Source organism: Pan paniscus, chromosome 15, assembly GCF_029289425.2.
Source record: "Pan paniscus chromosome 15, NHGRI_mPanPan1-v2.0_pri, whole genome shotgun sequence".
NCBI lineage: Eukaryota > Metazoa > Chordata > Mammalia > Primates > Hominidae > Pan > Pan paniscus.
The window spans coordinates 31,835,683-32,119,902 of NC_073264.2; the positions used below are offsets into that span (position 1 = coordinate 31,835,683).

The 284,220-nt window shown below is 36.9% G+C and overlaps 2 protein-coding genes and 1 pseudogene across 9 annotated transcripts; 2 read left to right on the forward strand and 1 right to left on the reverse strand.

Moving 5' to 3' along the window:
- The first annotated feature begins 54,906 nt into the window (after window positions 1–54,906).
- Window positions 54,907–115,357, forward strand: G2E3 (G2/M-phase specific E3 ubiquitin protein ligase). Of its 6 annotated transcripts, none has more exons than XM_034937381.3 (16): window positions 55,036–55,150; window positions 76,712–76,795; window positions 76,924–76,964; window positions 82,565–82,662; window positions 85,229–85,330; window positions 88,168–88,292; window positions 89,309–89,474; window positions 93,232–93,338; window positions 94,295–94,411; window positions 97,584–97,708; window positions 97,813–97,945; window positions 101,295–101,602; window positions 103,684–103,865; window positions 108,047–108,219; window positions 111,191–111,381; window positions 112,119–115,357. In XM_034937381.3, exons 3-16 carry the CDS (start codon window positions 76,928–76,930, stop codon window positions 112,373–112,375), a joined length of 2,121 nt encoding a protein of 706 aa, XP_034793272.1. In that variant the 5' UTR covers window positions 55,036–55,150; window positions 76,712–76,795; window positions 76,924–76,927; the 3' UTR covers window positions 112,376–115,357. The 6 variants fall into 6 exon arrangements, with proteins under 6 accessions (XP_034793271.1, XP_034793273.1, XP_034793272.1 ...); XM_055097443.2 differs by lacking the exon at window positions 55,036–55,150 and adding an exon at window positions 55,178–55,410; XM_055097442.3 differs by lacking the exon at window positions 55,036–55,150 and adding an exon at window positions 59,859–73,694.
- A 2,841-nt stretch (window positions 115,358–118,198) lies between these two features.
- SCFD1 (sec1 family domain containing 1) lies at window positions 118,199–225,203 on the forward strand. Of its 3 annotated transcripts, none has more exons than XM_003821215.5 (25): window positions 118,199–118,345; window positions 124,126–124,196; window positions 126,384–126,472; window positions 129,827–129,917; window positions 134,031–134,153; window positions 135,683–135,770; window positions 139,226–139,315; window positions 145,435–145,490; window positions 146,472–146,557; window positions 149,407–149,506; window positions 166,167–166,306; window positions 169,172–169,262; window positions 169,824–169,897; window positions 170,874–170,955; window positions 184,559–184,655; window positions 189,980–190,050; window positions 192,089–192,168; window positions 195,578–195,640; window positions 197,752–197,827; window positions 205,360–205,413; window positions 208,755–208,807; window positions 211,307–211,340; window positions 211,916–211,981; window positions 224,189–224,257; window positions 224,989–225,203. In XM_003821215.5, the coding sequence occupies exons 1-25, from the start codon at window positions 118,285–118,287 to the stop codon at window positions 225,010–225,012; spliced, it is 1,929 nt and encodes a 642-aa protein (XP_003821263.1). In that variant the 5' UTR covers window positions 118,199–118,284; the 3' UTR covers window positions 225,013–225,203. The 3 variants fall into 3 exon arrangements, with proteins under 3 accessions (XP_003821263.1, XP_003821264.1, XP_008972947.1); XM_008974699.4 differs by having other exon boundaries at window positions 118,294–118,408; XM_003821216.6 differs by lacking the exon at window positions 124,126–124,196.
- LOC129393786 (ubiquitin-conjugating enzyme E2 C-like) lies at window positions 170,970–179,752 on the reverse strand (annotated as a pseudogene).
- Window positions 225,204–284,220: the final 59,017 nt, after the last annotated feature.

Here is a 284,220-nt window from a genome sequence, read left to right on the forward strand (position 1 = left end):
GCTAGAAATGCCAATGATGTAATTGTTAACGTGGGACACGGTACTACTACCTACCACAAATAACCCTTATGTGGAATTCTAATAAATCTGGATTTCAGTGTATCTTTCTAGAAACCATAGAAATTTCAATATATGCTCAAACTGAAGCCATTCCTAATGGGAATATCAGAAAAAGAAGAACTTGGAATTCAGAAGGAAAAGTAAAGAAACTGGTTAAGAATTAATAAAGGATTTAGCAATGAACTTTTAAGATAGCTAAAGCTGGAAGAAAATAAACTCCGAAGTTCGAATTGTGTTCCTGTATTTGTTAGCTCTCAAGGGAACTGAGGGTGAAGAAGGAGCTAAAGGCAGGAGCTTTGGCAAGATATCATCAAGCCAAATATCAGATAATCTCATATGTTTAACTAAGCTGAGTTAATTAAATAATGATTGCCCAAGATTTTTCCACCTCGAACATCCAAATAATGACAGATGTCTGACACCAAAAACACAACCCTAGAAGTTGGAGTCAACAGTTCAGTTCCAAGTCCTATCACAAAAGTATTAAGCACGGAAATTATCTGCAATATAGCAAAACAAATTTAAAATTATTTTGTAAAAGAATGTAGAAGGAAGGAGACCTTGAAGCATGAGAATGGTAATAAAAATATTATTGCAAATTCAAGATATATAAAGTGATGTGGGTATCTCCTTATTTATGGTGCTATGCTTATTTTTTTAAATAAACTTCAAAAGCATTTACAAAGTATTCTAAAGAGTTATCATTAATTATGATTCACTATCCATAGCTCCAAACTGTTGAGGTTTTCAAAAACTTAAAATTTTTATAGATGAGTATTTCTTTTACGTATTTCCCTCAAAATATACTCTTTCTTTGCACTGTGATTTTATTGGTGAGACAATTCATTAATTGTGTGGTATTTCTCTAGATTTTACATAGCCTAATTCAGCCCATCTTTTAAAACAAACATTCTTATTGAAGTAAAACATGGATAAAGTACACAAATCTTAAGTGTCCAGTTCAATTAATAACAAAGTAAGCACACTGATGTAAACAGTACCCACAGCAAGAAATAAGAACATTATTCAGCACTTTGAAGGTCCCCTTGTATACTTATCCAGCACCTACTTCCCAATCTTCCCCAAAGAAAACCACCATCCTGACAACAAACACCTTAGATTAGTTTTGCTTTTTTGAACTTAATATAAATGAAATTATTCAATTGCATTTTTTTATATGTGACTGGGTTTTCATTCAGTATTATTTGTGAGGAGCATCCTTATTGTTGTGCATAGTTATTTATTCATTTTCATTGCTACGTAATGTTTCATTCAACACTATTTCTGACACTTTTAATCTATTATACATTTTGTGCTTATTGTTTGCCTGGTATATACTTTTTACATCCTTTTCTTGCAACTTATTTGGTCCTTTTTAGAAAAAGCAAAAAAATGTATCTCTTGCAGACAGCATACAATTGGGTCTTATTTATTTTAAACAGTCTGACAATCTCTGCTTCTTACAGTATTCAGCATAATAATGATATTCAATGGTATACCTAAATCGAACTATATTTGGTATAATCATATCTTTGGATTTAGATCTACCTCATTTTGCTATGTTTTCCATTTTTCTCATCTATTCTTGTGATTTATGGGGTTTTTTTTTTTTTCAGTTTGTTTGTTTGTTTTTTGTTTTATTTTTGAGAAAGGGTCTCAGTCTGTCGCTCAGGCTGGAGTGCAGTGGTGTGATCTTGGCCAACCACAGCCTCTGCTTCCTGGGCCCAAGCAATTCTCCCACCTTAGCCTTCCAAGTAGCTGGGAGTTGTGCGTCCCCACACCTGGCTAATTTTTGCATATTTTTGTAGAGATGGGATTTCACCATGTTACCCAAGCTGGTCTCAAACTCCTGGGCTCAAGCAATCCTCCTGCCTCCGCCTCCCAAAGTGCTGGGATTAACAGGCGTGAGTCACCATTCCTGGACTATTCTTGTCATTTCTATTCCTCTGTTCCTCCTATTCTGACCTCTTTGGGGTTAAATATTTTTAATAATTTTATTTTAATTATTCTATTAGCTTTTTAGCTATACCTCTACTCCTAGTGGTTGATCTAGAGATATGCATCTTTAACTTGTCACAGTACATTTAGAGTCAATATTATACCATTTCATTTAAAATATGAGAATCTTGCAACCAAATAGCTCTGTTAACCCTCTCATTCCTTGTGCTATTGTTGTTATTAAAGACCCCTAATACAGAAAACAGTACTATAATTTTTGCTTTTAATAATGTCTTTTAAAGAAATTAAGAGAGCCAGGCACAGTGGTGCATGCCTGTAGTCCCAGCTACTTGCAGGCTGAGGTAGGAGAATTGCTTGAACCCAGGAGTTCAAGTCCAGTCTGGGCAACACAGCAAGATCCTGTCTCTATTTAAATGTTTTCTGGAAGAGATAGATTAAGAGAAAATAGAAAAATATATGTAGCCTTTTATATTTACTCAAATATTTATCATTTTTAATGCTCTTTATCTGTTGCTGTATATACAAGTTACAATTGTGTCATTTCTCTTCCATCTAAAGAATTTCCTTTAGTATTTCTATATTACAGTCTTGTGGCAACAAATTCTCTTGGTTTTTGTTTATCTTCAAAGGTCTTTGTTTCATCTTCATTTTTGATGGATAGTTTTTCTTGTTTTAGAATTCTTGACTGACTTTTTTTCTTCTTTCAGTGGTCTAAAAATGTTCCATTGTCAACCGTCCTCAGTGATTTCAGAGGAGTAGGCAGTGGAAGCAGAATGCTTACTGTTATTTCCTTGTTTGTAATATATTGTCTTTCTCTGGCTGCTTTCAAGATTTTCTCTTTCAGATTTATGATTTTGACTATGATGTGCCTAGGTGTGGTGTTCCTTATAATAATTCTCTTTGGAGTTTGTTGTTTCTTGGATCTGTAAGTTTGTTTTTTATAAATTTTCAACCATTATGTTTCAGGATGTTTTATCCTTCCCTATTCTATCCCCTCACCTTTGGGAGGTCAGTTTACACATATATGAGACCCCTTGATATTGTCCCGTTTGCCTCTGAGACACTATTCATTTTCCTTCATTCTTTTCTTCTTTTTGTCTACTCTTCAGAATAATAACTTGTATTGATCCACCCTCAAGTTTACTGACTGTTGTTTTCTGCCATCTCTAATCTACTTTTAATCTCACCCATTTAATTTTTAAATTTAATTAATGTATTTTTCATTTCTATAATTTTTTGGCTCTTTTTTTAGTTTCTTGTTCTCTGCCAAAATTTTCAGTTAATTTGTTATTTTTCCTTTAAGTTTTTTTAATGCATTTATAATAGCAGCTTTTAAATATTTACGTTTTAATTGTAGCATCTGAATCATCTGGGGACTAGATCTTAATAATTGCATTTTCTCCTATAGATCACATTTTCCCACAAGTTTGCATACCTAGTTTTTTATCGTATTCTAGACATTACAAAAGCTATATTATAGAGACTGTGGAATTTATATTCTTCTTAAGAGTGCTGATTTTTGTCCTAGCAGGTAGTTAGCTTTGGCTAATCTCACAATCCGAACTCTATTTCTCTAGTAGTGTGCAGCAGCTAAAATTTCTTCCCAATTCTTTCATATTCCAGCTGCTGATTTTCACCAGGACACTGGAGTCTCTTGGGCATATATAGTAGTCAAGTGGGGGTTTAGGTGGAATTTATACACAAATTTTGAAGTTCCCTCCTTCCGCAGCTTCCTCCCTTCCAGGAATTTCCTCCTCAATCCTTCCAGCTTCTCTGCCAATCTAGAACTCACTCCTCTTTTACCTCAAGCCAGTAAAACTGCAACTTTCTGTTACCCAGAGCCCATGCAGTTTGGTAGTATGGGGGCTCAGAAAACAACACTCCAAAATGAAGGCCACAGAAGCAGACTCACAGGCAAAAGTTTTTCTTTGACCCCTCCTGCCCTTGTATCTCTCAGTCCCGTTCTTCCCGGAGGCCAGCCATAGAAACTAGAAACTGTATTCCCCAAGACAGTCATAGAAACCAGAAGAACCCCTTTACCCCAAAGCCAACCATAACACCTAAAATATTCTGTGTAAGAACTAGCCATAAAACTACAGTGCCTAAAAATATTCTGTGTAAGAACTAGCCATAAAGAAATTAATCTGACCTACGTTGTTTGCCTGTAGGTCATAAGACCCCCCATTCCAAAGAGGGTCCTGCCCCACACCCAAAAGGAAGGAATACTGCTCGGAGAGGCCAAGAATCCAGACAGACAGGCCATGCTGGGCTTCCCCACTCTATTACTTCCCCAGTCTATTACTATTATATTTTTGTCCAACCATATTTCTACATGGCTGTTTATAATTTATTGAACCTAAGCATTGAAATGGACAGTTTCCTCTATATCTTTGGGTCTTCATTCTGAAGGCTCCTGTGTATACTCATTAAATACATTTGTATGCCTTTTCTCCAATTAATCTGCCTTTGCCAAGTTGATTTTTCAGTGAACTTTCAGAGGACCAAGCTCTTGGTCCCTACAGGATGTACCCTCAGGCAAAAAGGTGCATACTCACAAATCTCACTGTTGCAATTCCTGTCTTTCAAAGGTAGACTCTCTCTGGTATCTGAGTGTTCTGTTGGTCTCCAGTACTTTCAAATGGGTGGTTAGGGTGTGGAGAGAGGTGTAAATACATCATATATAATAGTTATCTGTGCGAAGGTTATTCTGGTTAAATAACTCTGCCATTTCTGAAAGTCTGAGTAAATACATATTTTCACTTTCTGCTTTTTTCACTTAACATTATATCATCTGGCTTTTTGTGTGTTATTTACTGTGTGATGTTGCTTTATGTGCTCTGATTAGCTGTATTCATTACATCTGTTGTTCATCTGGATTCAGAGCCTTTAATTCTACCTTCACATTTCCTATGTGAAGTCCTAACATTATTTTGTACAGTCAGTTCAGTCTGTAAAACCTGGCAAAGCAGTTAGAAAATGAAACACCAGTCATTTTACGTTATGAAGCCAAATTGAGTATTTTAATCAATTCAACTTTTAATAATATAATTTGATCCACATAATTGTATATTTCTAATTACAGTCAACAAAACCATTTCCTTGCTTTTCTCATGGTAAAAAATATTTCATTTCTCTGATTTTAAAAAGTTGATTTTTGTTCTTCCATTATATAACTTTATGGGGAAGTGTTGTTTTTCTCTTTTATTTTTCTCAGCAAATTTTAGCATAAGAGTAATTTGTAGCGTTTTGGAGTTATCATGGCAAAAAGTTTACTTTTCTACAGATCACATGAAAGTTTATTTAAGAAAGACTCAGCTAAAGTTTGTTTATTCATTTATTCAGCAGATGTTTCATAAGGGTTTATTGCATACGAGACAGTGTGGGAGGTACAAGGGATATTAGAATAAATAAGACACCATTCAGAGCCTCCAAAGGCTTATAATCTCTAAGGAAAAACAGAGAAGTCATTTAAAATAACAATAAATTTAAATAAGTACTATCAGTGATAAGGATAAGAAGAAGAAATGAAAAAATTCACAGGAAGGAAGTGTTTCCTTCTGCTTGGAGAGATCTAGAGTCTACTTAAGTGTCAACAGTTGTGCATAATCTTGAAAAATGACTGTGTTTGCCAGAAGCAAGAACTTGAGGAAAAATACCACACATCTGGTACACTGCAAGTACTTTGTCATAATAGGATATAGTAAGCAAGCGGAGAAATAGCAGAATATGAGACTAGAAAAGCAGGCAGGGGACAAATGAATAACAGCCCTGTGAATTATATTTGGTATAGAAGTATCTGAATTTTATTCTGTGGATGATAAGAAGTTATTGCAAGATTTTAAGTAGGATTAACATAACGAGATTTGAGTTTTTGAAATATTACTCTGACTGCAGAGTGGAGAATGGATTACATCAAAGGCTGATACAGACGGGATTTGGCCCATAAGCCATATTGTTTGCCAACCCCTGGAATAGATGATTCCTCCCAAAGCAACAAGATTAGCTAGAAAGCTATTGCAATAGTCCAAGTGAGTTATAATGAGAGTTTGAATCAGAGCAGTGAAAATGAATGTGCAGAGGAGGAGAAAATTCTAGAAACATTAAGAAAGACTTGGTGACCAATTGGATTTTGTGGCTACTTGGGGAAGAAATTTAGGAGGACCTTCTTGAACAATACTCCACAAGCATAGGCAACAAAGGAAAAATGGACAAATGGGATCACATTAGGTTGAAAAGCTTTTGTGCAGCAAAGGATACAATCCACAAAGTGAAGAGATAACCCACAGAATGGGAGAAAATATTTGCAAACTCTTCATCTGACAAGGGATTAATAACCAGAATGTATAAGGAGCTCAAACAACTCTATAGGAAAAAGTCTAATAATCTGATCAAAAAATGGCCGAAAAAATTGAATAGATATTTCTCCAAAGAAGACATACAAATGGCAAGCAGGCATACGAAAAGGTGCTCGAGATCATTGATCATCAGAGAAATGCAAATCAAAACTACAATGAGATATCATCTCACCCCAGATAAAATGGCTTATGTCCAAAAGATAGGCAATAACAAATGCTGGCGAAGATGTGGAGAAAAGGGAACACTGAACGCTGTTGCAGGGAATGTAAATTAATACAGCCACTACAGAGAACAGTTTGGAGATTCCTCAAGAAACTAAAAATTGAGCTATCATATGATCCAGCAATCCCACTGCTGGGTATACACCCAAAAGAAAGGAAATCAATATATCGAAGAAATATCTGCACTCCTATGTTTGTTGCAGCAATGTTTACAATAGCTAGGGTTTGGAAGCAACCTAAGTGTTCATCAACAGATGAATAGATAAAGAAAATACGATACATATACACAATGGAGCACAATTCAGTCATAAAAAAGAATGAGATCCAGACATTTGCAGCAATATGATGGAACTGGAGATCATGATATTAAGTGAAATAAGCCAGGCACAGGAAGACAAACATTGCATGTTCTCACTTATTTGTAGAATCTAAAAATCAAAATGATTGAACTCATGGACATAGAGAGTAGAAGGGTGGTTATTAGAGGCTGGAAAGGGTAGTGGAGGCCTCAGGGGCAGTTAATGGGTTCCAAAAAAAACTAGAAAGAATGAATAAAACCTATTATTTGATAGTGCAATAGGGTGACTATAGTGAATAACTTAGTTGTACATTTTAAAATAAGTTAAAGAGTGTAATACGATTGTTTGCAACTCAAAGAATAAATGCTTGAAGGTCATGGATACCCCATTCCCCAAGATGTGCTTATTTCAGGTTGCACACCTGTATCAAAACATCTTATATACCCCATAAATATATACACATAGTATGTATCCATAAACATTTTAAAAAATAAAAACAAAATAAAATAATAAAAATATTTTAAAGAAATTTAAGAGGACGCCAGGTTTGGGTGACTTGAACAATCAGGTTATGATCAATAAAAATGAAAAAAAAAAAAAAAAGAGGATCAAGAGATCAGTGATCCAAAAACCTGACCAGGTCACAAATTACAGGTTTGTTAATTGTATTATTACAATACATTAAATATTTTAATCACAATATAATGAACATATTTTCAATAGAAAATTGTATTTGTCCACTTAATCCAAAGAATATGTTTGTTACAGAAAACTGAATTTGCTCACGTAAACTGCAGTGAACTAACTCACAAGTCTCATTTAGTTTCCCCTGAGGAACAGAAAATTTCAGATTCCCTTGGTTTAGCTTTTTCCTTGAGGATTTTTGAAATAAAGACTACTTCTAGCTGCTTCAAACCTGCTACACCCAGTGTAAAAGCACTTTCTTCCACATCCTGGAAGCCCCATTTAAATACAATGCTGAGCCGATGGACCATAAATGCAACCCAATGTGGTAATTCCTAAATTCCTATTTAACACACTTGATCTCCAACATTTTAGTATGAATAACAATTAGATCCTGTGAGACGGGGTGTTTATAGTATAAAAACAGGATGAAACTCAGAAAGAAATAAAGCCCCCGAAAATCATCAGTCTATGTAGCTTAGTTATAGTAGCTGTACTTCATTAAATTCAGGTTCATTTTAGTTCATATACGTTAGTATTCTGCAAAGTTTATTGCCATCTTCTCTAGGCATTCATTTTCTCAGATAGGATAGTTTTGCTTTTTTTCTTTCCAAATCTTACATTAGTCCCTGTCTCTATAATTACTATTCTCTAGATTTATAATTGTTCCACTATGTCTTTCTTGAGTTGCAACAACCAGCTATGCACACAACCTTCCAGGTGTGGATTCACTATACTTCTATTAAAAGGTAGGATTTTATTTCCCCTGTTTTCTATTCTATGCCAGTTATGTGAAGCATTTTTATTGTTTTGGGGGCTCCAAGACAAATTAGATTCTCAAGGAAACTCTATTATTATTAATGTCATCAGCTAATGTCTTAGTCTGTTTTAGCTGCTACAACAAAATCAGAGGCTGGGTGGCTTATATACAACAGAAACTTATTTCCTGCACTTCTGGAGGCTGGGAAGTCCAAAATCAAGGTGCTGGCAGATTCAGTGTCTCTGAAATGGGCCCATTTCCTGGTTCATAAGTGGTGCCTTCTCACTCATCCTCACAAGGTGGAAAGAGCAAGGCAGCTCTCTGGAGTCTCCTTTATAAGAGCACTAATCCCATTCTTGGGTGAAGAGCACTCATGATTTATTCACCTCCCAAAGGCTCCACTTCCTAATACTATCGCCTTTGGGTTAGGATTTCAACATACGATTTGGGGAGGGGGAGGAAATATGAACATTCAGACCATAGCAGCATACTAAAATTTTTCCTGTCTATATCCTGTTTCAAGTTATTATAAAAAATATAAAAGCAGTCTGCTCCCATATACAAAGGACCAAGCAATAAGACCAAAGCAGCTAAAAACATAAAACTTAAACTAAAAAGAAACTCAGGAACCGCTACCCTTATACTTCCCAACCAATTAGTTTCAAATTTGAATTTGTGACCCTAATTATGTATATAAAAGAGACAAAATTGGAAACTAAACATTGTTTTGGCTTGCCAGGTGCCAAGTGAATAATGTTCAAAAAAGGTTTGCCTTGCCTTTTATTAACTACACCTAGGGGAAAAAAAACAAAAACAAAAACAAACTGTGCACTGATTACTAAGAGCTAGTATGAGTTCTTTGAGAAAGTATGCTGCTAGGAAGTGACTGAATAAGAATTACATGAAACTAATCTGATTTTTAATTTTCTCACCCTGCCCCACCCCCAGCTATACAATTACTGGCCTGGAAAAGTCAAAAAGGTGCTGTAAACTGAGTGTATCTATTTTCGGCCACAGACAAAGAAGATTGAATTAACCACACTCCTCCATTCCTAGCATAAGCCTTGTGTCTTGTTTATTGTTGTTTTATTTATTTTCTCTCATCCCCATACCTCTCTCCCAATCTCCTCAACCCCATAGCACCTATTTTAATTATTTGAATATCTATCTTTTGTGTCTGTGTTCTTTCCAAATGGATATTTGTTTGCACATAATTATGCACACACATGCACACACACATATATAAAACTCTGTAACTTTCTTCATTACACAGTATGTCTGTAAGATTCATCCATGTTGCCATGCAGATAGCATACACCTAATATGTTACTTTTAGCTGCTGTTAAAGCAGCATCAGATATTTCCCTAAGATATTTGGCAAAATATTTCATGTTATCTTTAAGAATAAGATGGATAGACTGAACCTGTGGCAGCAGAGTACAGGGAAATTCAAAGTTGGAAAACAATATTAAAAGTGTGTTGCTTTGACAGATATCCCAATTATGCAAACTATATGAATGTATTGAGTTATTACATGCACCTCAAAAATATGTATGTCTATTATGTATCAATAAAAAAAGTAAGTGTGTTACTTAACGTAACAATGTCAACCTCTCTAAAGGAAGTTACCAAACCTGTCCTTCGGCCACATTTCAATACTCAATAGCTACACATCATTAATGGTCACCATATTATACAGCATAGATGTAACATTTCCATCATCATGGAAAATCCTACTGAAACACTGTTCTGGAGCTATGCCCAAATTTCCTCATCCACATTGTTACCAGCTAGTCAGGAAAGGAGTTATTGGTAATTCTGGAAGAAATAACTAATAAGATGAATTTAAATGTCAAGATTCAGAAAGATCACAATAGGTGATAATGTTAGCCATACACTGAAAAGCTTAAATTTAATAACAGTAACTATAAACCCCTGCACTTAGATTCAAAGTTCAAAACACAGTTGCTCAAGTATAACATTCAAGGAAAAACCTACCCTGTTAGAAGTTCAAATTTAAAAATCCTAGCGGGTAGAAATGGGGTGGTGCTGTTAGATAATCATAAGCTTACTCTGGGCCAACAGTGTGCCAAAGTGGCTAAATGTAATTCAAACATAGCCTACTAAATGGGAGGACAGTGTGAAATAGTGCCTATGTAGGTCCATCTCTATGCAGAGAATCATGTTCATCTCTGACTGTAATGCTTTGAGAAAGAGCTATCCAAGTGTATTAGTCCATTTTCACGCTACCTGAGACTGGGAAATTTACAAAAGAAAGAGGTTTAAGGGGACTTACAGTTCCACGTGGCTGGGGAGGCCTCACAATCATGGTGGAAGGCAAGGAGGAGCAAGTCACATCTTACATGGATGAGAGCAGGAAAAAGAGAGAGTTGTACAAGGGAACTCCTCTTTTTAAAACCATCAGATCTCGTGAGACTTATTCATTATCATGAGAACAGCAGGGGAAAGATTTGCCTCCATGATTTAATTACCTCACACTTGGTCCCTCCCACAACAGGTGGGAATTCAAGATGAGATTTGGGTGGGGACGCAGCCAAACTATATCACCAAGATTATGCCCAGAGATGGGAAATCATGAGGGTAAAGCATGTCATACCAAGTGGAGGTGAGGTCTTTAAATATTTTAAGATCTGTTTAATTAAAATAGAGTGTTGTTACAAATAACAATACTGAGTACAGCCAGGCATGGTGGCTCGTGCCTGTAATCCCAGTACTTTGGGAGGCCAAGGTGGGCAGATCACTTGAGGCCAGGACTTCAAAACCAACCTGGCTAACATGGTGAAATCCTGTCTCTACCAAAAAATACAAAAATTAGCCAGGTGTAGTGCTGCACACCTGTAGTCCAAGTTACTCAGGAGGCTGAGGCATGAGAATCTCTTGAACCCGGGAGGCAGAGGTTGCAGTAAGCTGAGATCATGCCACTGCACTCCAGCCTGGGTGACAGGATGAGACTCTGATTCAAAAAACCAAACAAAGAAACAAAAACAAAAAACAATACTAAGTCCAGGGATTTGAAGTTACAGGAAAGTGGATTTCAGACTCAACAAGGAAGATATTTTTCTAACAAGTAGAACTGCCCCAAAATGAAATGGGTGTCTTATATAGAAAAAAGCCTATAGTCTTTGCACCTGTTCATGCAAACGTTGAATACATTATTTTTCAGAATATTGTTCTTTAGAATAATTATTGTATGGAATGAAGATTGAGACAATCTCTAAACTTTTCCAAGAGATTATAATATAAACATGTATCTATCTAAACCCCAAGTAATCTTGTATAATTTTAGTGATCTGCCTTCAGAAATCTATAGGACCACATTCTTTACCTGAGTTACTATGTTTAACACCTACTTTGGATTCATAGTGGTCAAGCAGCTAGCAGAACACTCTTTAGTTTTGCTGGGTCATTTCTAAAGAAAAGGTAGGTATTCGCACCTGTCAATCAGCTTCAGTAAAGAGCCAAAAGTGAAATCAGTTGTCAGTAACCCTTACAAAGCCACCTGGTATTCTTCTCTTGCCTTTCTTTTTTCTGTTTTCTGTTCATTCCCTTATTTTTGTTTACATACTGCCTTATCTTTCTTTTCCTTTTCAAATTTCACTATACCTCTTTTAGTCTTTCCCTTGTCTTTCTGATTTCTAGACTTTTCTTATTTTTAGCTCCTATTCTTCATCCAAATACATGCCTTTCTGAAGACCCACCACAATTATTTTAAGTTAACTCTCATCAACCAGAGATTTCCCTTTACAGAGAGAATCCTTGTTTTCTGTTTTTACCTGAAGCATGCTAGATCAATATAACAGGAACTATACAAAAGAATACTACTTTAATTCATTTTATGAGCAGTATATCAAGAGTAGATACAGGTTTTGTGGTACCTAAATCTTATATAATCTAGAGGTACTATCTTTAATTAAAATAGCAAACACTTAAGTATGAAAGCAAGTATCAGTTTGTAATGAGTGCAATCAAAACAAAGCAAATTGAAAAATTCTTAAAGCTGATAAATGCTATAAATATCTTAATACCACAAAAATTACTATTTTGTGAAGTAACTGTCTGATACACTTCTTTTTTCCCATGTTTTTTGTCTATTGTTTGAATCCCTCCTATGGCAATGATTTTGCAATATTCTCCACAGAAAGAATAACAGTACTGCTACAAATTTGTCCCTGACAAACAGGAATATGAGATGAGTCCTATCTCATGCAATTCCTATCAATAAAGAAAAAACTTAGTGGTGCATTTATTATCAACTCTGCTCTATTATCAAGTATATGCCTGACAGGATAGAAATTCTACTTTAACTGGAGTCAGTGAGAATGAAATCCTACAATTTTCCATGTATAATGATTGGAAAAATTTTCCACAGGCTAGCTCTGGTTTAATGCATTTCTAAAGTGTTTTTCTCCTCCGCTACCCACATATTACTGGTGGCAGTTTCATAAGATACATTGATATCATGATAAGACTCTAGCCCTGAAACATTACACTGTAACATGGAGTGAGTTGGCACAGTAGGTAGTAGAAGTATTCCTGACAGCCATCCCTACACCAGAATGGCTAGAAATGTAACTATACCTGGAGTGGTTGCAGACCATATAAATGAATCTCCTTACCCTAAGCTCAATGAATTCTCAGGCACTCTTACAAATAAAAATGCACTGGCTTCTAAATTAGGATGTTTGCCCTGATACATTGGGTAATTTCGTGGTTGTTCTAGTCTAGGGTATATTTTGAATATCAAATAACATGTTTAGGATATTTTCCCTTTTGAAAATGACAAAAATCACAGAGACTCTTATCAAAAAGCTTTCCTTTTATTCGCGCTCATGTTACTTGCTGCAATTGTGCATCAGGTGGGAAGTAGAACATGGCATGGGTGCCAAAGGGTGCAGTAGTTAGACTCTTCAAGTGACTCCAACACAAATGAGATCATTCTTGAATCTCCTGATCAAATTTTAAATAACATATCTGTAGCCAGTTAAAGGCATATGAGAACTATCAACACAAAAGCACGTATCCTCAATCTTCACTGCACGGAAAACCCCCTGGGAGACTTCAGCAATCTCAATGCTTTGACTAGTCTCAAATCAATTAAATCTGAATCTGTGAGCATAGGACCCAGGCACCAGTGTTTGCATTTTGTTTTGTTTGTTTTTAATATTCCTTTTTGTAGCCAGGGTTGAGAACCACCCCCTGGTTTCAGCTTTGAAAGCTAGTAAGTCAATGCTGTCAGACGACCCAGCGCCCAGTTTTACTTCAACTGACCCTTGGGGTGACATTTCTCTTGTACAATTGTATAGCTCCAAATATTTTTTACTCTCTGACCCGCCAGGACAATCCCAAGCAGAAAAAGAACACAACAGGTTTAAAGAGAAAGGGCGCCAAAGGATTTGAATGTGGCAGGAAATTTTACTGCCCCCAAGATTTACTGAGAATAGTTTACCAGGAGCAACACACTACTGAGAATCCACCCAACTTCTCAAAGAGCAAACTATTTTCCATTCTGAGGAAGATTTTATTTTTTAACGGTGTTGTGATGGCAGCAAAATTGTGGAAAAACCATTAGTCTCCAATAACTGTTGGTAACAGATTCTACCTACATTCCCCCTTTTATTTGAAAATCCTGCTATCAGGTAATAATTAGCAATTAGCGAACACTCAACTCTACATGACTAAGAAGAGCATTTCTCAATCTGTGTTCCTGGGAACACTAGTTTCCTGCAATGTTAATATGTGTTATATAAAATGCTGCATATTCTGCCTTCTTTGAGAGTCAACAGACACATTTGAACATTAAAGGCTCTTCGAATTCCGCATAAATAAATCTGCTTAACATTACTTAACCAAATGTTTCCCAAATTTATGTAACCATGGAATCCCCACCTCAAACACACATAGACACATATACATTTCTAATATGTGGGGATTTTTAGTGATTTGGGGATTTTGTTTTGGTTTTTAGAAGAACACCTATAAAACTAGTAGTTTTCTGTGAATCATGGTTTGGAAAACAACTTCTCCTGAGGAAATCAAAACCAAAGTTAAACAATAATGCTTCAGGCCTGGAATTTCAAGCTTGTGGGGACAGTAGGCATTCTCATAGCTGCTAAAATCATATCGGGTAGGCAGTTATTTGTCACCATCCGGCATAAAGACCCTTATTAAGCCTATTGCTATGTCATTAATTCTAAAAAAGATATGTCCAGTAATTCAGTCCCTCTGATTTCTCCGGTTTTGGGAATGTCTGCTTCAATGTGGCACACAAGCTATAGCAGATTGGGCTCATTTTGAGCCACAGGCAAAATATTCTAAGTTCAAGTATTTACCGAATTTTACTTGCCAGTTTTCATGGCATGTGTGATATTTTTAGCTGACTAGTCATAGTCTTTAAATCCAACAACAGTACACATTTTATATGAAAAATGCAGGATATTGACAAAAGCTGTCTCCTTGATCAAACTTGAATCAGACTCCTTTGAATCCTCTCCTCTGCTAGGCCTCAACCTTTGCACTTCTATGTCCATCTTTGTATCACCCAGTTTCAGCAAAAATGCTGCCAAGTCAGTTTAGTGAGAATCTCTGCCCTCAATATCTGATCACCTGGATATCTGAGCAAATTCCTCATACCCAAACCGTCCCCCAAGTGATATCAGATCACTCTGGCCTGCCTTCAGGTCCATTGGTTTAGCCAGAATCCCCCCTTACCTCTGATGCTTCCTCTTAGTAATTTTCCATCCACTGAGCCCTATCCAACTGTAAGTCCCCACTTGTCCGTGCTGTGTTCAGAATTGAGTCCAGTTCTATACTGAGGTCTCTTTTCTCCTACTGCAATCATTCCCAAATAAAATCTGTTCTTACGACTTTACTGTCTAACTCTGTTTTTTCTTTAACAATATGCAAGCTTGCAATAATAAATTTACAGCAAAAATAAACACTTTCATCTGCTTAAGAGGGCCTTATTAAAATACTTCGATATATTGAAAAATTAGACTGACAGCTTTGAAACACAAAGTCCTCTGTTTATCCATAAAACATATATATGATTGCCACCAGCAATTCTAAGCTTCCTTTATGAGTTTACCTCTGTCTGCCCCTCTAGAGAGTGAGAAGAGGGTTCAGATTCCAGGCCCATTCAATTCTTGGCTCCTCTGCAAAGACTGCCAATTAGAGCATTTTGTGATATGGACATCTGTCCACTGGACTGAGACCAGCTCATTTCACAAAGCAGTTGTCAAGTGGTATCAACTTTCTGTGACAACCTGTGTTGGATTCAAACCCGTGCCCTTTGAGGTTACATGGCTTCCTCTTCTATCACTAAATCTTTTAAATGCCCAGAAGTTAGACACACTAATTTTCAAAACTAGCTAATTATAAAATCATAAAGTCATCTTTATTTCCCTTAATTCATGGAAATTTTTCTGATGCTTGCATTTATTGTCAAAAAATGATCCTCTATGTACACTTTTATTCTTGGAAATCTGGGCATTTTTCCAGTCACTTTGAAAGAAACGTATGTATTTAACATTATTTAAATGGGTGCTTTTTGGGCACCTACTACCTATTAGGCAGTGTGAAAATGCTACCAGTTTCCATTATTTTTTTTCTGAATGTATCTGCTGAATAGCTGAACAATTTTTCTCTCCACTATACCTAGTTTTTCTTTTTCTTTTTCTGTTTTTAAACTCAGTACAGTACAAGGTAAGAAGAGCAAAAAGTTTTATAAGGGGAAAGGTAATGTTTGAAGTTACATTAGTTTGAATGTAGTTTAGTTTCTCAACTATATATAATTACTTTGAAGGGGAAAAATCATAAAAATAGCTTTATTGTTACATTTTTGCCAGTGGGTGTGTGAAGTAATTTAACTTACAGGTAATGATTATGTAATTGTATTGATACAGGGCATACAGCCTACCAAGCTTAGTGAATCATCCAGACTGACAAGAGGAGGTGTAAAAATTCTGCCTGCTTCTTTTCTGTCTCACATCCCTGCCTTTACAAAGGAGAGAAGTCTTTCTCACAAGTTGGGGAGGGTGGTGGTAAGTGAGGCATCAAAGCTCCAAGATCACGGATATAAATGCATCAAGACAATGTGTCAATTCCTTGTGGTATAATTTTAAAAATTAATTGGATGGTGGTGAAGCTACCCAGCCCAAATGATGACTGTGCCATAAGAGATACAATGCAAATGGCTGACAGCAGCTACTTACCATTCAGAAATGAAGCTCTAAACTTTCACAAAGCTCCATTAAGATACAAATTAATTTCACTGAACTGTTCCATGTTGTTTGTCCCTGTTTTACCTCTGTAGGATACATTTGTTGCATAAACCCAACCATTTATTTGGACAGGAAGAAACAACACAAAATATAAAGGTCTAGTTATAGCATGGTATGCTGAGGTAATTAAAATTTCTATTTTTGCAGCCAATGACCTCTGTAGCCATAGCTGATTAAAAGTACAAAAATTTTAGATCTGGAGAATATTTGTGCCAAGGACAATGCTTGACCAAATATAATTAACTGAATTTAGATAAATTCTCAATCTGGCTTTCTTTAACTTGAATAGAAAAATCACACACTTCGTTGAACATGAATGGATTTGAAAATGAACATTTGGATTATATGCGAGGATATTTTCCCAGAATAATAGACCCAAGATTTTTTGATGTGCTGCATAGAAGTTCTTTGTTGACCCAAAGAATATATCAGCCTTCTGTTTTTACTCTCTAGTTCTATTTGCTGATTTTTGTTAATATTTATAATAACAGAAATAGTAGGTGAGGGAAAGCAGGAGAATAACAGATCCATTTAAATCTTTACTCTTTGTTTTTTCAGTGCTTCTTGTTCTTTTTCTTAGGGATAATTAGAGATAAATGGTATGGTATTATATTTGCTTGGATAGCAATACAAAAATGCCTATTTCCATCATTTTCAGTAATAGACTTTCAAGCTATATTTTCCTCAAACTTGATCCTCATTATTCCAGTAATATTTAAGCTATTAATTTCTCCAGAGAGTGCTTTTTGAAAATGGTAAATTATAAGACAAATCCCAAAATTACATTTTCTTTAATTTACAGTATTGTTCAAGCTCTACTGTTAGCATAAATGAATAGTCTGAACTGCAGCCTGAAATAAAGCCTTGAGCATTAAACAGTTGGCTTGGAAACAGAAACATTAAGAATATGATTGAAATTTTTTTACAGAAGATGAAATAACAGCATGCGCAAAAGCTCATTTATGATAATTCTAACATTTCTGCTACAGTTACAGAAAAGTAACAACATTTACCAAAAAAAGAAAGAAAAGAAAGAAAGAAAGGTGAAGGGTTTCACTTTCTAATCAACTGCAATGATATCAATTTTGCCCTTACTGAAAAGTGATTTTCACAGTTATAGAAATTTAATTTTTTTTCTGAGTTTCAAATTTGCCTTTTGGAAGGAACACAAAACAGGGCTTTTCAAAACAAAAGTCAATTGAAGCAAAAGTTTTTGTACTTGACGTAGGCATGTTGTAAACACGTAACAATAGCAATAAATGCAGTCAAACAGCATGATACTCAGAAAGACAATGAAGTCTATAAAGGTCTACAAACACCATATTTATTTTATTATAAAAAGGCATTAATTATGCTAATATGTGATGAAATCATAAGAAATTCAAGGTATATTTAAAATCACTTGTTTAATATGTTTTATTTCATACTAGTTATGTCTGTTCCTTTATTTTTGTTTTGCCTTTTTTAGGGGTGGGATTTGAAAAAGGAAGACAGAGAATACTTTTTATAAAATTATAAAGAAGACTAATCTTCTTGAAAATACTGATAATCTGATAAATTGCCAACAATAACCATCTGAGGCCTAAGCAAGCGTTTGTGATTCTTCAAACGAAAAGCTTCAAATTCACTCCAACTAAGAAAATCACTTCCTCCATCTAGTGGTGACTGATTGTAATGCTACCGAATTCTAGAACACTTTTCAACTTTTTTAAAATGTCGTTTTGTTTTTATACCTATGCTTGGGTCAGATAATTGTATTTATGTGGGAAATTAGGCTAAATTGTGTTAGTTTTCTTAAACATTTTACTACAATCTGAAGAAACATGGCGTTACTATCTGCAATATTTTATCTCTGAGCCAAAATGCATATAACATAGCCCTCACCATTGTAGGGCTTACAATTGAGTTAGGGAGACTTGACATATATGTATGAAAGGATAAACTAAAAAGAACACACATGAATTCTCAAATGGGTGATAAATGCAATGTCAGGGCTCAGAAGGCAATGCTCTAAAACATGGCATCTTGGCGTACTGAGTATTTTAAGCTGAAGGAAATTGAGAAAACCACAAAGCAGAAGGTCTCTCTGACCTTCTCTCTTGAAGGCCTTCATGTAACAGGTGTCCTGGAGGGAAGAAATGTTACACAGAGATGCTAAAAAGAATCTGAACAAGCAGGCCTTGCTAAGTTTCCTCCCAACTTCCCCCTCCCCGCCCCAGTTTATTACCAATAGATCATGACTTTTGACGGTCATCATTGCTTGAAAAAGATTTGGCAGAATATATGGAACTGAAATGGCCTTTATTAAAGAGACAGAAGGAATTACATAACCAGGGAAGACTAAGAAAGGCATTTCAGACAAAAGGAACAGTTACAAACTGTTACAAGAGACAAGATAGATGCCTCCAATTCTGAAATCTTTGGAAGACAATGGCTAAGTCGTGTTCTGCAAAAATGGGTCTATGTGTTTGGTCAAGAGGAGTGAGAATGGAGTAGAAATTAAAGTCGTTATAGCTATTGTAGATATAATACAGAGATTTTGTAAAGGGTCTTGAATGTCAAGATAAAAATGCTGGACTATATATTATTAGAATGAACCTCAGAAGTTCTAATGGTGGCATCAATGGACCATACGTGGTTTATAATGGGCTTTGATGTGTCCAATAATTTCTTGAAATAATAGAGAAAAATATCTTTACATGTGCATGTATGAATTTCTCTAGAAAGAATGTCCATAATTGTCATCATATTCTCAATGGGGATCATTGCTCTGTTAACAGGTTTTGAATAGCAAACTGACATATTGAGTTTTGGAAAGATTCGTCTGACATTGATGTGTAGGATAGTTTGATATGGGCAGATAACTTATTCTTCATATTTAGGCTGATCCATCCCCCCAGCACAATATGCTGCCCTGGTTACTTGGTACTTTACTTCTCCCCTCTCTGGGCACTCAGTATTTCTTTATAAAATATTTTAAGTCTTTAACTAATTCTATGATAATCTATAGATCCATATACATGATCTCGTCAAAAATAGCCATAAGCATGCATAAAATTTAGATTTGGTGAGTACCATGTATTTTTCTCAACACTGAGGTGCTTTCTGTCTGCACTTATATTTATATTTGGGATTCAGGCCTTTAATGATAGCAGTCATCATAAAAGTTTCCATTTGTTGAAGACTATATGCTAGGCACAAAATTAAGTATATGTGTTCAACAAATACTTACTGAGTGCTTTTTATGGGCCAGGTAGGTCATAAATCTTACAATAATCTAATGAGTTACATTCCCAAAATATCCAATATGAGTTACAGTCCCCTGACTTTGTGCATGAGGAACCTGAAGTTTAGGAGTTAGGCAACATTCACATCATCACCTTTTTCATAGCTAGTACAGCTTTGATTTCAACCTAGATATCTTTGATTCAATAAGCTGTGTCAAAGGTGGAACTATAAAAGTATTTGGTCAGGATGCAAGATTTCTGAATGCCTGTATCTTGTCCTACCATTGCCTTACCTTTCCTTCCTTTCCCTTTCCTCCATCCAACCAACCTTTATCCTCTCTAGCCCCTTTCCATAACAAAAATGCCCAAGGGATACAAGCACAGGGCCCAAAGCCAGGTAAATGTACTTTTTTACTCTGATGCTTTTGTCCAAAGATCCAGTGTCTGAACTAATCAGGAATCAGTGGCCAAGGCCCTTTTCACAGCTTGGTAGTCCCCAGACTGCTTTCCTAATAAACTATCTGAAAGATGTTAACTGGTATTGTACTAGAGAAAAAGTAGTATCTTTTCCTCACCCATTGCAAGGCTCATGGCTGAGGCCCCCGTAAAAAAACACAGATTAACAAGAGAAAAGTTTACAAATTTAAATTCATGTGACATAGGGAGCCTTCAAAAATAAAGACCCAAAGAAACGGAAAACGTGCATGTTTCCATGGTTAGGTTTGATGAAGAGTAGACAATTGTGTAGAAGTATGATTGGACAAAGAGGGTAAGATCTAATGATAATAAACTCAGGGGAACTTAGCAAGGCCTGCCTGTTCAGATTCTTCTTGGTATCTCTGTATTTTCAAGGCTAAGGATGTTCCTTTTCACCAGATAGAGGGAAGGTATGATCTGCTTCAGGGGAGAAGGACAAGAGGAAGATGAGAATGGCCTTTCTGCTTGTGCTATTTTTTCAAATGCCAAGGTGTCATATGTTGGGGTAGCATGTCCTAAACTCTACCAGTATGCAAAATTAAAGTATTCCATAACCAAAAACATCAGAGAAGTACTGCACTGCATAGTTCCCTCTTGGGGTTTAAATATGAATATTCACAGATTAAAAACTGAGAAGCCTCACAGGAAGATAAAGATGGGTAAATCTGCTCAAGACTGCTTTTCTCAAGTTTGTTTGACCAAGAATTTTCTTATCTTAAAACTCCTAATAGGGAGCAGAATAATGTCGCATGTCTGGGAAACAGTGGCTATCACAACAATAGGCTACAATGCTAAAAACAGGCCTCCTCCAGTGTTCCATTGCAGGAAAGCCTTCAGCACTTACAAAATTGACTTTCTCTGACCCCCAAATATTTCATGTGTTCACTTGTCCTAAATGCCAGACATTCAGCATGAGGCATAAGAATATGAGTACAAGCCTCACACTCATGAAAAATTATAAAACACAAATTAAATGTGATCACTGCTTCAGCACTTTACAATGTAAGCATCAATTACTTGTTAAATATGATTTCCCAAACAAACCCAATGTAATCGAATCAGGAAATACCAATATCCAGACCCACATGATTCTTACTAGCCATAAACTATTAAAAAAAAAAATCAAAGAGAAAAAGAAAAAATCCTGGTTTCAGCTTCACTGGGGTGCTCGCCGATCTATGCCAGCTGTCATGAGTGCCCCACCTGTGAACGTAAATTTCACTTGGAAGATAGAGCATGTAAGGAGGTTAACTGTGACCTAGAATTTCAAATCTGAGGGGACGGGGGAGCAGATGTGGACTCCAACGCTTATCCACACTGCCTTTCTCCAGAGAGTACTTGAAACACTCCTGTTTTCTTTGGGATTTTAGAAATTGCATTTCTGGCACCTCCACTAGAAATTCTTTCCTGAAACCCCGTTCTCCACCTCACATCTATCCCATATATTTAAAACCTCAAGTTTTCTCTACCTTTCTTTGGTCTCTGCATTCCTGGCACCAAACTCTGAAGTGACCGAGAGTTCCCTCTGAGAAAAAGCGAAACAGCGAAACAGCTCCCATGCCTAACTTTTGTATTTTTAGTAGAGACAGGGTTTCACTATGTTGTTTGGCCAGGCTGGTCTCAAACTCCTGACCTCAGGTGATCCGCCTGTGTCAGCCTCCCAAAGTGCTGGGATTATAGGCATGAGCCACCACACCTGGACCATGCCTTTTTATGAGCAAGGAAAACCACATTAATATTAGGCAATTTGCATAGCTGTAATCTCATGCACTCTCTCTGTTTCTTCATCCCCAATGGTATTCCTGGTTGTGGGTAGCCTAGGGCTGTCAGAGAGCCCTTGTTCCCACATTGCTTCAGCTGGAAGGAATGACCCAGGCCAGTGAACTGGTCTGCTATTGGTGGTGTGGCTCAAGGGATCTAATGTCATGCATGTGCTCATAATACAACCCGGATCTGCACTGCTGCTTTCAGCTGAAGTCCGTAACAGAGGCATCTGGAGAAAGCAGACCCAAAAAATGGGAGAGGAAAACAAGAAAAAGCCTCATGCTTTCAAGCTTGCTAGAGTGTTTGTCAAGTTCACATGGAGAAACAACAATCTTTGCAGTGAAAAACTGTAGAAGGAATTATCATAAGAGTATTTTTATCACCGTTACTTGCTAAGTTAATGGATTGTGCTTTAATTCTTGAATGGTAGAAAATACTAAAAGAGCTGATGCAGTTCTCAGCCTTAAAAGACACAGTCTCCTAACTTCTCTAATTTTATTTTGATACTTATATGTGTCCCACAGTAAGTATTTGCTGCTAACACTACATAATGAGTGGCAATCTCAAAGTTACAATAAATTATGCATAATTTAGTCTCTTAGAAGGTCTATAAATACAGCATGAAGTGTTCAGCTTGTTATTTGATGCAACATCTGAAATCAGATTGCTCTGATGCAAATGTTTATCTCAATGTTATAATTGTGGCATGAATTCTTCTGAATTTATTTTGTTTGCAAAGAGCATTTTATTAATTAGTTACACCAGTCTCAAGGGTATTAGGTTTTTTAGAGCCATCAGTGTCAAAACTTCTGCAAATATAAAATTATAACTCATTTTTAAAAGAAAATAAGTTTTACGAAATGATTTTTAAAATACCATTTGAAGAGCATAATATATTCCTAGGGGGTATATTTTCCAAACATTTTGAAGCATTGAAATATTTATTAATATTACTATTTATTGCTTATTATCATCCCATGTTGTTTTTTTTTTTTGACAAAAATTAGAGTACACAGGTCTTTGCATCCAGTTGTGATGAACTAAAATGTAAAACCAAGAAATTTTACCTTATTTTATGAAAAACTTGTCTATGATTCTTGCTTTTGTTTTTGTTTCATTTATATGTATTATCAAACTATCAATTGTGTTGAATTTTAATACAGGAATATATTGCCTCCATTTGTTCCTATTTATAGGCACAACTTCCACTATTGGAAAGCATATTTTGTATGTTGTTAGGTTTTAGCCCAAGCTGAGGTTTGAGGGGAGTTGGTGGACAGGTGGCAGGTAGCTGGAAAAACACTTGAGGAATTGTAGGCAGTTGCAACATGACTTTATTTTTGGTGGGGCGTTAGCCATATATACAACATTAGCTATATCTTTTACAAACAATAGTGGCTCCAAGCTAAGCACGAGCTATGTGAGTGGTTACCTAATGTGCCTTACACGGAGTGGTTGCATAATATGTGGGGTTGCGCACCTGTGCTCCAAACTCGCTGAGTTATTCTTCGCTGGAAGGCCACCTCAGCCTAATCCTGACTAAAGTTCCGCCATCTCCCTTACACTCCACCACTTAGGCCAAGGGCATTTTTTGGGTAATGACACATGCTCATAGAGCAGAGTCCTGAATTTATAACCTACAACAACAATACAGAGAGCAACAGCTTACTCCTAGGATTTTAGCTATGCTACTTATGACTATTCGGGCCCAGCATAGGCTAGAGCCCAGGAATGTTTACCATTTTTGCGGGGGGTTTGTAGTAAGGCTTTTGACCACCTTAATTTTTCACAGGACCCCTTGCAGGGCTGCTGTTATATTTTGCTGATTGTTAGGTATAAAAGTACAACATTGTGTTTTTAAGAGGGCACAGGTGCCTTCTTGGGCAGCAGTTACTATGTTTAAGGCCATTTGGTTCCAAAAGGTAACACCACCTTTTGATTTAACTTTATTAGCAGGATGAAGGTCACTTGCATGTAATTTAGAGCCTGAGCAGTCTGCTTTGCAAGAGAGGTAACTTGTGCTTTTACACTTATGATGCCCGCTTTAGGAACGATTAATGCCAAGGAGTAGAACCACCAGGGGCTTGTGGCCTTTGCAAAAACCAAGAGCATAGTGCTTTCCAGTTATGTGGGTGTTTGGGCAATGTGGGGAGAACAGTAGCAGGTACATAAGGCCACCCCCAGGTACAACGTTTAGTTCAGTTTGCTGTAGGTAAGGCTATCCTGTATTTTTACAAACCCACAAACTCCCAGGGGGCACAAAGTTTAGTGGGGCCTGATCTTGGCGGGGCCACTTGTCTCAACAAACCTTTGGTGTAGTGACACGTGTTATGTTTGCAGAGGCCATGACGGGTACCCATTCCACAGTGGTGTTACCATAATGTTGCTTTGTGCACTTCGGCACCAGGGCCAGGGGTACTATATGTTCCCCCACTAGCCAGCCCCACCTATTATAAATGCTACGGGCCAGTTAGGGGTTGGGCATGCCGTGGGTTTTGCAGCTTTCTTTGTTTAAAGCTTGCTGTGTTGTGTTCCAGGTGTTAGCTATGGGACCCCAAGTTTTTAGCCATGTTTAGTTTTTGGCAGACACTGAATGTATATGCCAAGGCAAGCCATTTGCAGCTGCTGCAGGAAGGGCAGTGCAGATTTAAGAGTTGGAAACATTGATTATGTTAGCATTAAGTGTGGGCCCAGTTTACAAGGCAATTGGAGCATGGTAACCTATGGTTGAAATGACAGAGCAGGCACAGGTACTAACAGAGGTAAATTACATTTTTTAGGCAAAATACAGGCTAACTTTTTATTCCTGGATAAAAATGCAGCCGCCAAGGGCTTCTGCCCTGGGTGATGGTACTACACCTTTTTAGCTCCGCATGGTTTCCTTGGGTTTTGTATTTGTCCCAAAGTTACGAGGGAGCTTATAATAGGCCACACAGATAGTACATATGTTTACTGGAGAAGAGTTGTTTCCTGTCTGTTTTTCTACAAACAGTTGACCGCAGAGGCCATGTACTGAACACTTAAGGAGTGACATGCAAGTTATGCTGTAGGCCCTCCCCACTGGGAGCTTCAGTGGCCAACCACCCGTAGTTGGGGGCTTGGAGGGTTGATGGCCATAGCCAGGTTCTTTCCCTGCCTTTGGGGGTGCTGCAGCAAGCAACAACAAATTACTGTTTGTTTTTATACCTGGTTGGAGAAGGTTATTTTTAGTGTGTATTTGCAACTGAATGGGGGGTGGTTGCTTGGTGTAACAGTGCCTTTACAGGGGCGAGCTGCCTTTCTGTGGCCATTTATTTAAGGTTTGGAGCACCAGGTTTAGCCTGGAACTTTAGCCCTGCAAAGAAGGGAGTGTGACATGCAAGTGTAACTTATTTTTTAAGAGCCCTTTATGTTTTTAAATTATACCCACAGTTTGCGGGTTGTACGGCACATGGAATTCCCACTTTATGTTTATTTGTTGTGCCCAGTGTTGTACCTGTTGTTTAGTAAAATGTGTTTTCCTATTCCTTTTAACAGCCTGGGGGAACCATACAGGGCACGTAAGTGTTGAAGGGCTGGGATGGTGTGCTGTTGGTCATCCACCCTACAAGGGTAGGTGAACAACAGGCCTGTGGCCGTGTTTACCGCAGTTAGTGCATGCTTATACCTTTGAGACGTTGGCAGTAGCCCGATGTAGTTTGCTTGCCACCTGGTTAAGGGCACTTGCTCTATTGTTACTTGTGTAACACTGGGCAGCTGCCTCCATTTAGGGTATGCCTGAGCACATGCCGGGCATTTTTGGCAAGCCTCCCAAATATTTCGCGTGGACAGGGACAGACCCCAACACTTATTGACTTGTGGTGTTAGTTTACCCCCGGCATGTTCCAGTTGTTGGTGTAGCCACAAGGCCACATTTTGTGTAGATGCCGACTTCAGCCACTGGACCTTAGTCAAGGTATCTGCCTTATTATTGCCAGGGGTGGCCAAAAGCACATGGCTTGACAAATGATAAATAGTTACATTTTTTTGATAACCCATTTTTCAGAGGTTTTGCCACATGGCTTGGCCCCAAATGGATTGGTGGCTGACTAGCCAATTTTGTATTTTTAAAGTAGTTAACCATAAGGTAGATCTTGATAGACTCCCCAGCTATTGGTACAGATTACCATAGGTGGTTTTGTTTTGTTTTGTTTTGTTTTGTTTTGTTTTGTTTGTGATTACTATTTACACTGCTTTAAGTTTAGCCCATTGGCTACTTTGTTTACACCTGGCTTCAAACCACATGGTGTTGGTGCTAGGTTGGACTGCAACAGCAGTTTAAGCAGCAGTAGCACCTTGGCTAGACCCATTTGTGTATCATGCCCCATTGGGAATCGGGGGATGCCCTTCCTTAAATACTGAAGGCTTGGCGTTTAAGGGTGCTTTAGGCTGACCCATGGCCTTTTTTGTGTGTTAGAACTACAGGTTTGAAGACTTTTTGCAATGTTGCTGCTATGGGGCTTGTACTTAGAAGTTCAGCTTCTACCTTCATCACTATACTGAGAGCATAGTGGTTAGGACTACCTGGGTTGGAATCACGGTGCAGCCAGCTTACACCTGTAATGCTTTGCACAATGCTGTTAACCTCCATGTACTCAGTCTCCTCATCGGTAAAGTGGAGATCATAATTATACATGCTTGCTGGGATTACTGTGGAAGTGAAATGAGTCAGCGCATATTCAGTATTTGGAACTTGCCTGGTACATAGTCAGTATATATACAGCATTCAGAACTTTCTCATACATGTCAGATAACATTGTTTCTAAAGTGTCTAGTGACTAATTTTCAGTTCTTACATTACTTAACTTTTCTGAGACATTTGCAACTTTAAATCAGTCCCTTCCTTGGAATTTATTCTCCCCTTTTATGTTTATGAGACCTTTTGTTCCTGGTCGCCCCTTCTTCTCTAATCTCGCTAAGTCTTCTTAGCTGTCTCCTTGATTTCTACTGGCAGTGTTTCCTTGGATAATTTTTTCAGACCTCTTTTATTCTTACTAAATATCTTCTCTCTGAATGACAGCTTCCATTTTCATGGCTACTACCTGTATACCAATGACTTTAAACTGCTTTCTTCATCCCTGAACTTTCTTGAGCTCCGGATCTTTATGTTGACAACCCTAATGTCTTGGCAGTTTGGGGTCTACTCAAAGCCCAGTTATCATTGATGAGGTCTATAAAACATTTATAGAAGAATTAATGCCAATTCTAGGGAAACTCTTACATATAATCAATGAGAAAGGAATATTCCAAAATCACTCTCGAAGAGGCCAGTATAACCATGATGCAAAAACCTAACAAAAACATTAAAGTGTTAGAGTGTTTGAGAAAAGTAAAAATTACCTTTCTGATAAAGACTATGTGAAGATCTCTCGAAACTAAGCAATAGGAAAATTAACAACTCAATAAAAATGAATGAAGGATTTGAACACATATTTCATGCACATGGAAGAGGCCCAACGTCATTTATTATTAGGGAATTGCAATTTAAAACCACCATTAGATGCCACTACATACCTACTAGAGTGGCTGAATTTTTAAAATCATACTGATCATCCTAAGTATTGGCAAGGATAAGGAAGAACAGGGACCCTCATACATTGCTAATGGAATGTAAAATGGTTGTACCATTTTGGAAAGCCTTTGAGTAGTACATACTCCTACAAGGTAATCCAGCTATTCCACTTTTAAGTATTTACCCAAAAGAAATCAAATCATATAGTTATACCTGTTACTTGCACTTAAATGTTATAGCAGCTTTATTTGTAGTAGCCCAAAACTGGAAACATCACAAACGCCTATTAATAAATAAACAAATTGTGTATTCATACAATGGAATACACAAAACAATATGGATGATGCATCTCCAAATAATTATGCTGTGTGAAAGAAGCCATACCCACTGATTCCATTCTTATAAAATTCCAGAAAATGTAAAACAAATCTATAGTGGCAGGCAGCAGATCTGTGGTTGCCTTGAGACAGAAAAATAGGAAGGAAGGATTACAAAAGGATGTAAGAGGAAACTTTTGGGGATGAGAGATGTGTTCATGCTATGTTCGTGTCTTGATTGCAGTGATGGTTTTACAGGTGTATGTATAATATGGGTAGTTTATTGTATGTCAATTATACCTAAGGAAATCTGCTAAAAATAGATTTAACAAGAGAGACAATAGCTTAGAGATTATTTTAAAAAAGATTATTTTAAAGGGTTTTACGTGACTGAAGATGAATTTCTGAAATGGAGGTAATTTTGTCGAATAAATATATAAATATAAATGCTTACTCTTTATTATAGAATGTATATAATATATGTATTTTTATTACATTGCCAGCTCATGAACAGCAAACTCAGTTATGACAATAATTAAATTCTCATCGTTGATATATTCCTTTCAGTCATACAAAAATTATAGCTTTACACTTTTTTTAAATGTTGTAAATGAAAGTATATTTGTCAAGTAGAAGGTCATAATATATTTTATTTAACAGCCCCAAATCATAAAACTTTTCAGTTGGCAATATGCCAGAAAGACTTGCGAAACTGTTTGAGGTCAAGGGTCATGGTGTATTTCAGTTGTGCCTATCAGATAGATCGAGCCATGGCGAGAGTCACACTGTAATCCCATTATGCCATAGCTACACCTTCTTGTCGGGTGCTCCCAGGGATTTATATGCATAAAGGACAAGGCCAGGTAAATGTATACTCTTTGTTACCATGAGGGTTTTTCTCCAAACTCAAGTATTCTAGCAAGATGTGCATCACCCACTGTCTTTTTTTTTTTTTTTTTTTTTGCCTAGGCAAGAGACCGGCTATATTGGACATCCTTTACATCTAATGTTGCATCCTGTTGGCCCACTTCTTGGTCCCAGAACTGTTGTTACAACAAACTGTAGGAAGATGCAGCCTGGGAGCACCCCGTTTTAGACTTAGTAAGACTCTCTTGTTTTGTGCTAGACTTCTATCAGCATGTGGGATGGCTTTAGAAGCTGTCTGATCCATTCTGGTGTACTGAAACAAACCATTGATAAATGGGAGGTGCTATGGTTTTTGTGCCCACAAAGTCCATGTGTTGGAAACATAATCTATTGCAATAGTGTTGAGAGATAGGGCCTTTAAGAAATGATTAGGTCATGAGGGGTCTGCCCTTATGAATGGATTAATGCCATTATCACTGGAGTGGGTTAGTTATCCAGGAGTGGCTTCCTGATAGAAGAGTGAATTTGGCCCACTTTCCTGTTGCGTGCACTCACTCTCTCTTTCTCTTTCTCTTGCCCACTCTTTGCCCTACAGCCATGGGATGATGCAGCAGGAAGGCCCTTATCAGATGCTGGCCCCTCACTCTTGAGATTCTCAGCCTCCAGAGCTGTAAGTGAATAAATTTTGTTCACTTTAAATTACCTAGTCTCAGATATTCTGTTATATCACACAAAACAGACTAAGACAGGACAGGAATTTGAGAATAAATACTCCCACCTTGTCTATTCAGCAGATAATTCTAATGCACATTCTACACAGTTCTTATCCCACCTGCCCCATGGTGAAGAGAGAGAAAATCCCATAAGAAACTAGACCTCAAGAAAGAGACACCTAGGTAGAGTCAGGAAGTTAGATGAGGGAGAAGAGGAGTCTGGCATTCTCTCTAGGCTGTGCCAGCATTTATGTATCTTTGTATCCCTCTAATATTTAGCTAGTGTAGCTGTTTAATAAATGTTTTGAAAAAAATTAATATAGGGAGTACAGTAGGGTAAAAATAAAGGAAGTGTATTTCTAGAATATATTTAATTATAAATTATTATAGAAGTAGGTGTGATGGCACATGCTTGTAGTCCCAGCTACTCAGGAGGCTGAGGCAGAAGGATCGCTTGAGGCCTGGAGTTTGGGCTGCAGTGCACTGTGATCATGCCTATGAACCACTGCACTCAAGCCTAGGCAACAAAGCAAAACCCTATGTCTAGAAAAGAAACAATTATTAATGAACAGCCAATACATTAGCTGTCAAGAAGAATTTGCTAAAAAATTTTTCATTTAAAATTCAGAGACTAGAGAAACACCATGTGTAGTATTTGACTTCTAATCAGAATTTTGTTGAAATAAGCCTATTATTTTTCTATAATGAAAATTTTTATTTACATCTTCTCTCTGCAAACAAAATGTTAGCAAGGGTTAGCAAGAGTTGATTGGAAGCAAGAGAAGGATAACAGGAGGGAACTTGAATAAATGCTGGCAAGGACTCCCCTCCTGCTGACTTTACTATTTTCAAAAAGCAAATGAAGAAGTATGGAAGTTATTTAGTGGAATGTTTAATAGTTTTTAAGGAGCTTAGTTTCAGTGTAAAAACATTGACAAGAGCTATTGACATTAATTTATGTGAATAGATGAAAACATAGTGAATCTTCTATTCAGGAATATTATAAACAATAAGTTTTATAAACATTTATTGCAAAATCTACCAAATTATAACTCTTTACAGTGCATTGTTCACTTAAATTTTACTGTCATAAAGTCACAGCACAGTCAGAGTCTGGAGTGCCTGGTATAAATGTTTAGTGAGTGAATTATAATCAGAGGAGGTCTCCCCACCATGCTGACTCTCTCTGATACCATCAGGGCTTTCCCTTTGATATTGCCATAGCTGGGGGTAGTCTAGGAGGTCCCTAAAGGTGCACCCTCCCTAGGAAGACCCCATTTTCCCATAGGAGAAGGACCTTACTAGTGTTCTGTTAATAAGAGGAAAGTGTTCATATTTGCATTAAATTGAATGCTCAACAAAGTCTTGGACAGAGTAGGTATCCTGAGGAGGTAGGTAGGGGCCTTGGAAGGGATCAGGTACATCTGCATCTATTTTAGTTTCTTATCTTTGTTTTAGTACTAATTATGTTCTTCTTTCTTTTCAGGACCTTAACATTTTATTATTCTTTTTTTTTTCCAGTGATAGGGTCTCGCTCTATCACCCAGGCTGGGGTGCGGTGGTACAGTCATAGCTCACTGCAGCCTCAAACTCCTAGGCTCAAGCAATCCTCCCAATTCAGCCTCCCACGTAGCTGGGACTACAAGCATGTGCCACAATGCCTGGCTAATATTTTTTTGTTTTTGTAGAAATGGAATCTCACTGTGTTGCCCAGGCTGGTCTCAAACTTCTAGGTTCAAGCGATCCTCACGACTTGGCCTACCAAAGTGCTGGGATTATAGGCATGAGCCACCTCACCCAGCCTATTTTATTCTTAAGAGACTTACCTGAAGTTTAAAAATGGTAAAATTTGCATTGATTTTTGCTATAACAATTTTAGTTTTCCCCAGGATAATGGAGATGACACCGTCAACTAAAGAACAAGTTAGGAAGTTCAGGAAAGAAAGAAAACCACAAAGAAAAAAATGAATAAGTTAGTGTTGGAAGACGCTCTTAAGTAGTTGTTCCCAGTTACTGGTCAGTGGGCCAACATAGAAAAGTGATAAAATTTTCACTTAACCATTGATTAGTGAGAGAAAGAGAGAGAGAGAGAGAAATAAAAGGGGAGCAACAAAAAAAGGAGTCGCATAATTTGCAAGGTTTCTTTTTGAAGTAATCAAAATGTTCTAAAATTATATCCTGGTCATTTTTGCACAAGTCTGTAAATCTACTAATTACCACTGTATTGCACACCTAACAGGTGAGTTTTACAGTATGCAAATTATAGCTCAAAGATGTTTCTTAAAAGTTAAACAACTGGGCGCAGTAGCTCACACCTGTAATCCTAGCACTTTGAGAGGCCGAGGCAGGTGGATCACCTGGAGCTCGAGACCAGCATGGACAACATGGTGAAACCCTGTCTATACTAAAAATACAAAAAAAAAAAAAAAAGACATAGCTGGGCATGATGGTGGGCACCTGTAATCCCAGCTACTCAGGAGACTGAAGCAGAAGAATCACTTGAACCTGGGAGATGGAGTTCGCAATGAGCCTAGACTGTGCCACTGCACTCCAGCCTGGGCAACAACAGCAAAAACTCCATCTCAAAAAAAAAAAAAAAAGTTAAAACAAAAGAAACAAACATAGAATATGATAAATTGAAGTTTGCTGAGCACTGGCAAAGTACAGAAATGTGTTGTTTTTGTTTTTATGTCTAGAGAAATGAATGGATATTGAAGAGTTAAATAAGAATCTTTGTTGCTGCCTAACAAAGAGTTCCCACTTGTACCAGCTATTTTCTTTGTGGGAATGCTCTTCCCATTCCTCCACCCACTCCCATGCTCATATTAACAAGGCTAGCTTCTCTCTATCAGTCGTAACTCAGGTTCAATATCATCTTTTCATTAAAGTATTTTCTGATGCTTAATCTAGAATAGCCACCCATTTACTCTCTGTAACTTACCATATTTTAATACTTGCATTGCAGTTATCATGATCTGATGTGTTTATGATTAAAAATAAATATATACATATCTATTTTGAAAATTGAAACCATATATAACAAAATAAGTTACTGTCTATGTAAATATGACTTCACTATTCTGCTGTCTCTATTAACAAGACTTTATTATTCCTCCATCTTCATCAATATGATTTGCTTTTCCTGGAAACTCTTACTCAAATGGACAAAAGATGCAAACAATTTTTCAAAAGAAGTTTTATTGAGATGTAATTAACATACCATAAAACTCACCCATGTTGGATATAGAAGGCAATAATAGTTATTACAATTAAATATTTGTGCAAAAATTGCCACAGTATAATTTTATAACATTTTGATCACCCCACAAAAAAATTTTGTGCCCATTTGCAGTCAATTCCCATCTCTCTCTAACAGTGTGAGGCAAACATCAATCTCTTTTGGTCTCCATAGATTAGCCTATTCTAGACATTTCATATATGCAGAATCAGACAATATGTGATCTTTTGCGTCTTCTTTCACTGAATATACTGTTTTAGAGATTCATCCATGTTGAAGCATGTATCAGCACTTCATGCCTTTTCACTGTTAAATAGTATTCCACTTTATAGATATACTAAATTTTGTTTATCCATTCATCAGTCGATGAACATTTGGGTTGTTTTCACTTTGAGATTATTATGACTAATGCTGCTATGAACATTTGTGCACAAGTCTCTGTGTGAAGACACACTCTCATTTCTCTTGGGTAGATTCCTTGGATGGTTGGGTCATGTGGTAACTCTTCTGTTTAACACTTGAAGAAACTACCACACTGTTTCCCAACAAGTCTGAACCATTTTTACATTCCCAGTAGTTGATACATGAGGGTCCTCATTTCTCCACATCTTCATCAACACTTGCTATTTTCTGGATGTAAAAATATACATCTATTGGTTATATGTCTTATGGTATCTCTTGTGGTTCTGATTTGCATTTTCCTACTGCCTAATGACATTGAGCATCCTTTCATGTGCTGACTGACAATCTGTGTATCTTCTTTAGATAAATGCCCATGTAAACCCCTTGTCTATTTTTAAATTGAATCATTTGTCTTTTTCTTGTTGAGTTGTGAAGGATAGCAAAATTTGCCACCCCAAATTACACCATTTTGGCATAAGGATTATTTTGAGCTAAAGGCGATTGAGAAGAAACAGATACAAGGAAAGCTCTCTGCTCTTCCCCTAGTTACCGAAAAGCAGGACATAAATTTGTAATTTCCTCTGCCAAGAAATACAGAAGTGAATTGCTAGAACCAACTCTAGACCTTTATCTGCTTAGGGATGTCACCAATGGAATGTGCCTAACAAACCTTACTAAAACAAGCCCTTATCTACCACTAGTTTCCCCATATATTTGCCTTCCCACAACTTGCCACCCCAGAAGCTGAAAGTCCTTTTGCTTTGTCTTGTCACTTCTCTAAAAATGTATGTTTCTTTCATTAAGATGCTATGTAAGCCCAAGTCCTAACCACCCCTTTGAGTTACTCATCTTTAAATGCTCCCACGTGTATGTGCAATGCACATATTAATAAACTCCTGTTTGTTTCTCTCTTGTTAATCTCTTTTGTCCATTTAATTTACAGGGCACCGCTAGAGAAGGGCAGAGGGAAAAAGACTTTCTTCCCCTAAAGTTGTAAGTTCTCAATATATTCTGGATACAAGTCCCTTATCCAATTACATGATTTGGAAATATTTTCTTCCAGCCTCTAGGTTTGTCTTTTGCCTTTCCTGATCATGTCATTTAAAGCATGAATGTTTTTAATATTGATGAAGTCTAATTTACCAAATGTTTCTTTTATCACTATGATTTAGTGTTGAATCTAAGAAATCATTACCTAATCCTGGGTCACAATTTACTCCTATGTTTACTTCTAAGAGCATTAAGATTTTAGCTCCTGTATTTAGGTCTATGATCCATTTTGAGTTAACTTTTGTGTGTGGTGTATGATACGAGTCCAAATTTTTGTGTGTAGTGTATGGTAGGCATCCAAATCACTTTAGTAAATGGATAGCCAACTGTTCTAGCACCAATTATTTAAATGACTCTTTTTTCCTCCATTGAATTGTCTTTGCACCTTTGTCAAAAGTCAATTGCCCATAACAGCTAACACAATCTTGTTAAACAAAAATTAAGTTGGAAGACTTATACTTCCTCACATCTAAACTTAACACAAAGCTATAATAATTGAACAGTATAGTGCTGGCATAAGGATAGACATATAGATCAATGGAATAGAACTGAGAGTCTAGAAATAAACCTATATATATGTAGCTAATTGGTATTTGACAAGAGTAACAAAACCACTCAATAAAGAAAGAATAGTCTCTCCAACAAAGATATCAGGACAATTAAATAGCCATATGCAAAAGAATGAAGTTGGATCCCCACCTTGTTCCATCTACAAAAATTTACTCAAAATGAATAAACTCAAGACTTAAATGTAGGAGCTAAAACTATAAAACTGTTATGAAAAAGAAATAGGGATAAATCCTTATCACCTTGAATTTGGCAATGGATTCTGAGAAATTACATCAAAAGCACAAGCAACGAAAGAAAAAATAAATTGGACTTCAAAATTTTAAAGTTTTATGCATCAAAGCACATGATAAAGAGAAAAATAAACAATGAATGGGAGAAAACAGTTGCAAAACATATATTTGATATGAGTCTACGAGTATGCAGAATATGTAAAGAATTCTTACAACTCAACAGAAAAAAATAAAAATGAGCAAAGGACTTTAATAGACATTTTTCTAAAGATATACAAATGGCCAATAAACACATGAAAAGATGCTAAACATGATTAGTCAATTAGGGAAATGCAAATCAAAACCATAATGAAGTACTGCTTCACACAATTAGGATAGCTATAATTTTTTTAAAAAAGAAAAACAAACAAAAACAAGTGTTAGTGAGGATGCAGAGAATATCAGAGCCCTCACACATTGCTGGTGAGAATGTAAAATGGGTCAGCCACTGTGAAAAACAATTTGGTGATTCCTTAATAAGGTAACATATCATTACCATATGATCAAGCAATTCCACTCCTAGGTATATATCCAAAAGAATTAAAAACAGGTATTCAAACAAATACTTGTACACAAATGTTCACAGAAACACTATTAACAATTGCCAAAAGGTAGAAACCACCCAAGTGTCCATCAACTGAAGAATGGATAAACAAACTGTGATATGTCCATATGATAGAACATTATTCAAAGCTGGGCATGGTGGCACATGCCTGTAATCCCAGCTACTCAAGACGCTGAGGAGAAAGGATCATTCTTTTTTTTTTTTTTTTTTTTGGAGGGGGGGAGGATTTAAAGATAGTAAACTTTATTTCTTAACATATGATCCATCAAGTTTGAGACACATTTGCAAGCAATGATACTAGCCTTTTAGTCCATCCCTAAAGAACAGAGGATCCTGGAAATGTAACCATATCAATGCAGTCCCTTTTACGTTATTAAATGAAGTAAAATGGGTACCCTTGAGTGATTTTTTTTTAATTTTTACATTCTTTCTTTTGAGATGGGGTCTTACTCTGTTGCCCAGACTAGAATGCTGTGGTGCCACCATAGCTCACTGCAGCTTCCAATTCCTTGGCTCAAGCAATCCTCCTGCCTTAGCCCTCAGAGTAGCTAGGACTACAGGTGTGTGCTACCATGCCCAGTTACAAACCTCTTTTTATATAGACATATTATAAGCATCTTTTCATGTCAATATAGATCTGCCTCATTCTATAATTGTATGAATGTATCATAATGTTATAATTTCTCTACTAATAACACATTGAATATACATACCTTTATTAATATGCATTTCTATTACCATCTTTACTTAACAGTCCATTATTCACTAAATCAGAGCTTCCTTCTAGTATGCCTGACTTTTGCATCTCATTCATCCCAGTCATGCTTTTATTATATAACAGGGCACACAGTAGACATGAAAGATATTCTGTAAACTGGAGGGGATACAGGACATTTTTGAGAAGGTACAAAGTCCTCAGATGGGCTTAGAAAATTCACTGTGTAATCCATACATTATTCTACTCAATTTGCACATCTTTGGGTTCATGTATATACTGCTACGGTGTCCTCGCCATCACCTAAATGTGACTCAGTCTGTTCTACTGTAATTATCTTGTGAATTTCCTTGTCCTGTACTTTTATTGTTGGTCTTCTTGCATTGATGATACAACAGCAACAACATTTTTAATTATTGTCAAAAGATTAACTTGCAATGTACAGAGTTTACTAAAAATTTTCTTCTTTAAGGAAAAACACTGCAAAAAGTCAAGAGGATACCAAATTGAAACACACAATGGCGCCTCTGAGTCAATATGAAATCATGATGAAGTAGAAATAAAGCCTTTCCGAGATAGCAAATTTTAAAAAAAATGATGCAAATAGAAAATATCCTTCACTTTTAAGGCGTAGTCCTAACTTCAGTTTTTCTGTCCTATATTTCCCATAATTACTACATATGCCTCATGTTCTAATTTTTTAGTTACAGTTGAAATAAGGTTTAAACTCCAATTAGGCTTTTTTCCTTGCCAAATTGTATTATATATATTTTAAATACTACTTCTACCAAATGTTTTAACTTACTTTCTTCCAAGGATATTTGCTTTTTGACATTTTACTGAAGGCTATTAGAGGATCAGCCTCCTATTCCCTATGTTTGCCCACATAAATGCACATGGGCTGTGGGGGTAGAGCATGGAACAGGCAAGCACCTGTAATTGTGACTATTTCTGTAGAAGAGGAGGGCCTAGGGTGAATTTCCAATAGCCACTGTTACTCTCCTTTCACCGTCTACCATAGCTTGCAAGAAAAAATTAGTATCAGTTTAGCATCATACCCCTGAAGCTGCCAAGTTCAACTCCAGCTCAAATCAGATATATGACAAATTTCAGGACAATGACTCATATATTTGTAGCTAAGAATTTTAAGCCCAGGAGGTTTCACACATTAAACACATACTTTAAACACAGAAATAGAAGATAGTCTTTGCTAAAATAAGTGAATAATAAGAATATGTAAGCATGAAAATACATGGACATTCATAGAACATCTCTCTACAACTTATTAAAGGAGAGGTACAGACAGGGTCCTGGTTTACTGGTACAATTTGGCAATCAAAACAGTTCCTGAAGGAGATTAAGATGGCTGTTCCTCTTTCTAGATTTTGTTTAATTTCAGCTTTATACATTTTTCAGCTTTATATACTTTCCATAGAATCCTTCTACCTTTTTGCTGAATTTAGCATCCCTTTCATTAATGTAGTCAATATCTGCATCATTATTATAGGGACATCTTGAGCTATATTTGTCTCATGCTTCAATTTGCTTTTCCCAGTCTATGAGCATCCTATCGATTTCCTCTGTGGAAGGCACATATTCCGTGAAGAAGGCTGCTGGATATTGGGTAGAACTCCTGTCCATAGTTTTAGTTTTAATTTCTATGTCAGGTTTGATTTGTTTCGTCGACCATGGCACTGGCGTACCTGGGCAGCAGCATAATATGAAATTCCCAGATCAGGGTTTTTCCTCTTCTATTTCCTTCCCCACCTCAGAAGGATCACTTGAGCCCAGGGGTTCAAGACCAGCCTTGGCAACATAGTAAGATCCCATTTCAAAAAATAGAACATTATTCAGCAATAAAAAGGAATAAAGTACTGATCCATGCTACAGTGCAGATGAGCCTCCAAAACATTATATGAAGTATAAGAAGTCAGGCACAAAAGATCACAGACTATATGACCCCATTTTTATGAAACTTCCAGAATAGGTAAATCTATAAAGACAAGAAGCTGACTAGTGGTTTTCAGTGGATAAGGATAAGTGGATGGAAGTATATGCTTGATGGTTATGGGGTTTGCTTTGGGGATGATGAAAATATATTGGAAATAGATAGAGGTAATGGTTGCACAACATTATGAATGTACTAAGTGCCATTAAATTGTACACTTTGAAGTAGTTGACTTTTATGTTATGTGAAATTTACCTCAATTCAATTTTTAAAAATCTATTGATCATAAATATAAGGGCATTTCTGGACTCTCAGTTTGATTCTACTATCTATATGTCTATTCTTATGTTACACACAAAAAATTTTATTCTTCTCAAGAATTCCCTGAAAAACTCATTTAAATGAATGTCAAACTCTTCACCTATTTAATAAATAGCATCAAATGACTATTTACTCCCAGACTTCAAAGATTTGCTTCAAAATCCTTGCCTTTCTGGGTTCACAATTCCTAAACTATTGTATCATAATTTTTATCCAATCTTAATCAAGCCTTTATATTAAAAGAAGTACCTTAAAACATCCTCCAAAACTTTATAAATATTGTGAATTTGTCTTCTCCACTATCAAGTGTTACTAAAAATATCTATCAAGGTAGCGCTCTCCCTCACCACAGTAAGAATAAACTCAGCCTTGTCTTACTAACAGATTATTTTGGTGAACTTTTCAGGGAGGCTGAATTCAATGATCTTATAGGTTTTACCAAGAACCAATGAAGGGCTCCAAGGCTCTTCATGATGGCCCCAAGGCTCTGGACAGTACACTCTTCAGAAATCGTTTAAGCCTCCCATTTGGTGGGCAAAGGGTATCTCTGACCATAACAGGGAGGTAAATATTGCAATGGGCCAAGCTCTGAATACTTTTTGTTGAAAAAATCTCAGCTTTATTTTTGCCTCCCAGTACTTAGGAACTAGTTTTAGGAATCTTTTCATTATCTGATAAAGTAACTTTTATCTTGGTGGAAATCTGCCTTTGTACTAATAACATTACTTGTCTTTGTCTGTCCTTGTCAAATATGTCTTTGTAACATGCCCTTAAGGAGAATGTTCCTAGGGAAAGAATGGGTACAGGCCCCAATAAATGTCTGTTTTCACAAGCTGGACCTGAGGACTGAAAAGTATAGGCATTCTTTAGACAAACTCTTCCTCGTGTCACTTAAAACTTAATGTAAATTTTCCCGAGTCTTTTGTTTGGCTCTTTTGTCTGTGGATGCCTGGTTTGGTGAGAGCTTTTATTAAAACTTGTTATACAGAAGCTGCAAATTAGTGAGATTTACAGATAGAAAGGGCATAGCCATTAGGCTGGGGAAATGATTCATGACATATATAAGCAATACTTTCAACTTTAGGGCTTTTTCTCAGTCTAAACCTATATTTGCAACAACTCTGGGTTGGCTCCTAGTTTTTACATGTATTTATGCTGTAACAAATTTGTGTGCTAAATTATCTGTATGGCATAATTTCACCGAGTATAATTTAGAATTAGGGTGGCCATTTGATGCAATTTGACATAAACAAAATTATTCAGTTGAGAGGTGATTTAAGGGCAAAAATGAAACAGAATCCCAAAGACCCAATGGTCTGCTGTTTTTTTGTTTGTTTTCGTTTTTGTTTTTTACTGGTTTGAGGAAGGCTTAATTCCAAAAAGAATTAATATTCAAAAATATCTTTCTTAAGAGGAAGGCAGAGGAAGAATTGAAACAGAAGAGGAAAATTCCATGTGATAATGGAAACAGAATTTCGAAGGTGATAATGCTGCTGGCTTTAAAGATGAAAGAAGGGACCATAAGCCAAGGAATGCAGCTCTAGAAGCTGGAGAAGGCAAGGAAACTGATTCTTCCTTAAAGCTTCTAGGAGGAACAAGCCCTGCCAATACTTTGACTTGAACCTAGGGAAACTGACTGGGGCTGGCCGGGCCTGGTGGTTCAGGCCTGTAATCTCAGCACTTTGGGAGGCTGAGGTGGGTGGATCACCTGAGGTCAGGATTTGGAGACCAGCCTGGCCAACATGGTGAAACCCTGTCTCTACTAAAAATACAAAAATTAGCTGGGCGTGGTGGCACCCGCCTGTAGTCCCAGCTACTCGGGAGGCTGAGGCAGGAGAACCACTTGAACCTGGGAGGTGTAGGTTGCAGTGAGCTGAGATCGCGCCCCCTATACTCCAGCCTGGGCGACAGAGCGAGACTCCATCTCAAACAAACAAACCAAAAGAAACAAAGAAATTGATTGCCTTCTAGCCTCCAGACTATAAGAAAATAAATGTGTGGTGTTATGAGCTACCAAGTTTGTAACTAATAAGAGACAAATGTAGCTAGTTACCTAAAAATCTTCTACTCTATTTTTTCTAGCAATGTTATTGATGTATAATTGACTTAAAATAAGTCATATATATTTAATAGTACAATTTGATAAGTTTTGACATATGTAAGCACCTATGAAACCATCACCATGTATAATCAAGACACTGAATATATACATTACTCCCCCAAATTTCCTTGTGCTCCTTTGTAATTTCTCCCCATTCCCCACCCAATCCCCAGGCAACCACATATCTATTTTCTATCATTATAAATTAGTTTGTATTTTCTAGAATCTTACATAAGTGAAACTATACAGTAGGTATTTTTTCTGACTTTCACTAAGCATAATTATTTTAAGATTCATTCTTGAAATATTGTGTATCAATAGTTAATTTATTGTAATATGTATTGTATTGTTTATACATTTATCAGTTGTTAGGCATTTTCCATTTTTGGTTATTTACAAAGTTGCTATGAACATACGTATGCAAGCCTTTGTTGGAATGACAGGATTATAAGGTAAATGTGTATTTAACATTTTAAGAAACTAGTGAACTATTTTCAAAAGTGTTCATATCATTTTACATTCCCACACAATGTATGAGAATTCCAGCTCCTCTATATCCTTGCTAACATTTGATATAATCAGTCCGTTTAATTTTAGTCATTCTAATATTAGTTTAGATACTACCATTCTCCTTTTGTTATTATTTGCATAGAACAACCCTCTCCATCCTTTCACTGTTAACCTATTTGTGTCTTTGAATCTAAAGTGAGTCTTTTAGAGACAGTATATAGTTGGATCATGTTTTTGTTTTTGTTTTTTTTTGGTCCATTCTGCCTATCTCTGTCTTTTGATTGGAGAATTTAATCCACTTACATTTAGAATAATCATTGGTAAGGAAGGACTTATTCCTTTATTTTGCTATTTGTTTTCTATATGCCTTATAGCTTTTTTGTCCATTTCCTGCATTACTGTCTTTTGTATTGAGTTGATATCTTGTAGTGAAATGTTTAAATTTCTCATATCATTTTGTATACATTCTTCAGTTATTTTCTTGTGGTTACCATGGGATTACATAACACCCTGAAGTTATAACACTCTAATTTGAATTTATAGCAGATTAACTTTAATAACATACACTACTTCTTTAACAGCTCTATCCCCAACCCTTTTGATTGTCAATGTCATAAACTTATATTTTTATACACTGTCCAAAAACATAAGCTAATAACTTTCTAACACATTAGTGTCTTAAATTACATAGAGAATAAAGCATGGAGTTGCAAACCATGATTATCGTAACAGCTTTTAGACTAATAATTGTTTATTTTTAAATGTATCAGTCTTTTAAATCATTTAGAAAAAACAAAGTTACACATTATTTTTATAATACTAGGTTTTATAATGCAATTTTGATTTGACAATTTTTTTTCTTTTAGTACTTAAAAAACATAAGTGCATTGTCTTCTGGCCTCCAAAGTATCTGATGATAAATCTGCTGTTAATCTTATTGTGTCCAGAATTGGTGGGTTCTTGGTCTCACTGACTTCAAGAATGAAGCCGTGGACCCTCGCAGTGAGTGTTACAGTTCTTAAAGATGGTGTGTCCAGAGTTTGTTCCTTCTGATGTTCAGACATGTTCGGAGTTTCTTCTTTCTGGTGGGTTCATGGTCTCGCTGGCTTCAGGAGTGAAACTGCAGACCTTCGCAGTGAGTGTTACAGCTCTTAAGGCGGAGCATCTGGAGTTGTTCATTCCTCCCAGTGGCTTCGTGATCTCGCTGGCCTCAGGAGTGAAGTTGCAGACCTTCTCAGTAAATGTTACAGCCCATAAAGGCAGTGCGGACCCAAAGAGTGAGCATCAGCAAGATTTATTCCAAAGAGTGAAAGAACAAAGCTCCCACAGTGTGGAAAGGGACCCAAGCTGGTTGCCACTGCTGGCTCAGGCAGCCTGCTTTTATTCCCTTCTCTGGCCCCACTCACGTCCTGCTGATTGGTCCATTTTACAGACAGCTGATTAGTCCGTTTTGCAGAGAGCTGATTGTTCCGTGTTGACAGGGTGCTGATTGGTGCATTTACAATCCCTGAGCTAGACACAGAGTGCTGATTGGTGCATTTACAATCCTCTAGCTAGACATAAAAGTTCTCCAAGTCCTCACCAGATTAACTTGACACAGAGCACCGACTGGTGAGTTTACAAACCTTGAGCTAGACACAGGGTGCTGATTGGTGCATTTACAAACCTTGAGCTAGACACAGAGTGCTGATTGGTGTGTTTACAAACCTTGAGCTAGACACAGAGTGCTGATTGGTGTATTTACAATCCTTTAGCTAGACATAAAGGTTCTCCAAGTCTCCACTAGAGTAGCTAGACACAGAGCACTGATTGGTGCGTTTACAAACCTTGAGCTAGAGACAGGGTGCTGATGGGTGTGTTTACAAACCTTGAGCTAGACACAGAGTGCTGATTGGTGTATTCACAATCCTTTAGCTAGACATAGGTTCTCCAAGTCCCCACCAGATTAGCTAGATACAGAGTGCTGACTGGTGCATCCACGAGCCCCGAGCTAGACACAGAGTGCCGATTGGTGCATATACAATCCTCCAGCTAGACATAAAAGTTCTCCAAGTCACCACGGGACTCAGGAGCCCAGCTGGCTTCACCTAGTGGATCCCGCCCCAGGGCTGAAGGCGGAACTGCCTACCAGTCCCGCACTGCACGCCTGCACTCCTCAGCCCTTGGGCGGTCAATGGTACCAGGTGCGGCGGAGCAAGGGACGGCGCCCCTCTGGGAGGCTCGGGCCCCACGGGAGCCCACTACGGGGTGCGGGTGGCAGGGGGTGCTTAGGCATGGTGGGCTGCAGGTCTGAGCCCTGCCTTGCGGGGAGGCAGCTGAGACCCAGTGAGAATTCGAGTGCCGCGCGGGTGGGCCATTAGTGCTGGGGTACCCAGCACCCTGTCTGCAGCTACTGGCCCGGGTGCTAAGCCCCTCACTGCCCAGGGCTGGCGGTGCCGGCCGGAGGCTCTGAGTGTGGGGCCTGCCGAGCCTACGCCCACCCAGAACTCGCACTGGTCCGCCAGAGCTGTGCGCAGCCCGGATTCCCGCCCACACCTCTCCCTCCACACCTCCCTGCAAGCAGAGGGAGTCGGCTCCAGCCTCGGCCAGCCCAGAGAGGGGCTCTGACAGTGCAGCGGAGGGCTAAAGGGCTCCTCAAGCGTGGCCAGAGCAGACGCAGAGGCTGAGGAGGCGCTGAGAGCGAGCGAGGGCCACCAGCACGTTGTCACCTCTCATTATGACCCCTTGTGACAAGTCACTTCTCTCTTGCAGCTTTCAAAATTCTCTTTGTGTTTGTCTTCCAATATTTTGATGATAATATCTTGGTGTGGGTCTCTGAGTTCATCACACATTGAGCTTGTTGAGTTTCTTAGATGTTTATATTCATATCGTCCATCAAATTTGGGAAGTTTATAGCCACTACTTTTTCAGATATTCTCTGTTTTTCTTTCTCTTCTTTTTCTAGGAATCCCATAATGCCTGTGTTGTTTAGCTTTATGGTGTCACATAGGTCTCTTGGGCTCAGTTCCGTTTTCTTCAATCTTTTTCTTTCTGTTTCTCAAACTCAGTAATTTTCATTGTTCTATTTTCAAGTTCACTGATTCTTTCTCCTGCCTGCCCAAATCTGCCTTTGAATACTTCTAGTGAATTTTTTCATTTCAGTTACTATAATTTTCAGCTCCACGATTTTTTTCTTTTTAGGCTTTTTATTTATTTAATGATTTTTCCACTTTGTTCAGACATCATTTTGTTGACTGTCATTTCTTCCTTTAGTTCTTTGAGCATCTTTAAGACAGTTGTTTTAAAGTCTTTGTCTGTCTAGTAGATCTGCCATCCCGTCTTTTTCAAAGATAGTTTATTGTTTTTTTCCTTTTGAAAAGACCATACTTTCCTGTTTCTTTGTATGCTTTGTGATTTTTTTGTTGTTGTTGAAAACTGTATATTTGCATCTAATAATGTCGTACCTTTGGAAATCAGGTTCTCTCCCTTCCCTAGGTTTTGCTGGTGTTTTGGGTTTTATTATTATTTTTGTTGCTGTTATTGTTATAGGTTGTGTCTGTGCTGAGGATCAGCCTGAGGTTTAAACTTAAGGCCTTCTCTGGTCTTTGCTGAGCCTGCACCTTCACCTGGGCGTGTGTGGTGACTTTCTAGTTTTCCTTACATATGCAGTTGCTTTTGAATGTCCTAGTCTTCAATGTCTCACTTCCATAAGGGGAGACAGAGAAAAATAACAGGAGAGAAAAGGCTCTGCCTCTTTAAATCTCCTGGATATTACTGTAGCCAGAGGAGTGGGAGGGTTTGCAACAATGGGGGTTAGTGCAACCATAATGACCACCACCTCTTTTTCTATACTTCTGTGATCAGATGCAGCAATCAATGATCACAGCACAGATCCCCAATATTTGTAGGACGTGGTCCTTTTTGCCTGTTCTGGTTCCTGCAAGCTGTGTGCAAGCTGCTCCAGAAACATATTCACAGCTGCCCACTATTGGGCTGAAGGGTGGGACTGTTATTTAAAATAACGTTATGAAACTACATGCTAACATAAATATTTGTGTTTTCTAAAACAAAAATAATTTAGTGAGAAGAATGGCATTGTTTTACCTTTATATAAATCTCTCTGGTGGATAATTTAATATAAAATCACTGGATTGGCTGGGCACAGTGGCTCATGCCTGTAATCCCAGCACTTTGAGAGGCCGAGGCAGGCAGATCACAAGGTCAGGAGATCGAGACCATCCTGGCTAACACGGTGAAACCCTGTCTCTACTAAAAATACAAAAAAATTAGCGGGGTGTGGTGGTGGGTGCCTGTAGTCCCAACTACCAGGGAGGCTGAGGCAGGAGAATCACTCAAACCCGGGAGGCGGAGGTTGCAGTGAGCTCAGATCACGCTGCTGCACTCCAGCCTGGGTGGCAGAGCGAGACTCCATTTCAAAAAAAAAAAGAAGAAAAAAAAAAGAAAATCACTGGATTTTCATATCAGTTTCTGCATTCAGTCTGTTGCAATATCACACCCCATGCAGCCTCTGGAAAACTCTATTGTACACTTGTGAGAGAATATAAGTGAAAAGGCAAACGGTCTTAGTATTATTTTGAAGATAGTTTGACCTCATGAACCACATTTTGAAAACTGTTGATCTAATTCATCCTTCAGTCTAGTACTAAAAAGTCGTCTCTGTACTAATATTAACAAAGCTTCTACCTAATACTAGATGATATCTGAGGTTCTTTATTAAACTAACGTCCTACAGTTCTATAGATGAACAAGCAAATTTCTCACAAAAAAAAACTTTGCTATTAGCTAATTGTTTTAGATTAATATTAGGTTTCTTATCACTGCTCCTATCTCTGCTGGGTGTGTGAATTGAAATATTGTAATGGAAAATGAACAAGCTTTGTGTCCAACCAAACAAGCTATAGTTAAAATACCAGTTCTGCCTACTGTGGCCTTGGACAAATTATTTAATCTTATTAAGCCCTAGTTTCATCACCTACTTTGTCAAGATTAAGTAAATCAACATTTAGTTTTAGCACAGTGTTTTGAATGTAGAAAGCATTAAACAAATGTTAGTTCCTTTTATGTTTTTCCAATCATATACCTTTTATTAGTTAACCTCACCTACAGGAAGACTCATTGCCCCATTATGACCACTGTGGGAAGGCTAAAGTTTAATATCTATTACTGTACAATACCTAAGAAGTGAGTCAACTTGGAGATACTAGACTTGCAAACCCAAACAATTTAAAAAATTGTACAGGGGTTAAATAGCAAACATTACATCAAACTGCCCTGAAATTCTCACTATTTCAGCTACAAATATGACCTATTAGAGCTAGTTTATTAGCTCTTTCTATAAACATGGATTAACTCAAATCACTACCAAGGTGGAAAGTAGACAGCAGGTCACTAAGGAATGTATCATATGTTCTGAAGGGCAGAGAAAAGGAATATGAGGCTAAGATCCACCTGGGAGGAGAGTTCCTTTGTGCCTTTCAGTGGCTCACAAGCCTAAGGATACTGGGCATGGAATGCCAGATGCCATTAAAAGGAGAAGGAAGGGGATGTTAACTGTATGTCTTACCCATTTGCCTAATTATAATTACCATTAAATGTCCTCTCACTTAGAGCTCACAAGAAACCTGTCAGGTAGTTATTATTATTTACATCTGATTAATGTGTAGTGAAGCTCAAAGGATTGGGTACTTCATACTTAGCTAGTAAGTAAAACGGCTAGTATTTAAACCTCAGCCTGTTTTGCTTTCAGGTTCGCCTCTTAACATTGCACTACTTACTATCCTTGAAAAATGTTTCCTAAAGAATGGCCCTAAGGGTTGAAGCTAAACTTTGAGCAAGTGCCTGCTTCCTAAGTGATGATTCTGTGCCCTAGACCTTTGTGAGAATTTGAAGTTTTCTTTCACCCCCAACAAAACACTCAGGTAAGAATTGGGCTTATTATAACTGAGTCACTTTATCAATTCAGTTGCAGAGTCATTTTCCGCAAGTATTCTGGGAGGGATTAAAAAATCAAAGTACACAAACTGAAAACAGTTTTGATTGCCAGCAATTGTATCCAAGAATGTTAAAGATTCAGTTCAAGCATGTTGTTCATTACTTGATTTATTCTGGGTGGCATTACCAATGTGTGTTCCTGCATTTGGAGTTACTCTTAACTGTAAAGAGGCTCTGATTTCTATGTAAACACTTCAGGCCAAAAGACAGCAATTTTAAAAAGCAATCCAGACAATCATTTGTTTGAAACACCAACTTAGAGAGGAGTAATGTTAACATAAACATACCACATCTTTGACCTATATTAAAGCACATGTCTCATATTGGCTACAAGCAAACTTTGAGTCCTTTGTAAAATCCATACAGTTACCCAGCAGGCATGATGTCATTCCAAATCACTGTGGTTACTGTATAGCTACTTATTATCCAAACAACCCTGAAACAAAAGACCTGAAATTCGCTGATTTGGATGCTGCTTCCTGCTGCCAGGAGGAGGTGTGTTTAACTTACAAGAGACTGAACGGCAGTTAGATGAACATTTTAGATCAAAAGATCCAAGTAAATAGACAATGAAGAAAAGACTTCTGTTTGATAGCAGACAACCTACTTTCCCAAAAATGTATCTTAATTCAAGTTCAAAAATTGATATAAAAAGACTGGTCACGCAAATGAATGTAAGAAACATATTAGTAAACACATGAATGAAACTGTGCTCCAAAGAGTTAAAGAAACCAATAACTAACAGACATTCTTGAATATGAAGGTTAGTCAATAATAAAAGGAAACAACTTGCCGAAAAGCTGAAACTCCCTCTACTTGAGGGATTTTAAAAAACTGGATGAAACAATGAACTGAACTGTTGGAAACAATGTGGCCAACTGGAGTTTGCGCAGAGCAAATTTGTTGATGTCACAGCCTAAATTTCTACCACATTTCATATTAAGTCCCCCTAAATTTGCACCTGTGACCCATGAGGAGGCACAAAGGGATAACTGGGCGTGCCTGAGGACTTTCCAGACCTCCCCTTTTCTTCCACCAATCACCTACTAGTCTCAGAATCACCCCCTAAACCTTTTCTAATAAAAGTAAAGCCAACACAGAGAGACGGCTTTGAGCTGGACTCCTGTCTTCTTGTGAGTTGACATATAACAAAAAGCTTTTCTTTTCCCAAAAGCCCAGTGTCATTGTATATTGGCTTTTAGTGCATCAGGCATCAAGCCCTTTTTGCTTGAGAAAATGAATACAACTCCATTCAGAAACATATTAGCACTGCTGACAGCATAGCAGAAGCTTGGCAAATTATTATTAATCATGGAGTCATACACTAATAATGGTCATGTACTTATTTCGTATGATATTATCATTATGTCTTCAACACAAGAGATGATCAACAATATGGGCTATGGCTGGGGGCAGTGGTTCACACCCGTAATCTCAGCACTTTTGAAGGCTGAGGCAGGAGGATCACTTGAACCCAGGAGTTCAAGACCAGCCTGGGCAAAATAGCGAGATTCCCCCATCTCTACAAAAATTAAAAAAAAAAAAAAAATTAGCTGGGCATAGCAGTGCATGCCTGTGGCCCCAGCTACTTGAAAAGCTGAAATGAGAGGATCACTTGAGCCCAGGTGGTTGAGACTGCAGTGAGCCATGATCATATCCCTGCACTTGCAACCTGAGTGACAGAACATGATCCTGTCTCAACAATTAATAATAATAATAATAATGATAATATAGGCTAATTTATTTTGGAATCATGGGATGAAAATTTTGTAGCATTAATGCCATAATTAGAAATACTAAGTATATTCCAAAGTATTCAAATATTGCTGAGAATCATAGAGGAAGCCTAAGTAACAGATAAGGACAGTGAGCACAGAGAGGGGAAGAAGAAAAAAAGACCATTAAAGGAGGAAGTAAAAAACAAACCTGAGGTAAATACGGGAGCAGTAACAAGATCATGAGTACAGTAGGAATGATTAAGATATAAAGTCACCTAGAGAGAAGAGAATTACCTCTATTTCATGCTTTTACATTCTTGTTAGAGGTTAGTGAAGTAGAAGTTTGGGAATAGAGTCCTACAGTGGCCTGTATTCTGAGGAGTAGCTGATTGTGACATATTTTATGTGAGCCACATAAAATGCAGGTGTGAGCCACTGCACCCGGCCTCAAAGTACACTTCTTATAGTATGACTCTATTAGGGCTCTGAGTAGCAGAAAACTTAATTAAAAACTTTCATTCTAAGATCTCAGGGATGGTCTCTAATCAAGGCAACAGATAAGTGAGGGGTTATCAGATACCAGGCAGAATATTAATAGGTATTGCTGAGGAGACAGGCTAGAGAGAAAGCTAGAAATTTATCCTCAAGGTGGAAGATAAAAGAAAAGTGAACAGACATTCAGGGATGGATCTGCCTTAAGTATGAGTCAAGTATTTGCTTCAAATGTGGGTAGTGGCTGAGGGTAAAACAAAAATCTGATTCATCTGAAAGGCAGGAAGGGTTACCAGAAGTTCAATATGGCTAACACAGAGGAGGAATCAGTTCCTGTAAAGGACAATTTAGTCCAAAAGTGTATAATAATTCTAGTGGGCACTAATTTAAGAATGAGTGCCAGGTTTATCAGCTTTACAGTATAAGACAGCATTGTTATTTCTCTAATTAAAGAATACCATACCTTCTTATTTGCATGTCTTTGGGGGTTCAATAGCCCTAACTCTGGAGGCAATGGTTTAGGGGGCAAAGCAACACAACTTTGGATGGCCTCCTAACAGGATGGATGTACCCTAACTCATTCAATTATCTTCCTCTTTATAGTTGTTTCCAGTTAGCAGCCACTGTAAGTAGTGCTTCAAAAAGCACTAGCATGCTTATTTCTATAGGAGAATCCCAAAGTTGAGAAAAGCCTGAGTTACTTTCCAAGAGTTGTAGCAATGTATGCTCCTGTGGATAAGAGTGTACATTTGGCCGGGCACAGTGGCTCACTCCTGTAATCCTAGCACTTTGGGAGGCCGAGGCGGGCAGATTACGAGGTCAGGAGTTCAAGACCAGCCTGACCAACATGGGGAAACCCCCATCTCTACTAAAAAAATACAAAAATTAGCCGGGCATGGTGGCACATGCCTGTAATCCCAGCTACTCAGGAGGCTGAGGCAGGAGAATTGCTTAAATCTGGGAGGTGGAGGTTGCAGTGATACGCCACTGCACTCCAGCTATATGGAAGATATAAAGTTAGGCCTGTACCTTTTATCATATACCAAATGCAAGCTCCAAGATCGCGCCACTGCATTCCAGCCTGGGTGACAGAGCAAGACTCTGTCTCAAAAAAAAAAAAAAAAAAAAAAGAGTGTGCATTTTACCACCACACCCTCCCAGTGTGGGATATTGTGAATTGTTTTAATTTTTGCTAATCCAATAAAGTTGGTATTTGGTTGGTTGATTTGTATTCCCAAAAGTGAGGTAGTACAGTTGAGTATTTTTTGTGTCTTGTTCTCTTTCACTTCCTTTTCAATGAATTACTTGTTCATTTCTTCTGCCCATTTTTATTGCTTTTTGAAAAAAATTATAAAAGTTTTTACATTAGAATTGTTAACCTAGTGTCCTATGTTTTATAAATATTTTATCATTGTCCCTCATTTATCTTTCAATGTGTCATGGTGACTTTTGCTGTTCAAATATTTTAAACTTTAACATAATGAAACGTACTCATCTTTTATTTTATGGCTTCTAGGATTCCTGTCTTGCTCTGTCACCCAGGCTGGAGTGCAGTGGTGCACAGCTCACTGCAACCTCCAACTCTTGGGCTCAAGGGATCCTCCCACCTCAGCCTCCTGAGTAGCTGGGACTACAGGTGCACACCACCACACCCAGCTAAATTTTTTAAAAAATTGTTTTTCGTAGAGCCAGCAGTCTCACTATGTTGCCCAGGCTGGTCTCAAACTCCTGGCTTGAAGAGCTCTTCCCGCCTTGGCTTTCTCAAAGTGCGAGGATTACAGGCAAGAGCTACTGCACCTGGCCCTGCCTTGTTTGAGAAGTCTCTTCTACCCTAAAGTCACAGTTACCGTTCTAAACTTCTCCCCAATATACTTTTGTTTTATTTTTTAAAATTTCAATCTTTAATGCTTCTAGAATTTATTTTGGTGTATGATAAAAGGTACAGGCCTAACTTTATATCTTCCATATAGCTAGCCAGTTATTTCCAGTTCTTGTTAATTTATGAATGAACCCATCCTTTTCCTGAAAAGGAAATATCACCTTTATAATATACTAATATTCTCTATATAGTTTCATTTTTCTGGATTCTCTTTTTCTTTTTTGTGCTAATACTATATTTTTTGTCTGATTTTTTTTTTGGCTACTCTTTGTAGCAGCTTTGTGGTAAGTTTTTACTCTCTAGTAAGACAAATTGTCTACTCCTGACCTCTGTTTTCTTTTTCTAATATGTCTTAACAATTCTTACATATTAATTTTCCTATATGAACATTGAAATCACTTACGTTCTCAAATTATATTTTAAAGTAGCAGGTTCTATATCTTTCTTTAAAGAAAATTTCTTTAAAACTGTATTTAAAATTTAAAAAGTATTTTAAATTAAATTGAATTCTAATTTGATTTTGTGAATTTTCTTTAAAATTTATTGCTAAGCATTTTATCATTTTTGTTACTCATGTTGGTTGTGGTAAAAACCTTTTAGAGTAGATTATAGGAATTCTTCTGCCAAAGCAGTTTATGTTGTTTCTTCCATGTAAAATTGATGACCCTTGGTCCCAGGAGTGTTTTTGTTTTGTTTTCTGCTGTATGTGGATTGAATAGGAAGAGGAAAGCAGGAAAGAGAGGTTACATTAGCTATGACTAAAATTTTCTAAGAATTCAGTTCTCAGCTAGTTCACATTACTGAGGGATTATCAGAGACTGAATAAAATTCTTAATTTTATTCTTCATTTTTTGCAGCATGTATTAAGTGGAATACTTATATCAATTTCACTCAATTTAAAATGTTTATAAGCTCTCAGAATGCCTGGTCTGATGGCCAGGTTTGTTAGATTTAAGTACGTCCTGCAATGAATATTTTCTTTCAAAAGTCCTTAAATTGTGGCCGGGCGCGGTGGCTCACGCCTGTAATCCCAGCACTTTGGGAGGCTGAGGCAGGAGAATGGCATAAACTCAGGAGGCGGAGCTTGCAGTGAGCGGAGATCGCGCCACTGCATTCCAGCCTGGGCGACAGAGCGAGACTCCGTCTCAAAAAAAGAAGTCCTTAAGTTGTATTTACTCAGGCTCTTTGATTTAGTCAGTGGGTATTTATTGAAGATCTTTTTTGTTCACAAAATGCTGTAACATTACTTGAATATTGTTTGTATTCAAAATCACCTATACTCACTCTGGGTGAAAAAAAAAGAACAACATTTTAATTAGTACAAATAACCAGATAGTCCATTCAGTGAACACCAGCCCTAGACAATTAATACAATTAAGCCTGGCTAATCTTATGGAAAAAAATGTGAATGACTTTACAGGGCTCTCCACCACTGATGAGAACTGAATCTCATTATTCCAAGTGATGGCCAGGCTGCGGGGTGATAATGACTTTGACAACATTTTAGCGGAAGAAATTGAAGAATTAATTAAGGGTTGTAGAGAAGGACTGACCAAGGAGAACTCAGGGGACAAACTGAAAAAACAAACAAAACAAAACAAAACAAAAAACCTTGCTCATAGAGTTGTATAAAGAAAATCATATATATATATATAATCTTTTGGGTGGCTTTTCCAGGGCATTTTTAACTTTTGTATACAGGTCAACTTGAGAATTTAATTCCGTGAAGGATAAGAATGGTGGGAAGGTGCCAAGAATTATGAAAGACATAGGAAAATATATAACATAGTTTCTGCCTTCAAGAAACTTCAAGGAGCAATATATTTAACGGGGTCATATTAGATATGTAGAACATAAAATAATACACTATATCATGAATGACAAAATGTGTGGTCAAATCATTATATGTAATTGTAGAAAGAACTGTTGAATGAATGAATGTACATAGACTATCCAAACATTAGAAATTTATACGCTCATTAAACCTGATTTTGTATCTAGAATGTATTCAATTTCTAGCAATCTTCCTTAAAGAACAAAATTGCAAAATTAAAAAAAAGTTTATTATCTTAAAAATTCAACTGGTGATAAAGTGAAAGGTAAAAGTTCTCCATCTCTTCCTACTCTTATTTACCAGCCCGCTCCCAGAGATGTTTACAGCTTAGGTATCCATCCCAAAACTTTGTATACCATATACACACACATACTTTCAAACAAGGATACTACAGTCCTTCTTAAACTTTTTCAGTATTTCATTTCAGTACCCGCTGATCTACTTCATTACTTTTAGTGCCCGCAGTGTCAGTGTATCAGATGCTAAAGTATCATAACTTACATGTATTTAACCCCTTCCTTATTTGTAGACACAGATTATTTTCTATCTTCCACTGTTAAAAACAGTACATCAGTTAATAGCTTTACACACCTCCTGTGTCAGATTACCTGTAGCATAGGTTCCCAGAAATCTAGTAAACCTTTCAAACTGTAATTTTTTTTTTTTGAGACGGAGCCTCGCTCTGTCGCCCAGGCTGGATGGAGTGCAGTGGCGCAATTTCTGCTCACTGCAAGCTCCGTCTCCCGGGTTCACACCATTCTCCTGCCTCAGCCTCCTGAGTAGCTGGGACTACAGGCGCCCGCCATCACGCCCAGCTAATTTTTTGTACATTTAGTAGAGACGGGGTTTCACCATGTTAGCCAGGATGGTCTCGATCTCCTGACCTCGTGATCCACCCGCCTCGGCCTACCAAAGTGCTGGGATTACAGGCGTGAGCCACCGCGCCCGGCCCTCAAACTGTATTTTTGACAAAGGCTAAAGGTATGCTGTCATGGTTTGGTTTGTACTGATCCGTTTAGGTAATTCAATGTTATTAGATGTGAGGATGATCTGGTGGCAACATCAATCACAGCCATAAAGGTCAGAGTTATTTAGCGCCCCTCACCCCCTAGCATTTCCAGTCCTTCCTTTAGTTTCTGGAAGCTCCCAGATGTCTCTTCAGAAGCTTAAGACGTTTTGGATCAAAGATATACTGTGGTCCTCGATAAAGGAAAAGATACTGTTGTTTCAATAATCTCACGGGACAATACTTAATAATCTCGTAAAGTGAGCCCTTATCTGAGGCGGGAAATAAAATTTATTGCCTTCTAACACCATCAAATAGTTTATTTGAGACCAGGAATTGGTCCGACCACTTATTTTCAACTTTTGGCTGAATACGGGTGAACTTGGCTTTTTGTTTTCCCCAAACCCAGGACAGAAATAAATTAAAAGCCCTGACTGTGCCGGGATAGGACTGAGAGGCCCAGGAAAGGCTGCACTAAGTACTTGGAGGGTTTGTTTTTTTCCTTCTTGCTGCTGCTGCTGTTTCCTCGAGGATGAAGGGAAAGATAAAACCCTCCTGCCTCCGTTCGTGCTTTCATTCGCCCCATTCCTCGAAGGTGACGAAACTTCAGCACATCTCTGTCCATTTTGGAAAAAAGAGGATTCCCCTCAAGAGCAAATAGGCGGAAACAATGACCCCGCGCCCGGAGTTTTTCTGAGCTCCTAAATAGGGAGAGAGACCCGACAAAACAAACAAGCGAAGGCGACACAGCCAGGTTACCACCGAGCAGCAGCGCAGGAGCGCCAGAAGGGCGGGAGCACACGGGCCCTTCCCCACAGCCAGCGCCTCCGCGGGTCCCACCCCTCGAGGGCGGGGCCGACCGCTCTTTCCGGGTTTGCGAGCGGAAGTGGACGAATTTGAATCCTGTGGGCCGTTGAATGTGGCTGCTCGCGGTCGGCGTGCCCCGACGTACAGCGGGCCGGGAAAAGTGGCACTGACGCTCTGGAACTTCTGCCCAGCTCTCCTTGGTGAGTAAATGGGGAACGGGAAGACGCAGAACGTTCCAGAGAGAGAAGCAGGACCGTGGGGTGGGAGAGGGTGTCAGGAGGCCGGACGTCGCAGCCGGGGCCTCGCAGTGCTTTTGGGGACGTCTGGTGCTGGGGCCCGGCCTGGAGACTAAGGGAATTCGGGGCACTGGGGGCGTTTGCTGGACCAGCGCTCTCGACGGTTGCGCACGCCAGCCAGCTCTCAGTGTTGAGGATTCGGAGGCCCTGCTGGTCCCCCGCGAGTAAACCTTGTTTATACGCATCATCCGTGGCTTTTTTTTAACCCGTAGTTTATTATTTCCACCAATTCGGCTCGAATGCTGAAACTTTAACAGTAGTTAAATCTCACTGTGAAAGCGTTGCCACGTTTAAACAAATCTCTTTTAATGAAAAATGGAAGGTTGGGGCAGGTTTAGAATGAAAAGATGCTCTACGTGGCTCCGCGTTCCTCCTGAGAGAGATACCCGGGCAACCTTGATTAACTCTGGACTGCAGGGAGGTGACAGTCTTTGAAATGCCTGAGTGGGATTTAAACTGAAATTCGAGTGTCCTTTGTATTTAAAACCCGGATATTTTTCTTTCACGGTTGACATTTTTCATGTACCGCAAAAATCCGAGACTCCTATTTAAACCGGCTGTGGTAACAGCGGTGGTGATTCACTAGGGTCTTAGTTTGCAAACAATAGGGATAAGGTTTAGTTCCACCGCCCTGCCTTTTCGCCTCCCTCGTTCATTGGCCAACTGGGTTATTATGGAGTCTTTTTGGAAGTAATCCACTAATGCTTTGAGCATCTGTTTTCTTTGGGTTTTATTGTTTTGGGCTTTTTTTTTTAATTTTTAATGATGAACTATCTGAAATATGGAACTCTGTCTAACCCAGTAGTAAAGTCATGCCTTCTGGAATGGTTTAAAAGTGTGCCATAAATGTAAACTATAAATGGGAACTTTAAATGTGTACAAGTTTTACATCTTTATTAAAAATCGTCAGTTTTGTGTAGCTTAATACGAAAAGATATTTTAAGTTCCTTTTAAGGTTTTAACACCAGGATATTGTACCATTTAAATGTATAAATATATTTTTAAAAGTAGGACTTCATAATAATCAGAATAAAAACATTCCTTCATCCAGTGCTGGCTATTCCAGCACCCCCATTCTTCCTGCTATTGAACTTTTAAGTGTTAGCCAGGAAGAATAGACTTAAATACTCGGTGTTGAGGATAGTTAAAATATGAGCATTTTTCATATAGTGTCTTTGTAACAGAGACATTGGCTATACTTCTCTAAGCCTTTCTGCTCATTTCATATGTGCTGTCAACAAATGGTAATTTTTAAAAATTGATCGCTATATCCTAATCTCTTTATTTTTTTCTACCTGAATTATTTTCATTGGATTTTTGCTCTTTCTTAAATCAGTGAGTTTCAGAATTTATTGTGTATACATTACCTTGAAGGATTTGTTCAACAATGCTGATTCCTGCACTTCAGATCTCAGATTCTGAATCAGTAGGTCTGGAGGATGGCATTGAACAGTCTGCATATTTAACTGAAAGGTTAGAAAATACTGTGAGTTTTAAAAACACTGATTTGATCTTTCCTAGAGAGGCATTATAATGTGTTGATTAAAGACATGGAACTGGGGCCAGATTGCCTTGGTTTGAAGCCCATCTCCACCACTTGATAGCTAGGTGACCCTGGGCAAGCTGTTTAACCTCTCTGCTTCATTTCCCTCTACCATATGATGAGGTTACCTACTTTGTAGGATTATTGTGAGGATTGAATGAGTTAATATATACAAAGACCTTAAAATAGTGTGTGCCACATAGCAAATGATACATAAGTCTCCAATTACGTTGAGTTACTAAACTGTAAAAACCGCATCACATACATTCTCTCATTAATCTTTACAATATCGCTGAGGTAGTTACTATCTTCAAATAAGAAAACAGGCTAAGAGGGGCTCGGTAATTTGTTCTCACACAACTAGTAACACGTTGGAACTGAAGTCGGAAATTAGATTTAACTCAAAAGTTTATGCTTTTTTAAAAATAATATTTCTTGCCTCTCTTCAGTCTCCCTCCAGATGTTGCTCCATAAGTATCTCTGATGGCTTCCCATTGTCTACCATATATAATTCAAATTTCTTAGCTTTGCTTTTTATTTACAGAGCCCTTCAGAGTCTGGTACCAACTTCTCTTCCCAAGGACCATCTTCATAATATTACACCAGTCTCTTCCAACCTGCTGATGTACTATCAATACCACTAGAATTCTCCAAATCTATCTCTTATTACATTTTATGCATATTTAGCCATTGGCCTTTTTATTTCCCCTTAAGATTTTACTCAAATGGGTTTAAAGACTTCTCCAGGCCGTGCTTTTTGCTTATAAATATATAGTGCGAGACTGCCCTTGTCCTTTTAATTTTTATGTCTGCAGTGCACAGTGCAGAACAGTGAGTGTCATGATACTCTGAAACTGTGTATGTTCAGTGAGTACTTATTTTAACAATTTAACACATTTTGTCTTGGGTTAATGACTCAAAAAGTTGTTGCTTTTTTTTTTAAGGCTTGGCTTTTTTCTGAGATGATAGCATATAATTCTGTGTAGTTTAGTAGAGATTTTAGTGATAGCATATGGTTTATAAACAATATGGAAAAATAAGTATTGAAATTATAGGCTCAGAGGACATTTCAAGTGGCAAAAAATCAGGAGCAATGTTTGTTAATATTCATGAATTTAAAATGCTTTATACATATTTTCTCACTTAATCCTCACAACCATTTTATTATCTCTATATTAAGATGAAGAAACTGAGGCACCAAAAGATTTAGTAGCTTTTAAAATGTATTTTTAAAATATTTAATTTCCTCTTGTGTGGGCGGCAAGCCACCCAGGTGCCGAGGCAAGAGACTGGGGGCACGAGCTGTTCCAGTATAATAAAATAATAAAATAAGAATAGTTATACTAGATATAGATCTTAGATATGATTATATATGAATATCATTAATCATTAGTTTGTAGCAATTACTCTTTATTCCAATATTATAATAATCCTCACTCTACAATCATAACCTAGGAAAAACCAGGCCATACAGAGATAGGAGCTGAGGGGACATAGTGAGAAGTGACCAGAAGACAAGTGTGAGCCTTCTGTTATGCCCAGACAGGGCCACCAGAGGGCTCCTTGTTCTAGCGGTAACACCAGCGTCTGGGAAGACGCCCTTTGCCAAGAGGACCATGGTCTAGCGATAGCGTCAGTGTCAAGGAAAAACACCCGCTACTTAGCAGACCGGGAAAGGGAGTCTCCCTTTCCCCGGGGGAGTTTAGAGAAGACTCTACTCCTCCACCTCTTGTGGAGGGCCTGACACCAGTCAGGCCCACCCGCAGTTATCTGGAGGCCTAACCGTCTCCCTGTGGTGCTGTGCTTCAGTGGTCACACTCCTCGTCTGCCTTCATGTTCCATCCTGTACACCTGGCTCTGCCTTTTAGATAGCAGTAGCAAATTAGTGAAAGTACTAAAAGTCTTTGATATGCAGAAATAATGGTGTAAGCTTTCTCTCTCTCTGCCTTGGCTGCCAGGCAGGCCCCCTGTCCGGTGGACACGTGACCCACGTGAACTTACCTATCATTGGAGATGGCTCACTGCCTGTTTGTCTTGTATCCTATAAATATCAGCACAGCCTGGCATTTGGGGCCACTACCAGTCTCCGTGTCTTGGTGATAGTGGTCCCCCGGGCCCAGCTGTCTTTTCTTTTATCTCTTTGTCTTGTGTCTTTATTTCTACAATCTCTCGTCTCCGCACACCGGGAGAAAAACCCACCGATCCTGTGGGGCTGGTCCCTACACTCTTGGTACAGTTTTTTTTTTTTTTAATTATAAGAGTGGTATGTTAGATGTAATAAAAAGTATCTTAATTCAAAATGTTAGGGAATTAAAAAACAAAACTTTTCTTTTTCAGTTTGAACACTTAAGACAGTTGCCTAATCTCCTTGCCCACAGCTTTTCTTTAAAAACCTGCCCAACAATGTAGGGACATCATTCTCATGACCAGTAGGTAGGGTTGGTCTAAGGGACATAAAGCCCCATACCACTTAAAGTCCCATACCACTTCCCCAACAAAACTGGTACAGGTATTTATATCAAAGCTGCATATCTGATGCAGGCTAGACCATTCATGTGATTTCTTGATTTTGGAGTTGGGATATCACAAGACTATTGGAAGCCAAGCTGGAAAGGTCTTATGTGTTGCTATGACAGTGGAATCATGAAGAAACATGAAAATGGACATATGGAGCCAATGGGTGGTAGGGTAGGGTGGGGTAGGGGAGGATGACATCTGTTTCCTCAGGACTAGTTATATATTGATAACTTAATGTAAACTTGTAACTTTGTTACTTTTGTGTGTGTGTGTGTGTGTGTGTGTGATATAGAGTCTCACTCTGTTGCCCAGGCTGAATGCAATGGTGGGATCTTGACTCACTGCAACCTCCACCTCCCCGGTTCCAGTGATTCTCCTGCCTCAACCTCCTGAGTAGCTGGATTACAGGCACCTGCCACCACGCCCAGCTAATTTTTGTGATTTTAGTAGAGACAGGGTTTCGCCATGTTGGTCAGGCTTGTCTCAAATTCCTGACCTCAAGGGATCTGCCCGCTTCAGCCTCCCAAAGTCCTGGGATTACAGGCGTGAGCCACCGCGCCCAGCCATTGCTTTTTATCTTAAACTTAATCTTTTGTTTTAAATAAAAATTGTTAACTTTTAAACAAGTATCTGGTATACAATTTGTATGCAATAAAAGTCACCCATTTTAGGGGTATAGTTCAATGAGTTTTAGTAAATGTATTCTCTTGTATGAATATACCACAGTTTGTTTTATCCATATACATTGTTACAGTTTTTAGTTATCACAAATAAAGTTTCTGTTGACCTTTGTGTACAATGGACATATGCCTCATTTCTCTTGGCTGCATCATATGATAGGTGTACATTTGACCTTTTTTTGAGGTAAAATTCCCATTTATAAAATTAGCCATTTTATTTGAGACAAGATCTCTGTCACCCAAAGCTGGAGCTCAGTGGCACAATCATAGTTCACTGCAGCCTCCAACTCTTGGACTCCAGCAGTCCTCCCACCTCAGCTTCCCAGGCAGCTAGGACTACAGGCATTTGCCACCAAGACTGGCTAATTAAAAATTTTTTTTGTAGAGACAGGATATCACCATGTTGTCCAGGCTGGTTGCAAACTCCTAGCCTCAAGCGATCCTTCCACCTCAGCCTCCCAAAGTGCTGGAATTACAGGTGTGAGCCACCATGCCCAGTCAAAAATTAGCCATTTTAAAGTAGACATTTCAGTGACAGTACATTCACGATGTTGTGCAACCATCACCTCTACCTAGTTCCAAAACATGTAACCTTTTATGTCTGACTTCCCTCATTTAATATAATGTTTTCAAGGTTATCTATGTTGTAGCATGTTTCAGTACTTTATTCCTTTTTATTGCCACATAATCATTCTATGGATATACCACATTTTGTATATCCATTCATCAATTGATGTATAATTAGGTTGTTTCTTTGTAATGTATTGATTTAGTGATCTCTTTTGTGAATAGTGCTGCTGTGAACATATGTATGCAAGTTTTTGTTTGAACTGAAATATTTCAATTGTTTTGGTTACATAGCTAGTGGAATTGCTGGGTGATATGGTAGTCTTGTTTAATGTGTTGTGGAATTGCCAAACTGTTTTCCACCCTTGCTGCATCATTTTACTTTCCTACTAGCAATATGTAAGGGTTCTAATTTCTCCATATCATCATTAACACTTACTATTTTAGTTTGTAAAAATTATTATTATAGCTATTATAGTGGACATGAAGTGGTATCTCATTGTGGCTTTGATTTACTTATCACTAATATAATGAGCATTTTTTCATGTGCTGTTGGCCATTTGAATATTTTCTTTGGAGAAATGTCTTCAGATATTTTGTTCATTTTTCAGTTGGATTACTTGTCTTTTTGTTGTTGCATTGTAAGAGTTTCTAATGTATTCCAGATACTAGACCCTTTTCAGGTTATATGATTTCTGAATATTTTTTCCCATTCTGTAGATTGTCATTAGATGCACAAGTTTTATACTTTGGTAAAGTTCAATTTATTTTTTTCTTGTTGCTTGTGCTTTTGGTGTCATATCTCAGAAACCATTGCCAAATACAAGGTCATGAAAATTTACCCCTAGATTTTCATTTAAGAGATTTATAGTTCTGTCTTTTACATTTAGGTCTTGATCCATTTCGAGTTGATTTTTTTTAATGCGTGTGAGGTAGGGGTTCAACTTCATTCCTTTTTTTTTTTTTTTTTTTTTTTTGAGATGGAGTCTCGCTTTGTTGCCCAGGCTAGAGTGCAGTGGCACAATCTCGGCTCACTGCAAGCTCCACTTCCTGGGTTCATGCCATTCTCCTGCCTCAGCCTCCCAAGTAGCTGGGACTATAGGCACCCACCACCACACCCGGCTAATTTTTTTGTATTTTTAGTAGAGACTGGGTTTCACCATGTTATCCAGGATGGTCTTGATCTCCTGACCTCGTGATCTGTCGCCTCGGCCTCCCAAAGTGCTGGATTACAGACGTGAGCCACCACACCTGGCCAACTTCATTCTTATTTACATGGCTGTCTGGTCGTCCCAGGACCATTTGTCGAAGAGACTGTTTTCTTCCCATTTAATGGTCTTGGCACCCTTATTGAAAATTAGTTTACTATAAAACATGTGAGTTTATTTATTGACTCTTTCTTCTTTTCCATTGATGTGTATGTCTGTCCTTGTGCCAGTACCACATTGTCTTGATTACAGTGGATTTGTAGTAAGTTTGGAATTGGAAAATTTGAATCCTCCAACTTTTTCTTTTTGGGGATCCTTTTGACTATTCAGGATCCCTTGCAGTTTAGGCTTAGCTTTTCCATTCCTGCAAAAAAAGGCCATCGGGATTTTGACAGGAATTGTATCAAATCCATAAATTGCTTTGGGGAGTATAACCATCTTAATGATATAGTTTTTCAACCTATGGATGCAAAATGTCTTTTCATTTATTTACAGTTCTTTAATTTCTTTCAGCACTGTTTTGTAGTTTTCAGTGCAAAAATCTTGTACCACCATGGTTAAATTTATTACTAAGTAATTTTTATGCTATTGTAAATGGAATTGTTTACTTAATTTCCTTTTTGGATTGTTCATTGTTATATAGAAATACAACTGATATTTGTGTGTTGATCTTGCATCCTGTAACTTAGCTGAATTCGTTTAGTAGCTCTAACAGTTTTTTGTGAATTCTCTAGGAAATTCTACATATAAGATCATGCCTTCTTTGAATAGAGTTACTTCTTGCTTTCTTGCTTTATTATTCTGAATAGACTTTCTGGTTCAGTGTTGACTACAAGTGGTGGAAGTGTGTATCTTTGTTTTGTTCCAGATCTTAGGTGGAAAGTGTGCAGTCTTTCACTGATAATTATGTTAATTACAGGTTTTTCCATAGATGCTGAGGAAGTTCCCTTATATTCCTAAATGTTTGATTGTTTTTATCATCAATGAGTTGTATTTTGTCAAATGCTTTTACTGCATCTATTGAGATGAGCATGTGACCTTTTCCTTTTTCTCTATTAGTATGGTATATTATATTGGTTGATTTCCATATGCTGAACCACCTTTGCATTTCTGGGATAAATCCCACTTGGTTATGGTACAAAATTTTCTTTATCAGAATTCAGTTTGCTGGTAGTTTGTTAAGGATATTTGCATCTATGTTCATAAGAGATAATTGGCTTGTAGTTTTATTTTCTGTGATGTCTTTTTCTGGCTTTGGTATCGGGGTATTGGTGGCTTCATAAAATGAGTTAGGAAGTGTCATCATATCTTTTGGAGGGGTTTGAGAAAGATTGGTGCCAATTTTTCTTCAAAGGTTTAATAGGGTTCACCAGTGAACCCATCTGGGCTAGGACTTTATTCATTGGGAGGTTCTTCATTAGTGATTCAATCTCTTGTTTGTAGATTTGTTGAAATTTTCTATTTCTTCTTGTCACTTTTGTTACTTGTTTAACCTATTGTTTAATTTGTTAACTTTTAACTTCTTAGAGTACAATTGTTCATAATAGTCTCATTTAATTCTTTTTATTTGTATTAGGTCTGTAGCAGTGTCCCACTTTCATTTCTTCTGATTTAGTAATTTGAGTCTTCTCTTTTTTTTCTCTGGGTCATCTAACTAAACGTTTTCAGTTTTGTCGATCTTCTCAAGCAATTTTTATTTTATTCTCAATTTAAAAATTTTTTTATTACATTATCTGGACTCTAAATTATTTCCTTCCTTCTGCTAGCTTTGGGTTTAGTTTGGTCTTTTTCTAGTTTCTTTGGGCATATAGTTGGGTCATTGTTTTGGGGGCTTGATTTTATTTGTCTCTAAGTATTTTCTAATTTCCCTTGTGATTTCTTTTTTGACTTTTTGTCTATTTAAAGTTGTTATTTAATCTCCATATGTTTCTCAGTTTTCCAGTTTTCCTTTTATTGATTTCTAGTTTCATTCCATAGTCATTGGAGAGGATATTTTGTGTGATTTCAGTCTTGTAAAATGTATTATTTTGTGGTCTAACATGGTATATCCATGGATATTGTTCCACGTGCATTTGAGAAGAATGTTTCATTCTGTTGTAGGGTGGAGTGTTCTGTATATGTTAAGTCTAAACTATTTCTCCTTTCATTTCTGTCAAATTTTGCTTCGTATATTTTGGGGCTCTTATTAGGTGGGTTTGTGTTTATAATTGTCATGTCTTCTTGATGGATTGAACTTTTTAGTCAGTCTTTAATGTCCTTTGAGTCCTGTAACAATCTTCAACTTAAAGCCTGTTTTGTCTGACATTAGTATAAACACCCAAGCTTACTTTTGATTACTGTTTGTATGAAGTATCTTATTCTGTCCTTTTACTTTCCATCTATTTGTGTTTTGATATCTATAGCTTGACCCTAGTAGATAGTGTATGTATGGATTTTTAAAAAATTCATTCTGTCAACCTTTGCCTTTTAATTGGAGAGTGTAATTCATTTACATTTAATTACTGTTAAGGAAGGATTTCTGACATTTTAGTATTTGTTTTCTAAATACTATCTTTCTGTTCCTCATTTCCTTCCTTATTGCCTTTTGTTTAATTGATTTGTATAGTGTACCGTTTTGATTCCCTTCTCATTACCTTTTCTGCACATATTTTTTAGTTATATTCTTAGTGGCTATCTTGGGGATTACAATTAATATCTTAAACTTATAACAACCTAGTTTGAATTAATGCCCACTCAGCTTTCATAGTGTACAAAAATTACACTTCTGTATATCTCATCCTTCTTCCTAAATGTTATTGTGTCAAATTACATTTTATATTTTTTGCTTATTTTACATTTATACATAATGTGCCCAATAACATTGATTTATATTTATTTTACGTGTTTTTCTTTTAAATCATAAAGGAAAAAGAGAATTACCAAAAGTGCAATAATACTACTGGCTTTTATATTTACTTCTGTAATTACCTTTACTGGTGTTTTTATTTCCTCGTATGGCTTTGAGTTACTGTCTGGTGTCCCATTAGCATCTCTAGTAGGACAGATCTACTAAAAGTTTCCCTTTCACCCTAGACCCCAGGTCTACCAGACCTTCTGAGAAACAGCCATTCTTGTCTGTCTCCTGGATGATTTTCCAGAGAATATAAGCTTTTAAGAAACTTTTTATTGAGGTATAATATATATGCCAAATATATTTTAAGTACATAATTATGTTCATTGTAAAAAGTCAAACAATGCCAAAATTTATAAGAAATTAAAAGAAAAAGCCCCTACCCCTTCTCTCTCCCCAGGGATAACCACCATTAACAGTTAGGGACCTAAAAACTTTATGGTCTTTCTTGATCTCAGAAACTTCTGATCTTTCTGAATTCCTTTCACCCTTCCTTCTCTCCATCGAATTACTTGTCCTGCTTTGCATATAAGAACCCTAATAGGTAGGTATTATCATCTCCATTGGACACAAGGCAGAGCAAGGAGTTCAAACACAGAAAATGTATAATTCAAGTGTAGTGTTCTTTCTGCCATGTTCCTCTGCCTGGGTCCTGCCTGGAATCTTAAAAGTTTAATTGCTCTGTCACATAAGGTAGCAGATACATTGTCCTGTTAAAATATAATTAAGGCCTTAGTTTTTAGACAGGAGAAGACCTGGTTCTATGGGAGTTATGACAGAATAGCCTTTATTGCCTGAACTGTAGTAAAAAAGATGCCACCTGCTTTAAGAAGGGTACTTTGGATTGAGCTGGTTATTTAGAGCCTAACTTGGTCAGTGGAAGGGGCTAGGACTGGAATAAGACCTGCCCACGAAGTCAGGGTTAGGACCAGCTGGTGAAGGGGGGGTATTATATTACTTACTATCTGATAATCCAATCCAAGGAGATTTATATAATCCAACCAAATGGCAGAATCAGCAAGAGCAACTTCCAGAAGAAATTCCTGACATTCCCCAAACATCCCAGGCTTTCACACACTGTTGTACCTTTGCACACACTCTACTTAGAATGCTTTTTCTGCCTTGTCTGCTCCAAATATTTATTTTTCACAATTAGGTTATAATATCACCACCTCTGTAAGGCTACACTGCATGTGTGTGAAATATTTGTTTACTTGCCTGCCTCCCATGTGAGTATGTGTACTCATCTTCACTTTTGAAACATAGTTTTGCTGCAGATAGGATTCTTTGCTGACAGGTTTGGGTTTTTTTCCTGTCTTTCAGCACTTTAAATATGTCATCTCACTGCCTTCTGGAACTCTATGGTTTCTAATGAGAATTTGGCACTTAATCTTATTGGGGATATTTTGTATGTGTTAATCACTTCTCTCTTGCTGCTTTCAAGATTCTTTGTCTTTGTTTTTGTCAGTTTGACTATACTGTGTCTCAATGTGGATCTCCTAGAATTTGTCCTGATTAAAGATCTTGAGCTTCTTAAAAATGTGTAGATTGAAGTCTTACATGTATAGATTTCAGTCTTACATGAAATTTGGGAAGTTTTTGGCTATTATTTCTTCAAACATTCTTTCTGTTCCACTTTCTCCGGTCCCTCTTGGACTCCTATTAAGCATATATTGGTATACTTGATGGTGTCTCATAGTCTCTTGGGCTCTGTTTATTTTTCATTTTTTTTCTTTCTGCTCTTCAGACTGGATAATTTCAACTAACCTGTCTTCAAGTTCGCTGATTCTTTCTCCTGCCTGCTCAAACGTGCTGTGAAACCTCTGTAATGAATTTATTATTTCAGTTATTGTACTTTTCAGCTGCAGAATTTCTATTTCCTTTTTATCATTTCTACTTCTTTATTGATATTCTCTATTTGTTGAGACATTGTTGATTGTGAGTTTTTTGCCAGGTTTTTCTGTGTTTCTAGGGAGGTACAGGCCTGCAGAGCCCCTTGCTCCACCATTTTCGTGGATGTGTTCTGTATTACTAAGTTTGAAGAGTTTTTTCAGAAAATATATTGTGGATCTAACTAAGTCCTTTATCAGATTATGATTTGCAAATACTTTCTCAGTCTGAGGCTTGTCTTATTCTCTTAACAGTGTCTTTTGATGAGCAGAAGATACTAACTTTAAGTACAGTTTATCTTTTTTTGTCTTGTGCTGTCAGTATTGTATCTAAGAAATCTTACGTAACATAAGGTCACAGAAATTTTCTCCTCTGTGTTTTTTCTAGAAATTTTATAGTTTTACATTTTGTATTTAGAGCTGTAATTCATTTTGAGTTCATTTTTTGTGAGACAAGTATTCTTGTGGGTGCTGTAGTGGGTTTGCTTTTTTTTTTTTGCTATTTTAATGTGCATTTCCTTTATGACCAGTGATGTTCATATTTTCTTTTGCTTGTTGGCTATGTTGTGTGTTTTTTAAATGTCTGGTCAAATCTTTTGTCCATTTTGTTCATTTTATTGTGATGTCTATTTGAGTTGTAAGCATTCTTTATGCATTGTGGATGTAAATCCTTTGTCAGGTATATGTTTTACCAGTGTTTATTCCCAATCTGTGTTTTGCCTTTTTCTTTGCTTAACTATGTTTTTTTGATTAGAAAGTTCTTAATTTTGATGTTTAATTCATCAGTGTTTTTTATGATTCAGTTTCCTAAGAAATCTTTGCCAAACCCCAAGATCATGAAGATTCTTCACTATGTTTTCTTCTAGAAGTTTTTTTTTTCTTGTGATCCAATTTGAATTAAGTTTTAATATATGAGGTCAATGTTCTTCCCCCCACCCTCCGCCCAAAGCATTCAGTTATTTCAATACTATTTATTGAATAGACTACCATTTGAATACAGTGAATTACCTTGGTATCTTTGTTGAAAAGCAATTGTCTGGGTCTGTTTCTGGCCTTTCCCTTGTGTTCTATTGAGCTATATATCTGACTTTTCCTTTATGTTCTATTGAGCTACACATCTGTCTTGATTAACATAGCTCTATAAGAAGTCATGAAATCACATAGTTGGAGACCACTGACTTTTTCTTTTTAAAAATGTTTTTGCTATTACAAGGCTTTTGCATTTTTATATAGGTTTTAGAATCAGCATGCCAGTATCTTAAAAAAAAAAAAAACCTGCTGGGGATTTTGGTTGGGATTGTGTTAAATTGACATCTTAACAATATTACGCCCACGAGCATTGTCTATCTCTTCATTTATTTAGGTCTTTCATTTCTCTCAGCAGTGTTTTGTAGCTTTTCAGAGTGTAGTCTTTTTCCACATCTTTTACTAAGTTTTTACGTATTGTGAATAGAATTGTTCTCTAATTTTCTGATTAATTCTTGCTGTTATACAGATTTGCCTTGTTTCATTACAACTTGTTAAAGTCACTTATTCTTATAAATATGTTGGTAGGCTTTTCTATGTAGATGATCATATGTGAAAACAGTTTTACTTCATCCTTCACAGTTTTGTCTTTTCCCTTGGAGTACACTGTTGAATCAGAGACTAAGGTGAACATTTGTAGATTCCCTTCGCTAGGTTGAAAAAATTTATTTTACCCACAGTTTGCTTTACAGTTTTGTTATGATTGGATATTGACATTTGTCAGATGCCCTTTTGTATCTGTTGAGATTGTGTCACAGTACAGTGTGGAAATTAATGCACATTTGTAGATGCCCTTTATTAGGTTGAGAAAATTCCCGTCTGTTTCTGGTTTGTCCTACAGTTTTATCATGATTGGTTGTTGAATTTTGTCAAATGCTCTTTCTGCATCTATTGAGATGGTCATACTTTTTTCACCCCTTATTGTATTAACATGGTGTATTACTTTACTTTTCAGATGATATCTAATCTTATATTTCTAAGATAAATCCAGTTAAGATATATTATCCTTTTTTTTTTTAATTAAAAGAAAAACTGCCAATGATTGACTAAATTTGCCAGGTACTCTTGTGGCATTTATGTGTTGTTTCTAATTCTTACAATAACCTGTAATTAGCTTCTAGTTTGAGGGATGATAAAATTGAGGCTGAGGTCTCAGGAAAAAACATATAGAACATGAAGGAAAGTCTAAACTTCATACCTTCAATGCACCTAGTACTCTTTCTACTATACCATGCTACTTTTTGTAATAATTTATGGTTAAAAAATATTGAAGATCATATTGATGTTTTATGTACTTTTTTTTTTTGGATGGAGGTCTCACTGTGTTGCTCAAGGTGGACTCAAATTCCTGGGCTCAAGCAATCCTCCTGCTTCAGCCTTTCAAGTAGCTGGGACTACAGGTGCATAACACTGTGCCTGGCTTTTATGTACATTTTTTAGATATGTTTATTAATTCCTAGAATGTAAATAATTGATTCATGAAAAAAAATTCTAATAGCTTTTGACCTCTACCATTGAATGTCTTTCTTCTAATTTTATCTTAGCTGTTGCTGTGAACCAAAGTAACTAACAGATCTTTAAGAGTATTTCTTTTTGTCTCCAAATTTGTAGGAGCGCATAAAGTGTATTAACTATCTATCCCGAGGTAACATGGGTGTATTAGTTACAGTTCTCCAGAGAAACAGAAACAACAGGATATGTGTGTGTGTGTGTGTGTGTGTGTGTGTGTGTCTGTGTGTGTAGAGAAGGAGAGGGAAGGATTGATTAATTTATTATAAGGTATTGACTCACATGATTATGTAGTGTGAACAGTCCCATTATCTGTTTGCAAACTGGAGACCCAGGAAAGTCCCGCAGTGTAGTTTGAATGTCTGGAGCCGAACAGCTGATGGTATAGGTTCCAGTCCCGATCTGAAGGCCTGAGAACCAGGAACACCAAGGACAGAAGATTGATGTCCTACCTCAAGCAGTCAGACAGCAAATTTAACCTTTTTCTGCCTTCTGGTTTTATTCAGGCCCTCAGTGGACTAGCTAATGTCTACCCACACTGGGGATGGCCATCTGCTTTGCTCAGTTCACTAGTAAACTGAGTAAAGTTTACTAATCTTCTCCAGAAACACTCTCACAGACACATCCAAACATAAGTTTAACCAGATATCTGGGCGTCCTGTGGCCTGGTAAAGGTAACACATAAAATTAACCATCACACTGTATTAGTCTTGATCTTGAATTTTTTGGGAATGTTTTATATTACTTTTAATTCAATTATTTTTAAACCTTTTTTTATTTTGAAATTATTCTAAAGTTACAGGAAAGTTGCAAGAAAAGTACAAAGAACTACATATGCCCTTACCTAGATTAACCACTCTTTATTATTTTCCACATTCACTTTATCATCCTGCAGTATTGTACATTTGCATGTAACTTCCCTTTTCTGAACCGTTGGAGAGTAGGTTGCATGTATCTGGTCCCCCTACCCCTTAATGCTTCAGTATTTCCTAAGAACAGTGATAGTCTACTAAATAACCTAAATATGGATACCAATTTCAGGAAACTTAGCATAAATACAATACTTTCAACTAAATATTGTTTTGGTCAATTGCCTCAGTGATGTCCTTTGGAGCAGTTTTATTCCCCAGTGCAGGATACAGTCCAGGATCCTTCATGCATTTGTAGTAAATAAAATACAGTTCATCTTTTTTTTTTTTTAACTTTTTTTTTTTTTTAGGTTTGGGGGTACATGTGAAGGTTTGTTACATAGGTAAACAACATGTCATGGGGGTTTGTTGCACATATTATTTCATCACCCAGCTATTAAGCCCAATAGCCAATAGTTATCTTTTCTGCTCCTCTCCCTCCTCCCACCCTCCTGCGTCAGGTAGACCCCAGTGTCTCTTGTTTCCTTCTTTGTGTTCATGAGTTCTTATCATTTAGCTCCCACTTACAAGTGAGAACATGCGGTATTTGGTTTTTTGTTCCTGTATTACTGTGCTAAGGATAATAGCCTCCAGCTCCATCCATGTTCCTGCAAAAGACATGATCTTACTCTTTTTTATGGCTGCACAATATTTTATGGTGTATTTGTACCCTATTTTCTTTATCCAGTCTGTCACTGATGGGCATTTAGGCTGATTCCATGTCTTTGCTATTGTGAATAGTGCTGCAGTGAACATTCGTGTGCATGTGTCTTTATGGTAGAATGATTTATAGTCCTCTGGCTATATACCCAGTAATGAGATTGCTGGGTAAAATGGTAGTTCTGCTTTTTGCTTTTTGTGGATTGCCATACTGCTTTCCACAGTGGTTGGACTAATTTACACTACCACCAACAGGGTATAAGTGTTTCCTTTTCTCCACAACCTTACCCGCATCTGTTATTTTTTGACTTTGTGATAATAGCCATCCTGACTGGTGTGAGATGGTATCTCATTGTAGTTTTGATTTGCATTTCTCTAATGATTAGTGATGTTGAGCTTTTTTTCATATGCCTGTTGGTCGCGTATATGTCTTCTTTTGAGAAGTATCTGCTTATGTCCTTTGGCCATTTTTTAATGGGGTTGTTTTTTTCTTGTAAATTAAAGTTCCTTATAAATGCTTTTGATAAAATTCAGCAGCCCTTCATGTTAAAAACTCTCAATAAACTAGATATTGAGGGAACATACCTCAAAATAATAAGAGCCATCTATGACAAACCCACAGCCAACATTATACTGAATGGGCAAAAGCTAGAAGCATTCCTCTTGAGAACCGACACAAGACAAGGATACTCTCTCACCACTTCAACATAGTTTTGGGAGTCCTAGCCAGAGCAGTCAGGCAAGAGAAGGAAATAAAGGGCATCCAAATAGGAAGAGAGGAAGTCAAACTATCTCTTTGCAGATTACATGATTCTGTATCTAGAAAACCCCTTAGTCTTGGACCAAAAGCTTCTCCAGCTGATAAACAACTTCAGCAAAGTTGCAGGATGCAAAATCAACATACAAAATTCACTAGCATTCCTATACACCAAAAACAGCCGAACCTAGAGCCAAATCAGAAAGGCAATCCCATTCACAGTGGCTACAAAAAGAATGAAATACCTAGGAATACAGCTAACAAGGGAGGTGAAAGATCTCTACAATGAGAATTACAAAGCACTGCTCAAAGAAATCAGAGAAAATACAAACAAATGGAAAAACATCCCATGCTCATGGATAGGAAGAATCAATATCATTAAAATGGCTATAGTGCCCAAAACAATTTACAGATTCACTGCTATTCCTATCAAACTACCAACAACATTCTTCACAAAACTAGAAAAAGCTATTTTAAAATTCATGTGGAATGAAAAAAGAGCACAAATAGCCAAGGCAATCCTAAGCAAAAAGAACAAAGCTGGAGGCATCACATTACCCATCTTCAAACTATACTACAAGGCTACAGTAACCAAAACAGCATAGTACTGGTACAAAAACAGGCACATAGACCAGTGGAACAGAATACAGAGCCCAGAAATGAGGCCACACATCTACAACCATCTGATCTTTGACAAAGATGACAAAAAACAAGCAATAGGGAAAAGACTCTCTGTTTATTAAATGGTGCTGGGATATCTGTCTAGCCATATGCAGAAGATTGAAGCTGGACCCCTTCCTAACACCATACACAAAAACCACCTCAAGATGGATTAAAGACTTAAATGTAAAACCCAAAACTATAAAAACCCTGGAAGACAACCTAGGCAGTATCATCCTGGACATAAGAATGGGCAAAGATTTCATGACAAGGACTCCAAAACCAATCGCAATAAAAGCAAAAATTGACAAGTGGGATCTAGTTAAACTTAAGGGTTTCTGCACAGCAAAAGAAACTACCAACAGAGTAAACAGACAACCTACAGAATAGGAGAAAATATTTGCAAACTATGTATCTGACAAACATCATGTTTTATTATGCAGTGCTGAATCAGAGAAATTAATTCTTTGCTATGTATAGGACATCCAAAGACAACATTTCTGAGTAGTAGAAAGAATTTAGAGTACATCAAATAATGCAATGCATAGACTAAGTTGAACCTTTCTGATTAGTGATTTAAATCAAGTCATTTCTATAGCAAGAATGTTCATTTCTTAAAAATGCTAGATTAAAAAAAATCAATCAATTTCTCTTCCAAGTGCCTGATTCCAGCATGTTTTCTGTATATTCAATGTCACCTTTTTCAGTAAGATTAGGCACTTTAGAAAATGTTGGATGGGGCCAGGCACGATGGCTCACACCTGTAATCCCAGCACTTTGGGAGGCAGAGGCAGGCGGATCATGAGGTCAAGAGATTGAGACCATCCTGGCCAACATGGTGAAACCCCGTCTCTACTAAAAATACAAAAATTAGCTAGGCGTGGTGGCGTATGCCTGTAGTCCCAGCTACTCGGGAGGCTGAGGCAGGAGAATCACTTGAACCCAGGAGGCGGAGGTTGCAGTGAGCCGAGATCGCGTCACTGCAATCCAGCCTAGCAACAGAGCAAGACTCTGTCTCAAAAAAAAAAGAAAAAAAGAAAAAATGTTGGGTGGTTAGGATCTGTTTATTTATTCAAATGTTAGCCATCAGCTGGAATGAGAAGGAATTTGACTTACTTTTTTTGTGTTAGTTATCTGTTGTCGTGTAACAGATAACTCCAGAACTTGCTGGTTTTAAACAATAAACATTTAATTACTGATAGTTTCTGTTGATCAGGTATTTGGGAGCTGCTTAGCTGCGTGGTTCTGGCTTAGGGTCTTGTATGAAGTTGCTCTCAGGCTGTTAGCCACATTGCAGTCGTATGAAGGCTTGATTGGGGCTGGAGGATTCACTTCTAACATGGCTTATTCACATAACAGAAGGTAGAATGGCCTCCATTCCTTACCAACTGGGTGTCTCCATGGTGTATGTTGAAAATTTTTATGACATGGCAGCTGGCTTCTCTCCATAGCATGTGATCCATGATAGTGAGGAGGAAGTCACAATGCCTTTTATGACATTGTCATTTCTGCCACAGTCTTTTTTGTTGAAGCAAGTTAGCAAGCACTAAGCACATCTACAATCAAGGAGAGGGGCAGGCTTTACCTTTTGAAGGAAGAAGTATGAAAGTGTATCACTGACTGATCAAGTAGAGGTAAGCAGTGGAGGACACTCAGAATACCTTTTGACAGAAGGTATTAATTAAATTGTTTATTTTCCAGGGAAGGGAATGGTTTTATTTTGTTTCTAAAGTCCAGTCTGTTATTAAGACTTGGACTGTTATTGAACTATACACTTAGATATTTTTTTTTTTAATTCTACTTGGGAAGTCTTAAAATTCATATTCTTGAAGGAAAACATCTAAAAGAAATTATGAAATTCAACTGAAATATGTGAATAGTACTTATTTTTTTACTAAGGTTTTGTTTTGGAGACTTGTTTGAAATAAAGTGATCCTCATTCAGGATTTAGAAACAAAAGTTATACTCCACATGCTAGGGATTAGGAAGAAGGCTAATGTGAACTGATCAAAAGTATGAATTATGGAATGCCTTTAGAATATTCAACTTTTAGGTAATTTGATACTGTTATAATTTCAAGCTTAGAGAAAAGTTGTAAGAATGGCATAAGGAACTCCTATATATCCTTTATCTAGATTCACTAAATGTTCATTTTGTGCCATTTGTGTTATTCTTTGTCTCATCCTAGCCCAGTCAGCCTAACACCACCAGGGATAAACCAGTAGTCTGATAAAATTAAGTTTATTGACCCACGCCAGTGAGAGAGAGTGCAAACAAGAGGGACCACAGGGCTTCTTACCAAATGGAGTTATAGTAGATTTTATACAGGATTTTGGAGAAGGATAGCATTTAGGTAAAATTTAAATGCACTACATTTTGTGGTGTCTAGGTTGGATGACAGTGTAAATCTGTGTTGTCGAATGACTAAAACATCCTTTATAAATTAAACTTTTTATGTTTAAGTGAAGTACTATTTATCATGTGTTTATGGAATTTTCTGCAATAAATTCATGTGTATGGATGGATTTATATGTTGAATTCATCACCAGAGGTTGAACTGTAGAGAAGTCCTTTAAGAGGAGGCATTTTATCTTCCTATTATATTTTATCAATTTTAAGATGGACTCAACCCTTCTACACACACGCTTCTTTCCATATGGATATTCAGTTTTTCTAGTACCATTTGTTTAAAAGATTTTATTTTCCCTCGTTGAATTGCTTTGGTGTCTTTGTTGAAAATGACTGGAAAAATGTGGATCTGTTTCTGAGTTTTATTGAGAACTGGTCTTAGATGTATCAGCATGTTTAAAATGATGTTCTATAGATTGTGATCCTCAATCAATTTGTTCACTTAAGGCAGTTCTGTAGTTATTGTTTTGAGAATGTATAAACATCAAAAGCGCCATCGTATACCTGTAGAGAATTACTAGTGCCTCTAAAAGAAAGAAAAGAAAGAAAAAAATCCAAGAGACAATAAAGGAGTGCTCCTTTAACCCTGCATTAATAGTTGTGGAGAGGAGCTAGGAAAAATAGTACTCTAGACCTACTTAACTCTAAAGCCCCCTTAAAACTGGGCTCTTAGTTGTTTTATACATTCTTTTAAGAATACCAATCTTAATGGCATAGAATATTATTTTGTAAGGAATAAACAAAATATTGAAAGCTTAGAGTCAAAGCCATTTAAGAGATTTGGACTATGACTTTTTAGGAAAGCACAGAAATGTATATGAGCAAAACTATGTTTAAATCCAAAACACTTTTTACAGTCAGTATGAAATATAAATTCTAATTGTAAGGAAGCATTGTATAAGTTTAATTTGGTTAATCAGTCTTCATAAAATAATCTGTGTCCTACATTTTGTGGTGTCTTAGATTTGATGAAATCTGATAGCAATTTGTATTTGTGGTTTTCACTCTTTGATATATAATATTCTGTATTATTTTTTGTTCTCTTTCATTATTTTCACATGAAGTGCCATGGTGTAACCTGCAGTCACTCAGTTATGGGTTAGTGTATTCCCACTAACTAACTCCTTGACCTTGGACAGGTGTTTAACCTTTCTGAGAACTGGTTTTTGCAACTATAAATGAGATTATATTTACCTAGTGGCATTATTATGTTTTATTCTTTTCCACTTAAATACCAAGAGATTGCACATACATTGTACTTAAATCTCATTAACATTTCTAGTAGGCTGTTCATATACCCTTGGTGAAGTGAAACTTTAATGTTATTAAGATGTTGGTCTTCCTTTCTTTGATCTTTTAGAGAAAAGTTATATTTCAGTAATGATTGTAAGTATTTTTATTTGTTTAACTAGTGGAGAGTGAGGAGATAGGGACAGACCAATGTCTTTCAGTATGTAAATGGTTGAGCACTACTGTACTAGAAGAGGTAACAAGACAGTCAGGTGCCTGCAGCCCTGTATAGAATCCTGGCAAATGCAACAGCCACAAATACGGTATAGACTAATAAAGGATTGTTTTTGTTTTTTTGTTGTTGTTGTTTTTGAGATGGAGTTTCGCTGTTGTTGCCCAAGCTAGAGTGCAATGGTGCGATCTTGGCTCACTGCAACCTCCACCTCCCGAGTTCAAGCAATTCTCTTGCCTCAGCCTCCCGAGTAGCTGGGATTACAGGCGTGCACCACCACGCCCTGCTAACTTTGTATTTTTGGTAGAAACGGGGTTTCACCATGTTAGCCAGGCTGGTCTCGAACTCCTGACCTCAGGTGATCCACCCGCCTCAGCCTCCGAAAGTGCTGGGATTACAGGTGTGAGCCACCAAGCCCAGCCAAAGGATTGTTTTATAGGCTGCACAAATACGAATGGCATGGCTATTGATGATGTGATTTTTCTTTTTTCCTAAATGATGAACAATTCTGGGTAAAGCTTTGAAGAAAAATTAAATAGAAATTTCCTTGATTGACATAGGAGTTGTAGTTCTGCAAATATAATTTGTTAATATGTAAAATGGGCTTAGGTTCTAGGTTAATTACAAGTAGATTTTTTTAACCTACTTGAATGTCCAGATGGAAATTTGAAAGTCTAGACTATTGTTTGTTGTGTAGGACTGTTTGGAGCATTGCAAGATGTCCTATAATCCTGGCCTCTTTCCACTAAATACCAGTGGTCATCTTAATTGTTTTGACAGCTAAAAAACATTCCCTTCAATTTAAAAAATGTTCCCGACTCTTAACACCCCAGTTGAGAACTACTGATCTTAGATGTATTAAAGGTAAGAAAAATTTAAATACTAGAGTATTAGATGACTTATTTGTCATTATGCATTGACTGCATTTAATAAAAGTTGTTAATTTGAGACTTTTACAATTAAGATGACTGTATTAATGTTATTTTTCCTAGTAAAATGAATGAAAGTAAACCTGGTGACTCACAGAACCTTGGTAAGTAACTGTATTTAAAATAATTTTATTACAATGAGTGTTTTAAATATGTTACTTAAACATTAGGACTGAAGAGGAATGAATTCCCTGGCAGAAGCTTAGTTTGTATGTCCACGTACTAAAGTATAATATTGCATATATTTATTTCAACAAAAACCTATCAGAAGGCAATTTATTTGCCAAATTTTATATTTATTTTATGTATATAAGATATGGCTCGTATCTCAATAAAACAGTTATTTAAAGGAAAAAATGCAGATGAGAACAATTTAAACAGTGTGTAAAAGTTTAACAGGAAAAGGAAAACTGGCCAGGTGCAGTGGCTCACGCCTGCAATTCCAGCACTTTACGAGGCCGAAGCGGGCAAATCACTTGAGGTCAAGAGTTCAAGACCAGCCTGGCCAACATGACAAAACCTCATCTCTGCTAAAAATACAAAAATTAGCCAGGAGGCGCATGCCTGTAATCCCAGCTACTCGCTAGGCCGAGGCAGGAGAATCGCTTGAACCCGGGAGGCAGAAGTTGCAGTGAGCAGGGATCGCACCACTACACTTCAGCCTAAGTGACAGAGCGAGACCCTGTCTCAAAAAAAAGAAGAAAAGTTAAAGAAAATAAAAGGAAAACTTACCTCTACGTGCTCACAACAATCTTCCCAAATAGATGCGGTCCGTTTTGACCTTTGCTTTTAATTGTTGTTTTCTTCATTTATTATAAACAGTATCTGTTGTCTTGCTACAATGAAATATGAGGAATTTAAATGATTACACTCTTCTGCCACTTCTACCTCATCCACTGTATTTTAGATCCTTTTAAATTCCCTCTAAAATTAAAATATTATTCTTACAACTCTATATCTTGATCATTACTTTTAAAGTATCTTTTGACACCACATTATGTTGGATAAGGAAATTTATGCTCCTAAACCTCTTCTACTTTCTTTCCCTGCTTCTACCTCCTGCCTTCTGTCAGCTATGCTAATAGTTCTGAAACTTTTAGTACTTCATGGACTACCTCTATGCATTTGCCAAATGCAAATACACATCTACTATTGATACTTTTTCCTAAGATGGACTGTTTCTTTATTTACATGAATGTATTTAAGGTAGAAACTTTACTTCATTATTGTAATAGAAACCAGTATCATTTACTACACTAGACACCAATCTTAATAATAAATATAATGAAATCAGGACAATTTTACCAAATTTTAAACATTAAAAGCAGGAAGGTACAAATGAATATAAAAATAATCTACTTATAAAAATGCATGCCTGAAACCTAGTCTGTTCTGCATTCAAGGCCCTCCATACTGGGTAGAGGGAGACAGGGGGAGAGAGGAACAAATGGAAAACCACAGGTCCACAGCATACAGCAGATGTACCTCCATCCAGGGTTCATGGCAAGAATTTCCCCTCTTCTATAGTTTCAGCCAGTTCACAAGGACTCCTCTTTTGTCGACTCAGCTAATTCTACATAATCCTCTTTCTCTTGAGCTTTATGCACACTTGCGGGTAAAAGTGTAGGTATTGGGGATGGAGTTAAGGTGGAGCTTACTGGTGTAGAATGTCCAATATGAACAAATGGCAATTTGCTGGAGTTAATGTGAACAGCTCCCTTGTATGGAAGGGAAGGAAGAGGAGCTGAAATCTTTTAAAGGGTTAGGAGAGATACTTTGAGTTATGACTTATCCCTTTAAACCAGAGTGAGGGAGGGCAGAGTAGTTAGGCTATTTCACTATATTAAATACGAGCTCATCTTATTTCTTTTCAGTTCTAGAATCTATTTGGTGAGCAGCCTATTAACAAATATAATACCTTTTAACATGTGACATCTATTCTTGATTACATGTATTATTCAAGGTAAATAATACTAGTTTCCATAACTGGTAAACCCTGACATCTTACTGGTTTAAAACAAGAGAAGTTTATTGCTTGGTCAGGTTACAGTCCAATGTGCATGGTTTAAGGAAGATGGAGCAGTTAGGGAGTTTCTGCGGTATGCAATCATTTAGAGATGCAAGCACCCTTCATCTTGTAGGGATCTACTTCTTAGGGATCCTGTCTTTTCAGCTAGTGATTTTCAACTTGTTTCATTAGCATCTTAATAAAATTTTCTGTATAAATAAACATGTAACAGAAAAGATTAGTTATTATACTAACATTCGGTTCTATGTATATGTCATATCCTGTTAATTATTTTAATATACACTGTCTTACTTAGTCCTCACTAAGGCATAGTTTGAGGTAGGTACTATTATCCTCATTTTTATGATGAGGAAATGGAGTTATAAACCACTAGTGAAGTAAGCTAGTCATGGAAAGACAATACTGCATAATCTCCCTTATGTGTGGAATATAAAAAAGTCAAACTCATAGAAACGGTATAGTGCTGGTTACCAGTGGTTGGGAGGATTGGGAGATGTTGGTGAAGGGATACAAAATTTTATAATAGACTGGTGGAATAAGTTCAAGAGATCTGTTGTACAACATGGTGACTATAGTTGATAACAATGTATTGTATACTTGAAAATTAGTAAATTTTAAGTATTCTCACCACAAGTGGTAAATATGTGAAGTAATGCATATGATAATTAGCTCCATTTAGCTGTTCCACAATATGTACATATATCAAAACATCGTGCTAAACATTGTAAGTATATACAGTTTTCTAAAAAAGCATTAGTTGAGTCTTAACTCAGGTCTGTCTGACTCTTCAAGTTGTATTTTTGTGTGTGTTGGGAGGGGTGGATAAAATAGGCATAAAATTCATACTTTAACTATTTTGAGATATACAGTTTGGTGGCATTTAGTACATTTACAATGTTGTGAAACCATCACCACTATCTAGTTCTAAAACATTTTAATCGCCCTCAAAGGAAACTCTGTACCTATTAAGTAGTCACCCCTCATTTTCCGTGTCCCCAGCCCCTGGTAACCACTAATCTGCTTTTTGTGTGTCCCTGTGGATTTACTTATGTTGGATAAAGTAATCCATAAGTAAATTGAGTAATATTGTGACCCTTTGTGTGTGTTTGACTTCTTTCACTTAGCATAATATTTCTAGGTTTATTCATGCTGTAGCATGTATTACTACTTTCATCCTTTTTATTGCTGAATAATATTCCATCATATGGGCATACCATATTTTGTTTATCCACTTATCCATCCTTTGATGGACATTTGGCTTGTTTCTGCTTAGCTATTGTGAACAGTGCTGCTATGAACATTAGTTTACAAGTATTTGTGTGAACATCTGTTTTCAGTTCTTTGGTATGTATATCCAGGAATAGAATTACTGTGTCATATGGTAACTCTTTGTTTAAATTTTGAAGAACTGCTGGACTATTTCCCAAAGCTCTACATCATTTTATATTTCTACCAGCAGTGTGTGATGGTTTTGATTTTTTTCCAGTCCTTTGTCAATACTTGTTATTGTCAGACATTTTGATTACAGCTATCCTTGTGAGTGTGAAGTGGTATCTCACTGTGGTTATTATTTACATTTCTCTGTTGACTGCTGACCAGTGATATTAAGCATCTTTTAATGTGTTTAATGGCTCTTTGTATATCTTCTTTGGAGAAATGTCTATTCAAATCTAGTGCCTATTTTTAAATTGGATTGTTGGTGATTTTGTTGTTATCAGAGTTTTTTTAATGCATCCTGGCTACTAGACCTTTAGATGTGTAGAGTGTCTTTCACTCTCTTGATAGTGTCTTTTTTTTTTTTTTGAGACGGAGTCTTGCTCTGTCGCCCAGGCTGGAGTGCGGTCACACAATCTTGGCTCACCACTGCAACCTCCACCTCCCAGGTTCAAGCAATTCTTCTTCCTCAGCCTCCCGAGTAGCTGGGATTACAGGCACACACCACCATGCCCAGCTAATTTTTGTATTTTTTTTTTAGTAGAGATGGGGTTTCACCATGTTGGCCAGGCTGGTCTCGAACTCCTGACCTTGTGATCTGCCCGCCTGGGCCTCCCAAAGTGCTAGGATTATAGGCATGAGCCACTGTACCCAGACAATAGTGTCCTTTGAGTCACAAAAGTTTTACATTTTAATGAAGTCCAATTATCATTTTTTTGTTTTGTTACCTGTGCTTTTAGTATCATGTGAACTCTGAGAAGCCATTGCCAAATCCAAAGTCACACAGATTTACCCTTATTCTTTCTGCTAAGAATTTTATTGTTAGATCCTTGGCTGGTTTTTAATTAATTTGTATATATGGTGTGAGGTAGGGGTTCATCTATGTTCTTTTGCATGTAAGGAGCTAATTGTCCCAGCACTATTTGTTGAAGAGACTATTCTTTCACCATTGAATGGTCTTGGCACTCTTGTTGAAAATCATTTGACCATAGATGTATATATTTATTTCTGGACTCTTCTTTTTCATTGATCTATATGTTTATCCTTATGTCACTACCACACTGTTTTGCTTACTGTAGTTTTGTTGTAAGTTTTTAATCTTCTCCCCTTTTTTTTTTTTTTGGTTAGTCTAGTTAAAGGTTTATCAGTTTTGTTGATCTTTAAAAAGAACCAACTTTTTTTTTTTACTCCCTCTATTGTTTTTCCATTCTCTATTTTGATTATATCTACTCTATATTTTTTTGTTTCTTCTGCTAGCTTTGGGTTTAGTTTCTTCTTTTTTTCTAGTTCTTTAAATTGTAAAAGTAGGTTGTTGATTTGGGATTTTCTTTTTTAACATAGGCTTGCATGAGCCTAAACATCAGCCAGAGGTGAGAGCTTAGGATTTCTTGGGTCATTTCTGAGTATGTGTACATCTCTGGGCATGCATGTGGACTTCTAGATTCTCCAGTTATTATGCAGAAGGTTTTCCAAATTTTTATTCCCTCATGTACCCTCTTTTCCCAGTTTCTTCTTTCCTATGGCTTTCAGTCTATCTGCTGCTTTCCCTATCTGTTATCCCTTGTCCTAGGCTGCTACAGCTAGTATATTTGTTTCAAATGTTTTTTGACAAACAGCAGAGGCTCCAGCCCTGAGAAAGTTCTGAGGCAGGTGAAAGAAAGGCAAGCATCTGAGCTCATCCCTCAGGGAGCCATCATACAGGTCAAAACAATCACATTTTTTAAAGAACAAGGTCCATTTTACCCCCTCTTGGACCAGTAATCTGCACCAGGAACATGGGCCACCCCAAGACCACTGCCCAGCTGGGCAGTGGGGAATGGTAGGTGGGTAAGTTAAGATGTTCTCATCAAAATTAGTAGTTTGTTTCTTCATTAAGCATTCTCCTAATTTTTGTAAGTTTTTATTTAGATTGTACAGCTTCTAAAAAGTTAATTCTAACAGTTTTTGGCAGTTTAATCAGAGTTTTGTAGTTCCCCAGTGTGTCATTTTCAGTGATGTTACTTCATAAATTGCCATTTTAACTACACACTGAAATTCATCATTAAAGACTGGTGAAGAACATAAAGTTACATTAATGTTTCAGAAGTAGGTATTGGAAATTTTAAGTTACTGATATCAATATTATATGATTTGCTCTCTCAGAAAGAATTTAACACAGAAATTTAGAGAAGCACCAATTCCATAGGGTTTTTTTGAAATATTTAAATATATTTTTATATCTATTTACTTTTTCAATGTTAGCTTGTGTTTTCTGTCGAAAAAATGATGACTGTCCTAATAAATATGGAGAAAAGAAAACTAAGGAGAAATGGAATCTCACTGTACATTACTACTGTTTGGTGAGTATAATTTATAATTAAATTCTAGAAATTTGGTGTTCTAAAGAAGATAGTAAGATTCTGACACTGATTTCTGAGAATTGGATAAGTCATTTAACTTCTCCAGATCTCATTTTGTCTATCTCTAAAAATAGACATTTTGTTTTTTGATATTGAATTCTAAGATTCTGAAGTTACTTAGTACATATAAAGACCTATCATTATTTCTTGTTTGTTTGTTTGTTTTTCTTTCTTTCTGTTTAAGGCCTAAGTGAAAAAAGGAAAAAATGATTAGGTCTATAAAGGAGGTATTTCTTTTACCACTTTCTTATTTCATTTGTTGCTAGTGATAAATCTGAGAAAAGACTTGTTTGAGGGTTCAGGGAGTAGAATAAAAGTATTTTATTTCACACAGAACCTGAAAAGAAACGTCTTGGCTAAAGGTAATAAATATTTTTGGAAAAGGAAACCACTTACTTTATGTATCACTCAGAAGAAAGCAAACGAGTGATTTCATACTCAGAATTAGTCTCCCTTTGTTCCCCCTCCCCTCCACCAATTTCTCACCTCACTGAATTCGTGCCTTAAGATATTAGTGGCACATTACTACCTTAGCATGCCAGGCTTGCATTAGTACATACAGTGTTTCTTGATACTATATAGTTATCTGCTGCTTAAAAAATTATTCTGAAATTTAGCAGATAAAACGTTTGTCATCTCACATAGTATCTGAGGGTCAGGAATTTGGCTGCGCTGGATAGTTGAGGCTCAGAGTCTCATGAGATTATCATTGAGATGTCAGATTACAGCTGAAGACTTTACTAGGTTGCAGGATCCATTCACCTCTGATGGCTCTGTCATGTGGCTTTTGGCCTCAATTTCTCCTAGCTAGCGTCAGGAAACCTCAGCTCCTTACCTCCTGGGCCTCTTAGTAAATAAGGCTACTCGTGGCATGGCATCTGGCTTCTCCCAAAGCAAGTGATGAGAGAGAGAGACAGAGAGAGAGAAATCAAGATGGAACCATATGACCTAGTCATCACAGCCACACACTAATGTCACTTTTGCTTTATTCTATTAGAAACAAATCATTAAGTCTAGTAGCCCACACTCAAGAGGAATTAAGCCCCACTTCTTGAAGTATCAACAAATTGTGGACATATTTTCAAATCTACCACCATCCATGTTAAAATTATTTCAGTGCTTCTTTGAGAAACCACCTGAAGTATTCCTTGGTCCTCTAAGACTACAGTCTTGTGCCTCAGTACCTCATAGGTTAAATAGAGTAGTAGACTGGCCTGGGAGCTTATTTATAAGAGAACATGAAGTTGTCATTCCAAATATGTTTATAAGTTACAGACGATTATGTTTTGCAGTAAAAAGAAAATCTTTTCATTTTTGTAAGTTTATTTTACTTTTTTTTCAGTCAGGAAAGGATTATTTTACTTTTCTGTAAAGTAAAAGGATTATTTTATTTTTTTCTATAAAAAGTAAAATAAAAAGTATTATTTTACTTTTTATGCAGTAGAATTAGGAGAGCCATTTTATCTGTCTGCAGGTTATGTTTTCATAACAAATTCTTAGTGTGTGTCACTTGTTATCACTTGTTTTTCTTTACGATATACTGGTTAAAATTCTAATCACAAATTTGCTCTACGTGGTGTTTTCGAATTATGTAATACATTTAAGTTGATCAGATCAAAATTTCTCTTATGTTCTGTCTTATTCAATGAATATAATACTTTAAAAAAAAAAGTACTGACCCCAGACTTAACCCTTTTAATATTCTATTTCATTATGAACAGAAAAGTATAGTGATATTACAAATGGTAATGGAATGCTAGAGCAGAAAGAGACTTAGATATAGTCTAATCCAGTGTTTTTATTTTCATGTTTAAGGTTTGAGACATTAATACTTGCCTAGGGTTCCAGAAGTTTCAGCAGAGCCTGGCTTGCAAGCCAGGATTTCTTATTCACATTCTACACTTTTTCTGATTCAGGCTTTCTTAACATGTATAAACAATGAAGCTTAAGTCAAATTTTTAAAAAGTCAAACATTTATTACTGTCACATTGGGGGTTAAGGAAACTTTTTAAAATCAAACATTTATGTTAACTAGGGTTCAATAGGTTTTCTTGTAAATAAAGCCTTAATGATTCAGAATTCAGCTAGATTTAGAGTTAGCCTGAAATGTCACTGAATTAATCTGAATTGTCTCCATCTGTATTCACCACTCCTTTTTGTTAAGCTTAATTGTAGGTGTTTTCTTTCTTTTTTTCTTCCTCTAACCCACCTAACCACTCACTGCCTTCTTTCCTATCTTTTCTTTTTCTTTCTTTTTCTGTTACTTCCTGGAATACTTTTAGAAACTAATTAGGATATACAAACTGATAATATACAGTGCCTTCTAAATCAAACAATGTAAGTAGCCTCTTACTTTGACCATGAAAAATAACTACTATAGATAACTACTTGAAATTTGAGCCATTTTATGTCTGCTTTTTATTAGACTGAATAGTATGGATATATATTTTTTTAATGCCCAACTAGTTTCTTAGAGTCTATTTTCTAATTGAGAATATATTCATAGTTGATGTCAAGTGGAATTTGGCAGAGAGGCAAAGAAGAAGAAGGAGTTTATGGTTTTCTAATAGAAGATATCAGGAAGGAAGTGAATAGAGCTTCTAAACTGGTAAGTAAATTATTTTACTATTAAGTAATGTCATAAATATTGTCAATACTTGGGAAGTCTTTTCTATCGGTTTCTGTACTAGAAATTTATGACTTTGATTATAGGTTTCAATGCATATTTTGTCATTTAAATATGGTAAGTTTTAGGAGGACAGTTTATATTTTTGCCCATTAAAGAAAGCTTAATTGACCCTGGATAATACATGTGACAATACTGACTTCACTTCCTTATCTTATTCCAACATGTCCATCAGAATTGACCATCAGAATTATGATCTGATGGTCAATCTTCTCTGACCATCAGAATTATGATCATAACTCCACTCTGCTGTTCTCTAAACCTTTGATCCTGAGTCAACCCAACTATTTACTTTTTTATTCTTATACCTCAGTTTCTGAGATTGGAATGTTGGGTTGAATTAGAAATTACACAGCTTTCCAGACTGGCAATTCATGATCTCCATATCTCCTGACCCTTCTCTAATATTGTGTGATTATATTCAGTACCCTTTTCTATTCTCTAGGATAGGCATTCTAAACTTTAACTCCTTGCTCATTCAGTTATCATTTGTGCATCTTCTATATAACAGCCACTATGCTGTATGCAGGGAAACGTCTCCATATTGTCTAAGTAAAAATAATGAGAAAGAATGAGAAGATTTGAAGTACAGGGAGTTCTGTTTAGAGAATGTGATACTGGCATTAATGATTTTCATGGGGGAGCATTTTGGGTGATGAAGGGATTCATCATTACACTGGAGGGGAAATGAAGGACACTGACACATTATAGTTGAAGAAGTCAAAGAAAGATTATCCCATAAATGCTGAAGTTGTTTAGACTTTGTTTTGACAGATGCCAAAGTCTTGAGGTGGAGGAGTGACTAGGAAGTTAGCAGATAACAGAAGGGTAAATGTCATTAGGCTCAAAGGTCCAAATTTTTCAACGTGTGAAAATCAAGTAGTGGCCTATAATATTCGACAGAGAACTAAAATAATGTTCTCTTTGTCCCCTTTCCTGCCCCTGTCCATGTCCCACCCCATGTCAAGTCTGGAAATTAAGGAGGATGGAAAAATAAGCAGCTTTATTCAAGAAGGTCTACAAGGGAAGCACATAGAAACATTTATTATTTTAGTTGAGGCAAAGAAGTGGAGGCAATTATTTTTGAAGATATCAAGAAGGTAGGAGAGTTAATGGTAAAAACAGAGGTTCTAGGGCACAAGGAAGAACCTTGGGAGAAAGGTGAGCATGAATCTAAGGACTACGTGAGATGTTAAACGTGAGATATTAGTATCATAATTCCTAAACTTCCTGGTGATAGTGAGCTTGTGGTAAAAGGTGGTCTCTAAAGGTCCCCTTATGGTTTGGAACTACAGATTGAATATCCCTTATCCAAAATGCTTGGAACCAGAATTTTAGATTTGAAATTTTTTTCAGATTTAGGAATATTTGCTTACCAGTTGAGCACCTCTAATCTGAAAATCCAAAACCCAAAATGTTCCAATGAGCATTTCCTTTGAGCATCATGTTGGCACTCAAAAAGTTTCCTATTTTGAAGCATTTTGGATTTTAGATTTTTGGATTAGGGGTATTCAACCTGTACTTATTTTCTTAAAACATCTGAATCCTCTCCAAGTATATTGTGAACCCTTGAAAAGAAGAGTCTCATTTGTGAACTCAAACTAGAATTCCTTGTTGTCAGTTCATTGGGAGAGTTTCAGGTTGGCAGGTATTCTCCAGTGACCTAGGTGGTGCTCAGAGGGGTCAGCAGTAACTCTGTAATCCCTGAATCAGCGACCATTTTAATTGCCATCTTAAGGGTTCCAAGGTGTTTTAGGTACTGTTCTGTATTTTGCTAATGATTGATTCATTTAATAATTTTTCTATTTATGTACCACTGTTACATTTCAGTTAGCGGCACTGGTAGTATATTCATTTCCTAGGGCTGCCATAGCAAATTGGCTGCTTAAAACAAATTTATTCTCTCACCATTCTGGAGGCCAGAATTGTAAATCAAAGTGTCAAAAGGGTTCCTTCTAGAGGCACTAAGGGAGAATTGATTCCATGCTTCTCCCCTAGCTTCACATGGCTGCTGGCAACCTTTGGAGTACCTTGGCTTGTGGCAGCATAACTCCAATCTGTTTCTATCTTCACAAGCCTTTCTCTGTATATGCCTGTGTCTTAAATCTCCCTCTCCTTTCTCTTGTAAAGACATCAGTTATTTGATTTAAGGACTACCCTAAATCCAGGATGATCTCAAGATCCTTAACTTAATTACATCTGCAAAGACCGTATTTCCAAGTAAGTTCACATTCACAGGTACTGGGAGTCGGGACCTGAGCATAACTTTTTGGAGACCACTCTAAATCCACTGTAGGTGTCTCAACACTTTTTCATTTGGTCAGAATAGAGTGATCTTAGCCATTTTTTTACAAATTGGTTTATAGTATTTTCCTATTCTTCTTGGTGAGTATTGCCTAATTTATGTGCTTTCTCTTGAGATTTCAATGAGGTGTTTATGTATATAGCTTTTATGTTTATAAACCCTTCAGTTTAAAATATTTTAGTAGGAAGGAAAAGGGGCTTCTCTGTCTTATCCACATGTTAGGCTAGAGATGTTTTCTTTATCGAAATTGTTATAGGAGTGAATCTTTGGTGTCTTTAGATTGTTTCTGGGTAGAACAGTTTTTCAGGAAATTTATTTAATATACCCTTACCACAGCTGTTACATGATGAAATAATTTTCACATTCCCCACCAGGAGTATTTATTTATGTCTTGATCATATTATAATACTCAGATTTTTTATGTTGTGACCCCTATTTTCACATACTCTTCTAGAAATGCTGTGTTTGCAAGAAAAATGGTGCTTCAATTGGATGTGTTGCACCCCGATGTAAACGAAGTTATCATTTCCCATGTGGACTTCAGAGAGAATGTATTTTCCAGTTTACTGGCAATTTTGCGTGAGTTATTTAACTGTTAAATATGAAAGTTCAATGTTAAAGAATAGTGGAAAATACATATCCCAATGATATAATACTACAATAAATTTTCTGTTTAGAGCATCAGAGTTTAGAGATAACATTATATGTATTACCCTCCCGCCCACCCTTATGGGGTCATTTCTATGTGCCAAGTCTTGAGAATTACCATGTCTAGGATGGACCTAATGATTAGCTTTCATTTTCAATTTTCAGCTTTTGGATATAACATGAAATTGTTAATTTATCCATAATTCAGTGAAAATCTCCACCTTTACATAATTCTAGATTTCTGTGTCACTCTTTAGAATTATTGTCGACTTATTCTTCACAGGGCTGTATGCATTTCTCACTGAGTAAATCAAAGGCATGTAAATTTGATTGAGTACACAAAGTAAATATTATGCCCTAGGATACCCCTGAAAATATTTGCTTCCTGAGTACAACTTTAAACATCAAGGTTTTATGAATTTTGACTTTTGGTATCATAAGTATTCTATTTCTTTTAGTAGTTGTGTTTTTGACCTATTTAATGGATTGTTATCATGTAAGAAAACTACAGTTTAGAAAATACAAATGGAAATAAAGTGAACTGGGAATAGGTTATTAATTGCATTTTATGTGTTATATGACTAAACTATTTTTTAGGCGTAAGTTCCTGCCTCCCTTAATTTTATACGATTTTGAGCACAACGTATGCACCCATTTGTATATACTGTATTGCTGACAATATTACACAGGATTCTCAACATAATTATTAGTTTCTGAAATTCTGTATAAGTAAGTCTCACTACCAGAAAAGTTCAGATTTCGAAGGTCCAGCTCTCTCCTTGGTCATAGATTGTGAGACTTAATTTTTAGTGCCAAGGCTCCAGTCTGTTGTAGGTGAATTATGAGACAGACACAAATGAATTTCATTTTATATATGTGAATTACAGTGTTTTCCAAGTTTTGCTTTGCAGTTCATGAGATTTTTTAAAAATAATTTACATTTTTAGGTCATTTTGTTGGGACCATCGACCTGTTCAAATAATTACATCTAATAATTATAGAGAGTCCTTACCATGCACCATTTGCTTGGAATTTATTGAGCCTATTCCAAGTTATAACATATTACGAAGTCCTTGTTGTAAGAACGCTTGGTTTCATAGAGACTGTTTACAGGTAAGATACATATTTTGTAAGCTTTCTCTGATTGATATAAAATTATGGCTTGCTGATTTAAATTTTAAATTAGAAAGAATTGACGTGTATATTACCTCTTACTACTTGTTACTTTTAAAACAGCTTTAAAGCACTTAATTTGAAGCACATTTTACATACAAAATTCACCCTATTTAAGTATACAATTAACATTCAATAAATACTTCAGATGAAACTTTTTAATGTATATTTATACTTAAAGAATTTTGTTGTTTTTACCTAAGGATTTTGTTTGATTTCACAAGGAATAAACTAGATTTTAATTCCTAAGTTTCATTTACATATTTATGCTGGAAAACCAGGATATTTGAAATGATAAGAAGCTTGATAGCAAGTTAAGATATTTAAACATTAGTAGGCTTTTCTTCCCTATGGTAAACACTTTACCATAACTTCTTAACAGGGAGCTGATTACTGTCAATTAATTAAAAATATTGGTTCTTTGAGAGTCATCTTATGTATCAAACCTTATTACTACTTTTCAAGTAAATAGAATATGATAAGACACAACATTAGACAATTTAATAATTCTTTGATTCTGAAAATACTTGAAAACTTGAAAAAGATTCCAGTTATTAGTAACATCAAATATGTAATATGTACATGTGAAAGTGCCAGCTGATGAACTTGTTTAATACTGTTTTTTAAAGTTTATTATTGTTTATTAAAATGAAAGGTTATTATTACTAATTGTCCACAGACATATTTTTAAAAGTTAAAAGATGTAGGCCGGGTGTGGTGGCTCACACCTGTAATCCCAGCACTTTGGGAGGCCGAGGAGGGTGGATCACGAGGTCAGGAGATCAAGACCATCCTGGCTAACACGGTGAAACCCCGTCTCTACTAAAAATACAAAAAAAAAATTAGCCGGGCATGGTGGCGGGTGCCTGTAGTCCCAGCTACTAGGGAGGCTGAGGCGGGAGAATGGCGTGAACCCGGAAGACGGAGCTTGCACTGAGCCAAGATGGCACCACTGCATTCCAGCCTGGGCCACAGAGCGAGACTCCATCTCAAAAAAAAAAAAGATGTAAATTCTCTTATTTCAATAAAGTCTTAAAAATACTAACAGTACTAAAAGTAGTAAAGTTTGACTGATACCTTTTTTTTTTTTGTATGGACCTTGAACTTTTATACTTAGGATTATTCAGTTAAAAGTGCAGGATGAAGGCAGGGCACAGTGGCTCATGCCTGTAATCCCAGCATTCTGGGAGGCCGAGGAGGGCGGATCACCTGAGGTCAGGAGTTCAAGACCAGCATGGCTAACATGGTGAAACCCTTTCTCTACTAAAAATACAAAAAAAAAAAAACATTAGCTGGGCATGGTGGTGCACACCTGTGATCCCAGCTACTCAGGAGGCTGAGGCAGGAGAATCGCTTGAACCCCGGAGGTAGAGGTTGCGGTGTGCTGAGATAGCACCACTGCACTCCTGTCTGGGTGACAGAGCAAGATTCTGTCTTTAAAAAAAATGCAGGATGAAGCCTGTTTTGTTGGGGAAATATTAGAAATTCGGTTAATACTTGCAAAGAGGTGTTTATAAAAGGATCCTAGAGAGTGCAGTTAATAAACAACATTGTGAAGTGTTATCCTTACCTGTTCATATTATATGAGAATCTTTAAAAAGTAATTTGTTTTAATTAAGGGTTTGTATTTGGATGAATATAATTGCTGCCAAATGTGTCATCTTGTTAATTTTGTAGCAGTATGTTATTTTTCATAAGATTTTTCTCATTTATTTGTTAATAATTAAGCAAAGAAAGGTTCTCATACTTGACCTGGTATCATTAAGGCCTTTTGTGAACACTCTGAAAATACTGAGTTTTAATTTTGTCGTTAAAAAAGTAGAAATAATATTACTAACAAAAAAGACTAGGTCTACTTTATGCAAATATAACTGAAGATCACAGCCACATGGACACCTGTCTATGATGTAAGAAATACCACTAAGCAATTATTATTATACTCGATTAGAGCATACTAAGGATGGGGCTAATTCTTGAGTCACTCTCTCTAAAGGAGTTCCAATAACTTTTGTACTCTGGTATCGGTCTTAACTGAAATAACATATGGAGTCTTATCCAATCTAGATAGCTGTATGTGGTTAAACAAATGTCATTATTTGTAACCACTACAAATAATATACATTGGGATTTTGGGAGAAGAGACTAGAGATTGCTATCAAAAAAACTGGTAAAAACTTTCCACTCTGTGTCTACAGAATTGTCACTATTTTTGTTCAGCTTGGATTTTTCCATCATTGCTCTAGTCCTGTTGGTATCTTCCATGTGTCTTATCCTGTTTTTTCTCCTCTATACCAGATACTTCCTTTTATCGTATACCATATTTAGTTAAAGATCTTGGCATCTGTCTGCAATTGCTCAAATATCCTTTAGGTTCAGAGATTTCAATAACCTGTTGTTTCCCTCCCTTATATGGGTGTGTGTGTGTGTGTGTGTGTGTGTGTCACTTGCTAATTGTCTGAACCTGGAATCCTCTTTATTAGCTTCTCTCTTCACCATCCGTAAATCATTCCCCAAGTGTAATCAAGTCTACTTAGTATATTCTGTGTATCCTTTTTATTGTAATCCTGCTCTCACTGCTTTAATTTCAGACATTCTTTTTGGTAGGAGACCACTAGTTGGTCTTTCGCTGGGGCCTTAGTCCCTATCAATTTATTCTTCATACTACTGGCTTTAACTTACCTACCTAGCCTCTACTTAGTTCAGTTTGGCAAGAATGTAATCCTTAACTATATTATTAATTGTATTTTCCTAATTACACATTCTCTCTCTTGCCGGGGAAACTTCATATATATTATTCCCCATCCTTGGAATGTCTTTTGTCCTATTTTCCTGGCAAACCTCTATTTCTTCTTCTAAACTTAGCTTTTGCTTTACTAACCCTCTGACATAATTATCAGTATAGACTTAGGTACTCCTTCTTGTTTCTTTCATGTGTATAGTTAAAATACTCACATACTTTTACACAGTATTGTGGTTTTATACCTGTATACCTACTCACTAGAATTCCTTGAAGTCGAATCTGTCATGTTTTTTGGTACATAATACCAAATGTTGTTTGTATTTTTGGTACATAGCATGGTGTTTGGCATCTATAAAGCAGGAGTTAACTATCTGTTAAATAAATGCATGCTACTAGTTTTTACTGGGGACTGGCTCTTCTTTCCAGTAGGCTTACAGTTTCCTGTTTCCTTCTGAGTACCCTCTGTCTGGTGCTTCTGTATCTGTATTTGCTATAGCAATGAGGATAGGTTTTATACTTCTCCCGTTTTGGGAAGAAAGCTATCTTAGAGATTGAGTTAAAAACAGAACCAGTGATGATTTTTATGTAACATTAAAACCCCATTTCTAGATGAGGTAACTCAGGAGTTTCATTTTTTTCTCACATTTTAAAGGGCAACACAACATTTAGTAACATTACACAGTAAGTAAAATGACATTGCACAATAAGATTGAAAAAAATATATGGGTGATGTAAAGCTAAGTATTAATTAGCTTTTTTTTAACCATTGGGGGAAAAAAGAATTATAGATTTTAGCAGTGGGATAACTTAGTTTATAAGGACGAAGTTTGAGAACCCACTAGCATAGAAAATGTTTTCATAATATATTGTTAAAAATAGCACATGTTCTGTTACATAATACATCACCTGATAACAGATTTAAATCATTAACAGTAGACTTTTTATTTTCCACTGTAGGTTCAAGCAATAAATGCGGGAGTGTTTTTCTTTAGGTGTACAATATGCAATAATAGTGACATCTTTCAGAAAGAGATGTTGAGAATGGGAATTCATATTCCTGAAAAGTGAGTAACATTTAGCCTTATGATAAAAAAAAGATATTTTAAATGTAGGATTTAATAGCAATGGAAATGATCACTTATGTCTGATTCAGTGAGCATGGACAGGTAGCCATTTCAAATGGTGAAATGCAAAACCTCCTCCTCCCCCAGATGGCCAGTTCTTGGAAAGCAGGGACTGTGTCATAAATGTCTCATTCATTGATTTATAATCTCTTTATAAGTAGCTCAGCTATGTCCAATTTTAATTGATTGACTTTGTACACTTATAATAGGCTTCAAAATGTATAAATTAAGAGAATCAAGATGTGATTTAAAATATGTAAGAATTTTTTTAATACTTAAACATGAAGAATCCAGAAATAATGATAGTGAACTTAAAATTAAAAATTGAAAGTGAAATATTTGGAAAAATGTGTTATAAAAAATTTCTTGTTAACTTTTCATTTAGCATGTGAAAATTCATTGAGACTAATTAACTGTATGATAAAATAACACTAATGGATTTATATCTTAAAGAGAATCCTGAAAAGGACAAGTTTTATTATTCTCCTAAGTATATAGAAGTTTTTATTTTAGGCGAGGCATGGTGGCTCACGCCTGTAATCCCTCCCCTCACTTTGAGAGGCCGAGGCGGGCAGATCACCCAAGGTCAGGAGTTCAAGACCAGCCTGGCCAACATGGCGAAACCCTGTCTCTACTAAAAAATACAAAAACTAGCCAGGCATGGTGGCAGGCCCCTGTAATCCCAGCTACTTGGGAGGCTGAGGCAGGGAGAATTGCTTGAACCCGGCAGGCGGAGGTTGCAGTGACCTGAGATTGCACCACTGTACTCCAGCCTGGGCGAAAGAGCAAGACTGCGTCTCAAGAAAAAAAAAAGGTTTTTATTTTTAGATTCATTCCTGATCCTCTTATGTAACATTATTTATAGGTCAAAGCATATTTTATATCTTCTTTTATAGAGATGCTTCCTGGGAATTAGAGGAAAACGCTTATCAAGAGCTTCTGCAGCACTATGAGCATTGTGATGTTCGAAGATGTCGTTGCAAAGAAGGGCGAGACTATAATGCACCTGATAGGTATTTCTGAAAGTTCAGTTGCGCTTAGTGGTTCCTTGTTTAAACCTTCTGCTGAGAAAGTAGGTTTTATAGTTAGTGAAACGTAGTTTTTCTCTTAGGATGTTAGAAGTTTAAATTGAGATGAGGGATATTTTCTAATGCACATTTACGTCTGTTTACAGAGAAATTTTTGCAGTTAGTATAGTTGTAACCTGTTTCTCTGTTGTCTTATCACGAGACTCTATTTTCTAGAGCCACACTGTCCTATCTGGTGGCCACTAGCCACATGTGGCTGTTGAGCACTTGAAATTTCCCTTTTCCAAATTGCAAGGGTGCTATAAATACATACCAAAGACTTAGTTCACTAGGGCTGCCATTAACAAAATGCCACAGACTGGGTGGCTTAAAATAAATTTATTTTCTCATAATTTTAGAGGCTGGAAGTTTAAGATCAAGGTATTGACAGGTTTGGTTTTTTCTGAGGCCTTCCTCCTTGGTTTGCAGATGGCTGTGTTCTAGCTATGTCCTCACACGAGTTGTCCCTCTGTTGGTGTGTTGTCTATGTCCTAATCTCTTTTATTTTTATAAGAACACCAGTCATTTGGTTTAGGGCCCACCTATCTGACCTTATTTTACTGTAATTACCTCTTTTTTTTTGTTTGTTTGTTTTGAGATGGAGTCTTGCTCTGTTGCCCAGACTGGAGTACAGTGGCATGATCTCAGCTCACTGCAACCTCTGCCTCCCGGGTTCAAGCAGTTCTCCTGCCTCAGCCTCCCAAGTAGTTGGGATTACAGGCGCATGCCACCATGCCTGGCTAATTTTTGTATTTTTTAGTAGAGATCGGGTTTCACCATGTTGGTCAGCCTGGTCTCAAATGCCTGACCTCGTGATCTGCCCGCCTCGGCCTCCCAAAGTGCTGGGATTACAGGCATGAGCCACTGCGCTCGGCCATAATTACCTCTTAAAAGGCCTTATCTCCATATATAGTCACCTTCTGATGTACTAGGACTTAGGATTTACTTCAACATATGAAGTGGAGAGAGACATATTTCAGCCCATAGTCATATTATTTTAATATGACTTAAAGAACTTACATGACCAAATAACTTAAAATTTCTTGTTAATAATTTTTATGTAGATTACATATTGAACAAAATTATAACATTTTGGAAATAAAAATATATGTTATTTAACTTTTATATTTTTTAATGTGGCTACTGGAAAATTTTAAATTACATATATGGTTTACATTGTATTTCTATTGGACAGCACTGTTCTAGAGGGTAATTTAACTAGATTCATCTAGCACTGTTCCTTTTGGACCACCATAAAAAGGGTTTGGCATTTGAAATTTATTGATTACTCTTTTGTAATGTCAGTGGATACGGCTCTTTTCTACAACAGTCATTTTGTGCATTTTAGGTACAGTGTACTGTGTTGCATAGTAGGAACCAAGAATATCTTCAGTTTTTAAGATGTAGGATAAGTAACAAATCCAGTTTACAAAATTTATATAGGAAATTTCAATAATTTGTTATCACTGTTACGTAGTCTTACTTAACATAGTAAGCTCAGTGTACAGAGCAGAATACTGGGAGCCTTGTTTCATGAAACAAGGTTGAGTCAGCCAGTACTTAATTGTGAAGATTCAGCTGAGGTCTAGCCTGCTCTGGAAAGTTTCCTGTAAGCAGCTCTCCTCATTCCTGATTCCCTACTCTGGGCTAGGGGTTCCCTTCATTGTGCTTGTTACAATATAGTTGGCGTTATTTAAATTTAATGCTATTAAACCAAAAATTCTTAGAAGGCAGAGATCTCATTGAAAGTGTCAAGTAACATGTATTCTTGCCTGTGTTACTTGATCTAGTGACCCTGATTATTCATTCGTTAACACCAATAATATCTCCCTCAAGAGTTTTGCTGAGGCACAGATGAGATAATGTATATAGAATTTTAAGAAGCAATACATTCATAATATTGATATTTTTCAAATTTATTTTAGGCTGTTCTTAACCTATATGTATTTCTTGTATACCATTGGTCTCTCAATCAGTAGCTACAACTCTTCTTTCCAGGACAAAGATATTGTCTATCTGAATGACTGTTTTGTAATCTCACGCCCTCTCATCCTAGTGAGAAGAAGGCAGTTTTAGTGAAAGGCAGCATGGTTAGTGCTTAAGAGCGTGTCTGAAGCTAGATAAACTGAAATGGAATCCTCACTCTGAGACTTGGCTAGTGTGAACTTGAGTGGACAAGTTATTGACCCCTCTGTGCCTTGATTTCCTCTTTAAAATGGAAGTGACAGTGGTTCTCTCTACCTTCTACAATTGTGAGGATTAAACTTTTCATATGAACACAGCAAGAACTGGACCTGGAGCATAATAAGCACTTAGGTTAGCTGTTTCTTCCTCCGCACTGTTGTCACTGGGCAGAGACACACACATACACAGGACAGAAATTAACATATGCACACCCACACAGAGGGATGATATGCCCCCACCTCTGGGGTAGGGATGATATCTAGTTACCTCTCTTGCCACTCACACACAGGGGGAGCTAAATCTGTTTCTAAACAGAGAAGGCGTAGTCATACCCAACAAAAAGGCTGGAGCCCTACACTACAGCCCACACTTGTAGTCATGGAGAAAATATGAATATGGACTGGCATACACCACATAACACAGTGGGGAAACATGGAGCTGGGAACAGATGACAGAGAATATAAATATGAGCCAGGTAGATCTGGATTCTGTTGAACTGCACAATACCTGAGGTGTTTGAGCAAGCTTATTTTAGGAAATATTCCTCACCTTGAAATTTACTGAATGTTTCTTCCATATCAGACACACTGACACAGCAATCTCCCTGTAAGCATAGTCATCTCTAAGTAGAAAGGAAAATTTATTTTCTCCCTCTTAGTCATATTTTGTCTGATGTTTATATTCTTTGTATGTGCATATACATACAAAATATTTGTTTATATTCTTTGTATGTGCATATGAGTGTGATAAGTTAGTTTTGGTTTTTACATTAGAGATATTTAGAGAAGCAGATAATCTTTTTCTTCCTTTAGTAAATCGATTGGGTGGGTGTGTGCGTGTTTGTGTGTGGAGAAGGCAGGCCCTGTGGACATTGCTAGTGGTTGAAACTAGAATAATAACAAAATGTAAGTTCTGCTTTTCTTTGTGTCCTCAGCAAATGGGAAATAAAGCGCTGTCACTGTTGTGGTTCCAGTGGCACACATTTAGCCTGCTCCTCATTACGGTCATGGGAGCAAAATTGGGAGTGTTTGGAATGTAGGGGTATTATCTACAATTCAGGTAATTTTTTTGTAATTTTGAATAAAGTTTTTATTTAAATGTATATGATTTAAAAGTTTTTAGCTATATCTCTATTATGCTAACATGGAAATTTAAATCTGTAGGAGAGTTCCAAAAAGCCAAAAAACATGTATTACCCAACTCTAATAATGTGGGGATTACAGATTGTTTGTTGGAAGAGTCATCACCTAAATTACCCAGACAGTCACCTGGATCCCAGAGTAAAGATCTACTGAGGTATGTATTTTGAATTGGAGAAATACATAAAAATCTATTTGGAAAAATTATGATAGGAAATGCCATATACATTTAGAATATTAGGTGATCATACAGTAGTCTAGAAGAATGTTTTTCAACCTTCAGGACCCAACATTTGATCATGAAATCAATGCAACCAGCATTTTAAAGAAAATGAAATGAGATAGAATAGAATACAAAATACCAAAATGCATCATATGTGGGAAAAGTGTATCTATCCTAATTATTTTTCTGTGTACTGAGTAATGATGTAAAATATATTTTTTATTATAGATCACTTTCAAGATAGTTTGAAAAACACTGGTCTGGAAAATGTACTTAAAATGTTATTTGATTATAGAGTAAGAAAGGAAAGTAAAATATCAAGCATACCGTGTCACCTTATTAAAAGGAAAGAATCCTATTTAATATAGAAATTTTTTTTCTTTTTTCTTTTTTTTAGAAATAAAGTCTTGCTCTGTTACCTAGGCTGGAGTACAGTGGCATGATCATGGCTCACTGCAGCCCCGACCTCCTGGGCACAAGTGATCCTCCCACCTCAGCCTACCAAGTGGCTGGAACTACAGATGCATGCCACCATGCTTGGCTAATTTTTAAATTTTTGTAGAGATGGACATCTTGCTATGTTGCCCAGGCTGGTCTTGAACTCCTGGTCTCAAGTAGTCCTCCCACCTTTGCCTCCCAAAATGTTGGGATTACAGGTGTGAGCCACTATGCCCTGCCATTTTTTGATGTTATAATCATTGTTTGCCTGTTTACTGTCAATGTCAGGAGTCTAAATGTCAGCTCTTCCCTTTAGAAAGTTTAAGGCATACATACTATTATCAAATTAATTTCTGTTCCCATGAGACAAAATAGGCCGGGCATCGTGGCTCACGCCTGTAATACCAGCACTTTGGGAAACCTAGGCAGGCGGATCCCGAGGTCAAGAGATTGAGAACATCCTGGCCAACATGGTGAAACCCCGTCTCTATTAAAAATACAAAAATTAGCTGGGCATAGTGTTGTGCATCTGTAGTCCCAGCTACTTGGGAGGCTGAGGCAGGAGAATCGCTTGAACCCAGGAGGCGGAGGTTGCAGTGAACCAAGGTCGCGCCACTGTACTCCAGCCTGGTGACAGAGCCGAGACTCTGTCTCAAAAAAAAAAAAGGTAGCAAAATAATAAGTTACTTTCAAAATCTTAAACATTTAAATAAGACTGGACTTACGTCTTTATAATGTTGGGTATTTGTTCAGCTGTAGTTAAGATTTTTAAGTTTATATAGATTTGCAAAAGAGTTTTTAGAGCCTTGCTTTACCCAATAGGGAAGAAGTAGAAAATTAGTCGCTAAGCATGATGAAATACTTTCTTGTTAAAAATAATTTCAGGCTGGGCATGTGACTCATACCTGTAATCCCAACAGTTTGGGAGGCTAAGGTGGGAGGATCATTTGAACCCTGGAGTTCAAAACCAGTCTGGGCAATATTACGAAACTCTGTCTCAACAAAAATATTTTAAGAAAATAGCCAGGTATGGTGGTGTGCACCTGTAGTCCTAGCTAGGCAAGACGCTGAGGTGGGAGGATCATTTGAGCCCAGGAGTTCAAGCTGCAATGAGCTATGATCATGCCACTATACTCTCACCTGAGTGACACAGCAAGACCTTGTCTCTAAAAAGTTTCAAGTTTAAAACCTTAGAAGATAGTAAAGAGAATTTTTGTGAAAACATTTGATAACTGGATTTGCAGACAGGTAGAATATTAAGTACTCTTTCAAAATGTGAAGAATATCTGTTTTACTATGCCACTTGTGTTAGCTCTACTGAAAAATCTGTTACAAATATTGTTATAATACTTTTAGTATCAAAATAGATGTTCACATTATTTTAAAATAATTTTAATATTGAGATTTCCAAAGATGTTACACCAGGGAAGCTTGACTTCTTGCTCCTGCTTTAACATGCAGTCATATTTAGAAGAATAGCATCAGCATTCCCCTGATCCAGGCAGGAGCAAGGAATCAACCTGCTATAAAAAAGCAAATGCATTTTTTATGTTTTTGAAGAATTATCTTACTTCCAAAGGACTTTGGCTTTTATTCAACATGAGTTAATGAAGAGAGGATCATAAGAAAAAAGAAAAAGCAAAACCTGGCCCACACTAGGGCACTGTAACGTCTTGGGGTGGGACAGATTCATACTTGGTATGGAAAATGATCCATGGGCATTGCCCAAAACAAGATTATTTTTGAGAACATTAATTCCAGTTACAGATGGAGAAACTGAGGGAAGGAGTGATTGAGCTGGTTTATATTGTCACTTGGATTGTTAAAACAGATTGCTGGGCTTCATGCCAACAGGTTCTGATTCTATAGGTGCGCTGTAGGGCTCAGTAATTTGCATTTCTAACAAGTTCTGGGGTAATGCTGCTGCTGCTGCTGCTGCTGGTCTGGGAGCACACTTTGTGACTTACTGATCTAGACTAAAAGGTACTATTTTAGGAATTGTGAATTCTGTTTATAATATTAGCTCTACTGTTAATTATGACTTTATGATTTAAAATATATTGTGTAATCTCTCAAAGACATTTTCTTATATAGTAAGGAGAGATTACATTTGCTTTTTTTAAAAAAGGACATAGTAAATGTGAAGTAAACTACAATTAAGAAAGTTAATTATAGCCATTAGCCAGGAAGGTGAGAGTTTGAGCTTGCTTCATTCATTCATTCTATTCATTCATTCATTCATTCATTCATTTATGAGACGGAGTTTCGCTCTTGTTGCCCAGGCTGGAGTGCAATGGCGCGATCTTGGCTCAACGCAACCTCCGCTTCCCGGGTTCAAGTGATTCTCCTGCCTCAGCCTCCTGAGTAGCTGGGATTACAGGCATACGCCACCACGCCCAGCTTATTTTGTATTTTTAGTAGAGACAGGGTTTCTCCCTGTGGGTCACGCTGGTCTCGAACTCATGACCTCAGGTGATCCGCCTGCCTCTGCCTCCCAAAGTGCTGGGATTACAAGTGTGAGCCACCGCGCCTGGCCTGAGATTCTGATTCTTAAACCAGAATTCACTGGTTGGTCAAATTTGAGATAATTATCTATCAACTTTCTTGTACATGATTCTAATTTGGTAAAAGATTGGGGTGAGGAATCAAGAATTTAAAACTAAGATTATCAAATAACTGTTTTTGGTTCTAGTAGCAGCAATTGTTATAATTTTGGGTGGGAATTGGGGAAGAATATCCTATTAATCTTTTTTTCCCCTCGTCTTGTTTTATTGGCTATATAACTGCTGTTTCACATAAAGTACTTTAAAGTACTTATCTCTATATTTAAATTCATGTTTTATAGGCAAGGCAGCAAATTTAGAAGAAATGTATCAACACTATTAATAGAGTTAGGATTCCAAATTAAAAAAAAAACTAAAAGATTATATATCAACAAAGCCAATATCTGGAATAGTGCCTTAGATGCATTCAGAAATCGAAACTTTAATCCTTCATATGCAATTGAAGTAGCATATGTTATTGAAAATGATAATTTTGGAAGTGAGCATCCTGGATCAAAGCAAGAATTTCTGAGTCTCTTAATGCAACATCTTGAGAACTCATCATTGTTTGAAGGGTCCTTGTCAAAGAACTTGTCTCTAAATTCTCAAGGTAATTATTTTATTTATTGTTGTATATACCAAATATCACATGTATAGAAAAAGAGATAGATAGCTGGTTAGAATTGATATTTAATACCTGTGTTCTAAATATACTGTTCACTTTGTTAATAAACTACTGATAGAATCACAGGAAAGTGGGAAGGGGGAGTGATAGTTTAAAAAGTAAATTTTGTGGTGAAACATTTTTTATTTAAGAATATACATTCTTTATAGCAATATTCTCCTTAAAATAATCCATAATTAAGTGTAACTTTATCTTAACTCTAATTTCATTTTACTAGAGTGGCCAAATGGGGATGATTATTTGAATTCTTCCTGTTTGTATATTTGGAATTTGCGGTTAACATAGAGTTTTTATAACATAGTTTCCTGGTCCACATGTAACCAATTTTTCAGTATACTTTTGTTTGCAATATTTTTTTTTTTTTGCACAATTATGTATATGATAGTTTTCTGTCTTTACTATTGGTGAGAACTTAAGGTAATTATAACAGGCATCTCAAAACAGTGGGTAATTCTGGCATTCTCTTTTAGGGGCTTTTATACTACTTTTGCTGTAATAGGAAATTCAAAAGAAAATGAGAAGGCATTTCATTTCATTTGAATTTCCTACTATATTTTCTGTAAACATCCTAACCATTGCCTAAAGCATCATTTTTACTCTGTATAGTTCACACAGTTTAATTATAAACTCCATTTAAAATAAAATGTAAAAATAAAGAAAAAACTTTCCAAATAGTAATGTTAACTCAAGGCAGCTTTGGTATGGTGGAGAGTACGTGAATTTAAATCACAGAATCTGAATTCAAGTTTGTACACATCTAGTTCTTTACATCCTTAATTACTTACTCTCTCTGGATCTCAGTTTCTTCATCTGTAAAATGTGACTATGAATATGTAGCTTGTAAGGTTATTACACAGGTATTGTTAATGTCACTTATTAATAAGTTGCTTTCAACAATTTAAAAATTAAGGAAAAATTTACTTGTTTTGGCACATCAAAGTTGCTAATACATTTGAAATGACAATTTTAATTCAAGCTCTGACAGTAAGGTAAGACAGCATATACTGTTAGGAGTAAACTTGTGCCTTTGGGAAAGATTATTTAGTGATATAGATCAAGAACCTTAAAAATGTTCCTATCCTTTGACCTACTAATACCATCTGTAGGAATCCTAATCAAATAAATATAAACAAGAATATGTGAGTATGTTGACTGTAACATTATGTCTCATAAAGTTAGAAATATCACTTAGCCAGGATAGCCAGGGGGATGGTTTGCATTATAGTACATCTGTAAGTTAGTCTAAATGCATTTATTAACTGTAGATTTGAGTAATTTTGAGTAGTATGATAAAAAGTTTACAATATAATAAGTGGATAAAGCATAAGTCAAACTTTTTATATTTATATACACAAAGAGGTACAAATACAGTCATTTGTCACTTAGTAACAGGGATATGTTCTGAGAAATGTGTCAGTAGGCAATTTCATCATTGTGCAAAGATCATAAAGTGTACTTACGCAAACCTAGTTGGTGTAGCCTACTACACACCGAGGCTCTATGGTAAAGCCTATTGGTTCTAGACTGCAAACCTGTATAACATGTTACTGTACTGAATACTGTAGACAATTGTAACACAATGGTAAGTATATGTATATCTGAATATACAAAAGGTAATGCATTGTGCTATGACAGTATAACATCACTAGGTCATAGGAGTTTTTCAGCTTCATTATAATCTTAGGGACCACCTTAGTGTATTTGGTCATTCTTGACCACAACATCCTTATAATGGTGCATGACTGTACACCAAAGTGTTTACAGTGGTTATTATGGTGGTAGGTTTATTGTGTTATATGTTTTCTACGATAGATTTTTACTTTATATTCAGAAAAATGTGTCTTTTTTTATATTTTAGGTGAGATCTATATTTTCTACATAATGATAGCTTCTAAGAATTATATTTATCTAATGCTTAGATTTTTGGACTAATTTTTAATATAAAAAATGATGGTTATCTTATAATAATAGAAGTGTATTTGATATATTTTCATCTGTATTTACAGCTCTGAAAGAGAATCTTTACTATGAAGCTGGCAAAATGCTTGCCATTTCTTTAGTTCATGGTGGTCCTTCACCTGGTTTCTTTTCTAAAACCTTGTTTAACTGCCTTGTTTATGGACCAGAAAATACCCAGCCAATTTTAGATGATGTTTCAGACTTTGATGTGGCACAGATTATAATCAGGGTAAGCAATGTATCTGTTCATTAAAATGCACACTACATTCTAGGTATCTTTTAATGTAAATGACTGATCTGCAATAAAATAATAGTATTATCTATGAAGGAGTTAGGGATTGTAAACGTATATTTCTGTTTACCAGTGGAGTTCTGAACCAGTTAAAAGATAGTTTTAAAAGTCAGATGGCTGGAGATTAAAGTGCCAGGTTTAATGTTGGTAAAACCAGTTGGATAATGTGATTTTGGTCTGTGTTCACCATGGCTTGTGAATACTCCTCAGAAATACATGGATTTGCCTGCCTTGCTAGAGACAACGTGAGGCAGATTCCCTATTGCAAGCTAGAAAGCAGATGAAAGTGCACTTTGATGCAGGCCGATGGATCTGAAGAGAGGAAGGATTTGGCTTACCAGTTAGAATACTTTTCCTTCCTTCTATAGGGAGGTATGAATGATTGATGGAGAGAAAGACTAGGCTGAATTTCTTCCAAAGGGAAACAAGTGGTAGGGATCGGGGAGGACTTAATGCGTCCACCAAAAAATAATTCATTTATTCAGCACTTATAATGGGTCCTGTACTAAACATGTCACATGTACAAACACTCATTTATCATAATGCCATATAAGTGTCATTGCCAACATGTTACTGCTTTAAAAACTGAGACAATGCAAGCCATTTAACTTTTCTTCCTTAACCTCCCTCATACTTAAGCATACTCTATCCATTGTCTCAATTAACAGGCAGTGTTGTTTAATGATTAAAAGCATAGGCCTTAGCCAGGCGTGGTGGCATGTGCCTGTAATCCCAGCTACTCTGGAGGCTGAGTCACAAGAATAATTTGAACCCGGCAGATGGAGGTTACAGTGAGCTGAGCTCACACCACTGCACTCCAACCTGGGCAACAAAGGGAGACACTGTCTCAAAAAAAAAAAAAAAAAAAAAAAAAGCACAGGCTCGGAAGTCAGATTTTACTTTGAATGCCAGCTCTTATAACTACTATATGTTGTGTCACTTTGGGCATATTAATCTTAATATGCCCAAATAATTTAATAATAATTAAACCTCAGTTTCTAAATCACAGAGTAAGCACTATTGAAGTGTGAGTTGCTACAGTGTATTACAACAATTCTGTTTATTTGCCCTAAGACTGCTTATCCTAACATCATGTTTTAAATTGACCCTTTAATTCTTCGTTTTTCTTTTTGTGCCCTCTTTACTAAAAAAAAAGTATATTTAAGCTTCATTGTCTCTACTTCGTATTTCCTATTTATTTCTTGTAATCAGGCTTCTGTCCCTACCACCAGTCTCAAGTTAGCTAGTTCATAGTTTATATCCAGGGATCTAAATATCCATGTCCAAAGGCCTTTTCTAATTTTTCATCTGCTGTGACTTCTGCAATTACCACTTAGAATTTCTCTGCAATATTTTATTTAATATTGTACTTCCTCCTGCTTCTGATGATTCTCTCTTCTTTAATGCTTCTTACTTCTTCTTACCCCTGAAACTTAGCATTTTTCAGTGTTGTCTTAACAGTCATCATTCTTTATTATTTGGAGAGCTTCTTCTCTCCTGTAATCTTTCTGAGTGATTTACAGACCTGTATTTTTGAGCCCCCGGACTTTTATATACAGATAAGACCTGGGTCTTGCTAGCACATTGAGTCTAACATGTTTAAGATAAAAATAGTATTTTTCCCAGAATTTTTTGTTTGATTGTTTTTTGTGGGGCTTTTTTGTGTTTTTACCTGTTTGCCTTTTCTTTCCAAGAGATTTCTTACTTCCAAGCTGTCCTGGAGAGTCATTTTCATACTCCTCCATTTTCCAGTTATATGTCAAGTCACCTGCCTCTAAGACTGACTTACCGTCAACCTTTCCTTCCTGTTTCTAGTGTGCCTATTTTACCAAACTCAAATTTTCCCTAGGCTTAGACAATTAGAATGTTGTTCTAATATTCTTATTTGGGATGATTCTTCCAAAAGTACAGTTTTGACCATATTGCTTTCTTCCTCAGGAATCCCCCAATGGCTTCTCATTGCCTGTTGAACGAAGTTGAAGCTCTTCATTAGGGCATTTAAGACCTTCACCTCTCTTCATGGCTTTATCTACTCCAGTTTCTGTACTTTTTATCCAGTGTTTGTTCATTTATTTAAGAAATACTATGTATTCTGTACTGTTTTGTTACTAAAGATAGAGTAGTGAAGCAAAGTATCTGCCTTCTTGGAATTTACATTAAGAGAGAACACAGAAGATAAACAACAAATGTAATATGCCATCACGTAGTAAAATGTATTATAATGCTAAATAAAACAGAATATGGCCGGGCGCAGTGGGTCACGCCTGTAATCCCAACACTTTGGGAGAACAGGTGGGCGGATCACCGGGGTCAGGAGTTCGAGACCAGCCTGGCCAACATGGTGAAACCCCATCTTTACGAAAAATACAAAAAAATTAGCCGGGTGTGGTGGCGCGCGCCTATAGTCCCAGCTGCTTGAAAGGCTCGCTTGAGCCCAGGAGGCGGAGGTGGCAGTGAGCCGGGATCATGCCACTGCACTCCAGCATGGGCAACACAGTGAGACTCCATCCCAAATAAATAAATATATACATAAATACATACATGCATACATACAACAGAATAAAAGGAGATAGATAAGGGTTGGAGTATATATAAGTTAGGTTTTAGGCTAAACTTCTGTATCTCATAGACCCAGAAAGACAGTGGCTCAAACAAGGCAGATGTTTACTGTTCTGTAAAATCCATTGTCTAGATTTTAGGGTAAGAGTTGGCAAAAAATGGCCTGTAAGTCACGTTCTGGCCTGTTGCCTGTTGGGTAAATAGTTACATTGGAATGCAGCCATGCCCATTTGCTACTGATCTGACTGCTTTCACACTACAGTGGCAGAGTTGAGTAGCTGCAACAGATACCATATAGTTTGAAAAGCATAAAATGCTATCTGGCCCTTTATACAGATGGCCCTCTATTTTCGAGATAGAGTTGTGATTTACAAAACCGTCTAAGGACTTGAGTTCCTTCCTCTCATTATCGTGTAACACTTAGCATTATTGTTTTCATCCACATGGTTGAAGCTTGCTCTTAAAGGAGAAAAGTGGAAGTTGAGAGCAGGGAAGTTTGACATGTTGTTTTTACTTACATCCCATTGAACAGTCATGTAGCCCCACCTAGCTGCAGCAAAAGTTTGGCTATGTGCCCAGCTGAAACTCAGGGTTGAGGGTTTGCAGGGATGAGGCAACATATACCCAATTATTACTCCGACAGGGTGTAAAGATAGTATTTTGAGCAGAATAGTCATGAAAAACTTAGGAGATTTCAGCAGAGATTTTGAATGAATGAGAAGAAGTCATGTAAATCTCTAAGAATGTTTTAGGAAAAGGAAATTGCAAGTAAATTTTCTGTTAATGGATTGTTTCCTATTTTTAACTTTTTCCATCTGTACCTTTAAGAGCTAACCTGTATGAAAGTGTCTTGCACATAAATGGCCAAGTATTTCTTTGTTTATGCTGTTCACTAAAATATTCTTGATAAAATTCTGTCCATCTTTTAATTCTCAGCTGATATTCTTTTTCATGAATTCTCAGGTCATCTTTCTTGCCTATCTAGTGCTAGGTAACTTTTCTCTTTTTTTTTCTTTTCTTTTTAAGAGATAAGGTCTCAGTCTGTCACCCAGGCTGGAGTACATTGGTGTGATCATAGCTCACTGAACCTCCAACTCCTGGGCTCAAAATCCTTCTACCTCATCTTCCCGAGTAGCTAGGACTACAGGTGTATACCACCCACACCAGGCCTTTTTTTTTTTTTCTTTAGAGAGGGGGACTAGCTGTGTTGCCCAGGATGTTCTTGAACTTCTGGCCTCAAGCAAGCCTCCCACCTCAGCCTCCCTAGTAGCTAGTCTTACCTAGTGCTATATAATTTTTCAATGTCAGTTATTTCCTTTTTTATAAATAGTTTCACGTAGTAAAGTGGCATTATACTCTGGATTTCTTGAAGGCAGAAATAGACAAATTTGTTGAACTGGATGATCAGACATTTATTCTAGAAGAATATTTCTTGGTTTACTTTCACTGCACCCATATGTACTAAGAAATTTGAGTATAAATTAACAAGTATCATTTGAAATGTGCATGTCACTCAAAAGTAAATGGGTAAAGTGGCTCTATTTTCTCCTTCATTACAGATAAATACTGCAACAACTGTAGCTGACTTAAAGTCAATAATAAATGAATGCTATAACTACCTTGAGTTAATTGGATGTCTCAGACTTATAACGACATTAAGTGATAAATATATGTTAGTAAAAGACATACTTGGCTACCATGTAATTCAGAGAGTCCACACACCCTTTGAAAGGTAAGTTGTTTCTATTAATATATGGCTCTTTCAAATTACATGTTTAAAGTGGTTAATTATCTTGTAATGTGAGATATATTTGGTAATAAGTGAGATGTTTTTCTCAGAAAAAAATTTAAATGCTATTTTTAAATAATAACTTAAGCCTTTTTAGGATGATTACTGTTCTGATCATTTAATAAGCATTGTGTAGGTCGGGCATGGTGGCTCACTCACACCTGTAATCCCAGCACTTCGGGAGGCTGGGGCAGGCAGAACATTTGAGGTCAGGAGTTTGAGACCAGCCTGACCAACATGGTGAAACCCTGTCTTTACTAAAATAACAAAAATTAGCCGGGCGTGGTGGTGGGTGCCTGTAATCTCAGCTACTTGGGAGGCTGAGGCAGGAGAATTGCTTGAACCCAAGAGGCGGAGGTTGCAGTGAGCTAAGATCATGCCACTGCACTCCAGCCTGGGTGACAGAGCAAGATTCCCTCTCAAAAAAATGAAAAAAGAATTGTGTAAATGTATGATGCTTTCATAGAAATAACCACTGCTTCAGATTATAATTTTTTTCTAAAAAATATTCTTTTTAAAACTCTTACCACATGAGCCAACTATTCTGTCTCTGTGCATTCATTTAATAACTATTTATTGTGTACCTTTTATCTGCTGGGTAATACATATATTGACCATTCTTTGATTAACAAGGTATGTATGATTCCTGCTGTCCTTTAGTTTAGAACACTGGTCTAAGTTAGACAACTTATGTATCTCCTTACACTCTTATAATTTTTTTAAACAATGGAAATACACATATGAAAGTCTGTAATCACCATCCAGATCTAACACTTATTAACTTGTGCCTGTCTTGTTCATCTTTATCCTACTCTTGTTATTGACTCCAGTATTATTTTAAAGCCAATACCAGATATCATCTCAAACCTGATAAGTTCATTTAAAAAAAAGTAGTATCATTAATCCATAGATTTAAATATATTTGATGTGTTTAAAATCTTTATAGTTACTATTACTGAAGTTTATATGTCTTGGACCAGTATAAGTCTCTTTATATTATTGTTGTTTTTAATTCTTTCGATGTGAGCCTTAATGGTCTTTGTAAGCTTTTTTGCTATATGGTATCACAAGGTGTTTCAGACTCATTTTGTACATTTTAGCCTAAGGAACCTTTGTTATTTTTAATGGGAAATGGGTAATTCACAACCACAGTCTGGATGCTAGAGATTCTTAGTTTTGGTGGGTTGGTCATGGTATCTAGACCTTTTCATTGAACCCAAATTAGAAAATCAAGGGTTTTTAAATCTATTTTAATCTATTTTGTTTTTTTTTAATCAAACTTTTTTTTAAAGATACATTATGAGTGTGTCCTGATAATTCTAATTCAGATTCTCTATTGCATGATTTTTACTTAATATTTTCTTTTTCCTGTGTTGAGAATTCCAGTTCTTAATGACACTGGAGAATTTAAGTATGAAGCAACTATTTCATGTGATTTATTCCACATTTCATAACCAATAGTCTCAGAATAACAATACTAACATTATCAAATTGTTGTGCTTATAAGTCATTGGAATATTTTCTGTGTGGCTAAAAATTGAGCATAAATTGCATTTTCATTTTTTATTTTTAGTGATTAATTTTTATTAACATTTCATTTTATTTTAAAATTATATAAAATGTTTTGTATAGTTCCAAAGTCAAATGTATAATAAGAATATATTGAAAGTATATTCAAAGAAGTACAGGTTTCATCCTTACTATGTCCACCATTCAACCCTTTATGAAGTAACCATTTTGGCAACTTTTTTGTGGTTTATTCTTTTATTATTTGTTTTTCTTTTTAATGATAACAGATAAACATATGTGTGTTCTTAGCTCATTTTATGCTGCTATAACAATACCTGAGACTTGGTAATTTATAAAGAAAAGAAATTTATTTCTCACAGTTCTGGAGGCTGGGAAGTCCAAAGGCATAGTGCCAGTATCTGCTCAGCATCTGGTGAGAGCTGTCTTGCTGTGTCATAGCATTGTGGAAGAGCAAGTGAGCACTCAACCCATAGATGTGCCCTCGAAATCAGGCTGAACTTACCCTTTTTATCAGGAGCTCACTCCCACAATAATGATATTAATCCATTTATGAGGGCGGAGCCCTTGTGACCTAATCACCTCTTAAGGACCCTATCTCCCATTGCTGTTACACTGGCCATTAAATTTCAACATGAGTTTCGAAGGAACTCATTTGAAACCGTAACATTCTGCTCCTGGCATGCTAAAACTCATGTCCCACTCACATACAAAAGAGTATCTGAGGAGGTGAATAGGAAATTTAGAAAGTCAGGCAAAAATGATATGTTTGTTCTTTGCTTATTAATGAAAATGTGCATTTTAAAATATTCAGTTGTTACTTGCATTTCTTTTGTTAATCATATATTTTTTGTTCATTTTCCCTATTATTGATCTTTCAGAAGAATTTGTATTCTTTGCATAAAATTAATTTTCTGTCATATAAAATATCTGTCATTTGCTTTATCTTAATTTCTTTTTAGCAATACATGGGTTTTAAATTTTTATGTAATGAAGATTTATCACTCTTGGTAATATCTGGGAAACTTTATTTTTATAATAATTAGCTTTGAAGTGTAAAACACTTCAGATTTTAATGTCTTTCTTACTAATAAAAACTTGTTAGTTTTGAAACTATAAAGCCAAATAATGTAGGTACATAAAATACTCATTTGATATTAATGTATTTGCTTGTTATGGATTTGAAAGTATCATGTGTAGTATATCCATATCTTCTCTTTTTCCTCACATCTGAAAATATGATTGTCTCTTGTGGGGGTTTTTTGGTTGTTTTTTAAAAATCATTAGCTGTTTTGAAAAAATGCCAGATAAAATGCTGGAAATATTTCCTAATATAATACCAAACACACATGTATGAATGTTGGCTCATTATTTTTCTTCTCTTAAGTTTTAAGCAGGGTCTGAAAACCCTTGGTGTTTTGGAGAAAATTCAGGCTTATCCAGAAGCATTTTGTAGCATCCTGTGTCATAAACCTGAGAGTCTTTCTGCAAAAATCCTTAGTGAGCTTTTTACAGTACACACATTACCTGATGTAAAAGCTTTGGGGTTTTGGAACAGTTACTTACAGGCTGTTGAAGGTATGTGGATATTTTATTTTACTTTTAACGATCTCAGAATATTTGTTTCAGCATATTTGTTGGGGGTTTTATTTGTGTATGTTTGCCTTTTGGTATGAATATTAAGATGCTAACTCCATATTTACAAAAGAAAGTTATTTCAAAGCAAGTTTATATGACTGAGTTAAAAATAATGAGAAAAGATTACAGAGTAAATTTATATTTTGTAATTTTTTTCTCTAGATAAGTTTAGGTGAAAGGCATTCTTTCTAGAAAACATTATTGTCACCGCATAGAACAGTTTTAATCCTAATAATCTATTTCATCATTTTCAATTTGAAGTTAAACTAAATTATTCTTCATCCACTGGTCAGGGCTATAACAATGATATTTATCATTGAGCATTAGCAGTGTAAAATCATTCTGCCTGATAGAGTGGAGAAGAATTTAACTTATAGTTGAAATTTTGTTTAGCTAGATTTTTGGTTTTTTACCGTTTAGTCTTTCTGTCTGTATTTGTTATATACAATAAGTAGTTGTACTAAATGATTGTGTTAGTCCTTCTACTTTGAGATTCATTTATGTACTGTTTGCCTGTTACTACATCTGACTTTGTGATTTAGTTTGCCCAAAACAAATGTGGGAGTCTGTGCCTTTCAGTATTCCAAGTCTATTTGGAGAAGAATCTGTGATGATAGCAATATATAACATGGATTTACTTTTGTTTCTTTTACTCTTTTATTGGTAAATTTTTTCAGATGGTAAATCTACAACAACAATGGAAGACATTCTTATTTTTGCAACTGGTTGCAGTTCCATTCCTCCAGCTGGATTTAAACCCACTCCTTCAATTGAGTGTCTGCATGTGGATTTTCCTGTTGGAAACAAGTGTAATAACTGTTTAGCAATTCCCATCACCAATACATATAAAGAGTTTCAAGAAAATATGGACTTCACCATAAGAAACACTCTAAGACTAGAAAAGGAAGAAAGTTCTCATTACATTGGACATTAAAATGTTTCCTTGAACAAAGAGAAGCTTCTTTAAAAGCTGCTATTGTTAACTCTCTTTTATTTCACTAACCTTTTCATCATCACTTTGAACAAACTAGTTAGCTTCTTGACCTAATAAAATTTATGATATGAATATAAAGGAATATTATAGCCACTTAGGCTAAAAAAAGGTTTTTTTTGTTAAAGCATACTAGTCAAAATTGGTGATAATTTCTCATTTTCTTGATATACATACTTCATAAACCTCAATATAAATACTCTCAAAATGGTTGTATGGATTTTATTTAGGTATGGTAGCATGGTTAATAAAAGTAAAAACTGTTTTACTCACATTTTTTGTAAATTAGGATTACATATAGAATGCCACAATTTTTCTAGGTTTATTCAATTTTCAAATTATTCCTCATTTTATTTTAAAGCATTAAATAGAAAAGCTAATTGGTTAAATTTTGTTATATAAATCAGAGTCATATATTCTGGGATTTGTGTTACTATGCATACTTTTCTAGGATGTCACCAAATTAGTTGTTTAAAATGTTTTTAGATTACTGATTTATATTAAGATGACCCACACTGCAATTAGATTATGCCTAGTGGGAAGTATTATATAAAAAGCAGAATTAAGCTGGGCACATGTGCCTGTAATCTCAGTTATAAGGGAGGCTGAGGTGGGAGAATCGAGATACTCAGCCAGCCTGGCAATGTAGCAAAGACTCCATCTCAAAAAAAAAAAAAACAGAATTGCACAAATTTTCTGGAATCTATGGACATTCCATGAGCTTAAACACTTTTGAGGTGGATAACATTTAGTTGAAAATACCTAAGAAAGTGTGTCTTCTTTAAAGCCTTGGCTTTAATCATGGGAAATTTTTGTTGTTGTTGTTTGTATCCTATGTTTGGTATTCTGTATGTCTGATCCATAATCATTGTAGATATTTGAATGATCTCTGTGGATTGGTAGGTTTGGCCATTTGACCATTATTTATTATCAAGCTGGTTGTATGCTAAGGTAAGTTGACGCCATAGCATTATACAGTTATCTTCATTGCTCTTGAATGATATCTGTTATATAAGCAATGTATAAATAAAGTAAAAAGGATAGAATGAAAAACCCATTCTAATATCACCACTCAGAGATAAGTACCGTATTTCTGTGTATCCTTCTATAAACTCTTTACTTCTGTTTCCTTTATTTTTTAACTTTAATAATGCTACTAAAAGACAATACCTAAAAGTAACTGTACTAACAAAGTGCTAACAATGTGAAAATATATAGTCCCATAGTCATGTCCCCATATTTATACTCCTACAAAAGAAAAAATTGGAAAACAAAGTCTGATGTCCTTAATCTATTATCATATTTAAATGATATAATGGTTCAGTTTTCCATGAAAGTAAATCATTATGATAGGTAAATCATTATGGGAAGTAAAATGTTTTAACCATATTTTTCTTAATACACAAAGCAGGTGTCAGCTGTTGTATTCTCACCCTTCTTAAGAAAAATCATTAAATTATTGATATTTTTTAAGTAACAGAATAGATTTGAAAGAGATAATATATCTCTTAATACCAAAGGAAAACTAAAACATAATTCTAGTGTACTTTTCTTTGTTCCCTCATGTCTTTTTCAATCTGTACACTAACATACCTAGCAAATTTGTTTTACTTTAACTTGAAATATTTAAGAACATTAAACAAGACCTTTCTTTGGCTTTGGTTGAATTTTTTTGTCTTACCAATAGTAATTGAAAGATCAATTATCAAAGAGTTTGAATAGCTAATATAAACCCCAAAGTCACCATACAGTTTTTATTCCGAATATGTTGATAAAAAGATATTTGTTTCTTTATCCACCTTATTTTTATTACAGCTAAAAACCAATACAAACCAATAAAACCTAGTTAAAGCTATTTTCTGGTTTTTAGTTGCAATTAATTTCCCCTAGTGTAGAAATTAAAGCTGATTAAGTCACACACACATACTTTGTTGGGGTGGGGGTGGCAGGTGGAGAGGCAGTGTACTTGGGTTAGCTACAATTAAAAACAGTATTTCAATTCCTCATTTGACTTATATATAGACAGGGCCTTAGTGATAAGATGGTGTAAATAATTTAGGATATTCATGTTTTAAAGTGAAGCATAAATATTTATTTTGCAAAATGTTTTCTAGTTTGAAGGATGTTCCATTATTAGCATTTTTAGATTAATCTGTATGGTCAAGGAATATCAGAGAAACCTGTAGGTTATTTATTTTCTGCAGTGTCATTTTGTCAAATGGTTGGTATTATAATTGTTCTTTTCTTATTAATTTTATAACCAGTGCATAATTCTTACATTAGATTTTTAAAAAGAATTATGCTATAAATCTTTATAAATGTGTACATATATTTCTTAAATATTGCAATTGCCTAAATGTTGTATATTTTAAGGCTGTTTTCTCTTGCTCTTAATGTTGAGGAAAACTATAAATTGATCTATAATGCATCTACTGTTAATGGTTTTGGTTAGTTTGATATTCATTGTTTTTAAACACTTTCCAATATGGAAACTTTAACACCTTTTATACAATTCTCTACTATTCAAGATATTCTTTAAAATATCTCACCAGAAACTTACAATTTTATACTTTGTAATTTTTAGTTTCTGTAATTTGAGGAAGTGACTTTTTTTGTTTGGGTTAAGTAAAAAGCCTTTGATTGATTACCAGCATGAGAATTCACCTTGGTTTCTATTTTATGCATTTGTAAATTTTCCCCCTAATTATATGGAAGCTATTGGAACTTTTGTATTCAGTGCTAAATACTAAGTTAAGGGGAGTATATTAGGTAAGTTTTTTCAGTGACTGTGCCTTTAGCATTCAGTCATTATAAGAAAATGATCAGAACAAAATCATTGCATTATAAACATGTAATTCTTTTATATAGTGATTATCATGTACTGCATTGTTACTTTAAGCTATTAAACTAGTTTTTATGGTTCAAGTAATGCAATACAAAGTTTCATGCTTCAAGTAATGCAATACAAAGTTTCATGCTTCAAGTAATGCAATACAAAACATAACCCATTTAATGATGAATTACTTGAATGTATATTATCTGTGGTTTAGGAAAATTTGGATTGTCTTGAAGAGACTCAGTTTTCAAGCTCTGATTTTGACCATTATCTCTTCTAATTCATAAACATATCCCAGTACCTACACTATGCCAGGTATTATGCTAGGTGATCGTTTATATGTCAGCCTATTCCCCCCCCTTTTAAAGGCTGCCAGATTAACCAAAAAGCGTGACATTTATAACAATGTTTTATAAATAAATAAATGTGTTTATGCCACTAAAGGTAAACTGCCTATTTAAACTAAGTAATTTTTTGGGATTTAACAAGATTAAGATTCTGACGAAACTGAAAGATACAAGATTCCTTTACTCTCCACATTTGAGAGATCCTATAAGCAAGCAGTTAGTGTCTGACACCCAGGAACCTATAGAAATGAGGGAATCTGTGTTAAAACTATGTATCCTCTAATGTAAAATAGCTTACCAGAATAAATTATTTAAGCCAAAAATCTGGACTCAGATAAATGGCTATAGTAAATTAGGTTAATGAACAATCTGTAGCCATAGATTATTTTCAGTCTTTCTGATTCTAATAAAACAAATACCTTATTCAGTCTCAGCCTTACAAGGGCTATTTGTCTATGGTTGCTGTTCTTCTGTGAGGTGTATTTTTCTATAAATTTATTGCCCACATTCTGTGCACTCGGTCAGGAGTTTTTATCATTTCATATATATGCAGTGTACATCAATTTTAAAATTGTCTTAGTGGTTTTAACACGACTCATAGTCTTGGGAGGGAATATGTGATGGAACTGAAGTGGCTCAATGATGGATTTGCATTTGAAAGTGGAAGTACCCAAATGAGCAAAATTGGGCTCTCAGACATTTTATATTTCATAGAGACTGTAGAATGCAGTAGAACTTTCCCATAGGGCAGAAATAATTTGTTTAGTTGGAACACACCTAGATCATTGAAGATTCCTTCAAAATATTAGTAATAGTACTGAAGAAACACATGTATTCCAGTTAATTTCTTAATGAATGTGCCAATTAGCTATAAAAATGAGATTACATAATTTTTTTTTCTTTTTTGAGACAGAATCTCACTCAGTCACCCAGGCTGGAGTGCAGTGGCGCGATCTCTGCTCACTGCATCCTCCGCCTCCCAGGTTCAAGCAGTTCTCCCTGCCTCAGCCTCCCCAGTAGCTGGGATTAAAGGCGCCCACCACCACACCCGGCTAATTTTGTATTTTTAGTAGAGACCGGGTTTCACCATGTTGGCCAGGCTGGTCTCGAACTCTTGACGTCAGGTGATCTGCCCACCTCTACCTCCCAAAGTGCTGGGATTACAGGCGTGAGCCACTGCACCCGGCAGAGATTATGTAATTCTTAAAAGGTAAAGACTGTAGGTTCAATGCTAGGATGTTTCCTAATAGAATTAAAAATAAGATAACCTGTTTTAAATGTCACAAAAATAAAGTTTTTATTAATGAAAAAAGCCAGTGTTTCACACTATAAAACAATATATAATCGTTAGGCTAACCATTTCATTTATATAATTTTGAAAGTTAAGCTTTTGAGGCACAGAGTGATTTCATTTCAGAATTTGGTGCAACTTCATAATGAAGCGTCATCAATGAACTCGGGAAATGAGCTGTCATTGTGTATCCATTTTGGTCATATAGTAAAATCTATGGATTAAGTTAGAAATCATCTATCCCATATATTTTGCGGTCACGTGGCTTCAAGTGTACATTAAACCGCCAGCACAAGACCAGCCTGGCCAACATGGTGAATCCCCGTCTCTACAAAAAAAAAAAAAAAAAAAAAAAAAAAAAATTAGCCGGGCGTGGTGACCCCTGCCTATAGTCCCAACTAGTGGGCAGTCTGAGGTGGAAGGATAGTTTGGGAGGATCGCTTGAGTCCGGGAGGTCGAGACTACAGTGAGCCGAGATTCTGCCACTGCACTCCAGCCTGAGCGACAGACAGTGAGATGCTATCTCAAAAACAAAACAACAAAAAATCAGCACATCAGCCTGGCCTGATGGTGTGCCCCTGTAGTCCGTAGCTACTTGGGAGACTGAAGCAGGAGGATCGTTTGACCGTCAGAATTTGAGGCTGCAGCGATCCCTGATTGCGCGCTCCAGCCTAGGCGACACACCCCACTACTGCTTGACTTCCTTCCCACGGCAAGGTGATTTTGCAATTACTACAAGGAAAGAGGAGAAATGCTAATTTCTCATTTTGTACCTCCCTGGATCCCGTGTCCATGCCGGCAGAACGCCACCATAAAGCTACACCTTTTTTTTTTTAAAGAGATGCGACTGAGAAATATGCCAGATCAGAGTAATGCTCCAATGCTTTCCGTTTCTCTGGAGAAAGGAGCAAAGGGAAGACTCCTGCTGCACTGAGAAACGAGAGCTAACGTTAAAATGTTGCCTGTGTTTCAGGAGCTTCATTTACTTCAGTCCTGTGGTCCTTAACACTCCTAGAGCATTATCACCCTTTAAGTGCTCTGTAAGTCACCAAACCAACAGTTCAGTAATTAGGTTCTTAGCACTACACGCTCCTACCCTAACAGCTCAATTTAATGTTGCTACGATTTGAGAGAGTGTGGCTTGATTCGGTAGGATAAAAACTCTTAGTATTCGCCTAACATTACGGGCCACTGAGTTAACCTGCACCGGGTCTCCCAGTTCTACCGAGAGTGGAGGTCTTCCTGGAGGAGGTGGGGTCCGGCCCTCAGGCACACCCTTTGGCCCCGCCCTTCCGGGCTTTGCTTCCGGGGCGGTAAGGGCAGCCACGTCATCCCCCCGCTCCGCTCCCCAGCCGGGCAGTGGCTCGTGGGAGCCAAGATGGCGGCGGCGGCGGCAGCGACAGCAGCAGCAGCAGCCAGTATTCGGGAAAGGCAGACAGGTACTGACTTATTCTCTTCTCTTTGAAGCTTCGTGACTGCCCCGACGACATCCTTCTCCTCTGGTGCGTGCAGCTTAGAGACCGATCTCCGGGAGTTTAATCCAGTCCCTAGAACATCAAGAGCCCCTCCCCTTTGAGTTTTTGGGGAGAAGATGCCATTAGCTTGAGGACTCGGTTCCTCCTGTGGTGCAGGAGAAGGAGCTTCAGCGGTGGGCGGATTGCTACGGCCCTGCTCTTGTCTCCTTCCTAGTGGGCATCAGAAGGCCATCACAACAAGATCTAGCAGCTGATAACTTCTTATCTATGTTGCCACCTATGAGGTCTCCGAGTTTCTGTGCGTGGTTCAGTTCTCCTGGTTTTGATTTTTAAGAGAACTCCCATTTTCTGACACTCAGAATTAGAGAATTTAGGTATTTTCACAGCGGCTTACTTTGCGCCACTTCTCTACTTCGGACCAGTCTTTTGGGGGTACCTGCAGAAAAATGCCTGGTGATAAACATTTTCTCCTTCAGCTTGCTGGAAGGCATTGAAGAATGGCAAAACAAATGAATTAATAGCTTTCTCATTTTAATTGTTTGACACATTGTTTTAAAATAATATTTTATCTTCAATAGAGCATGTTTATATAGCCTCTATTTATGCAGAGAAATGTAAAAAGGCACATATTCTTCTCTTGAGTTTTGGGTTATTTTCCGTCTTAGAAATTAGTTTTGCCTTATTTGAAAACTTCTCATGACAACTTGGTTTATACCTGTTAGCTACAAACTAAAGGTTTATACTTGTTAACTAGTTGTCTTAAAAGTTTTCAAGCAATTTATTCTGAGGAGCTAATAGAAATAAGGCATCAAGAATGTGCATACTTGGAATTCTGTTTCCTGAAATTATGCTCTGTTGGATATAAACATGAATAGGAAAATAAATTTATAATTCATATGACCTACAGAAGGGATTTGGGCTGTACTTGATTCCTTCCTTTGGCATTTAAAGAAAAAGTGATAGACTTCAATTTAGTAATGACACACAAAAGATACTGAGTTGCGTTCTGCTTTTCCCAGTAAATAATTTAGTATAACCTATCAGGTGAAGTCAGGAATAACTAAATATAGGGAAGTTCAAATAAGATTTGGGGCATACCTGCCATTCATTGTGTATGTTTAAACAAATGGAAGCTCCATTTGTTTTAATACTGTGTTTCTGATGACTATACTACATATTAAAATAATGTGTCAGTAAAACTGTACCAATACAAGAGAGCTTTTTGAAAAATAAATTTGCATGGCCGTAAACTTGTATGCAGAAATTTTGTAGATCATTAAAATCTAATCGTTTGTATTTCTGCAGAAATAAACATAGTAAGATTTTACAGAATTACTAGGTAGTGCTAGATCTATTTTTTATCAAATTTTTACTGTCATTGAATTCTGCCTTATTTTCAGAGGAAGGTAAATCCTTGTATATATATTATAATGCAGAATTAGCTATTTCCCTCATGCCTATGGAGAATGTTTTGGGAGATAACTCACAATCCTTAAATATTCTAGATACCAGAATATTTGGGTGGATGAGATAATAGTTGGCATTTATTGAGCATTTACTATTGTTAGGCATTGCATTAGGTGATTATGTATTATCTCCATTTTACAGGTGAGGAAAGTAAGATAGAGGTAAACTAATGTGCCTGTTTCTTGCTTTGCCTGCCTGAAAAATCTTTATTGGTCTCCTGAAAAATCTTTATTGATCTTTTGAAGGTCATCCCACAAGCCATCTCCTTTCTTCCTGGTTCACTGTCCCCTCTATCCATACCTTCAGTTCAATAGGTAGAATCAGTTGCCTCCTGCTCCGTGTTACTGTTGTTCTTCATTGAATGCGTCTTCGTTACAGGTTCTTGCACATCTTCCCTGCTTCTCAACATTGCAGGGTCCCATTAGTGTTTGCATCTAGCGCCTTAGCTTTCAGTATTATCTGTATCTTGATGATTCCCAGGTTTATATCCCTAGTCTGGCCCTCCCATCTGAACTCAGTCTACTCCATATCAGTTAATGGCAGTTCCGTCCTTTTAGTTGTTCAGGTCAAAAACCTTGAAGTTTTCTTGACTTGTCTCTTTCATGTCTCATGTAAGATCTTTCAGTAAATCTTGTCAGTTCTACTCTGAAAATACATCCAGGATCTGACTGTTGTCATTGCTATTCCGAGGTCCTATCCACCATGAATTTCTGCAGTAACCTATTTGGTCTCCTTGTTTTACAATCCTGTTCTCCTTCATTATTTTTCACACGGCACCCAAACTGATCATGCCATATGTTTGCTCAAAATCTTCCAGCATCTTCCCATTTCAACCATGATAAAAGCCAAAGTGATCTTACAGTGTTCTACAAGGCCTTATACGATCTGGTTTCCATGTAGCTTTTGGACCTAACTCCCTATTTCTCTTCCCTCTCCTTGAACCCACCAGGAATGCTCCCACCTTCGAGCCTTTGTATTTGTTTCTTCTTTGTGGAGTACTGTTTCAGAGATAATCTCCATGGCTCACTCCCTCACTTCCTTTAGGTCTTTACTCAAATGTTACCTTCTCAGGAGGCTTTCCCCAATTACTCTGTTTAAAATTACACCTCAACTCCATCTTCCCCTTTCCCAATCTTACCTTTCTTCAAAGCACTTACCATGATCTACATACCATGTTTTACTTTTTATTTTATTTTATTTTATTTATCCCCCAATTAGAGTGAAAGCTACTTGAGGACAGGTGATTTTATTCACTGTTTTGTTCAGTTGCTAGATCCCCAATAACTACAGTGCCTGTGGTGAACACTCATTAAACGTGTTGAATGAATGAATAGTAAGTGTGTATGTAAGTAGTGACATTAACCAAGTCTAGGAATATGGATACAGGTTGAGTATCCCTTATCCAAAATGCTTGGGACCAGGAGTGTTTTTGATTTTGGAATATTTGCATTATTACTGGTTGAGCATCCCAAATTTCAAAATCCGAGCACCAGCTTAAAAAATTTTGATTTTGGAGCATTTCAGGTTTCAGATATTAAGAGTTGGGATGCTCAACCTGTAGTATGTTTAGAGCCAATAAGAAAAATGGTTTGTCATTTCAGATAAAGTCATGGTTTAAGCCTTGGGTAAACTCTGATAAAATTACGTTCTTGTAAACTCTGAACACAGGCCGTGTACTCCATTAACAAATCCTTTTTGTTATAGGTATAGGTATACCTATATAGGTATAGGTATATAGGTATAGGTATATCAAAGGTATATTGATATAGGTAAAAGGTATATCAAAATACCTTTTAATAAGTTAGCCAAGGCTCAAAGTTGGAGAAAATCTCAGACTGGGCTGAGAAGGCAAATGTAGGATTATCTTATTTGCTGCTGCTGGCCTCTTTCAGTTAGCTAAGGCCTAACTGTGCAGCATACTAAACACCTGAGGCTCACATGGCAGCTCAGGCTTTCGTTCTTCCAAGTTGTCAGGCTTCAAGAGTGTGAACAGCTGTTCCCAGAAACAGGGTTTCCTCCCTCTTGGGCGTGAGTGCCAGGGTGGTGGTGTCTTTATTGCCTGGAGGTGGAGGAAGAGCTCTGCAAATGCACAGTGGGAGAGTTAATCCTGAAACCCCCTCCGTGCTTCCTGTGTTATTTCAGTTTTAAGTGTTAAACTGTTTTTTTGTTTATATTAAATATATTTAATATTATAAATACATTAAATAAAATACATTTTTATTTAATATAAAACCTGTGGGCCTCTGAAGTAGGTAATATTGGTAATGTGTATTATTGGCTGGACATTAGGTAATAACATTTTACCAAAAATTATGTCTGTAGGTGTATGGTAAATACACCTGATAGCAATAACTTAAGCGTGCCCTGAGAATGACCCTGTATTGCAGACACACCTGGATATGTGTTTCAAGCTAGGGAATCAAAATGGCCCACCTGGAGATTCATTCCTTGTCTGTGAGGAACATCTGAGCCCCCAGCCCATCCAGTGAAACATAGGCCATGCAGTGGATCAAGGCCCCGAGTTTTGGGTTGAATGAAGGTTGCCAGGTGGAGGTTGTTAGGGAAATGTTAAGTGAAAATGCTGTATAAACCACATTTTTGCTATATAAACCACTTTTTGCATGCGGTTATGGTTCTCCTGCCCAGCGCATTGCCACTGAGTATACAGTTCTCCTGTCCAGCCCACTGTCACTGGACTCTCCTATGTGTGTTGCCCCCAATAAAACCCTGTGTCTCATTTCCTGGCTCCGGGTCTCTTCTTAGGCCTCTCAAACATGGGTATCTTCCCCACTGGAGGCAATAAGGGTTCGGCACAACAGTATGTACACACACATAAGTATGCAAATGTATCACTGAAGTACAATCTGTTCAGTAATAGCAGTTTTAACAGCATTATACCTACCTCAGCAAGCAAGCATTTAATAGAAGTTTTTCTTGTGAGTGAATGAATGTGCTGTAAGTTGATATTCAGGTGATTTTAGTATTACATAGTTCTCTCGTAGGACTTTGGAGTATAGGTTATTCTGTATTACTTAAAGCCTGATGCAAATGTTTTTAACAATCAACCAAGTGGATTTTAAGGCTGTCAATTTTATACAAATTAAATCAAGAAATGACAACTAGTATACTCTCTTGAATATTTGGCCATCTCAGTTTCACGAAGAAGTATATTAAGGGATTTTCATTTTCTGTAACACTGTTACAGATGAGTGATAAATAACACAAAATACTGTAACAGACCATAACTGTGATTTTTGATCTTGTATATTTGCTTAGCTGGAATTATCAGTTATCTACTATATGGGAAAGTCTGTTTTCCCAAGGGACATAGAATTTTAAGCAACCTTTCGGTGAATCTGACAGGATAAATTGTTTGTAAAATATACTCTTACATAACTATAGACAGATCTGTGTGAAGGTTTTGTATATGAACCAATTGAATATGCGATGGATAATTTTGTTTTTAGAAAGACTGATCCAGGCCGGGCGTGGTGGCTCACGCCTGTAATCCCAGCACTTTGGGAGGCCAAGGCGGGTGGATCACCTGAGGTCGGGAGTTCTAGACCAGCCTGACCAACACGGAGAATCCTCATCTCTACTAAAAATACAAAATTAGCCGGGCATGGCAGCGCATGCCTGTAATCCCAGCTACTCAGGAGGCTGAAGCAGAACTGCTTGAACCTGGGAGGCAGAGGTTGTGGTGAGCCGAGATCACGCCATTGCACTCCAGCCTGGGCAACAAGAGCGAAACTCTGTTTCAGAAAAAAAAAAAAAAAAAAAGAAAGACTGATCTTTCTCACTAGGCCACTCACACTTAAAAAAAAAAAAAAGAAAGACTGATCTTTCTCACTAGGCCACTCACACTTAAAAAAAAAAAAAAAGACAGACAGACTGATCCTTCTCACTAGACCACTCAGACTTAAAAAAAAAAAAAAAAAAAAAAGACTTACCTTAATCTATGCTTTCAGCCAGACAGTACACAGGCAACAGCATCAGTATATTGAAGCCATTGCAAGTTCTTCCTGAACATTTCCCACGATTTCATCTGTGGACAGATGCTTATTGTGTTTTGGGAAATCTCCCAAATACATGTCAATTAGCTGTCGATGGAGTAGTCTTACAAGATCTGACCCCTAGTTCTACACATATAGTCATTTGGTTAATCAGTTTTACTAGAGTTGATTAGTATATTTTGCTTTGGGGTAGTAAATAATGATGGAGGAAAAATAAAATCCTAAAAAACAATGACAATATTTGATAAAACTTTTTATTTTCAGTGGCTTTGAAGCGTATGTTGAATTTCAATGTGCCTCATATTAAAAACAGCACAGGAGAACCAGTATGGAAGGTAAGAGTTTATCTTAATGGGAACTGATTTCTGTTTTCCTCAGCCCTTATTGGTGGTAATTGGAGGGAATTTATTGTAATATGGAAGAAGTAACACATATTAGTTATCATGAATGTTTTATCCTTATTTAACATGATCTCAATATGAATTGTTTTGACAGACATTCTATGGAGTGAGACAGGTGATAAAATAGTAATTTTCATCTAGGGAGTCCAGTTGATCTCTTTGGTAGGATGTCACTGATAGGTCTTTTTCCTGGTTGATATTTTGTTCCTTAGCTTTTCAAGTCCAGACTTTGGATTTTATAAGCTTGCTTGGAGTTAGTCACATTCAGAGGGCCTGGATTATTTTAACAAACTCATGAGAAAATGATCTGTAAACTATAATACCACTTTATTAATTTATGAGATATAAAACTTAATTGAACCAGAAAGCAATCTACAATCTTTTCCTTTGAGAAATACTGGAGAGCCTTTAAAAATTCCAATTCTTTAGGCTTCTTCATTTTAAACTTCATGCAGACTCTCTTTCTTCAGATGTTATAATACAGTTGATTGGGTTTAAACTTACTGGTTAACAGTCTCTATATTTCTCTCTTGCTAAAAATTAAGAACAAATCAACATGTTTAGAATTTAGGGTGTTTTGAAAACTCTCTTGAGTCTTTATAAGTCCTTTGGGTTAACTCTAAAAGTAGTTAAAGTTGTCTGTATTGATTTCATAGTTTAAGCTCCAGAGTATCCCCTAATTTTCTCCTTCTTGTTCCTTTGTGGGCATCTTCCTATTGCCTCTTGCATAAACTATACTTGTTTGTTTCTAAGACCAATATTGAGCTTTTGGTTGAAATAGTTTGAGAATTTCTTGGGTACAAATTTTTGTCAGATACTTTTCCTACCCATCACTTTTTATATCATTAAAATTAATAATACACATGTATTGAGATTAAAAGAGGGAAGATTTTTGAAAGATGCAACGTGAACCTTTTATAACTAGAGCAGAAAGATTTTTAGCCTCTGTAAAGGAAATCCTGGCATTTAAGAAAATGTGTTTTCATAACAACATGTTTCATTCTCTCATTAACAATTTCTTACTCCATAAATAATTATTGAGGTAGTTGTGAAAAATGCTTACCAGTTGAGGATCTCTTTTATTTGTCTTAACTGTGAAACTAATTTTGAGTTAAAAAGCCCATTTGGAGTTCTTACCACACCTCAAAGCTGTCTGTTTTAATACTTTGAGAATGTGAGGAAGTGTATTTGATAGACTAAGTCTATCAAATACTCTTTAGGGACTTAATTTTTTTTTTTTTTTTTGAGATGGAATCTCGCTCTGTCGCCAGGCTGGAATGTAGTGGCGCAATCTCAGCTCACTGCAGCCTCCGCCTCCCAGGTTCAAGTGATTCTCCTTCCTCAGCCTTCAGAGTAGCTGGGATTACAGGCACCTGCCACCACACCCAGCTAATTTTTGTATTTTTAGTAGAGAAAGGGTTTCACCATGTTGGCCAGGATGGTCTCTATCTCTTGACCTAGTGATCCGCCCACCTCGGCCTCCAAAAGTGCTGAGATTACAGGCGTGAGCCACTGTGCCACAGCCAGGGACTTAATTTTTTTAAATGAGTATCTTTTTAACCTGAGATGCTTAAAATACTAAATTTTTTATTGTAGTCCTGGAACTTGTTATATATTAGTTTTGAAAATGGCTAATTTTTACATCTCTGTTTTTAGAAAAGATATGTGAACTGGAAAAAAAATAAGGGTATGAACGTGAATTGGCTTTAAGTTCAAAGTTTATGATAGCTTAAGGATTTTATAGTCTCTATTTTTTTAAAACCTAGAAAAAAGAATTTTATAAGAAGAAATTGATATAATTATTTATTTTAGCCTGAGTAGTAATGCTTTAAGAACGTATTACTGCCTGGATGGACATTTGGGTAAATAATGATGGAAAATATTAAATTGAGGCAAGGATAACAATTCAGTATATATGATGTATTAAAATTTACTTCAACATTGTCTTAATATAGGTTCACTATTGGTTGTTCACTGATAATGATGGAAAATGTTAAATTGAGGCAAGGATAACAATTCAGTATATATGATGTATTAAAATAAAATTTACTTCAACATTGTCAATATAGGTTCACTATTGGTTGTTCACTGATAATGATGACGCATGGGTTTTTTTAATAGGTACTCATTTATGACAGATTTGGCCAAGATATAATCTCTCCTCTGCTATCTGTGAAGGAGCTAAGAGACATGGGAATCACTCTGCATCTGTGAGTTTTTACATATTTCTAATAGTGGTATTCATTTAAAGAACATTTATAGAGAAAAATAGTGTTAGGTTACAGTATTTATGTAGTATTGAACATTTTTTCCCTGTATCTTCTTTATTCAACCCCTTATTTCTGGGATTTAAAAAAATCCTCAGTCTGAGGCTTTATAATTTCAGAATTTAAATTTTCTGCCTTGTGGCTTTTCCTTAGATTTGGTTTACCCTCTATGTAAAGGAAAAGAACTAGTAATCTTAAGGTCTCTTCCAGCTCTAAAAGTGTTTTGTTCCTTTAATTTAAATACACAGATTCTCCTTGACCTACAATAGGGTTACATACTTATAAACCCATCGTAAGTTGAAATTTTGTAAGTCAAAAAAATGCATTTAATACACCTAACCTACCAAACATCATAGCTTAGCCTCTCCTACCCTCAGCATGCTCAGAATACTTACATTGGCCTACAGTTGGGCAGAGTCAGATCTAACACATAGCCTCCTTTATAACAAAACCGGGCACGGTGGCTCACGCCTGTAATCCCAGCACTTTGGGAGGCCAAGGCGGGCAAATCACAAGGTCAGGAGTTCGAGACCAGCCTGGTCACGTGGTGAAACGCCGTCTTCACTAAAAAAAATACAGAAAATTAGCCGGGCGTGGTGGCAGGCACCTGTAATCCCAGCTACTCGAGGCTGAGGCAGGAGAATCACTTGAACCCGGGAGGCAGAGGTTGCAGTGAGCCGAGACTGCGCCACTGCACTCCAGCCTGGGCAAAAGAGCAAGACTCTGTCTCAAAATTAAAAAAAAATTAATTAATTAAAATAAAAATAAACTTGAATATCTCATGTAATTTATTGACTGCAGTGCTGAAAGTTGAAAACAGAATGTTTTTATAGGTGCTTAAAGTATGATTTCTACTGAATATGCACCATCATCAAGTCAAAAAATCCTAAGTTGAACCATTGTAAGTCAGGGAGTGTCTGTATTTTTTTTTAAAAAAGGAATATCTAATTAATCATTAATATGAAAAATTTAAGTGACTATGAAGTAATGACTGTTAATCACCATAGTGGGCTATCTGTGTTGTCTTAACTGTTAAGTTTGTGTGATTATATTGCTTCTGATATGTTTAATAAAAATCAAACAAATGCAGTACTTTATGGGCTTGCCTAGTAGAACATTTGGAGAAGGGGCCAGGCACAGTGGCTCATGCCAGTAATCCTAGCACTTCTGGAGGCCCGGGTGGGCGGATCACTTGAGGTCAGGAGTTCGAGACCAGCCTGGCCAACAGGGTGAAACCCCGTCTCTACTAAAAATACAAAAATTAGCTGGGCATGGTGGCATACCCACCTGTAATCCTAGCTACTTGGGAGGCTGAGGAAGGACAATTGCTTGAACCCAGGAGGCAGAGGTTGTAGTGAACCGAGATCGTGACACTACACTCTGGCCTGGGCAGCAGAGCAAGATTCTGTTTAAAAAAAAAAGAACGTTTGGAGAAGGACTGTGTTCATGGGTAGATACTAATATTTCTGTATACTAAAAGAGTCCAATTTTATGGTGTTCTAAGCTATTTGCATTTCGTTCTATTTATGATGTTATAACCAATTTTTATGATATCATATATTGAATTGAAATGTACTCTTACTGGGAATATAGTTTTAGATTTTCGATAAGTAACTTGACAGAATCTGGTTTAATCAGCTCAAATTCTTCAGTTGTATAATGAGCATTTGTTAATAGACTGTTATAGTTTGTCAATTCCAAATGTCCTTTTTTACATTTCTGAAATTAGGATCTGTCTTATCACTGATGATATATCATAACTGGCAGCATTTTTATTTCTCAGTAGTATATAAAATATATTTTAAAAATTATGTTTTAAAATTGTTACCACCTTGGGTTTCATGAAATACGGTATTTGATGAGTTTTCCTTTCATTTTTATGTCAGACTGAAATAAGCAGATTTGCTTTGATAATGTGTTAATTCTTATGGACTGAAGTAAAGTTTAACTTCATGCTATCCTTGGAAATTGTGGTTTATTAATAAACATTGAGTGCCATTGTCTCTGTACTAAGTGTTTAACTCCTTTATTTATTAATTGAAGGACTGAAGTTTAGAAGGCTTAAGTGATTGTCTCACATTTGTACAACCAGTTAATAACAGAGCCATGGCCACATTGCTTGACCACTAATTCTGTGCTGTTTATCTACTGAACTGTAATGGCTCAGTAACAGTAACTAACAGAAGTGAGGCCTTACTCAGTACTTCATTCAGGGGTAATAGGATAGTCTACCAGTTTGAGAGTCTCGTAATCTCTGCCTAACTTGCTACTTGCCACCAGAGCATGGAAATATTACACAGCTACCATGGTGAACTCTTGTGTACTTTGCCTCCAACCATTCTCCTCTATTTGCTGGAGAATACTGTATCAGTTACTTTATACCCTGCAAGCTGGTTTAGGCTAATTTGTAGGAAACAGTAATTACAAGTTTCCACAGTATGAAATGGTGGTTGTAGCCCATTAGACAGTTGGACAAGCAGTGTGAAAAAGACCACAACCTATGGCAGCCATCACATTATCATTCTTGATATCAGTGGCAACAGTTATTAAACACAGACTCACTGGCAGCGTGTGCCTCTTTCCTCTCTCTCCTTGATTATAGAAGGATGACTAGAGAGAGGTGAATATTCCTCGTATAAGCATGGTTTGATGTTGGGATATTTGTATGGAAATTGTTCCTAAATTGTAAAAGGAGAAAACTGTAAAATGACTTAATCTATAAGATGCTTACATTCTCTTATGAAACAATAAATAGACAAAAATAGATTGTCTTTAATTTTTAAGGAAACATTTATATACCTTTCATTTAAAAAATATATTTGATTTCATGTTTGGTTAAATTTTTTTATAGCTTCTAAAGAATTGCTCTAAAAATTTTTTCATTGCATCCCCTAGCTTTCTGATTTTCCCCTCAGAGAGCCACACTTTCCTTACATTCACCCTTCCCCTCTGACCACCACATTTCTATGAAAAGTGGGAATAAGACTGATTTTGAATATGTTTTAGTTCTCATTCAAGGAGAGTGTTGGTAGAAAAGAATGCCTGACCATAAGCAGTGCTAAAAGTGTGAGCAGAATAGAACAAATGAAGACTAACAAGAAATTAGGGTCTTACTAATGCTAATAAATAATAACAACACTGACATGGGAGAAAGCTAGGTTAACTCACTGATTAATTGCAACAAGAGCTTTTAGAGCACTGGTTACTGTCCTTGAGCTAGTGAACTCCCATTTTGAGGAATATTGTTTTAAATAAGTGAATAAAAAAAAATAAGTTTTAGTTCCTTATGTCTTCTAGGCTTTTACACTCTGATCGAGATCCTATTCCAGATGTTCCTGCAGTATACTTTGTAATGCCAACTGAAGAAAATATTGACAGAATGTGCCAGGTAATATGGGTTCTTATTTTCTGGACTCCTGAATTTGGAAATGGATTTTTTTTCAAGAAAAATTCCTAGATGTCCAGGGTGAAAAATCAGAAATTCCAATGCCTACTTTCTCACTCTGATTTTTGAGACTATCTTTGAATTCCAAATAGCCTGAAAGACTTAAAACTTTTGGCTGAAGAAGTATTATACAGTAGTCCTCTCATGTCCACAGTTTCACTTTCCACAGTTTCAGTTATCCACAGTTAACCAGGTACTGAATATATTACAGTATTTTGAGAGACCACATTCATATAACTTTCATTACAGAATATATTTTCTGTAATATATTTCATTACAGAATATATTTTCTGTAATATATTTCATTACAGAATATATTTTATAATTGCTCTATTTTATTTCTAGCTATTGTTGCTAATCATTTACCGTGCCCAATTTATAAATTATAAATTAAGTTTTATCATAAATATGTATGTATAGGAAAAAACATATACGGTTCAGTACTACCTGGTTTCAGGCATCCACTGGACTCTTGGAAAATAACCCCTGCAAATAAGGGCGACCACTGTACTGGTAAAGTCTGAGTCTGGCTTTAACAAACAGAAAGCCTAGGTATATTGCCTTTCTAACTTATATAGGGTTTTCCTTTTCTAAAATAAGGGTGAGATTAGGAAGTCCACGCTGGTGCAGAAGTACTATAAGGTAATCAAAGACCCAGGCTCCTTCTGTCGCTGATCATTCATCTTTAGTTTGTTGGTTTTCCTTGTCTTGCTTGTTGCTGCACCTGTAGGCATCAAATCTATGTTCACATCAAGAAGAAGAGGGACATGGACTGTGCCAGCCCTGACTGTTGATTTTGATCAGGAATTTAAGCCTTTCCAGAAACTCCCAGAAGACCTTTATTTATTTCTCACTAGGTAGAATCAGTTACAAGGGTGGCTGCAAAAGTCAATATTTAGATGAGTCACCCCAAAGAAAATCTAGCAAGATTCTTTTAGCAAGGAAAAGGAGAAAAGTAGATATTGGATAGGTAAGTAACAGTGTCTTCCACAAGTCACAACATCTTTGTTATTGACTGTTGAATCAAATTGCTATTTAAATTGTTAGTGACGTTTGCAAATTTTGTGTCCTGTGTAGCTTTATGATGCCCAGCTTTCTCTTTTACCCTGCGTAAACTCAAGTATGCTATTCATGAAAGAGGTACCACTTGCAATCTCTTCTTCTTTCATTTTTTAAATAACACCTTTATTGAAATTATAATTTACATACCATACAATTCACCCATTTAAGGAGCACAAGTGTATGGTTCATTGGTTTTTAATATAGTCACAGAGTTTTGCAACCATCACCACAGTCAATTTTAGAACATTGTCATTACCTCAAAAAGAAACCTGGTACCATTTATCACATCCTCAACCCTCCCCCATCCTCTTCCATCCCTAAGCTACCTTCTGTTTCTCTATATTTGCCTACTCTGACCATTACATATGAATGAAATCCTATAATATGTGGTCTTTTGTATATGGCTGATTTCTCTTAGCATAATGTTTCCAAGGTTCATCCATATTGTAGCATGAATTGGTACCTTATTCCTTTTCGTGGCTGAATATATTCCATTGTATGGATGTACCAAATTTTATTCATCCATCTACCACTTGATGGACATTTGGATTGTTTCTACCTTTTGGCTATTAATAATGTTGCCATAAATATTCATGTGCACGTTTCTCTGTGGACATGTTTTCAATTCTCTTGTGGCCATAAACACATAGGAATAAAATTTCATGGTCAAATGATAACTCTATGTTTACCTTTTTAGTAATAGACTGTTTTGCAAAGTGTGGTTGCACCATTTTATAGTCCCACCAGTAGTGTGTGAGGGTTCTGATTTCTCCAGATCCTTGCTGAACACTTACTATCCGATATTTTTATTGTAGCCATCCTAATAGGTTTGAAGTGGCATCTCATTATAGTTTTGATTTGCATTTCTATAATTAATGATATTAAGCATCTTTTAACATGCTTATTGGCCATTTGTATGTCTTTCTAGAAATATCTATTCAGATCATTCACCCAGTTTTTAATTGGGTTGTCTTTTTATTGTTGAGTTGATAGAATTCTTTTTCTGTTTTGGATACTAGACACTCACAAGTTTATGATTTGTAAATATTTTCTCCCAGTCTATGGGTTATCTTTTCATTCTCTGGATAATGTCCTTTGAAGCACAAACATTTTTGATTTTGATGAAGCCCAGTTTATCGGTTTTTTTTTTTTCTTGAGTTGCTTATGCTTTTGGTGTCATATTTAGGTAACCATTCCAGATTCTTGTGTTTTCTTCTAAGAATTTTATAGTTTCGGCTCTTACCTGTAGGTCTTGATTCCCCTTTGCATTATTTTTATATATGGTGGGATGTAGGTGTCCAAGTTTATTCTTTTGCATGTGGCTATCCAGTTGTCCCAGCATAATTTATTAAAGAGACTATTCTTTCCCTAGTGAATGGTCTTGGCAGCCTTGTCAAAAATCAGCTGACCACAGATATCTTGTTTGATTTCTGAACTCTCAGTTCTATTGCATTGATATCTATGTCTTTCCTTATGCCTGTACCACACAGTGTTGATATCTCTTGCTTGATAGCAAGTTTTGAAATTGAGAAATTGTGTCCTCCAACTTTGTACTTTTTTTCAGACTGTTTTGGCTTTTCTTGAATTTCCAAATTACGATTAGCTTGTCATAAGTTTTGTGCTTCTTTTGTTAAATTTATTCTTTCATGTGTTTAATGCTTATTATGAATGGAATTCTTAATTCCATTTTTAGGATTCTTCATTGCAATTGTATAAAAATTCAATTGATTTTTATATATTTATCTTGTATCCTGCAACCTTGCTGAACTTATATGTCCTTTTGAAATGTATACATCATTCTTTGACCACTTCCTTACTTTCTGGCACAATAAGATGTTCCAATATAGCCTAGGATTTTACTTTCTTTGTCTCAGCCCAGGATTCAGACATTTTTCTGAGGAGCTCTGGTTGCTTTCTGTAAAGAATGGTATTTAGGAATCAGGATCTAGGCATTAGGTATATTCATTGTGACTAGAGTGTCACTGTTCTTAGGTCCTCTCAATGGAAAAAGTTAGGAAATTATGTATTTATACATACACTTTTATATCTGTATTTATTTCTACAATTCTCCCTCTCTTCTCCTCACCTATCCAGATAAACAGATAACCTCCAAAACTGTTTCAGCTCAGCAACACAGGATTCACTCTAGCGTTTCCCTTTTCTCTTTACAAATTTGTAACTCCTTTCTCAGAGTGAAAAACATGGTTCCCAGTATCGTGAACATATTACTTATTTCTCAATCCTCATACATAAATAATCTCTTGACCTTGATTGAACCACTACCCTGATCACCTTCCTCCCAAAGGCTCCAACCCCTCAATGTTTCACATTTTAACATCGCTGAAATCAGGTGCATCTTAAAATTGATCATGTCACAAAATTTTATTGGCATCATTAATTCTTAGTGTTACATAAAATGATGGTTCTTGTTACAGTCAATGACATCTTAGATTTGAGGAAGTATTGTTATTTCGATATCTATTTGCTAAAAGTATAAGAAAAGTAAATTTGACTTAAGAATTTGCATAACTTAAATTGCACTACTTTTGAGCAGTTGAAAAGAAATACCTCTAGAATTGGTAATTGGATTTATAACTTGTCTGTGTGCAATGAAGGATTTGTTGTGTCATCACATGTCCAGAACAGTTGAAGATCGTGTCTGCCAAATATAACAAGCATTTTACTATATTAGTGGACCATATCTGGATATTTTAAGAAAAATGCAGATAGGCTGTATGAAAGCAGTTTGTACTGTATTGTAATTAATGAGATTTTGTTGATAATATAATTTTATTACTTTATTAAAACATTTTAGTTACATCTGATAACCAGATAACCAGTACTACTTCAAAGGTTTTTGCTCTTGGGATACTTTTTTTGATTGTCATTTAAATATCCTGTCTTTTAAATATAACTTTGCCTTATAGTAGTTGAAACATATGTATTCATGGTCTTCTTTATCCTATAAGAATAAAGTTTTCATTGTATTGATAGGATCTTCGAAATCAACTATATGAATCATATTATTTAAATTTTATTTCTGCTATTTCAAGAAGTAAACTGGAAGATATTGCAAATGCAGCGTTAGCAGCTAGTGCAGTAACACAAGTAGCCAAGGTAAGAGAGTTTGGTGGGTTGATGACATTTTGTCAATGTAAAATTTAACACTGTTCTGAAACCCGTAGTTGGCATAGATATCTATTTGACAGATGACCAGAACGACAGAAGTGTTTAGGCTCAATACTTTTATAAGGAGTTCTGATAATATAAATTATATTCAAGTTGAACTAGGCAAAATAAGCCAAACTAAAGGAACCTATTATTTAATGAATTTGAAAGACAGAAATAAAAAGCAGAATGAGTTTTGCTTTAGTCTGTGATTTGTATAATATTTTTAGGTCAACTCAGAAATCATTTGACAGTTGTATTGTCATAAACTGTATTGAAAGTATGTTGACATTGTTTTATCTGTAATCATTATAATCATCATACTATTTCCAGATCTTTTTTTTACTTAGGAAAGAGGATCCAAAGTGCCCGTGTTGCATATTGAGATCCAAAGTGCCTCTGTTGCATATTAAGAGAAAAAGAACCCATGACAGGCCCGCAATTCTACATCATAGTGACTTTTTAGTCAGGTTCAGCTTCAGTTATAAATCAATTTGTAAAATATATTTCAGGTTATAATCTTGTAATGCTCTGTATTTCTTGAATTTGGACAAGATATGCATTAAAGTTCCAGACAACTATCTAGGACAAATAAAAGACTAAACAACCATGCATATACTTTCTATTCTTTTTCTACTGATAGATTTTTCATTGTTAGATTTAAATAGACCACTAATATTTCTGATTAGTTTTTGAGGCTTATGCCTTTAATCTTTGTGCTCAAAATTTATTAACTTCACATAAAATAATGGGAACAACTTTTGTTTTCTTTCTTGTTTTGTTTTGAGACAGTGTCTCGCTCGCCCAGGCTGGAATGCAGTGGTGCAATCACTGCTTGCTGCAATCTTCAGCTCCTGGGCTCGTACCACCCCACCCAGCTAATTTTTTTAATATGTTGCCCAGGTCTCAAGCTTCTGGCCTCAAACAGTCCTCCCACCTCAGCCTCCCAAAGCTCTGGGATTACAGGTGCAAGCCACCTCACTCAGCCTTAATTTGGTTAACTAAATTCAGTGTATTTCAAATAGTTCTCTTAATTTTTCTCCTACTCTGCACTTCCAAAGAACTGGCATAACTTTTTCCCACTTTATTAGAAAAGTTCTTGGTGTAAAACAATTACTGTGACTTTTTTAGGAAAATGTGATGAAAATGATTGTTAAAATTGTATGTTTTCTTCAAAATTGATATCCATTCCCATCACAACCACAATTTAAGTTCTTGTATCTGCTTAAATTTTGTTTTCTGAAAATGTTACTCTCCTCCTTCATATTTATTGCCCAAAGACTTGTTTTTATTGCCTTAACTTACTCTTTACTCCTCATTCTTGTTCAATTAGGCTGTTACACAGTACAATTTTTAGTTATTGAATGTAATTAGGATTTTTTTTCATTTCTACCATTGGTAGGTTAGAGCAAACTAAATTTACTTTCAATATGGCTATATTGTAAGATTGATTTGTAAACCTTTTCTTTTGTTTCTAGGTTTTTGACCAATATCTCAATTTTATTACTTTGGAAGATGATATGTTTGTATTATGTAATCAAAATAAGGAGCTTGTTTCATATCGTGGTATGTAAAAATAGAAATGTTGCAATTCTTTGTTAACAAAATGAATGGTATACTGTAAGAAAAAAAGTGAATATGTTTAATGGACTTCAAAACCAGCTCGTTTACAGCAGTAGAGCTATAGAAGCTTTTTAAAAGCACACAGAGAAAACAAGGCTCAGACTGAATTTTATTACATTTAAACGTTTAATAAACCTGTTTTGTAAACTCAAAGAAGTACCAATTCTCTGACCTTTTCTATACCCCCACAGCAACTTGCATGAATGGTTCACTCATGGCAAGTAAGACAATATTTTAGTAGCAGATTTCAAATTTATCATCTAGTACTTTGATCTTGGACAAGAACAAGTTAGCTTGCTTCTCTGTGCTTATAAAACACTGGAACCAGATGATAAGCTCCCTGAGAGAAGAGAATGAATCTTTTGGTTTCATTGAGCTCTAGAGCATCTGTTCTTGTGGAAATTCCTAAAAGGATATAAGTATTTGCTCAATTGTTCATGTGAGAGATTTTTGACAACGGTTATTATTCACAGAAATCTATTTACAGTTGCATTTTAAATGAATTAGCAACTTATTTAAGTTACATATTTTAAAACCTAGTTTTCCTTAAGCCTTTAAATTGAATATGAATTGTTTTATATTGTTTATAAATCTGGTAAAGTAAAAACAAGCATCTTTACTTTATTCTTGATGGATTAACTCATATTGAACAGATTAAATTCTCCTAATCAGTCCCCTTTAACAAGTTTAATCAGAAAAATTGGTGTGTTGAATTCCCTTAAACATTTTAAATTTTATTAATAAATTCAGAATATTAAGTGTTTTTTTTTTTAGGTACTGTACTTCATATACCAGACCAGACAAGTTTATAATTCTAACAAGCAAAATCTGCCCAAGTGTTTAAATAATTCTGTAAAAATAATTAAATTTGTAATGAGTGTAAAATTTGCTAAATATTCGTATACTTATAAGTTTAATTACATTTTTTATACCTGCCAGCTTTTTTGAAAGATCACATGTTTGAGATTAATTACAAATTTCAAAGTGTAATCACATGGCTAATCACCCAGATTCTCAATAATGATAATAGTAATAGCTTGCTCTATGCCAATCAGTGTTTTAAGCATGTTACAATATGAGCTAATTTACTCCTCAGAATAACTTTATGAAGTAGAAATTATTTCCATTTTCAAGATGAGAAAACAGACATAGCTGTAAGTAACTTGATGAGGAAATGGTAGAGCCAGCTTACTAAACACAGGCAGTCTCACTCCAGAGATAACATTCTTTATCATTATGTAATCATATACCTAATTGTCTCAAATGGTACAATGCTTTAAAAATTTTAAACAAATATTCCTAAATATGATTATATTAATAGCATGGTATTGATTTGCAAATATTTTTCATTCTAAACTTTCCATGGATTGGGAGCAAGGAGATTTATTATCCCAGTCAAACTAAGGCTGCTATCTTAGACAAAGCAACTGTTATCTCAAGTTGAGGTTATTGATTAGCAGTTTATGACTGTTAGGTCATAAACATAAAAGTTAGGGTTACTTTTCATTCAGAGATGTGGAACTAGGATATAGGACTCAAGGGCTGGATGCTTCCATGTAGATTTTTCTAGTGCCAGTAATTAACAAAAATGTACAAGTGATTTAACTAAAAGGTTTGAAGTGTCTACAGATCACTTGTGCCACTGATTAATGAAATGAATTTGGTATGTTTCCTTGAATTGATATCCCCTGAATTCACATAATGCAAATTGTATTCTTTATGATATTGATTTCATCTGATTGAAATAGATGGTATTTGCAACACCTAAGTAATGGCCCATTTCCTTCTTTTAGATTCTGTGTTGCCTGATTGAATTCTTTTATTATGTGTTGTCTGGGTGGGCCACGCTTTCTGTAGATACTTGGAGATATCCAGTTGAATTCTGCTTTCCTCTTATAGTAACCACAAGTGGTATTAAATTTTATATGTGTTTTCACTTTCAGGTTATTGGGACATTAAAAATACTTTGTAGATAATAGTTTAGACACTAATCTTTCAACATATAGTTATTGATGTACTTCGTCAGACACTGGGCCTTGATATTGTGAGAGGAAGATAAGTAAGTCAAGGTCTTTGTCAAAGACAGTCTACTCAACAATGTTTCTTAAAGTGTAGCCCCAAGGCCTATTTGCATTAGAATTGCCTGAGGTGCTTGTCAAAATTATAGGTTGTTCGCCCCCGCCCCGAGACAGAGTCTCTCTTCTGTCGCCCAGGCTGGAGTGCAGTGGTATGATCTCAGCTCACTGCAACCTCTGTCTCCCAGTTTCAAGCAATCCTCCTGCCTCAGCCTCCCAAGTAGCTGGGATTACAGGTGTGTGCCACCACACCTGGCTAATTTTTGTATTTTTAGTAGAGACGGGGTTTCACCGTGTTAGCCAGGCTAGTCTCAAACTCCTAACCTTAGGTGATCTGCCCCCTCAGCCTCCCAGAGTGCTGGGATTACAGGTGTGAGCCACCACACCCAGCCTCAAAATTATAGGTTTTTTAGAATTATTCATATCCATACAGAATCCCTAAAGGAAAGGGATAAGAATCTTTAATTTTTAAAAACGTCCAGAGAATTTTTCCCCATATTCCCTGGGTGATTCTTATACTCAGTAAAGTTTGGGAACTACTTATATACACTCTTGTAGATTAGAAGAGAAATTTATATAACTTAATATAAAGAAAATGATATGCAATGTTGGTTGTGCTGTAATTTATTTGCATTTCCTTTTCTGGCTGTAGTTGGGTAACAGAATCAGTAGTTTCTTGAGGCCATCTAGTGTTTATGAATAAAACTATGGAATATGATATTTATTTTCCTTTTTGGCAAAAATTTTGTAAGTTTACATCGTGGGGTTGTTTTTCTTAGTAGTAGTCTCCTAATGTCTGATATTAAGGTAGTTTGTTGTGGTTATTTATTTATTTTTCTCTTTGAGGTGGTATAATTTTTAACAGATATTTATTCATTTAAAAGAAGTTTAAAGCAGGCAGGGTGTGGTGGCTCATGCCTATAATTGCAGCCCTTTGGGAGGCCAAGGTAGGAGGATCGCTTGAGCCCAGGAGTTCAAGACCAGCCTGGGCAACATAGGGAGACCCGTCTCTACAAAAAAAATTGTTTAATTAGCAGGGCGTGGTGGCATGTGCCTGTGGTCCCAGCTATTCTGAAGGCTGAGATGGGAGGATCACTTGAGCCCAGGAGGTTGAGGCTGCAGTAAGCCGTGATCATGTCTCTGCACTCCCTCCTGGGTGACAGAACAAGATCCTGTCTGAAAAAAAAAAAATTTAAACCAAAAAATTTCACTTGCTGAGTTTTATTATATGTCAATTAAGAATTTAGTAATAATTTTAGGAGTTTTAGAAAGATGAGGCATAAGTTTGGGTCAACTTTTTCTCCTTTTCCTATGTCATTTTAGCCATTAACAGGCCAGATATCACAGACACGGAAATGGAAACTGTTATGGACACTATAGTTGACAGCCTCTTCTGCTTTTTTGTTACTCTGGGTAAGTTTTCCAGTCTTTCTGGTTATTCTTCAAAGTAAATTATTTAACAAGTAATTTTAATGTATTACACTGTAATGTGATTCGTTCTCACTTACCTGGATCTCTAGAGGTTCTCGAGTGGAGTAAAATATATATTCAATAGTATATAAAAACAATTCTTCCAATAACTTGATGTGGTTCTCTTAACATTTAACAGATCTATTGAGTTGTCATTTTAGATGTCTTTGGTAGTTATAATTTTCTACCATATTATTTGAATGGCTTGGTGGTGACTTCACCTATGTGCCTGTTAATTTTCTTTTAATATTTCATTATGAAAAATTTCAAACACATTTCTAAATAGAGAAATAAATGTTTGGTAACTATTAAGTTCAGATGCCCAAGGCTCCAGAAAACATTATGTATGTAATACTAATCTACCTATACCTTCAAATTTTATTTTTAATTTTTTTTTATTTTCAACTTTTATTTTAGGTTTGGGGGATACATGTGCAAGTTTGTTACATGGGTAAATTGCGTGTCACTGGGGTTTGGTGTACAAATGAATTCGTCACCCAGGCCATGGTACCTGATAGGGAGTTTTTTGACCCTCATCCTCTATGCTCAGGTAGACCCCAATATCTATTATTCTCATCTTTGTGTCTTTTCTTTTTGTTTAGCTCCAACTTACAAGTGAGAACATAGGGTGTTTTGTTTTCTGTTTCTGTTAATTCCCTTAGAATAATGACCTCCAGCTATATCTATGTTGCTGCAAAGCATATGATTTCACTCTTTTTTTATGGCTCTATAAGTATTCCATGATGTATGTGTATCACAAATTGTTTATCCAATCCACCCTTGATAGGCATCTAGGTTGATTCCATGTCTTTGCTATTGTGAATATTACAGCAATGAACATATGGGTAGATGTGTCTTTTTCGTGGAATGAGTTATATTCTTTTGGCTGTATACCCAGTGATGGGATTGCTGAGTCAAATGGTAGTTCTGTTTTAAGTTCTTTGAGAAGCCTCCAAATTGCTTTCCACAGTGGCTGAACTAATTTACATTCCCACCAACAGCGTATAAGTGTTCCCTTTCCTCTGCAACCTCACCAACATCTGTTATTTTTTGACTTTTTAATAATAGACATTCTGACTGGTGTGAGATGGTATCTCATTGTGGTTTTGATTTGCATTTCTCTAATGATTAGTGATGTTGAGCATTTTTTCATATGCTTGCTGGCCACGTATGTCCTTTTGTTTTTCTTGAGAAGTGTCTGTTCATGTCCTTTGCCCATTTTTAATGGGGTTGTTTTTGCTTGTCGATTTGTTTAAGTTCCTTATAAATTCTGTTGGATGCATAGTTTGCAAATATTTTTTCCCATTCTGTAGGTTGTCCATTCACTTTGCTGATAGTTTGTTTTGCTGTGCAGAAGCTCTTTAGTTTAATTAGGTCCAATTTGTCTGTTTTTGTTTTTCTGGTGGTTGTTTTTGGAGACTTCAGCATGAAATCTTTGCCAAGGCCTGTGTTCAGAATGTTGTCTAGGTTTTCTTCTAGGATTTTTATAGTTTGAGGTCTTACATTTAAGTCTTTAATCCATTTTGAGTTTATTTTTGTATATGGTGAAAGGAAGGGGTTCAGTTTTAATCTCCTGCGTATAGCTAGCCAGTTATCTCAGCACCACTTACTGAATAGGGAGTTCTTTCCCTATTGCTTGTTATTATCAACATTGTCGAAGATCAGATGGTTGTAGGTATGTGGCTTTATTTCTGGGTTCTCTAACCTGTTCCATTGGTCCATGTGTCTGTTTTTGTACCATGCTGTTTTGGTTACTACAGTAAAAGCCGTGTAGTAGTATACTTCGAAGTCAGGTTGTGTAATGCTCCCAGCTTTGTTATTTTTGCTTAGATTTGCTTTGGCTATTCAGGCTCTTTTTTGGTTCTGTATGACTTTTAGAAAAGTTTTTTCTAATTCTGTGAAAACTGACATTGGTAGTTTGGTAGGAATAGCACTGAATTTGTAAATTGCTTTGGCAGTGTGGCCATTTTAATATTGAGTCTTCTTATCCATGAACATGGAACGTTTTTCCATTTGTTTGTGTCATCTCTGATTTCTTTTCGTTTCGTAATTCTTGTTGTAGAGCTCTCTCACCTCCCTAATTAGCTGTATTCCTAGGTATTTTCTTCTTTTTGTGGCTATTGTGAATGGGATTGCATTTTTGATTTGGCTCTCAGCTTGGATATTATTGGTGTATAGAAATGCTCCTGGTTTTTGTACGTTGACTTTTGCATCCTGAAACTTTACTGAAGCTGCTTATTAGTTCTGGGAGCCTTTGGGCAGAGAGTATGGAATTTATGAGGTATAAGATCATATAACCTGCAAAGAGATAGTATGACTTCCTCTCTTCCTATTAGGATGCCTTTTATTTCTTTCTCTTGCCTGATTGCTTTGGCTACGACTTCCAGTACTATGTTAAATGGGAATGGGTGTCCTTGTCTTATTCAAGTTCTCAGGGGGAATGCGTACAGCTTTTGCCCATTTATTATGACATTGGCTGTGTGTTTGTCATAGATTACTCTTATTATTTTGAGGTATGTTTCTTCATTGCCTAATTTGTTGAGGGTTTTTTTGTGTGTTTTTTGTTTGTTTTTGTTTTAGATGAAGTCTTGCTCTGTCGCTAGGCTGGAGTGCAGTGGCACAACCTCAGCTCACTGCAACCTCCACCTCCTGGATTCAAGCAATTCTGCCTCAGCCTCCCGAGTAGCTGGGACTACAGGCACATGCCACCACGCCCAGCTAATTTTTCTATTTTTACTAGAGATGGGGTTTCACCATGTTGGTCAGGATGGTCTCAATCTCTTGACCTCGTGATCCACCTGCCTCGGCCTCCCAAAGTGCTGGAATTACAGGCGTGAGCCACCACGCCCAGCTGAGGGTTTTTTAAATGAAGTGATGGTGAATTTTTTCAAAAGCCTTTTCTGTGTCTGTTGAGATGATGATATGGTTTTTGTTTTTAGTTCTTTTTATGTAATGAATCACATTTTCTGATTTGCATGTGTTGAATCAACCTTGCATCCTGGGAATAAAGCATACTTGATCGTGGTGGATTCATTTTTTTGGATTCAGTTCGCTAATATTCTGTTGAAGATTTTTGCACCTGTATTCATCAGGGGTATCAGACTGAAGTTTTATTTTTTTTGTTGTGTCTCTGCTAGGTTTTGGTATGAGAATGATACTGGCCTCATTGAATGAGTTAGGGAAGAGTCCCTCCTCCTCAATTTTTTGGAATAATATTAGTAGTATTGGTGCCAGCTCTTCTTTGTATATCTGTTAGAATTTGGCTGTGAATCCATCTGGTCCAGGGCTTTTTCTGGTTCATAGGTTTTTTATTACTGATTCAGTTTTGGAATTTGTTATTCCAGAACTTCAGTTTCTTCCTTGTTAAACCTTGGCAGGTTCTATGTTTCCAGAAATTTACTCATTTCTGTTAGGTTTTCTAGTTTGTGTTCATAGGGGTGTTTGTAATAGTCTCTGAGGGTTTTTTATATTTCTGTGGGGTCGATGATAATGTTACCCTTGTCATTTCTCATTGTGTTTATTTGGATCGTCTATTTTTTTCTTTGTTGACCTAACTAGTGGTCTACCTATCTTGTTTATTCTTTCAAAGAAACAACTTCTGGTTTCCTTGATTCAAAATGTAAAGCACTGATGTAGATTGTCTAAAATTGTGTTTAGTATCTAATATGTGACTTTGTGCTTTACTATCACTAATGGATCAGTTTAAAAGCCTAATTGCAATTTTAATTTTTTAGACACTTAAAACCTTTTTGTTAAAATGATTCTCACACTAGATTAATAAAATATGTCACACACAAAAATTAAGAGCTACCATGTATAGTCTTAAGATTTAGACAAATGTTTAGACATGTAGAGAATTTATATGCAAATTGTATGGCTCCCTCCTTTCAGGGATTTTTTTTTTCCCCTTAATTTCCAGCCCTGAGCTCCAATTTTTGATTCTTCAGCTCAGTAATTTTCCTGTTTTCTGCTTGAGTTCTTTCTCCTGTGTGCCATGTAATGTGTCAGGTACCCTCAGGAGAAAAGCTGGTTAAAAATATATATTACCTTATGTGATTCTCTTCTTTCAAGAGTTAACCCCTCCAGTTTCTGCCTGCTTTGAACTGCTTTCATTGCCCTCATATGGTTTGTTGTTGTTGTTGTTTTATATATAAAGAAAGTACACGTATACAACTTTTAGTGTTAAACAGACATAATTTTCTTTCTATTTTGTCACCCCACACGATCTGTAAAATTTTGCCAAATGCTAGGGAGGTTGCACTGCAACCTCTGCCTCCCAGGTTCAAGCGATTCTCCTGCCTCAGCCTCCTGAGTAGCTGGGATTATAGGCATGCTCTACCACGCCTGGCTAATTTTTGTATTTTTAGCAGAGACGGGGTTTCACCATGTTGGCCAGGCTGGTCTCGAACTCCTGACCTCAGGTGATCCGCCCGCCTCAGCCTCCCAAAGTGCTGGAATTACAGGCATGAGCCACCATGCCTGGCCAGTGATTTATTTTTCAAAGGAGAAATTGAAATTATTGCCAATCTGACATAGAAGGATGTCAACACTAAATTGTTACATGGGGAAAAACAAGTTTTAGAACAGTATATATACTATCGTATTTTTGTTTTTTTACATATACACACAGACTTAGTAGATTATATGTAGAAAACAACATGGAGGCATCCATTTCTAATTCTAATGGGGGTTGTGAGGGCTGGAATCAAGAGGGTTAAGTTTATACATTTCTAATGTTAATTTAAATTTTTTATTACAAACATTTATAACTTTTGCCATCAAAAGAAAACACAGTTTTGAAAAATTTGCTATTTTGTGTTTTTACTTTTGCAATTGACTGAGTATATTCATATTTCCTATAGAATCTAAAATGTGACAATTTGAGCATATAAATATTACAGTGTTCTCAGTTTGTCTTATGAGACTTTCAGTGCAGTTGGACTTTTTTTCTATTTAGGATTTCAACCTATATGAATAATGTGTTTTCTATTATTTAAATTGGTATTTTAAAAAAGCTACAATTTTTTATTGTCAATTTGTAAAATAAACAAAAACTAGCAGTCCCCAAACTGCTAAATTAGCTAAGCTCTTTTCATTCTTTTCTTTTAAGTCAAATTAATGTGAATCCTGTGAGTAGAGTAAGCTTATGTATTGAAACTGCCTAGACCAGGTGCAGAGGCTCACACTTGTTATCCCAGCACTTTAGGTGGTTGAGGTAGCAGGATCACTTGAGCTCAGACCAGCCTGGACAGCATAGTGAAACTTTGTCTACAACCTTTCGAGTAGCTGGGAGCACAGGCACACACCACCATGCCCAGCAAATTTTTTGCAATTTTTGCAGAGACAGAGTTTTGCCAAATTAGCCAGGCTTGGTGGCCTGTGCCTGCAGTCCCAGCTACTCAGGAGGCTGAGGTGGGAGGATGGTTTGAGCCCAGCAGGTCAAGGCTAGCCATGACTGCACCACTACACTCCAGCCTCCTAGCCTGGGTGACAGAGTGACACCCCGTCTCAAAAAAAAAAAAAAAAGGAAAGAAAAACTGCCCATAGGGGATCAAAATACTGATTTAGTCAATCCTTTGGAAAAAATGCAGTCGCACTGATTGGTCAGCTCCATATAAAAATAGTTTTCTTCTGACTCCCTGTTGTTTTCTTTATTAATGGGAAGGTTCATTTCTGAAACTTGTTTTTACCCTTGAAATTATAAATCCTTTTATGTGAGCTTGTGAGGGAAATTATAAATCCTTTTATGTGTGCTTGTCGGGGGAGGGTTGAAAAATTACCTTTTGAGTACAGTGTTCACTGTTCGGGTGATGGGTGCACTAAAAGCCCAGACATCACCACTATGCAATATATGCATGTAAGAAGGCTGTACTTGTACCCCCTAAATATATTTTTTAATTTTTTAAAAATTAAAAAAATGTGGAAAAATAAATACATAAAATCGTGTATAACGTGAAATTGTATGTATCTATCACATCTGTTATTTTTGATGCTGATGTATTTTATAAGTATCTATTTTAATTAAGAGCCAAGATCATTTCTAACATTTATTGTTAAAATAGGTGCTGTTCCTATAATCAGATGTTCAAGAGGAACAGCAGCAGAAATGGTAGCAGTGGTAAGTTCATGCGGATATCACGTGGAGATAAATAACATTGTGTGAATTGTTTTCCCACAAGTAACGCAACTGTTTTGTTAATATTTAAATATATGATTGCTTGGTTGTAGGTACCAATAGCAAATATTTTTATTTTATTACATTGAGATTGCACCGAAGATAAAAAGTAATCATTTACTTCCACATGAGAAAGTAAAATTATTTACTCCAGTGTGCTATTCCAGTCCTATTTCTTTTTTTAAAACTAAAATGTATATTCCTCATTCAACCTTGTCTCTCCAAGCAGTATTTTACACTTATTTGATCCCCCAGATTACTTAATATTTAACTTCATTTAGCAAATATTACTAATCATAACCATTTTTAAAATGAAGTGCTTTTTGCTATCCCACTATATTGAAGTAAAATATTAAGTATAAAGTAGGTGTTCATAAATTTGCTTTAAAGATTAAGAAATGAGTAAGGGATTAGAGAAATTATAGAATTACTGAAAAAGAAGGAGGTATTTTGGAACTTTTTTAGCCCAAGTGAATTACTGACTGGTGGAAAACTGCCTTCTTTCATATATTCCATTTCTCTTCTGAGGCTTCTTGTACCCACCACTACTTTGTTCACTCCTACCCACCCAAGTCAACGTTTTCTCCATATAGACACCTTCCTTGATAAAACAGTCATGCGTAGGAAAAGAGTGTGCGTCATTACTGCAAAGCGTTTCCCATAGCCAAAGTAAAATTAGTCAATGAAAGGTTCTTCTTAGTGACATCAGGCCCGACTCACAGTGGAAAAGGCACTGATCTTTGTTAAGTCCAAGTTATGATGATATGGAAGTGGTAAGACGGAGCTAAAATATTTAGATATTAGATTTGCTATTTGTAAAGAAATTCCAGGTTTCTTGGTTATGAAACTAAAAACACATTTTGAATTAACCTCCATAAAGTTATATGAAACTGTTAAGAGTTAATCTAAAATTTTATTTTTCAGAAACTAGACAAGAAACTTCGAGAAAATCTAAGAGATGCAAGAAACAGTCTTTTTACAGGTGATACACTTGGAGCTGGCCAATTCAGGTATTACTGTTATTAAATACACTTGTAAGACTTTAAAATATTTGTAGAGTTTTTTTGTTACTTTTCTTGGCTGATAGAATATCCTTGTAATTGAAATTTGTTTCTTTTTAATGAGCTAATCAGGATCAAGGTTTTGACTCATATTGTTCTTAAAATACAAGTGGAATATTTTATTCAATTTACCTTTTGGTAAAAATTTCTAAGCATTTTATCATCTATAAGAAAAATTTTTCTGTGTATAAGGCTTTGAAGGTCAGAAGCCATTTTCTTTCAATTATCATTAAACCGCTTGGTTATTTTTCACAGAGTGAAAAACTTGTGATACTTATATCTGTTTCTACCTTTATTAATCTGATTTCCATTTTATACTTAAATACTAATAGCCTAAACTTGAAAAACATTTTATTATTGTTAGCATTTCTAGCATAAGTAATGCCAATGTTTTTGGCTGCTTATTATTGAATAGAAATACTAAAAAACCCTATACATTATAGTATATTTAACTTTTGATTGTTAATAGTAATGGAGTAAAGAAGTAAAGAAACCCACTCAAATGGCTGAGAATTGTTTAAAGAAGAGATTATATTCTGGAAAATTAATTCTTAACCCCAGTTTAGATGAATTAATAAATAAAGCCCAAAATAAACAGATGCCCAGAGAAATAACTGCCCACTAGAAATAATAATTTCATAATAACTTTCTATAGACTTCATCTCAAGTCAATTTGGTGTCTCCTACAGCCTTATAAACTGCTTGTATAATTGGGAGTTCACACTAACACTGTGTTTCAATTGTTTGGTTAACTGTCTCAGTTTCCACATTATTTTAAATGGTTCTATGATTTCATTTCTGGTCTTAAGTATTCTTCAAAATGTTTCTCATTAGGTAGAAGAAAAACATCAAATTCTCACCTGATCTTTTTTTTTTTTTTAACAGAACCAACCACTGTGTCATATCTTACTTAATAGTTCCCTTTTTATAGCTCTCTGGGATAGGCCTTAGAAACCAGTATAAAGGCACCATTTTATTTGGATAATTTTTTAAAATTTATTCACATTATCATAATATGGGCGTCTTGTTTCTCAACTTGTTGGATGTATTTCTTAATCATTTTCCTTAGTGGTCACAACCTTGCTGGACTATTGTTAAATACATTTGAATCCAACCATAGGCTGGTGATTTTCAACTAAGGGCAGTTTTTGCCTCCCATAGCCATTTGGTAATGTCTGTAGACATGTTTGGTTGTCATAACTGGTAGGTGTTACTAGAATCTTGTAGTATACATTGTAGGATGCTGCTAAACATCCTATAATGCACACCACAACCCCCTATAACAAGAAATTATCCAGCCCCAAATGTCAGTAGTTCTAGGGTTAAGAAACCCTGCGGTAGGCCATCCTCCCTTACCTTCCATCTAGCTCTGGTATAATAAATCATAGTAGATCGCAAGGGTGCCACTCTGACTTTTTATCCCAGAGTCAATGCAGTTAGGAAATCCACTGTCCTATACCCAGAAGAGTGTAATGAGTTAATTCTATTGCGAAAGGAAATATGTAAACAGATAGTGATGCCTTTTGAAAAGTGGTGCGTACTCCTGATATGATAGTGCCTCTAAAGCAGATCTCTAAAACTTCTGTAGACACATGATAACCAAATGACTGTGCCTCAGTTTGCTTTCGGTGGTACTTTATTTCACATCTAAATTGTAATAATGGAGCAACAGTACATGAGGTATCATATGCCTTCTCTGTTAAGGGGATAATAATATAATTAGGTACCATTATGGCATTATGTTTTCATTTTGTATATTATAGTGGTATAGCGTTTTTTGAGGCTCTTCTCCAGAGTCTGCTTTTTTGAGTTTGTGTTTATAGGAAAAAAATTATAATTTATGAAACTGTCAAACATTTGTGTAAATTTATAAGCTCCTACTCTTTGTTTTCCCTGAAGCTGACAATAACTATTCCTTATTGCCTTTTTTTACAGAAATATCAAAAACTTCTGAGTAGAAGCAGCTTATTATTTTGCTAACCACAAAAATTATTCTATAGAAATATTTATATAGATTTTTTTCCTTAAAGTTTCCTGGCAGGGCATGATAGTTCACACCTGTAATCCTAGTGCTTTGGGAGGCCAAGGTGGGAGGATCACTTGAGCCTAGGAATTCAAGACCAGCCTGGGCAATGTGGTTAGTCGCCCCCGTCTCTAAAAAAAATTTAAAAATTAGCCAAGAGTGGTGGTGCACACCTGGAGTCTCAGCTAATTGGGAGACTGAGGTGGGAGGATTACTTGAGCCTGGGAAGTCAAGGCTGCAGTGACCTGTGATTGTGCCACTACACTCCAACCTGGGTGACAGAGTCTCAAAAAAAAAATTAAAGTTTCCTAAGTAAAATTTATAATCTGGCATCATACACAAGCTCTAACTAGTCCAAAGCATTACTGTAATTGTGTGACCATATTAAATTTGTTTTTTAAAAGCCAGCCTCCCCCATCTCTATAAAAATGTTTAAAAATTAGCCAGGTGTGTGATGGTGCATGCCTGTAGTCCCAGCTACTCCAGAAACCAAGGCAGAAGGATTGCTTGAGCCCAGGAGTTCAAGGCTGCAGTTAGCTATGATCGCGCCACTGTACTCCAGCCTGGGTGACAGAGCAAGACCCTGTCTCAACAAAAAGCAAAGTATTGTGGTGCTTGCTTCAGCAGCACGTATACTAAAAAACAAAGTATTAGGAATTGTCAATATTAGCATACTATTATTCATATCAAAATGGCATATACTGGAAAGTAGAATATTTTAGATGTATACCCTGGTATCAAGAGTTATGTAATTTTTTTATATGTATATTTACAGCTTCCAGAGGCCCTTATTAGTCCTTGTTGACAGAAACATAGATTTGGCAACTCCTTTACATCATACTTGGACATATCAAGCATTGGTGCACGATGTACTGGTAAGAGACTAAATACAGCACTTATTACTGAAATATAGTAACATGCAGTGTTCCCTTTAATTTAAAATTAACATCATGGCTACAGAAACAAAAATGAGAAGGATGGAACTGAGACCTATGAACAAAACAAGTGATGGGATTTGGTATTACTGGGTGTGGATGCTGGAAAATGTGAAGCATTAAAGTTTAGTTTCAAATTTATGATCTTTATAGGGTAAAGTAGTGGTTTTGTTGGCCATGGAAAAGAAGAAAAAGAAAACAATTGAAGAAAATGGATTATCTTGTTTTATTTTTAATTTTCTAACTGAATAAGTAAATAAATGTGTTCTCCCTTAGGAGAAAAGCTGTAATTTCTCCCTTTTCTCTGGGAATCAGTTAAACCTCATTTTACGTTAAAAAAAATAGTATTTTTTATGTTACACCATATGTTTTCTGAAGTAATTCCACATATCTGATTTTATGCTTATAGCAAAGATTTGTATTTATGCATATGTAAATTTAGCTGCTAAGTGTTGTGTTTAGCATGTGACATACACAGGTGATAAAACACGGCTTCAGTCTTCAAAGACAATGGAAAGAAAATAGGTACACAAATAATTTCTCTATGAGACACTATGTAATCAGGCCAGAATAGTCTCTATTTGATAGACAGACGTTAAAGAATTTGAACTCAAATCATTGGCTTTGTTAAAACTAACACTGTAGTTTACTAACTCCTAGCTCAGGACTCTAGGGATTACACTATATAATCATATCATGATAGTAAAGATTGCCCAACATGTCATATAAACAGGAAATGAAAGCTGAGTGTAGTGGCTCATGCCTATAATCCCAGCACTTTGGGAGGCCAAGGCAGGCGGATCACATGAGGCCAGGAGCTAAAGACCAGCCTGGCCAATGTGGCGAAATCCTGTCTCTATTGAAAATACATAAATTAGCGAAGCGTGGTGGCACACGCCTGTAATCCTAACTATTTGGGTGCTGAGGCTTGAGAATTGCTTGAACCCAGGAGGCGGAGGTTGCAGTGGGCCAAGATTGTGCCACTGCACTCCAGCCTGGGTGACAGAGCAAGACCTAGTCTCAAAAAAAAAAAAAAAAGGAAATGAAAGACATGCAATAGATGATTTGGTTTATTTCTTTAAAACCTGGATATTGGCTCTAAAGTGTTTATTTAAATAAATCAGATTTAGAATTACTGATGGAAATTGGCCATTCTTCTATGCCATGACTCTAGGATGAGTGTCGAAGAAATAGCAGTCAAATTTAATTCAGTAGAGAGGGCAAGAAGAATCAAAGGGACTCTTAAATTAAACCCTAAGTAGTAGAACATGGAATCAGGCTTTAGGAGGTCAAGTAAGAGGTGGGAGAGGAGGAATTCAGTTCTACCAATATTTGAGTGCCTACTCTTTAACACACTTTCTAAACCCTGGCTTCAATAGTAACAAAAACAATAGCTTTCCTGTCTTTCTAGAGCTTACATTCTAGTAGGGGAAACAGGCAATAAAGAAAATAAAACTTGCAGCATTTCAGAAGGTGGAAGATACCCTGAAAGATAGTAAAGTAGATAATGGTGAACAGGAGTGAAATTTTAAAACAGGGAAGATCTCACTGATAAAGTGACATTTGAGTAAAGATCTAAAGGAGGTAAGGTAGTGAATTATATAGCTATGTGGGAAAAGAACATAAGCAGAAGGATGACTAATATGTTTGGAAAATGGCAGGGCAGCCAGATGGCTACAATGAAGAGAGGCAGGGGAAGAGAAGCAGGAGAAAAGGTTAAATAAATAGGACCCAGGAAGCAATATAATACAGGACTCTAGGGATTATAGTATATGATCGTATTGTGATTGTAAAGGCCATTGACTTTAATTTGATGGAAATGGGGAACCACATGGGATTCTAGTATACATTTGAAGACTGTCACTCTAGCTGTTATACTGAAAATGGACTCCTTGGGGGCACAGGAAGAGCAAGATCGGTTAGGAGGCTGTTGCAGTTATCTTAGCTGAGATGATAGCAGCTTATAGCAGGACAGAAATGGTAAGGGCTGTGTTTTTTATACTGACTGTAGAGTATAGGATTTGCTGATAAGTTAGATGTGCGAGTTAGATGTAGAGAGAGAGAGAACTCAAAGATGACTCCAAGGTTTTAGCTTTTGCAAATGGCAAGACGTTGTTGTTCAGTGGGATGGAAAAGGCAGTTTCCCCAGGGAAGATCAGATGTTTAGTTTTGGGTATGTTAAATGTGAGATGCCAGCCAGGCATGGTGGCTCATACCTGTAATCTCAGCACTTTGGGAGGCCAAGGCAGGAGGATCACTTGGGCCCAGGAGTTCAAGACCAGCCTGGCAACATAAGGAAGCACCATCTTTACAAAAAATAAAAATTAGTGACTTGTGCTGGCACACCTACTCAGGAGGCTTAGGTGGGAGGATCAGTTGATCCCCAACAGGTTGTGGCTACTACAGTGAACTGTGATCACATCACTGTCCTCCAGCCTGGGTAACAGAGTAAAGACCCTGTCTCAAAAAAAAAAAATGAGATGCCCATTAAGATATCAAAATGTAAATGTTGAGTAGGTAGTTACATGAGTCTGGAGTTCAGGAAAAAAGTCTGGTCCTCAGCCTCCCAAAGTGCTGAGATTACAAGCATGAGCCACTGCACCCGGACAGAAAATATTTTTAAATGACGGAAATTACAACATGTTTGTATACTAATGGGAATGATCCAAACAGCGAAGTTAATGATGCAGGAGATAAGAGCGTCCTGCAGGTGGCATTAGTGAGCACTGTAGACCAGGATTTCTCAACCTTGGCATTATTGACGTTTTGGACCTGATCATTCTTTGTTGGGGGGCAGGGGGAGCTGTCCTGTGCATTGTAGGATGTTTAGCATCATTCCTGGCCTTGACTCTCTAGGTGCCAGTGGAACTCCCTCAGTTGTGACAACCAAAACGTCTTACACACGCCAATTATACCCCAGGTGGCAGAAAGGGGCAAAATTGCCCAATTGAGAACCATGGTTACAGGCTGACAACATGAGTTTCAAAGCTAGTTTTAGGAAAGAGGGCAAGTAAAGAGTCTGGGAGTAGCAAGGAAGACACCTAATTCCAGTCTCAGATCCAGTGGTATGAGCTGTGAGAGGTTAAAGAAAAAAAAAATCAGGTTCCCATTTGAGAAGGCTGCAGGGGTTAGCCAGTTGGAGTTCAATTAGAGCAAGAAAGAACAGGGAAAGTTTAGAGAGGATGTTCAGAATAGGAGATTTTGCTGATGACTGAGTATGGGTTCCAGAAGTGATGACAGGATTTCTAGAGTAGGGTAAGAATAGGAGATGGGATCTCAGTGGGATTGGAGGTTAAAGAGGTGTACAGGGATTAATGGGCATAATAAGATAGTATTGGTAGTCTCAAATCATATTTGGTTGGTGGGGCCCTTACTGTTGGGTAGGAGCAAGGGGCAAGTGTCTTAATAAGAGCATAGCATACAGATCACGGGTGCCTCATCACACCTGCCAGTGGTGGTGGTGGTAAGGCAATCTAAAACACCGAGATGTCTAGGGATCCTTTCCAATTCTTGAACTTTAAGAGTCCCTGGGCTCCCTCTTCATTCCCCTGGATGGAGGAAATTAAAGTACAGGGTGCTTTGAGTACAGGAGATAAGACACATGTACAAATAATTGCAACATAAAAAGGGTAGACTCAGTCTCCATTGTCAGAAGAGGAAATTGGGAAATATAACTTAGGGCAGAGATTCCCTAAAACCAAACAAGGATAATACTGGTCCTTGATGAGGTTTTCACTGTTTCAGAATGAGATGAGAATAAAAAGGACTATGAAATGTGTTTTTATACTGGCCTTTATACAATTTTTATTTCCTACTATTTGAAGTGAAAATATCCTTTTAAAAATAAAAGGTGGTGAAAGTAGATGGTAGAGTTTTTTTGTTTAATCTTCACATAAAAAGTTGGGAATCTTTGAAGAGGTTGGTTATAATTATGCAACTTAAAATGACTTAATTCTGTTTATTAATCTTAATGCAGTTTCTGGATGTGAACAAACTATAACTGAGATGTCATAAATTATAATCACAAAAATTTTCGTTGATTGCTAAACCTGCTACTTTTGAAGGTCTTCAAAGCTTTTAAAACACTTAATAATTATACCCTTTGCCTCCACAAGATGGAGTAAGTAAATAGTAAATGTTAACTTAAAATCGCAGTTTACTTTTTATATTAAATGTCTTTGCCTGAAAATCTGCACCATTGATAATTGTTTGTATATTAGAACTTACAAACAACTATGAAAATTCACACAGCTTCCCTCTGTGTCAGAAAGATGTTTTTTCTCATTTTAAACGGGAAATACACTCTTCTGGTTAAAAAAAAAAAAAAAAGCAACTTTGCAGTGCCCATCTCCTTTTATTGGGATATAAGAAGCAAAATTAGTAATTAGAAGCCCTGATTCTTTTTTATTATATCTTGGTTGCAGGAGAGGTGGATTTGATTGTTCAGCTGCAGAGCTGTTGACTTCAGTCAAAGGAATGGACATTATTTTATCTCTGTTTTTTTTACTTGGCCTTTATTTTTTCAAATCTTAGGTTCTCTTTTTGTACCTTTCACCCTCTGCTACTGACTCTTATTATTTGAAACATTAAATCGGAAGTTATACTAATAGACATAGGGACTTTAATTAAAGTTTACCTTTTTTCCAGTCAAGAATAAAAAAAAAAATGGTTTCCAAATAAATATGTATTTTTTAAAAGGTTGTAAGAGAAGCATTTTTTTTATTTTTTATTTTATTTATTTATTTATTTTTTTGAGATGGAGTCTTGCCCTGTCGCCCCGGCTGGAGTGCAGGAGTGCGATCTCGGCTCACTGCAACCTCTGCCTACCAGGTTCGAGCGATTCTCCTGCCTCAACCTCCTGAGTAGCTGGGACTACAGGCATGTGCAACCATGCCCGGCTAATTTTTGTATGTTTAATAGAGATGGGGTTTCGCCATGTTAGCCAGACTGCTCTAGAATTCCTGACCACAGGTGATCCACCTGCCTCAGCCTCCCAAAGTGCTGGGATTACAGGCGTGAGCTAATGCACCTAGCTAAGATTATAGCTAATGCACCTAACTAAGGTTATAAGAGAAGCACTTCAGGAACACCTATTTCCTTAAAGACTTGTGATTGCAATGTAACAGGTGCCTAGATATAGTTCAAGATTGATGCTTTGGGTCCAAGGTTGACATTCTTTGATCCTCTAATCTTTATTAACACAAAACCTCTTGGTCAGCACTATGTAGCCTAATTTCAAGCATTTGCCTAAAAGTCAAAAGTGTAATGTAAACTTTTACTCATTTAATCCAAACAAATACATATTTTACTGTACTTGATAGGAAGTGTCTACTGAAGGTCTGTAGGCTATGTAAAAGCCCAAAAGATATCCCTGATTTCATTCACTTTTTAAAAATAGCAGTGTTTCAGTATATCTCCGTATTTGTTGCTGTGTCTGAACTTGGATTGAATTTTTATTTAATCTAAGGGAGAAAAAGAGTATGTACTATTTACTGATCTAACTGCAGCTGCTATAGTTTTTTTTTTTTTTTTGCCTTATATTCTAGTTGTATAACATTTGTCTATATTTATGATGGAACATTTTACAAAGTTTTAATAATATATTTTATAATCAAATATATTCAAAATATTTGCATTTCAACATAATATAGGATCATGTAATCAATTAATAATTTAAGATATTAGATGTTTTTTCATATTTAAGTCTTATATATTTTACATTTACATCACATCTCAATTCAGACTAACCACATTGAAGGTACTCAGTAGCCACCTGTGACTATTGGCGACTGTATTGGACAGTGCAATTCTAAATCATAAGACCCAAATTCTTTACTGCTTTTAGAGATTGAATGAATTGCTTATGAGTTGAAATTATCACATGAAGACTGGTAGAAATGTTTGCATATTGCCGGCAATGTATCTGGTGGGTGGGAGGGTTCCAGCTCATGAGTCCTAGGGTTGTAAACAGCTCTGCTTTAATAAAAATGAACAAGCTTCCCAAATATATTGCTGATGCTGTAAAGAATACCTTGGCCTCTGAATTAAGATAGGTTAGGTTGTGCTACTTAGTCTAACCCTCTAACCTCAGTGGCATAAAATAATAAAGATTTTTTTTCTTGGTCATAGTATTTATTGTTCCTTGTCCAGTATGGATGAGCAAAACAATTGTGGGTTGTACTTCATATTTTTAGGTTCTGGTATGAATAAAATTTTTTAAACTTTTACTAGGGAATATTTCAAATAACACAAATACAGAGAATACTGTAATGAACTCATATTTACATTGTTCAGCTTCCCTGGTATTATATGATCTAAGCATGAATACTTCAGCATGTATCTATTTTTTAAAGTTATAATTTTACACAACAAAATTAATGATAATTTCCTGGTGATATACCCGCTCTGTATTGATTGTTTCAAAGATGCTTCTTTACAGTTGGCTTGTTCAAATAAGGATCCAGAAATACATCTATACGTGGCATTAGTTGATATGGCTCTTAAATCTCTCAGTTCCTCCCTCCTCACTTCTTTTTAATTGCCATTTTTTGATTGAAAGAATTAGGTCATTTTTCTATAGAATTTCCTACATTTTGGCATTTGGCTGATTGTATCCTTTTGTATTCCCGATACTTTCTGTAAACTAATTGATTGTGGAAATTGATTAGATCTCATTCAATTCTTTGTCAAGGCCACTTTAACTAGCAGTGTTCTTTAGTTTCTGTTTTATTACATCAGGAGGTACATAATGTCTGTTTGTCCTAATGTTAGTGAACAGATTGATCAGTAGTTTCAGGTATTGTCAGCATGATCCATCCATTAAGGGTTCTCCATAAATCTTTTACCTAAAGGTTTAAATGTCACTGATAATTATTGCCTCTTTATTTTAATTACTGATGGCAAATGGTGATTTTCTGATACTGTTATTCCTCCTCCATCTTTTTAGCCAATATGCTTATATAAATAACTTTTTTTTTATCACCTACTTAGGACAAATGCTTGTCTTCCTTTGTCAATTTTCAGAATTAGTGAGTACCCTAGTAATTTGCAGAGACAATCAATAAAGTCATTTGTTTAAGTATCATTTTATGAACTAACAGATTTTTATATTTGAGATGTTTTTACACTATTACAGTTGTTCATTTTGATGCTTGAATTATCTCGTTTTTGGCCTATCATGTTGGCCTTGATAGCTTCTTGACATAACCCCATCAGTCTTTGATAGTTTCTTTGCTTCCTGGTATGAAAAATATCCTAAGCTAATCATATTCATTTTCTGCCTCAGACCTGGCTGCATCCATTTCTCAAAAAGCCTCTGGTTCCTTTGAGTAACAAATAGTGGATACCACAGTCTGGGCTATTAGCGCTGTTTATTTCTACTGGGATACTTTTGCTTCCAGACATTTTCCATGGCGAAAAAGACAGCATCTTCCAGGTTTCTCATTCTCTGAGATTAAAGAACCCATTTTTTTATAACAAGTAGCATTGTGAAATTGTAAAATTACATTAGTGACTGTTGACTTTGCACACAATTTGAAAGCATCAATGGAAGGCTGAGTCTTCCTGTTTCTTCCTAACAAACATGTTTTAATCCTTGCTCTACTCGAGTTTCGTTTGAGAGACTGATTTGTGTGAACCAAAGAAACCAGATGACTGTTATGTAAAGCAGAAAATATTTGGATTTAAATTGTTAGATGGATTAAAACCACATATCATCACCATGACTGGGAGTTTTGTTTCTTCAGCCACTCAGGACAGCTGTGCCATTATAAATATACATTTATATCATTTTAGCTAGAAGCCCATCTTAATATATATGTATCTGTTGTAGAGTGATGGATGTCAAATAACATCTGATGTGTAACTCATTCTCTAGAGTAAAGCTTCTGATCTCTTCTCATTGAGTTCCATAGTTATCCATGCTCTTTGAGGGTAGGAAATTGTTTATTGGTTGTGTATAATTGATGTCTTGGTAAGAAATAGAATTACAGTCTCTAGGAGCTTCTGTAAATTGTGTCGTTAGAGGCATTATCACCACTTTATCAAATGTTGAACAGAAACTGGTTTTGAAGCATTTAGGAAGAGTAGAAATAAGTTTTAAACTCCCTTTTGCTTAGGTGTCTAGTCTTTAACATTTTCTCTTATGGAAATTAGTTTTAGGGATGAGCTTTGAAAAATAAATTTTTCACATAATGCTTTAATTTTCCCTAAATCCAATTGAAACTGTTATAGGTATTGAAACCCTGATATATTAGTCTGTTGATTTATCTTATGAAGACAATGATCCTTATTCCTGTCTTAGAATTCTATCTTCTGTTTAATATATTAAAGATCATATTTTGTCTTTTACCCACCTTTGGCAAAAAGTGATGAAACTCACAGCTTTTATTTTACAATTAAAATCTTAAGTATGAAAGAAATAATTGTGATTTACAGGAGGAATATTTGCCTGCTTTAGAGAAAATACACACAAATGTATTCGTGTGCATTAAACATTTTCTTTATCATTTCTTCTCTCATTGGTGTCAACCCTATTCCCCAAACTATTTAACTCCTAAGATGAAGATTTTCTCCAGAGAAAATGCTTCTTTTTGGAGATGAGAATTCTCCCTATGTTTGTGTGCAAGGATGAGACAACATAGGTGTGTTCATCTTCAAATGACTGATGGGACATTTCTTTAATGTAGGCGAGGATGGAAGCCAAAGCTGTGGAAGATGTTGGTGGAGCCAATGGGTAGTTTCCTTTCCTCTTCCTCACATCCCTTAGTTCTGTTCACTTCCATCGTTATCAAGAAGTATTTATATGTGTTCCCTAGTTTTAAATAGATTCTCCCTTGTATTTTATTTCTCTTGTTGGTTAATTTGATAGTAGAAGTTGAAGACTCACCTTAGTGTGTCACCTCAATATGAAAATTCTGGCATTGTGTTTATGACTCCAAAGTACATCTGTTGAAACAATAGATGTTTAATGATTGCTGTAATAGCATTTAGAGTTGAGATAGTAAATTCTTGCCAAAATAAAAGATATTTTTATTTTACTTTCCTTTTCTTTGCCTGTGAACTGCAAGTCTGCATAAATAGGTATTGCGTATATTATCCAGAGATTATTTTGTTAACATTAACTCTCTCTGGCTCTACTGATTGCTCTAACTTGGGAAAAGAAAACAAGACTGCTGAAGGCTTCTACATGTTTTTAGCATTTCCTGATGGGATTTATTTATATGTAGTGATTTGGGGCACCTTTGTCCTATCTTCTAAGTTAGGAAAATGTGACTGTCAATGGAAACAGATTAGACTCTATCATGTTAAAACTAATTCTGTTGTCTTTTATTTGTGTATAAACGTTCAGTTGCTTTAACATGATTGAGTACAGCACAGGATGTTTTAATTTCCTAACTTGGAAGATTGAAATTACCTTTATTTGCCTTACTATTATGCAAACAATGGAAATATCCTTGCTATTAAATTACTTCTCAGAATTCTTAACATCTTTTATTCCTTTATTATTTTGTGTTTTAAGTATTCCATCAATACTTCAGTAATAACATGCTTTCCTACTTTTAGAGCAGTAATTTTGCTAGCAAGTTAACTTTATTTTGAATGAGCTGTGTCATCACCATGGAAATAGTACTTCACTAGAAATTCTAGTTAATAAAACTTAACTGTTTGAAGATGTTTCTCTTCAATATCTTTTATTTTGTTAGATAGTTTTTTAAATCTAGGGTTCTTTCCAGATGTAGCTGTTACTGTTTAAAATAGTTTTCCACAATTGTGCTATTTTTACTTTCTCTCTATATGGATGATTTTTGTGCAAAGTGAAGTTTAGATACGAGGATGGGAAACTGAGAGGATTAAGTAAAGTCACTTTCTTGCCCTATGATAATATGAGGGGTCTATAGGAAAAACAGTAATAGAGTGAAATATACTAAACTTTCGTCATTCCAACCATTTATTGTAACTCTCTAGTCTTTAAATTGCCTATTTATCACCTGAGGCTACCCATGTTCTGCACTACAGGGAATTTCAAGTGATAGAATCTAATTCCACTCACTCTGTTCTCACTGTGATACAACTAAAACATAATGCTTAAAAGCACTGCCTCTGAAGTCAGACTGCCTAGATTTTAATCTTGATTCTGCCACATATTTATTTATAACTTTGGACAATTAACTTCTTTATGCCTCAGTTTTTTCATCTTGAATGGGAATTTTATTACTGCTTCTACAGGTTATTGTAAGGATCAAATGACTTAATACAAGGTGCTAAGAATAGTGCCTTGCAAATGAAAGATAGCCATGCTTCTGAACAAAAGGCAGCAGAAACTTCTGCAGACTTAAATGTCCCTGTCTGACAGCTCCGAAGAGAGCAGTGGTTCTCCTAGCATGGTGTTTGAGCTCTGAGAATGGACAGACTGCCTCCTCAAGTGGATCCCTGACCCCTGTGTAGCCTAACATGGAGACATCTCCCAGTAGGGGCTGACTGACACCTCATACACCCGGGCGCCCCTCTGAGATGAAGCTTCCAGAGGAAGGATCAGGCAGCAATATTTGTTGTTCTGCAACATATGCTGTTCTGCAGCCTCCGCTGGTGATTACCCAGGCAAACAGGGTCTGGAGTGGACCTCCAGCAAACTCCAACAGACCTGCAGCTGAAGGACCTGTTAGAAGGAGAACTAACAAGCAGAAAGGAATAGCATCAACCTCAACAAAAAGGACATCCACACCAACACTGCATCTGTAGGTCACCATCATCAAAGACCAAAGGTAGATAAAACCACAAAGATTGGGAGAAAACAGAGCAGAAAAGCTGGAAATTCTAAAAACCAGAGCGCCCCTTCTTCTCCAAAGGATTGCAGCTCCTCGCCAGCAACGGAACAAAGCTGGACGGAGAATGATGAGTTGACAGAAGTAGGCTTCAGAAAGTCGATAATAACAAGTTTCTCCAAGCTGAAGGAGGATGTTTGAACCCGTCACAAGGAAGCTAAAAACCTTGAAAAAAGATTAAAAGAATGGCTAACTAGAATAAACAGTGTAAAGAAGACCTTAAATGACCTGATGGAGCTGAAAACCATGGCACGAGAACTACGTGATGCATGCACAAGCTTCAGTAGCCAATTCGATCAAGTGGAAGAAAGGGTATCAATGATTGAAGATCAAATTAACGATATGAAACAAGAAGAGAAGTTTAGAGAAAAAAAGAGTAAAAAGAAATGAACAAAGCCTCCAAGAAATATGGGACTATGTGAAAAGACCAAATCTGCGTTTGATTGGTGTACTTGAAAGTGACAGGGAGAATGGAACCAAGTTGGAAAACACTCTTCAGGATATTATCCAGGAGAACTTCCCCAACCTAGCAAGACAGGCCAACATTCAAATTCAGGAAATACAGAGAACACCACAAAGATACTCAAGAAGAGCAACCCCAAGACACATAATTGTCGGATTCACCAAGGTGAAATGAAGGAAAAAATGTTAAGGGCAGCCAGAGAGAAAGGTTGGGTTACCCACAGAGGGAAGCCCATCAGACTAACAGTGGATCTCTCAGCAGAAACTCTACAAGCAAGAAGAGAGTGGGGGCCAATATTCAACATTCTTAAAGAAAAGAATTTTCAACTCAGAATTTCATATACAGCCAAACTAAGCTTCAGAAGTGAAGGAGAAATAAAATCCTTTACAGACAAGCAAATGCTGAGAGATTTTGTCACTACCAGGCCTGCCTTACAAGAGCTCCTGAAGGAAGCACTAAACATGGAAAGGAACAACCAGTACCAGCCACTGCAAAAACATGCCAAATTGTAAAGACCATAGATGCTAGGAAGAAACTGCATCAGCTAATGGGCAGAATAACCAGCAAACATCATAATGACAGGATCAAATTCACACATAATAATATTAATCTTAAACATAAATGGGCTAAATGCCCCAATTAAAAGACACAGACTGGCAAATTGGATAAAGAGTCAAGACCCATCAGTGTGCTGTATTCAGGAGACCCATCTCATGTGCAGAGACTCACAAAGGCTCAAAATAAAGGGATGGAGGAAGATCTACCAAGCAAATGGAAAGCAAAAAAAAGCAGGGGTTGCAATCCTAGTCTATCATAAAAGAGACTTTAAACCAACAAAGATCAAAAGAGACAAAGAAGGCCATTACATAATGGTAAAGGGATCAATTCAACAAGAAGAGCTAACTATCGTAAATATATATGCACCTAATACAGGAGCAAAACAAGATTCATAAAACAAATCCCAGATTCACAAAACAAGTCCTTAGAGACCTACAAAGAGACTTAGACTCCCACACAATAATAATGGGAGACTTTAACACCCCACTGTCAATATTAGACAGATCAACGAGACAGAAAGTTAACAAGGATATCCAGGACTTGAACTCAGCTCTGCACTAATAGACATCTACAGAACTCTCCACCCCAAATCAACAGAATATACATTCTTCTCAACACCACATCAACTTATTCCAAAACTGACCACATAGTTGGTAGTAAAGCACTCCTCAGCAAATGTAAAAGAACAGAAATCACAACAAACTGTCTCTCAGACCACAGTGCAATCAAACTAGAACTCAGGATTAAGAAACTTACTCAAAACCGCACAACTACATGGAAACTGAACAACCTGCTTCTGAATGACTAATGGGTAAATAACAAAGGCAGAAATAAAGATGTTCTTTGAAACCAATGAGAACAAAGACACAACATACCAGAATCTCTGGGACACATTTAAAGCAGTGTGTAGAGGGAAATGTATAGCACTAAATGCCCACAAGAGAAAGCAGGAAAGACCTAAAACTGACACCCTAACATCACAGTTAAAAGAACTAGAGAAGCAAGAGCAAACACATTCAAAAGCTAGCAGAAGGCAAGAAATAACTAAGATCAGAGCAGAAATGAAGGAGATAGAGACACAAAAACCTCTTCAAAAAAATCAATGAATCCAGGAGCTGGTTTTTTGAAAAGATCAACAAAATTGATAGACTGCTAGCAAGACTAATAAAGAAGAAAAGAGAGAAGAATCAAATAGACGCAATAAAAAATGATAAAGGGGATATCATCACTGATCCCACAGAAATACAAACTACCATCAGAGAATACTATAAACACCTCTATGCAAATAAACTAGAAAATCTAGAAGAAATGGATAAATTCCTGGACACATACACCCTCCCAAGACTAAACTGGGAAGAATTTGAATTGCTGAATAGACCAATAACAGGCTCTGAAATTGAGGCAGTAATCAATAGCCTACCAACCCAAAAAAAAAGTCCAGGACCAGGCAAATTCACAGCTGAATTCTACCAGAGATACAAAGAGAAGCTGGTACCATTCCTTCTGAAACTATTCCAGTCAATAGAAGAAGAGGGAATCCTCCCTAACTCATTTTATGAGGCCAGCATCATCCTGATACCAAAGCCTGGCAGAGACACAACAAAAAACGAGAATTTTAGACCAATATCCCTGATGAACATCAATGCGAAAATCCTCAATAAAATACTGGCAAAGCAAATCCAACAGTACATCAAAAAGCTTATCCACCACAAACAAGTTGGCTTCATCCCTGGGATGCAAGGCTGGTTCAACATATGCAAATCAATAAACATAATCCATCATATAAACAGAACCAAAGACAAAAACCACATGATTATCTCAATAGATGCAGAAAAACCCTTCGACAAAATTCAACAGCCCTTCATGCTAAAACCTCTCAATAAATTAGGTATTGATGGAACGTATCTCAAAATAATAAGACCTATTTATGACAAACCTACAGCCAATATCATACTGAATGGGCAAAAACTGGAAGCATTCCCTTTGAAAACTGGTACAAGACAGGGATGCCCTCTCTCACCACTCTTATTCAACATAGTGTTGGAAGTTCTGGCCAGGGCAATCAGGCAGGAGAAAGAAATAAAGGGTATTCAATTAGGAAAAGAGGAAGTCAAATTGTCCCTGTTGGTAGATGACATGATTGTATATTTAGAAAACCCCATTGTCTCAGCCCAGAATCTCCTTAAGCTGATAAGCAACTTCAGCAAAGTCTCAGGATACAAAATCAATGTGCAAAAATCACAAGCATTCTTATACGCAAATAACAGACAAACAGCCAAATCCTGAGTGAACTCCCATTCACAATTGCTACAAAGAGAATAAAATACCTAGGAATTCAACTTACAAGGGATGTGAAGGACCTCTTCAAGGAGAACTACAAACCACTGCTCAACGAAATAAAAGAGGACACAAACAAATGGAAGAACATTCCATGCTCATGGATAGGAAGAATCAATATCGTGAAAACGGCCATACTGCCCAAGGTAATTTATAGATTCAATGCCATCCCCATCAAGCTACCAATGACTTTCTTCACAGAATTGGAAAAAAACAAAAGTTCATATGGAACCAAAAAAGAGCCCACATTGCCAAGTCAATCCTAAGCAAAAAGAACAAAGCTGGAGGCATCACACTACCTGACTTCAAACTATACTACAAGGCTACAGTAACCAAAACAGCATGGTACTGGTACCAAAACAGAGATATAGACCAGTGGAACAGAACAGAGGCCTCAGAAATAACACCACACATCTGCAACCATCTGATCTTTGACAAACCTGACAAAAACAAGAAATGGGGAATGGGTTCCCTATTTAATAAATGGTGCTGGGAAAACTGGCTAGCCATATGTAGAAAGCTGAAACTGGATCACTTCCTTAAACCTTATACAAAAATTAATTCAAGATGGATTAAAGACTTAAATGTTAGACCTAAAACCATAAAAACCCTAGAAGAAAACCTAGGCAATACCATTCAGGACATAGGCATGGGCAAGGACTTCATGACTAAAACACCAAAAGCAACGGCAACAAAAGCCAAAATAGACAAATGGGATCTAATTAAACTAAAGAGCTTCTGCACAGCAAAAGAAACTACCATCGGAGTGAACAGGCGGCCTACAGAATGGGAGAAAATTTTTACAATCTACCCATCTGACAAAGGGCTAATAACCAGAATCTACAAAGAACGTAAACAAATTTACAAGAAAAAAATCAAACAACCCCATCAAAAAGTGAGCGAAGGATATAAACAGACACTTTTCAAAAGAAGACATTTATGCAGCCAAAAGACACATGAAAAAATGCTCATCGTCACTGGTCATCAGAGAAATGCAAATGAAAACCACAATGAGATACCATCTCACACCAGTTAGAATGGTGATCAGTAAAAATTCAGGAAACAACAGGTGCTGGAGAGGCTGTGGAGAAATAGGAACGCTTTTACACTGTTGGTGGGAGTGTAGACTAGTTCAACCATTGTGGAAGACAGTGTGGTGATTCCTTGAGGATCTAGAACTAGAAATACCATTTGACCCAGCAATCCCATTACTGGGTATGTAGACATCTGTAATTTTTCAAATCCTGTTTTTTATGTCAAAGAGAAAAATGGCAAGGAAATAAACTATTATAAAAGATTTATTTGAGAAAGTTACAAGGTTTATGTTAAGGACCCAGAGTCAGTATTGATAACCTTGTTTTATCTAAAGGAGACTGAACTGCATTCAGTATATTTAATTTGCTAAGACCTAGAATAATCATTAATTCAAAATATATACAGATACCTTAGAACTAAGATAATTATATTTCAGTCATGCTGGATAATTTCTCCATACTGTGTCTTCCTTCTTCATCAATCATTTACTTGTTGATAGTCATGTTTTATCTTTCACTATTCTTTAGTTGGCATTGAACCATAAAATGCTGCTATTTGTGAGGGAACCCATAGATGTAATGCAAGAAGTTGGGGGAAAGAAAAAAGATACTTACTTTTATTTTTGCCTAATGGTTTTTGTGGGTTTGGTTTGGTTTGATTTTGGGTTTTGGGGGGTTTTTGGTTTTTTTTACAGAAAAGGTACAAAAATCAAGCCTCACGTGAATAAAATTAGTCCTAGGCAAGAAAGTTTAGCCACTACTGGCCTGACTCTTAAAGTTTGTGTGAAAGAGGGGCATCACTTATTATTATAGCATCTATTGTAATTTTTTAAATTGCAGTTCATCACTCAAGTGACACATCAGAATGTTGACTCTCTAAGAGTTTAAAAATATTTAAGATAACATTTGTTACTGGAAATGACCAAGCATCAGGAGGCCTGGTTGCATAAGTTGATTTAGCCAAACATTGGACTACTGTGTAGTTATGATAAAGATGAAGTAAATGTACGTATACAGATACAGAAAGAGCTGTAAAATGTATTATTATATGAAAAAAGATATAACATGTACACTGTAATCCCATTTTAAAAAATAAAATTAAGAGGCTGTGTATGTGCTATTATATGCATCAATGTTTTTCTAGAAGGATACACAAGCATATTGACATGTTTTTCTCTTTTTCTTGTTTGAAATTTTAATATACATCTAATACTTTCATTAAAATACAGAAACAAAATTACATTTGTATGTAACAAAAGATTGGGAGGAGATCTTTTAAATTTCAGATCTATATTTTGTCCTTGGAAACATTAGAAAGGGCAACAAGATTCTATTTTTATTAGACTTAGAAAACAGTTGTTTAACACAAGATTACTTTTTCCTAGGATTTCCATTTAAACAGGGTTAATTTGGAAGAATCTTCAGGAGTGGAAAACTCTCCAGCTGGTGCTAGACCAAAGAGAAAAAACAAGAAGTCTTATGATTTAACTCCGGTTGATAAATTTTGGCAAAAACATAAAGGAAGGTAAGCAAAATATCAATAAGTAAAAGATTCATTTTTTTAAAGAGAAATTAAGGTGTCATTCACCTTAATTAATTTGAGAAAAAAAAGGGTCCTGTAGGTTCGTTCACCCAATGAGTGGGGGCTGTAATTAGATAGTCCGTAGATATTTGTCTTTATTTCTCCATTTCTCACTGATTCCTAAGTTGTTTTTTGTTCATTGTTGTTTTATAGGGACCGCTTCTGCTTTCAGTGAGATCGTCCTATACAGATAGTCTTTTTCAATTTTGTTGCTGTCTCCACTGACTCTATAAGACCATCTCTGCCTTTCATTTAAATTGGCTTTTGTGATTTTGGGGGTGATTTTTTCCTTTTTGTTACATGTTGCCCTCATGTAAACCTTGTTTTAGATACTTGTGGAGAGAGTACCTAAGCCTAAAAGCCTAGAAATTTATTCAAAGTACATTAGAAATAATGAGTGATAAAACTGCATTAATTTGCCATGTGATTTACTGTGGGCAGATATACATATCCCATGTGATGCTATGCCCCCTTAAAGTTTAGGGTACTTCATGGGCTCAGTTACTGCTATAAAAGTTATCTAGTGATCATTATGGCTAGAGCAATCATTCTAAACAAACAAAAATATTATTCCTCAGAGAAAAAGAATACTGTTCATCAACAATTATGAAAATATGATTTTTTAAAAATATTTCAAAATGTGTGTGTGTCCTTGATATAGCTGTTCTTTTTGGGCTTATATTTATTGTTTAAAGAGAAGTAGAATATAGACTTGGTTCAACATGCTGGGTTTTTAATATGCTTTATCTTTTTTTTACTTACAACTTTTTTTTAAGCTGGAAAATCAAATCGCCATAACAAAGATTGACTTTCTCTGGAGAAAAGTCACTGTCTTTCTCTTTCTCACTATGGCAGTTTTAGGTACTATTTTAATTAATTTTAATAAATTTGATTTTAAATAATACTCTTCCCTTTGGAATTCCATAATCTACATTTCCCTCCAGAATGGTGAAGTACAAGAAATTACTTTTATTAGAGAGGCATTATTTATAGAGAATACAGAATATTTTGAAGTTGGCATTCCCTAATAGAGAAAAGCTTAAGAAAAAAATCTCTGTATTCAAATATGGAAATTTTGAATTTTTTTAGAACATATGTTTAAGAACAATTTAAGAGGTCAGTTGAATAGTAAGAATTTTAACCTCATATTCATTAAGTAGGAATAGCTCTTTTGCTCTGCATCTTACATACAATAGTAACATGGGCACAAAGACACTTGGAGATAGCATAAACAAGTGACTTAAACCTCTCTGAGCTTCAGTTTCCTCATCAGTAAAATAGGGAGATAATAATTCTACCTATTGCCGTATTTCAGAAGGTTGTTGAGAAGATTGAGATAATGAATTTAAAGGAGTAATTTGCCCAAGTCATCCAGCTTTTGTTGGTAAAGCCAGGGATGAAACCCAGGTCTTGCAGACCATAAAGCACCCAGTCTTAACCTTGAATAGTTAAGTTATGATAGTTACCTCAACAGATTCATCAGGATTAAATGAGGTTGCAGTGAGCCGAGATCACGCCATTGCACTCCAGCCTGGGCAACAAGAGCAAAACTCCATCTTAAAAAAAAAAAAAAGAAAAGATAAATTCTTAGCATGGTGTTTGATATATAGTAAAATCACTTAATAAATGTGAGCAATTATTCTCTGTTAACTCTGAGACCTAAAGATATCAGAGATTTTGAGGATTATCCAGTTCAACCCACACATTTTACAGATAAAGCTAGGGCCCTGAGAGGGTAAGAGCTTGCCTGTAAAGGAAGTTTCCATTATAATTAGATGGAACAAGGGTTTCTGACTCCCCAGTGCAATGCTGAGGCCTCAGTGCTATTTTTTGCCAATATAGACTCAACTGGAGCTGGAGTAAATGCCTGTGCTTGTGAGGTAAAATTGGACTGTGTTCCTCAGAATCCTTTCTGAGCTCCTGTCTTTTCTGCTAGTCTCCATTGGATAAAATGTGCTCGTTATTAGAGAGGTATTTTCAGATGTCAGAGCTGAGGAATGGGGAAAAGGTTTTTGTTCACTGTTAATGAGACATGACCTTTTCTTTCTTAAAGGAGAAAAGGCTTCTCGCCTCCCCCTAGGCTGTAGATGAAAAATACTCATTTTAAGAAACATTTCATGATCAACATGTATTCACTTAGAGTTTGTCAAGATTAGTACAGTGTTTTCTACCTGAGCACTCATGATTGCAGATCACTTCTGCCTAAAGTCTATGTAAGTTACTGCTAAACCACAATGTCCTGGTAGAAGACATCAGGTTTTAGGCCACCAAAACTGTGGCCCAAGTGCTATTTTTAATTTTTACCAGTAGTGTTCTGGGATATTATGACTTTTGAGTTACAAGAATTTTTTCACAGTTACTTGCAGGTGATATTTTTAAATGCTGTCTTTGTAGTTGCATGGACCCTTTGACATGACGTGTTAATTTGGATAGGAATATTTAATTGATATTTGATATAACATGACTTGTCTTCCATTGATTTTCAGTCATGTAAATATTTTACTTTTTCTTCTAAAAACGTATAAGTGAAGAGAATGTATGATACTGTTAATGAAAAATAGAAATGAAATTTAAATTTTAGATGTATAAGTATTATATGCATTTTAAAGAAATAGTATTATATAGATATCAGAAGGATATGTAGTTGTATTTGTGCTGAATCTTTTCTGCCTTTGTTATATATAACATATATTCAAATCCAAATAAGTATATTTAAAATAATAAATGTTCATTGTATATATTTTAGAATTTACACAAAATTCGGTCTTTTAATGTCATCCTCATAGTTCTTGTGCAATACTGTTTTAGTCCATTCCCAGAAGTTGCAGAATCAGTTCAACAAGAACTAGAATCTTACAGAGCACAGGAAGATGAGGTCAAACGACTTAAAAGCATTATGGTAAGATTCTATTTGCTTTCTAAGAATTATAGGAAAGAGGAGGATTATCTGTTAGATAAAGAGATTTGGGTTTTTTTCCTTATAAAAATTGAAGGCCATTTAATGCTTTTATAACAAAAATATTTTCAACTTACGTAAGTGATCAAAAAGAAATCTAAATATTGAGAAGAGAAAAAATAATATGAATATGATTTGAAAAAATATATAATGTAGCATCATTTTAGAGATGTATGTTCCAATGCTGCTCATTCTACCATACTTCGATGTAACTTCAGATTTCAGCTCTACTATTTATTGCTATGTGACCTATGGCACGTCTCTGGGCCTGTCTCCTTATCCAAAAATGCCAGCTGATCATTTAGACATCTAACCATTAGACTGGCGATTACTAGAACTTTTATGTAACGTTAAAATATATATGCTTGCACCTCAGAGGAGGAGAATTACTATTCTAGGTGACTTAAAAATCTTACGGTATATCAATAATCTTAGGAATGTGTTGATTTTTATGCTTGTGCCTGGGATTTTTGAGTAGCTATTGAGACCTTTTTTCTTTACAAGGGACTAGAAGGGGAAGATGAAGGAGCCATAAGTATGCTTTCTGACAATACCGCTAAGCTAACATCAGCTGTTAGGTAAGTGAGCAGTATATCCTCTTTGAAGTCTTTCTGTTGATAGGATTTTTTTTTATTTAACTAAAAAATTGTTAATGTTTTTAACTAGTAGGAAACTGTAGGCAATAGCAAATATAACTTTGAATTTAAAGAACTAAATTGTATTTAACTAAATGTTTAAGCTGATTTTAGTTCCCTCTTAGATATAGGAGGTTATTCATTCTTTCACCAGTTAGAACTGTGTAATAGGGGTAATTTTATGAGGAAAATACTATTAATGATAAAGTAGGGCAAGCGATTATTAATTTTATTGTAGATACTGTTTTCTTAACTAAAAGTTAAACAGTTTTTTCTGTACTTTGAATGCCATTAAGGAGGGAGGAGGCTGGGCGCAGTAGCTCATGCCCGTAATCCCAACACTGGGAGGCTGAGGCGGGCAGATCACAAGGTCAAGAGATTGAGACCATCCTGGCCAACATGGTGAAACTCCATCTCTACTTAAAAAAATAAATAAATAAATTAGCTGAGAGTGGTGGTGCACGCCTGTAGTCCCAGCTACTTGGGAGGCTAAGGCAGGAGAATCGCTTGAACCTGGGTGGCGGAGGTTGCAGTGAGCCGAGATAGCACCATTGCACTCCAGCCCAGGCGACAGAGACTGTCTCAAAAAAAAGAAGGAGGGGGGAAATGTGTTTTAGAAATACAGATAAAGCATGTTTCCATTAATTTGATTTTATTTAAGCCTCCAAAATTTGGAATCAGAAAGTAAAATGATAGAAATAATGATATTTGGGAGCCAGATTATTTTAAAATAAGCATTTCACCTGTATTAATAAATACTGTAGGTGTTCAAGTCTAGAGATTAGTTGATAGTTTAATTTGTCATCTTGTTACTGTTTCACTGTTCTGAGTTTCCACAGGGGAAACACCAGGCATGAGATAAAGTCTATATCATTTTAGAAAATTTATTGGTTAATATTTAATTTTTTGATACTTGCAGTTCTTTGCCAGAACTCCTTGAGAAAAAAAGACTTATTGATCTCCATACAAATGTTGCCACTGCTGTTTTAGAACATATAAAGGTAAATTTAACTTTTTCCCCCCCACAATATGACTTGCATTTACATAGGGTTTTATGCTTTGTAAGATGCTTTAGTATTCATTATCTTATTGAGTCCCCACTGTAACATGAAGTATAATTATGGAAGACAGCAGTATTATAGTTATTTTTTTGCAAATAAAGTAACCTAGGAATCCAGAAAGATTAAGTGATTTCCAAGGTCACATGTTTAGTAAATAGAAGTGGGAATCTATGATATTTCTATTATATTGCACTGCCTCAATATCACTGCTGTACCTACTACTGTATTAATAGTAGACTTGTATCTCAGCATCAGTAATAGATTTGGAAATCTCTTTTACCAGAGTTCTATCTAAAATATCCATTAATAACATCACTTTTATTTATGTGACTTTGTTCTGAACTTTTTAAATTTAGAGAATCTGTTAACATTGTAGCTTCTTACTGTGTATCATTGAACTGTGATTTTGAAACAAGTATGTTGGGAGTTCTATATATTGTTATAGTTCTTTTTCTCATTACCGTGTTCATGATTGCCCCATTGTCAGCTTACTTAATCAGTCCTTCAGTATTCTGCTGTTATTTGTTCTCCACACTTGGAGCTGAATTTCTGTGGCAGATTGACCATATGCTAAAACTTGGCTAATATTGACCCCTCCTTTCCATTTTATATGATGCATTTGAAACTGTTTAAAAAGCTGAATATAATTGCTGGCTGTCAGAGAAGTTGATAACACCTGGGATTTATTGAGAAGGTACTTAAAGGTATTATTTAAATAATTTTAAAAGCCACAAAAGCATTAGAAAGGCACTAACATAGATAATGGGCAGCATGCAGTTTAAACCTGCATAATTACTATTACGCCAACAACCTAATTTTTTTCTTTGTTTCACATCTTGGTACTTGATATTTTTCAGGTTCATACAGGAATAGAAACAGAACTGCAGTCTGTAGGTGATTCTGCTGATGTTTACACTTCTATATGTAGTGTCTCTGTGAAATGGCAAAAGGCTGTTCAGATCTGTTTACCTGAGGTCATTGTCTCTTGTGGAGGTGATACAGATACAGATATAGATGTATAGATATATCACCAGGTGAAATACAACAGAGAGCTATATTGAGAATTTCCTTCAGGTCGGAGACTAGAACTTATAGTTTGAGAAAATTTTGGTTAATTTACTTATTCAATCATGTTTATTGAGTGGCTCTATGTATATTGTACTAGGCCCTGAAGATACTGTAGTAAACAAGACAGACAAGTTCTCTGTTCTCTTGAAGCTTATATTGTAGTGACAGTAAACAGAGTAAGCAAATTAGAAAACAAGTTAACTTCAGGCATTTTAGTGACATGAGAACAACAAAAACAGCAGGGTGATGTGAGGCAATGGGATATGAGAATGGCTGAGAGGCCTACTCTGGAGTAAGTCTGCGAGTGAAATCACCTTTGATGAGGTGATGTTTGAGTTGAGACAGGAATCACAGGAAGGAGCCAATTAGTGAAGATCTCAGGGCCAACCATGCCAGGCAGAGGGAATAAGAAGTGCAAAGGCCCTACGACAAACAAATTCGGTATGTTTGAGAACCTAGAAAAAGACAAATGTGCTTTATTGAGGAGGGAAAGAGTGATGGTAGGATATGGAATCAAAAAAAGTAGAAATTTAAGTATGATAACTCATTAGAGGTTAATGACATGATCTGATTTATGTTTTAAAATGAAGACTGTGGAGGATAAGGGACGGTGAGTTCTGGAAATAAAAGTGGAACTGGAAGACAACTATTATAGATGTGTAGGTGAAAAATGATTTATAAGACATAATTTACTTATGAAATTTTTATGGTGCTTATTATAATTTTACACTAATGATTTTAGGTGAGTTTTTCAGATCAGTTTTTGCTAACAGAGGCCATCTGTCTGAGATAGTTTAATATGCTACCATGCCCAACCTAAACAATTCTACTTGAAGACCTCTTGGTCTTATAAAAGAAAGTGTTCCCTTTAGGGTTGCTAATTCTCTGGCAGAGCATCTTATGCCAAGAAACTAATCTGTCATTCAAGATATTGAGTGATTTTATGTAAAAGAGAGATTTTATTTATTCACTTATTTATTTATTTTGACAGGGTCTCTCCCTGTCACCCAGGCTGGAGTACAGTGGCACAATCATAGCTCAATACAGCCTTAACCTCCTGGGCTCAAGGATCCTCCTGCCTTGCCTCCCTAGTAACTAAGACTATTGGTGCATTCCACCACACCCAGCCAAAAAAATAGATATTATTGAATCATTATCTTGCTAATGATCCTTTTTCATCATAAGATCTGATTTAAACAAAGTGTGCTATTGAGGACATTCACTTTACAGAGGGAAAATAATGTCATCTGTAGAACACACTACTCCTAGTTGGGTCATTCTAAGAAGCCCAATTAAAAATCAGAAGTTTTTTTTATATCCTAGATAAAGAAGCATATTTATTTTAAATATTTTAAGTTCTTCCTTGTCAAAAGTAGCAGATAAACTGTATTGTTCTCATTATTTCTCATTATTCCTAGTTACAGAATTTCTTCTTATAACTTTTCATAACTCTTAAATTTCCATCCTTATAATATTTACTTTTAAGCAGCATGTTTATTTATACCATTACTATGTTAAACCACCTACTGCTGGCTATGTTAATGTTAATTAAAGAAATATTTTGCTCCGTAATCTCTTCTCTTTTCACCAGAATTTCTTGACCATCTGAGCTGTACTTATTTGTGAACATATATTCACCTAAGCACCTTTTTTTTTTTTTTTTTTTTTTTTTGCGACAGAGTCTCACTCTGTCACCAGGCCGGAGTGCAGTGGCACACTCTCAGCTCACTGCAACCTCCACCTCTTGGGTTCAAGCGATTCTTCTGCCTCAGCCTCCTGAGTAGCTGAGACTACAGGCACGGACCACCACGCCCAGCTAATTTTTGTATTTTTAGTAGAGACAGGATTTCACCATGTTGGGCAGGATGGTCGCCATCTCTTGACCTCATGATCCACCCGCCTCGGCCCCGCAAAGTGCTGGGATTACAGGCGTGAGCCACCGCGCCTGGCTGTAAATATTTTTTACTAGCTAGAAGATTGTGTCATGTAGAGGTCTCAGCATTTCTCTTAGTATTTGACTGTATTAGTTTTACATATTTCTTCTTTTGTTTAGAGTATAACCACTTCTTACATTTCCTTCAATCGTTTTCTAAAGAAGAAATTAATCTTTTTAGAAGTCCTGGCAGTTACCCCGCAATTGATGTTTTGGTGGAAAATTAGAGCACACCAGTTTGTCATAACTTTAAGAAACATTTTCACTTTATTGATATTCTGAGGATTTTAGTGATTTGGGTAATTTGGGTCTAATAAAGAGTAAATTGTTGAATACTCATTTGTTTTGAGTCATCTATATTTTTAAACCCTTTCTTTAGTTGTTTTTTCATCCCTAATACGAATGCAACTTTCCCACTTGCTGGTTGTTAGAGAATGGCTTCTGGGATTACTTACATAATTTGTAGACAGCCTGTTTTAATTATTCTTAGCTCACCTATGTAGCAAACCTGAATAAAGTACTCTTTAGCTCCAGATACCTAAAGAAAAGAAGCCTACTTGTAAAGCATAGTTGATGAGATGAGAGAGAGAAATGGTATCATGGGTTCTTTCCCCCAGTGTTCCCACCTTAGAGGAAAAGCACCCATATCTGAATGCTCCAACCAACCGGATATAGCTGGTAAAAAATAAGCTATCAATAAACTTTGTGAGGCAAGGCTTAATTGTTACTGGATCCTCATTTTTGTTTTACTTGTTCTTATAGACAGTCTTATAGGGACTGAATTAGATGTAAAGACATCATCTGATTAGGTGATGATGTCTGTACTCTAAAGAAGGCTTAACCCTTGTTGGCAATGCTAGCTTTTCACTAGTGTTCCTTCTGAGGACTGACTTTTTATTTTTATTTTTTGGTTCAACTGCCTTATATTTTTATGGGGAAGATAAGCTTTCAAAATAAAGTGGAAACTCTCTTAACTGATCTCCACTTAGTCAACACACCAAATTAACTGATGCCCTCTGTAAACCATAGTGGCCAGTAGCCACATTATTAACATGTCATAACAATTTCCTTATTATCATCTTATGCCTTTTTCTGCTCTCATGATTGGATTTTTTTTTTTTTTTGCTTACTAATGAGTTATTTGTGTTTTATTGCATTTATGTCAATTGTATGAGTATGAAAAGATTGTTTCTATAAAACTAAGTTGCACATCTTAGAAAGACTCAGTGAACATGATGGTTTAAATAAATATTGTTTGAATTAGGTGTGGGTAAAAAACCTTAACCATAAAAGATTGGAAAGCCTCAGAAAATACTGTATTTTACGGAAACTGCTTTGCAATGTCTCTAAAATTTTTTATTCCACTCCCAAAGAACTGAACCTGGAAATCATAGGTGATTTCTGATAGGTGTGCTTTATGCAAGAAAGAAAAAAAATGTCAGTCACTGAATCTCTGTACTCAAAGAAGAAGTCTTGGACATAGATCAGTGATTGACAGACTGAGTATTTTAGGTCTTAAACATACAACATAGATCCTGTTTTATTCTTCACATAAACTGACTTTTTTTTTTTAACATTAACTGACTTTGATTAACTGATCACTATTGCTCCTGATCACATTAGAGGTCTTTTACTGAACTAGAAGTCAGAACATTTCTTTGGCTGGATTTTGTGCTGATTTGTTTAAAATGATCTCTTGTCCAGTATGCATATCAAGTGAAAGTTCTTATTACCTTGGTGTCTTTTCTTTAAGACAGAGGAAAAATATATTCTGTATCAGAAAGTTCACAGTGGATGAGCTATCACTTGTCTTTTATCTCTTCTCATCTCAAAATAAGATTAGTTACTATGAGAATCTGAAGTATTTTGTTTTGTTTTGTTTTGTTTTTTATTGCAAGTATGACAAAAGATAGCTCTTCAGTGAGTGGAATATCCTTCAACTCCTTACTGTGAATTTCTGGAACTACTTCTACATCTCAAAAAAAAATGTATGAAATCAACTTTCTCTTGCTCTTGGCTCTCACTTCCCTAATACCTACTTTTATGAGGATAAAGCATTGTCATTTAGCAAGACCTAGTTTAATAGATTCATAAAGATTAAATTCAAAGGAATAAAGACATCTCAAAACTCAATAATGAGAAAGCAAACAACCTGTGTTAGCCAGGGTTCCCCAGAGAAACAGAACTAATCCTTGGCTGAAAATACAAACATAGGATGTGGGGTTTTTTTTCTTTTAAAGGGAGAATGAACTTTTTTTTTCACTGTTACATAAGATATTTAACATAGTAGGTATATTCCCACATTCTACAGAGGAGCTGAATCTCAGAAATACTGAATACTTGCCTTAAGACCATCTACCAAAGCCTGAATTTTAACTTGGGTTTTTAAGTCCCATGTTCTCTCTACCATGCTGTAGTTCCGTAAAACATATCTACTAAAATTCAGTGAGAATGGTTTGCTTTTTTGTAATCCCTTTGGAGTAACCATAGGATTAGGAATAATTTAAACTGAAAAATAACAACTAAGCAAGGTTTGGTGGCATGCACCTGTAATCCTGGCCACTCGAAGGCTGAGGTGGGAGGATCTCTTGAGCCTGGGAGTTCAAGTCCAGTTGACCAACATAGCAAGACCCCCATCTCATAAAAAATAAAAATAACAAAAAATAGAGAGTAGAAGGGAACCTCTATAGTCTGTGATTTTTCTTTGTTGATTTCCTGTTTTTAATTTCACTGGTTCTGCTCTAATTTTTATTATTTATTTTCTTCTGCCTATTTTGGATTTAACTTGCTGTTCTTTTTCTAAGTATATCTTTTAAGAGTTCAACATTCAGCTGGGCGCGGTGGCTCACACCTGTCATCCCAGCACTTTGGGAGGCCAAGGCAGGCAGATCACTTCAGGCCAGGAGACCGGCCTGGCCAACATGGCAAAACCTCATCTCTACTAAAAATACAAAACTTAGCTGAACATGGTGGCGCACACCTGTAGTCACTCTGGAGGCTGAGGCATGAGAATTGCTTGAACCTAGGACGCAAAGGTTGCAGTGAGCCGAGATCGTGCTATTGCACTCCAGCCTGAGTGACAGAGTGAGACTCTGTCTCAAAAAAAGAAAAAAAGCGCTCAACATACTGGTTGAATAAGTTAAAACTAAGTGATTTCTGAGAGCCATTAAAAACAAGACAACGGTTTACAAATACCACGGAAATATCATAAAGCAGTTTTCAGTATTTCGTGATAATAAGGTCACTTCTGTTTATATTTTTTATACTTGCCATCTATAAAGATCACTTTGTGTACATTTTAAATTTTTTATATAGATCATTTTAGTCTGAATTTAAATATTTTTAGCACAAGTCAATACTTAGGATAAATTTACAGATTAAATATTGTGTTCATATTCTAAAACAGATTTAAGGCAGCTCCCTCAAATAGCACATAGAATGAAAACAATCTGATAAAAGCTCACAAATAATTCAGTAAAAGCTCAATAGTTATAATGTTAATTCTCAAATTTGGCTTTGAATTTTCTCACAACCAAGATAAAAAAGAGAGAGATGATTAAGATAAAAAAACCTCTGTCAGAAAGATTTTCTGTTTTTTATTCTAAGCAAACCATTTCTTAGCATCACATTACAAAAGACATTGCTCATATTGGGCATTATCTAGAATAAATTAAGTGATGTAATGAGGTAGTATTTAATATCAGTTACCCTTATAGATTTCATGTGACTGTTTCGTATAGCAACTTTCATGAAACCCAGGGATATAATATTAAATACAATTCAATGAGAGCAGTTCTATGAGTTACCAAGGTAGCCAAGTCTATCGCCCTCTAATGGTTCCCTGTATATGTCCTGTTCTTAAACTAAGAATAAAATTTTTATTATCTAGAGTGGAAAGATTGCATATTCTTTGAATAATCTATAATATCATTTTTTCATTTTGGCTTTTGATAGGAGTTAGATAACAAGTTGAGGTTATACATTCTGATTTGGGCCTGGAATGCTAGAAATTCAATGTTTTTGGTTGAGAGAAAAAATGCATATGTTTGGAAATGAGATAACCAACTAGTAAGATTGATAATCTGTTGTAGAAATTGAAGAAATAACCTGGTCTCTCACCTTGATAGTATACTGTCCCATCTGTGTACAGAAGAGAGGTAGAAGTAAAATGAATTTTGTTCAAGATTCCTAAGTCACTATGGCACATGAGCTAAGTTCATTGTAGCCTGGAAACCCAACAAGTAAATATTTTCAGTCACTTGTATCATAGAACACCTTTAAATACAATTTTATGGTTCATCTTGATTTTTTGTAACATAATTTTTCACATTGACAAACCCATGCATATAGTGGCAAACCCACCGGTATGAATTGCAACAAAATGCACACCTGAATAACTGAAAATAAATTAACCAGCTATTTTGTTATATTATACAAAGCAATTGAGTTTTGGAGAATTCCAGTTATCTTGCAGGGCACTATACATACAATAATGAACAAGCAGTCTCAAGGAGTTTTTACTGTAGTGACATATACCAACCATAGATGATTATAATGCAGCATTACTGGTGCTACCCACCTGGATATCCAAATACAGCCCTGAAAGATGCCAGGAATTAAACATGTGAAGAAGTAAGAAAAAACAGGAATGGCTAGAATATAAACAGTCTTCAGCTTAGGTGTAGGTGATATTCTAAAAGTCTGGTTCTAAGTTCATTGTAGCTTGAGATATACTTTTTTTTTTAATGACCAAAATGTATTTATTTAATATACATCACAAGGGCTCAACTGAGGCTTAATTTAAAAGACAAAAACAAAAATAATACCACAGCTCATGATACAGAGTCTATACAGAAATCACAAAAAAAGACAGACCATCTAAGGAAAAGTTAAAAAGACGACACAAGGACAGGCTGGGCAGCCTCGGTCAGGGCTCCTGACTGGTGACCTGTTTTGAGTAGGTTTCTTGCAGATACTTCTTAAAAGCTGTGGGGTTTTTCCAGGGTTTGGCAGCATGCGTGTTCAAGGGGCTATCAATGTTGGGTTCTCCTAGTAGGCTGGAGATGGAGAGTGTTCTGGATGGAGAGCAGAATGGTCCTGATGTCATACAGGGCAGACCACTTGTCCTTCAGGATGTCCAGGCATGTGTTACCCTGGGTGTCCACACTGGGATAGTAGCAGGGTGTGAGGAATTTCACCTGGGTGCATCGTAAGGGTAGTCACTGGGGAACTCTAGTGAGAGCTTATGCTTATACCTCAGGTCTTCATATACTGTGGCAGCTGCTCCATGGATGGCCCCTACCCATGTGAAAAGGTGGTCTGATTCAGGGAAGGCAGAAATGCCCTTGTTGCCACACATTATGAGTCATGAGCTCCTGTTGTTTTGCCCATGGGACCCCCAGCGGCACCCCAGCTTGGCTCTGCTCCTTTGTGGGAGGCTGCGATGCTAGTGGTGGCTGGGTCGCAATTTTGGGAGGCCATCCAGGCGGTGCTGGCAGAGAGACGGGAACTCGGAGAGCTCATGACTGCAACTGGGGGGTATACTTTCCTATAGATATTACGTCGTAGGTAGGTTTCTGTCTCACAAACCCTATCTAATTCATAATCTGGAATATTCCTAACATAGCATTGCAACATAGAAAGGTTTATCATTCCCTGTACCTCCTGAGAAGTAGGGAGAAAGGAATATTGAGTTCTTACTGGTAGAAAGGAGGTATAACTCTTTATTCCCTTCTTGTCTTTCTTTTCACTGCTGAATGGTTATTGGGGATAGAATTGGGGTCTGAAGAAGAGGGAAAGCCAAGAAGTATCACTCTAGACTTGGTCATCAACCCAGTCATTAGACTGAGGTAAGAAATGGGAATTATCGCTAGCAGCGAATGGAGTTCCAGAACAGTAGTGTCTATAGCTAGAATGGGGAGAGAAATAGTAAAAAGAAGGAAAAATCCCTGCAATTACTTATAGGAAGGAAAAGGGAATTTCTTTTGTGTCCTTTCTTGGTCGTCTGGCAAATGTCCCAGGTTATGGATTTTCAAAAAGCAAACGATGTGTACTTACCTGTACTTCTCAGATAAGTCTTTTTTAGAGACAAGTCTATGTTACCCAGGCTGCTGTTGAACTCCTGGGCTCAAGTGATCCTCATGCCTCAACTTCCTGAATAGCTGGGATTACAGGTGCATGCCACAGTGTCCAACTTTAGCGTCAGATAGGTTTTAAGATTATTCCCTTTTGGTGAGAGAAGGGACAAACTAGTTTTAGAAAGTGCTCCCTTTGTTCTTTCCAAACCCTGTGGGCTGTAGCCAGTCAAATGTCTTACACAATCTGTATATGTGTGTATGTGCGCACAGCATGTTAATGTTAATTTGATATAAATTGAGGCAGTGTACTGAAAAATGAATGTAAAATCAGTCTGATTGTTTACCTGATGACTGAAATTTGGAGAAAAGCACTAGAATTTTTTTTTAATGAGATTCCTCCCATAGAATGTCCTTCTAAAAGGATTTTTGAGAAATGCATGGCTCTCAGAGTTTATGTTCATTATATATAATCTATATTCCACGCATAGTGCTTTTGATTGTCTAGAATGTTCCCCTTTTACTCACTTATTCTTAATATTTATTGAAGCTACTGAAGAATCTCAGTTTATTATCTTGACCTTGTTATTTTGTTTTATATTTTTAATTTGTTCATTTTTTATGTCACTCTTATTACCCGAACTGTATTCTCTTTTGAGCCCATGTTGTAGAAGAAGATTAATCTTTGGAATTACAGAAGTTGCTTCTCTTAGTGTTTTCTCTCATTTCAAGAATTTGAGAAAAGGCCTATAGAAGGAAGCCATAAAATCGTTCTTGAGGGTAGTGTAATTTTCCCTATTTTCTGTGGTATACATTAGAGTATGACCTGTATTTGAATCTCAACTCTGTACTACTTCTACTCTGGTAGTCTTGAACAAATACATGTTTCTGTATGTCTGTTTCTTCATCTTTAAAATGAGATTAATAATTCCTAGCTCATAGTGTTATTTGGAGAATTAAATGAGATAATGTAAGTTAGTAATTTTTGAACACTGTTCTCTGGTACCCTAGAGCTGTATGGAGACATTTAATGGATCACTTGTATCTATTTTATGTTTAGGGTTCTGTAGAAGATTTGGTTTGAGAAAGAGGGTCCTGAGGCTCTCTCTTTAAAAACTCTTGAAAGCCATAGTTGTAAGTAAAGTGCCTTACACATGATAGGTGCCTTGAAGAGATACTAGTTCTCTTATGCAGGTTAGAAAATCTGTATAGCACTTCACTCCTTTTCCTCTTGGATGGTGCTCCCTCATAATCAGTATATTAAAGGGCTGTTACTTTTAACAGCTTTGTTGAGATGTAACTCACGTACTTTGCAATTCATCAATTTAAAACATATCATTCAATGGATTTTAGGATATTTACAGAGTTCTTGCAACCACAATCTAATGTTAAAGCATTTTTGTCACCTCAAAAAGAAACCCCCTACCTAGTACCAATCACATTAAGTTGTTTTTGGACCCTATTTCCATTGTTCATTAGAAGTTGATGTTAATAAGTAAGTTACTACATCAAAAAGAGCAAAATGAACTAAATGCCTGTACTTACATAAGTCAGTGAGCCATGTTTTTTTACTGATTTATATAGTTCCAGAAATGAGATTCTGCTATGGCATTTAGCATACTTTATTTATTTATTTATTTATTTATTTATTTATTTATTTATTTATTTATAGACAGGGTCTCACTATGTTTCCCAGGCTAGTCTCAAACTCCCAAGGCTCAAGCGATCCTCTCACCTCAGCCTCCCAAGTACCTGGGACTACAGGAATGTGCCACCGCACCTTAGCATACTGAGTTTTACATATGCAGTCACAAAAGACTAGATTCTTTACGTTTTCCACTTCTAGAAGTTCGTTCATCTATTTTTATGACTTTTAAAAATGATTACTTGGTCTGTATACGCCCCGTTCTTGGTTTCGAAATTCAGCAAATGCAAGTGCTTGTTATAAGCCAGGTGGTGGTAGACTCCTAGGGTTAAACAATTAATTAAACGTGCTCTAAGGAGTTTACAGTTTTAGAAAGACACATAAACAAAGGACAGTAATATACTGTGATCTTTGTTATTATGATGAGGTGTATAAAGTGCTGTTGATACACAGATAAGGGAGTAATGAGTTATTTTGGCCAAGGAGGAGACTGGGAGAGGGTCAGAAAAGGGAGAGAGTAGGGATTGAAGGAAGAGTTGTAGAAAAGCTACAGAGAAGGTAGACGTTGAATGAGTAGAATTCACTGAGTAGATGGTAAGGAGGAATATATTCTGCAAAAGCTGAGAGAATAACTTGAGCCTAAGACTAGAGAATTAAAAGCAAACACAGTATTTAATGACAAGTTAAAGTTTAATGAAATAACTATTTGATGTGACTAGCGGAAACTGAATTTAGTGAATAGTGATAAAACAGAAAAGGTTAGCTGGATCAGAGGGCCTGAAAGTTAGTTTAACAGCTTATTTTAGCACCTTTCCCCTTCCATTCCTGACTTCACTCTGCAGATAACAGCTTTTCCCAAGCTAATATTCACATTAACAGTGCCTAGTATCATCATTGTCATTCCCCAAAGTTTTCTTTTTCTTCTTTCACTACTTTGTATCCCATATCCTTTCTCATGTAAATTATTAAATACCCATCTTGTCCTTTCCATTCCCACAGCCACTACTGTGGCCTTTTCCCTAGAATCTCATATTTCTTTTGTTCATTTTTAGTATTATTGGTAGGACTTTCTCATTTCTAGGACTTTACTGTGTATCAATTTTAGTATTCAAACTAGCTTTATAGAGTAGCTAAAATAGTTCCTATATCAGAGAGTCTGAAGAATATGAAGGGCTGGAGATTTCATAGATAAGAGCTCACTGATAGGGAATCCTCTACATGCTGATGTAGAATATATTGTTCAGTGAAAGGAAAGGGCAGAGAAGTACAGTATCATACTTCTTGTGTCAGAAAGGAGGCGGATATTAGAATACAGACTCTGCTGATATTTGCACAAAGAAACTCTAAAAAAAACTAGAAGAAATAATAAAAGAAAATACCTATAGAAGCAGGTAGAAATGGGGTGGAAGAGGACGGGGTGAAAAATAAGGCTTCTCAGTATATGTCTTTTTATGTTGTATTCATTTTTGAACTATCTGGATATTTCATCTATAAAACTTTGGCCTTGCGTGCCACTGCAAGGGAGTAGCAGTGAAATGACTCTGATTTCTTGTTGCTCCATGTATCAAATTCACTCCTTAGTCTACTGTTTAGATGTTTCTACCTTGTGCCTTGGCATGATCTGTTTAACTGAAATGAACTATATCTATGTCCCTAAATCACTTTCAAACTTCAACTCAAAATATATCACTTCCTCCTCAATTGGCTATTTATTTCATTCTGCCTTTTAGCATAATGTATTTATGTTGTATATTTGTATATTGGTTCTACGTTGGTATTACTATAAATCCTAATATATTTCATGAATGGTTTCCACTCCCACTTTGATTATTTACACCCTTAATTATAAAAATTGTTTTTATAATTTCATGAATGGTTTCTACTCCCACTTATTAACACCCTCAATAGTATCTGAATTATCTGAAGCATAACTTAAGAGTTATTTGATAATTTTTATTTGCTTTTGAGGATCTTAATATGTTAACTTTATTTGGATAATTTTAATCAACAAAATTTTCAATTAGGAAAGGTCTCACACAGCAAAGTTTTACTACGTTTCCGTTATCTTAAACTTCAAGATATTAAATAGGAAAACTAATAAGGAAAAAGTTTTTTTTAAAAAACAAAAAGGACAATAATTTAGTTTAAGGTAACTTTCCATCTAGTTAAGGTGAATATATGTGGATTTGCACACTAAAATAGTAAACATAACTTGACCACCTGACATGAATTTTGCATGGAGTACAATATGATTTGTATGCCAGTAACTAATTAATACAATAAGTAAGAATTGTGTTTTTATCTTTGCTAATATATGTACGTTATGCAGAATTACTGCTGAATTTATCCATCAAATATGGTAAACAAAATAATCTGTTGGTTTTTTTCTATATTAAATATATATTCAAAAGTAAGACACTTTAAATTCTTTTAAGAAATGAAGGCCAGGCACAGTTGCTCACACCTGTAATCCCGCACTTTGGGAGGCTGAGACGGGCAGATTGCTTGAGCTCAGGAGTTTAAGACCAGCCTGCACAACATAGCAAAACCCCATCTCTATAAAAAAAAATACGGAAAAATTAGCCAGGTGTGGTGACACATACCTGTGGTCTCAGCTACTCGGGAGACTGGGTTGGGAATGAGCCTGGGAAGTTGAGATTGCACCACTGTACTTCAGCCTGGTACTTCTGAACTGTACTTTTGACCTGTCTGAAAGAACATATCTTAAAATTGATCATAGAAAATAGAAACTTATAAGGTGAGTAGACCATTATGTATTTTAATGACTTAATATATTCTCATCTAATGTTTATTTTGAAACAGGCAAGAAAATTGGATGTATATTTTGAATATGAAGAAAAAATAATGAGCAAAACTACTCTGGATAAATCTCTTCTAGATATAATATCAGACCCTGATGGTATGTACCAAAAATTTGAGGTTAATGTAAGTTTCATATCTGACGAAAGCAGCATTTTCAATTGAGTAAACTTTGAATAGAATTGTTGTTTTTCTGACAGTCAATGCTAATATCAAGATAATTAAATGAGCTATTTTCTGGTAAAATTTTATAACTTAGCAGTTCCTACAGTGGAAAAATAATTTGCATTTCATTTCATTGAACTTTTATTTGATAGTATTTAAGCACATTTTATATTCACTTGTTTAAGGTGATATATGTAAAGCTTAATATCTGCTGGTTCCAGGAAGATTTGAAGGTATAACATTCAAAGCAAGTGTCTCTAAGTGATTCGCTTCCTAATTACTTTGGTCTACCCTCAATTTCCTGAAAAGATGTATCTAAAACTAAATTCTGTTTTACATGTTTAGGGAGTTTACTTTTAAAGGAACTCTATGGCCAATCACTTTAAATATTTGTATGTTAGATTTTCTTAAAATATAACTATTTGTACTTAGAAAATATGATCTGTGGAGGCCAATATGTTAAGCGAAAGAAGCCAGGTGCAGAAAGACAAGTATCACATGTTCTCACTCATGTGGAAGCTTAAAAAGTAGATCTTATGATGATAGAGTTACCAGAGGCCAGGAAAGGGAGAGAGGTGGAGGGATGAAGGGAACAAAAAAATATAAACGTATTTTTTACCACTGAACTGTGCACTTAACAATGGTAAAGACTGGCCAGGCACAGTGGCTCATACCTGTAATCCCAGTACTTTGGGAGCTTGAGGCAAGAGGATTGCTTAAGCCCAGGAGTTTGAGACCAGCCTAGGCAATAAAGCAAGACCCCATATACACACAAAAAATGAAGAAAGTTAGCCAGGCAGGGTGGCATGCATCTGTAGTCCCAGCTACTTGGGAGACTGAGGTGGGAGGATCCCTTGAGCCTAGGAGTACGATGTTGCAGTAAGCTAAGATCGCACAACTGCACTCCAGCCTGGGTGGCAGAGCAAGACCTGGTCTCAAAAACAAACAAACAAAAAAAACCACAGGCAAAAATAGTAAAAAAAAAAAAATTTAATGTAATCCAATTGTAGTTTTTAATTATAAAGATTGTGGGATCTACATAGAGTCTTAGTCTCTGAAATTCCCTAAACTTTAGAGACCTGTAGATCATTTCAGAATAGTTTTGAATTCAAATCTCAGCTTTTTCCAAAACAAATGGAAAGCCTAGGACCCATTTTGCATATAAGCTATTTAAGCTGCATAATTATGGTTTTTGAGTTATAGTTTTGGTATGAATTTTAGACTATAATCCAAATTAGAAAATAATTTAAAAGTCCAAACTGTTTTATAATTAAAGATTCTATTTATACAAACATCTGAGAAGCCATAAGTATTGCTCACACTTTTAGAAAGCTAGATTTGTGGTGAGAACATAGCATTTTAAAGGTATATGCATTTTACAGTGAAAGAAATTCAAAAAGTTATATGTCTATCATTTCTGAGCTATTCCTTGTTATTTACAGTAACTTTCGAGTAAAGTTGAAACAAAAAAAACATGTTGACAGAAAGGCAATCAGTCCTGCTTTTTCCTTTCCCCTTTCTCAAACGATTTATCCCTAAAGATATTAAGTAGGATAGAGCAAGGTAGGCATTCTTGCAAAGTAGCAGTCTAGTGCCACTTCGGTCCAGAATAAGATGTTGGAACCTGAGCAAGATGACTAAGGGCATCCACTCATGGAATAGAGGGAGGATTAGTAATCTGGCATTAGATGTCAAAGTTCAGGAAAGGAAAGCAGAGTGTCCACATGTGGGAGTAGTCTAGCAAGGTGTGTGAGAACCATAACAGATTAAGGAGGGTGACCCCTGCACAGGAACAAACCAGCCTGGGCCTAGGTGAGGTGAGACGTATGTCTAGGTGTGTGGATGGGTCCACTGCAGGAAATCAGAGCTCAAGTGAAGTAAGAAGGGCATCCATGCAGCAAGCCCATGGAAGCAGAGATGGGATATTTGTTATATACAGGGGACTGGCTAAATAAATATATTGGATAATATAAAGAAAGCCCAATTTCCCATTGTCAGAGGAGGAATTTATAAATATAGAAAGGGAAAAAATTAGAATGAACCCTGTAGTGTTGGATTGGAATTAGAGGTGTTGGTGTGAACTTAGTGTTTTCGCTATATATCTGTTCAGATACAGAAATAAATATAGATTGTATGTTGGGGGGGGCGGTGTATACTCATGTATTCCGTAACTCTGCCAACTGAAAGGGCCTGGGAGCAGCAATGCCCAACTAGTAAAGATGCTGCCTTATAAATACAGTTTCCACTAGGACTCCTTGGAGAGGTAGCTGATTCCAGAGGTGGGGCAGGGAGCAAAAGTACAAAATGAGTCTGGAACATTTTTGTTGTGTCAGAAGGCAAGGAAGCTACTCCAAAAATGATGGAACTTGTCAAAAGAACCCAGAAGTCAGCTTGAATAGGCTCCAGATGATGACAATTTGAGCATCAAAATAAATAATAACAGATTATAACCCACTGATAAAAGAGGATGCCAAGAGTCCATGTGGACATAATAAATGAATAAATTGAAATTTCATAGGATATTTATGCAGTTTCAGAATACCTCCCCACAAAATACTTATTAACTGTAAGAAAAAGTAACGGTGCAGTGGAGAAGCCTGATAAATACCTTATTAGGTAACCACAGTGAACGTCGTCAGTAGAGAGACATAAAATAGTGGGAAAGTACTAAGCAGATTGTGGAGAGGAAGGAACTCAGGAAAGGCTGAGAGGTAAAGGGCTAGTAGGATTCAGTGCAAAGAACACAGCATCACTGTTGTGATATTCTTGCCTCGGTATAACCTAAATCTAATCATGAGGAAATATTAGACAAAACTTAATTGTGTGATATTCTAGGAAGAAACCAGCCTATAGTCTTAAAAAGTAACCAAGGCCATGCAAGTCAAGGAAAAATGGAGGAACTGTTTCATACAGAAGAAGACTAAAGAGGCATGACAACTGTATGGGGCACATGATTCTGAAATTGATCCTTTTTCCATAAAATATACTGTAGACATAATTGGTAAAACTTCAACTAGGATCTGAGAATTAAATGATAGTGAATGTGTCATGTAGTATATCACATCGCTGTAATGGTGCCAGTGTTAATATCACATTTTGCTAATTGTTTTACTGAGGCTGTGTTAGAGAATGTCTTTGACATTTGGGGGTAATGGGACAGCAGGTCAGCATCTTACTCTCAAAATTTCAGGGAGAACAAAAGCTCTCCAAACTGTACTTAAAATTTTTCTCTAAAATACATCAGATTACTCAGTAAGGGAATTCTGACTTTAAAGCAGCAGTCAAAGGAGAGAGGTACGTGTGACAAGAGGTTCCAAGCTGTAGCTACAGGCTTTAGAATAATCATAGTTGTAAAGGACACATGCTAACAATTTCAGTTTGGTTTCCCTGTGGTTATGTCATTATAACCATCAGTATGCTCCCCAGCCCTTAGCATCAGATTGGTCTTTAAAACCTTAGCAGATGTTCTAAGGCAGTTATTAACACTGTAGCAGTTTTAAAGTATGTCTCCTCTTGAAGAAGAGTGGGAGCTGTTCTTTCTTTAAGCAAAGTAAGTATCTACTATTAGAAAAGGCTGTGCTAGATGCTGAAGATGCTGGAAGCAAACTCGGGGACCCACAGGCCCTAAAACTCTGAGGGAGGGGAACCTTCCTCTTGTATATTAGGATCTGTGGTCCCAAGCGGGTAGGACAAGCCTCATTACTCTTTTGCCCTTTGTCCTCTAGCTGGTTGATCATAGTTGCGGCAGTTACGGCAGGAAGTGCTCAGTGAAGCAGGGTGACCAAAGCCAAAGCTTTCTAGCTGGGGCACCAAAAAGGGAAGGCCAAGGAATTGGGAAAGTACCAGGGAGATTGTGGAGAGGAAGGAGCTCAGGAAAGTAACCTCATAAAGTTGTTCATGAATTCCTGGGTTCACCCCTGAACTGCACATCTATGAAGCTGATCCTAAACAGCATTTCAAAGACTGAGAGGGGAAGAGCTAGGAGACGACCTCCCAGTCCCCAGACTGACCACCGGTTCATGGGACAGATCCCAATAGCACTTCAAGAGGTTTTGAAAATAGAATCGATGATGGAAGAATAACCTACGGAAGGCTGGTAGGAACATTAGCCTGTACTGAATCAGGCTAATTACCTGTTAAAACAAAAATATCAGTATTGTCCTAGGATTTAACAGGATCTGGAGTCTCATAACCTAATATTCCAAATGCCCCAAATACAATATTTATTTGTAAACATGAGAACTTTAGAGAACTTACCATTATCTTTATTTTACCATTCTTTGTCATATTCAGGGAGTACGGATAATTAGAGAATGAGCGTTAGTGTTCCAAATCATATAAAAAATAAGTGTCTTATTGGTCATTATGTTTTGAAGAAAATCAGCTAGTTTTTATTCTATCATAAAATACAACAATTCTGAGTTCTTGCATCTTAGGATACACTTTAAAGTGAGACTGAATATTGTTATTTGTCGAGAACAATGCTTTATCACCTTTCTACCAAAGTGCACATACATGATAGAAGAACAGACAATAAATGAGTTTCTCTGGACAGTCTTGGGCTTTGGGTACTAAGAGTAGTAACTCAGAGCACTGCAAGCAAGACATTACTTTGAAGTCTTATGTTTTGTCTTAAAATTTGAGGCAAATATATTCTATGTGATATAACAATTTTTTTAATAAAAATATATTATTTTCCCATTCTTACAGTAATATAAAAGCCTTCAGAAACATGTGTATTTAGGGGCCCCCCAATTTGAGAAGTATGGCTTTAGGCTCAGCTAGATGATTTTGTTTAGCCAGCAAAGTCTCATAACCCAATTCCTAGGGTGACCATACATCTGGTTTCCCAGGATAGTCTCACTTTCATACCAGTTGTCCTTATGTAATTGTTACTGGCACCCCTTTTGCCACCTCAAAAGTATCCTGTTTCAGAATTGTATGGTTACCCTGCTTATATCCTTTCCTTTCATTGTGAGTTTATATCTAAAAGGGAAATCTCAACATTATACTCAATTTGGAAGATACAATAGAGATGCTCTCATAATCACAGCCCTCTAATCCCACCTCAATTAATCTTTTCCATATTTGTATTTTACATGGTTATAATTATATGCCTGTTACCTTAGTTAAATCAAGAGCCATGTTTTGTTTTGTCACATTTATATATGCCTTGAAATGTAACATACTTGTGTTGACTATAATACATAATAACCACAATTATGAAAATATTTTTTTAACCTCTTTTCCCCTATGCAGCAGGAACTCCAGAAGATAAAATGAGGTTGTTTCTTATCTATTATATAAGCACACAGCAAGCACCTTCTGAGGTATGTCCTTTATTCAGTTATTGGGAGGAAGGGGAATGCTTGTTTGTAGACTACTACAATTCAGATTTTAAAACAGAAGTAAAAATCACTGTGGCTAAATATCTGCTTCATTCCTTTCTTTAAAAGAAAAATGGCCAGGCGTGGTGACTCACACCTGTAATCTCAACACTTTGGGAGGCCGAGGCAGGCAGATCACTTTGAGCGCAGGAGTTTGAGACCAGTCTGGGCAACATGACAAAACCCCGTCTCTACTAAAAATACAAAAATTAGCCAAGTGTGGTGGCGTGCACCTGTAACCCCAGCTACTGGGGAGGCTGAGGCAGGAGAATCGCTTGAACCTGGGAGGCAGAGGTTGCAGTGAGCCAAGATCATGCCACTGCACTCTAGCCTGGGTGACAGAGCAATACTCCATCTCAAATAAAATAAAAGAAAAAAAAGAAAAACAATTTGTTAAGGCTGCTTCTATGTACTGCTGTGTTTTATAGCAACTTTTATTGTTACCAGGGGAAACTACCCGTGAAACATCTGACTACTTTTAAGTTGTTGGAATGTAAACTGAATTTCAGTGGCCAACATTCTTATTTTTGGAAAATAACTATTCTAAACTAAGTTAATCAGATTTGCTATGCTTTTTGAAAGGTTGACCTTATTTTAAGATTGTTTTAAAACGAATGTCCAATGTAGAAAATACGTTGTCTATTCTGTAAAAGAAAGTGGTGATTTTGGTATCAGACTTCTTCTGGGTTAGAGACTGTTGACTTTAATGTTAACTGTATACTTTTACTGGATGAGCAAGAAGCATAAGAACCTCAAGATGACATTTAGAATGTGGCTGTTCTAAGCTCCATTCCTTTGCTGGTAGCAATTTTTTGTTGTTGCTGTTGTTAGTATCTGGTAAATTGATAGGGTTTCTGTTGGTCAAAAATCTTTGGCATATTAAGACAGCAAAACTAAACCTGATATTTGCTCTCAGCCATTCTGCTTTACCCTGGGAACACAAAGCTTCACTTCTAATTTTTTAAGAAAGTGTGGTTTTCTTTTTGTAAGTATCTCTTTCAGGCCAAGGTGGGAAGATCACCTGAGGTCAGGAGTTTGAGACCAGCCTGGCCAACATGGTGAAACCCCATCTCTACTAAAAATACAAAAATTAGCTGGGCGTGGTGGTGCACATCTGTAATCTCAGCTACTCGGGAGGCTGAGGCAGGAGAATGCCTTGAACCTGGGAGGCAGAGGTTGCAGTGAGCCAAGATTGCTCCACTGCACTCCAGCCTGGGCAAGAGTGGAACTCCATCTCAAAAAAAAAAAAGTATCTCTCTCATCAACAGGGGTTTGCCTATATATCTCAGGGGATTCTAATAGCCTAATTAAAATATTTTTCTTAAGAATATGTGATTTTAAAACTTAATTCAGTGTTCCCTTAATTTAACCACATTATTTTTATTTACTTTTGGTAAGGATTATGTCTTTTCATAAATTTAAGTGATCGTTAAGATAGGCTCCTTTAAGTTACACAAATTCAGCCAGACTTATCAGAAAATGAGTAAGGAAGAGTGAAAAAAAAAAAATTTAAAAGTGCGGGACGCCTGTTGTCCAGTTAATGAATCTGGACCCCTAGAATGAAAATGAGATGAGAAACCGAAATCTGCAGCTCCCCTCAGTTGGTGTCATTTCTCTTGTGTTTCTGGTTTAGAAATATTCTTGGTCAAACCAAATCATTCATTTAGTGTGTGTCCTGAAGAAAAGCAGTCTATCCCAGCAGTAAAGGAAAAAATAGCTTTGTTGGACTTGCTGAGAAATTTAAAAATACTGTACTTTTATAGGTGATTTGGGAGCCTCTTAAAGGTAATTTTCATTACATGTGATTTTCTTGTCTTGGGTGCTCACTTAGGTACTCACTTAAGACGTGATTCCACTCTACTTGGGTGCCAAGAATTTAAACTCATGCCTTTGGTCTTACTTTTTAATTAATCAAATGGCAACAAATAACATCTTTCTTGAAAGTAAAATTTTTTGTCATATAGTTCTTTTCTTATTTCAGGCTGATTTGGAGCAATATAAAAAAGCTTTAACTGATGCAGGATGCAACCTTAATCCTTTACAATATATCAAACAGTGGAAGTAAGTTTTATTTTCTTCTTTAATTCCTGTCATTTAAAAGAGTACAATTGAGGCTTCATTCCCAAGAAAATGGGAATGCTAATAAGAAAACTGAACAATGCCTTGGTGGTTTTATATATCCAGTGGCGTAAATATTTCCTTATCTGGCCCACCCTGTTTACAACTTAAAATTACATAAAACAGTGATGCCTTTCTTTCCTGGGCAAGCTTTATAGTTTCTTTACTGATAAGGTGGGAAAGTCAAAGACTGAAATGTCTGGAGTCAAATGTCTCCAAGGCATTAAGAGGAAATTTTAATTTGACTAGTAATCAAAGAAATGCAAATTAACGTAATGCAAATGTTTAGAAAATACCATGCCAAGGATACAGGAAAATTCACTTGTGCATTTTATACTCTGCTATTAGGAATATAAATTGTCAAAATTTTTCTGGATGGTATAAAGAGTTCTTTAAAAATAGCTCTGACCTAGTACTTCTCTTAAGGATTTATCCCAAAGAAGTAATTGGAGCTAAGACTTTAGACACAATTGTAATAATGAAATTTTTAAAAGCAACCTAAATGTCTAGCAGTAGTGTTAGTAAGTATATTGTGGTATTTCTGCAAGATAAATACAGTCAAGTCATTAAAAATCAGAAGGCTTACTTAATGACATTGAGAAATGCTCATGTTATATTGCAAAGTAAAAAAAAAAAAATTATAACACTCTTCATTGATTTGTTTAATAAATATTTCCTAATAGCGAGCATGATAAACAAGGCTCCAACTGTCAGTGAATTCACATTTGTGTTGAGGAAACAATTAACAAATAAGCAAATAAATGAACAGAATAATGTTAAACCATGTTAAATGACATAAGAAATAAAACTAAGTGGTAAGATTTTAACCTGCTGGGGGTGATAGCTAAATTTGCTTAGGAGATCAGGGAAAGCATCTAGTAGGCAGTCACATTTGAGCCAAAACTTAAATGACATTTTTTACAGTTATGATCCCTGTTTATCCATTTTTTCATCCATATGTATGTGTTCATATAAGCATACACATAAAAACATGTAATTACAGAGTTGAAATGGCATACAACTAAATTAATAGTAGATAATTCCAAATAGTAGAATTTTTTTTCCTTTTGGGTGCTTTTCTTTATTTTTCAAATTTTCTACAAAAACTATTACCTTCAAAATAGTTTTTAAAATAATTAATTTTTTAAGACTAAAGGATTAAATAGGCTTTCTGATCACAATTACATTTAAAAAAAGCATAACAAGAGAATTACACCAAGTTGTTAACAGTAGTTATCTCTTGAGTGCTGAGATTATGAGTGCTTTTTATTATCTATACTTTTGACTTTGGAAACTTAACTTTTGTCTGTGTTCTTGTAATAAGAAAAAAAAATAACAAACCTTTGTTTAAAAGGAAAACTGAAAACTGTCTTTCCCAATTTTTATAATACAGGTTGAATCCCCCTTATCCAAAATGCTTGGAACCAGAAGTGTTTTGGATTTTTGATTTTTTCAGATTTGGGAATATTTGCATATATATATATATATATATATATAATGAGATATCTTGGGGATGGGACCCAAGTCTAAACAAAAAATCAATTATTGTCTCATATGCATAGCCTAAAGGTAATTTTATCAATATTCTTAAGTTGTGCATTTGGACTGCAACCTGACAAGAGGTCAGTGTGGAATTTTCTCATTGTGGCATCATGTCTGCACTACAAGTAAACATTAGTGTATATTCTTTCATTGTTTATACATATGACAGATTTTTTTTCTAGAGACAAGGTCTTGCTCTGCCACTCAGGCTGGAGTGCAGTGATACAATCATAGCTCACTGTAACCTCACACTCCTGGGCTCATGATCCTTCCATTTCAGCCTCCTTAGTAGCTAGGACTACAGGTGTGCACCACTGCACCCAGCCAGATATTTTTTAAAACTGGGAAATCATTTTTAGAGATACAGTTTTGTATTCTAGTTCTTAATAACTTTCATCATGCCAGTTCATGGAAGTATTTACTGTTTGCCTAATATTAAATCATATAAATATACTGTTATTTATTTAACCCTTCTTTGTTGTTTAGATATTGTTTCTAGTGAAAAACTATTTTTTTTGTTGTTGTTAATGCAGAAATTCTAATCCACTGCTGATTCACATCATCCTTTCTGAACAAGACTGAAATTTTTGTTTGGGATTTCTCTAAGGGTATTGTTGGCACATTTTGTCAAGATTGAAATTGAATATTTTTAGCATTTCTACTACCACATCTTAGTGATTTACATTTTTTTCCCTTATAAAATTTTCTTTAGGTACTCTTTTTTTCCCAGTTACAAAGCATTTAAAATAAGAATCATTATGAAAGAATACTGATTGGCATAAAATGTCTATGGTGTGCCACTAAAATGTGTTATAAAACAGTGTATACAATATGATGCTAATTTTGGTTTTTAAATCATATATGTTAAATAGGCATATGTCCTAAGATTAGAAGACTATACACCAACATCTTAACAGGGGTTACCTCAAAGTGGTAGGATTCTTCTGGGAGCATTTTATATTTTCTGGATTCTCTACAGTGAAAATACTCTCAGAATAAAAATATTTTTTAAGGCGCATCTAAATGCCATCTTTCTGCCCATCCTTCATCAATCGTATTGTTTAGTTACAGAGATTCTGGACATTTAGAAAGAGTTGAAAATAAACAACTGTATGCAATTAAGTGTAAAAGTCTGTGGTATATAATATAACTAAAGGGAAAAATCATTGAGTGGTAGAGTTAGAAGTGTTAACAAAGAAAGTGGTTTTGGACTTAGTCTTAAAAGGAAATGTACAGTTTCTATTGAAGAAGGTAGTGAATTTATACTCCCTAAAGGACAGCATGAGCAAAGGCATGTACCTGGAAACAAGGGAGCATAGAATGTAGGAAACAATAAAAAGACTAAATTATTACATGGTTGTTCTTTTAAGCCATCAAGTCTCTACCTCAGTTCTTTTTATTTAAATGATCAGATAGAAATGAAGAAAAATAGGAAGTTTGGAAAACTAATGCATTTGTGCTTCTTTAAGAATTTCAGGCTGGGCGCAGTGGCTCACACCTGTAATCCCAGCACTTTGAGAGGCCAAGTTGGGAGGATCACTTGAGCCTGGGAGGTCAAGGCTGCAGTGAGCCATGATGGCACCACTGCATTCCAGCCTGGGTGACAGAGTGGGATCTTGTCTCAAAAAATAATAATAATAATTCAGTGTTTTAGTACTAATTGTAGTGTAGTTATATTAGTTGAAAAATTCTCTTTTCAGAAAATGTCTGCATCATAGAAGTTAGAGTTAGTCAGTAGATATTTTAATACCGTGACACCCAGAGTTAGTTCTAATAATTAGCTTTTAAGTACAACTTCCTTCTTTCATAGGGCTTTTACCAAGATGGCCTCAGCTCCGGCCAGCTATGGCAGCACTACCACTAAACCAATGGGGTAAGTATTTTTAATAATTGTTTTGCATCTTTGTACTCAAAACCTTACTTAGACTTTCATGCCTTAAAAACACAATGTCTGATACTTTGAATGCGGAAAATGTCACCATGCCTTTGGTGACATTTAGATGGCTGAAGTTCTCCTGGTTTTTTTTTTTTTCTATTTTTTAACTTATTTTTCATTGACATTTAATAATTGTACATATTTATGGGGTACAGTGTGCTAATACATACCATGTGTAATTATCCAATCAGAGTAATTAGCATATCACCTCAAACATTTATCATTTTTTAGTGTTGGGCACATTCAGATTCTCACTTTAAAATGTAAGTTAATGTCTTTTACATGGTATGAGCTGAAACTTAGATAACATTTTTTATAGTATCATCCCTATTTATCCATTTATCCATCTGTGTGTATCTGTGTGGATGAGTAAACACATACATACATTTAATTGCATAGCTGAAATGATATACACCTAAATGTTAATAGTGGGTAATTCCAAGGGGTATAGTTTTTTTCTTTGGGGTACTTTTCTTTATTTTCCAAATTTTCTACAACAAATATTGTCTTCTCAATGGTTTTTATTCATATGCTTGTTTGTTATTATAACATAGTTTTCATTTTCAGAAAACATTTGAAGGTTAAAACTGTTTTAGTACCAATGTTGATAACTAATATAGACTTGAAGCTAGGCCTGGCTTCAGGATAGATTCAAGCAGTGCTAAATGATAGGAAGTCCTCAGGGCTAGGTATGTATGACATCTTACTCCAGAGACCCCAGTGGAGTATGTGTGATTTTCAGAGAAACTGAACAAGGTAATTCTGACCACTGTTTTTGGTACCATACAGTTTCCAATTCCTAGCTTACTTTTTAGAGCTAAAACAAAAGCAGGAAGCCAGAGGAAAACAGGTTTATCCTAGCCCCACACTGAGTAACTGGTTTTAATGAAATAATTTCCAAAAACAAAAGCACTCAGCCTTATAAGTACTTGGCAAAAGGAATCCAGCTGGCCTCACCTTCAGACAGTGCTGCGCAGGTTAGCACACCCCCACAGAGTTGCCTGGTGACAGGAATTGCTCCAGGGCCATTCATTCCAACAAGGATTACTTTCTCTTGCTTCTGTTAATGAAAAGATTTCCATCCTGTCCATCTCTTCATTTCAGAGGGGAGTAAGGCAAGATGAGGAAAAGGAAAATATTTTTGGAAAATTACTTCCATGTGTTTAATAAAATAGACTTTTCAGTTTCATCCCTTAAAAATCTTATTGAACATTAGCCTATTAGAGTTCTTATGATTTTACAATTGGGATTTTGATAAATATATTATAAGAAGCTCTTGGGTGATCTGAAAGCTGTCCCTAGCCTTCTGAGATTTTAATGCAGGATTACTAATCTGTCCCGCAAAACATCTTTTAATTCCATGTGAGAGACTGTTTGAACCACAGATATAAACCCAGTATGGCAAGTCACTTATTGGTGTTTTGTTGTTGTTGTTTAAAATGTAGACAACATTCTCAGAGTTGAGGCAAAATTCGCTAAGTCTGTTCTGTTTCACATTTTTTTATGATAGATTTTATGTATAGAGAGGAGAGAAAATATACAATGTAGAATTGGATCCAGCTGCTGATAAAAGAGAACACAGTAATGTTTGACTTACTCATAATACTTGCATATATATTTTCAATATGTTCATATGGTTTGAACTCCTAAAGCAAATTGTCCAAGTTACTAGCTTTAAATTGGTTTTTTTTAGCATTAGACAATCAGGAAGGCAAGGAATTCTCTTCAAATTATAACTCGCAAAAAAAAAATATAGCTAAGACTAGGAAATTAAGATGTTTATTTTGAGGGCAGCTCTTTATTTTTGTATTTTTTAATAATTATTGACTAATCAGAGTATTTTAATTACTATTTTATTGTTAAATAAAATTGCAGCTGTGATACCCATGGCAGCAGAAATTCTCAAGACCCTTCTGTTTAGTGAAAACAAAGGTGGTAGGTACAGCGAGCATCAGCATGTGGTGTGTAATCAGGTAAATATTTTATCGATAACAGATTGGAGAGGCACTTTGTACTTAGAATGGTCCTTCTCTTTTGCCCCCACCTAGTCTTTTATCACGAGTCATGAATACAGGATCACAGTTTGTGATGGAAGGAGTGAAGAACCTGGTTTTGAAACAGCAAGTAAGTACACTTGTTAGAAAACATACTGGTAACTTTTAAACATAAATGTTGACAGGCTAACTGCTCAGGTAAAGCAACTCCTGGATTTATTCAAGTAATAAATAGGAATCATAAAATCAAGGAGTTCCTTTTTTTTTAAGTTCTGGGGTACATGTGCAGGGTGTGCTGGTTTGTTACATAGGTAAATGTGTGCCTTGGTGGTTTGCTGCACAGATCAACCCATCACCTGGGTATTAAGCCCAGCATCCATTAGCTCACTTCCCTATTGCTCTCCCGGCCTCCTACAGGCCCCGATGTGTGTTATTCCTCTCCCTGTGTCCATGTGTTCTCATTGTTGAGCTCCCATGCGGTATTTGGTTTTCTGTTCCTGAGTTAGAAATCAAGGAGTTCTTTATTAGTGTATTTAAGACTCTGAGGGTATTTTTTACATGGGTAGCTCAGAGCTCTGTAATTTTATACTTTTTTTAAAAAAATTGTTCATTTGGATTTGGACTTTACTTACATTTTGATTTGTATTTACCATCAGGTTGTTAAAGTACGTTAATTGAAAGAATGAACCTAACCTATTTAGAATAGTGAACTGTTACATAATGAATATCATTTCTTTTAACATATAATCAGAGAATATTAATAAGCTAATGAACTTCATATCTAAAGTCCTATGTAAATTGGACTAAACAAAATATTTTAAATAGAATTTATATTTGGGGATAATAAAATTGTACCTCGATTTCGCATTTTCTTTCTTTTAGTCCTTCATTTTGTATATAGGACACTTTTAAATGACTTTTTTGTTTCTGTGATTTTTCTATTCTAATATATAGATATTCTGCTTCAGTCATTATTAATTTGGTATCTTTTCAAAAGATTTGTTTTTTACTTTTAATTTTGGAAATTTTCAAATATGCATTATCAAACTCTCCTGAATCCTTCAATTAAGTCAATATCCATTCTTGTTTCATCTACCCCATTTGTGTTTTTTATTTACTTTTACTGGAATATTTTAAGGCAAAACTGAGATAATATTTTACACAGAAACTCAGTTTGCAATGAGAACGGTTTTAAAGGCCAAATCAAAAGAATCAGTTATTCAGACCTGAATATTGTTTATTTACCTGTATTCAGAAAAAAACAAGATCTTTTCTTTCCTCCACACTTTTCTTTCTTATAATGTTTACTTAAGTATTTTATATACTTAATCTTTATTTGTGGTTTAATAAGTTATTTTTTTCTTTTTCTTTTTTTCTGAGACAAGGTCAGGCTCTCTTGCCCAGGCTGGAGTGCAGTGATGCTAGCTGGACTACAGGCACGCACCGCCACACCTGGCTAATCTTTGTATATTTTGTCGAGATGGGGTTTCACTATGTCACCCAGGCAGGTCTTGAACTCCTGGGCTCAAGTGATCTTCCCACCTCAGCATCTCAAGTGCTGGGATTACAGGTATGAGCCACTGTGCCTGGCCTCATTATCCCTTTTAGAAATTATTGTCAGTCTCTCTCATTCTACCTCCTGGTAAGGAGCTACTACCAAATACTTAAGCTACTTTTTCTTACTCGTTCGTAGTACTGTCGAGAATCAGCTTATCTTCACCCTCTTAGACTATATGTGAAAAGGCACAATAGGAAGTTTGGGCACATTAGAGACAAATGTGCCATACTTTACGGCTTAGCCTGCGCCCGGTTCTTATTTATCGTCAACTGTGGACAAAATGATTTTGTTTCATGAGACAAATGGTGACCACCAACTTCTACGGTAATGTCTGCCTTTTGCTAGATAGACTGGCTATTACATAACCATATGTAGTTTATTTTTAAGGAGAATTACATATTTTTCTTCACATGTCACTGTTAGAAGTAAATCCCAATAGTAAGATTTCCCTAAACAAAGTATTTCTTGTAACATATAACTCATAATATTTAGAAATTACAGACTTTAACCTTTAGAATAATCATGGTTTGTTTTGTTTTTGAACTTACTACCTCAGAGTCACATGGTATATATCCCCTATGATACCTGTAAAAGACATCTAAATTGGTCAATTCTTAAATATTTTATTGTGCTAACACAAAAGTTTTATTTTATTTGGAGTGCATAAGATATAGAAACAATTCTTTATGATCTTACATCTCTGTTTTTTTAATATTGCAAATAACATACCACTTTGACATAGGCAGTTTCTCACTTACAAAAGTAAAATTTGAAATGATCAGTGGTCACCCCATCTGTATATTTTTGCCACCACTACCAGAAGAACCATGCCATTAAAAAAAAAAAAAAAAGTTCAGAATTAGAGAAATAGGTATTGACAGGGGGTAGGAATGGTTCATTTTATATTATCATCAAGTAAAAGTAAGTCATACAGTATAGTTCAATGTAGTCTTTTTTTTGTTGCTCTTTAAAAAGAGAAAAAATAGATGGTACTGAAGGACAAATACTCAGGCTTACCTAAGCTTTAAATGTTAGTTTTTTCTGGATACATCTTCATCTCTGGTTACTACTGTCCACGACAAATTGCTAGGATTGAAATCTAGAATCAAGAGTGTAGACATTTCTAATTGTTCTTAATAAATATTACCAAATTATCCTCGAGTAAAGAGTCTCTAGAAATATGTAAACTCAGAGAAATCCATGTTAAAGCTCTATTACCCTTATATTCTAAAATTTAGAGGTACTATGGTGGGAGGTCTTGGGCAGTTTGGGAACTGAGAGGTAAGAGGTATCAAAGAAGACACTGCTGAAGATCAGTTCTGTTTCACTCTTGGAATATTATGAGTAATTTATGCCTCTTAAATCTCTAAATATTGTTTTGGATCTTTTTATCTGAATAAACAGTTTAAACTATAAATAAATTAGAATAGGATTAACTACATCCAGTTTTCTAGGTCACTTATAAGAGCTTTTTATACCTTGTTTTATGGGCAGCGTAAGTTTTGTGCATCACAAGTATCAACTATCACATAAAACCAGTTGAATGTTATTCACAGATTTGGAATCTATTTGTGTGAGGATAATTGTACAAGAATGTGAAGATGAATAATGTAGCATACAGTTGCATAATTTTAGATTTCTGTTTTACTCTCTTTGGCCTGTTTGCAAAAATAATCCCTCCTTTAAAAATGAATTAACAACACATAAATTACAAGCAGTGAAAATCCATAGATTAAAAAAAGACTTAAAATACACAGTTGCAATGTCTGGCCCTTAAGATTATGATATGAACAAGAAAACTATAAAACATGATTTTATATGTCGGGTGCAGTGGCTCACGCCTGTAACCCCAGTACTTTGGGAGGCCAAGGCAGGCAGATTGCTTGAGCCCAGGCATTCAAGACCAGCCTGGGCAACATGGCAAAAGTCCATCTATCTCTACAAAAAATACAAAAAAATTAGCTGGGCATGGTGGCACATGCTTGGGAGGCTGAGGTGGGAGGATCACGTGAGCCTGGGAGATGGATGATAATTTATACAACAGTGACTGGATATCAAGTTGTGTAGTAATTGTTTCATAACAAATACATATATCAAAACATCATGTTGTACACCCAAAATATATACAACTTATTTGTCAGTCATACCTCAGTGAATCTGCAGAAGAGAACAAATCACTGTTAATTATGTAATATTATAACTTATAAATTATTAAATTATTATTTTAGGAGTGGTAATAGTGTTTCGGGGTTTTTAAGAGTTTTTATATTTTGGATATGTGTACTGAAATATTTATGGCTAAAATGATTGATTGTATATTGGAGACTTTCTTTAAAACAACGTAGGGGAATGGGTAGTAGGTGATAGTACAGGTGAAATAAGATTTGCCACGAGTTAATACTTGTGGAAGCTGGGTGAGAGAGGGATAGATGTGTCTTGGTGAGTTCACATAATCTCATTTTCTTTATTGCCATGAACACGAGATGATTTTTAAACTCATCTGTAAGATAAGGGTATTAGATACACTCTGTAGATCACAGTCTGGTTTATAATTTTAAATTTTGGAAAGAGACAGCCCATCTTATTCCCTCTCCTCGTAGCTTCACTTCACTGGCAACTTTCCACCCTTCTATCATTGATACATCTCTCATCTCCAGTGTTTCCAGTGTCCACACACGCCATCTAATTCTTTACTTGGCTGATAACTGCCTTCAAGATAAGCGTCCTCTTACAGGAGGTCCACATAGGGCTTTTTCATTCTCCAGGGCTCTGATAATCAAGACAGTAGCAATTCTTGTCCCAACCCCACTGCCAGCTTCGACATCAGAGTATCATCTGAAGCCCAGGGCTGCAAGGGAAAAGTTACAAATAGTCACCATAGATCAGTTGTCAATATAGGCAACAAGTGGCTAATTCTAAGAGAACTCAAAGGAAAAAAAAAAACTTCCCTATTTTGGTTATAGAACTATATTATATTTCTTAGTTGTCTTTTTTTTAAAGTTTTTGTGCATATTTTATTTTGTTTTGTAATACACCATCAGAAATAAAGTTAACATTGTTTTTACCTAAGCTTTTCCGGTGACTAAAATCATAAAACACGACTAAAGTCATAAAATGAGTTAGGATTTTTGGAAATAGATTTCTCACTATATTTTTTTCAGATAAAGTTTCTAGTTCATGTATTTGAAATTTGAAGAAGTTTAATTAATTTAGGATATTCCTGTGTATAGGACTCTGTCTCTCAAATCTATATCTATAATGGCTTTCTAATAAAAATTTAGTTGCTAACTATACAATGTTTTCCATTTTATTTCTAAACAACAATTTCTAAGAACAAAAAATATGCTTGAGAATTCTTACAACAATGGAGTTTTTCATTTGATAAAATTTTATTTATACCCCTTTTACTGAAGCACACAGACTTTTTATGTTTCTAAAGACACATAAGTAACACTATTTGTTGAGCAAAGAATATTGTATGGTTTTGTTCTGATGTTTTCCATGTGCTAATATGTTAGCTGCTAAAATCCGGTTTTTTTAACCAGTAAAACTTGATTAACCTGGTATGTAAATTATTCTAAACATATAATTGATTTTTTTAAATGATTAAGTCAATTCAGGCCTTTATCTAGGCAAAGAATGAAGGCTAGCTAGAGCATTAGCTGGTGACAGATCTCAAAAGTTGTTTCCTGAAGTACTCTTTCCTACGTTTTAAAGACATTATGTATTTTTTAAAATCATTCTCTGTACTTGAAGCTTCCATTAATGTATGGGAGTATGTGAATATTGTATTGTATGGGAGTGGTAGATGTGTAGATGATTTTGGTGTGTTATTTGGTTGTAAAAACCAGACAAAAACATACGAAAGAGTTGTCTCTGAAAAACCAGACAAAAACATACGAAAGAGTTGTCTCTGGGCTCTTTAATTTTTGAACAATTTTGCTGGAAAGAAATTTTTCTCATGTTACTTAATGACCTATTTGGCAGACTTGTCTTCAGATATAGCAGAACTATAAAACACAAAGTAAAATTTAATTGTATCCTTAGGAAAATCTCATTTTAGACTAAATAAAGATTTATCATGGAATATTGGTATGAATATTCAAACTTCCAATTATTTTCACAAATATAATAAAAATAATATGACCCTTATGGTTTATCATTATATATAACCTTTTCTAAATTTTCCTCCATTGTATAGATCTAAGAGTACAATGCAGGAAGATAAACACAGAATTCAGTGTAAATAGAGAAATTGATATAAAGCTGTCAATTTTCGTAAAATTTTACAAAACAATTTACAATGTTCTTTTGTTCCATAATTTTTTAATTATTTATTCTTGTTATGTTGCAAAGTACTTCATTATCTTTTGTTGGTATTACTTGGAATTCCTAACTATAGTTTTCTCTTTTGGATAAAGCATTTTAAAATCTTTATTTAAAGCACATTTAAATCTGCACCCAGTTACTCTTTAGAGAAACTGGTTTAGACTCACTCTTAAGTGAACAGACTCAATTTTATTTGAAACAAAACTTAAAAGGTAAAATTTTGAGCCACCTTTAAAAAAAAAAAAATCTGAATAGTATTCAGAAGTATATTCAGACAGCTTGAACATTTGATGCTTGTATTTATATTTGAAAGTACCTAGCCAACACAAATGAAATAGCTTTAATTTTAATTTTACTTGCCTGAGACAATCTTAAAAGGTTTTTACTTTACCAGTCTAGGGAAGGCAGCAGTATCCTTAGTGACAGTCCATTTTAATAACAATAAAATGTTTTATGATCTAAGAAAATGGAAAATCCTTATATAATAGTAATGTGTTATCAAAATGGAAAATCCTTATATAATAGTAATGTGTTATTTATAGATTTTTATCTGATCTATAAACAATCAGATTGAATGTTTTTGTTGTATGAAGTCTCTGAAATACATAAAGTACAATAGATACAAGACTGTTCTCTTCAGAACATCCTGTACAATTCACAAAGGAAATACCAGTTGAAAATGAACAGAATAACACTTCATTAGGAATGCACTTTGAATAGCCATAATTTTCTAAATTTTCTAAATTTGACTTATGTTCAAAATAATAAAACTTGTCAGACTGAAATGTAACAGTACTTCTTATGCCACAGCCTATAAACAAGTCAGGAGACAACCTTTTGCCAGCACCTGTGTTGTACATTTCGTGTTCAAAGTAGAATCTGTTCTGTAAGATGATGCAGTGCAACATTGAAAACTTGGAACTTATCCCAGGCAAAATAAAAATGGTCAATAAAGTTGTTTGTGTATCCATATACCCATTTTCCTAAGTACAAAAAATACCTTTTTATTAGAAATGAACGAACTCTTACATCATTTAATCTCATACGTTTTCACGAACTTTAAAAGTTACTTTATTTTTAAAGAGAACTTTTATAATCCACAGAGAGGAAATGAAAAAAATACAGTGGGATTCTGGCCAGGCATGGTGGCTCACGCCTGTAATCCCAGCAGTTTGGGAAGCTGATCACCTAAGGTCAGGAGTTTGAGACCAGCCTGGCCAACATGGCGAAACCCTGTCTCTACTAAAAATATAAAAATTAGCCGGGCATGGTGGCAAGAGCCTGTATTCCCAGCTACTTGGGAGGCTGAGGCAGGAGGATCACTTGAACCCAGGAGGCAGAGGCTGCAGTGAGTTGAGATTGCGCCACTGCACTCCAGCCTGGGCGACAGCAAGTCTCCATCTCAAAAAAAAAAAAAAAACCAAAAAAAAAAAAAACAACGGGATTCTTGTTTGATCAAAACAAAAGCTTGCAGTTACTAGTATTAAAAGCAAACACCCAACAAAGTAAAAAGCCCAAACATGTATTTGTACTAAAACCTGAATACACCTATACATTTAAAGAAGCATTTTACTTAGAATTATATTTTCCTGTGGAAACTTGAGTAGTGCCAAGAGTATTTACATCTTTGACATCACCTTTACCATTCACAGACTACTTAATCTTAGAATGTGTTTAATTGAAAGGTAAGCATACTTAACTGTAGAATGATCAGGTTTTAATAGAGAAGAACTTTGGTTTAATATTCTAATATTTAACAAAATACTTTTCCACAGAATCTACCTGTTACTCGTATTTTGGACAATCTTATGGAGATGAAGTCAAACCCCGTGAGTACCATATAACGTATTTTGTGTAAATTCCCGAATGTGTCAAACTGACTAGTATGAAAGAGGATAAAATCAGATTGAGTTCCTTGTGAGCTTAATCACAGCAGAATACATGAGGAAAAGGAAGAGTCCATCTTCTCAAGAAGCCTTTTTTAGCCATTATCACAGATTCTGGGAATTGGTTTTCTCAGCTGCCATACCCATTCTGGCCAGCTCTCATTCAAATGTCATGTAGATTATATCCTATATGTATAATTAAATGTAAAATATATCCTAAGGAACAAATTTCTATAAATGAAAAAAGAACCAGTGAGCATCTGTTGATATAGTATAAAGAGTACCAAACCAATTTAATTTTATAAAAGTTAAATTAGGAAAGAAGTGCATAGTAAAAATGTTAAGTACATATGTTTACAGGGCACTAAATTCTTTTGGGCTGAAGAAGTAAATTGACAATGAAATCATTGGGTGAATAGACAAATGGGTCAATACCGTTAGCATTGACTTAAAGAATGGGTCTCTAAGCTATCTGTTTGTAATTCAAGAAAGGAATGTAAAAATCATCACAATCTGTTTCATAAAACATCCCATCCTGTTACTGTCGCAACCAAAAGGTGGTTATTACCACAAAAATCTGGAATCAAAAACAGGCAGCATGAGCCTACCGACATCAAAACCCTGGTTTGAGTTTATCTAAAACCCTATAGATTTGGCAGTGAGGCTTAGGATTCCAATTCTAAGAAAGAGTGAGAACAGTGTCTTCAGATGAGTGTGACCTTTTTTGTAATTGTCAGAACATGACTGTAATAACAAGAAACTAACAAATTTTAAAATTCACTGGTGTGAAAACAAAGATACAGTGTAATAAAACATCTCAAAAGGGCAGTTAATATTAGGAATGGGAGAATCATTTATAATGATAAACTAAAAAGGATTGGATTCTTCCATCTGGGAATCAATACAGATAAAGTGGTATACAATGAAGTAATAATAGACTTTGTCACTACATCCTAGAATACATGAAGAAAGGGTTCTTCCTGAAAAGCCTAAGAGAGGTATACATTTATGACGAATTGACTTACAGAATACTGCTTCCTAATAGGCAATAAACTTCCAGAAGATCCTATGCCAAGCAACTATAAAGATTAAAAATATAAGTAAATGCAAAGCTTTAGACAGGTGCCAAATACACAGGGGGTTAAGAAATTTTGATATTTTCCAGGCATGTTTGCTTATGCCTGTAATCCCAGCACTTTAGGTGGCCGAGGCTGACAGATCACTTGAGCTCAGGAGTTTGAGACCAGCCTAGGCCACGTGGTGAAACCCTGTCTCTACAAAAAATACAAAAAAATTAGCCTGGTGTGGTGATACACACCTGTAGTCCCAGCTATTCAGGAGGCTGAGGTGGGAGGATCACTTGAGCTCAGGAGGTTGAGGCTACATTGAGCCAAGATTGTGCCACTGCACTCCATCCTGGGTGACAGAGTGAGACCCTGTCTCAAAAAAAGAAAGAAAAAATTCTGTGATATTTTGTTACTGTCCCTAATCTTGAAGTTGAGATGAAAAATAATGACAGTAATAATGATAATAGCTAACATTTATTGAGTACTTATCATGTTCCAGAAATCATTCAAAGCATTTTGCGGTGGGTCAAGCCTGTAATCCTAGCACTTTGGGAGGCCGAAGCAGGCGGATCACTTGAGGTCAGGAGTTCAAAACCAGCCTGGCCAACATGGTGAAACCCCGTCTCTACAAAAAATTAGTGGGGCATGGTGGCACGCACCTGTAATCCAAGCTACTCTGGAGGCTGAGGCAGGAGAATTGCTTGAACCTGGGAGGTAGAGTTTGCAGTAAGCCGAGATCATGCCACTGCACTCCAGCCTGGGTGACAGAGCAAGACTCCGCCTCAAAAAACGAAAAAAAAAAAAAAGCATTTTTCACCTATTATCTCACTTAATCCTCATTAGAACTTTCTGAGAAAAGTACTAGTATTATTATTTTCATTTTATAGGTGAGGACACTGTAGTGCAATGTAACTTACCCAAGGACACACAGCTAATAAATGTCAAACTGAAGATTTTAACTAAAGGCCAAGTTTTTTACCATTATGCTGTATTGATTAGGGCAAGAATCATTCCCTTCATGGAATCCCAGAACTAGAGAGTTAAAGAAACAAGTCATCTTAACAGTGGAGGAGAGGCAACCAAGAAGTGTTGTGACTTCCCACGTCACACTACTTTTAGTAGCAGAATTGGAACCAGAAACCTACTACTGCTATATTCCTGCTTGGTGCTCATTTCCAGCATACACATTCCTTCCACATTTCTCTGTCATAAACACATGGATGGCTACCTTGTGGATCTTACTGAAATGTTTTCCAAGCTGTGAAAGTTCATTGATCAGTTCCCTTGACTTTCACTTTATAACTCAAGGCATATTATTGCAGATGGATATTTTTTTACTTAACTAGGAAAAAGTAACTCTGTTTTGAAAGTGTTTCTTCATCTGCTAGGTGAGGCAGCTGCCTGCATTATCATCCTTCTCCTGTTCCCAGATGGACAAATTGATTTGGAGGCAATGAAGAGATTAGCAAAATGCTAAAGAGATTAGCAAAGTATACTAAGTTAGACCTGATAAATAATCTTGATTGTATCCATTTGAAATGCTGTAATCTAATTCTAGATGCATTTTTATCAGTTCATTTATTAAATGTTTTCCTTTCATTTCTTAATTGAATAAATTAAAACTAAGGCAGGATATCAGATAGGTTATCTTGCCTTGTAAGTCTGGCTGGTAGTGGTTTCTTGGAGCAAAGTGTTGAAGGATCCTTACACTATGTTTGGGTTTACTGAGAGTGCTATGATTGATTAGCAGTGTCCACCCCATTGGGTACAGTACTAAATAGTAGCAACATGTGTAGCATATTTGTCAAGAATCAGGTTTTGATAGTCCTGTCAACACTCCAGAAGAGAATTAGTTTCTCTGGCATGGTAATTAAGAACTTGGGCATTGAAAATAGACTGCCTGGGTTCAAATCCTGTAGGTCCCATACTTACTAATCATGTGACTTTAGAAAAGTTACATAACTTTTCTCTACCCCAGACTGCCAATCTGAAAAATGAGGGTAACAGTAACAACCTGATAGACCATTATTGGGATTGAGTAATTTCATCTAAAGCACTTAGAATAAAGGTTAGCACATAGTAAGTGCTCATTAAGTATTAGGGGTGGTTATACATTCTACAAAATTGATAGATTCATTAAAATAGGATACTCTAAGCCAAACTGACCTTCTGAAGAGAAATTCCACAGTCATGGTAAAGTTCTATTTTTTTTAATAGGAAACTGATGACTATAGATATTTTGATCCCAAAATGCTGCGGGGCAATGACAGGTAAGCAGCTTTTGTCTTGTTTAACTTGTGGACTTTTTCCCCTCGAGAATGGAAATAATTTTTTTATTATATAGTACTGCTTATTAAAAATCCAAACTATATGGAAAACTCGTAAGGAAACAAGGATGTATAATCTCATTATCCAGAGATATCTCTAGTAATGATACTTGGCATTTAGATGTTTTTCCTTCCACATATACACACACACAAATCCATTTAGACGTTTACTGGTGTTTTTATGAAATGGTGGAGGTATTAGAAACTAATTGTGGGTGAGGGAAATTTCGATAACGTGTTTTTAAATGAATATTCTTATTGGACCAATTGAAAAAAATAGGAGCTTTATATTGGATACCAGTTGTTTGGTTGTTTTTTATTTAACTGGTCCATAAAATTAAAGTCACTGGGAACCATTGCTGTATAACACCTTGTGTCAATGAAACATTCTATAAATAAATTCTGCATTTTATCACAGACATTGGATGGTAAGATATCCTTATGGATATTATTTTTCATGATTTAATTAGCAGTGGTATGACAAATAGCCTACAAGATACAGAAAAAGAATAGGCAGAATTGGGGGCAGGGGGGTGGGGGGCGGGAATAACTGCCTTGGACTGATTTGTCTGTAGCACTGAAACTTAGATGAAGCTAGTGAAGCTAGTTTGTTGCCTGTTCCTTATGTTTGGGATCTTCAGAACTTTACATTTGCTGTATCCCAAGCTTTCGTATCTTTGTAGATGGTGTGAAAATAATCTAGTCATTAGATTAAATTGTTTGATAACTTGAAACGTTATTCCCTTTTCTGAATTTACCAGAAATATCACCAAAATTGCATAAGAACTGCCAATAGCAGCTGCTGTTGGCAAGAGAGAATTTGACAAAGAATGGATTGTGGAAAGGGGGATGAGGATTGACTGCTAATGGGTACGGGACTTCTTCTAGGGGTGATAAAAATGTTCTGAAATTAGACAGTGATGGTTGTACAACTCTGTAAATATACTAAAAACCACTGATTGTAAACTTTACAACAATGGATTAGCACCTTTTTCCTATATTAATGATTCTCCAGCTTACATTTTTTCCTTCCTTGCATTTAGCTAACAAGTAGATATACAGTTAGCCCTCAATATGCGTGGGTTCCTCATCCATGGGTTCAACCAATCAGGGTTCGAAAATATTTGGGGGGAAAAACGGATGGTTGAATCTATACAGAGCATGTACACGCTATTTTTTTCTTGTGTTTATTCTCTAAGCAATACCTAATACAGTGTAAACTATATAGTTTGTAATACTGTTTATATAGCATTTACATTATATTAGGTATCATAAGTAATCTAGAGATTATTTAAAGTATATAGGAAGATGTGAGTAGGTTATATGCAAACACTACACCATTTTACATAAGGTACTTGAGCATCTGTGGACTTTGGTGTCTATGGAGGTTCCTGGAACCAGTCCTTCATGGATATCAAGGGAGACTATACTTGGCTTCTTGGAAATTTACTGAGAAATATTTAATCCTTAATGTAGTTTATGCATGGTAATGAGGAAGAATATTAGCATTGATAAGACAGATAAGCTTAGAGTTTCATTTTTAACAGAGCCTTCTCCTGAGCTATCCCATCACAGTTAAATCTTGGTGACTAATAACTAGTAATACTATTCTATAAGTCTTACCTCTCCTCATCCATGTCTACTGTTTAAGGAACTGGAACACTGAAGAGGCATTTCAGTCAGGTGGACTTGTAGCTTCTTCTGTGGAATATTCAGACAGGCCATAGAAATGAGGAAAAGATGATAGAACTGTCATCAGCCTCTGAACAATTAAGGAAAGTTATGATAGCCCTCTTTTCTCAGTTGATATTTTCAAAAATTACTTAGGGGAAAATCTAAGTTGTCCTTTTAAGTCATACTCTACAGCCTGTTTTAGCACTCAAATATGTAAGTCTAGACTCGCAAAAGCTTTGAAAAATGTCTTTATAATACTTTGGTGTCTAAGAGATCTTTAATAAATAAGCTACAGCAAAATTCAGATCCCTCCCTCCCTTCCCCGTTTGCTTCCTGAGTTGTTATTCTTCCCATAAATGTATTTATATAGTTTTTCCACAAATGTAGATACCCACAAACTATATATAATATTGAGTTTGGTAAAAATTTACCACATAAAATATATGCCTTATCCATTCACCACAAACCCAGACTTACGCTCCTCCTCATGGGAGTTGCTGCTCAGTCATCTAGAATTTTATTTTAAAGTAATAGGGTTGACCCATTTCCTTTTAGACTCTGAGATATCTCCCTTTTCTAGCTGCTTCTTATGAAACCCAATTCACTACCTGGCTCAGCAAAATTAAAGGACCCACCCCTCTAAGAAGGTGAAGGAGGTAGAATTGTAAATACTTACCTAATAGTGCATGTGTGTGTATTTCCCATACCTATTTTATTCATAATAAAAGCCATGGGTGAAATTTTCAGTACGGTTTTTCTTTATTACAGCTCAGTTCCCAGAAATAAAAATCCATTCCAAGAGGTAAGTTTCTTATAAAAATTCTCTGTTCCTAGAAAGGGAAGATGAAAGGTGACCAATCTTGAAGACTGTCTGTCCCAAACATGGCTTTATGATGATTAGTGTATGGTAATTTGGCCTAGCAATTATATTTTTCTAATTTATAAAGCTGCTTATATTTATAATATTTTAAGCTTAAAAATAACTGACAATTCACAGGAAATGAAGTATTTCAAATTGCAGTGAGAGTTTTACATGTGTGGAACCTTTTTCTGAAATTGGATTCCAAACATTTGTGAAGATACTATGACTGTTTTCATTTGAAATACAAAGAAGCTTCTCCGTAAAAAATACAGTAAATAACATATGTTGGAAATTATAGTTATTTTCCTCTAAATTGTTTCTGAAAAATCTCTTCTTCATACTACTCAAGAGACATTAGAAATTTATAAATTGACTTTTTAGAAACATTTCTTAATAATTAAAATAGCATCAGGGGCTTAGAATATGACTTTTGGCTAGCATTTTTTAACCTTAATTTTAGAATAGGTTTCAGACTAAAAACTGTGTGTTTTTTTTTTAATCTGTTTGCATTTTAGGCCATTGTTTTTGTGGTGGGAGGAGGCAACTACATTGAATATCAGAATCTTGTTGACTACATAAAGGTACATTTTATTTAGCCTTTTTATTCTGTTGTTAGATGGTTTCGTAGGTAGAACACTAGCATACTCTGATGGCTATCCTGATCCTTCTATACTTCTTTTCTAAAAGGTAGTTTTAAAATCATGCATATATGATTTTTAAATGTTTATTGTTTTCCTATTCCTGTCACATTCATTTCTGGCCTAAAATTGTACTTAATCTAGAAAACAATGTATCTTATTGATATAATGCACTTTGCAGCTACCTGTCTTAATATAACCTCAAATGCTTAGAGACCTCTTCCCAAAAAAAAAAAAACTCTCGTGGTGAAATGATTTACAAAACTCATTTATCCGAATAATATGCACTTTACTCCTATCCTATTAGCTTAAATCAGTGACATACTTCTAATAAACTTGGATTTTTTTGTTTTGTTTTTTTCAGCAAACAGGAGCTATAGAGGTAGCAAATGAAAGGGAGTGCAGGGAGTGGCAGACAGCTAAGCAAAAAGGAAGAAGGAAGGGGCATACTTTGAAGAGGAAAAACACTATTTAAAATTCAGGGGCAACAGAATTAGCTATTTTTAGGATGTCATTTTGTAATCTTCACTTATTCACTTAACGTTAAATAAAGATCATTCTTTATGTCCTTATGTCATGTATGGCCCTAATAATGGTAGAGGGTTATGGTACAATGAAGACAAAAACACACAGGCAGATGCCACAGAGCTCCAAAACAAATAACTACTCTTGGGAGTCTATCTGTTTCATAGGACACGCTTCATCTTTGCATCGTGAACCACCAAGATATATGTGAGATACCTTAGTTTCAGAAGAGCCGTGGTCTTGTACAAAGGTTTTTTATTTTTATTTTTTTAACTTTTAAGTTCAGGGGTACAAGTGCAGTTTTGCTACATAGGTAAACTCGTGTCACGGGGTTTGTTGTACAGATTATTTCATCACTCAGGTATTAAGCCTAGTAACCATTTGTTATTTTTCCTGATCCTCTCCCTCTTCCCACCCTCCACCAGGCCCCAGTCTGTGTTGTTCCCCTCTGATGTGTCCATGTGTTCTCATCATTTAGCTCCCGCTTATAAATGAGAACATGAAGTATTTGGTTTTGTGTTCCTGAGTTAGTTTGCTAATGATAATGGCCTGCAGCTCCATCCATGTCCCTGCAAAGAACATGATCTTATTCTTTTTTATGCCTGCATGGTATTCCATGGTATATATGTACCACATTTTCTTTGTCTAGTCTAACATCAGTGGACATTTAGGTTGATTCCATGTTTTTGCTATCGTGAACAGTGCTGCAAGTGAACATACCTGTGCATGCATCTTTATAATAGAATGATTTATATTATTTGGGGTATATACCCAGTAATGGGATTGCAGGGTTGAATGGTATTTCTGTCTAGGTCTTTGAGGAATCACCACACTGTTTTCCACAATGGCTGAACTAATTTATACTCCCATCAGTGTTCCAAAAAGGGATGTGTATAAGTGTTCCTTTTTCTCCAAAACCTCACCAGTATCTTAAAAAAAAAAAAAAAAAAAAAAAAAAAAGGCTGACTGGTGTAAGATGGTATCTCATTGTGGTTTCGATTTGCATTTCTCTAATGATCAGTGATGTTGAGCTTTTTTTCATAAGATTTTTGGCCACATGTATGTCTTCTTTTGAAAATGTTCATGTCCTTTGCCCACTTTTTTATGGGTTTTTTTTTTTTTTTTTGAGACAGTCTTACTCCATCGCCCAGGTTGGAGTGCAGTGGTGCCATCTCGGCTCACAGCGACGTCTGCCTCCCAGATTCAAGCGATTCTCCTGCCTCAGCCTCTCAAGTAGCTGAGATTACAGGCGCACCCTTCCACAACCAGCTAATTTTTGTATTTTTAGTAGACACGGAGTTACACCATGTTGGCCAGATTGGTCTTGAACTCCTGACCTCAAGTGATCTGCCCACCTCAGCCTCCTAAAGTGCTGAGATTACAGGTGTGAGCCACCGTATCTGGGCTGGGGTAGTTTTTTCTTGTAAAGTTCCTTATAGATGCGGGATATTAGACCTTTGCTGGATGCATAGTTTGCACAAACTTTCTACCATCCTGTAGGTTTTCTGTTGATAATTTCTTTTGCTATGTAGAAGCTCTTTAGTTTGATCCCATTTGTCAATTTTTGCTTTTGTTGTAGTTACTTTTGGTATCTTTGTCATGAAATCTTTGCCCATTCCTATGTCCAGAATGATATTGCCTAGGTTGTCTTCCAGGGTTTTTATAGTTTTGGGTTTAACATTTAAGTCTTTAATCCATCTTGAGTTGATTTTTGTATGTGGTGTAAGGAAGAGGTCCGGTTTGAGTTTTCTGCATATGGCTAGCCAGTTATCCTAGCACCATTTATTGAATAGGGAGTCGTTTCTCCATTGCTTTTGTCAGGTTTGTCGAAGATCAGATGGTTGTAGGTATGCAGTCTTATTTCTTGGTTCTCTGTTCTGTTTGATTGGTCTGTAGGTCTGTTTTTGTACCAGTAGCATGCTGTTTTGGCTACTATATAGCCCTGTACTGTAGTTTGAAGTCTGGTAGCATGATGCCTCCAGCTTTGTTCTTTTTCCTTACGATTGCCCTGGCTATTTTGGCTCTTTTTTGATTCCATATGAATTTTAAAATAGTTTTCTCTAGTTCTGTGAAGAATGTCGTGGTAATTTAATAGGAATAGCATTGAATCTATCAATTGCTTTGGGCAGTATGGCCATTTTAATGATATTTCTTCTTCCTATCCATGAGCATGGAATGTTTTTCCATTTGTTTGTGCCATCTCTGATTTATTTGAGCAGTGGTTTGTAGTTCTGCTTGTAGAGATCTTTCACCTCCCTAGTTAGCTGTATTCTTGGGTATTTTATTCTTTTTGTGGCAATTGTGAATGGGAGCTTCTTCCTGATTTGGCTCTCTGCTTGACTGTTACTGTTGTATAGGCATGCTAGTGATTTTTGCACATTGATTTTGTATCCTGAGACCTTGCTGAAGTTGTTTATCAGCTTAAGAAGCTTTTGGGCTGAGACTGTGTGGGCTTTTCTAAATATAGGATCATGTCATCTGCATACAGAGACAGTTTGACTTCCTGTCTTCCTATTTGGATATCTTTTTTCTTTCTCTTGCCTGATTGCCCTGGCCAGAACTTCCAATACTATGTTGAATAGCAGTGGTCAGAGAGGGCATCCTTGTCTTGTGCCAGTTTTCAAGTGGAAATGGTTAATACTCCTCTAGTTTCATAGCAAAAATTAAGTTGCTTGACCAGGCTCAAAAGCAGAAACCAAGGGAATATGACAGAAACCAGATGCAAACCGTCTCTATAAACGGTGCTGACAAGCTAGTACAAGTTGCCCCCTAGTCTTGACTCTAGCACAGGACTATATTCATCACTAGTTAGAACATTTCATTCAGGTTTGGCCAACAGTTAGCAACATGACTGGTTCCAGGTGTTCCCGGGGATAAACACATGGTTGCAATAGACACTTGGGCATTCCACACGCTCTTACCCTTGGTTAAGCTTTTTTAATCACTTGTCATCATTCTTCTTTTGGCATCTTTTACATTATATAACAGAAAAACAAGAAGATAAACACCAAAATACTAATCATTTGTAGTTATTGAAGTAGATTATAACTTTTAAAAAAATTGCAGTTTACCAGATAATCCAGTGAAAACTTGTTCTTAATCATGTACAAGCTTGACAGTTTTACCTCTTTCTACCACAGAAAGTTGAGTTTTGTGAAATTTTATAACAATTATTAATCTAGTTATTTCTCTGATAATCTAGTCTTTTACCAGAAGACCATCTTGTAGGGATTTTAATTCAGTTTCCTTATACATTTGCTCATTCATTTGGTCATAGGATGTGTTCATATGAACCTCACCAATGATACCATTTGCACCAAGTAGCAATTACATTATGATTTAGATTGCTTACTAAATGTTTTCTCATCTTTCTCAACAAAATCAGGTCTTGCTTATATACCAAAATGTTGTAATTGACTGAGGTACCATAAGTTTCCCATAAATTCATTCTTTTTGCTCGCTCTGCCAAAATACCAGGCCATTTTCCTTGCACTACCTTGGCTTTTAATTGAGGAGCGTACTTAATCCTTCTTGAGTCTGGGTACATGTGTCTTCCCATCTTTATGTAACTTCCCATCTTTATGTAACTGCTGAGTTTGTTTTATCATTTTTCCAGGCTGCTTGCCACCATTTCCCTTCCTCCTGAAATAACATTTCTTGTCAACAACCAGTAGGTCATTAAGTCGTCTTGCTCAGTATGTCTCTTTTCATTAAAGGCAAATCGGGCTTACCATAGGACTCATAGAACTGTGCCAGTGTTTCTGCCCAAATTGGTTTAACCACCAAATAAGTTGTTGCCATTGAGTTTTTATTGCTTGAATATAGTTTGAATATACCTTTTGGATCCAAAATCTTTCAGGAACCTTTTGAGAGATGGCGGGCGAGGGAAGACAAAAGTTTTCAGTTCCCTGAGACAGTGTCTTATGAGTAGTAATTATTCTCAGCAAAAGATCAGGGCTATAAGTGTGTAAGCCCACCTAGTTATCCTTTACTTGGTTTCAGTACTAAGAATTTTTTTAACCTTAGTGCCTTCCGCCCACAGAAACAAGGTACATAGGCATTAGAGCACATGTTACTATGTGTAGTTGGAAATGCAGCAGTTATTTTATGTCTGTGTTTCTGGACACCTTTCTTAACAAATCATAACTGTGTTTAATAGTTACGTGGTGGTCTGTGACTTCGTTGTTCAACAAAATCGTTTGTGTGCATTTCAGAGACAACGTGTCCTAATTTTGCCTCCCAAAAGTGGTTCTCTACAATAGATAAAACCAATGGGAGCCAAAAGGCAAGCATTAGAATTATTCTGTGTTTATCCTCAAGATGTTTATTATTAGCATCATCAAGATTCAGACAAAATTCTACAGATTAAATTATTAAATCTCCTGCAACCCATCTTAGACAGCTTCAAATAAAGGAGACAATTTCATCAGGTCTTATGGGCATCTGTAAATACAGCTAAGAGCATTCTCTTGCTCCCAGGCTCTTACGAGATACCAAAATAATGTTACCTTTCTCTTTTGCATTATTCACTTATTGGCTCCCTTTCTGAGAGTAAAGACTTTTCCTCCTTTCTCCTGTTGTTAGTTTTTTACCCAGACCTTGATCCTTGAGTTAGGAGACCATCAGATTCGGCAAGAGGACTTACCTGTGGAGCTGACAGCAATGTGAGACTGGCCAGTGCTTTTCCGCTTCGTCCATTCCCAGTCACATGATGTTGAGGTGGATAACTACAAGTTTATAGGACTGTCTTGTCCACATGTGAGGAAAGATGAAAAAAAAAACATTAATTCCAAGCTTAGGTGAAAATAAAAACAGTCCATTCCATCATTCCTCAGACAGTTATATTTAGAGGTATTATCTTCATGTCATGTTTGCAACTGATCCTTCTTCCTGAGCTTGTAAATGTAATCCATATCCATGTTCTACATGATCAGTCAGAGAAAAAGAAAAATGTTCAGAAATATGGAGGAAATTGTTATCAGTTCCTGTGTTATTACTCCACCCCTCCCTTATTTTTCCTGAAGTATCTCTATAATCTGTTTAGTGTTGAGTCCCCCTTTAATTTCATGCCTTTTATGTTTTGACACACATTCCATCATGCAACTCTGTCTCTCATTACCACTTTGAAAAGTGTTTCAAACATTTGCTCCAATACTTTGTGTTTGGTGAGGTATATAAGTTAGTCTGTGGTAGATAATGGTTGTTAGCACATTGTTGAACTGCACCTGCAGTAAAGTGAGTTTCTTTATCAAATGATATATAAGTAGGAGGTCTAAATTGAAATTGTTTCTGCTGCGGCCTCTAATAATGTTAAAGGTGATTCCTGCAGCTACCAGGTATACACATCCAAATGAGTGTGTATTCTAGACAAGACCTGTTGCTGTCCACATGGAACCATAGATAATGGCCACCATAATTCTGTGTGAATGTATGTTTTCACTTCTTTTAGGTATATACCTAAGAGTGGAATTGTTGCGTCACTTAGTAACTGTAATCATTTGAAGAACTACAGACTGTTTTCCAAAGCAGCTGCACCATTTTACATTCCCCCCAGCAGTGCATGAGGGTTCTCACTTCTCCACTTCATTACTAACACTTGCTTTGTTATCTATATTTTCCTGATGACTTACGAAGTCAAGAATCTTTTCACATGTGTATTGGCCATTTGTATATCTTTGGAGAAATGTCTGTTTAGATCCTTTGTCCTTTTTTTTTTTTTTTTTTTTTTGAGACGGAGTCTCGTTCTGTCACCCAGGCTGGAGTGCAGTGGCGCAATTTTGGCTCACTGCAGCCTCTGCCTCCAGGGTTCAAGCGATTCTCCTGCCTCAGCCTCCCAAGTAACTGGGATTACAGGCGCACACCACCATCATCCACCTTGGCCTCCCAGAGTATTGGGATTACAGGCTTGAACCACCATGCCTGGCCCCTTTGTCCATTTGTCCATTTTTAATTGGGTTATTTTGCCTTTTTATGATTGAGTTGTAAGAATTCTTTATGTAATATTGATACAAATCCTGTATCAGATACATGATTTCCAGATTTTTTTCCCCCATTCTCTGGGTTGTCTTTTCTCTTTTTGTGATGGTGTCTTTTAAAGTGCAAAAGTTTATTTCGGCGAAGTCCAGTGTATCTCTTTTTTTCTTTTGTTGCCTGGGCTTTTTGTGGCATATCTAAGAATCCTTTGCCAAATCTAAGGTCATAAAGATTTGACCCTGAGTTTTCCTCTAAGAATTGTATAATTTTTAAATATGGTATGAAGATCCAGTTTCATCTTTTTGCATATCCAGTTGTTCCACTGCCATCTGTTGAAAAGACTATTCTTTCCCCCATGTAATGGTTTTTTGGCAACCTTGTTGAAAATCACTTGATGTGTATGGGTTTATTTCTGAACTCTTAATTCCATTATTTGGATCTATAGGTCTTTTCTTGCACCAGTATTACACTGTGTTGATCATCATGGCTTCCTTAGTATGTTTTTGAAATCAGGACACATGTGAGTCCTACTTTATTGTTTAGGCTTTTCTGGGTCTTTTGCAATTTTATATGAATTTTAGAATTTGCGAATGTCTACAAAGACTGTGTTAAATCTCTGGATCAGTTTCGGGAGTATTTTCATCTTAATGTTAATTAAGACTTCTGGTCAATGAATAGGGGATGTTTTCCTTTTATATCTTTAATTTCTTTCAATAATATTTTGTAGTCTTCAGAGTATATTTTTATGCTGTTACGAAAGGCATTTTTTTTTTTTAATTTAAGTTCTAGGGTGCATGTGCACAACGTGCAGGTTTGTTACATGTGTATAAATGTGCCATGTTGGTGTGCTGCACCCATTAACTTGTCATTTACATTAGGTATATCTCCTAATGCTTTCCCTCCCCGCTTCCCTTACCCCACTACAGGTCCCGGTGTGTGATGTTCCCCTTCCTGTGTCCAAGTGTTCTCATTGTTCATTTCCCACCTATGAGTGAGAACATGCAGTGTTTGGTTTTTTGTTCTTGCTATAGTTTGTTGGGAATGATGGTTTCCAGCTTCATCTATGTCCCTACAAATGACATGAACTCATCCTTTTTTATGGCTGCATAGTATTCCATGGTGTATATGTGCCACATTTTCTTAATCCAGTCTATCATTGATGGACATTTGGGTTAGTTCCAAGTCTTTGCTATTGTGAATAGTGCCGCAATAAACATACCTGTGCATGTGTCTTTATAGCAGCATGATTTATAATCCTTTGGGTATATACCCAGTAATGGGATGGCTGGGTCAAATGGTATTTCTAGTTGTAGATCCTTGAGGAATCGCCACACTGTCTTCCCCAATGGTTGAACTAGTTTACAGTCCCACCAACAGTGTAAAAGTGTTCCTATTTCTCCACATCCTCTCCAGCACCTCTTGTTTCCTGACTTTTTAATGATTGCCATTCTAACTGGTGTGAGATGGTATCTGATTGTGGTTTTGATTTGCATTTCTCTGATGGCCAGTGATGATGAGCACTTTTTCATGTGTCTGTTGGCTGCATAAATGTCTTCTTTTTAGAAGTATCTGTTCATATCCTTTGCCCACTTTTTGATGGGGTTGTTTTTTTCTTGTAAAGTTGAGTTCTTTGTAGATTCTGGATATTAGCCCTTTGTCAGATGAGTAGATTGCAAAAATTTTCTCCCATTCTGTAGGTTGCCTGTTCACTCTGATGGTAGTTTCTTTTGCTGTGCAGAAGCTCCTTAGTTTAGTTAGATCCCATTTGTCAATTTTGGCTTTTGTTGCCATTGCTTTTGGTGTTTTAGACATGAAGTCATTGCCCATGCCTATGTCCTGAATGGTATTGCCTAGGTTTTTTTCTAGGGTTTTTATGGTTTTAGGTCTAATATTTAAGTCTTTAATCCATCTTGAATTAATTTTTGCATAAGGTGTAAGGAAGGGATCCAGTTTCAGCTTTCCACATATGGCTAGCCAGTTTTCCCAGCATCATTTATTAAATAGGGAACCCATTCCCCATTTCTTGTTTTTGTCAGGTTTGTCAAAGATCAGATGGTTGTAGATGTGTGGTATTATTTCTGAGGGCTCTGTTCTGTTCCATTGATCTATATCTCTGTTTTGGTACCAGTACCATGCTGTTTTGGTTACTGTAGCCTTGTAGTATAGTTTGAAGTCAGGTAGTGTGATGCCTCCAGCTTTGTTCTTTTTGCTTAGGATTGACTTGGCAATGCGGGCTCTTTTTTGGTTCCATATGAACTTGAAAGTAGTTTTTTCCAATTCTGTGAAGAAAGTCATTGGTAGCTTGATGGGGATGGCATTGAATCTATAAATTACCTTGGGCAGTATGGCCATTTTCAAGATATTGATTCTTCCTATCCATGGGCATGGAATGTTCTTCCATTTGTTTGTGTCCTCTTTTATTTCGTTGAGCAGTGGTTTGTAGTTCTCCTTGAAGAGGCCCTTCACATCCCTTGTAAGTTGGATTCCTAGGTATTTTATTCTCTTTGAAGCAGTTGTGAATGGGAGTTCACTCATGATTTGGCTCTCTGTTTGTCTATTATTGATGTATGGGAATGCTTGTGATTTTTGCACATTGATTTTGTATCCTGAGACTTTGCTGAAGTTGCTTATCTGCTTAAGGAGATTTTGGGCTGAGATAATGGGGTTTTCTAGATATACAATCATGTCATCTGCAAACAGGGACAATTTGACTTCCTCTTTTCCTAATTGAATACCCTTTATTTCTTTCTCCTGCCTGATTGCCCTGGCCAGAACTTCCAACACTATGTTGAATAGGAGAGGTGAGAGAGGGCATCCTGTCTTGTGCCAGTTTTCAAAGGGAATGCTTCCAGTTTTTGCCCATTCAGTATGATATTGGCTGTGGGTTTGTCATAAGTAGCTCTTATTATTTTGAGATACATCCCATCAATACCTAATTCATTGAGAGTTTTTAGCATGAAGGGCTGTTGAATTTTGTCAAAGACGAAAGGCATTTTCTTAAGTTCATTTTTGGATTCCTCATTCCAAGTGCGTAAAAATCCAACCGATTTTTATATGTTGATCTTACGTTTCACAGCCTTGCTGAGTTTATTAGTTCTAATTGTTTTTAATGGATTTTTAGAAGTTTCTATATACAAGATCATGTTATCTATAAATAGAGATAGTTTTGCTTCTTTTCTATCTTCTGCAACTGCCCTGGCTAGAACCTTCAATACATTGTTGAGTAGAAGAGGCAAGAGCAGACATCCTTGTCTTCTTTCTCATCATACGGGCAAAGCATCTAGTCTTTGACCATTATATATTTTATTATATTATTCATAGATGCCCTTTAGATCCATTAAATTTGTAGTAGCTACTAAGCCCCCCAGTTTATTGTCCTGAGAGGATTTTTAAATCCCTTTTAGTTTTTTTGTCCTGAATAATCCTAATCTTTTCCCTACCATTCAGCCCTATTAAGAAGGAACTGAGCTAGGTCTATGACAGCCTTCCTCACATCATTAGAAACCTGTGTCAGTACAGTCTCGTAGTATGAAACTAAACATGCGACTATGCCTACATGAGACTTGCAATACAGAATTAACTAACATGGCCCTTGGTTTATACTAGTCCACAACATAAGGGGCAAGTGCCAGAAAATACTGTTGTAATTCTGATTTATTTAGTAATGTTGTTAATCTAACTCACAATGTAAATGCTATTTGGTATAACTTTGGTATAATTGGTAAAAAATAATTTGACTGATTTTATCAAAACATTTGATAATACTAATACTGATGAATTGGGAACTTGACTTAAAACCACAAGGTATTCTCTTGATGGAAGGTGATTGGTTAGAGAAAGAACTACATTGAGTTAATTTTACATTGAATCAATATACTGGTACATTTTATAAAGTTCGATTTTTTTTTTCTTTTTTTTTTTTTTGAGACAGAGTCTCGTTCTCTCACCCAGGCTGGAGTGCAGTGGCGCAGTCTTGGCTCACTGCAACCTCTGCCTCCCGAGTTCAATCAGTTCTCCTGCCTTAGCCTCCTGGGTAGCTGGGATTACAGGCACGCGCCACCACACCTGGCTAATTTTTGTATTTTTAGTAGAGACGGGGTTTCACCATGCTGGCCAGGCTGGTCTCGAACTCCTGACCTTGTGATCCACTTGCCTCGGCCTCCCAAAGTGCTGAGATTACAGGCATGAGCCACCGCGCCCAGCCCATAAAGTTCAATTTTTAACTGACAGAGTAAGTAAAGGGGTCATCAAGCTTGTACAAGATTAAGAACAAGTTTGCACTGGAATGTTTGGTAAACTACAGTGTTTCTTTAAAATAAACGATTAGAAAAGAATGATGATGAGTAATTTGGTTAAGAAAGCTTGGTCCAGGGTGGGGACTGTACAAGTCAGGATTAATCTCAGCTGGGCTACTGTACCCCTGTGCTTATCTCCAAGAATACCAGGATCCATAGTGCTGATGTTTAGCCAAACCTGAATGAAGTATTAACTAGTGATGAATTCTGGGCCTGGGCTAGAGACTACGATAAACCAGGGGGCAACCTTGGGCTGGCTTGCCAGCATTGTTTAATAGAAAATGTAAAGATTGATTTTACATTTTTCACCTGGTTTCTGTCATGTTCCCTTGGTTTCTGCAGTTGAGCCTGGTCATGCTGGTCATGCAGCCCAATTTTGCCTAACTGACCAGAGAGGCATAAAAGACCTCTCCTTGAACAAGAATCAGGTTCTCCTGGGAGCTATGCCTAGAAGTTCTGGACCCCTCTAATGTTTCCCTGTGCCTGCTTTCTCCTTGCATACTGTGACCTCTACCTTTAATTAATGGCTATTAGCCACAAGAATCCCAATTATATGATCCATATACCATCTCATTTTGAAAAAAATATGAGTTGTGGCTTTTGTTTTATTTATTCTCAGAGATGGCCATCTAGGACATGTATTCAGCCAACAATATTTGCTCAGCTTATACATCACAGAGTTGTGTTACAAAGCCATCATTCCTCTGTTCTTTGATGAATCCTCAACTTACTTTATTCTAGAATAAACTTTTTTATATTACAAAAGAAATCTCATGAATTTACCTTCAGGTTCACAATCCATACAAGAAATTAGCAAATCGCTAATAGAGAAGTTTTGGCTGTTGGTTCCAACATTGTAACTATGACTTTTATTCCTGATTTTGACAATGTGGAATGAGATGTATTAACTTATAAATACTGTGTTGCTCAAGTGAGACTAAAAGCACAATCCATGCCACCTGCACCATAGCCCACTTTCAGCATAAAGAAACTCGAATGTATTCTTCAAGTAGTACACATCCTACATTGGAAGAATGTTGTTCTAAGATTTTATAGATAACTGTTGCTCCTGTGAAATTTGACAGTGAGATTCCTTCTATTTTTAGTGTAATAGGAAATGGCACCAATAGTATGCCATAGTATATATTTTGGGGGACAAAAATACTATGCTCATTTCACCACTTTATTCCTCTTTATTTCATGCAATTTTAGGTAGATGTGTATACTAAAATCCAACACTATCCCAAAGAAAGACTGTTAAGAATAACAAAAAAACTAGCATATTAATCTCTTTTCTTGGGAATATTGAATATATTTCTTGTTACTTGTATCTAAGTTCTGACTCTGATTTTTACAGGGGAAACAAGGCAAACACATTTTATATGGCTGCAGTGAGCTTTTTAATGCTACACAGTTCATAAAACAGGTAAAGTATACATTTGTTGTTTGTTTCTGTTAACATACCCCTAGTTGCTATTGGTATTTTTCAAAAGAGAGAAAGAAAACCACTTACTCACCTGAACCAGCTGAAACCAAAGCCATCCAGCTATACCAAGATAAGGTGTTTTCATGGACGACTAAGAAAACCTTGATAAGTAATAATGTTTCCAGTAGGAGTTTGCCCATCCTTCCAGAACTGAAAGCCTTTTCTTTGGCTTTTAATGATCCTTTAGAAATACAAAAATATATGAGAACTGTCAGTAGTGTGTCACTCATGACATTTCTCTTTATATTGTCACAAAGTTAGCACTAATTTTTTTAATTCCCAGGGTTTTTCTTTTCCATCAATTGAACGTTACCTAATAATGTTTACATTTCTTTACTATGACGATGTTTATTGCAATTCCATTTTCTTTTCTTTTTCTTGGTAGAGACAGTCTCTCACTATGTTGCCAAGGCTGGTCTCAAACTCCTGGCCTCAAGTGATCCTCCCATCTCAGCCTCCCAAATAGCTAGGATTACAGGCATGAGCCACCATGACCAGCCTTCAGTTTTGTTTAACATTTGAGTTAGTGGTGAACATTAAGATTTATTATTCTAGGAATGCAGTGAATAAAATAGGAAGTGTAATTTATTAAGGGGTTTACAAATATGTTTGAATGTTTCTTTTATGATCTTTTTTAAAAGTTTTATGTATGATTTTGTGTTTTGTTTTAGTTGTCACAACTTGGACAAAAGTAACACAGAAGAACCTTACTATGATAATCTACTTGGAATGTGGATAAATGTAAAAAGAAAGAAGAAAAGTTAGAAGAGCAATATGTTTCCTTCTCTGTAACAGTGTCCTAACAGTGAAAATCAGAGTTATTTGTTAATTTTTAAGGAAATTATATAGTTAATATGTATTGATTAAAAACATTTCAGAAATAAAATGTCAACATTGTTCATTTCCTCTGATAAATCAGAAAGTACTAGTATAATAACTAATAGGTTAGATTGAAGCTGGTGACATTTTAAGGTTATCATATTCAAATTTTATTTGATTGGTTCATGAGTCCCCTACTTGTATGCATTTTAATTATACAACTACTTTCTCATAGTTTGTTGGGTATCCATGTTGCCTATAGATTTTAGATGGAGATCTTAAGCCACTTTAAGTTCTCTCCTTCTGGCACACCTATGTATATTTTATCACATAAAGTCCCTCCTTCATATAATGGTGATCAAGGCAACACTAACATGATTTGGAATGGACAAATACAAAACAGTCATCTCATAAAGTTGTAAATAATACGTAAAAGTTAGTGTTTGTTAAACTTGATTCCAAGCTTCTTTGGTATGCAGTACTGACAAGAAGTATTGATCAGTCATACCATTCAGCACGTCCATAAGATAAAAAGCAAGCCAATTGCTTGAAAGGAAGAAAAATAAACAAACACTTCCTATTATAAAGGCCAGGGAGCTTTCCCTCCTAATGAGCCTCATATCAACAGGAGTCTGTAATGTTACAGACAATACACTGACAATATGTACAAGATTCACAGGTCAAGAAAAATAATTCTAGATAGGTAAGGGTCTGTTAATCTGACTGACTTATTCCTGAGACAAAAGTGTGTGGTGGAATGGAAGGACTGAGAATACATCAAGCAGTTTTTGTAAGTAACATAAGTAACGTTTATCCTATGCAGCCAGCTAAAGTCATATCCCTAAAAAAAGGATCCTAGAAAGAACACAGTCCCCAAACAGTAAGCCTCTCTACCTCACTGGGGTATGAGCTGAAAGAAAGAATCTCTAGTCAGGGTCCAGATTATATTTTTTTAACTTCATACAGACACAAGTAATCAGGGTGCTAAAGTTTGATGACACCAGTAATTGTAGCCTAGAAAAAAATGTTATAGCAAATGTAATCAAATACTAACCTTGGCTGTTAAAAAAAAGCACTGTGGAAATGTGTTCAGGACAAACACAAAATGGCAGAGAATAGCTCACACCAAATACGATTATTTCCTCTCTTAGTGCCAGCAATGTGCATCACCCATTTACTTTATTCAGTGTTCATCAAGCTTGCAAAACTTCTACACTGCTCCTGACAGTGTACTAATAGTATTTGAAATGTAATTTCAGGACTTTCCCTGCATATTAATTTGTTTAAATGTTGTTATACTGAGTCTTTGAGACTTAAATATTCTACACATAAACGTCAAAAATCTCTCTCTTCAAGCAATAAATTATGACATAGGGCTAGAGAAGAAAAAAAGATTAAATTTAGGTATAAAAAGTCAAGATCCTTTCTATAAAGAAAACACTGGGCCGGGCCCGGTGGCTAATGCCTGTAATCCCAGCACTTTGGGAGGCCAAGGCGGGCAGATTGCCTGATGTCAGGAGTTCGAGACCAGCCTGGCCAACATGGTGAAACCCTGTCTCCACTAAAAATACAAAAATTAGCTGGGCGTGGTGGCAGGCACCTGTAATCCCAGCTACTCAGGAGGCTGAGACAAGAGAATCTGTTGAACCCGGGAGATGGAGGTTGCAATGAGCCAAGATCACACCACTGCACTCCAGCCTGGGCTGCAAGAGCAAAACTCTGTCTCAAAAAAAAAGAAAAAAAAAAACATTAACTGGAGAAAGATTTAGTGAGCGTACAGATATAAAAGATGTTAGAAAATACTTAAAGGATAGAAAAATATAAAAGCATATTTGAAAAAAACTGGAAGTTAAAAATAAAATACCTAAAATTTAACTCAGTGGATAGTTTAGCAACAGATGAAATGTGACTAAGAAGAAAATCTGAACCAGAAGATGGAGCAAAAGAAATTATCTGCAATGTAACACAAAGAGATAATGGAAGCAAAGGAAAATAAAATAGATGAATAATGGGAAGGTCAAACAGACTGGGCAACAAAGGGAGCCCCCCATGCCTACAAAAAATAAAATTACCCGGGCTTGGTGGCACGTGCCTGTGGTCCCACCACTCCAGCCTGGGAAACAGCAAGACCTTGTTTAAAGAATGGGAAGGTCTAACAGTCATCTGGAGTTCCCAAAGGAGAAAAGAGATAAAATGTGGCAGTGATAACACTTGAGGAGATGATACCTAATAATTTTTCAAAACAGACACCTCCTAGCAGAATAAAAAAAAGTTCACCCCTTGATATCATGAAACTGCAGAATACTAAAAGTAACTCTTAACAAAAACAGTACAAGAAAAATAAGATTCACTTCTAAGGAGGGAGGAGGAAGGGAAGGGGGCGGGAGGAGGAGGAGAGAGCTGACTTCTCAGGTGCAACTGTGAGACATGAAATTATGGAATGGCATCTTTGAAACTGAAGAAAGTGAACTGCCAGCTTATATGTTAATGTCTAGCAAAATGCTCTTAAGAGGACAAAGTACACACAGACAAAAAAAAAAAAAGTTTGCCACCAGCAGAATCTCACCAAAGGAATGTCTAAAGTGTATACTTCACGTGGGAGAAAAGTGATTCCAGGTGTGAAAAGGATTGAAAATAAAAATTATGTAAAACTAAAACAACATTGTTTGAAACAACTTATGGCTTTAAAAAGAATTTAAATACATCACAACACAAACTGGAAGAACTCTTTTTTTTTTTTTAGTATATGTGCTGCCGAAGCAAGCACTGGAAGAACTCTTAATGATCCGAAACTGTAGGATCTCCCAAATCCCAATTTTTCTTTGCCCTGACACAGGACACACAAAATGCCTTGGCCACTGTGTGACCTGGCTAGCTTCATGTTTTCCCCTACAAGCTTGGACATTCCCAGGCACTGATAAGTTTTTTTATATTGCTGCCCAAAACACTCTTAAGATAAAATGTAGAAGCTAGCCCTGGCTCTCAGCTGTATTCCTTAAACCCCACATAAACTCCATATCCCAATCCCCTTGTTGCAGACATCGTAGAACATCTTTTTTTTCTTACTCCATCACAAGTACCACTCTAGCACCCTGTAAGTTACCTAATAAATGTTTTGGACTGATTTTGGAATCCCAACCAGCACCATCTCAGAACAGTTGGGGGTAGTCACTTGCAACAATTTAACTGCCACTACTTTTGGGGTAACCAACCACAGGTTTGGCCAGACAGTGTCATAAGGTCCTTGATTGGATAAAATGTGGCAGTGATAACACTTGAGATGATATCTAATAATTTTTTAAAACAGATAAACCCATTTTGCCATCTGTTAAGTACTCATTAACTTTATGTGTTTGTATATATGTACATATGTATGTATGTATGTATGTATGTATGAGACAGGGGCTTGCTCTGTCGCCCAGCCTGGAGTACAGTGGCATGATTACAGCTCACTGCAGCCTTAACCTCCCAGGCTATGGGAGGTATACGGGAAGGGGTGTGGAGCTTCCATGTCCTGTGTGGGGCACCACCCTTCCAGCTACCACCCCATGTTCAGCAACCCAGAAGCTCTTGAAACTCTGTACTTGTGGGTTTTTAATGGAGACTTCATTAACAGGCAGGACTGATTAAATCACTGGCCATTGCTCATCAACTCAACCTTCAGTCCCTCTTCTTTTTATTTATTTATTTATTTATTATTATTATACTTTAAGTTTTAGGGTACATGTGCACAATGTGCAGGTTAGTTACATATGTATACATGTGCCATGCTGGTGCGCTGCACCCACTAACTCGTCATCTAGCATTAGGTATATCTCCCAATGCTATCCCTCCCCCCTCCCCCCACCCCACAACAGTCCCCAGAGTGTGACGTTCCCCTTCCTGTGTCCATGTGTTCTCTTCTATCCTTGGAGATCAAAGGATAGGACTGAAAGTTCCAACCCTCTAATCACATGGTGAGTTCCCCTAGCAACCAGCCTCCGTCCTGTGGCTATCAAGGAGCCCCCAGCTATCAGGCATCTCATAACCTTACAAAAAGACATTACTTTGGCTATTACAAGGGTTTCTGGACCTGTGTGCCAGGAAATGGGAACAAAGACCAAATCTATATGTGTTATTACAAATCACAATATCACACTGTATGACCCAGCAATTCTATTGCTAGATACCTTCTCAAAAGAACTGAAAATGACTGAACAAATCTTGTACACCAACGTATTATGCGCAATTGCCAAAAGGTGGAAACAACCCAAATATCCATCATTGAATGAATAAATAAGATGTGATATATTCATTCAATGGAATATTTTTCAGCCATAAAAGAGAGTGAAGTACTGATACACGCTACAACATAGTTGAATCTTGAAAGCATTACGCGAAGTGAAAGAAACTAGACATAAAAGCTGCAATTGTATTACTCCCTTTATATGAAATGTCCAGAACAGGCAAATGCATAAAGACAGGAAGCAGATTTGTGGTTGCAGGGGTTAGGGGAATAGAGGATGGGGAGTGACTGCTTAATGGGTATGATGTTTCATTTGGGGTGATGAAAAAGTTTTGGAATTAGTGGTGATGGTTACACATTGTGAATATATGTAATACACTGAATTGTAAACTTTAAAATACATTTTTTGTGTATTTTACATCAATAACTTTATAATTATACTGGGAGATTCTTACATGGCATTCACAAACAGGAAAAAATAAAGATGTAAAATATTTGAAAGTACAATTAACAAACCTTGCTAATTGACTACAGTGAACCTGTACTCAACAATTACAGAACATATAATCTTCTGAAGCAGGTATGGAATATTTTTAAAATCTGATCTTACCATGAAGCAAGCCAAATGGCTGAAATCATTTTGAGCATATCTGAATCACAATGTAAGTTAGAAATCAATAACAGACTTTCAATTCAAAAGCCCACACTGGGCTTAGTTGAGACACAGTTCTAATTAACCCAATAAGTTATAAATTAGGAAATATTTTAAAATGAATAAGTTGAACAACCACAAAAATACTACATATTAAAACGTGTTGATGCAACTGCAGAATTTTAAGGCCCATTTAGAGTTCAAAAACAAATTATAAAAATTAAGGTTAAAATTGATAAACTAAGCATCCATCACAAGAAGTTAGAAAAAATAATAAAATCAACAAGAAAAAGGTAGTAAAATGAAATAACAAAGCAGAAATTAATGAGTCAGAATCCAACGTGATAGAGAATGTTAAGGACTAAATTGTGTTACCACCCCCACCCCCTGGCATATTCATATGCTGAAGCTTTAATCTCCAATGTGACTACATTTACTTACAGATAGGGCTTTAGGAGGTAATTAAGGTTAAGTGAGGTCATAAAGATGAGGTGCTAATCCAATAGGACTGGTGACCTTCTAAGAGGAGAAAGAGACACCAGACACCTCTCCCTCTCTCCACATGTGCACAGAAGAAACTCTGCATGAGGACCCAGCAAGAAGGTGGATATCTACAAGCCACCAAGAGACTTCACTGGGAACCAGCCCTGAGGGCACCTTGATCTTAGACTTCCAGCCTCTGAACTGTGAGAAAATAAATGTCTGTTCTTTTAGCAACTGAGTCTACAGTATCTTGTCATGGCAGCCCAAGCTGATATACAGAAGAACAAACTTCTGGCAAAACAGATGGAAGAAAAAAAAAAAAAGAAAATGAAAAGACACAAAACTCCAATACTAGGAATGAAAAAAGGGACATTACTACTCATCTTGTAGACATCATATAAGTAAAATGAAACTACTTCATATTAAAAAATGAAACCACCGCTTTCTTCCAAGATGGAGTCATATGTGCCAGGTTTAACCTCCCATCAGAAACAACTTTAAAACTGGACAGAATATACGCAGCAAAAGTTCTTAACACATTGGACATCAACAACAAGGACTGTGATCCCTGAGAGACAGGGAAAAAATGCGAGCGTCCTTAGATTGCCTCGGCTTATTGCCTGGAGAAAGGTTCTGGACAGCGGTGCCAGAAGGGCGAACCCAAGTGGAGACCCCTTGTCTCCTCTAGTTGAGGCGGCAGTTCTGGGAGTCCAAGGTGACCAAGAGGGCTATAGTTTTCAAGGTGGAGTACCAGAAAGGAGAGCGCTGCATAGAGAACTCAAGCTCAGCAGAGGGTTCTCCTCTGTTACAGCTCGACATGTGCAAGTGAAGAAGCTACCTGAGGCTGGGAGAAGAACCACCCAAAAGCATTAGAAGGAATAGTCCTCAGACGGACCAGGAACCAACCAGAATATAAAATTGCATAATTCCCAGAGAATCACATTTAAAAACTCACAAATATTTTGCCTTAGTAGCGAGGAAAAAATAACCTTAGTCTAAGCACTGTTCTGGTCCTACCTAACAAAGCTTGAAAGCAATGCCCAAAAGCATCAAACTGTTTCCAAGTAACTGAACTATATCCCAGACTAAATCTCAAGAATAACTATAGGAATACAAAAATATCCAGCACCCAACAAGGTAAAATTTGCGTTTAAAATCTAATCAAAACTTACCAGGAATGCAAAGCAACAGGCAAACACAAAACATAATGAGGATTAAAAAATCAATTTAAACTTAACCAAAAACATCACAGATGCTATAATTAGTAGATGAGGATAGTAAAGTATTTATTATAGCTATTTCATATGTTCAAGAAGTTAGGGGAAGACTGACCTTTTTGAGTAGAGGCATGAAACATACAACAAAGACCCAAATCAAACTTCTAAAGACAAAACCTACAATATCTGTATTAGTCTTCTATTGGTGCTATAACAAATTATCACAAATGTAGTGGCTTAAAATACCACAAATATATTACCTTACAGTTCTAGGGGTAAGAAGCCCAAAATGGTTCTCACTGGGCCAAAATCCAGAAAGGGTGGCATTTTGCATTCCTCGGAAGTATTGATTAGATTTTAAATGCAAATTGTACCTGTTGGGTGCTGGCTATTTTCGTATTCCCACAGTTATTCTCAAGCTTTGGTCTGGGATGTAGTTAAGTTACTTGGAAACAGTTTGATGCTTGTCTTCTCCATGTTGTGAGCCAGTGATGGCCAGTCAAGTCTTTCTCACAATGATATTTGTTTGGTCGTGTCCCCACCCAAATCTCATCTTGAATTGTAGCTCCCATAATGCCCACATGTCATGGAAGTTACCCGGTGGAAGGTAATTGAATCATGGCAGTGGGTTTTTCCCATGCTATTCCCGTGGTAGTGAATAAGCCTCATGAGATCGGATAGTTTTACAAACAGCAGTCCCCCTGCACAAGCTCTCTTGCCTGCCACCATGTAAGACATGCCTTTGTTCTTCCTTTGCCTTCCACCATGATTGTGAGGCCTCCCCAGCCATGCAGAACTGTGAGTCCATTAAACTTCTTTCGTTTATAAATTACCCAGTCTTGGGTATATCTTTATTAGCAGCACGAGAATGGACTAATACACACAGGTAGCATTCTGACGACGACTTTTCTGCCTGTCTCTTCTACATTTAAAGGACCCACGTGGTTACACTGGGTCCACCTAAATAATCCACGATAATGTCTTTATAACACTCCGCCCCTAACACAGCAGAATACACACACTTTTCAAGTACATTCAGAACATTTACTAAAGTATACCATATTCTGAACCTTTAAAAAGGTCTCAATAAATTTTAAATTTACTTAAGTTTTAAAATAAATCAATAACAGAAATGTGGAACGTGGTTGTCACAGGTTAGGCCCCCAGAAGGCAGACTCAGACCACATTTAGCATACAGGAAGGCTATTTATTAGGGAAGGTTATCGGCATGAGGAAGATGATCGGGACTAACACGCATGGCAGAAGGGATAGAAGCAGGAGTAGGCAGCAAAGGCCCAGCCCTCCAAGAGGAAGCTTCAGAGCTAGGATGGCCTTTCTGACTCATCCTGAGTTGGAGTGAAGAGGTCGGTACTTCATACCCCTTGCCAAGTAGTCACTGATACAGGCTGTCCCCAGGAAGCAGGTGTGACTTTGGGCCAGGAGACAGCTTCTGGCCAGGCATATTCCCTGAGGAAGAGGAGTCTGGCCAGTGCTGCGCACACTTTAGCTGAATGAAACAGGGACAGGAAAAGAAGGGAAGGAGCTACCTCAAAGTGGAAAGAAGTGTAGGGGTCACATACACCCGACCTTGCCTAGCAAAGCAGAGGCCACGTCATCTGCCAAAGCCATCAAAGCAGTTGGTGCCCAGGACTCCAGGAGAGAACATTGTGTGAAGACAAGGTTGAGAAGTTAAGCTACAGAGGAGATAATGTCCCTGTTTCCTTAGAAATGGAGAAGTCCTACTTGAACTATTGAACATTTGTTCAGAAATATTTTATCAGGTAGAAACGATACAAAAACTATACAAAGAAGATGGTCTCTTCTCATGTAGTCTTTGCATTTAAAAATAAATTGGAAAGAAATAGCCTTATTAATGGGCCAGGCGTGGTGGCTCATGCCTGTAATCCCATCACTTTGGGAGGCCGAGGCAGGCAGATCACTTGAGGTCAGGAGTTTGAGACCAGCCTCACCAACATGGAGAAAACCCATCTCTACTAAAAATACAAAAATTAGCCGGGCGTGGTGGTACATGCCTGTAATCCCAGCTACTCAGGAGGCTGAGGCAGGAGAATTGCTTGAATCCAGCAGGCGGAGATTACAGTGAGTCGAGATTGCACCACTGCACTCCAGCCTGGAGGACAGAGCGAGACTCTGTCTAAAGAAAGAAAGAAAGAGGCTTATTAATGAATATATAGGATTTTTTGCAAGGTTGTCTTAAGTTCATATAAACACTTTGTCTTGTAGATATAAAGAAGGTCATTGCCAAGGTTCTGAGAGCAAAACTTTTTCATGGGACCTATAAAAATTCTTGATCCTTAAAATATCTTTATGGGGAAGCCCTAGGCTTTATTTTATTTTATTTTTTTTGAGACAGAGTCTCACTCGGTCGCCCAGCCTGGAGTACAATGGTGCAATCTTGGCTCACTCTACCCTCCGCCTCCCGGGTTCAAGTGATTCTCCTGCCTCAGCCTCCCAAGTAGCTGGGATTACAGGCACCTGCCACCATGCCCAGCTAATTTTTGTATTTTTAGTGGAGACAGGGTTTCACCAGGTTGACCAGGCTGGTCTCGAACTTCTGACCTCAGGTGATCCACCTGCCTCGGCCTCCCAAAGTGCTGGGATTACAGGCGTGAGCCACCACACCCGGCCGCCCTATCCTTTCTCAAACTGTCTACAGCTAAGCCCTATCTGTCCTGGCATGGGTCATCCAGCATGGCCATCCACAACACTGCCTGCTCGCTCAGGCTGGGCAGCTCAGCAGTGCTGTACCAGCAAGCCCACAGTTTGGCTAATTCAGAAGCCAGTTTGATCTGCCTTCCAAAGGGTGACTCTCCTCAGAGGAACCGATCCCTTCCTTGAGAACACTCAGAGCAGGGTGGAGAGCAGTAAGAAAGGGAACTCCTCCACCAGGAGATTCCCAAAATTACATCAATTAATCCTCACAACAGCACTGCCACATAGGTGTTACAGCTCCAATTCTAGAGATGGAAACAAGCTCAGAGAGGATAAGTACCGTGCTCAAGGTCATAGCTGGTACATCGTGAGCCAAAGAGCAAATGCGCATCTGTCTGCTCCAAATCCATCCCCTTTCCACTGCTCAGAATTCCCTGGCTGGGGAGGCAGGAGGCTGAGCGCCTCGAGGGGCCTCTGCTCACCAATCAACCCAAGCTGGTCACTTTACCTCTCTGCTTCCTCCCGTATGCAACGACAGTTACACAGACTAGGAGCATCTGACAGGGCCGTGGAGGCAATGCAGCCCACCTGAACCAGCCGGCTCAGGATGTTCAACAACATGAGCACCTTATCTAATGAGCTCTCCCACAGGGACGAGCAGGCTTAGACACTGCTGGGAAAAATTTGAGTAATTTTGGCACAAACATGGGAAAGGCCAATTCACTTGGCATAAAATGGGGCTGTGTGGTGGGGTAAAAAAGGTAAAGAAAAGGCCGGGCGCGGTGGCTCACGCTTGTAATCCCAGAATTTTGGGAGGCCGAGGTGGGCGGATCACGAGGTCAGGAGATCGAGACCATCCTGGCTAACACGGTGAAACCCCGTCTCTACTAAAAATACAAAAAAATTAGCCAGGCATGGTGGCGGGCACCTGTAGTCCCAGCTACTCAGGAGGCTGAAGCAGGAGAATGTTGTGAACCTGGGAGGCAGAGCTTGCAGTGAGCCGAGATTGCACCACTGCACTCCAGCCTGGGTGACACAGCGAGACTCCATCTCAAGAAAAAGAAAAAAAAAAAAAGGTAAAGAAAAAAGGGCTGAGAGGAAATACAAGTCAAAACATAAGTTTGCCTTAAAACAGAAACATCCATTTCATCACTGATCAGGTAGTTTTTATATAGTGACAACCTGCAAGTCAGACTCACATCCTGGTGTGTTCAAAATTGTGAATTTTCAACTAATACCTTTAAAGTTTTCAATCTTTAAGTACTAGTCAAAAGAAGCTGAAGCAGGATGTAAAGAATTGAATTCACTTAAATGCATCCAGATCAGTCTGTGGACACTTGGTGAATTTTTTTGAGGTTTTGTTTTCCGTTTTTTTGTTGTTGCTGTTTGTTTGTTTTAATCATAAGGCATGGGACAACCTGACTCCAGGGGCTGAGGAGACTGTACTAATACGTGTATCAAGAAAATTAGAAACTGGATTTCTGATTTCTTCAAGTGACCACATCAAAATAAACATGCATTAAGCAGAGACAACTAGGTACTGTTCAACTTGAATTTGATGAATTGCCCCGGGCTCAACAGAATTGTAGGATTTCAAAAACTGATACCCGAAGAGATTCCTGGATGTTGGTGAGTATGTATCAGTCTTTAAATATCTGTAGATGCTTTTACAGTGGAAACCTCAGGATGTTTTTAGATTCTCAAGCATCAGCCCATCAATGTGGCTCAACTTCATAAGGAACAGCTGATTGCACTAAAGCAAGCTGTATGTACTAAGATGGCATGGTACCCTAAGAATGCAGAGACAGTGATGCGAACTCTGGGACCTCCTGGGATGATGGCTGACTGTAATAACAGTATGTGGAATTTACCTGCCAGCATCATTTTCCCTGATTTTTGTCATCCCGATCTTTCTTTCCCCACTTTCATCCACTTGTCTCAGGTGGAGCTGATGCCATTCCTGACAACAGTAATTGGTTAGGGGATAGATATGTAACCAAACCCAGCAAATAAGAGGTAATTAGGCTCCTGCTGAGGTCACTGCTTATGAGGCACAAGAGGGCCACTCTCTCTTCTGCTAAACTTAAACTGGAGGGCCTGAAACATGAGGCTGTGGATATCACCCCAACAAGCCTGAGAATGTGGAGCCCAGAGATGTCCTAGCGACATCATTTGAACACCCTGGGTCTATCCATTAGTGTAACCTGAGAGTTGCAGCCACAGAGGCAAAGAAAACCTTGAGACAGATGCAAAATCCAATAGATGATTTAAATATCCTAAAAGAGCCAAAGACAGGCAAACAAAAATAAGAAACAAATGGTTTTTAGATGATGGACATCTGGAAGCATAGGACAGTGATCCCCCAGAGAGGAGAAACAAAGTGAGCCCTGTGATTTCCCCAGCTCTCTTCCTGGAGAAGTTTTTCAGGCTGCAGCACAGGCAAGGCTAGCCCAGAGTCTCCCTGAATGGAAGGGACAGAGTGGGGCATCCAGGGAGGTCAAGGAAGCTAGAATTCACAGGGCAGAGTACCAGAGAGAAGAAGAGAGGGACCCCAGAAGAGAGCTCCAGAGATGTGTAGAAGTTCCCCTTTGAGTATTCAGCTCATCAGTGCCTGTGTGTGAGGAAACTACCAAAGGCCAAAGAAAGAACCCCACAAAAGGATGAAAGAGAAGCAAACAACCCTCTGTGCTCTTGTGGGGCCAGGAATAGTGTCTGCTCCCACCAGCCAGAGTGGAAAGCCTCTCAACTCATGGGGTATTCAGCAGAGGACTCAAAAGAGTTTTGCCTCAGTAATGGGAAAAATTAGCCCTAAACTAAATACTATTCTATTCCCACCTAACAATCTTGAAAGCAAGACCCAAAAAGATCAAACTGTTTCCAAGTAACTTAACCATGTCCCAGAAAGCTCAAGAATAAAGGAATATAAAAATATCTTATCACCCAACAAGGTAAACGTCACAATGTCTGGAACCAAATTAAAACTTACCAAATAAGAAACAGGGCAATCAAACCCATAATAAAAGGAAAAATTCTCAATAGAAACAGATCCAGAAATGTCACAGATGTTAGGATTACTTGTCAATAAGGACTTTAAGTATTATAAATAGATTCCATTTATTCAAGGCAGAAAAATGTGAGCATTTTAAAATAGAAATGTAGAAGATATAAGACCCAAGTTGAACTCCCAGAAATTGAAAAATTATCTAAGATGAAAAATTTGCTAAGTATGTTAGTAGAATGTTTATAAATTGAACTTTGCCTATGAAGAACTGAGTTTTTTCAGTTTAGTTTTAATGAACCAAAAATTAACTTTTTAAACAAAAATAGCTCCTAAATATATTTTGTCACTAAAACTATAAGTTTTTAGTGACAAAAACTATACCTGACCTACAGCTCAGGTCACTACCGTTTTAGTGACAAAAACTGACCTACAGCTCTTTCAATTACCCGTCAATAAATCCCCTTTTTGGATTAAGAAAGTTTGAAAGGATTTTCATTTGCAAAACAACAAGTCATGAGATAATTGCCAAACCCTGGACAATAATCAGTCTAACTGGTTCTGAGAAAACACATCCTCTTTCACAGAACTGCTATCTGATGCCAAAGCACATTAGTGACATAGACACAGATTCAGAATTGAGATGTACCCACAGAATAAAAACCACAGTTCAAGAACTCCCAGAAGTCTCTTCGACTTTTATTATATTTGACCAATTACGTACACTAGGCCTATAACTATGAATCTTCCTCAGGTAAAAATTAAGTTGGTTTTGGACTACCTTTCGTATCATGCTGTGAAAATGTGTTTTGAGTATTAATTCTGTTAATTTTTAAAATTATACAGTTCATACTGTGTAATTCATACACAAATGAATTTCTAATCATGTATCCCCTACTTTACCTTGGATTAGATAATCCTCAAATGCCCCACTATCATTAATATTCTAAGATTGCAAACAAACTTACAGAAAGCTGATTTATAAACTTGTAATTTGGGGTTGGTTGGGGTGGAGAATAGGGTCTCACTCTGTTGCCCATGCTGGAGTGCAGTGGTGCAATAACAGCTCACTGCAGCCTCGACCTCCCAGACTCAAGCTATCCTCCCATGTAGCTGGGACTACAGGCATGCACCACGATGCCTGGCTAATTTTTTTTATTTTTTGAGACAGGGTTTTGACATGTTGCCCAGGCTAGTCTTGAACTCATGGGCTCAAGTGACCCTCACACTTCAGCCTCCCAAAGTGCTGGAATTACAGGTGTGAGCCACCACACCCAGCCTAAACTTGTAATTTGTAAGTTAACATATACCAAGAATCAGCAATGATCAATCACATGGGTCACCTCTTGTAAGAGGCAGAAAGAAGAGGAAGTTAACAGTTTGCGCTTCTGTCATCCTTCAGGGGCTTTGTTAGGTGCTCTGTATGTTAGCTCATTTAATCCTAATAAAAATCCCAGGAAAATGTATAATACTATGGTTGCTTTACAGATGAGGAAACGCAAGTCCAGAATTCAGCCACTGCCCAAGGTCCTTCAGTTAGTGAGTGGTGGCATTTGAACTGGTGAGATCCGAATCTAGAACCTCTTCCATTTGAAACGAGGAGTTTGAGGGCAGAAAACTGAGTGACGAAGAAATACTCCCACCAAATTATTTCAGCCTGATGACTTGTCAAGGTATATGTCTGCTTAATACCCAAGATTAATTAGCAGACACTGGTACTTAAAGCAAATGTTTGATGGAAGAACAGGTGATAAATGAGGACAGATTCTAGTCACAAACCCTCATTTGTTGACTACTTCAAAAATCCAGTGTGGCCATATGGCCTCATTCATTCATTCATTCAAGTAAACAAATATTCATTAAATGCCTCTTATGTGCAAGATACTGTAGAGATGCTAGAATTACAAAGATGAAAAGACAGGTTTATAACCTGCCTCATTTCCCAAAAGACTGGAGCCCATATCATAGCTGCTTCTGACTGATATATAAAAAGAGGTGCCATTTACATAACTGAAGTTTCTAAATCATAATGTAAGGTTGTAGGATGTAAGAAAACCCCTCAGCAGTAATCTAATTATTAGGAGCAGTTAGACCTAGGACAGGTAACCCTTAGTGCACAAATGGTCCTCAGCCCTATCTGCTTCTCCAGAGAGCTATCTTGCCAAACCCTGAGGGAATGAATAGAGCTGTCCTTGAAAGAGAAAGGTGCCATTTCCAGCATCTTTTCTAGATATTGGTGCTTTTTCAGCATCAGTTCAAAACATACCTTCACAGCCGGGCGCAGTGGCTCACACCTGTAATCCCAGCACTTTGGGAGGCTGAGATGGGCAGATCACCTGAGGTCAGGAGTTCGAGACCAGCCTGGCCAACATGGCAAAACCCCGTCTCCATTAAAACAAAACAAAAAAACACAAAAATTAGCTGGGCATGGTGGCACATGCCTGTAGTCCCAGCTACTCAGGAGGCTGCGGCAGGAGAATCACTCGAACCTGGGAGACGGAGGTTGCAGTGAGCCGAGATCGTGCCACTAAACTCCAGCCTAGGCAACAGAGCGAGACTCTGCCTCAAAAACAAACAAACAACAACAACAACAAAATACCTTCATTAAATAAATTACAACACATCTGTACCATGGAACCCTGTGCAGCTGCCAAAAGCAGTGAGGAAACTCTTTCTTAGTGTTATGGGGTGTATAACTCTAAGACTACAAATGTATTGTTCAATTTAAAAAGTGAAAAGGTGCAGAACACTGGATATGGTGTGGTACCATATGTGTAAAAAAGAAAAAGAGTATATATACTTAATATATGTATAGAGTATCTCAGGAAGGATACCCAATACACTGATAAAATTATTTTCCTGGAAAGGGAATAGGTGCCTGGGATGCACAGATGGGAGGCAGGCCTGGAGGCTATTCATTGTATACTTTTATATATTTTACATTTAGGACCATGTGTATAAAAAAAACCCCTCCCATTATTAAGGAGACAATTTTAGCTCACTAAATCTTGCTGCGAATCTGCTCGAATCTCTTAAGTTCCCATCTTACTTTATCTCTCTGTAGTATTTAACATTGTTGCCTACTCCCTTCTTGAAATTCTTTTTGGGCATCCTTTGCTTAAAGTACCAAGGTAGAGTCATTTGATTTGCAGTCTGTTCCTGTCATTCCTGAGGTCCAGACATTCTGGATAAGAATCAAGGTAAGAAAAAGTGCAACTGGATGTGTCATACAACACACTGTAGAGAAGCACCTTGTTTTCTACATCTTGCCATCAGTGAAAACCTAAGAATGGATATTCGTTACTAGAAGAGTAATTACTAGTGTCAATATTTAAAAATATTCGTTCACAGCTGAGCACCTGGAGTCAGATTGCCTGAATGCAGTCCCAGCCTCATCTCTTATTAGCTGTGTACCACTGAGCAGGGTACTTAATCTCTGTAAACGCCAATCCCCTCATCTCTAGAAAAGGGGACATAATTGTCCAACCTCAAAAGGTTGTTATGCATATAAGATGACCTAATCCATAAAAGTGCTAGAGACAAGATTTGAAGCTCAATGCACGTTAGCTCTTACTATGCCTGCGTGTAAGTTCCATGAGGGCAGGGCTCCATGATGCACTCAGAGCTGCTAACTGTTCCCAGCAGAGGACTTACTGCCCCAGGTGCTGTGGGTCCGCTTGGAGTGGTTCTTACCGACAAGAATCCAGGCACCAGACTCTTGACAGTGCAACCATGAGAGTCTATGTGGTTATATCAGAAATGTGCCTAGACCTTTCTAATGCCTCAGAGGCTCTGGTGCCATTGTTGCTCAAGAAGCCCGCTATGGTCATGACGCAAGCTCTAGAGTGTAGGTGTGAGATTCTGCAGATAGCAAAGCAAGATTCCATGTCCCATTCTGCACCTTTCCTAGGCTGCTAAAAGTTGGGGTCAAAGGTGCAGCCCCCGTGAGTGAGCAATCACATTTCTCCCTCAGGAAGGCAAGTCTCTCTCACTAGCCTTTGTGCAGGCAGTGATTCAAATATCTCCTCTCTGAGTGCCGCAAAATGTTCCCAGTTGTCCTCAGGCTATAGTAACAGGAAGGGAGGAAATAAGTCAACCAGTTTTCTTGATCCTAGGTGTCATGTGTGATTTGCTTTGCCTCCCGCCTGGCACAGCGTCTGACATGATCACCCCCATGTGGTCTGCATGGGAGATGCGTGCCAGCTGTCACCTTTCTCCTGGCTGCCCTCATGGCCAAGTGTGCCAGTGTCCACCCCCGTGCATCTGCCTTGGCACAGACTCTGAAGCCTGACATGACATCAAGAGGCTGCTCCAGGTCTCAACAAACACCAAGACTCAGCCTTACAAGTCCTGGCACCCAGGGTCCCAGAATTCAGAGAAATGTTTGGTGGCCAACAACCCTGATGCTGATAGCAGAGTGGATGTCACCTCAGAGACAATCCTGGGGCTCCAGAATGCTTCATGCTCAGGTTTCTAATGAGCTGCTTGTGTTTAGAGGAAAAGCAATCCAAAGGTGAGGGTGAAGGAGAGCACTCTGAATCTGAAGCTGGTAAAAATAAAAATATTTTTCAAAAAGTAAAAATAAACTCCCGCCTCAAAGGGGCCTTTGTTCTTTGTCCTCTTCGGGGAATCGCCCTTCTCACCTAATGTTTTCTTTTCCTCCTCTACTTGCTTACACACTTGGCCTTTCATATCAATAGGAAACTCCATAATCTGATAGATTTACTCCAGATAGATCCAGAAAATTGATGTCGAGGGAGAAGCAACATTGAAGTAGTTTTTCCCAACTCCTTTCAAATATTCCAGTTTAATTTGCCTTCTCACCAGGGTGGCCCTGTGCACACTGACTGGGGAGCTGTAGCCTCATATCATTTGACCCCTGGTCCAAGTCCCCATCTCTGCCTGTAGGAACTATGTCTTGTTTTTTAAAATTATGAGGACATTATTTCATTTTGAAAGAGAAGAGAAAGAAGGGATGGTAGTAAGTGAATAGAGCGCGTCGGGGCTGACGTCAAACCAGGTTTGGGAGCCATTGCCTTAGTATTCTCTGAGATAGAAGCTTCTGAAACTTAGAAAAGCTTGGGAATGGAGCTCCCCGACCAACTGCTCAAACTCCCCCTATCACCCTTCCACCAACCAGGCCTCCACCCAGGCCAGCAGTCCTTCAGGGTCAGGGTTATATTTGAGGCATGAGACAGTTGCAGCCGTCATAGGACAGCCAGGCCAGACGATAAGAAAGCTCAGGAAATTCCACCTCATTTGCAAGTCCAACTTCAGACACTGTGCTTCTTGTCATCATTGTAATGGTAGCAATTTGGTTTGAAGGAAATGAGCATCATCGGCGAGCAGGTGGTTCTAGGACTGCTGGTGTGTGTGTTGCGACAGAAGTGTTCCTGCAGAGGAAGCCTCACCAATTCTTCAAAAGTCTTTGTTTCCATGGAGCCACTGAGGGTCCTGACACAGTGTTTATGAGCTCCACTTACTGAAAAGCATCTCCTGTGGAGCATAGCATGGTACATGTGTGAACAGAATCCCTGGATGACTTCATGCAATACATAGGCCTTGTGTATGAGGTCCCACTAGCATCCTCCCGGATGAAATGTGTGCACGATCCCATCAGGCAACAGACACTAGGAATGCTTAATCAGCAAAGGAAAACTGATGCATCAGATTGCATCCTTTTGCCTTCTTTGGATTAAATCCAAACCTTCCTTTTGCCTGGCTGGTGTTTTTTCTGGTGCCCCATATACCTACAGAAGTGGCCCATGGTCACTGGGTATGCAGAGGCCACAGCAGGGCTCGAGATTTCACGTCCTTTAAGTTTCAGTAGAGATTTCTGCTGAGTACAAAGGAAAATAGAAAATCAAAACATCCTGAAAAAGTTCTGCCTACTCTTAACTACAGGGTACACGGTTCTGTAAGTTATATCAGCTACATATGCATACACACACAAAATAAATAACAAAGATCTTTCATGGAATTCCTCCTCAACAAACTTGTGCCTCATGTAAGAGTTGCTAAAGCAATGAAAGCTGAACACAGACCACCTAAAAAGCCTTGAAAATGTTAGTATGATCAGTAACCAGCAAAAGTGGAAATTACTCAAGGAACTGAATATGTGTATATAATGTGTGTGTGTGTGTATATATATACACACATTTAAAATGTATATGCACAAATGATATATATACGTGTGTATATATATCTGAATATTTATACTAGGTAGGTAGGTAGATTAGATAAATTAGACAGATGATTAGAGAGATAGAACCAGAGAACAATAATTTCAAAGCAGCGCTGGGCAGAGATGGAAATAATGGTTGCAGCAATCATTTGTTGAGCATCTCCCACACACCAGGAACTGGCCAAGCACTTTACACATGTGTCCAGGGGTTGCAGCTGGACAGCGGGGAGGATTTCAGCATGCCGACTGTGGCGTTGAAGCACCACCCTGCAAGAGTTCCATGTGCACAACACAGCCACTGCCTCCTTGCCTGTACCCAGCGCCTCCTCGGATTCCCCTGAGCCACATGAGAGAGAACAGAATCCCTGTCTACAGTCTGTTCAGACGCGGGTAATGAACAAGAGTGGGAGCCATGGAGATGCTTGAGGAGGAAAATCACCATTAAGTGAGGAAGAGATTTAGGAAAATCAGGCTTCTGGGGAACCTCTGGGGATCCTGGAAAGGAAGGGTTCTGGCGTAAAAACAGACTGTGTCACTAAAGCCCAAGCCGCTCTGCGGGAAGTACCCTGTTGGAAGGAGGCAAGGTGGTTAAAATGGAAGCCATGCTGCCACTGTGGGTTCTGCCCACCTCCAAACCAGAACTGGTCATAATGGGGAAAAATTTCCTTCTGGACAGAGAGAGGAGTTCAGTGAAAAGATGGCCAGCAGGCTGGAAGGAAGACACCAAAACCACATCAAAAGAATGAGAGTCACAGGAAGCAGCCTGGACAAAGTGGAGGGGAAGCTCAGGCCTCACTGGGGACTTCAGAATAGCCACAAGAACAGGGAAGACTGAGGGCCCCATCTCTGCCCTCAGGGGACATTAGAGGCATTAAGCAGCGGACCACATTGTACACTGAGCTGCTGAAGCCTGAACATTCCAGCTCCATACTCCGCTCCCTCTGCCTCCACAACCACCCCACAAGGTAGGCACTCACACACCCATTTCGCCAGCAAGGAGAACCGAGGCGTGGAGAGGTTTTTCCACCGCCACCGGTCTAGAAAGGAAGTGGTAATCCTGGGGTTGGAAGCCGAGACTGTGACTCCAAGGACTGCTCTTCCCTGCATTGCCCGTCCACTTAGCAGCATTTGGGTTACCTGGACAAAGACCCAGACATGTGCGGGCAGACAAGTGGAGTGTCCCCGTGAGCTCTGTGCTCCCATAGCTGGTTGATGACGGGAGGTGGAGTCTGACATCATGGCCATCCTCAATCCTTTGCATGTGATATACTTCACCTAGCGTCAGCCTTGGCGTGACACTAGGCTCATTATCTTCCGGTCACAATAAAACTGCCCCGGCAAAAAGTTTGAGTGCCTATCTTGTTTGATCCTCACTGAGAGAGACTGTCGCACTTGCGGGCCCTGGGCCCCTAAGCATGTTCCGGAACTCATCACCTTCCACTGTAGCCATTGGCAATTGGACCCAGTGGCACTTAAACCTATCAGCTGGCATGGGACAGTCCCAGCCCAAGAGGAGAATCTCATATTTGGAAGTGGCTGAGCCAGTAGATCCTCTCTCTCAAGGAGTCTGGGGACAGGGTACGCAGAGAGGAGCAGTAGTTAGGAGAAGGTATAAAGCAGAATGCCATTCGGAGCAACCGGAACTAACAGGACTCAGAGTGACTGAATCCAGCTAATAGTAGAGAGTTAGAGTTGATTTAGGGAAGTCCAGATTCTGAGGGGAGATGTTAAAATCACAGCATCCTCACTGACCTTTCAGGACTCATGAGTCCTGTCTGCAGGATTGTTCAGGGCCCCCATGGGATTGGCAAGATGACTGTAATCTGGGTCTATGTGAATCCTCACAGTGAAGCCATCCAATCTCTGACTCAGTCAGAGGGGGAGTCTCTGATCATGCAGCTAGCAACCATCAAAAGAATTACCCTGTTTTTGTTTTTTGTTTGTTTTGGGGGGATTTTATTGAGACAGGGTCTCTGTCACCTAGGCCAGAATGCAGTGACTCAGTCAGCTCACTGCAGCCTCAAATTCCTGGGCTCAAGTGATCCTCACACCTCAGCCTCCCAAGTAGCTGGGACTATAGGCATGCACCACCACACCCAGCTAAACTTTTTATTTTTATTTTTTGTAGAGACAGAGTCTCACTATGTTGCCCAGACTAGTCTTGAACCCTTGTCCTCAAGTGATCCTCCTGCTTCAGCCTCCCAAAGTGTTTGGATTACAGGTGTGAGCCACCATGTCCAGCCAAATTACACTGTTAAACCAATCAACTGGGGTTAGTTTTTGTTTTATGGAAATATTTTGGGAATGGTCGCTTCTTCTAATACAGTCTTGAGACTCAGCAGCACTAAAGAGGAAAGCAAACAATAGCCACAGGGAGCAGTGCTTCCTGGGATCACCTCTGGCTTGGCTTTTCCATGCTGCTGTTGCCTTGTTGGTATTCTTGGTCCTCAACCCCGTCTCATGAGCACTCCTTCTTAGCCTCCACGTCTCCATCAATTTATATACACTCATGAACTTGTTTCTTATCTGACAATGAGATTCTAACACTCCTGGGAGTTGGGCAGCAAAAAGCACTGATAACAAACTATTACATTAGCTGGAGCCTTCCACCGCCATCTTGAGGACACTGTTATGTCTCTGTTGGCTTTTGTCTAATTTCCTGGGCAAATCGACAATCACACAAAGGCAATGGTGGTCTGGCCACCTCTCCAGGCTCTGCAGAATATCCCATGATATTCAAGGTTTGCCATCAGAGTTTTTACTCTCTGCTAAATTGGAGCAAACACAATTCTGCTTTCCCAATTCCAAGGCACACTGCTGGCCTTAATCTATAATCATGTTGTACTTTTCTCATGCCTGGGACTTGGGATGGCTTTGGGAATAGGAAAATCTCTGAGCCCTCTGGTTTGCTGCTGTTATTAGAAAGGCCTTAATGTATTTAAAACTCGATTTTTAAGAAAACAATGTTTCTTCAGGTGTGAGACTATTAATGTGTTATTCCTAAGAGACTAAAGAGTATTCATTCTCCTTACCACATCCAATCTTGACATCTGTGACAGAATCTAAACAACAAAGGTCTGTAATATACAAACTTACCCACTCATTAAACCACAAGATATGAACTAAGCTGTGAGCTACTCTAGAATAGTGTGAAAGTTTTATTCCTCTCAGTTTCCTCACAACCTAGCATGATGCCTGATACATGAAAAAGCCTCAAAAATGATTGAATGACAGAGGGAGAGAGAAAGAGAAAAGGAGAGAGGGCTGAATGAATGAACAAGCCATGAAACCATATATCAGAACCATGAATTTCACATTATAAATCTCCCAGACATATCCATTGCCAGGTGAAAAGATGTGCCTATCGTATTCCTGGCTTTTCCTGACTACCACAGTCTTCTTTGGGTCAGATAATCCACTGGAAGTGTAAATGCCGTGATGTAAAGAAAAACGGCCAAAATCATCAAAGTCCTCAGCCACCAAGCAGGACAAGAACTGAACCTATTTGTGTTTAAAGCAATGTGGCTATCCTCTTCGTGTTTTTAAGGATGCTGTTTGAAGACGTCACTGGGCTGCGCGGCCTTCCTGCGTGTCCTCTTAAATACCCCCACCCATTGCTCTGAGTTATCCCAGAACAGAGCCTACTCTGGCTATAATAAGCACATGAATTACTTTTTTGAGATGGAGTCTCGCTCTGTCACCCAGGCTGGAGTGCAATGGCACGACCTCGGCTCACTGCAACCTCACCTCCCGGATTCAAACAATTCTCCTGCCTCAGCCTCCTGAGTAGCTGGGATTACAGGTGCCCACCACTACACCCGGCTAATTTTTGTCTTGTTAGTAGAGACGGGGTTTCACCATGTTAGTCAGGCTGATCTAGAACTCCCAGCCTCGGGTGATCTGCCCACCTCAGCCTCCCAAAGTGCTGGGATCACAGGTGTGAGCCACCGTGCCCGGCCATGATTTACTTTTAAGCTAACATTTGAATGTTAAATTATGTAGGGGAAACTTTTTTTTTTTAAATGACTCTTACTAGCCAAACTAGCTCTTTTTTAACAGTTGGCAACATCATTATCTAGTGTTTCCAATGTGGCTAAAAAATTGTACACACTGCACTTTCAACTGTTTCACTGAAGTTCAAAATCAACACTAACATGCAAGATAAAAACTAATTTTTATTGAGAAGATTTCCACAGAAGTCAGATGTCTTTGAATTAGATATCCAGTAGGAATGACCTTGAGAACAATAGAGACCTTCAGCGCTACCTGATCACTACCAGCTGAATGATATTAGGTAAGTAAAGTTGTGTCCAAGTTGTCAGAAGGCCAATATAATTACCTGGAAAAGGATGTTAATTTCTCACAATGAAAATGGGCAAGCAGATCGCCCCTCAAGGAGTTTGCATTCTAGAGAGGGGAGACAGAAAATAAGCAATAAAGTTGACAAGTTACCTATTATGTTAAAAGATTATAAATTCTGGCCAGGCACGGTGGCTCACACCTGTAATCCTAGCACTTTGGGAGGATGAGGCAGGCAGATCACTTGAGGCCAGGAGTTCGAGACTAGCCTGACCAACATAGCAAAACCCCATCTCTACTAAAAAAAATATATAGATAGATAGATAGATAGATAGATAGATAGATAGATAGATACAAAAACTAGCCAGGCATGGTGGCACATGCCTGTAATCCCAGCTACTGGGGGGCTGAGGCATGAGAATTGCTTGAACCCATGAGGCAGAGGTTGCAGGGAGCCGAGATTGTGCCACTGCACTCCAGCCTGGGTGACAGGGTAAGACTCTGTCTAAAATATATATATATATACATATATATATATATTCTATTGGAAAAAGAAAACGTTCTACAAGGTGAGGGCTGAGAAATGTGTCAGGAAGAGTAGTATTAAGTAGTCCAGGGCAGGCTTCATTGAAAGGTCAGGGTTCAGCAAAGACTTGAAGGAGATGAAACTTGGAAGAAACACTGTGAGACTTCTTAAGACCATTTGAGTCACTATGACCTCAGAACCAGAATAAATTGGTCCTCAGGATCGCAATAGAGATACAGGGGCTAATGACAAGAAAAAAACGTGAATCCTAGCAGTTCTGTGCTCTTCATCAGGGTCAGGTGCAAGCCCTCCTTCTGCACCGCTGTTCAGCAATGCTCCCTGGTCACGCACTCCAGTGCTGTTTGTGAGCCAGGATGCTGAACAGGCGTTTGGATGACAGAGGCCCCTCTCCTTCTGCTGCCTCTCTAGTGTTTTTAGGTGCCCAGCATTATCCTCCATGGTCAATTTCAAGGCAAGCTTTCTATTAGGTTCATTCTTTTTAAATAAATTTGTATATCCATACTTGAGATGATAGTAATGGTGATGAAAATTGATATCAGGACATACTTCTACATTCACAAAACTGAGCTTTGATCTGACAGTTTTACCACTGAAAAGACTTAAACCACACCCACAGTCTATAATGGTTAGTAGATCAAGTGATTACCCAACACTATAAAAATCATTTTAACAATACTATAAGCTTAGATTGACAGTAAGTCTATAAACATCCATGTACTTTGGATTTTACTATATTGTACATTATTCAGACATTGCCTGCATTTGCACATTTTGCGAGTATTTTGTAATGTTCTCCCTTGTCTCTGGGTCTCCAACAGGTCTGGGTCACCTTAGCCCAAACCCCACTGCTGTTGACTCAGATAGTCAAAAGCCTTCTAGTTCTCTCCAGGTGTTCCTGCAATTTACTTCCTTTCACTAATTCCACGTTCTCCTGTCCATCCTGGCTTCCCTCTTCAATCCATGTACATTCAGAGCCCAGCACCCACATGGGTTTTTTTATTGTGGTAAAATATAAAACATAAAATTTATCATTTTAAAGTACACAATTCAGTGATATTTGCAATGTTATGCAATCGTCACCACTGTCTAGTTCCAGAGCTGTTTAATCAGAAAAACAGAAACAGAAATGGCATAACCATAAGCAGTCACTACACATTTCCCACGGGCAATCACTCATCTGCTTTCTGTCTTTATAGATTTGCCTCCTCTAGGCCAGGCGTGGTGGCTCACACCTGTAATCCCAGTACTTTGGGAGGCCAAGGCAGGCAGATCATTTGAGGTCAGGAGTTCAAGACCAGCCTGGGCAACATGGTGAAACCCTGTATACACTAAAAATACAAAAATTAGCTGGGCGTGGTGGCCCACATCTGTAATCTCAGCTACTAGGGAGGCTGAGGCGGGAAAATTGCTTGAACCCAGAGGTGGAGGTTGCAGTGAGCCAAGAGTGTACCACTACAGTCCAGCCTGGGTGATAGAGTGAGACTCTGTCTCAAAAAAAAAAAAGAAAAAAGAAAAAGAAAAAAAGAAAAAACAAGAAAAGAAAAGATTTGCCTTCTCTGGGTATTCCATACGAATGGAATGATACAATCGTTGGCTTTTATGTCTGGTTCCCTTCACTTGGCGTAATGCTTTCAAGGTTTATCCACATGTAGCATGTACAGTACTCCTTCCTTTCACTGACTGAATAATATTCCATTGTATGGATGTACCATATTTGTGGGTCCATTCATCCACTGATGGACAGTTGGGTTGCTTTCACCTTTTGGCTATTGTGAATGGTGCTGCTAAGAACATTCATGTTCAAGTTTTTGTTTAAACACCTGCTTTCAATTCTTTTATATTAGGTTTTATTTTTGAGCTTCTCACTCCAAGCATGATACAAAGTTGGTGACTTTACTGATGATGTGGGAGATAAGACTGAAGATTCAAGAGGAGTCACATTACAAAGAAAGCTGCCTTCCGTCATCTCTCCAGCTCCAGGTTCTGAGTTTCCTGCAGGGGCCAGTGACAAATCTTCCACCTTTTCACTCAGATTTGTTCTCTTCCCAGTGAGGTCCCTTGAGGTATCAATTTTTACTCCGAAAAGGTTTATCAAGAAAATTCTTATAAACAAAAACAGCCCTCTTGCTGAAAGGAATTCTGCTGAATATAATTTTTTCTTTCATCTGGTTACATAAGGACCTTTGCAGAACTGGCATGGGTCCATAAGCTGATAAACCCAAGAAGCCAGAAGGCAGAGAGACCAACAGGGATTTCCTATGGTGAGGGAGATACACTCACTGGCAGTACAGGTAACTATAGGTACCCTATTGATTATCCACATACTAAGAGTCAATGAAATTGGAACCTAAATCAAGAAAAGCATCTTTGGGGTGTCTGATATAGACAGATGCAAGAGAGTATAAAGCTCCCAAACAAATCAAAGCAGTGGGACATTCTGGCTGCTTGGTAGAGGTCTAGGTTCCCAACACATTTCAGTTTGCCCCTGTTCTGGCCTTGTCTCCCCCAACAGACCAACAAGGGATAGGACAAGATCACCAGAAAATCCAGTGTTTGGCTGAAATCAGAACAGAGGGGTTACTCAGCTTGTTGCAGCTACTGAGATAGAAATGCTCAACATTGTGCATTTAGCTGCAGACAATTTGAACAGTGATGTAGTAGCAAAAAAAGGACACAACTTTCCTGTTGAGTTTAAGTCAATGAACTTATTGATTCCTACTATGTGCTGGACCCTCCATGAAGCATCAGAGATACACTTATGAGAAACAGACATGGCCCATCTCTCAAAGACTTCACATGTAGTAGGGAGGGAAAGACAGCCAAACAAACACTTGCTGTTGTGTAAAACTAAACTGAACACAAGTTGATAGAGAAGATAGAGAAGTACTGGGATGATGGAATAACCAGCACATGACACAACATGAGGGGACTATTGTTTATACATAAGCCATTTCAGGTCAGCCTCTTCTATCTTCTTTGTTGTGGAGCATTTCAAGCCTTTATGATTCTCATGTGATCTTCTGAATTTATTTGCTAACTGGTCTTTCAGCTGCTAGTCTCTCCTTTCTACAGGGTACCCTCCAGTCTGTCACCAGGCTTACTCATATAAAATTCAAACCTGATAATGGTGACCAGTCACAGCATTTTCTATGAGTCAGGCATTAAGTGTTAAAAATTGCTACTATTGTGTGCTGATACACACACAATTCTCATGTGATCTCCTGAATTTATTTGCTAACTGGTCTTCCAGCTGCTAGTCTCTCCTTTCTACAGGGTACCCTCCAGTCTGTCACCAGGCTTACTCATATAAAATTCAAACCTGATAATGGTGACCAATCAGAGCATTTTCTATGAGCCAGGCATTAAGTGTTAAAAATTGCTAATATTGTATGCTAATATTGTGTGTGCTAATATTGCAAATATTATATCATTCTATCCTTATCTTACAAATGAGGAAACTGAATGACAGAGTTAAATAATGTGCTCAATTATCTGACTAGTAAAGTTAGTGATAAGGTAAGTGGCAGAGTAGGATTCAAAACCAGTTGTGTCTGAATCCTATTTTGTACGCCCTTAACTATTACCATACTTTGTCTCCTCTATTAGGAAAAAATATTAGTGGTGTAAAACTGATTTAAACAGAAAAGGGGGTTTATTAAAAGAATACCAAGCATAGTAGATATAGAAAACCGCTTCAGATGTAGAAAACCACAAAAGAATGTTGTTCCCACTCTAAGAACATGAAAAAAGTAATAATTTAGTTTACAAAACTTTAACTTTTGTTGAGCCTATCACACCACAAGGACCTGCTAAAAGTTGTAGGCACGATGTGTAAACTGAAAAAAAACCTTCAGCATCCTGGACTACTCACAAAGTATAAGGTAACAGCCATTCACCACCAGAAGAAGTTGAATTCTGTGGTGCACTTAAGGTAACCAAAGGAAGGTAACAAAGGAAAACAAAACTCAAGCCCAGCTAAACTGCTGACTAGATTGACTCAACTCTCCACAGTAATGGCTTGACAGAATAAAAAGCATGCCCAATTCTGATTTACCTCAGTCTCTTCTGTTCTACACACAGTGTTCAGCAACCAGTGAAAAATTATACAAGTATCACAAAAGACAAAAAAGAAAAGTAAAAACATTTTCAAGATACAAAGCAGTCAACAGAACCAGACCCATAAATGTCCCAGATGTTGAAACTATCAGAATAGAATTTTTTTTCTTTTTTTTTTTTGTGAGACAGGGTCTCACTCTGTCATCCAGGCTGGAGTGCAATGGTGCAATCATGGCTCACTGAAGCCTTGACCTCCTGGGTTCTACCTCAGCCTCTTGGGTAGCTGGCACTACAAAAGCACATGCCATCACACCTGGCTAATTTTTAAAAAATTTTTTGTAGAAATGGGATCTCTCTATGTTGCGCAGACTGGTCTTCAACTCCTGGGCTCAAGTGATCCTCCTGCCTCAGCCTCCCAAATTGCTGGGATTATAGGTATGAGTCATCACACCTGGTCCAGAATGGAATTTTAAAATAGCTATAAGTAATCTGTTAAAAGCTAGTGGAAAAAGTGAACAACATCCATAAACAGATGGAAACTTTCAGCAGATCAATAGAAATTAATTTTTTTAATTCAAATGAATATTCTGGAAATTAAAAACACTATATTGGACAGGAAATGTTCCTTTAATAGATTTATCAGCAGACTAAATGCTCAAGAGAAAAGAATCAATGAACTTGAAACAGGTAAGTAGAAATTATGCAAACTGAAGCATCAGGAGGAAAAAGAGTAGAAAATAAGAGCACAGGATTAATTGAAGATGTAAAAGGAAAGGAGATAAAGAATTGGGGCAGAAGAAAATATTTGAAAAGATAATGGCCTTGAATTTTTCAAATTAGTGAATCACACATCTAAGAAGCTCAGAGAACCCCAAATAGAATTAGCAAATTTAAGACACACACTCCCCACACCCAACAGACACATCAGTCACACTACTATGAATCAATATCAAGAGATCAGCTAGATGGCATCCAGAGAAATATGAAAGATTACATAATAAGGAAGAAAGGTAAGACATACAGCAAACTTTTTGTCAAAAAATATGAATGTCAGAGGATAATAGAAGTGGCATTGTTTATTTGCTGAAAGGAAAAAAAGGAGGAGTTAACACAGAATTCTATACCCAGCGAAAATCTTTCAAAAATAATGACATAAAGGCTTTTTCAGAAAAAAAAAAATGAATTGCCAGCACTAGTACACAACAAGGATATTAAAGACAGGAAGACTGTGAAGCCAGATGGAAATTTTGATTTATACAAAGAATTGAAGAATCCTGAAGATGGTAAAAAATGGAAGTAAACAAATTTTTACTCTTTTTAAAAGATTATTGACTGTTTAAGGCAAAACAGTAACTATATATTTTGAGTTTATAACATGTTTGGAAGTAAAAAACAATAGCACAACGAATAGAAGGGAGGAAATAAAAGTATATTGATATAAGATGTTTTAAGGTTAAGAGTGAAGAGTTAAAGATGTACATTGTGAACCCAAGAGCAACAACTTTAAAAAAATATGTAACTTGTAAGCAAATAGTAGAAATAAAATGGAATTACTGAAAATACCCAATAACTTCAAAAGAATACAGGAAAAAAGGAGAATAAAAACAAAGAGAATGGGACAAGTGGAAAACTAGCAAGATAGGTAGATGTAAATTAACTGCATGAATGATCACATGAAATGTAAATGACCTAACAATTAAAAGATAGAGATTGTCAGACTGAAAGAAAAATCTATTGACAAGGAGACTATTTTAATATAAAGACATATATATGTTACATGTTAAAGAATGGGAAAAGATATACTATACTATACAAACAGTAAACAAAAAGGAGCTAGAAAGACTATATTAATTTCAAATAGACATCAGAACAAATAATATTTCTGGAGATAAAGAGAAGCATTAAATACAGATAAAAGAGTCAATTCACCAAGAAGATATAAGAATTCTGAATGCCTTTGCACCCAATAACAAAGCCTTCAAAATATATAAAAGACAACTGATGAAAATCAAAGGAAAAATAGACAAATCCACAACATATCTGTAGACGTCAACACACTCGTTTCTTAGAATTTGATAAAACAAGTACCAAAAAAATATTTGCAGTGATATAGATGACTTGAACAACACCATCAACTAACTTGACCTAACTGATATTAATAGAATCCTCTACACAAAAGCAGCAGAATAAACTTTTTTTTTTTAGTTCACATGAAACCCTCATAAGGATAGACCATAGTTTGGGCCATAAAACAAATCAAGAAATTTTAAAGGACTGAAATTATACAAAGCATGTTCTTGGAACAGAGTAGAATTAAATGAGGTATCAATAACAGAAATATATTTGGAAGATCCCCCCCAAAGAGTTGGGAACTAAACAATCCATTTCTAGATAACCTTGGAGCCAAAGAAGAAATTATAAATAAATTAGTAAATATTTTCAATGGAATGAAAATGAAAATACAACAAATTAAAATTTTGTGGAATACAGTTAAAGCAGTGCCTGGAGAGAAATTTATAGCATTAATCCCAGCACTTTGGGATGCTAAGGCAGGATAATCACTTGGTTGAAGACCAGCCTGGGCAACATGGCAAGACTCTACCTCTACAAAATAAAAATAAAAATAAAAATTAGCCAGGCTTGGTGGTGCATGACTATAGTTCCGACTACTCAGGAGGCTGATGTGGGAGGATCACTTGAGCCCAGGAGTTCAAGGCTACGGCGAGATATGATCATGCCACTGCACTCTAACCTGGGCAACAGAGTGAAGACTTGTCTCTTAAAAAAAAAGAAGAAAAAAAAAGAAAAAAGGTCTTTAATCAATTATCTAATCTTTAACATTTATTAATTAGGAAAATATCTCTTCTCAGCCTCTTGAATAAGACCAAGTGTTAAAAAACTAAGAAAAGAAGACCAGGTGAAAGAAAAATAGGCAGAAGGGAGGACATGATAAAATAAGAGCAGAAACCATGAAATGGAACACAGAAAATTCATGAAACCAAAAGCAAGTTCTTTGAAAAGTTCAAAATTTATAAACATTTTGCCAGACTGTTCAAGAACAAAGAAGGAAGATACAAACTATAAATATCAGAAATAAAAGAGGAAATATCACCACAGATCCTACAAATATTAAAAGAACAATAAGGAAAAATAAGGAACAGCTTTAGGCCAACTTAGATGAAATGGAGGATTTGTTCGAAATCAATTGTATATACTAACCACAAACAGTTGGAAATTTAAAAACAATATCATTTACAAGAGTCTTATAAAACATGACATACTTATGAATAATTCTAACAAAAAATGCACAAGACATGTACATTGATTATAAAACATTACTGAGAGAAACTAAAGACCCTAATAAACAGATAAATCATATTAATAGTTCAGACTATCCAATATTATATTTCATAACTTTCTGCAAAGACTTCTTAGGACACAAAAAAATCATGAACTATAAAAAGTTAATTATACCTCTTCAAAATTAAAAATTCAGCTCTTTGAAAAGTAGTATTAAGAAAATAAAAAAGACAAGCCACAGACTTGGAAAAATAGTTGGAAAACAAATACCTGATCGTTGACTTGTATTAGGATAAGAATTCCTATAATACAATGATAAATATGCAACACAATAAAAACTGGGCAAAATATTTAACATGCACTTCACCAAAAATGATGTATGGATGCAAATAAGCACATGAAAAGATGTTCAACATTAATAGCTTTTAGGGAAATGCAAATTAAAACCACCATGACATATCATTACACACCTACTAAAATGACTAAAATTATATGACTGACAATCCCAATTGCTGTTGAGGACTGCAGAGGAAATGGAACTTACATGCATTGCTAGTGGGAATGCAAAAGGGTATAATCTTTGGAAAACAGTTTGGCAGTTTCTTATAAAGTTTTACACTTTCCATATGACCCAGTGATCTCATTCCTAGGTATTTACCAAAGGAAAAAAAAAAAACTTGTATGAATGTTCACAGTACAATAATGTTATGCATAATACCCCAAAACTGGAAAGAAACCAAATGTCCATCAACTAGTGAATATATAAACAAATTGTGATATAACCAAACAGTCTAATAACAACAGTAAAAAGAAACTGATATATACAACAACAATTAATCTCAAAAGCACTGTGCTAAATGAAAAAAAATCTCAGACACAACAGCTTCATGCCACATGATCCATTTATATGAGTGTTTGGAAAAGGCAAAACTCCAGGAACAAAAATTCAAATTAGAGGTTGCCGGGAGTTGGGAATAGAGAGGCAGTTGACTTCAAAGCGGCATGAGGGAACTTTCTGGCCTAATGGAAATAGTCTATATTTTATGGTAGTGATCACACAACTATATTTGTCAAAACTCATTGAACTATAAACTTTAAAAGGGTACATCTTACTGTCAGTAAGTTAAACCTTAAAAGACATGACTTAAAAAATGTTTTAAACATCAGGCAGCTCATTGGATCTCTTGGAGAGCTAAAAAGCCAGGTTTGGAGGCTATGCGGCCAGCAGCAATGCCCAAATTCATGCTGAGGAGACAGTGAGGGGAAAGCATCATTGATCCTGCTGGGCAGAGACACACAAGCTTCCATCACCACCCTGAACCACTGGACACTTGACCCTGACCCTCAGGTGTTTGCCCTCTGCTGCTTCTAGAACTGATGGCTCCATCTCCAGAAATGGATCTTGCTTGAGGTCCTTGCTTCTTCATGTCACTATTCAGTCTGGAGTGGAGACATCTGATTGGCAGAGCCTAGGTCACGTGCCCATTCCTGAACTGCGAGGAAGACTGGAAAGAGGGTACATCACACTTTCAGCACCTACAGCAGAGGCCGACTTGCATCATAAGGTGGGGAACTCCTCTAACACAGAAAGCAAGTTCTCCACCATCTCTCCAGCATCATTCTTTGCTGGCCAGCCAAGATAAGTGCAAAATGTTCACTATACCTCCCATATCATGACCCTGATTAAGAATTTTAGATGACTGTTCAGTGCTTGAAGGACAAAATCTGAATTCTTTTCTTGGCATACAAAGCCTGACCCTAATCTGTGTTTCTTTTTTTCTTTTTTTTTTTTTTTTTTTTTGAGACGGAGTCTCCCTGTCGCCCAGGCTGCAGTGCAGTGGCGCAATCTCGGATCTCTGCAAGCTCTGCCTCCCAGGTTCACAACATTCTCCTGCCTCAGCCTCCTGAGTAGCTGGAACTACAGGCGCCCGCCACCACGCCCGGCTAATTTTTTGTATTTTTAGTAGAGACGGGGTTTCATCATGTTAGCCAGGATGGTCTCGATCTCCTGACCTCGTGATCCGCCCGCCTCGGCCTCCCAAAGTGCTGGGATTACAGGCGTGAGCCACCACGCCCAGCCGCCTAATCTGTCTTTCTAACCTCAATGCCTACCTCTCACTCCACCATCTGTTTGGCTGGCCTCACTCAGGAGCTGTTGCTGCCCCTCGCAAGCCCTTTATTTGCACGGCTCTGGGGCTCTGCTGTGCTTGAAATATCCTCCTCTTCTGTCTCCATCAGGGAAGCTCCTACTCATTTGTCAAAGCCCACTTCAGGGAAGCCTGCCCAAATCTATGGGCCACATCAACCAGGCCCTCTCCACACTCTGCTCTGTTATAGCATTTAGTAGGTACTAAATTAATAAATGGTTGGTGGGTGAGAATTATCCTTCTCCAAAATCAAAGCAGCAGCTCTTAAAAGCAAGATGTACTTTAAAATTTAAATAAATAAAACTTAAAACTCTACTTGTACAGTCAAAAGAAGTAATGTTTTTGATATGTTCCAGAAATTCTGAACAAACAGATGACCTTTGGCCCAATATCCTTATTTTTCACTGTGTCCTGAAGGTTATCTCTGAGCAAATGAGTAAAGATAAGACGTATCTGACAATTTTCATTAAGCCAAGAAACACAGAGAAACGAAACACACTCAGATCCCAAAGGGGCCCAAGACCAGTTCCAATCTAAGCCTAAGTGGAAATGGGAGCATGGTATGCAGCTGAAATTTGATGTGAAATGCTTCTCAGTGACAACTAGTAAAATCAGCAATTACATTGGAGTTCCTAAATTACTCCCTGCAAAACAAACAAATGAAATATAGGTAGTGGGTACAGCTGATCTGAAACTCAAATAACTGCCTCGTTTTTATTTCTGTCCCCATTGAATGACACAGCCAATGACACAAGACATGAAGAAGAGGAGTTCAGGGGAAAAGCATGCTGGGGATGACCCCCACCAGAATCCCTGGTGGTGCAGTGGACAGATCCCACTGTCTCCCACATTTCACATCCCCAAATGGTGCCACTGGTACTTATACTAGGTGAGAATTCACTGATCAACTCCGTGTGACCTGGACTTCAAGTCTGCCTTGTATTCCTGTGTTTGGACATTCTTCCCTCTACAAAGGTCCCTTCACATTAATTTATTCTTCTTTCCTTGTTTAAGATGGCAGTGTGCCCTTTGCTTTCTTTCATCTTTGCTTTTCTCTCTACAGTAGCCTCTGAGCATATAAGGTTTTTGAATTCCTTATTTGTGGATTTTTAAATTTTCGGTTTCATTTTTCAGGTTTCTTGAAGGCTGTGTGAAGCCCTCCACTCTCCCCACACATATTACATGTTGCCCTCTTTCTAGATGGGCTCCAGTAATGCTAATTTCACCTGACAGGCAACAAGTGGAAGCTGATGGCCAGAAGGTCACAAGAAAAAAAAACTAGAGAAATTGTGTTCGGCCAGGTCAAAAAAAAGTCATGGTAGACATCCGGAGAGGCCAGAGGCACCAGTCAGGGGCTGGAGTCACTGCTGCAAGGACCCCACCACCTCCTCCCACCCAACAAAGGAGCTCCATGGCTGCCATGCTAGATCACCCCTGACCGTTCACCTCACAGGGCCTGAGAACAGCTCTCAGGGACAAGAGAAATGATCTAAGGTACCCAGTTCCCAACAACCATTCCTAAGAACTTGCAGAGCAGAATGTTAAAAACATTTTTTTTTCTACAAGGGAGAAAGGCTAAAGTCATTAGCAAAGGAAAATCTCAAGAGATATCATTGCTTTCCCAAACAACCTCTCTAGGCTTGGGAACACATACCGTACCCATTTTGTACCCAGAGAGAGAGAGAAAAAAAAAACACAAAACTTTTTATAACCTTACAAAAAAGTTACAGAAACAACACTATCCTCTTTGTTGCTTTCTTTTTTTAAAAGGGGTTGTTTTGAAAATAGATAATTTTACTGATTCCGGAGCCAAGAATTGTTGCTCTGTCTTAAGGAACTGTTGGATGCCCTTTTTGGCAGGATTGTTTGTTTGTCTAAGATTATGCATGTTTGCTGGGGACATAAAAATGAGCTCAGGATTGGAGATGGCTGCACCTGAGTGGCGGGGCTTGTTGGAGCCGATGCATGGCCTGGCTCCCAAGGAGCTCCTGCCTGGTCACTCACAATTCCCTCAAATCAAACCTCTCCCTATCCAGGACACAAAGATGAGTGGGGAGGGCGGGGGCGAGGGGAGAGGTTAACAATGTCTTTACAGTCATACTCATCAAGTAAGTGTCACAAAGAAAAGGAACATAAATCCTGAAGTATGGGGAGGCAGGAAGGCAAGAGGAAAGAGAAGATGAGAGAAAAGGTAAACCGTCGGGTAAAACTCAGCAAGATAGAGCTAGTTGTTTTGAGGCGATTATTTCCGGTAAGTGGACATACCACAGAAAGAAATGGAGAAAGCTCCAAGAGCACGGTGGTTTGAAATGGGTACACGCAACAGGAACCTGGTTAGTTCCACTTCTACATTCCTGACTCAATCTCAACAGAGATGTTTCCGATTATCCCAAAGGAAATGGTTAGAGAATCAATGCAGCACCGAAGTATGGTTACAATTATGCAAAATAATAGGATACAACCTAGTGGGAAGGTCTTCAACAGTGCATGAAGCTTATGCTTTGAGGCAAATCTGCTTGAAATATAAGGACAGAAACTTCTCCTTCAAATGTATGCTCCTTGGTATAAAAACACAAAAGCTCTGAGACAGTTAAACTTCCTTCAAATAAGAATGCATCCCACGGATGTTCTTTGTGAGACAGATATCTACAAAAAATTCTCCTACTAAAATCACAAGCCTCTGCAGTTTTTTTCTCTTGAATTATGGCCACTCAGAATAGTAATTTTGATATTAAATGCTCCTCCCTAATAAAAGGACAAAAAGCAAAATCTTTGAGGAGTTATATGTAGTGTTTAATACCATTTGTTTTCAAACCCGTGTTTTCAATGTTCAATTCTTCTATGCAATACCACCTCAAAACTAACCAAGTTCTTTCCTTAAATATTGAAACATCCCCAGGGTAGAGACTTGTTCTCTACTCTGATCCCACTGCCAAGCACAGATCCAAGCTTATAGTGGTGCCCAACAAATATTAGCTGAATTATCATTAATATGAACAAACATACACAAACTTACAACCACTTTCTGGGCAATGCCTTTCCTACAAATATTCTTCAGAGTAATTTTCTGAGCGGAGGGGAATGTTCTTAAATTGGCACATCAGGATTTAGAAAATGAGCTGAAGCTCTGCACTTGTTGATTTACAAAAACACGTCGATTTTATTAGTTTTGAGCTGAAAATCAGCTTGGGAACATGAGAGGAGGCAGACATGTGGGCTTGTTGATTCTTTAAAGACCTGCCAGTCAGCAACTCCTGTACCTCAACACAAGTGCATTCTTTGCTATTTTTCTTGGAAAACCCTGACAGTGTGCAGTGAGGGTGTCTTATCAGCTTCCAGGTAGAGGCAATGTGCCCAGCCACTTCAAACAGGGAAGCGGGGCAGGGGAAGGGACACCAGAGAAATGGAACCCAGGATGTGCCTGCTGAGGCTAGGGGCTTTGCAGATACAATATCCGACTATTTCCATGTCACCTGACTTCCCACTGTCTCCTTTGATTTTTAAAAGACTTAGTAGCACATATAACGGAGGGTTTTGTTTACCTTTAAGGATGAAATAACAGAAAAACAAACAAACGAATAGGCTGCACTACCTCTTCTCACTCTATCAAACCTGTGTTGACTCTTTGTGATCACATTGATTGAAACAAGAAAGAAGAAAAAAAAAGATCATCCTATAGTCTAAAACAGACATACCTTCTATGTTTAAAAGGCTGTTTTCTACTGCTCTGAGATCATCCAACTCTCTCCCTTTCTTCTCTAGTGTTCAAGATTAATGTTCTCTTCCTTTGTCCCTTCCACATGCCGTGCTGGAAGAAATAAGGACCAAAACAAATACAAAAGGGTAGGGAAGAGTCTTCTTTTGTGACTTTTGTTTTGGTCCTTATGTCTTCCCACATTGCTGCTGAGGCTCTGGGATTTCCCCGAGGACTGCTCTTCTGCACATATTGTTTTTCTGACACCTTTTAAGTGGCTGTGCCCTTTCACACCGAGAGAAAACTGTTCCTGTATCCCTTCAAAATCTACGATAATCTCTACAACCTTCTGAAAACAAACAACAATGTATTCTTTGATATGTCAATAGGGTTCAATTTAGCAGTGATTTACATACGGTACTGCATTTTGAACTGGTGACTTCCATTTGTGAGCTACTGCTGAATACTCATCTCTTGAATTCTCAAACATAATTTGCTGTTTTCTGTGCTGTTGAGAGGCATAACCCTCTTTCCATCTAAGTCTTCAGCACAGACTGGAGGTCATCCTCCTTTCCTCTCTAAAATCCCAGGAAAAGCTCTCCTGGACTTTGGCTTCTCAATATCAGTGGTTGAGAAACATGCTGTAGCTTCAAACTACAAAATAGTTGGGGTGATCTTAGCTATATAACAGGCAGAGGAAAATGGCAAGGAATGCCAAGACTATGAAAGTTTTCAACACAATTTGCAGTATTAGAATCTGAGAGCTACGAATTAAATTTGTTCATGCATTCACACACCGATTCACACATATTCTGAGTGTATAATTCATTGCCATACAATGTGCTAGAGGCTGAGGAACGTCCTCTATGATACATTTGCCAGCATAAAAATCTTCCCCACCATTGTCTGATTTAATGTGTGAAATGTAGAGTGCTTCCTCTAACTTCATCTGTCCAACAATATTATGGTGTAATAGATTATATTTAATAAGTTCTATGCCATATCCCTTGGGGGTACAAGTTTGACTGCGTATTTCCAGACAGTGGGGAAGCAGCTTTCTCATTAGATGAGGAGATTGTCAAGGCACTCTGCAACTGCCCTGTTTTGTTGACTGTATACAGACTTCAAGACAAACCACTGACCCAGGCCCATTCAAAGCATCAGCTTGTTAACAAGGACTGAAGCCTAAGTCTGGTTATGGTCATATAGCACCCAGATCATGTAAGGACTGGGCCAGCAACACTTCCCGGTAACACAGAGCTAAATGGTCCCACTGAACTCTGCTTCACAGACAGTATTCGGTCCAAAACACATGGGTCATCCAAGAAATATGAAGCCAAATTAAGGCGGCCAGAATTCCCTTTGAAAGGCCAGCAGACAGCATGGCGCCAGCATGGCATCAAGCTCCAGACCAACATCAACTTCTATAAATCAGTGGTAGGAGGATCTAACTTCTTTTAATGTAGGATAAAACTTGGACCCACCACAGATGTCACATCTGACTTCTTCCTCAGGCCCTCTAGTGTTCCCGGTCAGCACTCCTGAATATTAAATAACAGATCCAAAGTCACTTAAATCCTGGGATGTGATCAGTCCACCAAAACTGGAGCCACATTTTACTGTAGTGTAAGTCCATAGACCACATAGTCACAACACAAAATCACAGCAGCAGTTACCTTGGGGCGTTCCTAGCTGGGAGAGGGCATGTGAGTGTTTTTTAGATGGTGGTAATAGAAGAGAGAGACACACACCGTGCAATTACTAACTAGCACAGTGTCGATTTCACATTAATGTTTTCTTAGAAAGAAAACGAGAAAGTTTGGGTTGGGTTTCTTGATTTTTTTCTAGATATTTTAGGTGTTGGGTAAATCTTAAACACCATTATTCCTCTAAATGCCTCCCCACCCTCCTCCTCTTCACCTCACTGAAACAACTGATGACTAAGAGCAAATATCCAGCCAAACCAACAATGGTATCATCAAATTGTGGGGACAAGGGCTTACAAGCACACCTGTGCTGTATGATTTTTTTTAAGGTAACTGGACAACAATCACACACTAATAGAGGAAGGATTCCAAATTTCCAGGTTTTCATTCCAAGGCTTTTTCTGCTAGGTAAGAGCAAAGGAAAGATATTTAAAATGAAGCCAGGCTGAACTACTTTACTGATGAGGCAGTCCTAATAAAGCCTGAAACCCATAAGATTTAAGTGATAAACTATGAAAGTAAAGACTTTCAGCTTAGTGTTACAGGGGGTGGGAAAAGAAAGTGCACTAATTAAGACATACCACCCTGTTATATTCAGGTGGTCCATTCAGGAATCACAGTTCTTAACCAAAAAGCAAGGACATTTACTTTTAGAAACATTCCAACAGAGTGAAATTCAGTACAAAAAAAGAGATGGGGAAAGTGGATAAACAAGTTCACAAGTTTGGTGCTTTGAGCTTGTATTGAATTCATAATTTTGAAAAACAAATGAATGATATTTCATACATAAACCTAAAACTCATGGAATGGTAGCACAAACTCACAATGAAAAACAGCCAAAGATAATGGTGAGCTATAAACTCCATTAGAGTTCATCTAGTCTACCCACCCCACCTTTATAGATGGAAAGAACAGAAGCCATACCTAGGGATGAGGACAAACCATAGGTTTGGCAAGGACAGTAACCTTAATGCCACACAAAACCCTAACACCTTTGAGATGGCCTCCTCGCTACACTGGCTTTGCCATCTTTCCAAAAACTACATCTGGTTTGTAGAAGACTTGAAGATGGTCCAGAGAAGAGCAACACAACTTTCTGGAAGAATGGAAAGAGAAGCCACAAAGAAAGGATGAATAACAAATGGAACAGAGCAAACAATTCCGTAGCAGATGCAGTTACTAGGTAATGGTTTCTCTGATATCCCCAAAGGGTAAATATATGCCTCTCTACATAACTATACAATTGTTTTTTGAGCATCTTAATCATTTTTAAATGTACAGTTCAGTAGCATTAAGTGCATTCACATTGTTATGTTACCACCACTACCATCCATCCACAGAACTCTATTCATCTTGAAATATTAAAACTCTGTGATCATTAAACAATAACTCTTTTTTCACCCTTCCTCCAGCCCCGGCAACCACCATTCTACTTTCTGTCTCTATGAATTTGACTACTCTAAGTACTTCATATAAGTGGAATCATACAGTATTTATCCTCTTGTGACTGGTTTTTTCACGTAGCTTAATGTCCTCAAGCTAAAGGATTGTTTTTAAGAAGGCGTTTAACAAGGATTAGCTGAGGATGCTCACCAGCTGTTTTCCATCTTCCATAAGAACAAAGAAAACAAGTTTAAATTGTTAAAGAGAAAATGAGTTTGAATTGCAAGAGTAGAAAAAGTTGTCAGATGCTAGAATATAAACTTTATAGACGTCTTAGAGAAGTGCTATAAACAATAATGTGTTTACATATATTGAGTTGACTTATTTCCTTATAAGATCTCTTAAAAATTATGAAATGAGGTCAGGGACAGTGGCTCACGCCTGTAATCTCAGCACTTTGGGAGGCTGAGGCGGGAGGATCACTTGAGCCCATGAGTTCCAGACCAGCCTGGGCAACAAAGGGAGACCCTCCCCCCCGCCCCGCCCCCCACACACACCCCCATCTCTGCCAAAAACAAAACATTTAGCCAGGTGTGGTGGCACACAGCTACTCTGTGGTCCCAGCTACTCCGGAAGCTGAGGCAGGAGGATTGCTTGAGCTCAGGAGGTCAAGACTACAGTGAGCCATGTTTGCTCCACTGCACTCCAAGCTAGGCAACAGAGAGATCCTGTCTCAAAAAGTAAAGTAACGAAATGAATTCAATAAGCCCCAACTGAGCCTTTGATTGTAATGGTGTGGGCACTACTAAAGAAACAGAACATATCTGTTTCCTTGAAACACAAACAATCTACTCTGGGAAACAATATAACTTTCTATAAAATTCTTATGGTACTTAACCATTTTTAACATAATCCAAGGATAGCAAATAGCTTTCAACTTCAAGCTCCAACTCTCATAAACTGTTAGAGGCTGCCTAAAGCCCTGTGATGAATTCTGCGTCCAAGACAGAGCACAGAAAAGACAGTGATTAGCTATTGTTTGTCGTGGGTCAAGAAGAGACCAGCAAGGGTTAGGGTGCCATAATCTTGCCATTCTTGTCAAAACTCTAATACTTTGTCAAGCATTATTGTTGCTTAGCACTGTTTAATACTTGTTTCATGTTTCTCTGGCTACCGTGAGCTTAACAATGGTCATTAGTACTGCATTTTCTACTTATTTAGCATGCCCATAATATGCACCAGATAAATATACAATGTGACGAACAGGTACCAAGGCAATTACCTCACCCATTTACCTGTCCTGGGATCCTATCTTCCCTTCTATTCTTTTGGTCTTTGTTCCGTCAATATTCCTTCCCTTTCCTTCATCTTTATCCTTTCCTTCATCCTTTCTTCCTCTTTTATCATATTCTTTTCAAGAGTCAGTGACTCTTTCCCACATAGCATATGAACATGCTTCACCTCTTCCATAAGTGGAAAGCAGCTGCCATTCCTAGGCCTGTGTGTTTGCGACTTCTAGGCTATCTTTTCTCTTGTCCTTCACAGTGAAACATAAATACAGCGTTCTCAACTGGCTGCCGGGAGGTCTTCATCACCCACCTCCTCAAGCACTGCAATCAGGGCGTTACCTCATGTAAGCAGCTGAAACTGTTTTAATCACCATTTATCCATTAGTGCCCAAATTCAATGCACTCTTTTTTGCCCTTATAGAGCTTGCTATCTGTAGCATATCAGATGCCCTTAACCCCTTCATCCTCCTCAGAATTATTTCATCCCTTGACTTTGGTTACTTACATTCTCCCTGGTTATTTATCTTCCCTTTCTGGCTGCTCCTGACCACAATTAGAGTAGCCGCGTCTCCAAGAGTCAGTACCTCTTCTCCTCTCACCGTGCAAACACTTTCTGAGTATTCTCTTCAAAAACCGTCACTTATCTCTGATTATCCAACTGTCTCCTACATAATCCAACTGGATAGTCCCCATACAGAATTTTTTTTTTTTTTTTTTTTTTTGAGACAGAGTCTCTCTCTGTCACGCAGGCTGGAGTGCAATGGCACGATCTCAGCTCACCGCAACCTCCGCTTCCCAGGTTCAAGTAATTCTCCTGCCTCAGCCTCCCGACTAGCTGGGATTACAGGCGCCCACTAACACGCCCGCTAATTTTTGTATTTTTAGTAGAGACGGGGTTTCACCACGTGGCCAGGCTGGTCTCAAACTCCTGACCTCAGGCTATCTGCCCGCCTCGGCCTCCCAAAGTGCTGGGATTACAGGCGTGAGCCACTGCACCCGCCCCCCACCAGCCCGCATACACTTCTGTCTCAACGTATCCATAATTAAACTCAGCATCTTTCTTCCCCACATCAGCCACATAACTTATGTCCTGTCTTGAGAATCAGCATCTTCATCAATACCGCCATTCCAACCAGGAAGCCGAGAGTCCTCCCGGAATCCTCCCTGTTCTCTGTTCTCCACCACAGGCAGCCCTTATCACTGTTCATGCCTCCTCCTTCATAGCTTTCATATTCTGGACTTTCCCTTCTCTCCATGCCCACTGTCAGTGTGCTAGCTCAGGCTTTCGTCATCTCTCACCCAGACAACGGTAACCGACCCATAACTTGTGTTCTTGCCTCCATTAGTACAACCCTCCAAGCCCACAAATCTGCTCATATCGCTCCTTTGCTCAAAATTCTTTACTGGCCTCCCCATTGCATATAGAACACAATCTAGACACCTTGCAGGGCTTTTAAGGCCCTTTGTGATTTGGTCTGTGTGTAGTGCCTCTTCTCCTACCTGTATCCCTTTCTTTTGAAACGGAGTCTCGCTCTGTCACCCAGGCTGGAGTGCAAGGGTGCAATCTCGGCTCACCGCAACCTCTACCTCCCGGGTTCAAGAGATTCTCCTGCCTCCGCCTCCCGAGTAGCTGGGATTACAGGCACACGCCACCACCCCCAGCTAACTTTTGTATTTTTAGTAGAGACGGGGTTTCACCATGTTGGGCAGGCTACTTTCAAACTCCTGACCTCAGGTGATTCATCCGCCTCTGCCTCCCAACGTACTGGCGTGAACCACCGCTCCCGGCCCCTTTATCCCTTTTTACTTTGGTTTCTGGGAACAATAAAGTCCTTGCCATTCCCAAAACACACAATTTTCTCACTTATGTCCATGTCCTTGCACAAGCCCTTCCTTCTGCCTGGGCCCTTGTCCCTCCCTGTCCAGCTAGTACCCAGCCATCATCCTTCAAATCTCAACTCTAAGAGGAAGTCCCCTGTATTGGCTAGGACTCTTTAAGCTGCAGATGACAGAGCCCGGGGTCCCAGGGCAGGTCATAGATGCCGATCTGCATTTCCTCGGCCCATGCCCCGGCCTAGCCTCTCAAACCAAAAGGTTGTTCCCTTCACACTTCTGCTTCAGTCTAAATTTTGATTCAGTTGAGCTTCTTAAAGAGTGTTTTTAAAGACAACAGCTAGTGGTCTAGACTTTGAAATGAGATATTAAAAAGTTTTCCTAGCTGTCTGTCCTGTTACTAGTTATATCAATAACTAGTATAATTTTATGGGCACTTTCACTGTAATAGAAATAGGAGAAGTACATGAAAGAGTTTAAACTGAGTGAAAATAACTGATGAAATTAATAGGCGAATTAAATAAATATTCCTGTTGTTCTCAGATTTTTTTGAAGTCTCTAATAATGAGAATAAGTTGTTCCTAAAGGTGGCTTGGAAATTCTATCTGATTTAGTTTTAAATGACTCTAAGATGCTGTCCTAGCAATAAAACAAAAATTTTTAAAGAAAGAGACAAATAATCTCTGCAAAATTAATCAATGGACCCACCCAGGATAGTGAGAAGCCAAGTACAATTGTAAAACATCTGTGTAGGAAAAATAAAAAGCATCCTCCCTTGTCCATTTTCAGGTTTCTATAGAAAGAAATCTCAAGAATCTCTCCTTTTATCTACACCAGGGATCAGCAAACTAGAACCTGTGGGTCAAATCCAGCCCAACACCTGTTTTTTTGTAAATAAAGTTTTACTGGAATACAATCATACCTGTTTGTTTATTTATGGTCTGTGGCCGCGTTTGCACCACAACTGCAGGGCTGAGTAATTGAAACAGAAATCTATGACTCACAAAACTAAAAATATATACTATCCAGATTTTTACAAACAAAGCTTGCTGGCCCTGTCTACACAAATAGAAGAAGAATTTTCTTTATTTACCAGTGACCATGAAGAAGGGCTTTTGATCTATGATTCAAGATTCCTGCAATAACACAGCATTGCACTTATTTTCTCAAATCAAGTCATGGATTTCTATGGAGTCTCTTACTAGGATACCAAACTCTCTACTTGTCTTTTTTATTTTCATAACTTTGGGCAGCATGTGAGGGATGTAATGACGGGTGACTAGTGTGTGTATTAGATCCAAAACAATGACCTAGAACCTAAATTGATGAGACTATAGAGGCTGAAGGAAATGAGTAAATCCACTGTGTGTCCCCATCCCAGAAAGACCCTGAAGGCACAAGTAACAGGCTCCAACAGCAACATGCTGATGGGTCATTTACTGATTGTTTTCTATCCTTTAAATAAATCTCCCAGGTCTTATCTACACTTCATTGGGATTAAAGCAGTATTGATTAATGCCCAACATTATTAACCATCAGGAAATGCAAATCAAAACCACAGTAAGGAACCACTTCACACTTGGGACAGCTATATTCAAAAATAAAAATAATAATATGTGTTGGGGAGAATGTGGTGAAATCGGAATCCTCATACACTGCTGGTGGAATTGCAAAATGGTACAGCCTCTTTGGAAAACAGTGTGGCAGTTCCTGAAAAGGTTAAACATCAAATTGCCATATGACCCAGCAATTCCACACTTAGATATATACCCAAGAGAAATGAAGACATGTCCATACAAAAACTTGTACATAAATGTTAATAGCAGCCAAAAAATAGCAGCCATTCACAGTAGCCAAAAAACAGAGACAACCCAAATGCCCATTCAACAGACAAATAATAGATAAACAAAACCTGTTCTATCCATACAATGAGATATTATTCAGCAATAAAAAGGAATGAAGTGGTGATACATGCTACACCACAGATGGAACTTGAAATAGTATGCTAAGTGAAAGAAGTAACAAAGAGCCTCTCCTGAACCAACTTTAGTCAGCTTCCTCTAAGCTCTTTTCTCAACTAGGCCTCACCCTTGGACCTTGTGCTCAGGACTGCATAGCCCAGATTTAGCAAGAATCCTGTTAAGTCAATTTAGCAGAATCTCTCACCCTCAAAACCTGATTATCCTCAATATCTGACCAAATTCCTCATCTTCCATCATCCCGCACATGACGTCTGATCATCACCTTAGCCTGCCTTCTGCAAGAATCCCATTAGGCAGGTTTAGCAAGAATTCCCCCTACCCTTGATGTCTCCTCTAGTAATTTTCCTCCACCCCTTCACCTTCAACCGGCTCCACTTTTCTTATATTCAGAATTAAGCACCATTCTATACTGAGGTCTCTTTTTCCCCGTTGTCATAGTTCCTGGATAAAATCGCTGTTCACAGCTTGAACCTATTGTCTGGCTCTGGTTTTCTTTAACAGAAGCCAACCACAAAAGATTACATATCATATGATTCCATTTATATGAAATATCCAGAATAGGCAAATCTATAGAGACAGAAAGTAGATTAGTTACTGCCTTGGGATAGGGGATTTGGGGGTCACAGAGAGTCTGCTAATGGGTACAGAATTCCTTTTGGGGTGATGAAAATGTTCTAACACAAACTGTGGTGATGGTTGCACAATTCTGTGACTATATTAAACACCACTGAATGGTACATTTTAAATGGGAGAATTGTATGGTATGTGAATCATATCTTAATAAAGCCATTAAAAAGGAAGCATTAGTTATATTCTTTGGATGATGGGAAAGGAGGAAAGTTACTTTTTTATTAGCAAAATATTTAGAATTTTTAAAATTAAAATAATATATTCTATAGAGTGTAATAGTTTTAAAAACATTTTAAAATTTCTATCTGAAAATGGCAACTAGTAATTACAACTTCTGTTTTTGAGTGTGCACTATAGACCAGGCAATGCTGGGTGCTTTGCATATATCAACTCCTGCAACAGCCCCAACTACAAATTGGTAATGATTATTCTTACAAATATTAACAGGTTCAGGAAAGGTAAGTGATAACTGGTTCAGGAAAGTTAAGTGGTCTGCCCCAAACCAAAACATTGTAGAACCCAAGCCTAAAGAGAATTTCTCATCTCCAAATCTTATGTTACACACTCTGAGACCAATATGTTTAGAGGCATAGGGGGAAATGCTGATAATATTAATAATACTGAATTTCCTCTACCTAGTTACTGAAACTAGAAGTGAGATCATACTTAGTATAGGGCCTGGCATAAAATAAGCTTTCAATAAATATCAACAACTAGTCATTATTATTATTATTATTATTCCCCAAATTTAGTGACCTTTTTGCCTCATTCGTCCTTTTTGGACATTTTGCAGGTTTTGACACCAGTGCTTATTCCCCTTCTTCCTAATACTTTAACTTCTCTGGGGTTCCATGACACGTTTTCTGGTTTTCTTCTTACCCCTCTGATGGTTCCTCAATTTCTTAGATATGACACCAAAAACACGATCTGTAAAGGAAAGAAATAATGAATTGGACTTCATCAAAATTACAAAAGACACCATTAAGACCATAAAAGTTTGAGAAATAATATTTGAAAATCCTACACCTGATAAAAGATATTTAACCTATGTGTGTGTGTGTGTGTGTGTGTGTGTGTGTGTGTATATATATATATATACTCACAATTCAAAAGGAAAACAACACAATTAACAAATGGGCAAATTATTTGAAACGATGCATCACTAGGAAAGGTATATGAATGGCTACTGTGTATGGGAAAAGATGCTCAACATCATTTACCACTTAAAATGCTAATAAAATCACAATGAGGTGCCATTACATATTCACTAGAATGGCTATAAAGAAGACAATAACGGTTGTTGGTAAGGATGTGAAGAACATTCCTCCATTGCTGGAGGGAGTGTAAATGGTATGGCAGCTTTGGAAAACAGTTTGGCAGTTTTTTAGAGTTGAACTTACCATATCACACAAAGACTTTGCCACAAGCAGGCAGAGTAGCATTATTCAGAATGCCCCAAACTGGAAATAATCCAAATATGCATGAACTGGTGACTGGATAAAAACAATGTAGTATACAACGGAATACTATTCAGCAACAGAAAGGAGCAAAGTACTGATATAAAAGACATGGATATCTTAGTCCGTTCCTGCTGCTATAACAAAATGCCACAGCCTGGGTTATTTATAAATAATAGAAATTTATTTCTCCCAATTCTGGAGGCTGGGAAGTTCAAGATCAGGGTGCCAGCAGGTTTGGTGTCTGATGAGGGTTTGCTGTCTACTTCAAGACAGTATCTTGTAGCTGCATCCTCTGGAGGGATGAGTGGTATGTCCTCACATGGTGGAAGAGATGAAAGAGACAGGCAGCTCTCTAAAGCCTCTTTTATAAGGGTATTAATCACTCCCCAAAGGGCCCCATCTCTTAATATCATCACCTTGGAAGTTGAGTTTCAATACATAAATCTTAGAGGGACACAAACATCACACCATAGCAATTGTTGGACCCCAAAATCATTGTGCTAAGTAAAAGAAGCCAGACACAAAACACAATATATGTAATTTATATGGTTCCATTTATGTAATAGTTCTAGAAAAGGCAAAAATAGAAACAAAAAGTGGATGAGTGTCTGGAGCTGGAGGTTGGAGATTGACTGCAAATGGGCACGAGGGCACTTTTTGGGGTGATGGAGATGTTCTAAAACTGGATTATGTTGATGGTTGCACAACTTTATAAATTTACTAAACATCATAAAATTGCACACTTACAGAGGCTGAATTTTATGCTATATACCTCAAGAAAGCTATGGAAGAATAAAGCTATTAAATAATTTTTTAAAGACATTAGAATTGTTACTGTTAATTCTACGGGCATTTTCATTAGTGAACTATTTGAAAGACTAAAGAGACAAGAAGAATTTTCATTGCCTGAAAATAAATAGAAGAGAAAAAGAGTTACCTGTGATTTAATCTAAGGGCAGGGAAGAACAGCCCTACAGAATGAACTGGAGCAGGCACATTGAGGGAAAAATAAATGAAGTTATTTTCTGATATTTCATAAGTTTGGTTTTTTCATATAAAGGTTACAAATATAATGTTGTGAGCACAACTACGGAAGTACCCAAGACATTTAACCAGTGTGAGGAAGGAGGTTAAGCAGGGAATGTTTTACCAGTGTCCTAAAGGAAGAAAGGAGTTAGCCAGATAAGCTTAGGCAGGGAATGACATCTGGGTAGAAGAAGCAGCTTGAGCAAAGACAAAGAAGCAAGGAACAGCATAGGATCATAGTTCCAATCCTGGAACTGCCTATTGACTGGGCAGTCTTTTTTTAATATGATTTTTTATTGTGTTAAAATACACGTAACACAAAATTTACCATCTTAACTACTTTTAAGTGTATTTATAGTTCCATGGTACTAAATACGTTCATAATGTGCAACCCTCACCACCATTCATCTCCATAGCTCTTTTCATCTTTTAAAACTGAAAGTCTACATCCATTAAACAAATACTTCCCATTTTGTCCATATCCCAGCTTCGGGCAACCATCATTCTACTGTCTGTTTCTATAATTTTCACTAATCTAGGTACCTTATATAAGTGGAATTATACAGTACTTCTTTGTTTTTATGACTGGCTTATTTTACTAAGACTAATATCCTCAAGGCTCATCCATGTTACACCATATATCAGGATTTTCTTCCTTTTTAATGCTGAGTAATATTCCACTGTATGGATATGCCACATTTGCTTATCCATTCATCTGTCAATGAACATTTAGGTTGCTTATAAGTTTTAGCTATTGTGAATAATGCTACTATATACATGGGAGTGCAAATATCTCTTTGAGACCCTGTTTTCAAAGTTTGGGGGGCATATACCCAGAAATGGAACGGCTGGATCATATGCTAATTCTATTTTCAATTCTTGAGGAGTTGCTATACTTGTTTTCCACAGAGGCTATGTCATTTTACATCTCCACCCACAGTGCACAAGGGTTCCAATTTCTCCATATCCTCTCCAACACTTGTTATTTTGTTTTTTTGATAGTAGCTATCTTTTTAAATTTAAGATGTTATCTCAGCGAAGTTTTGATTTACATTTTCCTAATGATTAAATGATTGTAAAATCTTTTGCAAGTTATTTAACCTCTTTAAATGTTTGTTTCTTGGCATGTAAAATGGAGGTGATACAAAATAAACTATCTACTTAATTGAGGCACTATGATGATTGAACCAGAAAAACCCATGAAAAACATTTAGCTCTGTGTTCACCAATGATAAATGTTCGATCCTATGTGAGGAGCTACCAAAACAGTGGCTCTTAGCCTAGAGTTTTTAGAGTATGTGAATTTCCCCTTCACATACATGGGGTGCACTCCTATGATAATATTTTTTACCCTGTATTATTGAAAAGAATTAGTTAATAGGCATGTTAGATATGCTGATATGCTCCAATGTAAGGTGATCTTCCATTTTTCAAATAATGAGAATCCCAAAGATGTTTGCTCAACTGAAATATTTAACTAGATAACACTATCCTATGTTTATTTATAACACTTTAATTAAACATACAGATTTAAAATACATGAAATTTCCATTTTCACATTTCAATTTTATTCCAATTTTTAAAATATCGGCATCTACAACACAGTTACTCCTATTTTTTGAGACATCTAAGCTTTCCAATAAAATTATGTTCACTTCCTTCCAAGTAGTCTGAGATAAGGCACTTTTTGAATTCATATCTATGTATATATTCAACATATGAGTCTATGCTAAGTAAAAGAAACTGGTCACAAAAGACCACATATTGTATTATTCCATTTATATAAATGTCCAGAACAGTCAAATTTATAAAGCCAGAAAGTAGATTAGTGGTTTCCAAAGGTAGTAGGAAAGGAGGTGTGGGGAAAGAATAGGAAGTGATTATTAATGAATATGAAGTTTCTTCTTGGGATGATAAAAATGTTTAAAATTAGATTTTGTTAATGGCTGTGCAACTCTGTACATACTAAAACAATGGACTCGTACAATTTAAAAAGATGAATTTCATGTTATATGAATTATATCTCAATAAAACTGCTTTTAAAAAGCACTGGTAAGTATAACAGAAAATATGAAACTATTTAAAGTTGTATGTACTATATCACATGTTCCAAAAAGGTATAAAGCTAAAACTAATGGAAGAAAAAGGGAACACAAAAACCTGTCATCTAAGTGGAAGATTTTAACACATATCTCTCAATTCTGCACATCTCTCAATAAATACACAAAAACAATGAATACAAATATAAATAATTTGGGCCAGGCACGGTGGCTCATGCCTGTAATACCAGCAGTTTGGGAGGCAGAGATGGGTGGATCACAAGAACAGGAGTTCAAGACCAGCCTGGCTAAGATGGTGAAACCCTGTCTCTACTAAAAATATAAAAATTAATCGGGCACGGTGGTGGGCGCCTGTAATCCCAGGTACTCGAGAGGCTGAGGCAGAGAACTGCTTGAACCCGGGAGGTGGAGGTTGCAGTGAGCCAAGATCGTGCCACTGCACTTCAGCCTGGGTGACAGTGCGAGACTCCATCTCTAAATAAATAAATAAACACATAAATTGAACAATATGATAAACAAACTTGACATAATTGACATAGATAAAACACAGCACTGAACAGATGCAGAATGCATATTCTCATCAAATTTCCTCAGAATATTTACAAAAGTAAACCCTGTGCCATGTCACTAAGGAAATTCAACAGATTTTGCAATACAGAAATCATATAAAGTATAGTTTTTGTCGACATAAGGATAAGCTAAAAAAAAAAAAAAACACCCAGATATATTCTATGTGGAATTCACCACATTTATACAATAAAGGAGGAAAAACAAATGATTATCTCAAAAGATACAGAAAAAGCACTTGACAAACATCAACGTTGATTCATACTAGCTACTGAATCCAACAGCACGTCAAAAAGATAATACATCATCTAAATGGGTTTCATCCCAGAGATGCCAGGATGGTTTAACATACATCACATAACAGAATTAAAAACAAAAACCATACGATCATCTCAGTAGATGCAGAAAAAGCAAAAACTCTCAAAAAACTAAGCATAAAAGGGACTTACCTCAAAATAATAAAAGTCATATATGACAAACCCAGAGCCAACATCAATTAAATGGGGAAAAGTTGAAAGCATTCCCCCTGAGAACAGAAACAAGACAAGTACCCCCACTGTCACCACTCCTATTCAACATCGTTCTGCAAGTCCGAGCCAGAGCAGTGAAGCAAAAGAAAGAAATAAAGGGCATCCCAATTGGAAAAGAGGAAGTCAAACTATCACTGTTTGCAGACAATATGATCGCATACCTAGAAAATCCTAAAGACTCCACAAAAAGAGGCCTAGATGTGATAAACAAATTCAGTAAAGTCTCAGGTTACAAAATCAATGTACTTAAATCAGTGGCACTGCTATACACCAACAGTGACCAAGATGAGAATTACATCAAGAACTCAATCCCTTTTACAAGTGAAACAAACAAACAAACAAACAAACAAAAACCTACGAATATACTTAACTAAGGAGGTGAAAGGTTGTTACAAGAAAAACTGCAAAACGCTGCCAAAAGAAATCATAGATGACACAAACAAGTGGAAATGCATCCCATGTTTGTGGATTGGAAGAGTAAATATTATGAAAATGACCATACTGCCCAAAGCAATCTACAGATTCAGTGCAATCCCCATCAAACATAAACATTATTTTTTACAGAATTAGAAAAAATAATCCTAAAATTCACATGGAACAAAAAAGAGCCCAAATAGCCAAAGCAATCCTAAGCAAAAAGAACAAATCTGGAAGTATCACATTACCAGACTTCAAATTATACTACAGAACTATAGTTATCAAAATAGCATGGTACTGGTATAAAAGTAGACCAATGGAACAGAATAGAGAACCCAGAAATAAAGCCAAATATTTGCAACCAACTGATCTTCAACAAAGCATACAAAAACATAAATTGGGGAATTAACACCCTATTTAATAAATGGTGTGGGACTGGCAAACCACATGTAGAAAAATGAAAATGGATCTCTATCTCTCATCTTGTAAAAAAAAATCAACAGGAGATGGATCAAAGACTTAAATCTAAGACGTGAAACCATAAAAATTCTAGAAGACAATATTGGAAAAACTCTTCTAGACATCGGTCTGACTAAAAATTCATGACTAAGACCCCAAAAGCAAAGGCAACAAAACCAAAAATAAATAATGGAGCCTAATTAAACTAAAAAGCTTCTGCACAGCAAAAGAAATAATCATCACAGTAAACAGCCCACAGAATGGGAGAAAATATTTGCAAACTATGCATCTGACAAAGGACTAGTATCCAGAACCTACAAATAACTCAAACAAATCAGCAAGAAAAAAAAAAATCCCACCAAAAAGTGGGCAAAGGACACGAATAGATATTTCTCAAAAGAAGATATATTAATGGCCAACAAACATATGAAAAATGCTCAAAATCACTGAGCATCAAGGAAATACAAATTAAAACCACAATGAGATACCCTCCTTACTCCTGCAAGAATGGCCATAATTAAAAAGTCAAAAAACAATAGATGTTGGTATGGATGGGGAGAAAAGGGAAGGCTTATACATTGCTGGCGGAAATGTAAATGAGTATAACCTCTATGGAAAACAGTATGGAGATTTGTTAAAGAACTAAAAGTAGATCTACCATTTGATTCAGCAATCCCACTACTGGGTATTTACCCAAAGGGAAGGGAGTCATTATATGAAAAAGACACATGCACACATATGTTCATAGCAGCACAATTCACAATTGCAAAGATGTGGAACCAACTTAAGTGCCCATCAACTAATGAGCAGATAAAGAAAGTGTGGTATATACACACCATGGAATATTACTCAGCCATAAAAAGGAATGAAATAATGTCTTTTGCAGCAACTTGGATGGAGCTGAAGGCCATTATTCTAAGTGAAATAACACAAAAGTGGAAAACCAAAAATCATATGTTCTCACTTATAAGTGGGAGCTGAGCTATGAGTACACAAAGGCATTTAGAGTGATATAATGGACTTTAGAGACTCAGAAGGGGGAAGATGAGAGGAGAGCTAGGGATAAAAAAAAGTTATCAATTGTCTCTATCATGAGGGTGAAAAGCATACTATAGACTGGACTTGACAAGAGACTCATATCCAAAATACAAAAAGCTCCTACAACTCCATAAAAAATGGCCAAAAGCTACATTAAAAATTAGGCAATGAACTTGAAAAAGCATAAAAAAGGATATCCAAATACCCAATTAACTTATGAAACTTAGCTATTATAGACATGCAAAATAAGCCAATGATGAAATATTACTAAATGCCTACAAAAGAATGGCTAGTTAAAGAGTGGTGATATCAAGTATTAACTAGAGCCACCAGAACTTCCATGTACTCCTGGCCAGCACATAAACTGATGTAATAGTTTAGAAAAAATTTTGATACTCTATAGCATTTGAAAACACTGTATGTAAAAACCATAGAATACAGTTAAGATAGTGCTCAGAAAAAAGTTTATAGCATTAAATATTCAATATTACAAATAAAGATAAAAACTAATGAAATATGTATCCATTTTAACAAATTTAAAAAAGAACAGCAAAATAAACCCAAAGGAAATAGAAGCAAGGAAATAAAGTTCAGAGTAGAAATTAGTAAAATAGAAAGCAAACATGCAATAGAGAAAATGGTTAACAAAGCAAAAGTATAATTAAATTGATAAACCTCTAATGAGATTAATCTAGGGGAAAAAAGAGAGATCATGCATATAACAAACATTAAGAATGAAAAGAGAAAGTAAATGTAGATTCTTCAAATATGAAAAGATTAAAATCTATTATGAATAACTTTTTACTAATATATTAGAAAATTTAGATGAAATGAGTTTCTAGAGAAATAGAACATACAGCTAACTCAAGAAGAAATTGAAAGCCTGAATAGTCATATACCATAAGAAATTGAATCAGCACTCAAAGATCTTTCCAAAAAAAACAATTTATAAGCTTAGATGGCTGCAACAGGGTATCTGCCAACATTCAAAAAAGAAATAATTTTACACATACTATTCCAGAAAATAGAAAAACAAGGATACTCCCCAACTCATTTTATGAAGCTTACATAACCTTAATAGCAAACTCTAATGAAGATGTTATAAAATAGGAACATTACAAGCCAACTTTACTTATGAACATATATGCAAAAATCCTGAACAAATAATTAGCAAACTTACTTCAATGTCAGATTGATCTACTTTAGGAATTCAAGATTGGTTTAACTTTAGACAGTCAATTACTGTAATTCACTACATTAACAGATTAGAGGGAAAAAACAATAGAAACAAGAAAAATAGTGTGATAGAAAATTCGACATACATTCATGATTAAAACAAACAAACAACAAAAAACCTTAGCAACCTAAGACTAGAAGGGAACTTCCTCAATCTTAAAAATTTCCCCCTAAGCAGTATTCCCAGCTACTCAGGAGGCTGAGGGAGGAGGTTCACTTGAGCCCAGGAGTTTGAGTTCAGCCTGGGCAACATAGCAAGGTCCCATCTCTACATAAATAAATAAATGTCCCCTTGAGAGCAGGAATAAAACAAGAGTGCTTTTATTTAGCATTGTACTGGGGAGAAGGTTGTATAAGCGTTGCAAAGGATATCAAATCAATGTACTAAATTCAGTTACAGTCATAAATATATGTAATATCTAGAATTAAAGCTAACAAAAGATATGAAATACTTCTATGGAAAAAATATAAAACCTTATTGAAAGACAGTAAAGGAGATCTGCATAGTGTCGAAATATATAATATCAATGCATTAAAAAACTCAATATTGTGAAATGGCAATTTAGTACAATACCAATAAGAAACAAGTCTGTTTTGGTTTTGATTTGCTTTGATCTGATCTTTTCAGTGAAACTTGGCAAGCTAATTCTAAAATTTACATGGAGGTACAAAGAGCCAAAAATAGCCAAAACATTTTGGAAAAGAGAAGGTAGGTGAATTTGAGATCTACTGGATCTCAAGACTTATTTTTAAATCCATAGTAATGTACATAGTGCAATATTAGTCTAGGAACAGACAAATGGGACATAAGGCACAGTGATAGATGACAGAAGTGACACTGCCTATTCAGAAGGTAGTGGTAGACTTTTCAATAACTACTGCTGGAAATATTGAATATCCATACAAAAAATTCACATAGAAAAATAAAATTGAAGGGCCAGCTGCAATGACTCACACCTGTAATCCCTCATTTTCGGAGGCTGAGGCATGAGGATGGCTTGAGGCCAGGAGTTTGGACTAGCCTGGGTAAGATAACAGGACCCCGTCTCTACAAAAAATAAAAAATTTAGTGAGGCATAGTAGTGCATGACTATAGTCTCGGCTACTCAGGAGACTGAGGTGGGAGGATTGCTTGAGCCCAGAAGTTCAAGGCTGCAGTGAGCTATGATTGTGCCACTGCACTCCAGCCTGGGCAACAGAGCAAGACCTCATTGTCTGTCATGTCTGTCTCCAAAAAAGGTTGGTGATGACATCACCAAGGCAACTAGTGACTGGAAGGGTCTGAGGATTACAATGAAACTGACCATTCAGAACAGACCAGCCCAGATTGAGGTGGTAACTTCTGCCTCTGTACTGACCATCAAAGGCCTCAAGGAACTGCCAAGAGACTGAAAGAAACAGACGAACATTAAACACAGTGGAAATACCACTTTTGATGAGACTGTCAACACTGACAGATAGATATGGCATCGATCTTTAGCCTGAGAACTCTCCAGAACTGTTAACGAGATCCTGGGGACTGCCCAGTCTGTGGGCTGCAATGGTGATGGCCACCACTCTCAGGACATCATAGATAACATCAACAGTGGGACAGTGGAATGCCCAACTAGTTAAAGAGTATTGAAATATAAAAATACCTTAATAATGGACCATTTGACAATCAAAATAAAGGAAAAGGTTTTTGGATCACTACAAAAGCAGCAACGACTTGGCCAAGGTTCAGGAGAGGAAGATAGCCCAGAGAAGTAAGCCCAAAGTTTGAAACTGGTTTTGTCCTCAAGGCATATGCCAACTTGAATATGAGAGCTGAGAGGCTGAGAATGTAAACAGTAAGTGGTAGCTAAGAGACTGAGAAGCCAGGCAGAATTTACAGGACTGGGTACTGAAGTTCACAGCCTGCAGAGGAGAGGCTCTGGCTTTTGGTGAGAATCCCAAACAGTCTTGCCTCAGAAATAAGGATAAACTGGAAATAGACCCCTCAAGAGGACTGGAGTCCAGTTTTCTTTTCTTTTTTCTTTTTTTTTTTTTTCGCCCAGGCTGGAAGTGCAGTGATGCAATCTTGGCTCACTGCAATCTCCACCTCCCGAGTTCAAGCAATTCTCCTGCCTCAGCCTCCTGAGTAGCTGGGATTACAGGTGCCCACCACCACGCCCAGCTAATTTTTGTATTTTTAGTAGAAACGAATTTCACCATGTTGGCCAGGGTGGTTCACACTCTTGTCCTCAGGTGATCCGCCCACCTCAGCCTCCCAAAGTGTTGGGATTACAGGTGTTAGCCACCGTGCCCGGCCAGAGTCCAGTTTTCAATCAGCTCAATATTTAACCAGATTAAGTTGATCAGTCCCTAGCCTAACTGACTGACAGATGGAACAGTAAATTCTCTCTAGAAGATAAAAATCAGCCAAAGCCTAAAATAATCCCTACGATTTTCTACATATACTTCCCAGAAACAATCAAAACTAACCAGCAATTTGAAAAGAAAAAAATTTTTTAACAAAAACATAGAATTTTGTTAAAGCAGCAAATAAAATACACTCATAAACAAGCCAGATATTAAAGCTATGAAATATGAATGTTTAAATAACTGCAATTAATATGTTCAAGAAATCGGAAGACAAAATGAGAGATTTCAGTAGATAAGAAAATGATCCTAAAAGAATCAGTGGAAATTCTAAGGCTAAAAACAACAATATCTGAAATTAAGAATTCAATGAGTGGGTTTAATAGCAAATTAGATAAAACTGAAGAGAAACAGTAACTCGGAAGATGATAGGTCAGGAATAAAATCCTGAATGTCAAATGGAGAAATAAAAGAGTGGAAAATACAGAAAATCGCCTAAGAAACAAAGGTCTAATATAAGTATAATCAAAGTTCAGAACAAAGGGAAAGAGAGAATGAAGTAGAAGCGATATTTGAAGACATAATGGCACCGAATTTTCCAAAACCAGCAGAAGATTCAGGAAGGACAAACAACCCCTACATGTATCTTAGTAAAACTGCTGAAAACCAAAGACAAAAAGAAAATCTTAAAAGCAGCTAGAGATATAATTCAAAAGCAGACAAAACTCGACTATATTGTTTAGGGATGCTTAGCTAGGTAGCTTAACTTTTTAAAAAGCAATAAATTATTGTTTTAAAATGTAAGACAGTTGTCTCTAAAGGACGATGGGGGAAGTCATCGGGAAGGACTTCCTTTGGTGCTGGCAATGTTCAATTTCCTAACCTCAATAGTGGTTACCTGGGCAGTTGCCTTGTAATTATTCATTAAACTGCACATGCATGTTGTGTGTACTTTCTGTATTTATTTATAATGAGCAATAAAAGGGAAAAAGCTAAGTAATGTTTTTAAAATATGTTTTACAAGTGATGTTGTTGGTTTTTTTCTTAGAGACTGATGACATAGACTACTTTCTGTGGAAATGTTTTTCATCTTAGTGTTTTCATTAGCATTATCATAGTGTTATTTTAATCTGTAGAAGATTTTCCCCAGAACTTAGAAATATCTACTTCTTGTAGAGCACACAAATGAAAAAAAATTGAACAAGGACAATATTTTCAAAATTAAAAGAACAGTTGGTTGGAAAAAAATGAATACCAAATATAATTGCAGAACCAATTGAAACATATGCTATAGATAAAGGATAATATTTTGTGGTATGTGGGAAATTTTTATCTTTTTGGCAATGAAATCTGTTAATTTCAGTGTCTGCTTAAGAGCTATTTATTTTTAAAAATCAAAACAGATTTTAATGCATAAAACATTTTTGTTGTTGTTAGTTGAGCCTGTATAATTAGCCTCTTATTCTTTCCTAAGTCAGCAAAAAAACTGTTTCTGTACAATAAATTTTCAGGTTCCATTTGTAAACATCCTATTTGAGCCTACGCTGAGATGGACCACAGTACAGTTAGTGTCTTTTAATTTTTTTATTTTTTATTTTTATTTTTACCATCACACAATATATCCATGTAAAGTGCCTTTTTATTTTATTTCTGAATCTGGTCTGGCTCCAAGCCAGCCCCCTTCCTTGAGGTCTGCCCAGTTTTGAGTTTGCCCAGTTCATGCGGCTTTGGTGATAAAGTCAAACTCTCCTTCCAATCTCCATTATGGATAAGGCAGGCAGCATAAAAGGAAAACAGAATATTCTAGAATTTCAGTAGCTCCTCTGTAGAGTTAGGATTGTCTACATCACCAGGATAATTGGACTTGGAGAATAATCAGACTCCTGGATTGGGTATGGAATATACCTCGAAATGCCAAAGAATAAATAATTCATGGCTTTTCTCTTGGCCATGTGTGATAATTTAAGTATAATTTCACGGAGCTATTATTACTTCCACAATCTCCCTCTCCTAAGCACACGTGCTGCTCTCACCAGGAAGAATGTTCCACAAGCAATTCTCCACCAAGTGGTTATTTTTAACCTGCTCCATTATATATATATGGATCTACCAAACTTCCTGAAACCTTATCTTTGGGGCCCTGAGGAAAGATGTTTTATAAACAAAAGCTAGTTTTAAAGACAAGGCCAGCGCTGTGGCTCATGCTTCTAATCCCAGCACTTTGGGAGGCCGAGGCAGGTAGATCACTTGAGGTCAGAAGTTCAAGACCAGCCTGGCCAACATGGTGAAACGCCATCTCTACTAAAAGTACAAAAATCAGCCGGGCGTGGTGGCACGTGCCTATAGTTCCAACTACTCAGGAGGCTGAGGCAGGAGAATAGCTTGAACCCGGGAAGTGGAGGTTGCAGTGAGCCAAGATCGCATCATTACACTCCAGCCTGGGCGACAGAGCAAGACCCTGTCTCAAAAATAATAATAATAAATAAAGACAATAACATACTAGATTTGCTGGGAGAGGGAGTCAGAGGAGGCACCACATATATTGCCCCAATGGCTTCCCAATGCAAATTCGAAAATCTGCTCCAGAAAGGTTAGACTTAGAATCCATTCATATCAAAAATGCTGCCCTCAGGACGAACCATCATTTATCCTG

Bases quoted from the DNA above. Each gene is read 5' to 3' on its own strand.
- G2E3 (XM_034937380.3), top strand. From the start codon at position 76,928: ATGAATGAAAGTAAACCTGGTGACTCACAGAACCTTG. The intron at 85,331-88,167 runs GTAAGTAAATTA...ATACTCTTCTAG, and splicing joins TGAATAGAGCTTCTAAACTG to AAATGCTGTGTTTGCAAGAA. The intron at 89,475-93,231 runs GTAAGATACATA...TTTCCACTGTAG, and splicing joins TTCATAGAGACTGTTTACAG to GTTCAAGCAATAAATGCGGG.
- SCFD1 (XM_003821215.5), top strand. From the start codon at position 118,285: ATGGCGGCGGCGGCGGCAGCGACAGCAGCAGCAGCAGCCAGTATTCGG. The intron at 135,771-139,225 runs GTATGTAAAAAT...ATGTCATTTTAG, and splicing joins GGAGCTTGTTTCATATCGTG to CCATTAACAGGCCAGATATC. The intron at 190,051-192,088 runs GTATGTCCTTTA...TTCTTATTTCAG, and splicing joins CACAGCAAGCACCTTCTGAG to GCTGATTTGGAGCAATATAA.